This window comes from Diadema antillarum, unplaced genomic scaffold (genome assembly GCF_040938485.1).
Source record: "Diadema antillarum isolate AM-2024a unplaced genomic scaffold, OU_Dant_1.0 seq00000798_RagTag, whole genome shotgun sequence".
Classification (NCBI taxonomy): Eukaryota; Metazoa; Echinodermata; class Echinoidea; order Diadematoida; family Diadematidae; genus Diadema; species Diadema antillarum.
This window is the reverse complement of record NW_027271682.1, coordinates 1525628-1813985: the sequence shown is the minus strand read 5'-3', so window position 1 is coordinate 1813985 and position 288358 is coordinate 1525628. Positions and strand designations below refer to the sequence as shown.

General features: G+C 36.7%; 6 protein-coding genes across 6 annotated transcripts; all 6 read right to left on the bottom strand.

The window, feature by feature from the left end:
* Window positions 1-47728: 47728 nt before the first annotated feature.
* Window positions 47729-58406, bottom strand: LOC139739388 (CUB and zona pellucida-like domain-containing protein 1). Its single transcript, XM_071650009.1, has 7 exons — window positions 58358-58406; window positions 56019-56033; window positions 54163-54383; window positions 53214-53611; window positions 51204-51300; window positions 49538-49751; window positions 47729-47919 (listed from the first exon to the last, which is right to left on the bottom strand). The coding sequence occupies exons 1-7, from the start codon at window positions 58404-58406 to the stop codon at window positions 47729-47731; spliced, it is 1185 nt and encodes a 394-aa protein (XP_071506110.1).
* A 17409-nt stretch (window positions 58407-75815) lies between these two features.
* Window positions 75816-120052, bottom strand: LOC139739387 (complement factor H-like). The gene is made up of 23 exons (XM_071650008.1): window positions 119890-120052; window positions 118488-118670; window positions 117418-117600; window positions 103565-103747; window positions 99501-99671; window positions 98223-98399; window positions 97225-97401; window positions 96230-96406; window positions 94288-94467; window positions 93715-93888; window positions 92292-92468; window positions 90900-91076; window positions 90263-90439; window positions 89365-89541; window positions 86680-86850; window positions 86110-86286; window positions 85091-85270; window positions 83873-84049; window positions 82878-83071; window positions 81197-81594; window positions 79622-79754; window positions 77487-77691; window positions 75816-75976 (listed from the first exon to the last, which is right to left on the bottom strand). The coding sequence occupies exons 1-23, from the start codon at window positions 120050-120052 to the stop codon at window positions 75816-75818; spliced, it is 4272 nt and encodes a 1423-aa protein (XP_071506109.1).
* A 1175-nt stretch (window positions 120053-121227) lies between these two features.
* LOC139739386 (sushi, von Willebrand factor type A, EGF and pentraxin domain-containing protein 1-like) lies at window positions 121228-151991 on the bottom strand. The gene is made up of 10 exons (XM_071650006.1): window positions 151928-151991; window positions 151316-151339; window positions 132443-132625; window positions 131247-131417; window positions 130192-130368; window positions 129341-129517; window positions 128440-128616; window positions 125961-126137; window positions 125479-125655; window positions 121228-121580 (listed from the first exon to the last, which is right to left on the bottom strand). Exons 1-10 carry the CDS (start codon window positions 151989-151991, stop codon window positions 121228-121230), a joined length of 1680 nt encoding a protein of 559 aa, XP_071506107.1.
* A 4273-nt stretch (window positions 151992-156264) lies between these two features.
* LOC139739385 (CUB and sushi domain-containing protein 2-like) lies at window positions 156265-174874 on the bottom strand. The gene is made up of 14 exons (XM_071650005.1): window positions 174868-174874; window positions 172940-173146; window positions 171603-171779; window positions 167105-167275; window positions 166485-166685; window positions 165301-165486; window positions 164633-164800; window positions 163991-164161; window positions 162757-162924; window positions 162181-162383; window positions 160873-161270; window positions 160121-160217; window positions 159243-159450; window positions 156265-157510 (listed from the first exon to the last, which is right to left on the bottom strand). The coding sequence occupies exons 1-14, from the start codon at window positions 174872-174874 to the stop codon at window positions 157374-157376; spliced, it is 2499 nt and encodes an 832-aa protein (XP_071506106.1). The 3' UTR covers window positions 156265-157373.
* A 14847-nt stretch (window positions 174875-189721) lies between these two features.
* LOC139739384 (complement factor H-like) lies at window positions 189722-215404 on the bottom strand. The gene is made up of 17 exons (XM_071650004.1): window positions 215344-215404; window positions 211261-211443; window positions 208919-209098; window positions 208344-208514; window positions 207466-207645; window positions 206643-206816; window positions 205430-205612; window positions 204344-204526; window positions 202814-202990; window positions 201108-201290; window positions 199749-199919; window positions 194439-194606; window positions 193751-193971; window positions 192531-192919; window positions 191878-191971; window positions 190601-190793; window positions 189722-189876 (listed from the first exon to the last, which is right to left on the bottom strand). The coding sequence occupies exons 1-17, from the start codon at window positions 215402-215404 to the stop codon at window positions 189722-189724; spliced, it is 3066 nt and encodes a 1021-aa protein (XP_071506105.1).
* A 12050-nt stretch (window positions 215405-227454) lies between these two features.
* Window positions 227455-287654, bottom strand: LOC139739383 (maltase-glucoamylase-like). The gene is made up of 43 exons (XM_071650002.1): window positions 287175-287654; window positions 285067-285215; window positions 282201-282369; window positions 279676-279769; window positions 278322-278434; window positions 277719-277844; window positions 276659-276790; window positions 272562-272666; window positions 271494-271556; window positions 270702-270818; window positions 270166-270250; window positions 269262-269394; window positions 268618-268751; window positions 267848-267882; window positions 267361-267477; window positions 266707-266855; window positions 264856-264940; window positions 262903-262959; window positions 261861-261997; window positions 261212-261300; window positions 259544-259593; window positions 257361-257525; window positions 252956-253477; window positions 251425-251573; window positions 248448-248616; window positions 247491-247587; window positions 246313-246425; window positions 245730-245855; window positions 245199-245330; window positions 244147-244257; window positions 243512-243574; window positions 242953-243066; window positions 239941-240025; window positions 239288-239420; window positions 238279-238412; window positions 237837-237871; window positions 236843-236959; window positions 234803-234951; window positions 232417-232501; window positions 231379-231435; window positions 230465-230601; window positions 228725-228813; window positions 227455-227519 (listed from the first exon to the last, which is right to left on the bottom strand). The coding sequence occupies exons 1-43, from the start codon at window positions 287652-287654 to the stop codon at window positions 227455-227457; spliced, it is 5466 nt and encodes a 1821-aa protein (XP_071506103.1).
* Window positions 287655-288358: the final 704 nt, after the last annotated feature.

Sequence of the window (288358 nt, the reverse complement as noted above, 5' to 3'; positions counted from 1 at the left end):
AATCATCTCGCGTTCAATCTATGATGCAATAATGAAGAGGTATTTCCGGTCAGCTTAGAACGAACAGCTGCTGCTATACATCTAAAACCCGCACTCGCGATCATCTGCTTGGAGACGCAAAAAACAAGAAGTCATCATCCAACATACTGCCCCATAAGTTTACTTTCAAATACAATATGAGCAACACATATTATTGTGAATAATAACTGACCGCAGATCAATGTAGGCCTACATGTATAAGATGAAACCTACCTGAGTAAAACCATGAATATGACAGAGATCTCTAAAGTATTTTCTACCTTGTTTACGTATGGTTATGTTCACGGAATATCGGTATTTTACCTTTATGTCAAGTTGTTAAGGACAGCGTTACTACGGAATTCACAGTTTCTATAACGATTAACATCTTTTTAATTTCCACATACTTCTGTGACATCTATTTGTTAAGATACTGAAAGAGAAATATAAAAGTAAATAAAACCAAATACAATGTAATATCGGTATTTGTATAGCGCTCTTACAATGAGTGTGCACATGTATCACAGCGCTTCACAAATCCATCTTACACTTGGGAGGTAGGAGAAAAGAAAAGAAAATACATAATGAATCAATCAGTTATTGAAAAGGAAAGTCTTCAAGGATTTCTGGAACACTGACAGAGATGGTGATTCCCTGATACTTTGAGGGAGCTGATTCCATAGGCGTGGGACAACTGCTGAGAAGGATCTGTCTCCTGTCCGAGTGAGAGTCCAAGGGACAGATAGTCGGGTTGGGTCTTGGCCTGACCGCATCTCTTGTCTTTCAGATTGGTGACGTGAAAGTAGATTCAGGAGGTAAGATGGAGTACAATTCTGAAGGCATTTGTACGTGATTGACAAGATTTTGTAGATGATTCGCTTTTGCACAGGGAGCCAGTGTAATTGCTGAAGAAGAGGAGAGGCATGGTCACGCTTCTTGGCTAGAAAAAGCAGCTTTGCTGCTCGGTTTTGAGCACGTTGAAGGCGCTGAACATTACTTGAAGAAGTACCAGACAGCATGGAGTTTGCGTAGTCTATTCTTGAGGTAACGAGAGCTCTCACAGCATGCTCACAAGCTTTCTGATCAAAACAATGCAAGACTCAATGAAGAAGATGACATGTATTTTCCAACACAGCTTAAATGCAAATACACACACACACACACACACACACACACACACGCACACACATTTATAACACAGCATTACATTAGATACAACGCATGTTGTGACGGGTAAGATATATATATAATTACTTTGCTATTATTTTATAAACACATATATATATATATAAGTGTTCCAAACATTGTAGTTGTTCCGCGTATTGGCAGTACTAGAAATAGCAATAATAATGTCACAACAGAGAAATGCAGGGAATGCATTAATCGCCAATCTTGATTTTAATGAATAATCCTCTGTTGTGACATTATTATTGCTATTTATATAAGTGTATATAAATGCAAGAAGAAGACCATTCGTGGAGTAGCCATAGTGATCAACGTGTATGTTTATTGCCGAGCTTTCGGTCTCGTTCGGACCTTCATTAGGGTTGTAATGATACAAAAATGACTCACTCGTATGGCTACACTCGTAACAATATAAATCTAACTAGCGTGAGTCTATAATCACTATGTCATCAATGAATCCGTAGTTATATTATAGAGTACAATAATAACATACATAACTAATTTCATATTATAACGCACAACATGAAGATATTAAATTGGCGTTTTTGTTATATACCTTCATTTCAATAATAACACGAGTTTGATATGAAATGAATTCAATGATATGAAATTAATTATGTATATCATTATTGTATTCTGTTATATAACTTCGGATTCATTGATGGCATAGTCACTATAGACTCACGCTAGTTAGATTTATATCATTACGAGTGTAGCCTTACGAGTGAGTCATTCTTGTATCATTACAGCCCTGATGAAGGTCCGAACGAGACCGAAAGCTCAGCAATAAACACACACGTTGATCACTAGCTACGTCCACGAATGGTCTTCTTCTCGCACTCTCTCTCCCTCTCTCTCTGTCGGTCTGTCTGTCTCTCTATATATTATATATATATATATATATATATATATATATATATATATGCCCACATTATCATATACGCCAAAAGGCCCTGCAATGTCATTTTACTTTCTCTTTTTCTTTTTTGCTAACAACGACGGACTATTCGAAGATATCTAGGCACGTCAGCTAGGTGGAAACATCTCAAACACACGTGCGAACATTGTACTGCTATAGATTCTTGTTTGTGAGCCAAACTTTTATTGATCAATAAATCACACTGTCTGTCTTCAACGAAAATCAAAACAAGGGTGCACGTACGTATGTGAACGGTAGTGATGTCACGTAATCAGAAAATCATGCCCATAATAATTATGCTAACTAATAGTGGGCGGATCCTCGCAATGTGCAGGTCATCACGGCATTTATAACATGGAGGGTTAAGAGTGATCAAGACGTAAACTTGCGAACTTATATATTGAATCCTCTGAGAGCAATGTGATAATCACAAAAGTAATGACACAAAATGGATATTCTAGCTCGCAAATCAATCTCGATTATTAACAAACAACGAAAATCTACGCTTCATCTTGAACGAGCGTTATGAAGAGATAGCCACGTATGAAAAGAAATAATACGTATGATGAGAAAGACAGAGACCTCAACGTACTTAAAGATATAACAATGAACACACTATTAGGAATAACATGTAAAGCGATGTAGGATATATAGTGAAACGTCTTTGTTTTTGATATATCAAGGCATTATTGCGAATGACATGACACGTTAGCCAAGTAAACTTTGAGCGCATGCGTAATCATTCAACAGCTCTGATTGGTTCTTGGGGTGATGACGGCAAATGGCGTCCCTGTCTTTTCAAACACATCAACCAAACACAAATATTCTAAAAATCAAATATTCTATAAATCAAGCGTTACATCCTCACCAGCAGCAGAACCTCTTGCTCTAAGAAACCCAACTTGGATTTGTATTTGCCTTTCTCTCTGTGCATATCAAGAAAAGAAAATAGTTAATTCGAGATGGCGCTGCCAGACTGGTGTGGAAAATGTTGGAAGATGGTCCTCATTCTTTCGGGTAATTGTAATAATTTGTCAACATTTTTTTTTCCAATTTCTTGGACACTTTTTCTAATCGACATTCTTTGATATTATGATATCTTGTAGTAAATGGATGCAAAACCGATTCTTTGAAAGGCAATGTGGATGACTGATATTCTGTACCCTTGGCGCCATTAATGAAGAAATTTGTTATTGTTGTCTTGTCTTAGTATTTCTTACGGTACGCTCATACATTCAACCAAAATGATGAAGAGCCGCAGACGGCTGCGTGGTATCTCATGATTATGTGAATTCAATTTGATCTTTACTATAGAATGGTATTTTCCTTTGACGGAACTTTCGTGGAACAAGCTTCCTGAATACTGAATGAAGAATTGCTCAGAATCCAAACAGGATTTCTGTACTAAATCTAAAGCTCCTGGACATCTAACAAACTGTCTGTTTCCAGTTTTGTATTTCAGAGAGAGAGAGAGAGCACCCCCCCCCCAAAAAAAAAAGAAGAAGAAGAAGAAGAAGAAGAAAAAGAAGAAAAAGAAGAAACAGACGACCCAGAAAACTCTGATCATTTGCTGAGAAAAGATACATTTAAAATGGGTCTACTAATGGGGAAGGGATTCCAGATCTGAACTTGACATCTTTAGGGTTAGCATGTTAGAATAATGGCAGCCTTAACCCCGCGGAACAGTGCTCGAACTAAGTTTATAGCGCTGATGATACTAGTATTATACCCCGTTTAGAGTCCCACTAAGTCTAGCACAACCTCTAGAGGTTGTGCTGTGTTCACGCCAGACGATGGGGACTCTAAACGGTCTCGGCACAAAGCATCTAGCACGAGTCTGTAGTGAGTTTGGCGTGAGTCTGGGGTGAATGTCGTGCTAGACAGCCTAGCACGAGTCTCGCTGTGCTGTGTTCATGCCAGACGAGGGGACTCTAAACGGTCTCGGCACAAAGCATCTAGCACGAGCACGACGAGTCTGGAGTGAGTCTGGCGTGAGTCTGGGGTGAATGTCGTGCTAGACAGCCTAGCACGAGTCTAGCACAACCTCTAGAGGTTGTGCTGTGTTCACGCCAGACGAGGGGACTCTTAACGGTCTCTGTGCAAACACGGCGTGAACATAGTCTGGTTTTCAGACCCTTTGCCAACTGTACTCCTTTTTCGAAATACACCCTCCGCGGATTTTGTCTCTGCCTTTGACGAAGTCACCGTTTTTGTCAAAGGATAAGGCCCATCAGCTTAACCTTCTACTTCTTTTGCTGTTAGAAGTAGTTAATATTCTGAAACGGAAATCAGTGTGATTAAACGGTCTGAAAATCAGACTAGCGTAAACACAGCACACACTTCCAGTTACCAGCACTGTTTGTGGTGGAAAAAAATATCCTTCCACTGATTTCCATAGAAATGTATGCGGACCTCACTCTAGACAACAGGGGGACTCTAAACGGGGGTCTCTCTTACCACCCACTGAGTTTGTATAAAAAATAGCTAGTTTTCATCTAGCATGTTCTCCATAGGTCCTCCGGACTCTAAACGGGGTACAAAAGAACAATCGCTGGTAATACCAGACTGTACATCAGCTGGAATGCGATCACCCTGTAGTTGTTATTGCGATAATGTCATTTGTCACTAACTTTCTCACTATGACCGTGAGAGATATGATTTCATATCACCATTTTAAACACTTCTATTCTGATCAATCCCTGATTATCATATCATATTTCCCCAATACGCGTTAGCAGCAATGCATGCAATATTATTTAAATCTAACATGAACTGTTAATCCTTCAGTCTCAACGATCGCAACCATTCCGTCAATTACCACCGGTGCAACGACTGACGATCCACCTCCTATTGGGCCGACGCTTCGTGAGTTCTCGTCATTGAAATAGAGTAGAGCTTGTTGCGTTTCTCTTATTGTCGAGCTTACTAGTCTTTTTTTTTACTACGCTTTGCAATTGTACGCTCAAACTTATATACATGTAGTTGAGTTATATTGCTAAAACAGGAGAACATAGTTTTCAAATACATTTCTTTTTTTTAATCGTAATTTGAGTTGGGTTTCATTCATTTGTATTCATCGTATAGTGAGTACATGTTTATGTTTTAACAAAAATACAAGTGTAATTTCTTCTGAAAACTTGAGCCATGTATCACTCACATGAATTCGAAACTGTAACATGCAAACTGGGTAGATTTACAAATAGATTAGCACGACAAGAACAAAAGTTTCTGGAAATTGAAAATTGTTTGGATAGTAAAAGAGAACTGGATGACTGGAAGTAGCTAGATAAAACTATCTAAGCAATCCCATACATAAAATAATTTTATTTGTTTGATCTAGTTTCCTGTTACAAAGTGTTTGTCCTTTTACCGTTCACAAGTTCATGACAAAGTCATCCTCCCCAGTGTAAGTAATGACTGTGAAAATGACAGCAAAATGACATAATATGAACGAAAGAATTACTCCAAATTTGATGAATTTACAGAAAAGAAAAGTCTTGCAACTTGTTACCAAAGTTACTTTGTCAACGGGTTTACTTTGATGTTGTTGTTGTTTTTTCCATTAAAAAGTTAAGAATTTCTTTTGAATCAAATAATCCAGCCTTTTGAATGTCCTCTTCCTCCACGGAAGTTGTTTTCGTCTCCATCAGCTTTAGGTAATGAGTGAAAAAAATGACTTCAGAGAGACAAGCTCATAAAATGTAAATAACACAAATGTTCTTGTTTTTTCCCTTTTCTTTTTTTCTCTCCCATATTATTACCTCCTCAAACATCCAGCCACTGACGGTATCTGGCTGCTTTGCGCATCGGATTACATCCTCGTAGAGATCCCGTTTGACCTGCTCGTCGATCCTGATGATTACAAGGATCTCGTGTTCGAAGGTGGAACCTTACCAGATTGTGGAGGCAAAAATGAGACTTCTGAGAGAAACGATGACTTCAGAGTGGCAACCTTTAAGACTCCTCTCGAAGACTGTGGAACACGATTAACGGTGTGTATCCTATCTCCTTTAATAATCCTCTGGATAAGTATTGTATTGTCCCCTTTACTTGCTCGCTTAAAATGTTGATAACAGTGATCTCATTATCAAAGGTGAAAATGGAGCGGAATGTGGAGGTATAAAGGGAACTTCTCAGAGGATCGATGATCTGAATGTGTAGTGTTCAATATCGATCACACATGCTGCTGAACAGTATTTCATCTGTGTGTGATGGAAGTTGAATATTATTCTTCTATTTAAGTTGTCCGAATTAACCGTTCCTACCAACTATTCAATTTGTCATCTTCGCCTACACCATAGTTGTAGGCTTAATTCTAGCGAAGTTTCTTCAACATAGTTTATATTTTGTTGGGTCATCTACGCTATTTCGAAGGTCATTTGATCCCAAAATGTAAACATGTTCATTATTCCGAAACAAGCAAAGTCAGAATACCTAAATGCACTAATCCTAATATAAAAAGGGATTCGTTAATTCTAATATATTGTAATTTTGAAAATCAAATGAAGAAGATTCGTTAATCCGAATATGAAATGAGTTTTTTTCTTTTATTCCGAACGTTTATGAATCCGAAATTGCAAAGAGGATGCGTAGACCTACAGAAACAAACCTTTGGAATAACGGGGTCATCCCACTAGACCGACACCCACGAGTCATAGAGCCCACGAGTTCGACATTGAAAACAGGTCCATGAGTCATACAGCTCACCAGTCCTTCGGCCCGCGAGTTCGACTCTAGGCAAATAAAGCCCATGAGACCGACACTAAGTAAAGACATCCTACGAGTTCGACAGATACAACTTAATGTGTCGGTCTCGTGGGCCTTGTTAGCTTAGTGTCGAACTCGTGGGCTGCATGACTCGTGAGCTGTATAACTCATGGGCTGTATGACTTGTGAGCTCTATTCATATGTTAGTCGAGTAGATCTTTTTTTTTTTTTTAAAAACCTGGAATAATTCGTATTGAAGAAGGGAATTGAAGATTTAGCTAGGCTGCCACCTTGGCAACTTTAACCATTTTATTATTATTATTATTATTATTATTATTATTATTATTATCATTATTAGCCTTATTATCATAATCACGTAATAAGCATAATATTATGTGAACATTTGTAAGTTATTGCTGATTTTAATACAGGAGGCCTGAAGACATGGGGAATACAATTTCTAACAGGGATTTCATTCATAACACAGTTTCCAATTTAAAATGATGCATGTGTCTTTATTATGTGTTTTTTATTAGCATAATAAGCTAATTTACAGTAGTTCAATAGTTAAGTAGATGGTACTATATAACATGTATGTGACCTGAAAATGTTGTTGAATACAAGGTGTTGTTGCTGTTGCTGTTCATTTATTTTTACATGATTATTGAAGTAAACTATGCTTGGTTGCCACCTAGGCAACCTAAAGCAACCATCTTTATTAGTCTTATAATCGGAATGTTTAGCTGATTAGTGCAATATGTGATATGTTGTTAATTTCACCACAGAAAGTCCCAAAACACAGAAAAAACGACTTTTCAAGGGTTTTCTATGACCAGGAATCCATTTCCAACACTGGTTGGAAATCTCAAAAAACGGAAGTGACGTAAACATCATAATTAGCATATGTGACCCTGCACCACAAAACAAACAAAAAGTCGTCAGACTTGACTTTCTAGTTAAGACCATATTCTGAAAGAGCAGACTTTAAGCTTTTAAATGATGTATAACTCAAATCAAATGGACTCTCCTAACCTATCTAAATATTAGAAAGAAAGCACAAACTCATGAAAAGTGTGAACTGAGAAAAGAGGCTGTGAAGTACGGTGTCTATTCAAGCGTTTAATCTTTACCAAACCGTGCTGGCTGTGCAATGAATGGGACAAAAAACAGGAAGTAAACCACCCGAGTAACAACGATTAAGAGATTATCGGATTAAACTTAAATTAATCATGCCTTATTAACACATTCTGTCCATTATGAATGCCAACTTTAAAAGCAGTAGCTCTATCCTTTCAACAGTTATTAGAGTTGAAAGCGAAGAGTGTGTACAAGGTTTTTCAGAAATGAAAAAGGGACTCTAATGACACACCGAATCACACTATTCTACCAAAAATGTTGTAGATAAACTGCTAAAAACACACTTTCCCGCCCGTTTAATGACCCCCAATTTTAGCACAATGTAAAAGAAGACTTGCTCTTTCAGAAAATATGAAAAAATCAAGATTGGCTAGTTTGACCCATTTCACTTTCAGTCCTCACGCAAAATCAGTGTGTGCGACTTTTTGTTCGCTTTGTGAAGCACGGTCACATATAGAGCTAATTAGTATACCATGTATGTACAATGTACAACAGTCCAGTAGATGGTGGTAATTAGCATTTTCAGATGCTTGGAAAATGAAGATTGTGACATCATACATCAACATTGACAAAAGAACAGTTTCCCTCATTGCTGCCTATTTTGCTGAGGTGCCTTTTCAGGCTCAACTGCCTTTGAATAAACACCGATGAAAGGGAGCAGCAAACCCCAAAGCATTACAGTTTTCCTAGCACGAAATTGAAAATTACTGAAGAGTACACTTGTGAACCAGCATGTAACATGGGCTTAATGGTAGGACATCAAATGTCATCTACGGTTAATGTCCATGTTAGTTCTGGAACAGTGATAGAAAAATGGGAAAATTAGATTATAAATCACAACCAACGTGCAAAAATAATTACTTTCTCTTGTAACAGCTGTGTAAAGTACGTGCATTCCGCAGATGAAATTACTTGAGCGATCATTTCCCAATGTACACTACAACTGCACATGCATTTTCTTGATTTAAGAAAGCAATTCGGTTATCCGCACGTAGTTTATGTTATTTTGATTTCTCAAAGCTAAGTGCATCTTGTTTTTATCCAGTCTGGCTTTCGACGTTAATGATAATATCAAACAGGAAAACATTTTTGAAATGCTTTTGTGCCACTTTTGACGGAAACAGATGCATGAATTAATTTACGAGCGATGGACGTCAATGTATAGTATGTCCATGTTATGTTGAAGGTGTTTTTTTTTTCTTCTATAGATTCTTTTTTTAAGACGGATACTATAATAGCAATGCAGAAAACTAAGCTTGTTTGGTATTTTCTCAACCTTGGGCAATTATATTAAATTTTGATTGCCTGATCAGCATGTTTAGCTAATCAGCATAGCATGTAATATGCATGTTAGAATTAACCTTAATCCAGGAAGACTGAAAACTCAAATAATATGAACTCGAGGTTTTGGGGATTTATATTGAAGGACAGATTAGGTTTGATTGCCACCATGAAAAGGTTGTATTATGTGTTTTCGGGCTTTCTGCGGTAAAACGAACAACATATTACATATCGCGCTAATTAGCTGAATATGCTAATGAGTCCGATAAAAATGATTGCTTAAGTTTGCCAAGGTGGCAACCGAGTTTAGTTTACATCAAAACCCATCTAAATATGAATCAACAATGGCAACAACAACGATAAAACCCTCGTGCTTAACATTTTCAGGTCATAAAATGGTATACATGGTATTATGCGATTGAAGATATTCAGTATCTTTGCATCATTTTAGATTGGAAACGGGTGTTATGAATAGATTCATCGTTATAGAAAACCTCTAAAAAGTTGTATTTCCCATGTTTTCAGGCTTCCTGTATTAAGATTATTAATATTGTGCATATGTTAATTAAGTAATTATGCTAATTAGGCTAGCACAAAAAAAAAGAGGTTGCCAAAGGCTTCCTATATATTAAAGGGATTGTACAGTATTGGTGCATATGAGAATTGGGCTTTTAACTTAAGAAAACACTTATGATATAGTACAAAGCATACCATTTTAAGAGGAATTCAAGTTCATTTGATGAAAATCAGGTATGGAATGGCTGAAACATCCAAAAAAAAAAAGGAAAACAAAGCGATCGTAAAAAAGTGCTTTTGAGAATTGCGTTTTTGGATATCTAAGCCATTTCAAAACCAATTTTCATCAAATAAACGTTGAATTCCTCATAGAATTACATGTTCTTTCATATTTCATAAGAGGTTTCTCATTATCTCACCAAAAAAAAATGTTAGAAACCTGAAATTACGTCTCAACCAGAACTGTACGATCCCTTTAATGTGACTAACAAAAGACATGGCGAGGGAACATGCAAGTTATGCCGAGTCGAGGGGAAGGTGCATTTCAATGTCTTTTGTTAATCATGTCAGTGCTTTGATTATTGACAGATAATTTCATCTGAGGAATATTGGTTTGAAAGGATTTTTTTGTGTGGGCGTTCCTAAGTAATCTGACTCAAGAGAACTAGAATAAAAATCGTTAAAAATATATGGAATGTTTCTAGATACTCGTTTCACGGCAAAGGTGATATTGAGGGTATTATAAACCAACACAATCAACATGCATTTGGAATTCAGGTTCCCTTTAACATTATCTCGCGGTTTTTCTATGCGTGTACTTGAGTATACGAGAGAGGGAAAGGAAGGAAATAGATTAATAAATAGAGTGAAGGAGGGGTGGAAAGGAGAAAAGAGAGGAAGGTTGTTTGTTTGGGTGGAGTTAACCATGGATAAACCTTTTTTCTGTCCTTCCAGACTTCAAACTCCTGATTGCATCTTCCGTGGTACGGTTTTGCTACTGCGTGAATTTGCTGATGTAGATAACCAAAGACATGTGCAAAACATAAAAAGAAAATCTTGATTTTCACGGTCTTTTCAAACAGGAGTTTCCGCATAAGCATGTATACACCAACGCAATTATAAACAGAGCCGATCTTCCAGGACCAATAAGTCGCCAGTACAAGGTATATATACCAGTAGAATGCTCCTACAATCGCACAGTTCGAGTAACGCATAAGTGGTACAAACTGGAGGATTACATACTCGACATCTATCTGCGAGATGATGGGGAATACAAGCTAGACCTGAAGTTTTACGACGATGCTGAATACAATTATGAAGTCGCAGGGTTTCCAATGGTTGTCCACCTGAATGACGAGCTCTATTTCCAGGCGTACTCAGCGTACAGTCACTTGGACCTGTCCATTAAGTCGTGCTGGGCAACAGTCGGTGGAGCAGGATCATACGTATTCATTAAAGAATGGTAAGCCGGGAGATCTGATGAGCCTCAGACATTAAAAAAAATAAATAGATAAATATTAGGAGCACATCAAGGTTTGTCACTCAAGTAAAACAAGGACGATAATGTGTCAGTTAAGTGTAATTACTTCCTGAACATCTGGGGTTTTGACTTGTAATTATGATTTAAAATTAGTTATGTATGTATTTTGAAAAATAAAGAAACGGGTCTAAATTAAATATAGATACATGTATGAAACAAGGTAAGTTTCATGAGCAGGTATCTCGTCTTTAACTAGGAATTAAAGCTGGCATGAATCATATCATAGCGTCTTATTTTTATGTTGTTGTTGTTCTTGAAAATAAAAGTTTGTATAGTTCGCATAGGCTTAGCAAAGTTTGAAGAGATTTGTAATAGTCATGAGATGTAATAATAAATACTCATCCCCTATAAGAAAAACAGAGGAAAAGACAAAGAATGGTCTGTTTGTTACAGAGTGAAGACTTGCACCACTTGCTTCGAAACCACAATCCCCGCGAATTAAAAGTATGAATAATGTTTGTCAGAAGTCCCCTGAAATAGTTATTGAAAAATCACAAGCTGAGAGTAAACAGTTAACGAACACCTTCACTGACCTTTGCAATAAAAGACAAATGGTTCTCCCATCGAAAGATATTTGGAGCCATTTTTTTAAAATCAAATTTATACGTACGCCGAACGTTCCCCCCCCCCTCTCTCTCTCTCTCTCTCCCTCTCTCTCTCTCGGGGCAGGAGCCGTGGAGGGGGCTCTCAAGGGTTGATAATCCACTCCCCCGACTGTGTGTGTGTGTGTGTGCATGTGTATATGTGTGTGTATATATGTGTGTGCATGTGTACATATATCGTACTGTGTGTTTGAAAAACGATTTAGCAGCACAAGAAAGAAGAATACAGCTGCTTTCTTTTTTGTTGGTGGACGTATTAATTTTATTGTTAATATGGATTTCACATTGAATGAAACTCAAATAAAGAATATTATTTAAAAAAGTGTGTGCATTCGTGTGTGTGTGTGTGGGGGGGGGGGGGCAACTCTCTAGGGAAATTGACGTTGTTATAAATATTATTCATGTCGAAATTACGCTTTTGCACCTCTCAGGTTAGTGACAAGCGATGAAGAAGAAGTAACCACCGTTACTTGCCCACATGACAATCCTATTGACATTATCGACGTCCAGACCAAAGCATTCCGCTTCGTAGCAGGCAATGCTACTCAAGTGGTAAGTCATTGTAAGGCCCTTTTACTTGTTCTCCTCACACAGCACAATTATTCTTCAATCTACGCAGTCATGAATCACTAACTCCCGCCTAGTCTCCCTTTGGTGATATGAAACCAATTCAGTACAAACTATATCAAATTCTATGTGACGCATATATTACTATGGTTGAGATAGTAAGCTCAAACAAATGTTTTTGACTGTAGAGAATTGCAGCTAATTTCTGAATGAAACACAGGTGTGCTTTCGCTAGCGTCAGTTGTATACAGTCTGCATATCCTTTTGAGGAGGGAAAAATTTTTGTACCTCTTTTTGCGTCTGTATTATAAAAAAGTCTCCGTGTTTCTTGTATATCTTGCATGTCATGGTCATTATGTGTACAAATAGGAAGATGGCATTTAGTTTATTTGATTATCATTACATGTATTGTTATTATTGTTATCATTATTATCATTATCATTATTATCTATTCGGCTTTCAATCACAAATATCACACCATATTCTTCGAAATCAGAACATACACGGCAAAGTGGTTGTTCGATTGTTTAATCGAAACCGTTTAAAAGGGAAAAATACGATAAAATCCTCTTTGTTATGATTATTCACACACAGATATTCATCCATTGTGATCTGTTCGTCTGTGATATAAACGATGCTGATTCAATCTGCAAGTTTTCATGTGAAGCTCCAGCTTACGCCATTAAGCCAGTCACGCCAACAACTCGGAATAGGCGTCGGCGTGCAGCGGATTACGCTCAGCCATCTCTGCCCGTGCAGCGGGTGACTCGCGGCCCAATACGCATTGTACGGGACACCCAAAGCAACCAGGTCGAATCTGAATATCATGGTATGTGTCCCCGATATACTAGTACAGTACTCTCCGCATAATCGGGTAGGCTCGAGCAGAGCGTTTCTTACCCGATTTAGCGGAGTACCCGATTAACAGAAGAACATGTCTCATTCACAATATTGACACACACAATGTGTTTGTATATTGTACACTGCACCAAACACCTACACTGTATGCTTAACACGCGTGCTTGTTCGGCACAAATACATACCTTATACCTGCTCAGTCACGAGGAATAATTTACACTCTTTTTATGGACAAATATGTATTCAGAAAACTTTGTCGTTTGACTATTTGATGGACTCCTCGCTAACACGCAGACGTTTTCCGAAATGAATATGTCTCTTTGCGTGCATCAGTCACATAGAACGTCGGGTTACCGGGTACTTTTCGAGAAGTGACTGGCAGGGAATAGCAAAATTATGGAGGTGGTGCATGGCCTGATTTTCGTTGCAAACTTCTCGTATTGTGAGCGTTGCTGCGGAGCAAGGGAGGAGCGCAAATGTGTTCAACTCCTGTGTCTATGCAATGCGAGTACCAACTACATGTGTAATGTTCGTTTACATGTGGTAAGTCGGTACAGGTACATGTGTTTTCATGTTTAATCACTCCCCAAATGATGGGTCTTCTTTGCAAATTAAGCAGAGAATACATTAGCCGTGGAAATTTTTGACATTCGTGATTTCTTAAAGTGTTATATCTGCGATAAAATGTGGGTAGAAATTAGATAAGAAGAAAATTATTTACCCATTTATGCGGAGAGGCAACCCGATTATCAGGTAATTTCAATGTGCATTGGAACTGATTTTGACATTACTACCCAATTAAACGGAGTACCCGTTTAAGCGATACCCGATTACGCGGAGAGTACTGTACTATATGTACAGGGGCGGATCCAAGAATTCTGTAAAGGGGGGGGGGGGGGCGTGACTAATATTTCTGGTGCCACTTCCGTGTTTCATTTCATTTTTTTCTTTTTATTTCTTTTGTTTTTAACGAAAAATAAAGGGGGGGGGGGCGTGCGCCGGTTGCGCCCCAATCTGGATCCACCACTGCATGTACATATCTTGAAGCTTTGCCATGAAATAAAAGAGAAATACTTAACAGCACCTTGACTTGCTAATTACAAATGATTAACTGACTATTGTTTCTAATTACAAATGATTACTGCATACATGTACGCATGCCGTCTTACAGGCGATTCTGTTAATTATAGGTAACTGTATACACCATTTCTTACAGCTGTATAGATTGTGTCTAGCACAATATTTCCTTTCCTTTGTTTGGAGGTAGATTGAATTAATAGCTTGTGGTCCCTTGACATCAATATTTGTTTGTTTGTCGAAAACAACATCTTTTGTCGCTCACCAAAGCCATTTTTTTCCCTCCTCATTCTCCCCTCTCTCTCTCTCCCTCTATCTCTCTCTCTCTTTGTCACCACTCAGTAAGTGGTGACTTCTATATTTACCAAAATGTCGTACTGTTTGGACAACCATTTTGAGACCATTGTCCTCGTCTAGCGTTTTCTTATGATGATGGTCTCCTGGGTTTTTTTTCTGCTATTTTCAGAGTTGCTTAATTTGCCTTTGAACGACAGATAAACGGGATTTTATGTTTACATAGATATATGCACAATAAAATAATGTATGTTTTCATTTTGCACTGTGTTAGGAAAAAAAAATTGTTGGATATTTGAATCTGAATTTAATCATTTATCTGTTCTAACTGCCAGGTTCAAATTATACTTTGCTCCATTGGTTCGTTCAATCGACTTTGTATTTCATTTATGTATGAAAAATAAATTCAGAAATCAAATCAAATCAATCAAAAGCACTCAATTATGGTTCTTGCTATCAAATTTGTCTGAATATCTTTATGTCGATCCTGCAGATGATGCTACGGCCTGGACGTCGCCGATATGGGTCTTGGCCGTGCTTGCCATGAGTGCCGTTGTCATCCTTCTACTCACAGCCTTCGTCGTGATCTTAAGAAAAGGTGGCTTACACCTTGCCGGTGGAAAAACAGACGAAGAAGAAGGCGGTGATCTCATTGGAAAATAAAGCCTGCCATCTGTGGTCACTCCAAAGCGAGCAAAACAGCTGAACAACACAGCTACAGCAACATGACATCTCTGTTTTGCTTCGTTTCTTTCGTTTGGGATTCGCATCACTGAAAATAGTAATAATTATTTTCGATCCTGAATTTCATCCAATAATATTTCTTTCGATAGATGTTTCTCAAAAAAAAAATACAATTGCTTTGACACTGGTCGAAATAAATACAAATACAATGTACACAACCACTTGTTTGGATTTGACATTTCAAAATTAAGTACGGACTGAACACAAATGTTAATGGTCATTATCATGGTACGAAAGTGTCCCAAAGATGCAGCGGAAATACATATGACAAAACCTACATTAAAAAAAAGTCAAACCGCAGATCCCCCAAATTATTGAGGGCAGATATGAATGTCTTGGCCAACGAAATCATGATTATAAAAATAATGAAAACACTGTTGAATAATGTACATGAATAGATGACTATTTCTTCGACTTATCTGCTGAATGAATACATGCAAACCTTTCTTATATTAGAGAGCAATATTAATAATACTACATTACTATTCAATAGTTACAGAGGCTTCCCACGGAGTGTCTTTCTAAAACAAACAAAATGCTGATATGATAATGCATAATTTATTACACCATCGATATCCCTCTTCTAGATTTACTTGGTAAAATTTTATTAGGTATTTAAAGGTATCAAGATTGCAATCTTTATTTCTATTTGCAGTACTTTGGTTCTTTTTATGTACTACAGAACACATGCTTGAAATCTATGTAGATACCACGGTACCGAATGTAATTCCAACACGCACTTAGTTCTTGTTTCCCTCCATTATAATTCACTTTGAATTCTAACTTACTTTACTGGCGTTCGTTTGTAATGCTTATGGTTTTTATTTGTATTCTCTTCATTGTATGATTTCTATGTTTTGTTATCATTTCACGTCCTTGCTGAAAAACAGCTTTTAGCTGATAGCAAGCTTTTTGCCTTTGAATTTGGGAACCTGCAGTTTTACAAGCATTAAAGTTTTTATGTAGGCCCCATATTTCTGATAGCTACTTGTGACATCTTCATGATATGGCCATGTACATTTGTGTCAAGAATGTTTTTTTTTTTCTCTCTTCTTCTTCAATCAAAAGACATGAAGGTATATATTTTGTATTCCTGTTTTATTGTCAATCATTTTGTAATCTCATCATTGAGAAAGTGGAAATATGAAATAAAAATTTGAATTTGAATTTGAATTTGAATTTGAATTTTTACCGTAGGTAAATAAAAAAAAAACTTTCATAAAGATATATTTAGATCGAATACAAGCATAATCGTGACGTTTTAACAAAATTTAAGTTACAAAAAATCCATTTACTTGTGCATCAACAGCAGATGATTAGAATTAATAATCTAGTGTATAAAGGGATGCTGATATCAGGAAGCACTAAAGTACAACAGAAGCAGAACAAAAATAGTTCAGAATGAGCACATGTGGAAACCCCTCAATCTGCAAGAGCAGGTATATAGCGCCAAATGTAAAAATAGGCAAATAAAAAAAAATGTAAGAATCGCCGAACAACTTTATTATACAATGACTTGAATATGTTTTCTCAATCCAACATCGTTTTTTTCTCTTTTTTTTTGCCTTTACTTTGCCTCCATGAAAATTATATTTTCGTTCCAATAAATCGTCTAGTCATACAACATTAGAATACCGTTTAGATCGTGACGTAATCAGTCAAATCATCGATTTCGTCAATATTTGTCATCCACATTGACATTAGTCGACTTTCTGCCAATAAGGCCCGTGATAAACTTGTATCATTTGATTCGAGTCGGTTGAGCGGAAGGCTACGTTCTACTCTTGCAGTTTAGTTCATGAATACTCAAGAGAATGAACAAAAAAGACATATTTACCACAGACCATGTATATCATTATCACGTATTCAGACTGCCTCATGGGTAATACATAGTATGTAGACTTGTAGTACGCTTGCTTGTTATACAGATTGGCGTTTGCTATTGCAACAAATGAAGTCGTCACTGGGATACAAAAAAAAAAAACAACAACGCATAATTGTGTATTATCTCTGTATCGAAGGATTATGAAGTTATGAACATGTGACATTACTCAATGTTACTTCTGAGTGTAGTACTGAAATTCAGGAGGAGACGAAAAGGATTTGCTATTTCTTGATTAGAGGCTTTTCTCTATGATTTCTAAGCGTGATATCAAATATTGTTTCGTAGTTATTAGATAACTCAGTTCCTGTCACGTACTGTCAGGGTGATTTTGTAACATGAAATTTCCTACGTTTCTTGATGTCTTTGTTTTTGTTTCTGCCAATGAGATTATCCACCTCAGTTATCATGTTCGCTCAATTATTGCTGGAAGTCTGAAAACTATTACGGATATTTTAAGATTCGAGAAGTGTTTCCTTGTAAGTACTCCTTGACCAATAATAATGAAAAACATGTGGGCCCTGTATCTAAACGCCACTGTCATACCGCGTGATAACTGCACTAGGTTTGCGTGCTTGAGCTAAAAGTAGTAAATCTCTTCCTAAATAGACACAAGAAACAAAGCGTAATTCCAACAGGAATCAATTCCATGCTTCTCCTGGTTTGAGCTCCTTCTATATTCTACCCTGCCTTCACAAATATCTTTACAGCATAATGCTTACCATTTAGAATGCAATATAAAAATATAGTTATAGACTTACTTCGACTGAACGTTTAGTTTTCATTTTAGCAAAAAAAAATATATATATATCAATGCCAACGTGTGAAACCGATCACTTCAAAAACTTGTGATGTCTGGCATAAAGAAGCAACATACGCAGAAAAAAAGAAAGAAAGAAAAGATACTTTGTAAGCACTTGGAAGAGTTGAAAGATTCCTTGAATGCAGAGCTCATCGTTGCAATAAAATCGCTTTGATTGCTAAAATCCTGCTTGTGATGGTTTCTGTGTTCAACGTACGACATGTATGATAATGTATGAAGAGAATGAATTACCCTAACATTTTATACACCATGAACAGACCAAAATGTGACAATCTTTCTTCAACAGTAGCGGATCGGGAAAGGGGGCGCCCCCATTTAATCTTTTTTAAAAAGTTGTTCGCTTGCTTGTTTTTTTTTTTAAACTAAAAGTATGCATAAAATCACATGGCGCCAGAAAATTGAGCTGAAGCCCCCTCCCCCCCCCCTCTTTTTTTTTTTTTTTGTCAGCTGACTACACCCGAAAATGGCACCAAAGGGAGAACCCCCCACACAACACATTAAAAATAGAGATGAAAACAAGTCTAGGGACATACGCTTTACAGTTGACTATGGAGATGTGTCAAAATATTACAAATTAATGCTACAAATGAAATTGCAACATACATCCCAGCACATTTTTGCAAAGAACCAGATCATGATAAAAGGGGTGAGATATGTGACAACTTACAGCACTGTACCTGATGAATTTTGATTAAACGAAGCATGGCAAAGAAACCATTGCTGACGGTATAAACTACATGTTATTCGTACAAACTGCTTTAACAATAGACTGAGTGAATCAGCTGAAAGGTTTAATGTACAGTGGATAACTTTTTTTTTATGCTGCCATCGATCTCTAATGACAATTCATTTACATTTACTAACTATGGTTAAAAGAAATGGGGCGGACAAGAAATTGAACATTAAGAGGATTGATCGCCCAAGCACACTCATATAGGTAAAACAATAAGATACGGTTGTCCTGTCTGTCAGTATGAAAATGGTCCTCTATCAAGGAACCTGAGCCTTGTCGTTCAGTAAATTAAGCAGAGAGATAGCTAGAGAGAACTATGAGGAGATTTAAGGCTAATAAGAATCTTATTGAGATGAGATGTCTACTTAATATGAGAAATAAAACGAGCAAACAAAAGGAAGCATCCACTTGAGAGAAATGAAAAAAAAAAGATTATCAGTCTGAACAATGCTGAATGTGAGGTGTAATCATAATGTCTGTTTCTCTCATGTAAAAATGTTTTTTTTTTCTTTCCTTTATCACCAACAAGGCAAGCCATCCATTAAATATATCAGCTTACCTTTCACTTTTTTTTTTGTTGGCAAGCGTTAGTGCAGCAAATTCTCAGTCCTCGAATATCTATCTCCCCTTCGTCCAAAACAACACACAAAATAAAACAAACAACAGTATTTAAAGAGACTTGTTTGGAGCACGTCTGAGGATGACAGTTATGGCAAGCTCGGCTATATAGTATATCTATATGGGATTTTTGATAACTACAGAACTCTCTGTAAATTCAAGAAATTATCTTTGTGTGTAATAAAGTAGTATAAATATCGCACGTTATACAGTTCAATAAAATAAATATGATAGAAATAATGGCATTCTGTGAACATGGTCATAAAAATCATATTATTGAAATTACATTGGCACGTTCACTGTTAAGCGGACTTACAAACAAAGACAAATTGTGTACTGGAATGACAAGCATTTAATGATAATCACTTCAGATTCAAATTCATCTTTATTGATCTATGATACGACATAGAAATATTGCTTTGATTGACACTGTATCTTGTACAATAAAGCTAACACACGTCCGGCACTATAGGTGCTTGTTTCTATAGGTACTTGTTTCTTGTTACAATGAACGTTTTGAAAACGTAAACATTATAGATGATGACTGGCGGGGGAGTGAACATACTGAATGTTCCACCCGAAGAATTTGAAATGCTATTGAGGGGGGTTATGAGCCTCCAGAAATACCATTTAAAACCCTGAGGGTGGAACGTTTGGTACATGTTCCCGACAACAAAAGTCATCATCTATTATAATATATGGGTTAGTCAAATACCATCATCTGTTATGGGTTGATATTATAGTCAAAGTAATCGGAGAAAACTGGAAGCCATGTTCGCAAAGTCAACCACCAGCACAGTGCACTCGATCGCTCGTACAGAGCCAAATTCACTGTGCGCGGGTCCTTCAAATCACACTTTCGTACGCATTACACTAATCAGTCATCTGCTTTTTCACATTGTGTGGAATAGGCAAATAGCATTCATCCTATCGATTGGGTGAAAAATATTATCGCTCATTATCGTATTATCATGTGTAACGTGAAAATGCTTTCCCTTAATTAAAAACATCACAAAACTGTTCTGCACATGGGCGAACAAAACCAATGTTCCTCCAGCACGTGACTGTGTTTAGCCAATCACTAACCGGTACTTGACTATCCCATTTAATATAACACAATGAGCTCCACCGACAACAAAAGTCATCATCTATTATATTATATGGGTTAGTCAAATACCATCATCTGTTATGGGTTGATATTATAGTCAAAGTAATCGGAGAAAACTGGAAGCCATGTTCGCAAAGTCAACCACCAGCACAGTGCACTCGATCGCTCGTACAGAGCCAAATTCACTGTGCGCGGGTCCTTCAAATCACACTTTCGTACGCATTACACTAATCGGTCATCTGCTTTTTCACATTGTGTGGAATAGGCAAATAGCATTCATCCTATCGATTGGGTGAAAAATATTATCGTTCAATATCGTATTATCATTTGTTACGTGAAAATGTTTTCCCTTAATTAAAAACATTACAAAACTGTTCTGCACATGGGCGAACATAACCAATGTTCCTCCAGCACGTGACTGTGTTTAGCTAATCACTAACCGGTATTTGACTATCCCATTTAATATAACACAATGAGCTCAAAACGTCCCTAAGATTAATGTGCCTCAAACGCACAAACCACCACAAACCGTATAGATCGCCCAAATACCACAGTACGATGATTTAGGCTTCACTTTCGACTGCATTCCTCACCCAGGTTGCGCTGCGTGGTGGTTGAAAAGCCGTGTTCCAGAAAATGTTTCAAACGAATTTAAATATTCCATCTCAGATATGCATTATGAATATGTATGCAAAAGTAATGTCTTTCAAACAAAAATAATATATTGGACATTTACAGAGGTAAAAATAATAATCATAACTTTATTATGACATTTACATTATAGGACAATTTTCTCTGCAAATTTGCATCCTGCATACCTAACATACACATTTCTAGAACATAACCTTGATGTTGTACATGTAAGTATAGCTTTGAAAAGCTGAATGTTTTCCAAAAGTGATCATCCCAGAAACAAATTGCACATAGGGGTTTACACCGTGGCACACAGTCATAAGATTAATATTTTGTCATTGTTTCTGTATTTTTTAAATATCAGGCAAACTTCAAATCACTTCTCTCAAGAGTGTGTTCATGTGACTATGTACTTTGCTCTCTCAACTGCTCAATACTTCAATGTTGGCATGCATAATAATAGTCATAGAATGTGTTTAACATAACTATTAGTGGTGACAGGAATTTTATAGGTGATGTTGAATAAATGCGTAGAAAGATTTTGAATGTTTTACTAGTATCTTTCCTAGGTATTGACAAGGTATTATGTCGAATAATACGTTCCTGAAGATTGAAGGAAACAGCGCCCTCTAACCTCAGCTATTCCAGCTCCTTGCGAGTGATGTGATGACATGCTATAGCATTATTTTTCCACTACTACATCCACAAATCTGGGAACAGTTCCAAATGTGTGTGATCGCTCTTGATCAGATACGAGTATTCCTTATTACATCTTTATGATTTTTTTTTAACAAACAGATGTATCAAAGCTATCTAGTACATAATATACAGCTGCGCTCTATGCTACTATTCTTAGCTAAAATCCTCCGAATAGAGAGGGAGAAAGAGACAGACAAACAGACAGAGACAGACTGACAGACAGACAGAGAGAGAGGAAAAATGAGGGAGAGGGAGAGGGTGTGTGTGTGTGTGTGTAAGAGAGAGAGAGAGAGAGAGAGAGAGAGAGAGAGAAGAGTGTTCCTTGAACTCACCTAGAGCAGGGGGTGTGGTAAAAATACATTGTGGTGGCTGATAACCAAAGGCTAGGCTTTATCGCAATATTCTGTAGATCGAGTTATAGGTATCATATAGTAGAGGTCCATGCCCATTACACGTATATAAATGTAAATATAAATGTAAATATGAATATGAATATATAATAAGTAAATAAATAAATGTATATATATATATATATATATATATATATATATACACATATTGTGGTGTTAGTTTTAATTTATCGTCATTTTTAGTAGAATGTTGAAAATTGAAATCACTATTTTACCGTTTGATTTTAACAATGCTTACATTATGATATGAATGCACAAAAATTCTTACACGAAAATTTTTCATTTCATTTTCATTGAACCTTTCCATACAGGGACCTGGTGTAGATGGTCTATGTACTAAGTCTATGGGGATTTCGGAATTCAGTATTGAATGGATTAATGCTCAAAAGTTTAGAACGCGATAGGGCCCTTCTGGTTCTCAGCTGAAGATTGATTGATTCTTGTTGATTTTATTCAGTAAATCAGTGATCTCTCTCTCTCTCTCTTTCTCTCTCTCTCTCTTTCTCTCTCTCTCTTTCTAACTCTTTATTCTGAGAAGACCATCCATCTCGGCTCAGAACATAAAGTGTCAGCCCCCCTTAAAGGTATTAGCCCACATTTGTAAACCTGCAGCAATTGGTCTCATAGTTAGCATGGAGTTTGGGTATAGTTGCAGTAACACCTGTGCAAAATTTCGTTCCAATTAGTCCATTACTTTCATAAAAATAAATGAAAATGCAACGTATGCATGCGCATAACGCTCGCTAGCTCCGGTCCACGTACGTACTACATGCATGCGATACATGTGTAAGTTACATGTACGTAGCTAGCCCGCGCTCGTAATTCGATTTTGGGTGGGGTTGACCCGGTTTGAAAATTGATTTTAAAACGATGATTTTCTCTCTTTTATCGAATGGTATAGACAAAGAGCAACAGGTGAGGTATGTTACTGTTATAACTTGTACTTGAAGTCATATTGGACCTGTTTTATGCAGCTTTGATTTTCGTGGGTTTGTAAATGTGGGCTAATACCTTTAAAGGGGATGGCTGGTAACTGATCAGTGGGAATCAGTGGGCATGCTGGGTGATGATTGTTCCAATCCTTGTGGGATTCATTTAAGACTACATTATCTACTGTTGTGTGAAAATTATTTGCTTCAGAATGGTCTCATATTCAAGTAATGTGCAGTTTAATGTTTCCAGGTTAGCATGCCTGTACAGTGACGAGGCATTAAACTGCACATTACTTGAATATGAGACCATCCTGAAGCAAATACTTTTCACACAATGTACTCTTAAATGAATCCCACAAGAATTGGAACAATCATCCCCCAGCATACCCACTGATTCCCACTGATCAGTTTCTAGCCATCCCCTTTGCATCCTGCATACCTTACATACATATTTGTATAACATAATCTTGATGTTGTACATAATCATATCTTTGAAAAGCTGAATGTTTTCCAAAAGTGATCATCCCAGAAACAAATAGCACATAGGGGTTTACACCGTGGCACACGGTCATCGTTTTTATATATATATTTTTTTATATTAGACAAACTTCAAATCACTTCTCTGTTCATGTGACTATATACTTTGCTTTCTCAATACTTTAATGTTGGCATTCATAACATAGTCATAGAATGTGTTTAACATTACAATTTGTGGTGACAGGAAATTTAAAGGTGATGTTGAATAAATGTGTACGAAGATTTTGAATGTTTTTTTTTTTTCCTAGGTATTGGCAAGGTATTATGTCAAGTAATACGTTCCTGACGAGTGAAGGAAATAGCGCCCTCTAACCTCAGCTATTCCAGCTCCTTGCGAGTGATGTGATGACATGCTATATCATTGTTTTGCCACCACTGCATCCACAAATCTGAGAACAGTTCCAAATGTGTGTGATCGCTCTTGATCAGATACGAGTATTCCTTATTACATCTTTATAGCTTTTAGCAAACAGATGTATCAAAGCTATCTAGTACATAATTATTATACAGCTGTGCTGTATACTACTGTTTTTAGCTAAAAATCCTCCGAATAGAGAGGGAGAAAGAGACAGACAAACAGACAGAGACAGACTGACAGACAGACAGAGAGGGAGAGAAAAGAGGGAGAGGGAGGTAGAGGTAGAGGGAGAGGGTGTGTGTGAGAGAGTGAGAGGAATGCTCCTTGAACTCACCTACAGCAGGGGGTGCGATAGAAATACATTGCGGTGGCTGACAACCAAAGACGGCTTTTTCGCATAGATCGAGTTATAGGTATCACATTGTAGAGCTCGATTGCCATTATATATATATATATATATATATATATATATATATATATATATATATATATATATATATATATATATATATATATATATATATATATATATATATGTATATATATATATATATATATATATATATATATATATGTGTAGGCCTATATATTTGTAAACTTATTGTGGTGTTAGTTTTGTATTATCTTCATTCTTAGTAGAATGTTGAAAATTAAAATCACTATCTTACCGTTTAATTGTGACAATCCTTATATCATATTATAAACGCACACACTTTCGATCAAAAATTTTTACATGAAAATTAATCGTTTCATTCTTATTAATGCTCAAAATTTTAGAACGTTACAGCACCCTTCTGATTCTTAGCTGAAGATTGATTGATTCTTATTGGTTTTATTTTGTAAATCAGGCTTCAATTCGGTCGGTCGCCGCTCTGAGTTGTGACCGTGGCCAATATACCCGGGTCTTTAAGTCACTATAATCATGCCTCTTCACAGAGGACTATCCGCCACCTGACAACGCTAAAATGATAAGACTGAGAGCACCATATTTTGAGTATCTGTACTAAACGGTTCAATCATCATTATAATATATTGTCGCCATTATTTTTACAATGGTGAAATTATATTCATTATCAGCACATTTTTATATCGTCTACTATAGTATTGCTAGTATTCTTATGATAACCATGTTAATATATAATAATCCAAAATCCATATAATGTACTTGGAGAAATACATTCATCTCTAAAGGCTGAACCAGCTGGAAGAGCCAGCTTACGATTTGACCTAATTTTGTATTGGTGCAAAGGGTTAGTAGATAGATGACATAAGTTAGAAGGCTTGCCTGTCCCGGATGTATTCAAGAGTCACTGTAACGAATTGTGCACCGTTTTATCACGTTTCTCCATGTAAAGTACACACAGAGTCGAAAAATCTTGATTGGAGTTGACCTTCTCCCATGAGAGTACATTTCGACGAACATTTCTTTTTTCGCTGACTTATGGCTTTCAGGCGTTATTCGTGCTTTTCGAATGTACCCTGGTGGGCAGCGAATGGAGATCGATTTTGTCAGGCCATCATATTTCCCAACGCTACAGGATCTTTAATAGGGAAAACCCCTCCTCTCTTCCCGATTTAAGTTTTCCATCTTTCCCGTGCTCGCGGAGTTACGTTATCTTTCATTATTATTCTCGGAAGAATTGTAACGTTTAAGAATAGCTGGACCGGGTGCTCGTATCGATGGTTAAAGTCAAACAATACTTCATTAGCACACTCTTTTCTTTGTTGTTGCTGTTGTCTAACCAGACGCCTTAAACCATGGTACCAGGATGAACGTGCGTTCGTGAATAATTGGGTAATAGCGATATCAACTGATTGTGGTAAGCACCCCTCCGTTGCGGATAAGGCTCTGGGTGTGTAAACAAGAGGTTTAAGTTCAAATCCTGCCCCCAGTGTGTGTTCATCCTTTGACAAGATGGTTTGCCCAAGATGTCCCTCTTGACCCATGTGTATTAGTTAGGACACCTGGTAATGCCATGGTAATGGATAGGATATAGGGCCCTCGCGGTAACACAGTGGTAACAATGAAAAGGCTTCCCTTGGGAGACACGCTCATACTGAGCTTGCCATCCTATCATTATGTTACCATGATACTACTACTGCTACTACTTCTACTACTACTAAGAATAATAATATTCCTTCTACTACTTATAATAGTTATAGTAATGATAATGATTATAATGATAACAACAAATATGATAATAATTATTATCCATGTCATTATTATTATCATTATTATCATTATTATTCTGATAATTGCACAAATTCACTGGTATAAACCGGTGACTGGGATGATGGAGCAGTGGTTAGGTATAGACGTATAGCATGAGAGTATACTGAGGTAGAAAATTACTTGGTGATGGTCCCGCAGTCACATGTTAGTGAAATTTTGAAGTTGTCCTACAAGCTACCAAAAGTTGACATTTTTGCTAACCAGTTTGGACTGTCATCCCAACACAAGAAAGATAACTTATATATTATATGGATAGGGCCTCATCCACGTCAAGCTCTGCTTTAATATGATGACGGTCCCCTGTATTGATTTCTCCTTTGTTCTAGTATGCCTTAATATGTTTTTTTTTTCAATTCATATGTCATTACAGACTGATGTTGCTATGATATTTGATTGATAATTGCGTTAAACTCTCCTTTTTTTCGCATACTCTGTATCACTTTGTTTTCATTTGTTATTGTATTTGGAGAAAGAAAATGCAGAAATAAACCACACACCAAGCCAAGCCAAACTTCATTATTTTGATCTTTGTTATCATAGAAGACGTGGCATAATGACAGTTGCAACTGATTCTTCAGGCAAGAAAAAAAAAAACATATCAAACTAAACAAGAATAAACTAAAACTATCTTGAACCTAAATTCAGCTCAATTACATCACTACAACTCCTGTTGGTTACCGTTTTCTCCTTTAAAAGTAGAACAAGAAAAAAATGACAATGAAAAAGACAAAGCAAATACAAAATATAACACACAAAGCAAGATTCTATTCTTTTCAAGTGGGTATGATCGTATCATTTAAGGAAACATTCAAGAAGAGACATATCGATTATTAAGAAAATAAAAAGCTTGAAGTAATAAAAGATAACATTATACTAGAGTACATAATGTTTACCTGTTAGCGATAACTCATCCTTTAAGAATCTCGTGGAATGACTTACTTAGACTGCTTAATCATGGACGCCTTGGCACGTCAACCAGGTTGAAATATTTTGCACGCATGCGCAAAGAATCGACAGCTTGGATAGGTTCTCGCATATTGAACCAAGTTGGGGGGGGGGGGGCAAGTGATACCCCTCTTCTGATTGTTCTATAAATCAAGCGTTACACTCACCACGAGAAGTAGAACTTCTCTTTGGCCACTCGTCAGTGAGGAACTCAACTTGGATATCGATTTGCTTTTTATTGACTGCAAGGAATAACAAGGACTGCTAGGCTCCAAGGAAAAAAAAAACCCAAACAAACAAAGATGGCACCGCCTGTCCGTGATGGGAAATATTGGAAAGTGGTTCTTCTTCTTTCCGGTAATTTTGCAATGATTATATCCATATTTAATGTGTCTTTTATTATTGTGAATAGGAACATATTTGGTATGCCTGTATGTATCTTCTTGTATGATTATGTGCTAGACAGGTTTTTTTTCTGTCGCGCGATGCAACTACGATTAATTCTTCATAAACCATTGGCTATCGCGTTCAGTTCAGATGTATCTATATGGCAGTCTGTTTGTATTTATTCATCACTGGCATACTTTGGATGAATGACCCGATAGGAGTAAGAGCAACCACGCCCGAACAGAGTTTGGTGAACCCACTCTCATTAAAAACTTGCATAGATTTTTTCGTTCCGTCTGCGGTTACAACTACGTATTCATACTTTCAACAGTGGCATTGTTGTGTCATAATTATGTAGAATATAGTTAATGCCCTACTCTTTACGACAACTACTGTTATGGACAATGATAACTTTTTATCTGAATTACTCAACAGTTTTCAACTCAGCTATATCATACTCAATATACGTGTAGTTAACAATGATGATAAGATATAAATGGCATTTCTTTTTACTTATTATACAAAGTACTGAATGTGCCAAAATAGACATCATATTTTACACTGCTCATCTTAAAGAACGTAGAGAAGCATCGTCCATTGATGGTTTCAAAAAGAATCTCAAAACCTATATTTTCAATTTAAATTGACAATATTGTATACCTGTATGTATAGTATGTGCATGTATATAGGCCTATTATTTGTTGGTTTATTGTCTTATTGTCTGTGATACTGTTGTAACGTGACACAATAATGTGTTCTATGGCGCCTTGAGTATCTTTTTTAAGTAGAAATGAGCGCTTTATAAGAGTCTCACTATTATCATTATCATTATTATCTTACCACAACCACATATAAAATCCTGCACTATCATTCTATGGGGCCAACAGAGTTATCTTTAAAACGAACAACTCTTTGTACTCACATTTACCAAACTTAAACACTCTTACAGCTTGCATAGCCTCGGCAGCGACGCAGATAACCACTGATTCTTCAGTTACGACGGTTGTAACCGATTCTCCAGAAACTACGGCTGAAACAACCGATGTTCCAATCACAACAGCTACTGATCCTCCAGTAACGACAAGTATAACTACCGATCCTCCGCTAACCACAGCCGTAGACCCTCAGGTCACGACAGCTGCAGGGACCGATCCTCCAGTGACGACAAGTAAAACAACCGATCCTTTGCTAACCACAGCCGAAGACCCTCAGGTCACAACAGGTTCTCCAGGAGCGACAGCTAAAACGACTGATCCTCCACAAGCCACAACTATAGTGACCGATCCTCCGATCACTACAGAAGAAGTGAACGATCCTGCAGTGACGACTAGCAAACAGACAGATCCTCCACTGACGACGGATGCTCCAAGTAAAACGAATGTGCCGGCTACACCTCAACCGACGCTTTGTGAGTCGTAGTCATTAATTAAGACTTGAACGTGTTACATCCCTTTTCATCAATCCAACTTTCCTCCGTTTTTTCTCGTAATTCAGTCATTATAATGGCAGCCAGATTGTTGTTGCTTGTTTGTATTTTCCATAAATGTTAGTTAGATTCCTTCCGTATTCCTAAAACAAAAACAGTCTAAAATGTTCCCGTCCTGCCAGCGGGTCTGCAATCTCTGCTTATTATCAACAGTATAATGAAAATAATTGACGAAGCCACACACACACACACACATAATCTTGCGCGTTTCTTTTGAATGCGTATATTACCTTGTATTCTCCACAGAGCACTATTGACAAATTTGAAGTACATAATGAAAAATGCTTACGAGGTGTATTTCTAAGCGGGTTAAAAAGGAAAGGAAATTGTCTCCAGGTCTGAAATTGCGTAGAATGATAGCACTGAGGAATATGACTTACGATATCAAATCACGGTAACACTTGATATGACTGATTAACTCTTCATCAAAAAGTCTTAAATTGTTTGGTGGAGTGCGTGCTGTATGGGTTTGTAAGAGTCAAATCGGTTGAAAAGGTGTGCTTTCATTAACAAAATCCGGTCCGAAATTCTTTCCAGCTCTCGTCTATACAAAATTCGAATGCTTCGTTTGACGCAAGGAGGCATTCTTTGGAAGGTTCTCACAGTCTCATGAATTTGTTTTGATCTTTATCATTGTTTTCATTATAATTGTTATTGTTATTATCATTATTATTGTTATTATTATTATTATTATTATTATTGTTATTATTATCATTACTATTATTATTATCATCATCATCATCATCATCATAATTATTATTATTCTTTTTATTCGCTTAATGCAAAGTAAATACCCATTATCATATAAAGTAACATATTTCATGAAAAAAAAACATGCAGATACACAAATACAAAAATAATGTATTGAACACGAAAAACAGGCACGCACACAAATTAAAAATATCTTCAGGGAGAGCCAACAGACATCCACATAATTTCTGTTATTTACAAATTTAAGATAAACACAGTTCAGTATTTCGGTATTCCAAACCTGCCATCCCCAACCCTTCCTTGCCCGTGCCCACTCTGACTTTTCGGGGAAGAGACGCGCCCGTCCACATCCCGGCTAAAAGCCAGGAACTCCAGCAACATGTACCCCACCGACACGTTATCACACTACTGATGTAGGCCTACTCATATACTATTATTCGTTATTGATATGATAAAACAAAAAGAATATAAAGAAAACAGTTACGGAGTCATGACTGTAATGTAAGTAGCACAAAATAGTTTTTTTAAAAAATTTTCTTGATTTCTTTCCCGTTTCTCTTTCTCTCCCAAACATCCCTCCTAATATATCCAGCCACTGAGGGCATCTGGCTGCTTTGCGCTGCGGATTACATCCTCGTAGAGATTCCCCTCGATCGGCTCGTCGCTCATGACGATTACGAGGATCTCACGTTTAACAATCAAACAACAGGAGAATGTGGGGGCACGAATGGGACATCTCAGAGAGACGAATACCAGGGTAGCACGAATTTCGCAATCTTCAACATCTCTCTAACGGACTGTGGCACACACTTCGAGGTATGTTTAATGAACTTAAATCCACATATTTCATATCTACCTTAGTCATGGCTTATGACCTCATTATTGCACAAGAGTACGTTTTGTAAACTACAAAATAAAACAAAAATACCAGGTAGGCACTACTGTAACAGATATTTGAAACGAAGCACAAAACTTGGAGTGATACGTATTCGATATGTATGCAATGTATGCTGGGTTTTTTTAACGTATAGGTATCGTAGATGAGAAAATGTATTGTTTCATACGAAACAGTGTGGATCCTTTGCATTGTCAATGATTGTAATCAGATATAGATTTCTGGGAGTTCCCTAATTTAAGGGAATGTATAAGAGAAACAGAATAAACGATATACATGTAGTTACTTAATTAAAAAAATCATTTTGCCTATGATTTCTTCACATATATGAACACTGAAACTAACAACTCAAACTTCCATTCATAGTAGTGTATCGAATAGTTTGCTAATGGTAGTGCAAGAGTTTAATTCCCATGGCGTTTAAGAATGAGTGTGCGCGAGTGTGTATAATGTTAATAAGAGTGAAAAAGAGAGTGAGAGAGAAAAAAAAAGGAGAGTTTAAGAGAGGGGGTCGATTTGCCCGTGTGCAATCATATGATGGCATATGTGGTGGGAGAACGTAGATTGTAGGTAGACTCGTCCTATTTGATATAAAGATTATTTTTTTTTCCTGAAAAAAATTCAAATTCACAAATCAGTACATTATGGTACAACACCATTGTTTTGAGTGTGTACGTGTGTGTGTGCGCGCATGTGTGTGTGTAAGTTTTGATATGTGTAGAGAAATGTGTGATACGTGTGGCTGGGTAGATGTAGTTAGATAGTAGTAGGGTAATAGTGTACAAGTTGGGAGGGTGAAGTAGGAATACGGTGTGTTTTGACAATAATTCTACATTATATGTGATTATTCTGTTTTGTACAGAGAGGTGGGAAGAGAGCACCTCCCTGGTTTTGTATAAATCAGATATGGGGGACCTAAGTTGATAGGTTTTAAAAAATGATGATTTAAGTTCGGTTAATTCAAGTATTAGTTTTTACTTCACTGCAGGTTTTGGGAAATACTGCATTCTCAAGGGAGAGGTTTATGTAAGAAGCAGATATTGATTATTTTGAACGAGGTGATCTCTCAGAGTTATGCTGAATTTATATCATTTTTGTAAAGTGTATAGTGAATATGCTGTGAAAAAAAAGGATATTAAAAAAGAAGGTGATTCAGAAGCACAAATGTTTACGCAATAAAGCAGATATCGATCGGCTTGATAAAATTAATCAAAATAGCCTTTATTGAGATTCATGCAGATTTGTTTATGCATAGTATGATTTGTAATATATAGGCCTATATATATATTATTGTACAGCATGTACAAAAAAAAAAATGAGTTAGCAGCACAATAGAGAAGAATACAGCCGCTTATTTTGTTCATTGTGAACATGGACCTGATATCAAAGGAAATTCAAATAAAGAATGAATAGAAAATAAATAATGCTTTTATAAAAATCGAAATTAAACTTAATAATTTCAACAACTGACATTCCAGTAATCAAATAATCTTTGAAAAAGAAAGAAAAGAAAAAACCCACAATTGTACAACGAAACAGAATGTCACAAAATCCACTCTCCCCGCAGCCCTAACCCCCCCCCCCCAACCCCAGAATGTATGTAGGCCTATGTGCGTAAATAAGTCATAGGAATGCAGTAAACATGACTCTCACATCTTAAGTTTCTTTCCTTGCAGGAGAGTGGGAATACACATGTGTACACCAACAGAATAACAAACAAAGCCGATTCAGGGCCAGTAAGTCGCCAGTTTGAGGTAGATATACCAATCAAATGCACTTACGACCGCACGGTTCAAGTAGATGCAAAATGGTACAAACTAGAAGACTACATTCTCGACACCAATCTGCAAGAGAAAGGAGAATACAAGCTGGACCTCGAATTTTTCGATGGTGACCAATATGACAACCCTGTCAGAGGGTTTCCTATGGATGTCCACCTGAATGAGGAGCTCTACTTCCAGGCGTCTTCAGAGTACAGTCACTTGGATCTATCAATTAAGTCGTGCAGAGCAACACTCGGCGAAACATACGTCCAGGAGAATTCCTATGATTTCATTACGGAATGGTAAACCGGGAGTTTCATCATTTCAGAATGATAACGCACATAATTATGTATATTGGTTGCTCAGTCAAAAGCATAGCATTGAAAATTCACAATGCAATGGCTTTCTTCCATTCACTTTTGGTTGTTGTGATGGGATTAACGCTTCAGTGTTTGATTCTTTTTTTAAATCAATTGAGTGCACATTAAATTTTACGCAAAAGTAAAAGATCATGTCTCACATTATTTTGTTAATATTTCTTAGTATAATTCTACTTAGCTTCGACAGGAAATTATAAACAGTATGTGCGTAAAAATAGGAATGTCTGTGTGATAGGGAAGACGTGTGAAATACATGGTGAAGTATTTATTGAAGACGTTGAAATTTGTTCTACTGCTCTAAAATACAAAACATAACAAATAAGATAGATAAAAGTTTTAAGAATGACATACAATTGCACGTTCCATCCTTGCATGAGGGTCCATAATGAGCAATAATAAGTACGATGAAGTAAGAAGTTTGTGGAATCTTAAAGCTGCTCGCATGTTAATGAAACATCTGCATCATATCGCTTGGGGTGATTATGTCTTTACGTTCTAAGTTTCCATTCCGTCAGTACAAATTTGTAATGTTTATTGTTTGTTCAGATGGAGAAATACACGATAAATCTTATCAATTGTTTTAAATGATTGCAAATATTTAATTCCTAGCAATTGTGACACTAACGAGAGAAAAGTTGTTGAAGCTATAAAGTTAGGTATCAAAAACTTTACAAGAAATGTTACTTTTGTATACATGTAAAGGGGAATGTTGTGGATTGATGACGTCATCTTCTCTCTGATGTGCATAATTCGTTACGATTGATATTCCTGCGTCATGAAAATAAAAACTATATACTTTCATATTTGTTTTTTTCCCAAGTAGTAATGTATCTAATTTCAGACAAAAATTTCGGCTTGTATGATTTTACTGTTTGATGTACATCTGATATGCAGAAGGGGTGGCTTTCCGTTATAACTATACGAGACTTAAGGACTGCCAAAAAAAAAAGTCATTAGTCGTCATCAGAGTAGTCCTGGAGATGATTTATTGTCTGCTTACACTGTCAGATTGATACGTGCTTCTCTTCCGTCTTTTCATCCTCTCAGGGCGGTATCAGACGATGAAGGAGAAATAACGTCCGTGACTTGCCAAGACACCCCTCCTATTGACGCTCTTAAAGTCAAGACTAAAGCCTTTCGCTTCCTGGCAGGCGATGCTGAGCAAGAAGTATGTCAGAGTCGGGTTTGGTTTTGTTTTGTTTTCTCTTCCATTTTCGGGTAGACAAACAAATAATGCAACGAACAAACAAACAAACGAACAAACATCAAGGGGATGTCAAGACCCAGGCATCATAGTGCCACAACACTTTCCATTTATACATATATATATGATACGTTATGATTACATATATATATATATACATCCATACATAGTTATGTTTTATATAATCGTATGAATGTGTTTCAATGAGCAATGCAAACGGACAGCCACAGTGATTGTTTGACAGAGACCATAGAATGTAAAAATGTAATATGAAAATCGAAATGTTGTAGGTGACTCATCCCCTTTGCCTATCTTCAATCATAGTACTGAAGAGAGAGAGAGAGAGAGAGAGAGAGAGAGAGAGAGAGACAGACAGAGAGAGAGAGAGAGAGGGAGAGAAAGCATCATATATGCAAGGCATTCTTCAATATTGTACCGACGTTGTTCGACACAATCTAAGATAATCTTGTTTTTATTGATATCAGAACAAAAAATATGAATATGTAGCATTTGATAGTAATCAGTCCAGTCCCATAGATTCATGTATCGAGCATGTTAAGTGTAATATCAATCACTGCTAATGCCTCAACACACCTTTGATCAGTCGGTTAATGCTCTATTTCCTCACTTTTGTAAATTGTTAAAGCTGCTAAAATCAAACATAAGCTTCATTTCTTGTGTAATTTCTGTGTGAAAGTATTTGACATGCGATATCACGAAAAACTAGGCCTACATCAAAGTCATAATGCATTTCCCTGCAAAACAGCCCATAACATGAGAGAACGCGAATTGTGAAGATGCATGAAACATTGAATTTGCCGTCACGTAACATCGAGACGGCACTCTTTACAACATGGTGAAAAAAATTCCATGGCATGTTTATCTATATTTCATTGCCAAATCGGAACTATTAGAACATGAAGGACAAGATTTACTTCCCTTACGTTTTTTTTTTTTCACTTCATACGCAGATATACATCCACTGTGATCTGTTCGTCTGCGATAAAGACGCTGAGGATTCAATATGCAATACAGCGTGTGAAAATCCAGCTTACTCCAGTCCACCAGTCACGCCAACCATGGCAGGCAGTGATAGGCGCCGGCGTGCAGCGGATTACGCTCAACCACCTCTGCCCGTACAGCGGGTGACTCGCGGCCCCATACGCATTGTACGGGATACCCAAAGCTCTCACATCGAATCTGAATATCATGGTAGGCAATGTGTCTCTTACCGGCATAGTATCTTCAAGAAAGTTTTGGCGATCTTCAAGAAAGTTTTGAGGATGTTTACTTAAATGTTCATCGACAAGGGAATGATTTTATAGAAATACGCAGTTAGTACGGTATTCATGTCAGTTAATGTCAATCATCTCTTACAGGTGTTTCATTATTATACTGTGATTCATTAATTAAAATTGAGAGCGAGGTTAACCTGAACTAAAGTGGATATCACCTACTCAAAATTACACAATTGTATACTGCATGCCTCAGTATCTCTGCAGTATGTAAGTATGCTTTCGCCATAACAGGAAAGTTTACAATTCACTCAAACCATTATTCATATTTGTGTTATTTTTACCGTTTTCGTCTAATTTTTCTCTCATGTGTGTCGATAGGTGATATTCAGCCCTCGGCATCACCTCTGTGGGGATTCGCCATGTTGGCCATGGGTTCCGTTGTCATCGTCCTTCTCGCAGCCTTGGTCGTGACTTTGAGGAAACTTGGAAATACCAGCAGCCGTGGCGGCGGGAAGACAGACGAAGAGGAAACTGTGGGGTTGATGGGAAAATAAACCCCTTCGATGCCTTCGGTCTGGTGCATGGCACAAGCCAGCACACAGCCTAGCAACATTGCTGCCACAGGATAGTTTTTTTTTTTGCTTTTATTTGTTTGTTTGCTAGTTTGTCTTTGCTTCCCCTCAATGAAAATTTGCTTCTCTCTAGGGGATCATCCAGTGACAACATTTCGTCTGTTACTTCACAGCTGACCATTGGCGTGTCTTTGAAATATTTGTCCACACTGGCGCTGTCACGTATGTTTTTTTAATGACTTATACAATTCAAAATATATCCGTTATACAATTCAAAATCTATCCATCTACTTTGTTGCGTGGAAGGATTTTTATGTATCTGCCAGTCATTTCTTTTACTCTGTAGAATACAAAGGAATAAACTCTAACAGCCACCAGAGATAAGACTGTATTAATATCCAAAACATGTAATTTATTGAAACTTTCTCTTTGGCTCACATGAGGTAATGAGATAGGAACTGTCTTTTGCAAAGCAAAATATTGTATATTTGTAATTATGTCACAAGATCGTGCTGATAGTTCTGATATGTACAAGCTTTGATCATGGTGCCTAAGTGGCGAATTTTTCTCCCTCATTATAATTCAATATGAATAAAATCTATTCATAAGCGGAATTATGCTTCCCTTTAGGTTTAATTGTGTCGCAAACATGAAATTAAACGGTTTGGTTATGTAGTGCTATGTAGAAAGATTGTAACAAACTATTCTTCATTAATGTTTATATTTGTTGTATAGTACTCAGATGCTTTAACACATAAACAGGATACTTGTGAGAGAAATGCCTTCCAGTTCTCAGTATTATGAGTCTATTCATCTCAGTGTGTTCACTAGATATTTAATATAAAGTCTTAAAAAAAGTTTAAAAATGCACAAGTTTGCAACATCTTTCCTTGAGCATTTGCTGACCAATTATAACGCAATACACGTGGCCTCTAGAATTATACATCATTGTCGTAATACGCTCATACGCTTGCCTGCCAGCCCTAATAGTGACTATAAAAAAAAAAATCCGTGTTTTCCAGCATGTTTGTTTTTAGCTCTCATTGGAACGTCAGTACACAAATCATGTTGCTCAAACAACTAAACATCTTTATCACAATGAGACCGGATACGTTTTCCTTCTGGCGAGTATTGTAGCTAAAATTAAACTGAATGGCATTATGTTAACTTTTCTATAGCACTTTGTTTTTCTGTATGAAATGAAAGCTGTCAACATAAGTTTGAGGATCCACATTTTTTTGGTTCAATTTACACGTGATGTCTATTATTAAAGTAAACACTCATTTCGCCATTCCAAAAAACAATATACTTTTCACATTCGAAAACCCTAGCAGACTGAATTGCAGTCAATGTCAACATTATCAAATGAATAAATGCGCTTTGCTCGCTAAACTGATGCAAGCTCATAATGACGTGTGTAATCCCTCTGACATAATTATTTAAGATTGAGAGTGATGGTGTGTTAACATTCATTTTGCATTCACGTACTGCATAAAGAGGGAATAATATTTATACTTTTTGAATGCTAGTTTTATAGTTCTATCAAAAAGTAAGACATTAAAATAAAACAAGGAGTATACCATAAATACAGACATGACGGACTCCCAATATGTGTACAGGTATGGTATTACCGGACAGCATGGTAATTCCGGACAAGCACATCAATGACATTCTGTACGCGCGAGACTTCGTAGATTAGCCTCGCAGAACTTTGTGTGGACCGAAATCGCAAAAAACGCGACATAAAAATGTAAAAACACGAAGAAATTCACATTTTACCTCAAAGTTATAGTTGAGTGACCCGCACCTCGTCATAGTTAATATCTATGCATGTTTGAATCACATTTCGTGACTGAAATTCTATGAAATCCCACTCACATACTGGAAAAATGCTGAAGATTCCAATAGAACCACAAGTTAACTTATCAATATCGGAAATTTGCAGCTATCGTCCTCAAACGCGAACGATGCGGAATAGTTGTGCGCTAAGGAAGGGGTCCGCAACTCGTCACCCGCGCATGCAGCTCCTATAGACAAAGCACGTGAAATAGAAGTTGTCGATTTCTCACAAGGTTTTATTGCATGAACTGTTCGAATTGTTCAAGATAGACATTTTACTGTAAAATACGAAATTTGAGCGTCATTTGCCGATTTTTTCTTTATCGTCCGCTCGGTAAGAATGTGTACGGTGATTCGTGGAAATAATTGTGATTCTGGTGCAAGGACAAGGTGCGAAAGGCCTCGATTATTCCATTACGAAAATCGTGTCCGGAATTGCAATGCGATTTTGCACCGCGCAAAAAGACAACGTTTTTAGAGGAGTATGTTTGAAGCATATTTTCTAAAAACTGGAGCGAACAATAAATTGACATAAGTTGGCTGAATTCGTAATTTTCAGGAGTCTTTGAATAAGTGGTGTTATTTTTAGCCGAAATTTCATCCACTGTACGAAATTCATAGCCCCGAAAAAAAAAAAGCGTCCGGTGATACGATCTACTCTCCTATCACCTGCCTATGTATATATATATATATATATATATATATATATATATGTGTGTATATATTTATATTATAATATGTACTGTATATATATATATATATATATATATATATATATATATATATATATATATATGTCACCGTGCACCTCAAAACGAACATAAAGTCGCACACACTGATTTTTCGTTAGGACTGGGAATAAGTGAAATGGGTCAACCTAGCCGAACTTGACTTTTTCATATTTACTGAAAGAGCGGGTCTTCTTTTGCATTATGCTAAAATTTGGTATCATAAAACGGGTAGGAAAGTGTGGGTTTTTTTTAGCAGTTTATCTCGAACATTTTTGGTAGAATAGTGTGATTAGGTGTGTCTTTAGAATCCCCTTTTCATTTCTGAAAAACCTTGTCCACACTCTTCACTTTCAACTCTAATAACTTTTTAAAGGATAGCGCTACTGCTTTGAAAGTTGGAATTAATTATGTACAGCATGTGTTAATGAGGCATGCTTAATTTCACTTTAATTTAATAATCCCTTCATTGTTGTTACTCTGGCGGTTTACTTCCTGTTTTTTGTCCCATTCATCGCACAGCCAGCACGGTTTGGTAAAGATTAAGCGCTTGAATAGACACTGTACTTCAGAGCCTCTTTTCTCAGTTCACACTTTTCCTGAGTTTGTGCTTTCTTTCCAATATTTATAAAGGTTAGGAGACTCCATTTGATTTGAGTTATACATCATTTTAAAGCTTAAAGTCTGCTCTTTTAGAATATGGTCTTAACTAGAAATTAATGTCTGGCGACTTTTTGTTTGTTTTGAGGTGCAGGGTCACATATATATATATATATATATATATATATATATATATATATTATATATATTTATATCAAAGTGTGCATACAAACATGATTGAATAATCATGATTATGATTAATATTATGTGTATGTAAAGCTTATTTTTGCATTCATTAGCGGGTGTATGTGTTTTTGAGTGAATGTGTGTGTGTATGTGGGTGCGCGCGCTTGTGTAGTTTTAATCATTATAAGGACAAGTGTTCATGTTTGACACCTGATTTACAGATTTTGAATGAAGATGCTTAAGTGCGATAACCACCTAGACAGTCATTCTTCTTTGTTTATGTGACGAACAACAACAACAACAACAACAACAAATGACTTACCAGACAAATCAATATGAATCGTCCTCGATCAGCAACCATCACAAGTGACATTCGGCAAAATGTTTTATAACTGTTTCAATTCAACAAAAGTTGAGTTGAATTGAATTGAATTGAAAATCAGAAGAAATAAAAAGAATGAAATCAGTCTATGCTCTAGCTCCTCTCCTCCTCCTCCTATTTTTTGTTTTATTTGCCTTTCAGAGATGATGGTAAATATGAACAAATGTGAAAAGCAAATGTCCCGATTTTCGTGATCTCTCTTTGGTATAAAGACAAAATTAATTTAAAGTAATTAAAAAAAACCCAACAATTCACCAATATAAATAGCTCAATTTACTTAACACGTTCGAAGCATGAATGCAAAAGGGTATAGTTTCCATTCAGCATTCGATGATTATAATATAGATAGGCCTACATATTAAAGACATTATGCATCATATCATCAAAAATACATGAAGAAGAAACATATTTGATTGTTTTGATATCGTGGCGTATTAAAGCTAAGCCAATGCCAGCAGATTCAGAAGTTCGAAGTAATGAAGTTTTTTTTTTTTTTCATGATGAAGGAAACGTTGAATTTAATGACACGGTATTTCTCATTACATGTGAGAACATTTCTTTTCCCGCGATGTTGAACCACCTTTTGATAAGGTGTAAAGAAATTATGTGGTACGCAAGTTCTTCCCATGATTGCTGTAAATTCATCGTTGTAGATATGAGTAGACATGAGCATACAGGGAAAACAAATTAAGTTTTACAAAGATCAGTACTTCTATGTATGTTGTCATAATGTTAGTTTTGTTTCAGATGTGACCTTCCCATTTCAACGTCTAAACCTCACAGTGGTAGCGCTGAAATACAGTTGGTGATGTGCTATCGAACTAGTGTGATAAAATAGTAGAATAAACTGAATACAAATTACAAAATACAAACAGAAACACTTTTTTGTTATTATTACTACTTTCTACCAAACATCCAAATCAATCACTGAACTATACTTGAGTGAGATGGCTAATGAATGTTTTATACATGTTTTGAAAAAAACCCCGAAAACTGGAGGCAAATATTGAAATATGAATGAGTTTGCAGAGTAATTGAAATGTACTCAATTTCTTAGATTATGTGTTTACTCGCTAATTTAGAGGTGACTCTCGATTGCACTATAGACTTTGACAGAAATGAACTCTTCGAACTAACACTTCGTTACTTCTAGCTTTGTGCTCATGGCATGTGAGCTAGGGTTTTTACAACGGCAGGGACCACTGGGAGAGCAGCGGCAACAATGAGGAGGCTACCATGGACAAAGAAGATCGTATGCCTTTCTTTAGAATCATTTCCCATAGGTTAAACATCGAATGATAATTGGAATAAATTCATCATCTGATTGGATTGGAAAACATTACTCGGTCAAAACAAACGTAATATCTTGTAAGAGCAAGCCATGTGTTAGAATGGAAATGGATATATATGAAGAGTTTGTTCGCAAAAACCGATAAGTCCATTTTTGAAGATTTTGAAGCACGGTCTCTGTCATAAAGTACAAAATAATACCTTTTATTAATGATATATTGGTCACTAGATATTAAGGTATGTTTTTTGATTTTATGGTCAAAAGAAGCAAAAAATTTCTTATTATTCTCTTTATTTTTCTTGACCTGAAATCGCATATATCTTTATTTGGCAAATATGGACTTATCGGTTTTTGCGAACAAACTCTTCATATGGCGTCTGTCCGCTCCGTCATAAGCACAATGATTTATTGTAACGATTACGTGGGAATGTAGGATGAATTATAGGAAGTTAATGAGGAAGTGTGTATGTGTAATGTATCGTTTTGTATTGACATCATGCATGAGATATCAATATCTTCAACTCAGCAAAGCGATTAATGTTTCATAAGTATTCATCGTTATCTTTGTTTGTCGTTGGGGTGTATTCACACGATTCAAAGTCCTCGTTCTCGAATACCCCCATCCGTAAAAGAAAAATGAAAGAAACGAAAAAGAAAAGATGTGAGTTGGAGCAAGCTTGGATATAATTTTAACGGAAACTTTATACTAAGTTAGTGTTCTCATGTGATTTTGGATAAGGACATAAATAATTAATGTCGTTCATTTTCCATCTCTGAAGATGGCTGGATAGCCCATATTCAGCTACACTGAGCTGGTCTTCCATGGGGTCCAGTTGGATGTGGGGTGGGACCACTTCACCGGGTTAGACACCCTGCTCTTTGCGATGAATTAATGAAGCGGGATCTTTTACGTGCATGAGCGGTGACTCTCTCATACACGGGACCTCCATTTTATGTCCTATCCGAGGGACAGAGTGTTTTGCCTCTTGCTAGAGGGGACGGTATGTTTACACACAACATTGCTCAGTCCAGACTCGGGTTCGAACCCGGGCCGCGTGATCGTGAGGCAGACGCGCTACCGACTGAGCCAACTCACCGCCCTTTTGAATGAATCTGTGCGTTTAGTTGCGGCATTACATGACCGATTTGACATCATATACCAAGTCATACAGTCCAATGAATAACTGTAATAAGAGCCTACTTTCAACAACTTACAAGTTACAAGTTACCTGAATTCTACAAATAATTTTGTACTTTCAAATTACTGTCAGTAGACACGTGCACACATGCGTGCAGAACTGGATGCATACACATGGAAAGAAAGGGCAAGCTGGCATTAATCGGGAGCAGGCACGTAGCTACATACACACATTATAAATTACACAATTTTACCAGATCATTCATTTTCCAATTGTTCTTTTGCTCGTTCATACCATCGTAACATGCACTGATTGGTAAACATCGGATATCTGTACTTACTCGGAGATCCATCAGAGCAAATCAGTGTCTTAAGGCCGACTCACACTGTGCAATTATTTAGGCGATTCACACTTTGCGATGTCGCACCACCACATCGCATAGTGTGCGAGTATGCATCGCAGCACCTGCGACAGAGGGCAACAGGGCGCGATATCGCTTAGTGTCGTGTTTGTTTGGTAGATACTTTATTTTCTGCAAATCAATATATATAGGCCTACATAAATTGCATAATCATGAACATGGGAAACATACAAAGTATATTTGAAACAGAGTCGTTTGACTTGCATAAACAACGATATAAAAGGAAATTAATGATATTACAGTATGCATGTCTATGCAGCTGGGATTACAATAACAATATCATATTTAAGAAGCGATAATGCAGAAGGCCGCCATTGTAAGCATTGCTTGAAAAGATGGCCGGCCCGAGGAAAAGGTAGTTAGGTAAATTGGTAACAATACAAATTCTGCTGCGAAGATAGCAGGGGAAAATAAACTCTGATGTGTGATGGTGGTGAATGTGCGTGCAAGTGCTTGAAAGTGCACAGAGGCAGATAGGCTGAAATTTAGAATAATAAAATTGGTTTGCTGGAAGAGGGAATGACTTACGATGTTGCTACTATCGGGAGACCAACATGAGTCATTTCGACGTGCTTAATTCGTATTTGAAGTATACTGTAATAAAATATGCTTCTTTAGATTTGCTTTGAATGAAGACAAGGAGGCACATATCGCCTTAAAAATCGCACAGTGTGAGTCCGCCTTTACCTGCAGGAGAATCATCGAACCTTACTGACGTTTGATTAAGTAGATCAAAAGTCATAGACGTGTAAGTGTACCCAAGTTATGTTTGGTATCAAAGGGTAATACTTGAGTATTTCGGCGTCGGAAGAAAGTTTGGAAGGAGGGGGAAGCAATTTAATGCCAGTATACATTAGTTGACTTTTATTACTCATTAACTTCTTATACAACACACATTATCAGTCACAATTGTTTATCTAAAGGAGTAAGGGTTAAACATTAAAAACAAAACTTCAAGCTAGATCAAATTCAATGTCAAACAAATCAAGTTACTATCTATATATTGTTGCTGATTGCGAAATAAGTTCATAAGGATTGGTTGATGAATATACATATTGTAGATTAAGAGTTCTCTAGTTAAACACATTCAAAAGTTACAACTTTTGGATGTGTCTAGAAAACTCTTTATTTATATTGTTGCTGATGCTGTTATGTTTTACAGTGAATGACTGTGCTTGCAATTTATGAGGTGTGCCTTTACTTATAGCTTCCGCTTCTGCATTTAACTTGAATCAAAATAATCGTATCAGTGGATTCATGTAGGACCTACTCAATTCATTCATTATGCACATTCCATTTCTTATTATTTTATTGTTAGCTGCCTGCATTTTGACTGATTTTTATAATATAATTATTCGGTGTCATGTTTGCATCGTTTTGCTTTTCTCATTATGTTTATTTGCTTCTCTCTCACTCTAGCTCTATTGAATGATGGAATTCAATGAAGTGAAACCCTTAGGTCATAATTAATGGTCCAGTGGTTTGTCGGTTATTCATTGCAGGTCATCATGCCATCACTCAGTCAGTAAACCAAGGCGTTTTTGTCATTTTATCGTCATTTTGTTGGTGATAACCATCATCATCAGATGTGTCGCTTTATTCTTAGTCTGATATATAAGTTTTCATACAATGCCTTAATCCAATCATCTTCCATTAAAAGAGGCTTCTAAATTCTACGACCGTACGATATGTTTAATTCAATTCAATATTTATTTCTATTTCTATTTTGTTTTCTTTCTTTTTCCTGAAAGGAAAATACATGAAGTATAGCAAAGTATAATGATACACAATGTCCAGCTTGGATATGCCAGAAGAAAATACTGACATAGAATATGGCGGTCGATGTTTCAGTTTGATCGATCAAAAGAAAATACGACGGAACCTACTTATTTAAAAGGAAGCTTGTAAAACGTAGGACCCAACAGAAGGAAGTGTAAAAAACAGAATAAAAACCACGAATTAAGATCAAACCAAGGAAAAACAATGATATAATAGGCAGGGCACGGAAGATTCTTCTCAAATGCAATTAAAGGAGAACAATAACCACATGCTGCACACAATACCAGTTGCTATGATAGCAGTACTGACAGAGGTGTAATAATGTGATTGCGACATGAACTATTCATTACGACTGCAATCAAAATTACAGGGGAAGTGTTGGAACGATTTATGAAGGATTAGATTTTCTCACCGACATCTTTCTTGTCTTAAGCATCAATTTTTATTCTTTTTTGAGAAATTCCTCTGGTTAATTATATGGTAGCTATACTCATGCATGTCATTGTTTTATAATAAGTTAATGATGTATTCATGCTTGGGATAGTGTAATCGTTTTGCATGTACTGCAACTATACATCTCCTCACAAACAAACTAGATTGAAGTGTGGACATCGTTTCAATTTCAATTTTTTTTTTTCAATTCAAAGTTTATTTCATTTTTCGACAAAACATATACATTTCACCTCCCTTTGTTTGATGACGATTATGATTGTCAAGATATCCACTGTCGCGTGTATAGTGAACTACTATGAAGGCGACAGTCGTAATCTGAACAATCATTGCTGTTATATGGCTTGGTATAATAGCACTAACGAAAGAGGGAAATCTGTAATACGACATGATAACCGCACTTATAACCAAATACATCATAAGAAGAGCTGAATCACTGCTTAATCTTGTGAGAGACGTGCAGAGGGTCTTATCTATTCTCCTAAAACGCGAATGATTCAATCATCAGTCATTCACGAGCAGTAAGCTAGGACAAAGCGTCCAGGTTCACCTATGGCAAAGAATCCGGGATGATAGGCATTTGAGGTTAAAGTGTTCTTGTTAATGCCTGATTAGATTGTTGTCTGTTTGCTAAATTTATCAGCGGCCCGATATAATCTCTCACGGAACTGTTTTCGTATCAACACGAGACAAAGAAAAAAACCTTAAATGCTTCCCTTAACCCCAAATAAATGCAATCGTTGCTTAAAATTTATCTTCCGATCCAACAGTCTCACAGCCTGTCCCCTCAATTTGGGTCATTCTTGGAGGCATCATTATGCCTTAACGCGATCTCGCCATCTGCCTCGTTTTCCCCCTGTTCTGGATTCGTTACATTTTGTTGTTTGTTCTACCAAAAAAAAAAAAAACTTAAAAAAAAACCAAAAAAAAAAAAAGTAAACGAAAGACGCAGATGTTGATCAAAACCTGTTTCAAAGTATCATATGCAATATACGCATCTATTATCTATCCCTATCTTATATATATATATATATATATATATATATATATACATATATATACCTATATATATATATATATATATATATATATATACATATATATACCTATATATATATATATATATATATATATATAGATATAGATATATATATATATTTACATATATACATATGTACCTATATATATATTTATATGTATATATATATAAAGATATAGATATAGATATAGATATTAAATGAAAACATCGCATAGGGATGATCTCTCTCGGCCTATTAGTTTTCTTTGCAAATTTTCTAGACAGTAAACTTTCTCCTCCTATAAAGTTACATGAAAATGCCCTTGAGATTGTTTGTTATTCTTTACCAACATTATGGTCTATTATATAGGAATTGTTAAGTTCAATCAATCCAACAAAAATATGACGCAATTTTTCATACAGAGGAACCTTCATGTACAGTAGCATCAGTGGACATGACACCATAATACTAAGAACTCACTTCTTTTCCTTTCCTTGTCACAACGCGTACGCTTGCTTTATTGTTTGAGTTTTTCTTCTCTCCTCCATAACAATTGTTTCAACCACGCGACAGAAAAATGGTATTTACTATAGAAAGCCAGAACAAACACTAGCAGTAAGGCGTAATGATTAAGAATGAGAATAAAGAGGATGGAGAAAGACAGAAGAGAGAAAAAGAGAGAAATAGACTTTATATGATATCCTTTCTGTGAAAGCACAAGCTTCTTGAATTATTTTCCTAGTTTCCAGATGTGATTTGCCTTTTTACCCGTGCAAGGTTAGGGTCAGTCCATATTACAGTGATGCAACAAGCTATACATTATGATTAGACGTGTGACTTGGTTTGTATTCGGAATAACTATACTGTATGTAAAAACATGCAACAATGTGTCAGATTGCAGTAAAACAGAAATATAATTCAAATAAATAATAGAAGATGATGACTTTATTTAAATAGAACATTATCACTTCTAAGGCTTAATATGTTACTCATACTTACATCACTACAAAATCATGTCGATTTTGTTATCAGTTCCTAAGTATGTTTCTGTAAGCTGGAGCATAAATGTGGTTAAAAACGGTATGTAGAGTCGCGAGATACACACAACACTATTTCATTTCGAATCTGCGTACATCATAGGATTTACAGTATAAATATACAGCAAAAGAATCAATCAGATCCGCCTCACTTGGTGACTTTATCTATTTTCATGCTGAAACGTTGAAATAGAAATGAATGCATCTATGGAACAGAAGATAATATATTGTAATTTCCATAATGTGCATGGAGCTCACATCACTGTTTTTATGTAAGATACTGCATATCTGCATAAAGCGAAAACTTAGCAATACTTGTGATAATGTAACGTAATGATTGCATTCTAAATAATTCACAAGGATACTCGTTTCTGGAGAATTGTAAAACTATTTGATCTGAATAAGACATATCCAGAGTAGGTGGTACTATTAAACGTAACATAGTCGATCCTTAGTGACGTGATATAAAACCAAAGTCTGGGAATCTGGGAATCTTGCATATTCACACTGTATGATGTTACTGTTACTTAGGGGGGGGGGGGGTGATGGGTGTAATTATGATTTGAATATGGGATCAAGAGACTTATTTATTACAAAATGAAAGAAAAAGACAGCAGCAACAACAACTGCCTTCACCATCATGAGAACGGACCACAACTATCTACTGCGAGTATTTTCTTTACGCAGGTCTTGATATAGAATCAGAGAAATGGCGTCAGGATTTTGTTGGTTAGTGTTAGGATGTTGTGTCAGTGTCATGATTTTGAATATTATGCCCTTTTTTTTTTAGTAGCATCAGATTTAGGTGGAGGGTATTGAAGAAGCTGCCAGTATCGGGTTCCGGTTCAGCGTCAGGTTCTGGTCTTTAGCTCTCATGGTCATCCAGGAGGTGAACCGCCTCTTCCAGACTCCGCCGCTGTCGAGGAGAGGAGATCTTGTTCAACTTGCGCATCACTACAACCATCATAGCAGCCAGTGCCATGACAACGGTTGCCATGGCAGCCATAGCAACCATCCAGGGGTTGAATGCACTAGTCACTTCCTCTTGAGTTACACCTTTATAGAAGCAAGGTATCGAAAAGAAGTATAAGAGCAGAATGTCAGGAAAAGAACGTATGCAAGCAAATCCATTATGTCCTACATTATACGAATGAGGAAGAACTAACGTTAAACACTATTGCACCAACCTTTCCGTGAAACAATAAGGTCTGTTATACTTCATCGTCATGTATTCTTGTATAGTGAAATTTGAACATACAAAAATAATATTTCTTGTCGAAATAACAGTTACCGTCCTCTTATCATGACGGAATTAAGAAGTGGCTTCAAAGGTAAATTGCCAAGCGATATCAAAAACTTGGCATGTGTTCAGTATCAAAGGCCATTTGAACAACAATACCATATCACATTCTTAGTCGATGTTCTTTTCGTGTTGTGATCAATGCGATCGGTATCGTGGTACGTGTTTGAATGAACAAGAGAGTACGAGTTACAATTTGATTATTTGAAGAGTTTGTTTGCAAAAACAGATAAGTCCCTTTTTGAAGATTTTGAAGTACGGTCTCTGTCATAAAGTACAAAATAATCCCTTTCGTTAAATGATATATTGTTCACTACATATAAAGGTACATTTTTGAAGTTATGGTCAAAAAAGGCAAAATTTTTCTAATTATTCTCTTTATTTTTCTTGATCTGTAATCGCAAATATCTCCATTTGGCAAATATGGACTTATCGGTTTTTGCAAACAAACTCTTCATTTACTCAACTTTGCACCTCCGTAATATGTAGCACGCAATGTATAATGGGCGGAGATATGTTATTATGCAAATTCCTCCTATAGGAAGATATTACAGACCATTGTTACATCCGCCAAGGGAGGAGGTTATGTTTTCATAACCGTTGGTTTGTTTGTTTGTTTTTCCGTGTGCAAAATAACTCAAATGGTTGGGAACGGATTTGGATGAAACTTGCAGGAAAGGTTGAGAATGACACAGAGGAACAGATGGTGATATTTTGGTAGTGATACGGAAAATTTAATGGATTTTATGAAGGATTTTCGATATTTTGGTAGGCAGTGTCAATGAACTTGGGAGGTCAAGCTGCGCATTTTTGAGGTTTTCATACGCGCACTATTTAGTGTGTACTCCAAGGGCCTTTTCACACGTACCACGTTGCTCAATTACAAACTTAATTAGAAACTTAATTGTAATTAAGTTTCAAATCACCCTACTCGATTCCAGTTTCCATTCACACGGCAAATTTGCTTGATTAGAAAATTTAATTGCGTTTGATTATTTACAAAATCAATTCAAATTAAGTAAACTCGGTACGTGTGAATGCCCAACTATTTCTGCTGCGGCTAGGCGCGCCGCCCACTGAGGGTTGATGACGTAACAAAAGACTTCTATATTGGTGAATCGGGCGATTTTCAGCATGCATAATATGGATGGAAATCACTGTTCTCTATGGAAGAACAAGATCATTGGTGAAAAGTAGCAACTTGGCGGAGGTCTTCGCTCTCGGAGTGGTTCTCTAGTTTATCATGTTAACTTAAATATCAAGTCGATTTCGGAATCTTATTCATATCCTTTGACAAAAGAAATCCTATTCTACAGGGAGAATAAGATACCTTGACTAAAAAAACAGTACAACACAAAAACGGTACTGACTTACCGTTGTCGCTGGTCTCGAGGTGAGAGATGCTGTTTTGCTGATTCTGGGCAGATCGCACAACGCGCAAGGGTCCGCGCGTAAAGCGCTTCGTGTTAGACGCGCTGCCGACGTCACGCCTCCTACGAGCATTTCCTTCAGTCCTAGCTTCATCACCACTACACACAGAATTTTCGTCTTCTGCGTCGCACACGAGAAGATTGCAATGGATGTACACCTGTTACGATGTAGAAAGTTGGAGACAAAGTTTTGACCCATGTCAATTTCTCGCATAGTGCTTTGAAAGCTATACATATAAAATACGTTTTCTCAACAAGTCATATTTTGAATTTTGGATAGTCATAAGTAAATGGAAGTTAAAGACTACTTAGTCTGAAATATTTTTTCATTTCATATTTGTTAAGAAATAAGCAATAATAACATAAATAAATCTTGAGAAAGAAATTATCTCTGTTTCATGTGAGGGAATTTTATCATGATCATGTCCTTTCTCTTCAAGTAATAAAAACCGATTGATTTACTATGATTGGTATTTCACACAAGATAGGCAACTGCATATATATTATATGCGCGACAATCAAGTCATGTTCTACCAGCCCACTAGTGATAAGGGAAGGCGCTTTATAAAGAATAAAGGTCGGGAATTCTGATAAACTTATTACACTTTAGATCTCGTAATACTCCACAACAGCACATTCTCCTGGCAAATCGAGTCAGCCACACGAGTTTCTTGGTAGTGCCTATTTCGTTAATATAGGTAGTCTTTTGAATGTTTAAGTCGAATATAAATTCCTTTTATTCAAATTTATCTCAGTCGGTCCAATGCTAATAATAATCAAAATATAAACTTCTTAAGTATTGTTTTACCGATTGAACAGGAAAAATGCGGTAAGTCATGATCGCATAAAAACACTACAAAAACAACACGAAACACCAGAAAAGAATGCAAATTATCACCGTTAAACAAGTATAGCTGATTATGCTTCCTCTTGATTTTCTATTCATTCTTCTTGCTCTGAATCCCTCTTGAGACCAATATTATCAAAACGTTATTGACCTTTGGCACACAGCATTGGCACAAACGACAAAGATCTTGAATTATTATGAATACAATCTTTAGTTCATTATCCATCTTCAAAATTGTTGTCAGGGATCGATATACACATACTCATACTATACAGGGTGGCCCAGAAAGAACGGAAGACCCAAGATCTTTAATTTCAGCAATATTGTTGAAAATATGTCATTATTTTGCACACTGTTAGAAAGGCCTTTTTTTCAATAGAATGACACCACTTTCTTTAATTTTTGTTAATGTGTTATGATTTTAGGACCATTTTTGTCAACCCTTGCAATTTTCAAAATGTGATCATTTTGCACTCTCATAGATACCGAAATCAGCGATAATTCGGCCTGTCATAGAACCAGCACGACCAGTAGCGTTCACAATGTGTTGAATGTGGGGCGAAAGGCGTAATTGTCATTGTCTGTTATCTTGTGAATAATGTGAATGCATTGCAAATATCAATGACATATTTGCAATAATATTGCTGAAATTAAAGATCTTATGTGTTCCGTTCTTTCTGGGCCACCCTGTATAATACATAGTGCCGGTGATGGCCATAACGTTCTTTACACAGGGATTTCAACAACGACCCAAACAACTTACAAACTCTCCCTGCTCGATGAACCTCAAAGTGTTCATTTCAACGCCGATGCGAGAATCCGTCAGTAGAGTGATGCTGGTAAGATCATCTTCCGAGAATCTGCAACAACACAAAACACCATGGTATAAAACGGATAGCTTTATGCTTATCCTAATAAAAATCCTTTATCAGCTGGCTGAAGAGGAAAGCCATACCAATACTACTTGGATTGTTTTAATTTTCACGTACATTTTGTTTGGAAAATGAAAAACTAAAAATGAAAATAACGATTAATTGATAGCAATAAGTTCCAGCCTATTTCCTTTATATTTATTGCAGTATTTCTATTCTCGAGATTGATTGTGGCATCGTCTTGATATTATTGTTTTTCTACTTTATCTTACCAGAAACAATCTTCGGGGCAAAGAGCATTCCAAATCAAATCAAATCACATCATATGTATAGAAAAAAATCAAATTAACTTCAGGAGACAAATGGATACGTCCGGAACAGCATTCAATATTGACAGGTACAATTCTCCGTTAAATAGTCAATTCAAGCAACTTGTTTTGGTTTTCTTTCTCGCAAACAAACTTAATAGAGTGACGACGATTTCTGTGTCATGTATAATTGGTATTATACCAATCAATCAGGGGCTTCTTAGCCGAAATCAATATTGTTTTGTCATAGACATCCTATGTACTTTCCAACTTAGAACTGCATCTATCGAGTCGCCAACAGCAAATCGAAAGACCAAGGAGGTTCAAGAGGATGGAATCACAACTATCTTTTTTTCCTTTGAACCCATGTTCGATGCCACCACTCAAAAATATATGAAGCATGTGCTAAACTGGATCTGCCGCGGAAGAAAATTGACTCGTTTTCATTGCAGAAACCAGGCACTCTCTGGGGAAGATATATCTTCGTGATGGTAATTACTTTTCGCCATCCCTACTTTTGAAATATATGTCACATACAATGGTAAAGACACGGGGATGCGCTTATAAAAACTGCGCAAAAATTATGAAATAAAGACGAAACTTACTCAACTGGGCATGCCCGGGGACTAATCTGATTCATCTTTAAATGAACAAGATTATACTTGAAGATTTTTCCATACCAGTTTGATTTGTCGGAATTAGTTCGAAAAGTGATAACACCGGATTTCCACGAGGGTACAGTTTTAAACAGTTTTACAACATACAGCTATGATTTTTGTAGCCTTTATCATAACAAAAGGTTTCATTTTATGTAATAAACACGAAAACTACAGCCAACGTTATGTTAACGTCCAAAATAAATCTTCAGACTGCTCAGCAAGACAACGGCATCAAACCCCGATCATCAAAGGCACAAAATGCACATGTGGAATTCCTTTGTACATCAATGGAAAACTGAGGACTGTTTGGATACATGTAACTACAGTCAGTTGCAACTCCGTCTCTTAAACCTTGTTAGAAAGACCAAGTAAGTAAAGTAGTACACACACACAAAAAAAAAACACACGCGTACACACACACGCGCGTACACACACACACACACATTCAAATCTAGAAAAATAATCCAAACCCGAAATCCAATGTGGTAAAGAAATGATTGAGAAAGAGAAAGAGAGAGAGGGAGGGAGAGAGAGAGAGAGAGAAATCAGCGCATTCCGACAAACATTTTTAATTGCTGAGCACTTATTTATCGAGAAGCTCTTTGAAAATAGCAACAAAGAGAGATATCGAGCCTGTCCTAAATTCACTCTTGATATTTTCTTCGAGTTTTCTGAGGAGGAGGTAGGCCCTCAGTAACGGTAGAAACCTTCTCCACTTGTTATCAATAAAATATGTAATGATATACGCATTAGACAGACAACGTGAATTCATCAGATTGTGTCCCCCCCCCCCCCCATCAAAAAAGAAGAAGAAAGGACCAAAATTTAAGTTAAAAGATTAAGTCAGACATTAAATGATCGTGACATCATGTATCGCACCATGGAGGTCGTAATTCTTTAAATTGACCTGATGGGAATAAGGAAGTTTTCTTACCCATTCAGGATAAAATCATAGAAGATCGAGTTGTCGTAGTTTGAGTTGGGTGTGGCTCGGCAGGATCGAATGGAGAGCGCGAGAGTACTCTCCAGAGATAGGACCGAGGCGGCGAAATAGAGCGCTTCGTTGAGACCAATGCTGTATGGATAGTCTGAGACGGCTGTCTGGTAGTTTTCATCCTCGTAGATGTCGAAAGAGAAAGTATAAGCTCCCTCCTCTTCCAGGGGCTTGTCGATGGTGTAGTCTGTGAGCTGATAACTGACAGCACTCACACGCTTGCTTCGGTTGTACGAACACGAAAGCGGAATGTCAATCGCATATTGGCGACTGATAACATCGTCGCTGTCATAGCGGCTGATGACGCGATTTGTGTAGATCTCTTCGTCAGTGTTTTCCTGTTATGAGAAAGCAATGTTTTCACTCTTTTTTTAAGGATTGCCTTTTTAGTATCGGTGATACTGGAAAACAAACGAACAATAATCATTAAAGCAGCACGAGGCGACTTCATCATACCAGCTATTATAGAGTGTTTGGCCATATGTATCAAGAGCAATGGCAGCGTTTGATAGCGAACGCAATAATGAAACAGCGTCACAAATCACATACACGACGTATTTTGTGGTACTGGGAGCATTTTAAAGCAGTGATGTTATTAAAATAGGCTGTTTGCTGGTGAGATTTTACCCTCACTTGTGACGAACTTGGAGATAGTGTATAATTATGTCCCATCCTTGTTCGGTTTTGTTTGTTCTTTTCTTTGCAGTTTCATACACATACAAACATTCAAACACATATAAACAAACAGACAAACATACACACACAACTGTCCTGATGTTAAAGCTACACAGATTTGAAGATTCTTGTCTGAATCAGTGAAAGCCTGCAGGACTGCTCAATGAGGATGGAGTGGATTCGGAGGGAAGCGTGGGCCTGATATGTAGCGTACCGTTCGATTAGTGCCACAGTCTGTAAGGTTGGTTGTGAGTTCAATGATCTGGTCGCTATCATCATTGATGTCATCGTAGCCCCAGCAAGATTCATCTGTAGCTTCGGCGTTCTCGAAGCGGACATTTTCACCCGCCATTTCACCAGTAAGCAGGGTCTTCGGAATCTCAACAATCATTTGGCTCTCTGTGCACGTAAGAACGATGCCCGTGGTATCGAGCTCTGTGGCGGTGAGATAAAACGAACAGAAAACATACATTAATTGGATGTCATTTCAAACTGCACACTTTTGACAGTTAACTGAAATTTATTTTGTATTCTTTATAGCTAGTATATATTCAACATTACAACGTTGTCACGTTCCTGGAAGTGGAGAAGAGGAAATGATGTCATGTTATATTTATGGTTATGACATTTCGTGTATTGTTAAAAACGAGCGCATTCTTCGTTCACTATAACTAAATAGCATTGTTAGGTATGGCGTTTAACGTCGGTTTTCATCGGTGCTTACACTTGCGAATCCTAACTGTCCGATGCGATTAGTGCGAGATTAAAGAGCTGTAATGTTATTGCTTTGAAATTACAAATTTTCCTGTATGATTAGTGTGACATTAACGTGCCGTGAAGTTGATCAATGTTAAAAGAGCATTAACTGTTTCTGTGATGGCTTAAGGTATTCATACTTTAGTAGGAGAGTATGAGCTTGAGAGTATTACGGGATGATGCAATTAGAGGATATTGATGGTACGATCTACGGTGTCTCATTCTTCTCCTCCAAGCCGCGCTTTGAGACTTACAATCAAAGCTGACCCCAGAAGAATTAATGTCTCGCCAGTGACCCTATAGCCATGTTTATCCAGTCCGTCGTTCCGACGAGGCGTAACCTTCATCCCTTTTCCTCTCACTATTTCCCACCACGTCTCCTTCTCGTTCTGCACAATACTAAACTAAAGGTATCACTGCAACATCTGGCATTCCCGCTTTCAATCTTGCTGCAATAAATTCAACCGGTTGCTAAGACTAATGCTGATTTCACAACTAATGCTAATATCTTGCAGCTGCAGCGGCTCTCACCCCTAACAAAATGATCGATCTTTCAACTACTATTTCTACACCACTATTAGTGTTGACGAGCGGTATTTCCATTCTTACCGCTCTGTTGCTAAGTCCCCAACAATGATGGCCGTAACACCTTCTACAACCATGACTGACAAAAGTAGCCACATCTGCCATCATTGCGCTTACTTACCATTCCCATGCCTCCATTAAAACTTTGCTCTTTGCCACCACTCCTGTTACAAATGATAACTGAAAACTCAAACAAACTTACTAGTTTGTTCTCACTGCTGTGTTATCTCTTTTCATCAGTGTAACAATTTTTGATACATACCGCAAAAATGATCAACCTACCATCAGGTTCCGCAGTTGTTCCTGAAAATCAAATGAAAGAGAGATTGTTTGTGTTTTCACAAATGCAATTAAACTGAGAGTACATGTAATACTGGATTTCTTTCGTCTTGATAGGATTTAGTATCAATGTTGCAACTTATCATTCTTTAGCAATATTTTAATACTGTAGCTGAAATATCGGAAAAGGAACAAACTGCAAATAACACACACACACACACACACACAAACACACACACTCAAACACACACACACACACACACACACATATATATATATATATATATATATATATATATATATATATATCTTTATACGCACATACACACATACTTGCTTAATTACAAGGACATACTATATTTGATTCAGATGAAGTAGAATAATCAAAGTGCACTTAAAAAAGTGTATTCTAGTACCAACGATAAAGATTAATAAATCCTCTATACATACCTTGTGATTGGACCCCTGTTTTTAAACAAGAGAGAGCGAGAAAGAGAGAGAGAGAGAGAGAGAGAGAGAGAGAGAGAGGGAGAGAGAGAACGAGGTTATCAAGAAATGCATCATGTATTCACACAAGCAAGGGTTAGCATAGACGCAAATAGATATAGGGCTCTGTAGGATTAGTCACAATGACCTTGGCAATGGTGTTACTGTAGTCTTACTTTTACTAAAACACACACACACACACAAACACACACACACACAAACACACACAAAATGTATGGAATGGAAATCGGATGATGCAATGAGACAATACACAACATTAAAATCGATCATCCGTAAGCTGGATTTTTTAAAAATTACAAATAAGATCATTCTCAGAATACGGTATTAATATTTACATCACAAATTCAAGCTGAAAAAAACAGAATGGAAACACGAGGAAGGCAGTCAACCTTGAACGTAGTAAAAGCAGTAGAACAGACAATAGTTCTGCCTTTAATCCCCCTTGAACTCAATAAATTTTGAAAAGCTGGTATAAGAAAAGATAAGGTATAATATCTTCAGGTCGTATAACGGAAACTATTGTTGACTCTGCAATGAGCTAAAAATGATGATCAAAGGATAGTAATGAAACTCAATTATACTGATATCACTGCTCAGCACGAACCAGACAGACTGTCCCAAGTGATCGTTAAATTCTTCAGCTCTGATTCCTTTTTGTGTATTTTCGAAATAATTCATAAGCAGGTCAGAGAGATATAGATGGAAGTTGTTAACAAAGGTAAAGATAAGGTTAAAAACACAAATAATCAAAGGGAGGGTATAGCTTTGCTTGAGATGTGATTCAGATTTTAACTTTCTGCGACACAACTAGAAACCACTCCTGATATATTGAAGAATCAACGATTTTAAAAGAGTAATACACAGTTTATTTGATGAAAATAAGTTTTGAAATGGTTGAGATATCCAACAGCACCCAACAAAAACAACAACAACAGCAGCAAAACCAAACCAAAGACATCCAACAAAAATTAAGTCCCACCTTTTGTCAACACGTTTTTCTTCTTGGAGATCTGAGCTATTTTAAATCCAGTTTACATCAAATAGACGTTTAATTCCTCCTGGAACTGTATGTTCTTTAGTATTCCGTAAGAGGTTTCTCATGGCCTCACAGAAAGGTTGGCAACCTGAAGCCCAATCAAAACTATTTCACTGCTTTTACCCCAATAGTCAGGTCTAGTCTTATTGCATAGAATACCAAATGAGATAGAAACTTTCTAGACTTTAACAAGCACAACAGATCACGTAGAGATGTTAGTTCAGCAGATATTTCAGTATAAATCATAAATGGTAACAATTATAATGATGTATGGGTTTAAGCTCTTCGTAATTTCTCCATAACATAAGTGATTCACAGCATCAGAAAACAAAACAGACAAAGTGATAAAAAAACTGTAAGAGGTTCAAGAAGGGGAATCTAAAAAAAAGCCTACAGAAGTAAGAAATAAGAGAGTGTAAACAAAAGTTACGTTTTCGTAATCAGAAGTTCTGCAGTAATCCGTGATCGCACACATAAGCACACATAATGCATATGTACATATAATTGTTTTGTATACATTCTATCTGTATAATATATGTGTGATTCTAGAGTTGGTATAGAGAATAAATACTGAACGAAAAAGCAAGACAACGATATTAAATAAACGATTCCTTTTCCGTATGTCAATTTGTTCTCTTTCTGAGCTCCCTTACTTTTTCGATCTCTTTCTGTTAGTTCTGATGGTTCTAACTCTAAAAGAATAATTGAATCCGTGTAATCGATGTCAGGTATTGTTAGATACTAAAAATGTGAACAATAGTTATAAAAAAATGTTGTTCAGAATAAACCGTCTACAGTTATGTTTTAATGAGAAAAATACTGATATCTTCCTAAGTTTTAAGCATTATTGCAAAAATTTATATGGTAGGATGTTTTGTGGTACAACAGACCTACACAGATGCATCAAATGTGATTTCTTAAACATTACATTTTTAAATCACTGTTCCCGAAGGTTAACAAGGCCTTTAAGCTTATGAATCTAATACCAATAGAAAAATTGAATTTTCTGACGTCAACGAATGATAATTCACTATAATTTTTCCATATCAATAATGAATCACGGCACAAGATTAAACGGCAGATGACGATTTCATCCCAGAAAAGACATTTAGAAAGGCAAATAAATTTGTTACATTAGGTCCTACAGGTGAATGAACACTTTCCTGAAAAAAGGATATAGGCATATATATATATATATATATATATATATATTGAGTGATTGGAGGAAAAAAAAATCACATCCTACCCGAAACGGCGAGAAGTGCCAGAGAGATGAATACGAATCGGAGCGCCATGATGATTGAATAGTGTTATCCACTCCTTCTTGTACGACGGAAAACTTCCAAGTCTTACGATCCCATCGGTTTCGGTCACAATATATGGCTTCACTTAGATAGCCCCGCCCATTTTAAACCATTCTAGCCCGTACACGACACCTGGTCTTCCAAGGAAATGTTAGCAACCCACCTTAATCTGAATAGTCATATAGTTACGGTCAATATTTGGTCAATAAAGCACAGAGGTGCGGTATCCAACTTCTCATCTTTCAGCTGTGGTTGGACTGTTACGATGTCGAGTGCTATTGACTGACAAAGGAGCTAGAAAAGTGAGACAAAGATCCTATTTCTTATCAGATGTTGAACGTTATGACCGCAACGAACAAATATATATTTCCGATAATCAAGAGGTCCATATAGGCCTATTCGTATTATCATGTATGATTATATCCTGATTACAGATATGAGACACTGATTTAATTCAGGAGAGAGAGAGAGGTTTATGACTGTAATAAGGGAAAAAAATAAATGCTTCTGTTGTCACTGATCGTGCCTTGTAAAAGTAGATATAGCCACTGTTCGTTATAACTCACGCAAAACAACGACATCAAAATCGCAATATTATGTGCTTCCCTTCACGTATACAACATAAAGAATAAACAAATCCACGAAAACGTACGTCAATATCCTTCTCAAGATTATCCTTCACGGAAAGAAGTTTGTACCAACTAATGCTGCCAGAAATACTGATATTATTGATTTGATTTGATTTGATTTGATTTGATTTATTGGTCCCTGAATCATCACTGTACATGCACATACATTCATATACACATGCATTGTTGGTGTCACACATAATCATACGTAAACATAAGTTGTAAACAAAGTATCTTTTCTTCATTTCCTTTGCTTTTCCTATAGCTAAGCGTATCAGCGATACAATGCATAGCAAAGAAGGGCTACAGCTAAAACTAGCTTGATTTGTTTGCATCCTTTGTACATAATACATATCGGAAAAAAATAGGAGGGAGGGACGATTTGCTTTAAGGCAGTTTGACTATCCTACCCAAAGCAGCGTAAACATGGTCTCAACCAATGTCAAGAGTGTGATTTACTTTACACTCGACCGCGATGAACATTTACATTAAGATAAGGCTTCCCTTAAGAATACCGCATCACTCTTTTATATTTGAATTGTTAGGAGGCATGTTAGACATACATGTAATGAAATACTGTATATAAACAACATAAAGGATGCCAGGCAACGAACGGTATGCCTTCTTTGACGTGTTTTCATTGGATGTTTAGGGATCAGACCAATGAGAATTTTATAGACTTCGATAAGGTGAGGCATCTTTAATATCGACGAAAACTCTAGTTAAACAAAAGTTCATCAGTCAGGTAGCTGGTTGGATGCTTGCCTACGCTGAGCTGACGGGAGAGCCAATGAACACTGTAACTGTAACAACTGTCCTGTTGAAAGCAAGAGATTAAATCAGAGGGGTGAAGGTTCAGGTGTGAGTTTTCTTCAGTTTGTCTCCCTTTACAAATAAAAATTTGTGCTGATCTGTAATTTAACAAACATGTCGAAAAAAAATTGAGAACCACGTGACCCGAACCTGTCATGCATTGCTTTCCCAGCAGCGACACTACCACTAAGCTATCCCTGGTTGCCGGCAGTGATACGATGAACTTTTAACAACTATCAAAGATCAGTGTTTTTGCCATATGGAGAGAAGTATTCAGTCCCATTTTTCTAGGTAGCGTAAACAGACATTATCATTTCTTACACAACAGCTTGAAATTCATAAAGTAGAAAGAAGGCCTTGAAAGATTTTGCGCCAGTTTTCGTAAAAAGAATGTGTCTTGAATAGTAATCACTTGCTATTCAGGAGAGATTCCCAAGTGGACTGAATGAAGAAAGAGCAGGGGGACTGTTCGGTAGAAGCATGCAAGCAATAAAAACCAAAACCCGAACCAAAAATTAGTTACTGTAAAAGTGATCTACAGGGACCAAATCTATCTCTGCATCAGCACTTATCTGCTTCTCACGATCTCATCCAAATCGAAGGTAACTACTACTGTTAGAAACTCTTGAGGCAGATATTTCACCAAGGGGCCCGAGAGAGAAATGGTCCCCATTAACCTACCTAAACTTACACATCCCATCCCCATCGCTGCATATACCTAATGAGAAAATGATATTGGAATCTGCTAATGGTAGATTCATATCAAACGAATGATTTCCATTTAACATAGGTATGACAATTTTTTTTCAAAATATTATCTATCCTTTGTAAATAACACACAAAATGACAAAATATCAAATATCTTCCGCCATTATTAAATTTTGCTTTGCATCCTCTACGATTCTTTGGTTACATTAAAGACATATCAATAATAAACTCTCATAAATATAATTATATATATATATATATATATATATATATATATATATATATATATATATATGTATATGTATATATATATATATATATATATATATATATATATATATATATATAAATATAATGTGACAGATAGTTCCCTGGGTCCCGAACGTGCGCGGTGCCGTATTGTTGGTTGTATATAATTGAAAGAAATTGGACTGAGGCGGGACGTTGCTTTCGATCTTAGTCTCCCTTTTATTTGTCAAGCTTTCGGCCCTTCATTGGACCTTCGTCAGGACCTACCAACAGAACGATTATTATATGAATAACCTGATGTGTCATATAATATATAATTATGTTATATGATATAAAATATCATATATATATATATATATATATATATAATATATATATGATAAGTAACAAAGCTGCAACAAAGTTCATGCTGTATTCACCAACGGTTTATTTCTTCACACAAATTTTCGGGCGTCTCGCCGCCCTTTCTCAAGTGTCAACACTTGAGAAAGGGCGGCGAGACGCCCGAAAATTTGTGTGAAGAAATAAACCGTTGGTGAATACAGCATGAACTTTGTTGCAGCTTTGTTACCTATCTTTTTATCTTGCCAACACGTGGACTACCTTATCAACATAATATATATATGATATATATATAATATAATATATATATATATATATATATATATATATATTATAGTATAATATATATATATATATTATATGTATATATATATATATATATATATATATCAGTGTATACAGTATACATATATATATTTTTTTTTATTCTAATCATATAGGAGACAATATTTGAATGTGAAAAAAAAAACAAATCCCTGTCACGTTTCTCTATAATCTATCATTGTATCTGTCTTAAACTCGCTCGGGTGATCACGCCACTCTCTAGAAATTTCGCGCAGCAGACATTCTTTTCTTCTTCTTCTCTTTTTCTTTTTTTTATATTCTTCGCGGGCTATATTTCCCGATTTCATAAATTGTCTTTCCTTTCAATTGTAAATATCAAGTAAGAATGTATCACATATCAGTGTCTTGGAATCTACACCCTACAAGCAACGCTTCTATCAAGATTCCTCATATTTCACATGTTCAATTGTATTAACTGCTGTATTTGACAATTCGCCCATGTATTTCTTTTTTATGTTTATGTTTGTTTATTGTTGAAACGCCGAATATGGAACAATAAAAAAAAAATCATAACTTTGCCTGGTAGGGAGGCCAGGTACTTACGGTACTTATGGTACTGTATACACATGATTATAATGCGTTATTGAGATGGTTTCAGACGGAAGCATCGTATTTTCGAAAGGGAAATAAGGTTCATTATTTCGAAAGTTTGTTAATCTCAAAATGAAATAAGGCTTGTTATTTAGGAAATCGTTATTACCTTTTTTTTTCTTGAAGATTAGCGAATTTTCTTTCACTAACAGATTATCTAAACTTTATTTCATTTTTCGAAAAAAAACATAAACATTTCACTTTTTTTGGGAAACAGAGAACAAGGTTGCATAATCAAAACAAAGTAAATTGAGAAACATAATTGTGGAACCTTGGGGTAACAAATACGTTGTAATGAAAATTGATTGACTGAAGTGATACAGACGATATAACATTACGGAAAACATCGATAAAGGGAGAGACCCACTAAAATGACAATACTTGTAGAGTGTGGGCCCCTCAGGTACAGAATGTCAATAGAAAATGAACTGATGCAAAAAAGGGGAAAAAAGTTTGGGAATGAAGTCAAGAAAAAAAAGTCTGGAAGCCCACTAAGAAGACAGAGTAACAGACAGACACACATACACAGGCGAATAAACATTAAACGAGACTGGGACGACACAACTTATAAAGGGGGACTAGAATACAAGACAGAACGAGACAAGACTAACATAACAGGAAGACAATACAACGGAGAGAAAGGCAAAACAGATCCAGCGATCCTCGACAGATTAATATCGAAAAAATAATGGGATGCGTGAAAAGGATACGAAAAATATAGAAAAAGAGAGAGAAATAGACGCAGAAGTAATACGAATAATATCAAATCTACTCTGTAAGTGTCTCAGGACAACAGGGCCGAGAAAATACGTGACAGTATATTATTTATAATCAAAATTCTTCGAAAAGGAATTAAAATAAGCCAACAGGCTGATTCAATTCTGTAGGATCATAAAATCGCAATAAAAAAGACTTTAATCTCCTTTTAAATGAATATGGAGGGTGCATTTCTTATATCATTATTCAGAAATTCCAATAAGTTGGGCCAGTATAAATACGTGTGTTCCTAGCAAAAATCGTTCGTAAAAGAGGTAAATGAAATTCATTGGAATGTCGAGTGGGATATTCATGGAATGATCGATTTCTTTGAAACATAGAATCGAAAATAGACGGGAGTGAGTTGTTGCTGTACGTATACATAAATTGCCCCAAATTGAATAAATACAAATCTTTAATTTTTAGCAGCTTATTAGAGGCAAATGACAAATTTGAGTGGGAGGGTATGGAAGGATAACGGACAAACGAACCTTCTGAAACGCTATAATTTCGGATGAATTAATATCTAGGTATATGGAATAACGAATTTTCGGAAAACAAGGGTCACAGGTACGTATGTTATGTACAGATTTTCATCTTGGGAGTTGAAAACATTTTCATAATTTTAATGCTCCAACAAACTAATGCTGTACTACATTGTATTATAAGATAAAATACCTGATCTCCTTGATTTATTTAGTATATTGTTGTACATGATAAAATATACATATATTATCATTATCATCATTATTATTATCATAATTGCTATTGTTATCGTTATTATTATTGCTATTATTATCATTAAGATAAAAAGGATTCGTATCTTGCGATACACGAGAGCTATATAAACAACATACAGCAGCACGTCACGATTGAAAAGATTTACACTATATTCAATTGACATACAAATATGAAAAGCGTGAATGCTAGATTTCTAATTTCAGCTCATTCTTTCTGGCATTTACTATAATTATATGAAAACAAAAAGAATTACATCGAGGTCAAGACAGCAAATTTCCTTTTCTATTTGTATGTACATTGTAAATTGTAACTGGTGGAACTTGCAATGCAAGCTCTGCTTTTGAGTGGGTCCCCCATCTCCGTTATCCAACTTAATAATAATAATCACCAAAATGTCTTTTTGTGTAATTCTCAGCAAAATGATAATGTACCCCCTTGTTTTTAATTAGTCGTGTTGATTTTTGTTTATTTTCATGTTCATTGTGAGCATAATTTATTGATTACGCTGAGTTGGAGAAAATAAAATATAATTGAACTTTATCTTGAACAGGCAGGTCATGCAATTATTGAACTTTCTTATGAAACTCTATTGACTTCGTTTGAATCGTATTATTGACACACAATATTACACATGATGGTAAGAGAACATGACTTGTGATTCGAACTATCAAACCTTTGTTTTGGAAATAAGTGATTAATGATATCTCAATTGAATTGAAATGAAAGAAATCATAAGTGCATTGAGCTGGATTGGATTTAAAGTAGGCGATAATGATATAACACTAATCTTTTATCTCCGGTTTTTTCAATGAGGCACAGCGGTAACAAAGGGAAAAAAATCTACATTTTATATTCCACATTTGTCATGGTGCCGTAAATCATCCATGAAATGCCTAATAATAGGACTTAACAGGAATTTACATTATAATGAAATTACGGATCATTAACACAATAGTTATATGATTTGCGTTGAATTCCCATGTCAGAACACAAAATGATGGGCTTATAACTTATGAAAATCGCTATTAAAAGGTTTCACTTTATTCAATTCAATTCAATTCAATAGTTTATTTATTTCCATCATCACAAAGAAAAGAAAAGAAAAAGTTGACATAATCCAAAGTGATACAATTTTTTTTTCATTTCTCTTACACTCGTCCGATAAAGGATTTTTTTTTTCAATACAATATAAATTATACACGAATGATGTCGTAAAAAAGAAACAATGCACTTTGTCATGGCAACAAAAATAGTAAATAATCACAATGATGGAAAACAGTGTTCCACTAAAAAAGCCACGCTTGTAAAACGTGGAACACTGGAACAAAACAACAACAGCACCAATTTGTTATACCAATAAGACATATTCATTTTAAATTCTTCTATATACTATTGTACATTTTACTCATTGATATAATGATGTTGATACTATGAACAATACTTACTAGGATTTTAGGATGCAAACGTATAAACTATATAACATATCACATTTGTGGCACAGACACTATGGGGCCAGGTGTGCCAGGAAAATTGAACGGAAAGGAAGATATGCAATCGGCCACAAAAAAACATAACGACGACAACAACAACAACAATAACACAATACACAGAAACAACAGAATTTGAGGAAATGCACTCAGACAGATACTGGACAACGAAGAACGAGGAAAAAGGAGCAGGGAAGAATAGAGAAGGAAAAGGAGAGGGATGGAAAAGGTCTGTGGACACACCACAAAATCTCAAGGAAAAGTGAAACATGACGGGTTTTTTCATTGAACAGAATTAACTGGTATATTTAGAAAACAAATATTTTTTGAGTTTATACTTAAATGTAATTAACTTCACAGATTCTTTTAGATCATTATCTAAGCTATTCCAAAATCTGGGTCCGGTATAAACAAATGTATTTTGAGTGTGTACAGTTCTAACTAAGGGAAGATGAAATTCTTTAGATTGTCTAGTGGGATAGTTATGTACGTGGCTGTTACGGTGAAATAAAGAATAAAATATTTTGGGTAGATGATTGCAGTTGTAATTAAACATAAATTGACCAAGTTGAAACAAATACAACTCTTTTATTTTCAGAATTTTGTGCTCAAGGAAAAGCTTGTCAGTATGTGCTCGGATATGAAGGTTAAAAACGATTCTGAGCGCCATCTTTTGCAGAAGAAAAAGTTTATCTAACAATGTCGAATATGTATTCCCCCAAGCAAGAATTCCGTAATTCAAGTACGGCAATACCAAACTTGAATAAAGCGTAATCAAAGCCGAAGAAGGAAGATAATATTTCAATCTATTCATTATGCCTATGTTACGTGCAATTACTTTACAAATATTGTTTATGTGACACTTCCATGATAACTTATTATCAACACAAACACCTAAGAATTTAATAGACGAAACCTCTTCTAGGGGAGTAGTGTCAAATATAACATTACCTGGTAATCTATCTAAAGAATTACTGAAAAACATATACTTTGTCTTCTCAATATTCAGTGACAATTTATTTGCATATATCCATTGTGAGACATTCTTCAATTCATCATTCACTGTACTAATCAAAGTATTAGGGTCAGGGTGGGAATAAAAAAGATTGGAATCATCCGCGAATAATATGAGAGAGAGTTTATCTGAAGATCTATAAAAATCATTAATGTAAACTATTAATAACAGTGGGCCTAACAAACTTCCTTGCGGAACACCACATTCTATTTTCTTCATAGAAGAATCAAAACTGTTCACATGTACATATTGAAATCTGTCAGATAAATAACTCGTAAACCATTGCAAGGCTTTTCCGCGAATACCATAATGGGATAACTTAGAAAGAAGTATACCGTGATTAATCGTATCAAAAGCCTTTGAGAAGTCCAGGAAGATGCCTATTGTATGCGAAAATGTATCAAGTGCATGTGTAATCTTTTCCACAAAGGTAAGTAAAGCGTGGGTGGTGTTGTGATTTTCTCTGAATCCAAATTGAAAATTCGTAAATATATTACTCATATTGAAAAATTTTACAGTTCGGATATATACTATTCTTTCCAAAATTTTAGAAATTGAAGTTAATAACGATATTGGTCTGTATATTCAAAAAAGGAGATAATTTTGATATAGGTAATCATAGACCTATTTCTTTACTTTCATCCATTATTTGGAAAAATTGATATTCATAGGAAAACTTACATTTCGTAATTATCATAATGTTTTTACAAACTCTCAATTTGGGTTTCGTCAGAAACACACCACCATTCACGCTCTTTTAAAGTTTATTGCTAACATCGCGCATACCAAAGATAATCATTCTCATCTTATCAGAATCTTCCTGGACTTCTCCAAGGCCTTTGATACAATTCATCATGACTTTTTAAATCACACATTGTCTCATTTGGTATAAGAAACAGATATTCATTTATAGCAGCATAACTCAAATTAACATGGATTTAGGCTACGAATGCATTCACTCCTGTTTACTTTTTGGGAACCTAGTATAACAGGTTCTCTTAAGGAACGGGTTAAGATAACATAGGCCTACGTGCAATCTTGATTCGTGCTTCTTAATTTCTTTCCCAAGAGCTCGCATGGAATAAATCCGTAGAAAATTTACTTTGGCATTGCTTTACAGACATTTTTTTACTCCTAGGCATAACAAGAGCAGGAGGTTGCTATACACGGACTTCCGGTGAGTGAATCTTTGCTCTTTGAATAGATTGGGACTTTGACGAAGGGTGTGCCCAAAGGGCTTGGGCAATACTACACACACACTGTTTGCCAATCGGTTTTGTGGCGTAATGGGTAATCTCATCTGTTCCTCCCGAACGCATCTTTGCTAGTGATATAAGGGCGTGATGCAAGTCACATTTCCTTCATGAGGTGCGGCGTTTCTCTGTTTCGCACTGTCATCAAAGCACAGCCTGTCTCCATCTGCCATCTGCCTCGTCATCCCGATTACTCAACATTTTAAATGTACCAAAGATAATGTAGAGCTTTGAAAAGAAAAGAAATCCTAAACATATCAAAGAAAGTTTATCAAAATATATAATGTTGTCATAATAATAAAATAATTACAGCTACTATTAATATCATTGTTATTATTGTCATCAATATTATCATTATCATCGTGATCATCGTCACTTTTATCATTATTGTTATCATCAATTCAAATAAATGTTATTATTTTACTATGTCGATTGACATGGCATCACGAGTCTCTACTTTCTTCCAAACGGGTATCCCAGTGTCTTGTTATTACCTCCAATGCATATTTTAGGAATGGATAATAAGAAATCTCCTATGAAATATGAAATGACAAGTAATTCCAAAAGGAATTCAACGTTCATTTGACGAAAATTGGATTTGAAGTGGCTGACATATCCAAAACAAGCGATTCTAATAAAATGCGGGACTCACCTTTTACTAAGATCTCTTTGTTTTTACTTTGCTTTGGAGATCTAAGCCATTTCAAAATCGATTTCTGTCAAACAAACTTAGAATTCCTCTTCGAATGGTATGCTCTAAAACATTTCCTAAGCAGTTTCTCAGTATTTTGTTTAATCCTTATCCGTACCTATACCATTCGAAGAAGAATTCTAAGTTTCTTTGACAAAAATCGATTTTGAAATAGCTTAGATCTCCAAAACAAAGAACAAAGAGATCTTTGTAAAAGGTGGGGTCCACCTTTTATTAGAATCACTTGTTTGATGCACCCTAATACGCCCATAGAGTTACAGAAAGGGCTTGTGTGAAATATGGGATTTTTTTTTTTTGTATGTGCACCAGAAGAATACTATTGGTTTGCATTAGTATAAATCGCCTTTCAGTCTGCGTGTGGATTTCTGGACAGATACTGCCGTAAATAGACCTTTTATATCATTAATATCATCAATAATAAAATTGGTATCACAAAGGGCAATGGTGATAACATACAGACAACCTAATGCACTTTTCCAAAATGTTTAAGACAATCGTCCTAATGCGCATCCGTCAAACAAATAAAGTATCCAAAGTCTTAGTTTATGAATGTCAATGTTTTATACAAACTGTGATATCAACAAATATTTTCAGATAGTTAATGATTGCCACTGAACAACATGAGAGCACATGACATCACTCCAAATGACTTTTTGAATCGTTCCTTGTTTCGCTCCTTTCAAGCATTGCACAATCCAAAGTCTCAGTTTACCGGTGTATTATTCTGGAATCTTGGAAGACCGTTATCTCGACAGGATGCCAGTAATTTATGATTACAAAGTAGCGAGATCTAGAATACAATATTAGTTTTTTTCAAAATATACCGTATGTTTCCTTTGTTAGAATTGAATAAAAAATATGTTTATCATTCCGTGAATACATAAATCTTTCTTAGCCTGTTTTTGCGTCAACTGTAAAAGGGGAAGCCGTATAGGATGCACTTTGTGGTTTCTGATGTCAAGTACCTGTACTCAAGCTATTTTGTCAGAAAAAAAAATCGACAACCACTGATTAGGGGTATGATCAGCAATATACTTTGTACATATTATAGTCCTTGGTAGGAACTACCTTTCACCTATTGCAGACTATACAGCTGTAATATTGTTGACATGCTGATAGTATCGATAATGAACAACAATCGCAGTGATGGCTTACTAATCCATTGTCCACCATAAAAAGATCTACGTGCAGGTCTCTCCTTATTCTTGGCAAGTGCAATCTGCCTACGTTTGTTTTTGTAAGTCAAATACACCGTTTCTTACTTTTTCATGTAACATTTCTTCTTTTTTTCCAAAAACAAAGACAAAAACACGCAAGCGAATAACAATTTGCTGTGTATACCAGTATCCATAGCAGCTTTTTGGTATCTTCGTTTATATCATGTATTTGAAAAAGGAAAAAAAGTAACGAAAAAAAAAATTGTATCAGGTTTTACTGCACCTCTAAATCTTAAATGCGAAGTAATTTAGATCATAAATTCCCAGGTCAAAGCGACTCCTTCCCCCCCCCCTTTCTTAATGTTGGTTATCAGAATGATTTTAAAGCTCGGATGGCTTAGGGCTGGTTCGTCTCATTAAAGGTGGGGAAGTTCCAATGCTTCCATCGTACTTTGTAAGTCTGCCATGCCTTCCTAAAATACTTCGTCACACCATGGTACCGTTCGTGCAAAGGTAGGGGTTATCGCAACACGACAAACTATTATCCCAATAAACCTGTGCAAACAGCCTTCTTGCACATCATACGTAAACATATTGATAACAGTGAATTAACAAAAACCTCAACACCGTCGACAGGACAATCTCTTTCTTCTTCCTTCCTTTTTTTTTAGTATCTGTCTATTCTTCTATGTCTGACAATGATTTTTACATAGCCCTATATATATATATATATATATATATATATATATATATATTATAATGTTTTTCCACTTGCTCCTAATCTGCAGTAGTCTTAGTTTCTCTTTGAATTTTCTGTCTGCTATTGTGAATTTTACGTCTCTCGTCTTATGATTTCTGCCCGTTCGTTCTCTACTTTGAAATGTCTCCCCGTATCCTAGCGGCATAATAAAGCAAAACTGTTACTTTGTGTGTCTTCTTTGCGTGTGTGCGTGTGTGTGTGCGTATGTGTGTGTGCGAAGTAAAATAACGAATGTCCAACCCTAGCGATTGAATCAAATAGCATGTTTTATGTATTTTCTTGATTGCACTAAAGGATCGCACTAAAATATCGCCACCCTGTCTTGAACAGGTTTTACTTTGACAAGGTAAAGTGCGTGTCACAAATGCCGAACCCCTTATGAATCACAGAGCTTGGAAGCATTTTATAACGCTACAGATTCTTATCTCTTGAGATAACACACACTATTTCAACAACCGGTTCAGAGTATTCATATGGGATTGTCGGTGGGAAATGATTAACTATACTGTAAAGAAGTCTGTTTACAGATCATAACTTTGGTTTTGATTAGTTTGTCGGATTAAGGGCAACACACCTTGGGCAATCTTTAAAGACAAACATATTTTTCTTTGATTTTTTTTCGGGGAGGGGGGACGAGCTGCTGTTAGTGTAATGGATAATTTGTAACGCCCTTTTTTTAGAGCTATTCGGTGGTTTTCTGGCTGGTCTTTTTTGGTGCCTACACTTGAAGATCATCCGCTCTCTTGCTGAATGAAGGCTTCTGTGTCTAGAAAAATGACGTATTTTTTTCATCGAGGCAGAGATCGCACAAGCCTCTCTTGCTTTTCTTGAAATCTGTCTTCATTCTTTTAACGATGTCAAAAAATTTATGTATAATGGCTGTTTGTCTGTTCAAGTTGTAAATGTCTATCAGGAGTTGAGTTTTGTTCTTGTTTTTTGTTTTCAGGTTTGGTTACTTGCAACTGTCTTTGAAGGTGCCGCCTGGTAGTCCGTAGTATGACTTTTTCTTTATTGTCGTGCTTGACTGTGACCTTATACACTAGGCTTTTTCAAGGCAATTTCCTCCTCACATAATACTTGAATAATGCTTATTTATGTATGATTTGTCAGTACTACTTATATATTGACTTATACATGATTTTTTCACTGACCACAAAACATATGAGCATTATGTTCGTAAGTTACTACCTGCCCACATAATATGGGAGTACAATACAAGCAAGTGAGTAAGGCATAAGAGTTTGATCGTAAAATAATCTAAGTGTAATTTTGTAACAGTTTGAAGTGTAACTGATGATTAACTTGTAACGTAGCAAGGAATATTCTGAAAGTTTTGATTGAAAATATCTCACGATTGTTTTACCTTTTTCTTTTTTTTAGCACTTTGCATCACATATTTCTCAGCTCAACAAGAACAGAGTTAACTCATTTTTTTTTTTGTGGGGATCAAACTTTTTACAGCTGCAACACACACACACACACACACACACACACACACACACACACACAATGTTATTAGATATGACCGTGCATCACAAAACCAACAAAAAGTCGTAGCCCTTGATTTTACGTGAGAACTCAAAAAAGTTGAAATGGGTCAACCGAGTCAATCTTGAGTTTTTCAGATTTTCTGAAAGGGCTATTCTTCTTCTACGTTTTTTTTTGTTTGTTTTAGTTTGAGATCATAACATGAATAGGAAAGTGTGGTTTAAGCAGTTTTCTACAACCCCTTTTGGGGGAAGAGTTGAATGATCAGGTATATCTTAGAGGCCCTATTCATTTCTTAAAATCCTTTGCACTCTCTTCACTTTTAAATCTCATAACTTTTGAAAGGAGAATACTACTGCTTTGGAAGTTGGCATTAATCATGGACAGAATGTGTTGATAGAGCATGCTTAATTTCAGCTTAATCTGATAATCTCTTCATTGTTGTTGCTCCTGTGGTTTACAGTCTGTGTTTGTCCCTTTCATCACACAGCTAGCTCGGCTTGGTAGACCCTGTACTTCAGAATCTCTTTTCTCAGTTCACACTTTTCCAGAGTGTGTACTTTCTTTTCAGTATTTAGATAGGTTAGGGGAGTCCATTGGAATTGAGTTATACATAATTTTAAAGCTTATTAGAGTCTGCTCTTTCAGAATCTGCCCTTAACTAAAAATCCATGTCTGGCGACTTTTTGTTGGTTTTGTAATGCATTGTCACAAATGTGATATATATATATATATATATATATATATATATATATATATATATATATATATATATATAATATACATACGTACACACATCTATTTACACATTACATCGTTCTAAAACTTGATTTTGAGTTGTTCTTGTCACTGCATTTGTCACCTACATGTACGTATAATTCATGACAATTGAGCTCATCTACTCCAGCATACACAGGCGAAATCTATTCCACTAGTATTTCCTTCGTATTTGAAATTTGCTACATAGCTTAAGCGCGTAAAATTTCCTATTAACAGTGTCACTTGTCCTAAGGTGTCACCTGGCTATTAATCTAACACTCTTCGTGTGTCCTACTTTACTAAAAATGAAAAAGAAAAAAAAAAGAATGAGTCTGAACGGCAAGACGGTTACTGCCATCTTTCAATAATATTCATAGCCTTTTATCCTTTTCCAACACTTCCTAAATCAAGTAAAATTCCTTGGTGAACGTATGAAACGGGACAAACCTTGTATCTATCACACAGAATCACACACATATTATGCAAATGCATATATACTGAAATACACAATTCTACTATACATTTCCGACATTAGACTTTGCACAGCCTACGCAGTTTCATGACAAAACACAGTACAATGAACCGACAAAACCTTGTTGTATTGATTAGTTGAGATTATGTATTTTCAAACATATACAAGGACAAAATCATGTGACAGACATTGCATATCAAAGCTCTGCGTGAATCAGCAAATACAAGCAAAGTTTGTATTCATTCTTGAATAAATATATACACTGCAATATCTTTTTTTTTTCAGTTTTTCTTTCACACAAAGGAAATCTTTTCCACGCCGGTAAACATGGTAGGACAAGGTAACATCATTCCAAGGACAAATAACAGTTATCACATTAATGAATAAATAGATAACCACTGCGATACACCATCTTGGGCCTGTTTCATGAAACTTTGAAGCTGTGAAAAAAAAAAAAATCTTGTTAAAATCAATCCGAGGTTTTCTCAGGTAAAATGTTTTATGCAATAAGCAACTGGATTTCTAATAGAGCATATGTATTAGCAAACAAGTTACAGATCAACAATAAATAAAGAAAGACAATCAAAATAAATGCAATCAATTGAACAAAGTATTTGATGTCTCATATTGAAATTGACAGATTTATTCATTTTCTTCATCTACTGTTATCGTCGAGGAGGACTACTGGAAAATTTGACACAATAGTCCAATGTGCTCTTATTGTACAACGAGGGATGACTACTGTCTTTATGAGTGTATTTTTAGTATTCATCATTATCATTTGTTACCTTTAGTTGCTGACGAAACTACTAAAAGCCAATGAGATGGTTGGAAATTAACGCGCAGACCGGCAAGTGTTCTGATTATACAAAACATAGTGATTCTGTGTAGGGTTATACAGCCGAATAACATACACAATTCGAATGAATACCGACTCTAATCTCAAACAGCCAACTAAGATCGGAGCCTTGATCATAAGCACTTGGAATGGTATTATTAGATAAACCTGGTTTTGCCTTTTTTGTCATGGAATCAAGAAAATATAAGTACACTGAACGAAAGCAAATGTGTCTTGAGTTCGTACGGGTCGCAAGGTTTAATTCTCTTGTCTGTTACAATTATGGCGTTATCAAGAGGATTCATGCGTTATAGGAAGATTCATGCCTTACTCAATATAAAATATCCTCATAATTGATAAACATGGTGATAAAAACTGGGTCGAAATTTGTCCAGTGCTGTCTTTCTGCTACTTATCGCAAAAGTTATGAAGGTGCAAACGAATTTGCAGTGTTTCAGACTTCATTCGTTCGTATTCGTTCTGCTTCTCAAATCAAGTAAAAATGAATTACATGGGCGTGACAAATTGGAACAAAACATAACCAAATGACAAAAGAGCAATATAAAAGTGCAGTTTATAGTTCCCGCATCACAAAATCATTGTAAAACTTGGCATATAAATACAGAAAAGGTAGTACATTTGATTCAACAAGGAAGCAGGAAACCGTCAGCATAAGCATAGCTTGACTAGGCTGATGGCCTCATAGGGAATGTGGCCGGGGGGGGGGGGGGGGGGGCATTTCATGAAGCATTTTGTCTGACACGTTGTCGGACAAATTGGGCTCTCAGCAAATCAGATGCAAGGATTTCAATAGCTTGTAACAGTTTGTCAGAAAACTATCCGACCAAAATGCTTTATGAAATGCCCCCTGGTTGTTTGCCTCTCACGAAAGGCAGTTCTTTTTTTTTATTACAATAGCATGTTTTTCTCAAGTCATTGAACGCAAATCGGAAAACGAATAGCTCCTGAAAAAGGTAAATACATCTCTTTGGTTTAGCCATTAACGCGCAGTGAAAATTATTTTGTTTAAGTTAGGATTGGAATCCCCTAAAATACACACAAAATATTGACAATATATCTTTTTTTTTTGTTTGGAAGAGCAAAACTCTCGTTTGCCGAAAGAGACTGTGTACACGAGCGTATACATTACAATGCATAGCTATTAACATTGTAGATGTATGTATGTCAATATAAAATGCAAACAATAAAACACTTTAAATCATTCTGAATAACCCTATATTTCTTGAATACAAACAACAGTTTTAATGATAAACACACCGATCAACAAAATCACACACCGCCACTAGGAAGATTACATAATGTATGTATCACTGTTTGCTCATAATAATATCAAAGCACATACTCTGGCGATTAAAAAAAAATCCTTTCCATAATCACTTGATTACAATCCTTATGATTTCATTATTCTCGTCTTTATCAATCATTCTTCGTAAAGTTAAGCATTACGATAAAAAAGGACAAAAATCTACGTACGTCTTTATTTGATATCCTCTGTGCAATTACTCAGAGTGTAATCGCATGGATGTTGCGTTTATATTTGAGATCTTGAGATACGAAGCAGGTAGCTTTTTCACGGATAATTACAAAACTTAATAGAATGATAATAACGTTTCTGTTTGCTTCAAGTACGGATTGGTATAATTCTAGGGTCTGCGTATAAAAAAGTACAACCTTCTACATACAACGAACCGACGATATTGATCATGGTCACGCAGAGATTCTTTTTTTTTTTCTGGTAGAAAAAAAGTGTCAGGAAAGCAATGTGTACGGCTCTGAGTACAAAAACAAGTTAGTAAAAACAATGCGTGATTCATTGGGGCGATGATAACTGCAGGTCAACATTGGTCAATGGCAAAACTGACAGTTTAACCGTTTCAGCTTATTTGGAATTGTAAAGTCTGAAAATTATCCGGAGGTCTCCTTTGATGACCGGGTTAAAGACACATCTTGATACAAATGCTACTTAAGAGTGAATTCTGCATGCCCTCTATCACTTATTAACATTATTCTCGAGAGGGTGTTGTTAAACTTCATGAACGTGAATTACATACGTACGTTGGCCATTAGAAATAAACGCAACTTCATTGCCAGCCATGACACACGGTGATAAAGAAGATCTGTACATAATTCTGCTCAGATTCCGAAATGCCATTCAATTATACTGTATAATTATGAAGATATGAAAGCGGTTGTACCGACATTACCATGGTGAGAAAAATGATTACTTCCGACGGAAACACATCTTCCGGGTTGCAGGGACTTCCCTATCCGCACGTGTTTAGCTGTTGGTATTTAACCTCTCTACGTAGCCGCCTCTTATAATGTTTAACCACAGCAAGTAGGATGACGGAGAAGACACCGATGATAACTCCCAAGCCGATCACCGAGTTCATCCATGCTGTGTCCTGCTCGTCTTCACCTGTGGCTATGACAGCAAAGGTACGATATCATCATGTTGTTGGTTCGTTTGTTTGTTTTTGTTGTTTTTTTTCGCAATACATCACTTGTCTGCATGTAAAGTTTTCTGTTAGAGGTCGTGTTTACCTTTGGGAGCAGTGATTTTTAAAAAAATGTTGAAGACATCACTTTTGATGCATAATCAGTTGTATCACAAAACATCGTACGATATATATATATATATATATATATATATTATTTTTTATTATTTTTTGCAATAAAGCCTAAAATATAAGGAGATATCACTATTTTTCTCATTAATTATAACTGTAGACGGTTTAGTCTGGATTGTTTTTTTTATTGTAACTATTTTTCACATTTTGTATATTAACAATACTTAATATCGATTATACTGCTTCAAATATTTACATTGGATGTTTCTATCCCTAACTCACATTTTAGAACTATTTTGAAGCAATGATGCTGGTTTTTTGCTCAATCTGCAAATGCCAAATTATGCCTTTGAAGAGACACGGGCATATGTCCTCACGAGTCCGTGTTTCTACCAACGTATTTTACTGATTCAAGTATGCTTTCATCATTTTGATAGATATGAAGATACTATTCCTTTTGGAAATGAATAGGATGTGGTGCCTGCATGGATACTTGGGCACTCAATTATCTTAACGAGCGAGAAATGTGATAATATGGAAAGATGCACCTCTTAACCGTTGTTTGATACAAATGAAAAAGAAATCACCGAAAGGAACCAACAATTCTACCACCTCTACTGTCTACCATATTGTCTCTAAATTTACACACTGGGCCCCCTTGTACATGACGTATAAAACTATGATAACTTTACAATAATACATGAACGGGTAACTCTGTAATCGAAGATAACATCCGTAGTTATGAACATTTTGCCATAGCCAATTGAAGCCAAGAAATCATTCTTGTTTGTTACCATTCACTGCAGAAATGATTTTCAAATTACCATAGCTTGCTTCAACGCCTTCGTGATGTTTCTTATGTATATGACTCGTTCAAAATGATGGAATTTGAAGTAATCAGTATGACTGAGGGAAAGAGGAGGGGCAAAAGCTTTATCGAGAAAAAAACAAACAAACATGTCTTTCTTCACAGCATTGTTCGACCTTGCAAGCTGCACATCAAATAGTCTTATTATATTAAAAACTAGATGCATCATCCCGTATCACTTACCTCGGCCTTTTAGTTCTTGTCAGTACCTTTTCCTATCTATTTTGTATTCAATATTTTGCTTTTTCATATCATTTGTATTCTTTTGAATTAAATCCTCATCGTACAATTAAATACTTCTAATCTTAAATATTATCTTTATCACAATGTAAGATCCTGATTGTTTAAAAAATTGCAGATGCATGCGCATTTAAGCTTGCGTAATATTAACTGATGTCCAGATGTCAGATTAGTTAAAATACATTTCTTCCTATTACCACTGCTGTTTGTTATAGAAAATGAGGATCTTCGAGGAGTGGCAGAATCAGAATATTTACCAAAGTGCGGCACAGCGACCGCAGATCCAAAACGAATCGGACCGGCATGCTTCCACTCCAGTTTGAGGTTTGACGACCTCGCGACGCGAGAATTGTTGTAACGAAGAGCCACGTTTCTTTTCTTTCTGCTCGTGGTAGCGCAGTCCTGGCAGAAATCTTCTGTTGACGACTCGTGGCAGACGATGACCGCACAGTGAATCCACACCTAGCAAAGATCAACAGCGATTTTGATAGAGGCGTTTTCTAATAAACACAGTTATGACAAAACGAAACATCTTTTTTTTTTTTGTTGGTAATGACGATTTTGAAGGTGGCCGTTTACTTTTTGTTCGACTTTAATAAGTTTAAGATAATTTTTGAATAAAAAAAAAAGGAAGGGTAGAAATTTTTATCAAGATTTAAGATTATTGGGTACCATACATAATTATACAGTATATAATCAAAGAACAAAAACTCATTGATATGATGATGTCATCGCACTCTAGTCTCTCACTGGTTTGTAGAGGCATTACATAATTACGTTTTAAATGAGTATGTATCAACCATGATTCCCTCCTATCTTATAGTCATCATTGATGATTTTAGAATTGAAACTTTTTTTTTTTTCAAAAAGCAAATGACGGACAGGGCGAAATCAGTAGCATGATCATTATACAGTGTATGAATTTATATTTGAATAGGAAAACTTGGACCGTTAGGGAAAATTTACATGCATTGTATGATATGTACAAGTTTGGTTAAAAATGAATGATGAACTTTTAAATTCAATAACTCTCATATCTGTGTCTCCTTGTGATGAAACTTGTTTCGATGAAACATTCCCTTCATTTAATTTTACTTGAGTTTGCGTGATTCTATTCTAGCCAAGATGAACGAAGAGTGACCTTTCACTATTCATAATCATAAGTAAGAGTACGACATCCTATAACGGATTAATTTCATAAGTTTGAAGTCTCAGGTCATCATTTGCTGATTATTATAGGAGGCAAGATTATCTGGTTCATAGCGCTTCAATCAGCATAGCATGCTCTTTAATTTGGGTCTCACTTATTTTCCATTGATTAAAGAGCTTTATTCAGTGACCATAATGGGGATTTTATGTTCCTCAATTAGGTTACATTTTAATGAGGTATCTTTTTTTAGTATTTTTCAAAACAAAGATAGTTTACATACACGATGTAAACGAATATAGTTTCATGACAAAATGTGTAAAATAAGCACTGACAATCTTGAAAAAAAATAACTATCATGTACAGTATTTGGTGATCGGTGAGAGTACAGTACAAATGTGGAAGGGACTTACATAAAATCTTGACAAGTATGGAATTAGGGGAAGTTAGAAAAAATATGAAGTACAGATGCTATTTATATGAAACTTGGTGGTAAGTGTGTGTGTATGTACTGATAGAGAGTAATTGCAAGAAACAACAGTAAAGTGACGTAAATAACAATTTGCACTGATGTTGTCAAGATTTGTATAGTAGCAATCTATCAAGTGATTTCTATTATATAACATTAAAGCGTTTTAGAGCTGTGATTTGTGTGTGTGTGTTGTGTGCGTGTGCGTGCCCACACTAATTCATATAATGGGATCTTCTCGACGCTTATAAAAGTTATGGATTTGTAGAGTTGTACGTTTAAGTAGGATGGCCGCAGCCCAGGCGACGAGTCTTCGCCATATCAAAAATACACAAAGAAGTAAGTAAAAAAAACAACAACAACAACAAAAAAACAGCTAGCTATCCAAAAAAAGAAGGAAAAAACATAAGGCTTAGCCCTTCAAGATTTACTTAAGTAAAACTCATACAACTATTAAGCAGTTTGATGTAAACGATGTGATGAATTTGTGTTGTAGTCAAGGCGTAATCGTCACCTTTACTTCTCTTAATTAATCAAAATTCGCTTGCCTTTCCAAGGTTGTTTTTTTTTTGTCACCCTTTCAAATCCTCATCTCACAAACTCTTTATGAGTACAGCCATGCTAAACGTACTTGACCCGCTAAGAGCCATTGTTTCAAAATGTCATCGACAACGTGTATAGATAACTTGCCTACGGAAATGTGAGAGTTAAAGACGACATGTCGTTAATAATCGAGATGACGATATAGTCACGACGTGGTTTGACTATTAGCGTACCTGCTTATCAACGTCACTGACGAAGCGGAAGGAGTTCAACTTGAAGTAAACGTTGACGTCAGATGACCCATCCGTGTCTGAAGCGCCTTGACCGCTTTTAACTGTAAACTCAAAGGTTTCATCAACGGAACAGCTACGAAGAAAGAAGGAACGGAATAACCACTATGATGAGTCTGGCCAAAGCGACACGGCAGCAAGCGGATTTTTTTTTTTCATAACCATGGTTGTAATTAAGATAATACCAATACTGATGGCAAGAATAGAAACTTTAATTTCATAAGGTTATGTGATGAGAAAAAAATATGACAGTGTACGTTATAATCATAGCATTGTAATGTTATGAAGGTTATATGAGACATGAGGGAGGCATGCAGTGGCATGATTGCACAGTAGCAACCAAAAAGTGAAACCACGGATCCCCTAAAACAGAAAAAAAATATAACTATACAAACACATATTTGAACAGACATTCTGATTCGATTTTGATTTCAATTGATTTATCGACTATTGTATCATCAAGGAAATATCATTTCTGTTCGGTCACAAGTCACACATGTAATTATTGTCTATAGAAATACATAAAATCACAAGGAATTCCAAATTAATGTGAAGCAAATAAAGCGATACTTTTATCACAGGGAAGGGCTAATGCATGAACGAGCCCTCGTGGAGAATTGGCTAATTTCACTATGCGTATTGCAGGCACTTCGAAAGTGAAATCTTTCGAAGCTAAAACAACAATGGTGTACAAAAGCCTAAAGGTACTAGTAAATTATTTTCATCTAAAAAAAAAGGTTGAAATTTTAGAAGGAATATAGCCCACTATCGTCCTTCAATTTCTGTTCCTTTTTTAATCGATTCCTTGAAAGTTGATAAGGTGGGGATCTATAATTTGGGGATTGAAATCCCCAGATTGAAACCCCCAGAAATCTCCTTCACAATATCTAGAGCGATGAACAAATAGCCCATTGAATCATGTGATGAGAGCGCATGCAGCCTGCATTTACTATGAAGGTGCATTCAATATAACCGCTGCTGAAGATTCCTGTAACACGAAGGTTGTTGGGGAAGTATCATTGGAGTCTGAGAAAAGACAGCAATCTCAGAGGCTGTCATTGATTACTGCATAATACACTTAGAAATTCATTTTTTGGTGTGTGTGTGTGTCAAACTTTGTTATACCCTCGTAACCTACAACCGTATACAGAATGAAGCCAATGAAAGTCGCCACAATTTCAGAACCTATGTTAACTTTCCTCCACATTGCCACTTCGTGAGAGCTTTATTGATAAGTCTCTTTATTTCATTAAAACCCCTGAAGAACCAACTAAAAGAAAAAAGACACAGAGAGAATGCCAATCGCATCAATACTCAAATTAATGACATTACGCGAGAACGTATGCATTGGCACAATAGAACGTCCCAGGTGAAAAGCAAGCCCATGTCACATGGACCCAGGGAAACTTATGGACACACGATAAAAGCAGAAATAGATACACAGACAAATAACCACCCACAGCTCGCCTTGTGATATTTCCATGCCTGCATTAAATTAGATAGATGACCCATACGTACCGATCTTCCAGCAGTTGGTATGATACGTCGCCTGTCTCCTCCTTGTCTGGAGTTCCCCAGCAGTCCTGCGCCACAAGATGGTCCCCTTCCACATTTGTATCTAGCGAGAGCTGGAAGTAGAGCGGCCTGTCGATATCGATGTCTATTGCTTCATCACTCGGGTATCGATAGTTGAACGACGAAGTATTGTAGATCCCGAAATCGATACTATACACACCGTCCTCCTCCAGGTTCTTTCCTATCACGTAGTCGTAGATGGTGTACCGGACTGCTCGCACTTCTTGGTTTCGCTCGTAAGAACACTTCAGTGGTATTCTCACCTCATCCACCCTTGTCACGATGTCGTCATAATAGTTGTTGATAACTTGATTCATGTAAGTATCGTGCGTGCTATTTTCCTTCGAGATTGAAAATGAAGTATATATAGACACTTTATGCCGAATTCGGACTTACGTATAACTTAAAACTAGTAATACACTTTCAAGTTCAATTTCTTTCACATGTAATTAAAGAAAAACAACACAAAGATTTAGAGATGGTACTGAAGGAATCACAGATAGGCGTGCAAAGGTGAAAACATTGAATGCAATTGTTCAAAGCAGATAGTGGGAGAAAACAGAATAATGTAACATACAAAGGCCAAACGGCTTATCCCAAGAGAGTTCACCAAAATATGGTTCTTATGAAACTGTTGTAAATAAGAAAGGCGACAAAATCTATAATCAAAATTAGGGATATGAAATGCGATTGAATGTGCCTTGTAAAGGAACAAATTACTTATTTCCTTGAAAGGAGTTATCCAGAAACTTTGGTAAAATGTTACGCATTTATGAAAACATAATAAGAACAGTCATTTCATGGTGATGAAGACGACAATAATCTAGATATGTTTGGGAACTTCTCAAAATCTTACCCCATTTGAAGACCTTATCATGAAACTGAATGAAACAGTTTTGAATGCCATGATAGTAGATAAGATGAGAAATAAAGGCAGAGCGATCAGATATCCAGAGTCATACCATTTCAAGATCTGAACGTTGTTCGTTGACTTACATTCCATTGTTTAATCGTTTATCGAATTTACATGTCATTTTTGATGGTTGAAATCTTTTCTTTGATGATTTCGTAATGAATGTATTATAATGCATTAACTATTATGGATACATCCGTTACGGAGATGTGATTACATTACTAACACTTACGGAAGTGTTAAATACACCTAAATCTGAAATCTATTTCTCTCCCCTCTCTCTCTGTGTGTGTGTGTGTGTGTGTGTGTGTGTGTGTGTGTGTGAGTGTGTGTGTGTGTGTGTGTGTGTGTATCCATGTTCTTTATGCACAGGTGACGTGACTATCAGGAAAAAATATACTGAAAGTAATGTCTCAGTAATGACTCTGTTTGCAGGCAGTGACAAGGTGTACTGTGTTGTGCAATACTCGTAGAGCCGCCATGCCCAGTAATGACGTACCGACATTATTCTCTATTTGGTGCATGGGCAGAAACTTTCAGCGCTGATTGTATGTATGTATGTAGGCATGTATGTAGTATTCATGTTTGTATGTATGTTTGTATGTATGTATGTATGTCGAAAATCAAGTCAAACGAGGAAATCGAAAGCTGCATCCGTAGACAGTGTGATAGAACCGAGGTTACTCTGGTTCCTATTGCTGCATCACTTACAGTTTTGTTTGTGCCGCATCCGGTGAGCGTGGTGTTAACAATCATCATATCCCCCCGCTTGAATCCTTGACAGCTGAGGTTGCCCTCGAGTCCGAGATCGGTGGGACCGATGTCACCGAGCAGTTCGAGCGGAATCTCAACTTCCATGCTTGTGGGTCCACACGTCAACATGATGAGATCATACAGAGACTTATCTGCAGTCATAAACATAACATTAAAGGTAATATGCATTGTCAGGAGATTAATGACCCCGAGTGATATAGATGTAAAGAGCAAACAAACAAACAAACAAACAAACAAACAAACAAAGGCAAACACAATAACATATCCATGGAACATAGTTGGCATAAGCATTGTGCTTATCAGTGTTTATAGTAATACTGTACACTTAAATGTCGTAAGTTCACCTGGGGCCATCCTCCTAGTCAAGTTCTGGTTATGAAGATAGTCCCCTACATTTCAAATTTCATGTGATATCGTATATTATTCTTTGAACTTAATTAAACCGTTCTTTATCGTGAAATTTACATTTAGTTTGACATTGTTGCATACTTTTTCTCCCCATAAGTTTTCTTTATACAATCGTACCTTACAATACGTATTAAAGCGTTGGAACAGTTCATATGATTTATGACAGACTGACAAATTTTGTAATGCATTGTACTGACAAAATCCAGAAATAAATTGACCTGACCTGAATTGAACTGAACATACCTTCTTAAGCATTCCTACTCATGTGAAGAGGTATAAGGGTTAAGGGGTACGAAAATAAAGTGTTTAAATCTTATGGAGGATTGTAAGGTTAATAAAGAGACGCTGCCACACTTTGTATTACACGTAAAATTGCACGAGTTCAATGCATCGGGTTGGCAATGAATTTCATAGATCAGTTCCCAAGTTTGTTGATAATGATTATCAGTGGATGCATACACTGGCATGAGTATGTCATCAGATTAGCTTCCGCTAACAGCTTGCTGTAACAATTCATATCTCACCTGTACAATTTGGCATGATATCTGACCACTCTCCGTCATTGCAGGTGATTTCCGGAGATCCTATGATATCGAATCGCTCGTTGCAGTAGTAAGTCACCTTTGTACCGTGGTAGAAACCGTCACTTGGGGTAAGATCCCTGGCACCATTTGCCGGAGTCCCGGGGTCAGGACAATTTGCTGGAGGAATTTTGAGAAGTCAGAATAAATCAGTAATGCGAAATCAAGGACCAGAACTAAACCCGCACTATTCTCAGACACACATCGGTGGTTTGCGAAGTCTCAAAAAGGGATGGACCATTGGTGAGGAAGTGTCATCAAGGAATAGTGACCTTTTTACATTGACTTTAGGTGCAAGGCCACTCCGTGTTGGAAAAGACGTAGAATAGAGTAAAATTAAGCATAACGATTAAATTCATTTCAGTAATTAAAAGCCCTGCATACCTTTGGGAGCAGTGATTTAAAAAGATTTTAAAGACATAACTTTTGACGCATATGTGTAGGTTAGTTGCATCACAAAGCATCCCCCATATGAAATTTTTGCAATATAGCCTAAAGTATAAGGAGATAGCATTATTTTTTCTAATCGAACCATACCTGTTGACGGTTTGGTTCTGAAACAGTTTCATTATAACTATTGTTCAAATTTTGTATATTTAACACTAAGTAACATCGACTATACTGATTCAAATTTTTACGTTGTTTTTTTTTTCTATCCCTAACTCACAATCTAGAACTATTTTGAAGTACTATTGCTGGGTTTTTGTTTCATCTGCAAATGGTGAATTATTCCTTTAACCGTATCAGAAATTTATGGACTTCCAGATTTCAGTTATTCTCATGGAATGCGAATATTGTAGCAACTACCTAGAGATGGAACCATTGCCTCACAAGGTTTCAAGGTAAGACAGAATGAAACTATGGTCTGTCAATATCATCTGCAACCATTGCTATCTATTACAACTTTGCTATGATTTTAAAACACGGATGTGATTTAATCTTTTGAATTTCAGGCAGTAAAGTAAATAAAGTTTTATGCCCAGACTTGTGGGTCATCGTCCCATATTTTGAAAATGTATGGGGTCTTTCTGTTACATATGACATAATTCAACATTCCATATGTTTTTTTTTTTGTTTCCCAATATGTCTAGAATTTAGCTGAGATTTGCTTTGAGTTTGTTTTTTATTGATCCCACCCTTTGACAATCAAACATCGATTACCATAGCAGGTGACGTTGCGTCCGTCGTCGAGTTCGCCGTCGTCGCACGTTAGCATGGTTGAAGGCGTGAAATCGCCAACAGTGTAGTTGGTATCACACGTGATCGTAAACGGCTGCGTGTGGTAGACAGACTGCTCTTCTGTTGAGTCCGAGTTCTCCACCACGGGTGTAACACAGTCCCCTTGATATGGCATCACAAACAAACAGAAATAACAAACGTCAGGAGGTCAAGTCAGACACATCTTTAATCCCTTCATAACCATGATCTGATAGTGTCATTAAAACTGCTTTCAGACTGGCTGCTAATGAAATAACAGAGTTACTGCAAAGTTTATCGGGCCGGAAGGTGGGGTATGAATCAAAAAAAAAAAAAATCCCAGGTGATTGAAGTTCAGAATCATGTGACAATTTCAACTCACCGACTACCCCCCCCCCCCCCTGCAAGAAAAAGAAAACACTTGAAGGTGATGGGGAAGGCTTGTAATCGTTTGTATTATCATTGGCTTTGTATGATTTAGGAACATCGTAATTCAGCATATGATGATGATTCAATTCTGGGATATAACGTACTCTCTAAAAAAAAATCGAGTGAAAATGTTCACTCTAAAAAGAGTGAATACAAAAAAGAGTGAATTTCGAGTGAAATTGGAGTGAATTTTGAGTGAAAATGCTCATTTTCACACATTTTGGAGTGACGTCAGGGATCACTCGAAGATTTTGGAGTGATCCCTGACGTCACTCCAAAATGAGTGAAAATGAGCATTTTCACTCAAAATTCACTCCAATTTCACTCGAAATTCACTCTTTTTTGTATTCACTCTTTTTAGAGTGAACATTTTCACTCGATTTTTTTTAGAGAGTACTTGTCAGAAGACTACAGTAAGATTAATGAACAAAGCATGTGGTGAGATAGAATATTGATATTCTAACCACTCAGAAAGGTTGTTTAAAAAAAACAAACAAAAAAAAGAAACAGGAAGACTAAAAACTTGTGGGAATCTGAAATGAAACCAAACTTACTGTAACACTCTTCTGGCGCCGGTTCGAATTCGCCATCTTGGCATGTGATAATTTGCGTGGTGTCGGTTCCAGTGGAGAAATCAGTATCACACGTGATTGTTACTGGTGTTCCATGGTCTACTGATGGTGAGCTGGTGCTGTAGTTCGAATTTTGTATTATTGGTGGCAGGCAGTCAGCTACAAGGAATGAGAAAACCGACATTTCTGTTATGAGAAGCCTGCTCTGACTTATAATTGCGATTATTGCTATATTCATGAGCTTTAATGCATTGCTGATGAGGATATTCCTTTTGTTGTAGTTACAAGCAAGTGCAACCTGGTGCACAGAACTGGTGAAAAACTGATAAATGTTTCATAACGCAGGATACGTAACAGATCTGGGCAAGATTCCGTAGTGTGTAGCCCTACGGGTAATAATTGATATACCAATTTGTAAAGCGCAAAACATAGGCCTACATATTACTAAAAAGAAATTAAAAAGTTTACTGTCAGTGTGGATGCATGGTTACTTTTGTATAGAATTAAACTTGAATCAAAATGACTGACAGGTAATACGAAAAACGTGTCTACCAAGACAGAGCGGAATAGAGGAGCTCCAATTGCCGTCGTTGCAAGTGACGGTTTCTTCACCGACCAGCGTGTAGTTAGTATTACAGATGAAGGTAATACTCTCTTCGTGGTAGAATGGTGACGAATCTCCCGTGTACAATCCATTGTCAATCTGAACATCTGGGCAGTTAGCTGAAAAGATCAAACACATTTCATTTTTCATAAACTGCACAAACATTTCACGAATTCGTGTGTGCGTGTGTGCGTGTGTGTAACGTGCCACCACGGAGGGATTGAGGGAAGAAATCTCTGATTTCTTCTGTGTAAACACAATAAAATTGCTGTGTCGAGACTTGTTGGTAAACGGGATTCTGCAGTATGTCAACATGACCTCAAAACTTAACAAGAACCCTCAAATTAGGTATACAATTGTACATGCACCACCGTTTAGGACTGATCCTTACAATGCTTAAAACGATATGCGTGGCAAAACCAGGAAATCACAAGAACCTGGGTCCATACTTCTTCTTTTTTTCAAGTGGAAATAGGAGTGTCTCTTTTCTCCAAGTGGTTGTAGATTCACACAGCCCCTCTGTCATTAGTTGGCAGTACATGTAGGCCTGAGTCTACGAGACAGAATGTTATGATATACATTGACGGCTGACCTGAATGTTTTTCGTAATACTGTAAGCATAAATACAGTGAAAATTTGAAATATGTCGGCTCTGAAGAAGGGTTATTCTAATGAGTTGTCCATTTGATATAATTTCTCCTCACCAACAAACAATAATTAATGTGAACTTCTGTGAATGTGAGTTTCGTACGCTAATACTGGATGTATGAAAAAAAACACTTTGACATGTTAACAATGACAATATTCTATCATACTTAGTAATGTGCTGAAAGGGCTTTCCATCCCATGAGTGGCAAATAAATAGATACAAATAAATAAAAATACAATAATACACTGCACGGGTATATCATGACAATGATCGATGTAATGTTCAGCATAATTTCTGAGATCCATGGGCGCTTTTATATCTGCACACTTATAATTAGTATGAAATTCAATTTTATGTTGACCACATCTAGATTGCCAGAGTGGCAAATGGAGTTTTATATTCATTCGAGAGGATTCCTTTAAAACTTTTACTTTTTTGATTTACATTAATGACATCACCAATTGCTCCCCTCGTTTGAACTTTATCTTATTTGCAGACGACACTAACGTTTTTTATTCTCATAAGGATATTGTAACACTGATTGATACACTTAATATGGAATTAGGTAATATTTCGAAATGGTTTAGAAGTAACGAGCTTTCATTGAATATTGATAAAACATGTTTTATACATTTTCATACTCTTCAATCCCAACCCACCTTTCCCAAAAGTATTTATATTGATGGTATAAACATTGCTGAGAAACACTCAACCAAGTTTCTAGGAGTGACCCTAGACAGCAATTTAACTTGGAATACTCATGTGCAGAATATTACTACAGCAATATCTAAAACAACTGGTGTTTTAAGGAGAATAAAGTATTGATTAATGATCAAACTTTAATAATGTTATATAACACTTTATTTTTACCATATGTAATGTATTGCAATATTGTATGGGGCAACTGTAGCAAAAGTAAATTAAATACAATTTTTATTCTTCAGAAAAAGGCTCTTCGTATATGCACACACTCAAATTTTTTGGCTCACACCGATCCTATATTTCATTGCCTAAAAACTTTAAAAGCCCATGACATACATATATATCTAACTGCTATATTTATGTATAAACACACTCGAAATTTGTTACCATTTTTTCATAATGCCTTAGTAACCAATGACCATATTCATTCATACCCAACCCGTCGTTCCCATGATTTTCATTTAAGTAATCCAAAGCTTTTACTTGCTCAAAAATCGATTAGACATCACGGTCCGGATACATGGAACACTCTTCCTGAGGAGTTGAAACAGTGTGCCTCCTTGTTTTCATTTAAAGCAAACTTAAAGAAGCACATTTTATTACAGTATACTTCAAATACAAATTAAAAACAAATAATTCATATGATTAATGTTGGTCTCCCAAATAGCAACATCGCATACCATTCCCTCTTTCAGCAAACCAATTCGATTATTCTACATTCCAGCATATCTGCCCTTCTGCACTTTCTAGCACTTGCACGCACATCCACCACCATCACGTTTTTCCCCTGCTATCTCCGCAGCAGAATTTGTATTGTATTGTAGTACTGTATTACGAAACTAGTATACGTCCCTACCTTTTCCTCTGGCCGGCCATCTTTTCAAGCTATGCTTACAATGGCGGCCCTCTGCATTATCGCTCCATAATTATAATTGTTGTAATCCCCGCTGCATAGACATGCATACTGTATATTGTATCATTAATTACCTTTTATATCTTTGTTTACGCAAGTCAAACGACTCTGTTTTGAATTTATTTTTGTACATTTCCCACATGTTCATGATCATGTGCCTTATGTATATTGATTTGCTGATTGATTTGTTGATTTGCAGAAAATAAAGTATCTATTAAACAAACAAACAAAACAAAAACAAAAACAAAAAGGTCCACGGAAAACAAGGTAAGATTGTCCAATCCATTTATAGACATAATTTATCATGATTCTACGTGAACACAGAACTTCTACACCAGACAAAAGGGCATTCTTGTATTTTTTTTTTACCATAACACGTTGGGTCAGCGCTTCCGAGATCCCCGTCGTTGCACGTCAGTTCAGTGTAGACCGCGCTTCCAGTGGAATAGTCTTCGTCGCAGGTGATGTTAAAAGTCACGAGGTGAAACACGTCGTCACTTGGATTGCTGTAGTCCGAGTTAGGCACAACAGGCACCTCGCAGTTTGCTGTTCTCAGTGGTTGAAAGAAAGGAAAATGATAATAATCTTTTTAGACTTCGTACAATGCGATATACCCTTGCCAGCTTACTCTCATGGCAAGCAAATCGTTGCATCATACCTTCACTCCCCTCTGAGTCATACTCTTATGACCAACGTATTTCAATGCATATTATGTAAAATCATCCGTCAATCTTAGTTATATTGGGAATTTATGACGGCATAAAGATTTTCATCAAGTAAAGATTTATACCATCATAAACGTATTATTAGTTCTATCGTGTAATCAAAATGATAGTTTTTTTTTGTAATTTAGTTAGGTCGTGTTTAGTTCCTAACAGCAATGACATTCAGGTGTGAGCTTTTTTTTTTCAATTTGTCTCCCTCTACAAATTCGATTTGTTAAGATCGCAACTGCTGGTCTGTAAATTAACAAGTGAAATAAATTTTGTTAATTTACAGATCAGCAGTTGCGATCCTAACAAATTTAATTTGTAGAGGGAGAGAAATTGAAGAATCTCGGAATGATTTCTTTCTTTCATTTAAGCAATGAAATTGTAATTTGCTTTGACTTGAGAAGCAGAATAAATGCCGTCAAAGAAACATCAGATTCATTCAACAGAAACATTCATGGACTGACACGCTCGGACACGGCTGTTGTTGGTTTACCTACGTAATTGGTTTCATATTTCTAGATTTCGGAATGACATGAATAGGGAAATGATTATACCATAGCAAGTGACGTCATCTCCAAGTGACCCGTTGTTACAAGTCTTCGTGACAAATTGTGAATCAGGCCCAAGGGAATAGTTGGCCCAACAGTTGATAGTGACGTCAGTTAAGTGCAAGACTGGTGGTTCCTCTTCGTTGTAATCGGAATATGGAACTACTGGGGGTTGGCAATTAGCTGTTGGAAAATGAAGAAATACATTTAAGGAAGATTTAACATTAGAGCTGTCGTGGCAAGCTGTGCGTAATAGCATGGATGCAGTATGTGGTACGATTTTGATTTTGATTTTGATTTTGATTTTGATTTTGATATTTTCCCTTTAAATTCAAGGGAGCAAGCAAAACCAGGAATATTCTGTGAGACATATCCGATGACGCTTGCAGCTGTGTGGACGTAAACTAGTGGTAAGTAGAATACGTGTGCTTGTGCTTGTGTATGTGTGCGTTTGTGTGTGTGTGTGTGTGTGTGTGTGTGTGTGTGTGTGTGTGTGTCGGAGGGTGGGGGATTACGTATCTTTTTTAAAACTTTTGAATAGATAATTTTGTAACAACTCGAGGTTTACATCATGCACTAGAATTGTTGGCGTATTATACACCCTTTAAAAGACGTTCGAACATTACAGAGCAAGAGCTCTCACCGTAACATACAGGCGTTGTGCCATCGAAATCTCCATCTACACAGGTCAGTGTAGTATTATCCCGGCTCCCCGTAGAATAGCCAGAAATGCAGGCAATAGTGATCTCTGTTGAGTGATACACGTCCGGCTGCTGACTGGCATAGTTGGAGAAATCAACTACTGGAGGTGTACAGTCCTCTGTAAGGACATAGGAGATAAAGAGATGATTTTGTAGTCATAATCATGCTACTACATACGCGTATATACCCCCCCCCCCCAAGCTTACAAGTACACGCACAAGGCAGTAACAATGAAGAAGAAGTTATAGTCTTTTTATGATCATAGTATCCATGATTCTCCATGAAAAAAACAAACAAACAAACTTAATATCACAAAACATTTTTGTCGTCTCTTCATATTTATGTAGTACTGATAGTGATGATTGTATGGATTATCGAGAATAAAGGCAACCTTACCCAAAGTTACTATTTGATTAACGGAATGTCATTATATAGTTAGATAAGGCGAAATTAGTGTTATAGTCTTGACGCGCTGGAGCTTTTGTTGAGGTTGGTGTACTGAAAAGCTGCTCCTTTTTCTAATCTGTATCAATCAGTTAGCCTTGCTTTAAAGAAATCTAGACTGTTATTGCAGTGGTTTTTTTTTCCTGGAAGATTCCACTTGTTTATCAATGTTGAATCTACAACACTGAGAATTAAAAATGCGAATACACTGTGAGACTGTTGATTTTCGCAATAACGATTAAAATGTCACGAGGAGATGAAAATACACTACGACCGTTGTGGCGCTTGACAAAATTGCTCTTTTTGTTATTCAGTATTGTTATTATCATTTCATTATCACAGATATCAGCACATGGCTTAGAGGGCTTCCCCAGACAATATCATTTCTCAAACTGCTTACATTAGCAAGATTACCGAGATTGGAAGATCATCCCACAGATTTTGAAAAGCATGAAAAGAAGGCACAGGGGTTCCCAAAACAATAACACTAATAGTACAGTCTACTCCCGTTACAAAGAAGTCCTCGGGACCGGCAGTTGTCATTTGTTGCATTGACATCTCGTAATAACCGAACAAAAAGAAAATACAGAAATTGTGATGTGCGCTGCCTGAATTTTTACTTCCTTCAACCGAAATTTCGTTATAACCCTGTTGTATAAACCACGAGTGCACTGTAATAATATTGATCATTACGTAATTTAGAATATTGTCAAATCTTCCTGAGTCATGTTATCAGTTATATCAACAGTGTGCTACAAACATTTGATGACTAAAATGCAAAGCAGGATATGACAATCTTTGTAAAATTTGAAACTAAAGTATTGAAATAAAGTATCTTATCAGAAATTGTTCATAATCATTAAACGATAATATTCTATAACTCCCTTACCGTAACAGAGGGGCGGAGTTGGGGTTAGGATTCCGTTCTGACAAGTCGATGTACTGGTCTGTGATTGGCCGTTTGAATGTCCGGTGTCGCACACGATGAGTATGGTCTCCTCGTGCTCGAGTAACGGGGTGGACGAGGTTGAATTGGAGTCCGGAATGACGGGTCTTTGGCACTTTGCTGCCAGGAAATATAAAGACAATATGAATATATTATAGAAGGTTGAACAAGGAAGGAGAAAACAGAGATGGAGCAGGGAAATAATGATGGGGATGAGATACGAAAGCAATATGGATACCGTTAAACACTGACACCCAATGAATAAGGGAAATAACAAAAACAATATAAGTATCAGTATCACGTGATTGGAATATATTCGATGTAGAAGGCATATGAATTGAAAAAAATGAGGTGTCCGCTGTTTGAATGTCAGTCGGGTTGGTTTCAGGCTGAATATCATTTCGGTTTAGTTCTGATATCGTCATCTGACACTGATAAAAAAAATGAAATAACAGATTGAGGGGTCTAAGATGATTATTAGTAATCCCTTTAAGTTACGATGAGCACATAAGGTTTCACGATTAAAATCTCGTGTTCTAGACTGTATATGCACATCTGCTTTCCATGAGGAGGTCCAAGATTCTATCATAACGCTTGTATACTTTATCAACATACTCTCAGCACTAACATCCATTGATGGATGCCCTATCCTGAGGTGAGAGCTGTGCACCACGTGGTCGGACTTAGCATGTGATATAGCCAAAATACTATAGTTATGTTCATAGCCTGTTTCTGGTATGATCCTCTGGGAGTTTAGTCAGTGCACTAATTATGCCAGACTATGTGGCATGTTAAGTTCCACTCGGGGGTAACAGACTTTCGAAGCATTTCGAGCACCTTGGAAGAGTGAAAACATGTTCTACATTAATTCCACTTACATTGTCGTTAAAATCAATAATGATCATTATCATCACTAAGATGCTAACTTCTGAATATACGTAGAAACCTCTCGCGTAAGATTTCTCGTTTTCACTTAACTCTCGTCTGTGGATAATACGTGCATTAGAAACATTTATCGTCTTAGTTCACACCACTGTCATTGGATGGATAGCACTCCTTGTATACATTTCTTCATTTCTATTTCTTTAAACTCTCTTACTTTACGATGAAAATGTCAAGCTTTGGACAGGGTGTCTTTGAAAAATTCGTATGAATAATCTGTCTCGTAATGACCATTGTAAGTTGCGATGGTTTGCCAAGACTTTCGTACATGCAATATTATCAATAATGATAATCATTCATAGTATTGATAGTGGCAGATAATAATGATATAATGTATTACATAACTACATTTCTGAAAATAACAATAATTTTGATAAAATCAGGAACCACACGTGTACAACACACGATCTTAGAATATACCTACCCTGACACACCGGGGAATCTTTGTCCCATGTCCCGTTACTGCACGTGATCTCATTTTCTCCAACCAGAGTGAAGTTGTTGGAACACTGGAATACTGCTTTCTCCTCGTGGAAGAATGGACTTTCCCCTGCTATTATTTCGCCATCATTGGGGGGACTGATGTCTGGGCAGTTTGCTAAATTGAAAACAAAAATAAAACACCAACACAAGAGTTAAAATAATGCTGCTTAAAAAAGGGGCGGGCAATTCCGTAATTCATTCTACGTGTTCCACGAATGTTCCTACAAGGTGTGCTCTGCAACTGATTAACAAATTGCCCTACATCGACGTAAATAAGCACTGAATCAGTGTTTATTATTATTTGAGTCAAAATATGGCTCTTTCTTAATCAGTGCAATAAAAAAAAAATCGACAGAATATTTTCATGAATAATTATTCTGCATTCAAATATTGCGCTTGAGGATTCATCAATTTATTGATATTTTTTTCTTTTAGCTCATTATTCATTATCATGAATACAGCGTTGGCAACAATACCGAAGCGACAAACTGCCTGGCTCTATAGGAGGTCCTACCGTAACACGTCACAGGTTCCCCGGCTAGGTTGCCATTGTCACATGAGAGTGCGGCAACCTGGGAGTCCGGCCCGACGGAGTAGTTTGACCAGCAGGTGATGTTGAAGGATGTGGAATGGAAGACGGTATCCTGCTGGCTGGCGTAGTCAGAATACGGTACCACAGGTGGAGTACAGTCAGCTGGGTGAAAAAACAACGCAAAAGAAATGGAAGGTTAAAAATTGCAATAATCATTGTTTTGATTTGACATCTCATGTGTTAAGGTTTTCTTGGTCTTCTTGACATTCTGATTCATTAATCCATTCTTTCCTTCCTTCCTTCCTTCATTTATATATTCATTAATTCATCCATTTATTTATTTATTTATTCATTCGTTAATTCATTCATCATTATTGATCTGTGATGGCACATTGAAATTTTGTTTCCATTGACATTTGCACAATAATCATGACAATACAAACGTATAACATCAGTACAGTTACTTGTTATATACATTTACAATCATTTGATTATGTAGACTATTCATTCTCGGGGTTGTGGAAATCAAGTGATTTTGTGTAATCTTTCTCTTTGCACTGACTTGAAAAATAGAAATATCCATGGCATTATGAATAGAACATTGTCATTAGTTGCCGATATAAAGGTTTCTTTTCCATTTGCCTCTTTGATCTTAGTCCATATTCCACAAAACAAAAAACAAAACAAAACAAACTGCAAAAATGATCCAGTGCCACTATGAAAATCTGTGGTGAATATATTGAATATTATTTGAACAACAAAACTATGATAAACACATTATGATGTTTATCCACAGCAGATAAACCTTGCGCAGAATAAATTACCCTGACTATTGATGTGTCCAGTAATAAAGGTCCTATATACCTTTGGGAACACTGATTAAGAAAAAATGTTCAAGATATCACTTTTGATGCATATGTGTGGGTCAGTTGTATCACAAAACATCCTACCATATATATATATATATATTTATATATATATATATATATATATATTTTTTTTTTTTTGCAATAAAGCCTAAAATATAAGGAGATATCACTGTTTTTCTTGTCAAGCCATAACTGCAGACGGTTTAGTCTGGAAACATTTTTATTAACTATCTTTCATATTTTGTATATTTGACAATACTTCACATCGATCATACTGGTTCAAATTTTTAAATAGGTTGTATCTATCCATAACTTTAAAGTCGTTTTGCTCCAGCAGTAGTTCGCGAAAGGTAATACACGACTTGTAATTATTTTGTTTTTGTAACTTTGTGTGATTGGAAAAATCAATAAACTACAGGAAACAAATTAAACGGAAAATCAAACACCGAAAGTGATACAAGAAAATTTTAAGCCTCCCCCATTTTTTTATTTCATTTTCATTCTTTTGCTTGTCAGCCGATTCTGGGTGTCATTCAAAATACCCCCCCCCCCCCCGCCCGTCCTCAAAATAAATCGACGCCCCTGTTCCCATAAACTGGGCCCCTCACTTTTAAAAAACCTAACGCCGGCCCTGGCTCACTGTATTAAAAACAAAGTTTAAAATCGTATTCACATTACTCAGAAAAAAAAAGATGAAATACGTTGCAACGTGTATTTTCTTAATAATTTGTTTGTGCTGTTATCTGTGTATTAGTGTGATAAAAGCTTGTATCTATTTTTGTTTGTTTGTTTGTTTGTTTTTCAAACAAACTATGAACGTTTGTCTTTGCAGTGCAAAGTGTGCACGTGAGAAAGTTTGTAGAATCATTTCACCAAAAAATACAAAACGGCCAGAGTTGATGCTTGAAGTTAACCATAGTTTGCTAATATTTGCTAATATCCCAAAGATTTACCACTCCGTTGTAAGGCTCCTATATTATGTAGGCAAGGGCATGGTTTTCTTATGATGCCCTTTACCACAAGCGATCTATCGATATGTCTAAGCATGTTCTTACCGTAACATGTGGGCAGCTCAGAAGGTGTGAGGGTGCCATCATCACACGTGTATGAAGAAACCCGGCTCTCTCCGGTCGAATAGCCGTCATTGCAGGTGATATCAAAGGTTGAGCCATGATTTACATCCCCACCACTGGCGTAGTCCGAATTAGGCACTGCTCCGACGTCACAGTTGGCTACGAGACAACGGGTTAATATGGCGAGCTGACACTACAGTATGGTCACGCAGGCTACGGTTACAGTGATATAAATGAGTTTACTATCATTTCATCAACATGTGCACAATTTTCTAAGCAAAACATTCTATCATCGTGTGTTACTATTGAGATGACTTTTGCTAAAACTGAACGGCAAGTGAGTTAGTTTTACCTTATTAGATCTGAGGTTCTATTAGTGCAGTTTATTGCAATGTCTAATGCGTATGGCGGATATGGAAGCACGGTTTTAATGGGCGCAAATGATGTGTGTCTTTGAGGCAAGGGGCAAAGAATTAATACTCTCCATACGCACTGTGCAAACTTAATCCGTTATTGTCACAGTCCAGTTACCCACGATGTGGGGCAACTGTCTTTAATACTAGACGTTACAAGACAGAACCTATCCTCTATACCGTCATAATGTACACATCATTTTGAAGATTGCAATACAGTGTATTTGCCAGCTGTACAAAATCCGCATTTCTATCTGATAAAGAAAGTTATCATTTACTTTGTAGTCTAACATTCTACGAGGGTCTGCTCCATTCTCTTATCATTAATTTGGTCATTCAAACAGAAATTATGAAAATTGATGAAAATCGTGTTATTTTTGAACACTTAAAGGTTTAGTGGACATTGAATTACTAAAATCAAAACAAGACAATGATACCGTCTAATTTCGCTCATATTCTATCATATATCGCATGTTATTATAATTATATTCGTGACAATCATTACTAAGCTATGTCACAATGTGAATTGTAAGAAGGAAAGTTCGAGAGCATTGACTATCTTACCAAGACAAGATGGCTCCTTTGCACTCCAGCTCCCGTCTGTACAATTAATGACAGCGGCTCCCACCAGAGTGTGACCACTATCACAGGTGTAGGTGACTACCTCCCCGTGGTAGTACGGGGAGGTATTACCCGATCTTTGTCCGTTGGGAAAGGTGGACGCCAAGACACCACAGTTTTCTGTATGGAGTAAAATGTAAACGTGTGTGAATTTACACAGTAACAAGGAAATACACAATGCTTATTGGAATATAAACATACAGTTTCATTTCGTAAAGCCTATGGTGCATATTTGAGTCATAGCCTTCATATCCGTACTCATGTGACGGAATGGGTCCTCAATATCCTCGGGAATGCCATGAAGATGCATGCATTTCAACAAAGAAGGGTCTTTCAAAGCGTTGATTATTATAACATCACATACAGAATCCAAACAAAACAGACGCACGAACAAACACAATTACGGTCTTGATACACACCCATCACACACACACACACATAATAAATATGACTTTAGTTTATACTGATATTATCTATATGTATGGAAAGTACCATCTCTCCTGTTGTTTAAACGTAATTTTTAAGGTAAGTCCTTAAATTTCATTCGATAATGGTAACATAAACCTTTTACAGTATGTTGAGTATAATTTCTTCCATCTTGTTATTTGATTCTTAACCTATAGGGCCTATGTAGTGGATCTAGCCCTCACTACGCGAGTTCTCTCTCTCTCTCTCTCTCTCTGTTCCTCTCTTCTCTATCTCTCCTCCATCATCACGTGATCATGTCCATTTTTTTTTTCTGGATTTGGAAAAAAAAAACCCATCTATGTACAGATAATAGTTGAATAAGGTCTGTTCATATTTTCTTCAATGTTGCCGTGATATATATTTCCACGCTATACTCATCTTGATCCTTCATTGTGTTTACATTGTGTGTCTGACGGTCATTGATTTAAAGTAGAGGCAAATAAAATAAAGTAGGCCTATGGTGTAATGCTTACCATAGCACACGGGGTCAGGCACATCGAAGTCCCCATTGCTACACGTCATATCTGTATCCGTGCCAGTCCCTGTCGAGTAGCCGGGATCGCATTCCACCGTGATGGTGGTGGCATGATCTACCAGATCTTGCTGAGTGTCGTAGTCAGAGTTAGCTACCACAGGTGGGAGGCACTTGCCTAGTATGGAAGTAAATAGGATAACACTCGGAGCTTGAAGTTATTCCCGAAACCGGAATGACGTGAGATTCCTTTTACAAGAATTTGCTTTACTTGACATAGGTTTTCTTAAGACTTATGCTCAACGAGCATAACATTAGTGTTTGCTATAAAAGTGATACCAGCAAATACCAAGTAAGAATTCAGTCCACACAAAAGAAATTGCTTAAATTAGTAGAGACTCAAATGTTATCACTTTTGCTAAGATTCTCTGTCACAATTATTTTGCACACACATTAACAGATCATTATATACGGACTCGCATAATGAGCCAGGTAGTCTGTATGTTATAGTTCCACTTTGCGCAAGAGCAGAACAAGATTATTACTATCAGGCATGTTGGTTTTTGCACTCACAGACCAGGGGCGAATCCAGGAATTCCGTAAAGCGAAGGTGCCTTTAAAAAATTGTTATCATTTTGTTATTTCTTTTGTGTTGACAAAAAATAAAGAAGGGCGAGCGCCCGCTTGCGTCCCCCCTCCCCCCTCCCCACCCCCCCCCCCCCCTCTGGATCCACCACTGCAGACATTAGTATCTGTGGTGTAATATGAATACTCGTGTTATTCCTATGAATTGTGATTGTCAGTACATTCACCTGACATCAACAAATATTATGTTCATTAAAGCATAGTATTTGGAAACATGAATAAGAAAAAAAAAAGTTTGGGAATGCATTGAGTGCAAAAAAAAAATGACATCGATGCTTTCAGAAGTATTCAGGTCACTTGATCTACGAAACTTTTTTGTTAGTTTGACTATACATGTTGTTTATTGTTTAAGAACTGAAAAAAAAAAGAGAAAGGCCATTTTTGAAGAGTAGACTTGAGGTAATCACGGAATTGGTTTGTATCTGATATGTCTGATAAATGTCTGCATAGATCTTACTTTGCGTATGATACATAGACATATTATACCATTATATTTTATTAACGTAGATATGCATAAAAATGCATGCCTCCTTTCTACGATACTAGAAAAGTATATGAAAAAAAAAAATCTTCCAATACATGTAGCAATAGGAAAAAGTCTGGCCAACAGCGTTTAGTAAGGCGGAATACTCACTGAAGCACGTTGGTGTCTTTTGATCGAAGATTCCATCCCTGCAAGTCGTCGTTGAGATACCCACCAGGGTGTAGTTTGCATCACAGACAAAGACAAGAACATCCCCGTTCTCAAAGGTGTTTTGATTTGGGCTAACTCCCCCGTTGTCAAGAGTCGGTGCGACACAGTCATCTGTATGCACATTGTCACAAAGTTTTGAAGTGGTGTCAGATCAATGAAAAAATTCCGATATTTAAACGAATCCTGCTAAAATAGAGAACTGATCACTTACTTCTGATTTCCAAATATTTAATGCTTTCCGTGAAGTTTAACTGTGAACGGTTTACCTTGCCCGTGTCATGAGATATACTACTTTGTGCTACCATATTGAAAGGTTTGTAAGAATGTGTGTTCTCTTTGGATGCTGAAACGGGAAAGGAACTCGGAAGACTTACAGTAAGGGAGAGGTGGTGTTGTATAGGCAGTAAGTGTTATATGAATAAACTTGAGATGAAAAAACAAAACAAAACAAAACAAAAAACGCCTCATCGAGTTTCAGTTTCCTGCCAGTGCTTGCTAGGACAGGTAAGTTGGTTTGTGTTGACACCCGGAAGTAGGTTTGATATTGCAGAACATTACGAAAACAGTTAGCTACATTGATGGCAATGTTAAGTTTCGAGACGGAGGGACGGTGCACTTGGCATCTTGTTGGGTACATTATTGAACCCTTTATGACCGCCGACACTCCGCCTGGAGCTTGCCGTGCTTTCTTTTTAATCAACAGTCATATGCTTTAGCCTGTATACTGTACCAGGTAGACGTTCTAAATATATATATATATATTTTTTTATCCGTCTACAATTTTACTTTTGACACATTTTCTCTGGCTGCAATGTATCGACATAATTTTATATTTGTCACACCGTTCCGGGCAAGCTACGCGGGCTTGTGGCGAGGAGGTAGTTTCCAGCACGTGGAAGATTTTCAGCGGGCGAACAAGAATGTTTGCAATTTTCATTCATGCCTTGTCATACCGTATCTGGGGAAGTTTTGCGGCTTGACTTGCGGGGAAACACATATACTCCCCGGAGCTCTCCGCAGTTGGTCCGCACCTGACATTATCTAGCGCGTATCTCGCCTGTAGTTGCCCGAAGGTGCTCACGCAAGTCCGATTTAACCGCAGCCAAGTTTTGAGCATGACCAAAACTTTTTCCGGGTGAGTCGCGGGAATGCCCGAGAGGTCCACGCAGAACGCCAGTAGGAGGCTCGTAGCGGCAGTAATTCCCAGGCAACTCCCACGCAGGTACTTTGCAGTCCCGTATGCAGCCAAGATAATAAAATTCTGTGGGATTTCAGCCATTCCATCACAGGAATTCCTTCACTAAAGTTGTCAGCCCCCACGCGACTGGTACAAAGGTCACACAGTATACTCGCAAGTATAATTTAAGTAGAACGCGTCCAGCAAGTAGGACACATGCGCTGACTCGCTCAAATCCTTTTCCGCCCTCAGGAATGTCCGGTATGCTAGAAAATCCCTACACGCAACAAGCCCGAGTAGCTTGCCCGGAAAGGTGTGACAGGGCCTAAACACGGTTGCGGGTAAAAAAAAAAAAATATGCGTGCGCACCTCCGGGCGACTACAGCTGAGATACGTGCTAGGTACTGTCATGTGCGGATCATCTACGGGGACCTCCGGGTAGTCAAAATTGTTCTTTGCAAGTCGCACGGAAGGCTTGCCCGGAAAGGTGTGACAAGGCCTTTAACGGCGCTCCTCGCAAATACCATAGCCATGTTGATTCTCTTTCCAGACAAAGTGGTAGTTCAAAATACATGTATTATTCTGTAGTATTTGCGACAGTGGTATAATCATGGATTAGGTATATGAAAAAAAAAAAATCAATGGAATTTCTTACTTGATCGGCAGCTTTTTTTTTATGAAAAGAAAAAAAAAAGTCATGTTAAATGATAAGACTGTATGTACTGTAGATTACTCTGTTTTCAAATTAACACAAAGCAATGGACCCAAACTATCCCATCATGCTTACAGTCACACTTAGTTTACACAAAATTTGGTTACAGGGATGTTTGACTTTTTTTTTAGTACAAAGCTTATGTTCACGTTTATCGAATATGAGTTCAATATATATATATATATATATATATATATATATATATATGTATATATATATATTTATATATATATATGTATATATATATATATATATATATATATATATATATATATATATATATGTATATATATACATATATATATATATATATATATATATATATATATATATGTAACATATTATCGAGAGTACAGAAAACGCGGTAAACGTAGCTTTTGAGTCCTTACAATTTGATTTTACTTCTCGAACTTTTGGGCCCTGCCCTTTATCAAGACTGAGGACAAATCGGACAAAATACAGAACATGGATATGTGACCGCGCATCACAAAACGAACAAAAAGTCGCACCCCTTGATTTTACGTGAGGACTCAAAATAGGTGAAACGGGTCAATCAAGTCAATATTGATTTTTTCATATTTTCTGGAAGAGCTACTCTTCTTCTACATTATTTATAAATTTGGGGTCATAAAATTAAAGGGACAGTGGATTTTCAGCAGTTTTTCTACAACCCTTTTTTGTAGAGTAGTGAGATCAGGTGTGCCTCAGAGGACCCTTTTCATTTCTTGATTAAACCCTTCGCACACTCTTCACTTTCACGTCTGATAACTATAGAAGGAATGGCGCTACTGCTTTGAAAGTTGGCATTAGTCATGGACATAACGTGTTAATAGAGCATGCTCAATTTCATTTTAATCTGATAATCCCTTCATTGTTGTTACTCCAGTGGTTTACATCCTGTTTTGTGTCCCGTAAATCACACAGCGAGCAAGGTTTGGTAAAGATTAAACGCTTGAATAGACAGATAGACCCTGTACTTCAGAGCCTCTTTTCTCGGTTCACACTTTTCCAGAATGTGTGCTTTCTTTCCAATATTTAGATAGGTTAGGAAAGTCCATTTTAGTTGAGCCATATATCATTTTAAAGCTTAGAGTCTGTTCTTTCAGAATCTGCCCTTAACTAAAAATCCATGTCTGGCGACTTCTCGTTTGTTTTGTGATGCAGGGTCACATATACAAAAAGATAATGATGATCAGGACAATAGTGAAAATAATAACGACAATGATAGAGGCAGAGGCGGCAGGAAAACAAATACACTAATGGGAGTGTATATATGCGTCAATCTTAAATAATATAACATACATACATACAATCACAAACAAGCATACATAAAAGCACTTACAAACTCGTGTGACTAAACTTCTCCGTACAAGCAATCAGTGGCGGATCCAGAGGGGGGGGGGGGGGTGGGGGGGGGGGGGGCGCAAAAGAAAAACAAAGAAATGAAACCCGGAAGTGGCACCAGAAATATTAGTCACGCCCCCCCCCCCCCCCTTTACAGAATTCCTGGATCCGCCCCTGAGCATGTACATATATAGATACGAATATGTACGCACATACACACTTGTAAATCTCCTCACGCATGTGAAGACAGGCAACCATATAAACAATAACGTCAATTAATACAAATAAAAATTATGATTTTTATTGATTGCCGTTATTGCTTATAATGACGGCGGGGTTGCCCTTGTACAGAGAGTGGGAAAAAAAAGCAAAAGCTGAATCTTAACTTAAAAACTAATCTTGAATTTAATGAAACTGATAGCTTTAATTTTGAAATTACCTCCAACAAAATTGTACACTATTCAGCTTTTGCTCATATTAATGACAGTTTTAAGTGATACATAGTTTTTGAACTGTTTCAGAATCAAAAGTGGGATTTGTTTTGTGTAACACCTTAGTGAATGTTATAATTCATATTCTCTTCTAACTGGAAAGTGTCTCATGCATGTGTTGAACGTAGAACTGGACCATAAAAACTGACTTGACAATGATCATTACTACGTGACTTGTATGTATGTATGTGTGTGTGTGTGTGTGTGTGTGTGTGTGTGTGTGTGTGTGTGTTTATATGTGTGTGTGTTTACGAGTGTGTGTCTTCATGTTTTTTCTCACCTGCACAGCTAGGCACAGTAGAAGGGTTCCACGTACCACCGGACTCACATCTACTTGTGGTCACACCCACGAGAGAAGAAGTGTTGTCACACCCGAAGGTGACTGTCTCGAATGCACTGTACTGAGTTTTGTTAGGAGATATCGTGCCCTTGTCGTCTAGAGTAGGTCTAACGCAAAAATCAGCTGAATGGAAAGAGTTTGAAAAAAAAGAAGATTTATGAGCATGATTTCACGAAGCTTCGAAGACAGGATCATACAGAAAAAAAAGTACAATATCTTATTATCGTATTTAGCCCGTTTGGTCTATCGTGACACATCGAAAATACTGAATGAATAAAGAGATGATTTCAATAAAGAAAAGTATTCAAGGAATTTGTACATACGAATGCAAAGGAAGCTAGCTAATGAAATATGGCACAAGGTAAGAAAAAAATAAACAAACAGAGTACAATCCTAAGCATGTCATCTACATTGCTTACAAATGGTTAACAATGAACGATTTATTAATGTATGTTTTGTATTTGTATTACTACTCTGTGGGATGAAAAACAATTGAATCGAATCGATTTGATTGAATTGAATCGAACTGAAATATGGTGCCGCTATTCCACAGAGGGCATCCGTACACACACAGCAATGATGAGATAACTTAGGTCTACATTCTTCATGACAAACACACAGCACAAGCAAGGTAGTTTTGCAAATAAGACTGTTCTACTGGCTATATTTAAGATAAAACTGAGGATTCGACGCACCCACCCAAGTACAAAAGGAGAGAGGAAAAAAAAAAAGAACGGATGATGAGCCTACTACCATGTCCAAACAGAAAGAAAGGGATTATGCATATTTGTTCAATATACATGCATGTTTATTGTGTATGTCTTTCATATACATTCATCTAAACAAATATAGTGATGTAGTGATACGCTATACATTTCTGACAAAGAAATTACATGATTCCTTGCAAAAAAAAAAGATGCCATTAAAGGGAAAGCATATTTATCAAAACAATATTGACTTACGCAAGGAATCGTAAGGTTATAAAATCGTAAAAATGGTAAAAGCGTTAGATATTTAATCTCTGTGAAACCGCAGTTCTTTTAGTCAGGTAAACATTACTTCCACAAATGTAATAGCCAGGTAACCATTCAAGCAAGCTAGCAAGAAAACAAAAAACAAAACACACACACACACACACACACACACACAAACAAACAAACAACAAAAAGCGACCTCATAATTTGATGCACACTTATTAACATATGGGGCAAATGGAATGGCCCAAGATCCACCGTTGCAGTCATTGTAGGGAGGTCCGTACAGAGTTCCTCCAGGACACTGATAGAGAATACGAGTACCGCTATCGTAGCAGTCTTGCTTGGGAGATGGATCGAAGTAGGTTCCCTCTTGTCTCGGCAAATCCGTAAAGGTACATTCTGTAGCGGAGGGGCAAACGTGTAGAAATTATCATGTAATGGACAGGAACATTAAACGTTCAGAAGCAATATATTTTGAAAACAATGACAGCTTGGTCACAATTATGATTTGCATTATGGTTTTCTTTCTTTTCTTTTATTTCTTAATTATATAGGCATACCCTGCTTCCCTAATTTGGTAACAATAAATCAACTGTTCTGAGCTTCTCCGTTTCTCTTTCGCTAGCATTGACTATCCAGGGCTTACAACCAAACAAGCTTGCTTGCATATAAGTCCCATCATACTTCTTTTTGTACTACCCCACTTCGATTTAGACCACACACACACACACACACAAACACATGCACACAGTCGCACAAAGAATAGATTTAAAAGAACTGCGATGACAATTAAAAGTAATTACTAATTTATCGTCATGCATTTTGTAGGAAAAAAAAATCTTTAAAAAGAGACCCAGGTGTCTCGCGCTCACCTGATGGCAAGTTTGTTGTCTACGCATTCTTGCAGACTCTGCATTGCAAACTTTTTTTTTTTGGGGGGGGGGGGGGGGAGGGGGAGGGGGCAGCTTTGAGAGCTTCTATGAGGACATAGTACCCATATACATAGTCCATCACAACCGTAAATATACTCAGTAGGGCCTACACTGTATTAAAAAAAAGTGACTATCCAGTTGCAAAAAAACACCTACTCCAATAACTCAAAATGAATGAAATGCCAGGGTGTGCGCAAACTAATGTTTTTACTCAGAATACTTATTTTCAGCTTCAAAAACCATTTCTAATTAGACAGATTGTCACTTATGTGATAATGCTCTGGGTTTGGCGACAAATTTGGTTATTGTGTTTTCAAGAAGAAGATAAAGGAAATGTGTTGGTCCCCCTCCCCTATCTCACTCTTGGATCTGTCTTGAACAAAGTAGAAACTTCAGTAACCAATTTACTTACTGATGATAGGACTAACTTAGCTTATCTCTTTTGGTTCTAAACAGAAGAACTGTAAAGATTTCTTAAATTTCGGGAGCTGCCAGTACCCAACTCCACGCAAATCTGGTAAACATCTCACAATGCATTTTCAAAAAGAAGATGTAAATGTGAAGATTGGTTTAAAGATATAGGGGTTGGTTACTTCTGTGATGTTTGTAGTTTTTTTTTTTTCATGTGTGTAAGCCTATACAGATTATTTGGGAAATTCCCAGTGTAAACAACACTGAATTTGTCATACTGCTGGACTTTTCTCGTATCAAACTTGCTTTAATCATCTCAATAACCATCTCAAGCGATTTCTCACGAAACATTTACTCTGAACAAAAATTGTTTGCCCCTGTCCAGATGTTGTGTAGTTCAAAAGTTATGGACATTGCTGATTTTGTTGGAAATCCAAGATGGCCGCCATGATGGCCTCCAATGACCCCCGTGGGACACGTTTTTGATTGGGGAACAACAACAACAACAACAAAATCATAACGAAGACACTCTAGGGGTTACAAGAAAAGTAAGTTAAAAATGTGTTCAGAGGGTGCGTGGGGATTGAGTACCTCCCGTTTCTACCAGACTACATTTCTTTTCTCGGGCCACCAAACTCTCAGATTTAAAAAAAAAAAAAAAATAAATAAAATATTGGCCCGAACGGGCCAACACAGACAAAAAAAAAAGAGAGAAATAATCAAATACATAAATCGCGTCGAGCCCAAATATAGGTATTAATGTTTATGTGTGTGTGTGTGTGTGTGTGTGTGTGCGTGGTGCGTACATATGGATGCATGGACTCTCACTTTCTTCTCAATATAAATTTGTTAACGTTTTCAAGCTTTTATATTACAATTACCACTTCTTTTTTGAAGTCATACTGTAAAAAATACAATGTTTGTTTTTATTATTGTTTCATTATTAGATTATAATTAAGTAGTAAATCAAAGAAAGAGGTCGGCGAAGAAACATGATTTGAATACTTACGCCCTGGAGCGCACGTTGTTGCAGTGACTGCGGGGAAGAGAAACGAGTCTGGTTATAGTAACTAAAGAGAAACGTGGATCAATTGTTGTTGTTTTCTTATTTGTCTTTTGGTTAGTTAAATACATTTAATTGAAAACCGGCATAGTGCTCTCTTAAAGCGATATACAGAAAATATTCAGTCAATATAGATTATAGCATCCTAAAGCTTAACTGTAGAGGACAGCAGTTCTTAAAGGATAATTCACCTCAGATTCCTATTGGTATCCAGTTGTGCTTTAGTACAGAATATTCAGAAAAACAAAAGAGTCAATTATCAGAAATAGCGTGACGATTATTTCTGGTTTTTGTGAGGTTTATGTGATATCATCGCTGAATAAGAAGACTACATAACAGCTAGTGATTTAGTGGAATGAGATGAAATTATTATTCTACATAATATTCATTTTCTTGCATAGTGGCGGGGTTATACAGACATCATAAACATACTTTTTAGATATGTCTATCAAAAAACGACCGAATGAACGCTTTTTACAAAGGAAAAATGTCGTGGAATTGTAAATACTCATACAATAGTTTTTGGGTGTATGTACCTCTCTGTAAAAATCTGTCTATGCAATTACTTACCGGGTACAAAAACCACACAAAGCGTTGTAAATATCAGAATCTGAAATTCGACGATCGTCATCTTTTCATCAGGAAGGTCTCATCAGCCCGGAATTCATGTCATGTTTCAAATAATGCTAGTTGAAAACGTGATTCGATTATCCAAATGGAAAATGGCTGCCGGCGCAAGAAAATTATCCTGTTCCGATCTACTGTTTGGTTGTGTTCAGTCTCACTAGAGTTTCGACAGCTTCGACGAAATGGTTACACGTAAGGCGCCGTCATCCGATTGTTGGAGGTGCGGTTTAGAGGTTTCAGCAATCTGCAAAAGTCAACTAATGGTGGGACAAAGTATGAGCTTTTCTCTATAGTCCATAAAGTGACTCGCTCTGGGCGAAGTTTATGATTAACTTTGTAAGTAAACAGATCACGTCGTGCTCATAGGGTGTGTGGATTTTCCTCAACCTACAGGTTATCATCTCGGGATCAGCCAAGTTTGTCTCGTTCAAACATCCGCGACTGATCTCAACATCATAAAGATAACGTTTTGTAATGTGCAGTTCCGAAAATGAGATATAACCAATATGATGTAGAATATACAAGATAACATTTCATGCAGAGTACGTCGTATATTAGACCATTCAAGTAATGATACTTATATATCCACTTGAATCTAAAACCTGATGAAATAAAAACTAACACCATCTTAGGGATGTTTCGGCATTCGTCGTCGTTGTTGTTGTTGTTGTTGTTTGATCTCTTTCATTCTATTGCAAGCATAACATTACATTTTTTCCCGTTTTTTTATATCGTAATTCATATGATCAACAAAGGATAGGAACTGAAAAAAGAAAAGAACAATAACATACCAAACATGTCGTGTCGGATATACGATACCAAACATGTCGCATCGGATATATCCGACACGAAGTCTTCGTTCGTCGTCAGATGCACAGTCACTTCAATTACTCAAAATAAAACATAGGTGGGGAATTAATTGCGTCTTCTCAGTTATAGGACCAAAACTTTAAAATCAATTAACAATTCAAATACGACAATTGTCATTAACAGAAAGATTCAAATCCAAACTGAAAACGTATTTTGTTCCTCTCACCCTGAGGATGACATAACTGCAGTATATGTTTAGGATACTTGTGTTCCTTATCAGGTATGTGTTCGCTTGTTAGTTTCTTTTTTATTTGCCTCCCTGTTCTAATGTTTGGTACATGTATTTTTTCTTAAAGCGCCATGAGCACCAAAAGGATTACTGTGCGCTATACAAATAACCACTATTACAAAAAAGTGTATGCGTACGCTATTAACGGTTTTCAGTTTGTACTTATAAAATGAATAGAAAATGACAACACATACACACACACACACACACATACACACACACACACACACACACACAAGCCATGGTTTCTTGAGATTTTTTTTCTAGATCATATTTATATGCAAAATTTCCTTGTATGACAGACGATGCATCGAACATAGAAATATTTTCAAAATGTAATGAAATCAATTAGATCCAAACTATAGTAGGTCTATACAAAACTATACGGGAATGATATCATTGAGCTTTACCTCCAATGACCCTTTGATCCCAACATGCTTTTTTTTTGTGGTTATTTTACATCCATCTCTTTTATCATAATTAACATGGATGGAGTGAAATTTCCCTCAAAAGAAACTTACCTTCGTTCCATTTTAAACTATGTAATAATGATGTGATGTAAGAGAAAGCCTTGAAGGCGTTATAGGTATTCGTTGAAGCAATCTTGTATTACCTGCAGGCCTCTTTCACTTTCTCGGCTCCACTGTTATTAATGCCTCATGATATTGTCTGCTAAAGTCCTACATCAAGTATTAAATCATCAACAAATGAAGATACAGGGACTATTCATGGAAAAATGAATATATAACACTTGTACATAAAACTCGTACAGGTCAGAGAGAAACAGGGAAAAAAATCATCTCTCTCACCCCCTACGATCTTATGTTTTATTTATTAAAAAAATGAAATTTCATGAAATACATACTTTTCAGGCTGCAACTTTTTTCTTTTTTCTTTTTTTCAAAATACACACTGTTACGGGTCCGACCACTTCTCGAAAACATAAGAACGAAACCTGTATATACAATACAACCATCTCCAGATATGAACGTCGTTTATCATGGGAAAACGATCACCATCCCGTTGGTCAAACGTCCGCATCCATCTTCCTTCAGAGTATGGAATGCCACATAACAATATGGAATGCCACATAACACCCACATAACACACACATTTCGTAAAACTTCGGTGATTTTGTTCCTCATCACCAAAGTCATTATATCCTAAAAGTCTTTAAAATATCACTGGCAAGCTGTCAGGATATCTTTGCCTCAAAGTCTATGATAGTGTTCATTATTAGATACTTTAAGAGAGAGTAGATACATATCCTTCTATATCAATATCCTCCCGATATTTGAATAAGTTACATTACTTTTTTTGTTATTCATTTTAAATAACAAGTTTAAGGAGATGCAATTGTAATATGTTTTTATACATTATGTGAATATTTATATACAGTATACTCTTACATGTCAATATATCTTCACAGCACAACGCACACTTCACAGCACTCTGCACCCTCTGCATTGTTATTCACTATAACTATAACAGTGAATGGCTAAATAGAGATGTACCTAAAGATCATTAATCTTCTTTACGTCGTACGTTTATCTGGTGTCATCTTCTTATTCAAGATCTGCTTAGGCAGATGGTCCCCTGCATTTCCAATTTCATATAATACATTATGGTTATAATATCATTTTTTAAACCTGATTCGAAGTGTTCCTTATCGTAAAGTGTACCTTAAATCTGATAGTGGTTCGCATTTTCACCTCATCTGTTTTCTTTATACAATGATGCGATTGGCCTCACAATGTGTATCAATGCGTTGGAACAATTCATATAATTTATGACATATTGTTAAATTTTGTTATACATTGTATTGAAAACCGAATGCAGAAATAAACTGAGCTAACTTAACTGTACTGAAGTAAATACATTGCATTCTGTCGTTCCTTCATACAGAATTACTAAAGATTATATTTATGTATAATTGTATATAGATATACATTTACATACATAGTATATTTTATACGTACATGTCAACATTTATAATCAACAAATATGTTGATATCTCCTTTGCTCTGCTAACATGTGCTGTGACCTTTTCCCTTTTCATTGACCCTCTTTCTTCTGTCGCAATAGGCTTTTGTCCTTTTCTTGTGGGTGTGTGTGTGTGTATGTGTGTTTTGTGTGTATGTGTGCGTGCTTTTGTTTTGTTACATCGCAGGTATTATGTCTTCTTGTGTGTGTCTACAAAATTACCTGATATTTTGTCACCATTCATTACTCTCTTCCCAAGTAAGCAATCATAATATCAAACACCAAAAAACAAACAAACACACAAACACAGCACACACACACACACACACACACACACACACGCACACACACACACACACACAAAGAAACTAACAAACAAACAAAAACACAGTGCAGTCGAATGTGTTCTTACATTCGTAACGCAGTTCAGCTTGAACCAGTAATGCATATTGATGGCGTGTATTTAAGTGATAGCACGCTGACCCCCAACTGTTAAAGTCTTTCTGTGTGCGTGCGGGTATAACGTGATATTCTATGTGTCTGTTCGACTCTTTGTGTGTATGCAGAATGTTTTAAAAGAATCCCATCTCAGACATGTGATGTGCATATTTTGAACTTCGGAATAACCAATATGTTCACAAGTTATGCTTTGAGTAGACCACTCTTTTCCATTGTTCGATGTTATCGCATTTTGCGTTGTGAACTTTAGTATTACATGTACCCTTCCTTTGTTAAGACATGTTCCGTGAAATATCAGCTATCTATTATCTATTTTGATGAATATAATTTGCATTATATATAATATATATATATATATATATATATATATATATATATATGTATAAAATTTGTATGTGATATTTTGTATTTTATTTGTACTTCACACTACGCATTGTAAAGACATACGTGACATTTCAATTCCTAAATATGTAGGTGTTTAAAGGTCACAGTTTTCAACCTCCCTCCATATCCACAGATGTCATTTAGAGATTGATTAACCAGTGAAATTATAGTTTGCCATGCTTTTATTCAATATTTCCTGGATACACATGAGATACACAATTTGTTTCACTCACACTGTCTCGAGTTTTTGGACACTAAACTACAAAGGAAAGACGTGGAAGGGATTATTTTTCTAACGCGTCCAATAGATTATTTCTTCATGAATAGTTATCTGAGTCACTCATTAGCTGACAGTAGCCATATGCATTGTCATGTATGTTTTTTTTCTTTACTACTGGGGAATCAAACTATATTTTGTTTCATTTTGTTTCCAAATCCTGTCTAAACTTTGGCTTACAGACAAAATAACGGAAGCAAATCTAACATTGAGTTAGATTTTTATAATCCATTTCAGTTTGATCATTCCACAAAACTTGGTCAGTTCGCAAAGCTCTTTACATTCCCTGGGAAGCTTGATCCATAAGGTTTTTAGTGCTGCCTGAAAAGACAAACGGGGAATTTTGATTTGTTATCAATAAAATTGATGCCCCATAATATGCATGTCCGCTCTCTGAATACCGTACACCCTCCCACGTCAACACACAAAAACATTCCGTGTCCACTACTCTGCGGCATTGAGCAGTTACCACAAAATAAACTTTGCTTTGATATACAAATCGCCAATGTACCGAATCAAAGATATCAGTAATCCAGTCTGGTAATTTTCGTCAACAATTTGATCAAGAACCATGTACATATAGTGGAATTGTGAATAAGGAAGTAAGGGCAATAATCTGGAAGTAGTTTTTGTTTGAATGTTACCATCACTAATACAACGTATCATCATTATTTCAAGGCATTGTTGATTGTTGATTTCACGAAAATCTGTGTTGCCAGGCACTTGAATGTAGAAGGAGAGAATTCGAAAAAACAGGAATTTGAGGGGACACCAGGGGTTATGTTTAACCGGCACGTTGCCTGCACTATGCGAGTTATGTATCATTTATATTTGCGAGATGGCGTGTATGATGTTCAACTCATGAAAAATACATCTTTGCTGCGGAAAAGAGTCATCGATGATGAATCTAAAGAGTAGAAAGCAGTACTAGCAACCCTTTTATCGGTTTTACAATGTAAATTCGTGTTTAAGGAAATGCTAACAAAGCCAAAATGAGACCTGGGCACCTCGTAACACAGGGTGATGGAAATTTCTACCTCTACAGATACGTGGAACATACAATTCTAGCTTTCCGGGTTTTAGCTTCATCTTTTATATGGATTTATCTTAATATGAATGATGATAATCACGTTTCACCTAAGTATCTAGTGCAAACAAATAGGGGTACCACTTGAAAATTGACTATAGCGTCTTTATCTGTGTAAATGTGTATTATTACCATTATTATTTGTATATAGATTAATGTCTGTTTGTAAACACTATGTACGTTTGATGCGTGCTTGACACGCAATCAGACAATTAAAGTCATCCAACATCGATACATCGATACATCAATAGATGTGTTTTATAGTTATTGATACTGACTTAATTTCGTGATTCCATATTCGCTTCCTGGTGAAACTTTCATACGTACATTCTTCGCTCTTTATTCCTTAAGAAAAAAAATCAAACAAACGAGCAAACCACCAGAGAAGCGATGATGAGAAAATCATCAATCTGTGAAATTTCTTTCTGAAATTTAGATGAGATTACGACAAAAGAGATATCTGTTGATCAAGTCGAGGAAAAAAAGTAATACATTTTGTTCCCCCCCCCCAAAAAAAAACAACCCAAAACAACAACAACTACTGTACTTCCTTGAACAGCTTTACGTCGATGAGTAGGGGAGACCCAGGAGAGTTGAGCCACTTTTTACATAATTTGTCATATTTCCCCCTAATTTTATTTTGGGCTGAAGACTTTCTTATGATTGGAAGTTAAGATCATATGTCATAATCCAGTTTTGTTAACTATACGGAAGGTGATTGCATTTCAGAATAAGAGCCCATTCAAAAAAAGATGTCAAATGGCACAAGTCTCCTGTAGGACGAGGAGAGTTGAGCATACCCGCAATGAGAGTTGAGCCACCCATGGGAGAGTTGTGCCACACTGTACTAGGGAGTGGGAAAGTCGTATATCTCGTGAGGATGGGCCCGCATAAATACATTTAATGTGCTGTTCTTATCGAATATCACTATTTTCTAAATTGAAATACAATGACTCTAACAGAGAACTATGTTTTTTTTTTTTTCAGATAGAAAGAACTTCAAGATAGGCTTTCCAAGTTGTAGACAAATTGATGATGTCATCGAAATGTTCTGACTTAGAGTTGGCTATACCGGGGGCCGACAATCAATAACTTTAAAACACTTCCGTGACATATGCTCCGGCGACAAATGCTCCGGCATGAATTGCTAATGTTGAAGCTTACACAAACCCTTACCCCTACCCTAACCCTAACCCTAATCCAAATCCTTACCCTGCTCTGACCCAAAAACTCAATCATACCCACGAGGCTCACTCTCTCTTCGGAGAGATATTAATGTCAGAGCAATAATTGTTGGCGGAGCATATGTTGTGTCACCCTTTAAAACACAATAACTTCTTTGAGAAATCATTACTCATGAAGACAATAATTGAGTAAGCGAAAAACCGTTGGCAGCTTAATTAAAACTTTAAAACAACATTAAAACACAACTGATATAACCCTTACGTAGATCTTACAATGCTTTTCAGAGCTCGCTCAAACAGATATGCAACCTTGAACAGGAGATAAAGATTGTAGTGCGTGGAAATTAACATGACATTTTGTTTCATTTAGCTCACATCAGCTTCAGGCTATGCTATTGATATTTATGTATCATCCTCTTTGTTGTGAATTTCAATTTCCATGGGGTTTCATTCAACGTCCTAAAGACAACAAGGGGCCACAAAACTTTCCAGAATTGCCTGAATACAGTCACATCTTTTCCAGTCACATCCTTTCAAATTTCAGACGATGATATCATATTGTTAACAATATCTGCTCTAAAAATGTAGTCCCATGAACAACATAATGCCAACCAGTGACTCTTCCATCTACCTGGCAAAACAATACAAAATAAGAAAATGACCTCAACAAATGATTTGTTAGATTCAACGAAATGCAGAATACCATGATTGCAGTGTGAACCAACACAACTTTAACAATAATGACACAACAAATGATGGTGCCCTTCACTCTTAGAAAAAATGTGCTGATTAGAACCTCTTCTTGTCCCGTATTTAAGATTCTTTATAGACCCTTTTTGTATAGGGTTCTACAAAGAACCCTATACAAAAATTGTCATTTTTCTGTTTATCCATGTATCTCTTGAGTGTCATTCGATTTACACCAAATGCTCAAGCGGCAGCTCGAACACTGTTCAACTCTTCGACTGCTTAATCCAACTGCTCCTCGCTGGAGCAATCCTGGATCACTCCCACAGTCTGATGTCCTTTTGTATATTTGTGGCATTGTCTGAAAGAAAAGTAAAAATTTGTATAAATAAGATAATGGTAAAAGGAGAGTTGAGCCATGGATCATGTCTCCTCATGATGAGTGGCTCAACTCTCCAAAGGTCGGCCATTTTTGCATGTGACTTAACTACCACTAGAGCAGTTGCATCATATTTAACCAAAAACATCAGAAATAATCAACAATGCAGAGGCTATGCGTTGCCCATATTGCGACCAAAGTAACTGCTAGTATATGAATGATAAGAAGGGTCTTACCTCTAACTCTCAAATCCACTTTTCAGCGCGATATTTGGTTTTCCTTTCACAAAATCTCCCATGAGGTACATGGATCTTGCTGACTTAACTGGAAAGAAAGTTATATTATACACTACCAGCAGAGGGAGTTTTAACTTTTTATCTAAAGTGCATGTGTGAGATTTAGGGGGTGGATCAACTCTCCTTGTGGCTCAAGTCTCCTGGGTCTCCCCTATTGGCGAGTTATTTGTGATGCGTACTTATGAATTTTGCTTCTTGTGAGTTTTGTCGAAATATGCGCGTTTGTTGGAAAATAACTTCATCACAGCTGAGATATTAATATTTTACTGTTAATATTAGGACCTTGTTTTATTCGGAAGTCAGATCAAAAGTATTAGCAATGCGAAACTATTAAACGCGATTACAAAGATCATATCGTTTAGCTATGATCTCTGTAATGAAGAAACTATAAAGCGCAAATATTCGAAACTTGGGGGAAATACAAGTGTTGTTGTTGTTGTTGTTTTTTAGGGCGTAATGAGTTCTCTGGGGGCAAGGATCTGCTACTTTATTATGAAATACGGTGACGCGGCATGCATATTCTGTGTATATGTATGTGTATTTTATACACACTACCTACATGAAAAGAGTAATTCCAGTATCATCACAAAATATTTTTAATCATTATGTCCAGATGTCTAATCAAATAAGCTGCGCCTGTTGTTTAACTATTCCTAGCTGTCAGCAGATTGGTAACCAGGTCTGGAGTGGGTAACGTGGGAAACAGTGGTCGGGACGGCAGCGACCTTCATCCAATTTGTACCGTTCCCCTAAATGGTTGCCTGGGCGTCTACAGGAAGGAAAATGAATTTATTTTAAAAAGTAATAAATATATAAATATATTTCATACAATCAAACAAAACGCATATTTAGGGAAGTAGCTATATTTAACCCTCTCCTAGTCTCATCATAATACCTGCCCATTGGTCTCTGTTTGAAATTTGTGCATATTTTACTCATTGGCACAGAAAGGGTTAATATTTTTCTACTATGTAAACTAATGTTGGTTGAGCTGCATGCATTGTCACTCATTACTAACGATGATTTTGAGTGCAACCACACAAAGGAATACAATTCTTAACACGTAAGCAAAGTAAAACTTGAATATTATAACTTGTCATCTCTATATCGTTTTGATGCAGATTACGGTGATTGAAAGTAAAAGAAGAAAAAATACTCTCATTATATACGTGTCACGTTTTCTTTCATTTTTTGCCAGCAAACTGTTCGAGTGGATGCAACTCTGGTTTGTTCAATAATTGGTGATGTCGCCCTCTACTGTCGCTACCTCCTGGCTATGATTATTGTCTTTACTGTACGCTTTCAGTGCCACGCCGACATTCACTTTGAGCTTTAACCAAGAGAGTAACGGGTTCCTTGGTCTTCATGAAAATGATCATATTAAAGGTCCAGTTTACCTTTGGGAGCAGTGATTTTAAAAAATTTTCAGGATATCACATTTAATGCATATGTGTAGGCCTGTTGTATCACAAAACATCCTACCATATAAAATTTTTGCAATAAAGCCTGAAATATAAGGAGATATCAGTATTTTTCTTAATAAACCATAACTGTAGACGGTTTAGACTGGAAACATGTTTATTATAACTATTGTTCACATTTTGTGTATTTAACATCGATAATACGGCTTCAAATTTTTACAGTGGTTGTTTCTATCCTTAACTCACATTTTAGAACTACATGTATTTTAAAGCACTAATGCTGGGTTTTTGTTTCATCTGCAAATGTTAAATTATGCCTTTAATGTAGTGGTCGAAGTATGACAAAACATGAAATGTCAAGAAATCGCAAAACAATGATACTGCATGAACTTAGAATTTCTTGTCAATAGCACACACTACACTAGAGATGCTGTAGTGAGGTCTATCGACCCTCCTGTTAACCTGCAGATTAATCTTCACCAAGTCCCCTTCTGTTTATTCACAGGAAATTAGTGTATAGTTAATACCTTCGCATGTAGGACCAAATGGAATGGTCCAAGATCCGTCGTTGCAGTCATTGTGGGGAGGCCCGTACAGAGTTCCTCCAGTACACTGATAGAAAATACGAGTACCGCTATCGTAGCAGTCTTGCTTGGGAGATGGCTCAAAATACGTTCCGCCCTGCGCCGGCAATCCTTTAAAGTCACATTCTATAGGTGTACAAACGGGTGAAAAGCAATACAGTAATGATGTGCGTATTTGCCTATCATTTACTGCACGGATGAAAATAAGCAGACACAGAACTCGCCAGTGTTACGCGTATAAACTGGCATACTATAAAGTGTTCATTCGAACGAGAGATCCAGTATTTGTGATGGAAACTTTAGTCTATTAGTTATGGGGTACTTAGAAAGTCTTCTGTTTGTTCCAAGCTGGAAAAATTATGTGCGACTGACATATGAATCTAGTATAATAGAACAAGTGCGTTCATCAGCTCTACGCCGCACGCCATACATATACTATGTGCATCAATGATCGATGGAATACTTACGATCTGAGGAGCATGTCGAGATGGTGTCTGAGGAAAAGAAAATGATGATTTGTCAATTAAGTTTAACAACATATAAAATCATAATCTATCATTGTTGCTGTTGTTGTTTTTGAACACCTGCCCGAAATAAGCTGTGCAGAAATCGCTACAGCTAATGTCTCCCATAATCTGACACATTAGCTGTTTAATCATAAACCTGAACTCCAGTATACGATTATCAACAATGATCGTAAGTGATTTTACAATATTATATACGGTTTTCTGCTCTAACGTTCAACAATAATATATATTATGTTATTGAATTCCGCATGTGTACGTATAAAATGAATACCGAAGGGTACTGCGTTAAAGAGAAGCATGTTAAAAGCAAAACTCAGACCATGTGAACACTGATGGAATAAGCAACAGATAACGTGATATCTTAGTGAATAAAAATAAGCATTCAGACAGTGTCTAATACTTTTTTGAGACAAGATGTGTGATGAATTTACTTTTAAGGGTTTTTCTCCATAAAATAGATGTACTTGGAAAAACCACCTCGCTCACCTACACAACTGGGTACGGCAGAAGGATTCCAGGTTCCCCCAGACTCGCACCTACTGGAGGCCACACCCACAAGGGTGAATGTGTTGTCGCAGTCAAAGATTACGGACTCGAAGGCATTATACTCCGGTTTGTCCGGAGTTATCGTGCCCTTGCTGTCCAGGGTTGGCCTCGAGCACGTGTCAACTTTTTGGAATTATGAAGTGTGGGAAACAATCATTAGTAAATTAGAATATTGAAAGAGACTGGCGGGATCGCTGATATGAAAATACAATATCTCAATATCAGCATTACTCTCTCAGACCATGTGAAAACACTGAGCAAAAAAGAAACCCACTTTACACTACAGTGGATACGTAGGCAGAGATATCAACAGAACGTGCATTTGTCATGATTTTCTGGATTGAGTGTCTGCAGTAAGGGTTTTTAATTTATTTCTTATCCAGGAACTGATTCCAAAGCACTGCCTAGTGTTGTAGATCAAAGATGTATAATGTAGCTTAAGAAAAAAATACGAAGGAAATCGTAATGACAGACATAGACTGTATCAACCTTATTGATACTTAGATGTTAAGATCGATGGGGTCATCTCTTTGGTACTTTAAATCATATTGATTAAATCAAATGAAATGAGCCAAAAGAGTCCAAAGATAATTAACTAAAATCACAGACCGAAATACAATGTTTTTTTTTCTTTCTTTCTTTGTTTACTTACTTACTTATATATTCATTTGTCTATTTATTTATTTATTTATTTATTTATGTATTTATTTATTTATTTATTCATTTGTTTATTATCATCAATATTTGATGATGAGGCAGTCACTTTTACCAGACACGTATGTACAGAGATCTGGTTGAAGTAATTAAGGCTCAGTTTAGCATTGGTTGCTAATAATCTTCAACTCTAAAGATGACTCACATATTGGTAGGACTTTGCGAAACATTACTGAACTGCTAAACAGTGGTGGATCAATGAATCTCCCTCCCCCTTTATTCTTTGTTAAAAACATAAAGAAATAAAAAGGAAAAAAAATGAAATGAAACCCGGAAGTGGCACCAGAAATATTACTTGCGCCCCCTATACAGAATTCCTGGATCAACCCCTGCTCAGAATAACGATCATCAAATGCTTCTTTTCAGTTCCATGCCCTTACGTTAGAAAGGTAATCTAAAATCAAATCCTTATGGTTATTATGAACTACAACAAGCGTGAAACAGCGAATTTTTGCCACACACGCCTGCCAGTATAGTTATAGTTTCCATAATATTTCTTTTTTTTTACATCTGTCTATGCAAGCGATGAGTACCTCACACTTTAATACTCAATCGAAATGTGCATAATTATTTTACTAGATGTAAACTGCGTATTACTGAAGACTCATTTATGTTGGAACGTCATTACCTTCACACGTAGGGGCAAAGGGAATCAACCAAATTCCACCGTCACACTCATTATATGGAGGCCCGTAGATAGTTCCAGGACATTGATAGAATATGATATCACCATCATCGTAGCAGTCTTGCTTTGGAGTTGGATAAAAAAAGGTTCCTTCTTGTTTTGGCATATCTTCAAAAGGACATTCTGTGTGTTGAAATGATTAAATACATCGTAAATGAGACTTATTTCATATCCAAAAGTACACTGGCATGTTCATCGTAAGACTAACAACAAGAAGGTTTTAAGCGGACATCTTTATTCCGAAAAACAAGGCACCAATTGCCATGACAGGTAAGGGTCACGATGGAAATCTTTGTTAAAGTTTGTCTTCATCTCATCAAACACACCTGACGTGCTTTATGCATCGCAATATTAATTTCTGATCAATCAATTACGTATGGTCATAGCATGATCTTTCGTGAAGACAGTCATGGTTCAATGGTTAAAAATTGTATTATCCTCATAACTGCATTCTTTCTCTTTATTTCTGTTTTTCCTCCCCTTCTCTCTCGCTCTCATATATATATATATATATATATATATATATATATATGTATATATTTAGATTTATTCATTTATTCATTTATTTATATTACATTTTGAAGAGGAAAACGATTCATGCATTTTTGCCAATAAGTCGGTTTTTTTTTTCTACCGAAATTATGGGGGTCTTCCTTTGAATAACTTTGTTTTTTGGCAAAAATGCATCATCCTTTTGATAATCAATATTCGTTGTGAATGTCAATAAGTAGATAAATCAATATAGATCACAAGTATATAATGTTTGTGTGTGTGCGTGTGTTTGTTTGTCAGTCTGTCTGCCCGTCTGTCTGCGTGCATATGTATGAGTTTACGTGTAAATAATATATTGATTGATTGATGCTTGCCCTATAATATACTTACGATTTGATGAGCAGGATGGGGTGGCATCTGCAGGGGAGAGAAGACAAGGGCTATTATCAAAGAAAGATCCCCTTTCCATTTTGCACTTAGTTGCTTGATTTTTGTCAAGCAGCTTATTTTTGTGCCTTCAGGTATAAAACGTGATTTTTTTTTTCAAATCCTTCAGCCATTTCAGTTGTTGATTTAAAGTGTAACTTTAAGTAAAAGCTAGTTTGAATAAATACACTAAATTACACACACGGTGTGGTAGAAGTTAGACGGGGAGGTAACACAGTTTTCACCTCTAGACAATAGCAGGTATGCTCTCAGCAACCTCCGCAATGTTTATTAAAGCTTCGCGCCAGTGGACTACGCATGACCAATCAGTAACCACGATGCCTCGCACTGACAAATTAAAGATCACTCTCTCGTTGCTGGGGGCGGAATCTGTATTCGGCACTTTTTATCAAAATCATCGGACACGGTTCTGTTCTTTTTCAATTCATGGAGGATGTAGTCGAAAATACATATGTAAACGTCAGGATCCTCTCTGTTTGCCATGTGCCACTGGATCACACCGTCATACTCACCTGCACAGCTGGGTACAGCCGATGGGTTCCACGTTCCATCCGATTCACACCAACCCGGGGTCACACCCACGAGGGTATATGCGCCTTCACAACCGAAATCGACTCTGTCAAATGCATCGTACTCCTGCTTGTCTGGGGATATTATTCCGTTGTCATCCAGGTTAGGTCTATTACACGTATTTTCTGGACAAAAAAAAAATATGATTCGAGACTTGGAAATGAAGAGGCAAACACACTGCGTTGGTATGTAAGTGATCGACATATTGAAATGGCAAATCTACAGACACAAAAACAGATGAAAAAACAAACAAACAAAGATTCGTATGTAATTATTGAAAAGGCTTACCAAAGCCAAAAGAAAAAGCCAAGAAAGCAATCATTCTTCAAAGCACAGAAATCGTGAAATTAGGTCAAAAATATCATCGCATCAATATCAATATTACAAAAAATTACAATCAATGTATATTCAATATTCAGTATTTTCTGACTACAATGACATATGAAGCTTTTGAAGGGGACACGATTGCTTTTGTTCTTCGCTCTTGCAATTTTCTCCTGACACGAGAGAAAATAATCTGTGTAAAAATCTCTTTTTTCAGTATTCTGTGTGCTTAAAGCACATGCATATCATTTTGTCTGCATCATTACCATAGCAAGCAGGAGCAAACGGAATTAGCCAGGTTCCTCCAACGCAGTCATTATATAGTGTCCCATACAGAATTCCTGGACATTGATACAGTATGCGATCCCTTCTCTCGTAGCAGTCTTTGCGTGGAACTGGATCGTAATACGCTTCAAGTTGCCTCGGTATATCCTCAAAACGACATTCTATGTGGAGAGAAGGAGCGCGTTTTACGGATCAAAATGACATACTCAAGTAGATGAAAACTACGTGGATTAGGTCATTTATCACTTTGAATGGGCGCACGGATTAACAGACGCGCAATTGACCAACATAGCAAGCTACGTAGGAATCTACTCGTACACCAATACTCCCTATAGAGTTAAGAATTAGGGACTTCTTAATCTGTCATCTTCATCGCAGTGAGGACTGTAATATGAAGACCCCTCACACAAATCTATGCTTTGGAAAAGGTATATGAGATTTTCTATGAATAAAACTTTTGTGAACATTTTAGTACAGTCAGTAAAGTGAGACTTCTTTTATTCTTATTGACACAGGTATAATTATTTTTTTCACTTATTATCACACAAGAAGTAGCATCTTTACAACTCCAATCATCGTAGACTGAAATATATATTATTATAAAATTCATCATATGCCCGAATGACACACGTTGCGACGACGTTCTAATCACATATAAATCTGTAACTACCATTACCTGTCAATAAAACCCTAGTACAAGACCAAATCAACGTAGCATGGCTACTTTGCAACACTGAATTCTAGTTTAACTCAGAGAGAATAAAACAGTAATTGAGCATTCTAATTGGAAGAATGTGTAGGACATTATCTTAGTACAAGTTTTGCAAAATTCTTCGTGTGTGCGTTTGTATGAACAAGTTCAAGACCATTGAAGAAATTCTTGACTTGTCTTGTAACTGCGGAATTGTTATCTTGTATCTTGTGCATGAATAAAACAGTATTATGTCATGTATATATATATATATATATATATATATATATATATGACCCTGTATCACAAAACTAACAAAAAGTCGCCAGACATGATTTTTTTAGTTTAAAGAGCAGATTCTAAAAGAGAAGACTCTAAGCTTTAAAATGATGTATAACTCAATTCATATGGACTCTCCTAACCTATAGAAATATTGGAAAGAATGCACGCACTCTGAAAAAGTGTGAATTGAGAAAAGAGGCTGTGAAGTACAGGGTCTATTCAAGCGTGTAATCTTTACCAAACCGTTCTGGCAGTGCTATGAATGGGACAAAAAAAAAAACGCGATGTAAACCACCGTAGAAACAACAATGAAGTGATTATTGGATTAAGCCGAAATTGAGAGTGCACTATTAACACATTCTATCAAAAATTAATGCCAACTTTCAAGGTGGTAGCATTTTCTTTCAAAAGTAATTAAAGTTGAAAGTGAAGGGTGTGCAAAAGATTTTCAAGAAATGAAAAGGGACCTCTACCTGATAACACCACTCTTCAAAAGAAGGGTTGTAGAAAACTGCTGAAAACACACTTTCCCACTCATTTTTTGACCCCAAACTTCAGAATTATGTAGAAGAAGAATATTTCTTTTAGATTATGAAAAACTCAAGATTAGCCTGGTTTACCTGTTTCAACTTTTTGCAGTCTTCACGTATAATCCAGGGGTGTGACTTTTTTCAGTTATAAAGATATTTAAATTCAAAGTGAGTTTATATTCATAAAGGTGTGTCTACTTACGGTGCGACGTACAGGCTGAAGTGTCGTCTGCGTGGAGAAAAATGCGTTTGATTATTGTAGCAAGACGTGAGGAAAGAACTGCTCCTTTGCATTTTTTTTTTTACATTCTTTTCAGCTCATACTCATTGATATAACATGTTTTTATGCTTCTCAATCATGACTTGAATTTCTCTCTTGTGGTCAAACTATCGCATTTTCAATATTCTTTTGGTCTGCTTGTTTGTTTGTATGCCGTAAATGTCAATTTCCAATATCCATGATGAGCTCATTGCTCAAATTACAAACACACACACACACACACACACACACACACACACACACACACACACACACAAAGTAAATTAGATTGCTTGCCCTATGAACAATTTGTAGCCACAAACATGTCTCGAAAAGTTCAAACAAGGCATCGTATGTTACGAATTAACTCGTCGTAAGGATACTCTGCCACGAAATATTTTGTCCGTCATGCAAATGTAAGCATTGTCAAAAGGTAAAAATTGAAAAATGAGAAGAGGAAAATGACACGCAAATTTGAGTATTTTGCCATTATCTGAAATTCAAACAAGTATCTGAGGGTAATTCAGAGTTGGACAATGTCTTACATCTCATTATGTGTTACAAAGTATAGACAAGACAATGCAGAACCTTTTATAATGAGTAAACTTTAACAAGACATGAAGAATATCAAAATATGGACCTAAGCATAATTATGTATCAGGCTTACAATATAAAAACAAGCTTTGTCGACGGATAGTTCGCGTTAACACTCTTTTGATTCAGGAGTGTTATCAGCGTGTTATTAGGTTACATCAGGGAGGTGCTAGAGAAGAAGAGACAACTACTGCTCTCCTTTGAAGTCATGCGCGGCACCGCCGAGAAGTTATGCGTTCAACTACAGGTGTTACCCATGTGCTTTGACAAAAGAGAGCATCAATAATCGGGACTAGCGCTCTCACATCTATAAATACTTGCCCCTACTGCAATTCGCTCTCTTTTTCAATGTGATGACAACAATGAATTTGTTTACCTTGAATTGGAGCAGCGAATCAAAATGCAGTGTAAAACTGACAATTTTAACAGCAAATAGTTCAAAAGTACGCTGGAACACGCTTTAGTGGAGTACTTTATTTGAAAATCAAAATATCCCAGATTAAAAGATTGAAAACTAACATGCAGAAATGTGCGCATTACAGAAAAATATTAAGTTTTTAAGAGGGCCTAATTTTCATTTCATTTCGTTTTGCGCATAACGAAGAAACTAGAAATACATGTTTATAATATTGAATTCTTTCCTAAACTATTTTAAATCAGTTTTTAAGTATTTCATTTAAAATTTTACCGTGAAATAAAGCTTGTAATTCAACGAAAGGTGAAATGCGTTCTTCGTCTCCGAACTTTGTCTTGCAACTAGAGCGGTGCCGAGCATGGCTTAAAAGCGTAGTGCAGTGGAATGCTAGACATCCCATTGTAACGCCTTGAACCCAAACATGTGTTTGCATGAATTACGAAGAGTTGCCTCTCCAGCATCTCTGTAACACCTCCCTGGTTACATTATTCGCATTTCCGAGGATTAATTGATCCGAAAAAACAATAACCATACATGAAAAACGGTAAGATTCGTTATTCCGAAGGTTCGTTGATCCGAAAAGCTCGTTATTCCGCATCTTCTTTTCGTTTTCGGATTAACAATACCGGGGGCCTGCTCTTACCGTTACAGGTGGGCAGTTCGGATGGTGTGAGTGTACCGTCACCACACGAGTATGTAGAAGCCCTGCTCTCCCCCGTCGAATAGCCATCGTCGCAAGTGATGTTAAAGGACGAGCCGTGATTTACATCCCCACCATTGGGGTAGTCCGAATTTGGCACTCCTCCAAAGACGCAGTTGGCTATTAGACGAGATTAGGGCGAACTTGCAGTAAAGGAATCGATAGGTGGAACTTTGTAGACGCGAAGTGATGATTAAATAGTGAGGTTCATTATTCCAAAGGCTTTTCATTTCTGAAAGCTCGATAATCCAAAAATAAAATATAGTTCTGTATACCGAAGGTTCATTAATCCAAATATGCAATAAGGTTAGTTATTCCGAAGGTTCGTTTGTTCGAAAGTGAAATAAGGTTCGTAATTCCATGAGTTCGTTAGCAGGCCCTTTCTTTTTGTTTTTGGATTAGTGATAATGGGGACTTGCTCTTACCGTAACAGATGGGCAGTTCCGAAGGTGTGAGGATACCATCATCACACCAATATGAAGAAACCTGGTTCTTCCCGGTCGAATAGCCATCATTGCAGGTGATAAAAAAGAACGAGCCATGAATCTCCTCCCCACCACTGGCGTAGTCCGAATTAGGCACTGCTCCAACGTAGCAGTTGGCTATGAGACGAAATTAGGCCTATGGCTAAATTGCAGTATCAATGTATGTAAAGTGCAATATACATTAGCGAAACGATTATCTAACCATTTCACCTCCTTTTTTTTTTGCTTTCTTTTTTATCAAGACACTATGAATTATCTGCTTTACAAATTTGAGTTATGTATAGCCGTGTTAAGTGTTGTTATAATTTCTTCAGTAGATGTGAAATTCATTTTTGCCATTTATAGCAGTGACTAATGTATTTGAATTAAATAGAAGTGTACGTACAAAGTACAAATTAAACAATAGTATTTTTTTCATACAATGGAAACTACATTTGTCACCTTGATATCAAATCTAGACAATGCATCTTTTTTCAGTTTGATACAAAACGTGATGCAGCATGAAGTGTTCAGTGATTAAAATCCTCACTTCCTTACTTACCTAACATAATGAAAGCAATTTTCTCTTTGATTAAGAAAGAAATTAAAAAAAAATACATTCATTTGAATGATTTGCTTTCTACAAGAACATTAATTTTTCAACCTTGAAGAGTCTAGGCGGTTTAGCTTTAGATTAACACCCTACTTAGATGTAGATCGAGATTCTAGACTAGATACTAATTTTCACTGGTTTTAGTCTGTTAATGATGCCCCATTAGTAGACGTCTGGATCTATCATCCAGTGCGCTGTACATAAGCCCTCGTAAAGGCAGAATATGACTCTAACTGTATCCTTCATGGAAACGGAAAAAAAATGTGCTTTGCTATAACAGAATGCAACGTTTAGATTCACATTACTGAGAAAAAGAATTAAAAATATGCAAGAGATATTCTCTTAATGATTTGTTTGTGCTCTTTTGTTTCTAAAAGTTTGATTAAAGCTTATATTGATGGGTTTCCTTTTCATACAGAAAGTATGTGACCCCGCATCCCAAGCCAACAAAAAGTCGCCAGACAAAGTTTTCAAGTTGAGAGCAGATTCTGAAAGACCAGACTCTAAGCTTTAAAGGGACAGTACTGGTTGAGGTGGGAATTCATGTTTTGAATATTTCTAATTGAGATAATGAGAAACCTCTTATGAAATATGAAAGAGCATGTTATTTTGAGAAGAATTCAACATTCATTTGATGAAAATCGGTTTTGAAATGGCTGAGATATCAAAAACGTGATAAAAAGGTGACAAGCCACGCCTTTTATTATGATCTTTTTGTTTCACCTTGTTGTTGTTGTTTTTTGACATCTCAGCCATTTCAAAACCGATTTTCATCAAAATAAACGTTTGATACCCCTTATAATTGCATGCTCTTAGACATCCCATAGAGTGGTTTCTGAATTTCTCACAAAACGTTAAATGCTAAATCCTCACCTCGACCAGAACTGTACACACCCTCTACGGTATATAATTCAATTCGAATGGACTCTCCTAACATAATCTGAATATTGGGAAGAAAGCACACACTCCGATAAAGTTTGAACTGATAAAAAAGGCTTTGAGTAAAGTCTGTTCAAGCGCTTTATCTTTTTCCGCAAGACGTGCTAAATTTTAATGTGCTAAGAAGGGAGAAAACAAGGTGTTTCAAGCCAACGGAGCAATGAAGAAATTACCAGATTAGGCTGAAATTGAGCAAACTTTATCATTACATTCTGTCCATGATTTATGCTAACCTTCAAAGGCACCATCCTTCCTAAAGTTATTAGAGTTGTAAGTTCAGACCGTGTACACATGGTTTTTAAGAAATAAAAGGGGATATAAGACACGCCTAATCACGATATTCCGAAAAAAATAAAAATAAAAAAGGTCGAAAAAAAAAGCTGTTAAAAAACACAATTTCCTTCTCGTTTTATGATCCCAAACTTTAGCATTAAGTAGAGGGAGACTTGCTCTTTCAGAAAATATGAAAAACTCAAGATTGGCTTGTTTCAATCATTTCACCTTTTTTGCCTCCTCACATAAAATCAGAGGGTGGTATTTTTGTTGGTTTTGTGATGCACGGTCACATATTGAATGTGAGGGTGGTGAAGTGTGTAAGTGTTAATCTTTGCAGAGCAAAGCGTGCAGGTGAGAAGGTTTACAGAAACTTATGAATCATTTCATCAAAACTACAATACGTCAGAGTTGGTCCTTGATCTTGACCATGATTTATAGTATCCAATTATATTTGCTAAAATCTAAAAGACTGTACACTGATGGGAGTCTTAATATTGTGGAGACATTTTCTCCGCTGTGAGGCTCCCATACTGTACAGGCATGAACTTGATTTTCTTGTGGTGCCCTTAACCACATCAAACAATGTATCGAAATGTCTGAGCATGTTCTTACCGTAACATGTGGGCAGCTCAGAAGGTGTGAGGGTGCCATCATCACACGTGTATGAAGAAACCCGGCTCTCCCCGGTCGAATAGCCGAGGTCGCAGGTGATATCAAAGGACGAGCCATGATTTACATCCCCACCACTGGCGTAGTCCGAATTAGGCACTGCTCCGACGTCACAGTTGGCTACGAGACAAAGGGTTAATAGGGCGAGCTGACACTAAAGTATGGCCGTGCAGGCAGGAATATTGATGATTTTACTATTGTTCCATCAACATGTGCACAATCTTCTCGGCAGAACATTCTGTATTTTGTGTTTCCACTAAGATGATTTTTTTTTTTTTTTTGGCTGAAGCTGAACAGCAAGTGAATTCATTTCACTTTATTAGATCTGAGGTTCCATTAGTGAGTTAATAGCAATGCCTAATGCGTATGGCGGAGATGGAAGCACGGCTCTGAGACAAGGGGTAGAGAATTTATACTCTCCGCTCCGTGTGAACTTTAAATAATCCCACATTGTTCTACTTTCCATTTACCCACGATGTGAAGACAACCTCTTGTTACCACATGTTACATGAGAGAGCCTGAAATGTATCGTGACGTACACATCATTTTGAAGATTGTAATATTTGCCCAGCTGTACAGAATCCAAATTTCTCACCGGTAAGGAAACTTATCATTTTGTCTTCTTACATGCTCCGAAGGCATGCTCCATTCATTTCGTCACTGGATGGTGATTTGTGCTCGTGCTTTAAGGTATAGTGGGACATTAATTTACTAAGATAAAAAAGATATTGCTGTTATATTATCTAGACATCACAGTTATTATCATTTATTCGTGATAGTTATTACCAAATTTGTCTAATTGTAATTGGTGAGAAGAGGAGTTCAGCTGCATCGACTATCTTACCAAGACAAAATGGCTCATCTGCACTCCAGCTCCCGTCTGTACAAATAATGGTAGCGGCTCCCACCAGAGTGTAGCCAGTATCACAGATGTAGGTGACTTCCTCCCCGTGGTAGTACGGGGAGGTATCACCCGATCTTTGTCCGTTAGGGAACGTGGACGACAAGACGCCACAGTTTTCTATGGAGTAAAGTGTAATAAGCATGTATGAGTAACATATAACATGTATGAGTAATACATGCATACAAAAGAAAACGCTCAGTTTGAGACAAATATAAAAACACACACACACACGCAAACAGACATACGAACACGAGCAAATTTCTTTATATGAAGGTGCATAAGTATCTGATCCCGAGCCTCTATAAACCCAGACTGTGTGACCACATTGCTCCTTGGTGAAAAAATGTCATACAATCTAGACACTTACACCAGCATGTGGAATTATGTTGCAATCAGTCATTTGATAACTATCATAAAAGTTTACATTGGTTGTGTTTTTTTCACAGTCTGTTTATTCAATCCAGAGACTGTACAATGTTCTCTTCCTATGGTCTATACGCGCGTTCTCTCTCTCTCTCTCTCTCTCTCTCTTTCTCTATCTCTCTCCCTCTTTCTTGTTTTCTCTCTGTTTGTCTGTCTGTCTGTCTTGTGCGTATTTCCACTCTTTCCGAATGCAAAAAAAAACAACAATCCAACAAAGATAAAGTTGAAAAGGGGCTGTTCAGTTTTCAATTAATATTCTGCTACGACACATACTTCTTGGCATACTGCTCGCATTGATCTTCATATCGCTTTGCATAATGCGATTGACTGTCAATACTGCAATTTACAAAATGTGGTGTAATGCCCACCGTAACACACGGGGTCAGCTACATCGAAGTTCCCATTGCTACAAGTCATGTCTGTATCCGTTCCAGTCCCTGTCGAGTAGCCGGGATCGCATTCCACAGTAATGGTGGTGGAGTGATCTATCGGCTGTAGCTGCGTGGCGTAGTCAGAGTTAGCTACCACAGGTGGGAGGCACATGCCTATTGTAAAGAATGTGAAAACGCACAACCTGAAGTTGAAATAGTCAAGAGCTATTCCCCAGCTAAACCAATGTTAGCTGTCATGTAGAAGGTTCGGCATGACGTCCTTTGGGAAAACTCCCGTTGCAAAATTGGTCATCCTGTCATTTGTATTGCCTGCTGCGAATTTGACCGTGCGCCTTCTCGAGAGAGATGGAACCCAGAATAAGGAAACACCAATTTGAGACGGAAACAGGAAATCAAATCTTCTGACATATGTTGCTAAATAGAGAATGAATTATTGTCTAGCCTCGTAATTCATCTAAAATGTCGTTCGAAACTTTTGAAACCATAGCAAACAATGATATGTATGAACCATTTTTGTTTTGCTTTGCACTCTTCTCAACTAGAGAAATGTGGTTTCCAGAACATAGTGTTACTAAATACAGCACTTAAAGAGTGTGGTTGTAATGATAAATCTACTTGTCATCTTAGAATACTATAACCATGCATTAAACTCATACTTCAGAGCTCTCCAAAGTGGTCCTTAAAAGAAGCATATTCTTCGTTCATTATAACACACAAGAGTAATTGCATTAACATGTCTGAATTGTCTGACGCATACTGAAATACACATACATGTACACATGCTATAGTAGTGGATGTAAAAGATAATACCCATGAATTCGAATTTCTGCAGTTTGAATACAATTAACAGGCCTCTTTTCGATAGCTTTCAGTATGGGATACTCACTGCATTAAGTCAGTGCCTCTTAATCTAAACTTCCTTCTCTGCCATTCCAGACAAGTACAAGAAATTAAAGGCAGCTTCAGGACGTTATTAGATAAAAAAGTTACATTCTAAGCATTGTACGGAAAGGGATGTTCAACAAACTCACTGAAGCACGTTGGCGTCTTTTGATCGAAGCTTCCATCCCTGCATGTTGTCGTTGAGATACCCACCAGGGTGTAGTTTGCATTACAGACAAAGACGAGAACATCTCCGTTCTCAAAGGTGTCTTGATCTGGGGTAACTCCCCCGTTGTCGAGAGGCGGTGCGTCACAGTTATCTGTACAATTATATCAACAGAGTTTCCAATACGAATGAAAGATTGGTTGATTTTCTTGAACTCTGATGCTTGAATTATTTTGTGTGAATTGCAGATCATGTCTTTAGAATCAGCTCCCCGCTGAAGTCCAGAACGCCACCTCCCTTCGCAAGAACATACATATCTCTCTTTAGGTAGAATTCGGTCATGTTGATATTGTTGTATAATGTAGAGGTGTCATTTTTTTATAATGTGAACTTGTGCATTATTATCACCAAAGGTTAATTTTGCATTTATACGTGTAGTTTTTATATTGCTTTGATGTTACGATGTAAAAAGGATGTCCTTGATTTTTTTATTTTGTGTATGTTGAACTAACTGTTATATTTTGTCATTTTGTTTGCAGGGCCCCCTAGGACAACGTGTAGGATAACAGAGTATAAACCACTGATGGAGCTACCCTCGGTAAAGAAAAGTGAATAAACAAATAAAATGAATAAATGATATGACCTTTTTCCTCCCTCTGGTGTAATTTCTGTTGTCTAAAGAGACCTAAAAAACCTTCCTGATTTGAAATGGAGATGCTAGCGTCCATACTAATGTAATATGTACAAGTCCAGACTAAATAATCAGCTAAGAAAAGCAAGCAACTTACGTTCATAGTATTTAGGGAGCGCAGTGAGATGTCATGGTGTGTGTGTGTGTGTGTGTGTGTGTGTGTGTGTGTGTTTCTCGAAAAACAAAATTATGTCAAAATGAAAGCAAAAAAGGACTGAGGTCACGGTAACTTCAAATACTTTCCATGAATATTGCTCTTGGAAAATTACTTTCAGAAATAGTTGTACATAAAGACACCTCCGTGGCTAAGTTAAAAATTCAGTTATTCCATTATAGTTTTCTCCTCTCACTTCAACTTAGTTTCTTACATGTCAAGGACATAGATCGGGTCTAGATCAAATGCATCTGTCACTGTGTGTACTTACATTGTAGGTCCAAATTGTTATGACTGTTTGCGACGAGTGGCTTAATAAAATCACCATACTCACCTGCACAGCTAGGCACGGTAGAAGGGTTCCACGTACCACCAGACTCACATCTACTTGTGGTCACACCCACGAGAGATGAAGTGTTGTCGCAGCCAAAGGTCACTGACTCAAATGCGTCGTACTGCGATTTGTCGGGAGAGATTGTGCCCTTGTCGTCTAAGGTCGGTCTAGGACAGTTATCGGCTGAATGGAAAGAGTTTGAAGTGAAGGAGCTCAAAGAATCACAATGCTTTTATTGATATTGCTGCTATCATTGAACTTGAAACGGAGAAGAAACGGAAAAGAAACATCAGAATGATGTGAAGACAAATATTTCGTAATGTATCAAGAATGGTACTTACACAGAAAGTCTTTTATTTTTCATTTCATTTTGTTTCATATCCATAACGACATTCGCCTCAGCCAAAGGCTGTTCTTCCATTATTCCGTGCATCTGAGAAAAAAAAAATACACGGCAACAAAACCACAATGAACAATATCAACAACAATTTAGAATTACAATCTACATGATGCAGAAATCACAATCACTACCACCCAACCCCTCAAACACGAAGACATACATACACACACACACACACACACACACACACACACACACACACACACAACTCTGCATAATCATTTCTGTTTGAGTTCGAAAAAGAAATATATATCATCTGTACAAATCATATAATAATAATAATTATAATAGTAATAAAAATGATAATAATGATACTAATAGCAATAATAACAACAATAAAAACAATATTTTAACCAGGATTAATACAGCGCTTTTTCTAAACAGACACAAAGCTTTTAAACAATTTTAACAAAATACAAGAAATCAACAGCATTTACCAAAACAAAGCAAAAATATATATGTAATCACGATTTATGACGAAGTAATTCTAATGGAATTCTGACTGCATATCATACTTAATGCAGATGAAAGGTATGTCTTTTAAGGGTGCTGTTCGTTATTCCGAAGGTTCGTTATTCTTAAGGATCGTTGATCCGAAACACGCAAATTCCCTTCACCTAGAGGTTCGTTAATCCGAACATCTGTGGCGTTATTCCGAAGGTTCGTTATTCCGAAGGTTCGTTGATCCGAAAATGAAATAGGGTTCGCTATTCCGAAGGCCCGTTAATTTGAAAATGACCTAGGGTTTGTTATTCCGAAGGTTCGTTCATCCAAAAATGAAATATGATTCATTATTCCGAAGGTACGTTAATCCGAAAATGAAATAAGGCTCGCTATTTCGAAGATTCGTTATTTCGAAGGTTCGCTGATCCGCAAAATAAAATAGGGTCCATTATTCCGAAGGTTCGTTAATCCGAATATATGATAAGGTTCGTTATTCCGTAGGTTCGTTCATCCGCAAATATGATAAGGTTCGTTATTCCGAAGGTTCGTTGATTCGAAAATGAAATAGGGCCCGTCATTCCGAAGGTTCGTTAATCCGAAAACAAAATAAGGCTCGTTAATCCGAAAATGAAATGAGATTCGTAATTCCGAAAATGGAATAAACTCACTGTAATGACGAAATACGTTGTTGTAATAAAAAAAAAAAAAAAAAAAGCTTGAATATTACGCAATGAAAATTCATGTCTCTGGGAGGATGATATACGTGTATTTCAGGTAAAGCACGTCGTGTTGGGTGAAGAAGTGGCGTAGATTAAGAATCTTGATTTTAACTTTTTGCAAGATAATTAGAAATCACCTGTGAAATTTAAAAAGGATGCATTTCTGAAATAAATTCAAAGTGTATTGTATTAAAATCGGTTTAAATGGGCGAGATATAAAAAAAAAAACAAAATAAAACACTGGGCCAAACAAAAGGTGGGTGTAACGTTTTATTAGGATACCTTTGTTTTGAATATTTCAGCATTTCAAAATCAATTTTCATCGAATAAACTTTGAATTCCTCGTAGAATTACATGCTCTTTCATATTATTTCATAACAACTTTCTCATTATCTCACAAAAATGTTGGAAACCTGACGCCCCATCTCAGCCAATACTGTAGCATCCCTTAAATTTTGAATGCCTTCCCTTTTTATAAGATGGTGACCTTGGTCCCCCCCCCCCCCGAAAAAATAAATCATATGTTTAAAGAAAGTGAAATGTATGCAAACTGACAACTTGGTTTATTGTTCACTTCTAACAATAGGTACCGTAACTTGATTATCCAAACAGTATACCTAAATAATATATCCAACATTATTTTTTTACAAAAACAAAATTGCGGTTTCTTTTAGTAATACGTAATACAACTAGTGTCATGGCAAAGGCTATCATAATGGAGTGTAAAACCCAATTTACTTAACTTTATGAGAGCTAGAAATGATACAAAGCACTGGCTTACATTTTGTCAGTAACCATATCGACATGAATTTCATTTGTTATCATGTCACACAAAAAATGGAGAACTGCATTTATCTTCTCATTGAATTCCTGCAAAAATAATTTCTAACCTAGTGACTGATCGGTAGGACAAGTTCGATTACATTCCACTCTTCACAGTGAAGCCTATTAACAGAGGTGTTACATTTGAAATCTGCTTGTTGAGTATATTTCATTGTTTATTTGTTTAAATGCCATTATTTTTAAGTCCACGCATGTGTGATTTTTTTCCTGTTTCAGACATGTTAGAGTCGCAGAGTATGGTAATTATTTCAAATAATTAATGTATTATCCTGACAATGATGAAGACGTGAAGGCGTGGGAACAGGCGAGTTCATCCTCCGGAGGAGAAAATACCTCTTCTTTCATCGTTAGTATACATGTACAAATGAATATACGACGGCATTCTATAAGTCGCCGATAAAAGTTTGTATGGAATTGTGTGTGTTTGTGTGTGCCTGTTCACCTAGCATGTGTGTGTTCGTACAGTATGTGTTTATGTGTCCAAAGAGAGTATGAGTATGCTGGCATCCCCTTTTCAAAGTGAACATGCCTCTCCTGAATTGTTATGACGATGATGATGGTGATGATGAATTTTAGACTACCGATAAACGTGAGGCTATAAGGCGACGATAATGGGGGTGAGAGTGGATGAGATAGGCATTTAAACAGTAATATTAAAGGTTATATGTACTTGACCGCAATACACACACTCACACATATGCGCACACATATCAACGAAGGCATAAGACAGTTATTAAAACACCACATTTTGTCATAACAAGAATTTTACTCTATTTTCGGATTTTTAAGAGCCTTATTTTATTTTCGGTTTACGAACCTTCATTTTCAGACGAACAAACCTTATTTCATTTTTCGGATTAACGAACCTTCGAAATAACGCACCTTATTGTATTTACGGATCAACGAACCTTCGGAATAACGAGATTTATTCTATTTTCGGAGTAACGAACCTTCGAAATAACGAACCTTATATCGTTTTCGGATTATTGAACCTTGGGAATAACGAACGTTGATTGTTTTTTCGGATTAACGAACCTTCGGAATATTAAACGAACCTTATTATACACTTCCGGATTAACGAACCTTCGGAATAAACGAATCAGCTTATTTCCTTTTCGGAATAACGAACCTTCGGAATAACGTACCTTCGGATTAAAAAACCTTCGGAATAACGAACCTTCGGAATAATGAGCTGTAACCCTCTTTCAAATTCCTAAGCATCTTGTTCCTCTATTTCACTTCCCAATATGCCAAACGTATTGGAGAAGTAATATTTCATAGAATTAGTCCGCGGCTTAGGTAAATCAAATTATTTTTTTTTTCGATTTCTTAAATCATATAGTTAAATTATCATTTCTCTATTTTGTGTTATCCAGTTCACTGTGCATACCTTGGGCCCTCTTTCATCTCTCATTAACGAAGAGTAGAAATGGCTACAGAGTACACTAATCGAAATCAAAATTATTCGTTAATAGTGATTCAAAGAAACGTTTATAAGTAATTAAATTCAATGTTATAAGTACGTTAGTGAATATCTATTCTTTGCGTTTGTTCTTAACATCAATAGGCCTACCCATACAGCTGAACAAGCTTACATTGAACACGCTATAGTGTGAAAGACTGGCAAACTCGTTTTTCCCACATGATAGATATGCAATAATTTTGCAGGTAGCATCAAATTCAAATAGCTGTCTTCCGAATAAATTACTCATTATTCCTAATAGTTGCAGGTAAACTCCCCGATAGCTACCCGATTAAAAAGGACAAGAAACTCTAATCAAGTGAATACTACTGTTGACCTTGCGATACCGACGGAGGTTTGGATCATTATAACATTACCTTCACATATAGGGGTAAATTGAATTGCCCAAGATCCACCACTGCAGTAATTGTAGGGAGGCCCATAGAGAGTTCCTCCATGATTAGTGCATTCGTAGTCAATTTGACTACCGTCATCATAGCAGTCTTGTTTTGGAGATGGGTCATAATACTTTCCTGATTGCCTGGGTATATCTTCAAAACAGCATTCTATTAGGAGAGAATTGCATGAAACGTTGAAATAATATAACTGAAGTGAATCAACATGGATTCGAGTCCATTTTCTGTGATGGTTTATGCCCACGCATGCATCAATTTAAGCATATACAACTCAGCACCAACAACCAAAACAGTAGAGTCGACTTGTCAACGTCCATCTCTCTTAGACGTCACATTTCTGTCAAGCTGAATGGCATTTCAAACTCAATACTGGGGGATGAATACATTGAAGTATGTGATGACCTTCACAGCAGTATAGTTATTAACAGTAGCATTAATCACATAATAAGAGACATGCCAGTCCCTTTATAAATCACCTGTCATCATATTCTGTAAAACAATGGCTACCTATGTTCCGTCATGAGGGAGTTCCATAACAGCTTGGATGCTTGTATATTACATGCTCTAATCCACGTCCTCCTCTCGCTAATGCTGATCTGCTAGTTGCTTTTTTCTTCGCTCATCGTTAAAGTCATCTAGCCTGCCCCTTCCTGAACATATCTTATCATTAGAAGAATACAAAACAATCAAGAATATTTCGGTCTACATCAAACATTTTCTTATCCTCAGACTTCTAATTTCACCGGTTTTCTCGTTTCTCTCGCTAGCTGCAGAATCCTTTGTTCCTCAGGAAATTTAAACTATGTACCTTTATCGGTTACATGTATCTCTGATTTTGTGATTTTTTTTTTTGCATGTAAGTACAAATAATATAATTGTGAAATGTCAGTTTATTGAAAGCAAAATGCATTGCATTATAAGTGCTGAGGTTAAGAACAGTTCAATCATATTGTACTTTTGAATTGAATTGAATTGAATTGAATAACTGAAACTGCACTGGTCTTGCACTCGAGACACAGTGAACAGTTCCAGCATGCTTATTTTCATATTTCACTTGACATCAAAATACATCCAAAAAAAAAATACAAACCAAGCAAGATACAAAACATGTCATACGTCGGGACATGAACAGAAAGTGTGTCAGCATTCATAATGTACATAAGACTATAATTCTCTATAACTTGTGAAATATGATGGAACCGCAAAAGCAAAGCTTGTAAGCGCAGGTTCCGTGAAAAAATACCGGTGTAAATTTGCTATGCAATCAATGGAGATAGGACACAAAGTAATAATGACGAAACGATATGTAAGCTAAAATATTAAAGTACAAAGAGAAAAAGAAATAAGAGAATAAAGAGAAAAAGTGAAAAAAAAACAAAACAAAAAACAAGAACCCAAAGAATAAGAACTGAGTGAAAATATGGCATATAGGTACACAAGTATATACGTGCACATTATCTATAGTCAACTTCATAGTGAGTTCTAAATGTTGATACAAATACGGATGCAGTGATTATATAACGGGAGCATAAACCAGAAATATACATTGAACGAGGATACTGCGCATATAACATATTGAAATATTCTAATCAGACTGATTATATTCATTTATTAACATTAATTTCAATTTTTGTTTAAATGTAAACATACTAGAATTTATTAAATCGGCGGGAAGATCATTCCAGAATTTAGGTCCGGTAAAAACAATTGTTTTTTGAGCAAGGAGTGTGCGGGTACGTGGAAGGTGAAATGATTCTCTTTGTCTTGTGGGGTAAGCATGGACGGCATAGTTTTTCTGAAACATATGAGTAAATACGTCAGGCAAGCCGTTGGCTGATAACTGAAACATAAATGTGCCTAAGTTGTATAAAAACAAGTCAGCAACCTTAAGGAGTCTGTTTTCAAAGAAGAAATCATTCGTGTGACAATAATAATCGGCTAGATTTACTGAACGAATAGCCCGTTTTTGTAGTTTGAAAATTTTATCAATGTATAATTTGGCACAGTTTCCCCAGGCAAGTATTCCGTAACAGAGGTAGGGTAAAATGAGCGTTGAATATAAATTTTTCAAAATATACTTTGGAAAAAAATGTTTTAGCTTATTTAAAATCCCAGTATTTCTCGAAAGCATTTTAGATAAATAATTTATATGATATTTCCATGTTAATTCATGGTCAATATGAAGACCTAAAAATTTAAACGATTCAACTTGAATCAAACAATCATTATTCATTTTTATATCGCCAGGCAAATGGATCACAGAATTACTAAATAACATATAAACAGTTTTGTTTATATTAAGAGACAACTTGTTTGCTTGGATCCACATTTGAACCGACTTTAATTCTCTGTTCACTACATCTAAAAGGGTTGTTGGGTTTCGATGGGAAAAAAAGATATTAGAATCATCGGCAAAAAGAAGAAAAGATAAAACATTAGATGAATTTTCGAAATCATTTATATAAAGAATAAACAAAAGTGGGCCTAAAAGGGATCCTTGAGGGACCCCACAAGATAGTGTTTTTAAGTTGGAACTGAAGCCGTTGATATTTACAAACTGTTTCCTGGTAGTTAGGTAGCTCCTGAACCAGTCCAAGGCCTTTCCACGTATCCCATAGTGCGAGAGTTTGTATAACAAAATACTGTGATCGATAGTGTCAAAGGCCTTGGACAGGTCCAGGAATATACCAACAGTATGTGACGAGTCGTCAATAGCGTGGGCTACTTTATCGATAAAAGCAAGCACAGCATGAGTAGTAGAGTGTTTTTTCCTAAATCCAAATTGAGACTCACAAAAAATATTGCATTCGTTTAGGAACTTAATTACACGAGAATATATCAACTGTTCAAGAATCTTAGACATCGCCGTCAAAAGAGAAGTTGGACGATAATTACTTACATCTTGCTTATTACCTTTTTTATAAATCGGAACAACTTTAGCAATTTTCATTTGACTAGGCACTATGCCAGTAACAAGGGACAGATTGAATATATGTGTTAAAGGAGACAATATTGCCGATATAATATTTTTCAGTAAAAAATTTGTAATACCATCATGTCCAGCACTCTTTTTTGCTTTCAACTTGAGAACTACATCCCTGACCTCGTATTCTTGGATGGGAGTAAAAAACACAGATTGAGGATTTGGATCAGTTAGAAAATAATGAAATGCTTTATCTGTTACTTGGATATTACTAGCAAGACTGGGGCCTAAATCAACAAAAAAATCATTAAACGCATTAGCAACATGCACCGGATTTTGAATCAAGATACCGTGCTGAGATATTTCCTTCACTTGTTCCGATTTATCTTTAACTCTGAGAACTTCATTAATCACCTTCCACGTACTCTTGGTATCATTTTTGTAAAGGTCAAACTGCCTCGTGAAATACCTCCTCTTAGCAAATCTCAAAGTTGTTGTAAGAATATTACGATAACGTGCATATTTACCTTTCGTATTTTCATTCGGATTCCTCTTGTATTTACAGAATAAATTATTCTTATGATTGATAGACTTAAGGAGGGATTTGGTGATCCAAGGCATTCTTGGTGTTTTTTTATAGGTAGAACAGGTGGATTGTCGTAAAGGAATAATTTCATCATAAAGCCTAGAAAATTTATCCAAAAAAGTGTGAAATGCAGTTTCTGCATCATTATCAATACCAAAAACTTCTTCCCAGTTAGCAGTCAACAATCTCTCCCTGAGTCTATCGATGTTGCTCTCAGAAAAATCACGAAAAGTAAATCTTTGAGTCTTAAGACAACAGCTTTTCACAAGAGGAACCTTGGCGTATATCGGGAAATGATCAGATATATCAGATACTATAACGCCAGATGATACAAACGAAATATCGTTAGAAAAAATATTGTCTATCAAGGTGGATGATGTATCAGTCACACGGGTAGGTTTTCTAATTAACGGTATAAGATATTTGGATAACATCAGGTCTAAAAATTCTTGGCAGTGGACATTTTCATTGTAATGAAGCAAATTCAAATTAAAGTCCCCCATGATAAAAATATTCTTTTGGTGTAGGGAAGGCGTTAGCAACCAATCAGAAAACGTTTCAAAAAGTCCCGGAAATTGGAAGAAGGTGGCTTATAAACTTCACCAACTACAATATTCTTTTGTTTTGATATTTCAATTTCAATAAAAATACATTCCAAACTATCACACATTATATTTAAATCCTTCAATATTTGAACTTCCAAATTGTTTGTAACGAAAAAACCTACACCACCCCCTCTCCTATCAAGCCTATTATTCGAATGAAAAGTATACCCTGCACACAGAGAAATTAGGGTTCTTTTAGGGTTCTTATTTTCACCCTACGAGCAAATCTAACTACGTGGCACCTTATAGGGTTCGGGATGGATGTAGGGGTGCAAATCCGAACCCTAAAGGGAGCCAAGTCTTAAGGGTTCGAATTTGGAACCATTCCAGTCTTTCCCGAAAGCTGACATGTGGGTGTTGAATGGTGTTTGCTTAAAATGCCACACTATTTTTGGAAATTATCGTATATTTTTATTTGAAAATATAACTACACGTTGTTAAAGAGTAACAGTGTCATCAGTAATACTGTACTCAAAAAATTACTACTTGAATTAAACATTTGTTTTTTCTTCTCGCACCGGGATCAAGAATATCATTTCAATGACGTTATCATAGAGAGAAAGCAAACGAGTACAAGTACACGTATTTTGCGTGCACGCGTGGACCGTTGAGCACTTGGTCAATGGCAAAGCTAAAATTGCATGCGCACGCCACGCCGTAGGTCGCGCGGTATACGTACGTGCATACTACTGAAGTTCCTCGTTTGGAATGGACAGACGACCGTGAGGTTGGGGTGATGAATTAATCTTTTTGATGAGCCAAACGTTGTGAGTAGATAATTGTACTGTAATTCCGTTGAAAATATTTCACAGTAATCGATGATGATATGTGTGAATTATGCTCATAGAATGCTGAGTGGTGAAAACTGATGCGAAAGAGTTGTATCGAGGTACATGTGTACTAACATGTCAGAAGTGCGATCATACCTACAGTAAAGCATAGCGAATAAGTCAATGAAAGTGCACGGTAATACGGAAAGCCTCAACCAAGGTACTAACTACGACCAACAGCCCCATACGCATAGCGTAATTACGCTATGCGTATGGGGCTGCTGGACGCAGTTACCAAGGTATGTACGTAAATAGGTGACCGGATATAGTCGCATCATTTTCGTTAATGGGAATTATTACGTTTGAGCCGAGTTAATAATAAATAATAATACATACAATTTCTATAGCGCCGTTCTCCACTTTGATTAAATGCTCAAGGCGCTTTACAATTGTACATCAAAGCAAACAGATTGAAAATACAAGTACATCACAGTAATAGAAGAAGGATGAAGAAGCAGAAAAAAAAAAGACATGAAAGTCTGTCTTCAAAAGACACTGGTCTTCAAAATGCACTGCTAAACAGATAGGATTTTAAATTACTCCTGAAAGATGTTATAGAGCTCGAGTCTTTCAGCTCACGAGGAAGTGAATTCCACAGTGTTGGTCCAGCGTGAGCGAAAGCTCGTTCCCCCCAAGATTTCCTAGAAAACGGAATATGTAAGAGACCTGAAGTTGAGGATCGAAGAGTTCGTGAAGGTTGGTATTGACGAAACAAACAAACATTGTAATCAGGAGCTGTTCCCTCAATAACATGATAAACCAAAAGAAGTATCTTAAACCGAATACGCTCCTGTACAGGCAACCAATGAAGACTCTTTAGGATAGGTGTGATATGACTGCGTTTACTTGACAAAGAAACAATACGTGCAGCGGCATTTTGTAGCTTTTGTAATTGGGCAATTTGCGAGTTTGGTAGATTGAAAAACAAACCATTACCGAAATCAAGGCGTGAAGAAATAAGTGCATGAACAAGTTTTTCCGTGGCAGAGCGAGTCAAATACTTGCGAATAAAACCAATATTGCGCAATTGATAACGGACTGATTTAGAAATGTTAGTGATTTGATCGGACATAGCCATGTGAGAGTCAAACATAACACCCAGATTGCGACATAACTTTGACAGAGGAATATCATTACCTACAATCGAAATACAATTAATATCCAACTTATTCAAGTGAGATTTTGTTGAGGCTCAGTTGGATATTGGTTTCTGTGAAGTTGACAGAAAGAACGATGTAAGCATGTATGATTTGCCTAATGAAGAAAAATAGTGTTCCTGGTTCATTTAGGAGAATTTAAGACATGTATGAAGATTGAAGTCAGAAAATTTAGGTTGGCCTTAACTCCTTGTTGTCTATCAATGAAACTAGAATGTGTGTTATAAATTAGCAATGCCATAGTCACAGAGCATAAGCAATGATACACGATATGTGAATTTAGATAATATCCACTGGAGAAGTTGCATGTGCTAGACATGACATAAAATAAGTCACACAAACAAGGTATGTAATGTAAACGGTAAATCACTTCAGAAGTACAACCACTTGATCCCATACTTTAGCAGGTAGATACATGTAGGCCTATTCCAATATTGATTGTATGTTGAACTTTGTTTTATTCAATTACAGGTTGAACCTTGCTGATCCATGCTGATGCATGGTGTTAGCTTGTTCTCATACTGGGCCAAAGGGACCTGTGTTTGATTGATTATTTATCATCGAGTTCGCTATGCATCAAGTTCAATAATGGTCTTCAGGATGAGTGATGCAGGTTAACCTCGAGAGACTGGTGAGCCATATAGGATGCCAGAGCTGGAGATGGAAGATGTTCAGGATGTCAATCCTGGTTCCTCGTTGAGTCAGTGTGGAAGCCATGCCAGTTCTTCTGAGAGTGATGGCCTGAAGGGCATACTATTTGGCAGCTGAAGCAGCTGCTATAGAAACGCATCAAAAACTAGAGCTCGAGGAGTTTCGACTTATGCAGCGTAAGATGAGATTAGCTATGAGACCAAGCTGCAGGTTGCTGAAGCAGAGGAGCAGATATACCTTGACTACGAGAACAAGAAGTTAGGAGTCGGCTTTCCTGTGAAAGCAGAGGATGAAACCTTGCTGTATCCAACTGAATGCGCCAACCAACCAGTACACACGAGTACACCGATTTCCCTGACTAGAGAAGTAGCAAAAAAGTTATTTTCAAATTTTCTTTGACTTTTAGCAGATATAGTCCAAAAGCCAATAAGATCATCAGCATCATGTAGTATCCCTGAACCAGGTTTGATGAAAGCCCATCAATTTTTCTGTAGATACATCCGTACAGACCGGGAGACAGACAGGCAACCTGAAAACATATGCCTCCGGCACCATTCAGGGCGGAGGCATAATAATGAGACTCCTATAATATGTCATGTATGTTTAAACCATATAAAATTTGAGACGGGTCACATTGAATCTCCCCCCCCCCCCCCCATTAGAATTGCTAAACACCACGGCTCTAGAAACATCTTTCCATTTTAATCCAGAAAGTAATCAACTCCCTGTTTTTAGCCGAGGGTGAGCATGAAGCCACTCCATGAAATGAAGATTAGCATTTTTTCTTTTGCAAAATATATGTGAAAATGTTTAATTTCATAGATAATGATAACTATTTATTCTGTCTTTTAAACTGTTGTCAGGTTATTCCCTTTCTTAGAATGCACTGACCTTGAATATTTACAAGAATACTCTAAAGAAATATATAATAGAAAAATACAAGAGAACGAACTTAAGAGAACTTGACTTCTATTCACTTTTATCTTTTTTTTTTAGGGGGGAGGGTGGATTATGGATGAAAATATGAATCTGCTAATGGATATAAAATACTCAAAGTATGCTTTCCATTATATTTCATACTACATAGGGTTAGTTTGTATTGTTCATATTTTAGATATTTCTTCACCATCGATAGCCTCAGTGTTTCAACAACACCTGCACACTTTGAATTGATTGTTTTTGATGTTCTGATGTTTTTTGTAGTAGACAGCCACACAATGTATGTCAATTTTTGGCAATCTCTGGCAGTGCAATGTCATAAGTGGAGTAGCTTTGTGACACTTGACAAAAGCATGCTTTTCTCACAAACCCTTTATGTATGATATAAGGATTGAAAAATAGAGTTTGTTCCAAAACCTGAGAAAACTCAACATATCATATCTACTTTTTTTGCATATAAAAGAACACTGGACTTCACTCTTTAAGAAGGCAGAAACTATTATCATTGCCCTTACGTCAGTGACTTGTCGAGGAAATGTGCATGTTTTTCCTAAGAGAAAAGAAATGTGAAATTCTCTTTAGGTTTTCCTTGAATTGTTCTACGCATGCGACTGCAAAAAAAGGATTTAAAGATTATTAACTTTTGAATTGAATGTCCGCTTTTCAATTTTTTTACTGATGTGTTCTAATCGTATAAGCCAGTTCGGGGTACCAGTTTGAGCATGTGCGAAAAAAAAAGGTTATTTGTACCGAGAGACAGGTTGTTTTTTTTTTTTAATTTCACTGAGATAAGCATCTGTAATGCTAGGATTATTCATGGAATCCTTATAAATGGTGCCTGCCAGTACATCCACTTGACAGCAAGCCTGGTATTTGGCAATGTTAACACACACAAAAAGTTTGTTAACATATTCAAAACAGCACTTGATAAAATAGATGATTCCCTAAGTGTTGATTGACGAACCATACTGGTCACTTCATCTACACTGGTTAGGTTCATTCTTTCTTTGAATATGAGTTCCATAAATGGCTATGGTGGGCAAGCTGCTGCATTATGTCACTTTGAGTTGAGTGAAGTGCCTAACCAACTGAGAAAAATGAAAGGTCATTTGTACCTTTGTGCACATGAGCTATCTCCGGACTGGCTTATTGCAGCGCATTCACTCAATCCACATGTAGGTCTATATGAAGGTGGACTTGCCCTCTAACTCTGATTATAATTTTAAGCTTTCTTTAAGTAGGTTGTATAAAGTGCTGATATATTTGTGTAAGGTTTGGTGAAAATTAAGTGTTAAAATGATTGGAAGAGTTGTGAGACTGTATACATCAACACTTGAGGTATTTCTCATGCATGATCATAAATCTGTAAAATATTAATGGTAATAGTAATAATGATAATAATGATGATAATAATAATAATAGTACCCATAATAAAAATATATTTTGCTCCTGATCATTATGCTTGTGATGGTGCCAATACCAATACCTGCTTTATGAATGTGAAAAATCGACTGCTCTTTACAATATTTTGAATGTTGGGGCTAAACTGCATACATTGTGTAATTATATTTATGGTCTACTGAGTACAATGTGCTTCTTGTTTCCATCGCTTGAAAAAAAAACCACAATGTATCAAAAAAATTGTTTTTAAACTTGTCTCACAAGACATATTCCTTCCTCTTTATGTCCAGTTTGTAATACCACTGATTGGTTAACCTTATTTTCCCTTTCTGAATTAACATTTTCTGTGGAATTGTTAATGTTAATTTGATGCAATGAAAAGTGTTTTCAGATGTGCTATTCTGCCCAAGATTTATAACTGGGACATATCTTTAGCTGTGTGCATAAAAAAGTAACCAAATTTAGATGTGCATTCTTCATTTTTTAATTCTTTTTTTCACCTTTCTTATCATTGGTGTAATTATATATGAAAAACAAAATGTGAAGTATACTAATTGTATAATGGGGCACATTTGCAAGCTCTCAAGCTTGGAATTGGATGGAATATGTCAGTACAAGTAGTGAGTTTCAAATATATATGACAGAACTTTGCCATACCCTTCATTGTTTTGGCAATAACTTGTGTACCAGAAATCAGAGTTGACATATCGCTGTTAATGTCTAAGAGCGTCATAAAGGTGCTTTTGATTACCGTAAGATGTACCGGTAAATTCAAGGTCATATCTATGATCCATTCTAGAAGTACATGTAGAAGGACAATGTGAAAGATATTTGTCACATAGTTTACTATTACTCTGCGCAAGCTTCAGGGATTTTTTGAGTAAAAAGAATTAGTGCTTTTTGTCAATGTGGTAACTTCCTTTAAAAGAAGAAAAGGTAATCATGTGATGGAAAGAACGAGTATTATTTTTCTTATTCAATGCACTGACCAAATTTCATACATTTTTGATTTACATTGCCCTTTTTATGACAAAATATGCATCTCGTATTAGAATTTGTAGAAATACAATGTATATTTCATGTTCACTTTAAAGTAAACCATGAAAAAGAAAATCGCTGTTAACTTGTCCCTCTTCCATGAGACATATATTAAAATGTTAATAATCTATATGTAAGTATGCACTGTATTCATCATGTTTATGTTCTATTTGTTGTTGAATTGAAGTCTCTGACTTCAATTTTAATTGACTGAGAAACTGTGTGTAAATATACTGTACTGTATGCATGCTATTTTGCTTCATGTCTGGAGTGTTACCTTAGTTACTTGTGAAGTCAGTGAAGGCATCCAGTAGACCTTAGGTAATTGTTTGTGAAGTTAGTGAAGGCATCCAGTATATAATTATTTTTGGTTTTAACAAAAAGGTTATAATTTTCACCATATGGGGTGCAGAAAGGTAACCCTATATAGAGACGTGTGCAGATTGTATTGCATCCTATATTGCGGTGACTTTATCACCCCATAGGGTGCAAAATTACGACAATAACAATATGAACCATAATGGGTGCAGGTATGAGGTGCAGAAGAGGAACCCTGCATAGAGGTCTATATTTGCACCTTTTTGGGTGTTGAATATAGGGTGCTAAATAAGAACCCCAAAAAATAGAACCCTAAATGGAGCCGCTGGTGTTACAACGATATGAACCAGAAAGGGTGCAAATTTGCACCTGAATTTTTGTTCACCCTATGGGGTGCAGAAAGGGAACCCAATGGAGGGGTGCAAATATGCACCCCAAAAAATAGAACCCTAAATGGAGCCGCTGGTGTTACAACGATATGAACCCTATTGGGTGCAGAAAGGGAACCCAATGGAGGGGTGCAAATATGCACCATATATGGTGTTAAATATAGGGTGCTAAATAAGCACCCCCAAAAATAGAACCCTAAATGGAGCCGCTGGTGTTACAACAATATGCACCCTCTAGGGTGCAAATTAGAACCGTAATTTCTCTGTGTGTGGAATAGAATAAAATGAAGACGGCAAATTGTTTATCCAAGTCTCTGATACACCAATAACAGAACAATCAGATCTCACTTGATTTAAACATGTTTCCAGCTGATCAATCTTTTTATTACGACTTCTGATATTATAATGCAAAAGAAGAAGTTCACTCACAGGAGTCTTTTGCATTTGTTCAATCATTTCATTCACGGAATAATAATTAGTGGTGATGTTGTAAGCTAACCGATCATTGGGATCAAAATCAAATCGCAGCTCAGGTGTGGCCGTGTAAAGGGACGATAAAAATACAGGGTTGTCAGTACAATCTGAAGTCTCGGTCACAAATAGGGAGTTTGTATTAACCTCATTAGCCATTGTGAATTGGATTACAACTAGTGGGGGAGAAAAGGTTGACAATAAAGAAACTACCACTTTCTAGCCGGACGGGGACACAAACTAGACATGGTTCCCAAACGTGTGACATACAAAAATAACACCTGTTGGGAGGTTTCGATATACATCGCGTAACATATTGACTTTGGAAATACGAGAAAAGCATGACATTACTGTTAAACAAAGAGACAACTTGACATACTTTGCCAGAAACGGAAACACCGTGTAAATAACAATTGGGAGATTTCGTTACCAAGTAGCATATAAACATTTCAAAAGGAAGCAGAAAATACCTAACATTGTCATTATGGAAAGAAACATTTAAGACAAGCTGGTGTGAAACGCAAACAGCGAGGAATACCAGTTGGTAGATTTCGATGCCAAGCAACATACTGACGCCAAAGATGCAAATTGCCGTTACGAAAACGGGTGAGTCATGTGTGAAGTCACACAAATGCATGTATAAGAGGAATCTTTTCCTGAAGAAATACAAGGAATGCTTCTGGAGCGTGGTACACAATAATGTTTTTCCAGTAAACCAGGTGAGAGACAAAAGGTTTCTTAATTCTATCAGTAATACAAGTGGGCTATTAGAGTATTCACGTACAGCAATTATATTGTGTGGACGGAAACTGCTGATGAGTTTTCCACAAGAAAGACATACGGTACAAACGAAATTCTGCGGGAAAAATCCCGGAAACAAAAAGACAAGACAAAAACAAAAGAAAAAATATACATATATATCAAAAACGAAACAAGGACCGAAATTAAAATCACGAGGAGTGAAGTAGAAAAGGGAACTAGACAAAAATCTCGTCATAGAGAAGACACGGTTGTCTGCTCGCAGCCACCACTTCGGGCTAACTATAAATCAATGAACAAAATGTGGACTACAGTGAAGTTCAGCACTATGGGCCTACATAATCACACACAGAACTAACATTATGATTAGTAATGGCAGTGCCCATAAAACGACTTCAATAAAGTGGGTTTTTTTTTCTTTTAAACAAACAACTATTAAAAGCATCATCTTTTGGCTTATACACTGATGGAAAGCAACGTCAATTAAGCACATAATTACGAAAATGGTATATAGTGGTTTCAGAGAAACTGTATAAATAAACACGCTGAGCAAGCATACAAATAAGAGCAATGCAAAAAAAGACTTAACGTTAATCACTGTTAACGCTTATCTCAGTAAAGCGTTAAATATGTAGAAAAAACTGTCTTCGTTGGCAATGAAAACGACTATCACCGTTGAGCAGTAAAACTCTGAATTGAAGAGGCCATGGTCCAGAGTTAATATTCTGAAGTTTTCGGCAAAATGCATTTTCTTCCCCTTTAGTACAACGCAACGAAATGGACGGAAGCAGAACAACTCGCATAAATTTACTCTGGTATTCTTTACAAACTTAGTGCTGCTGAGCCCATATGCCTATATGACATGACTAGGCACTTTGAAAGATTCAAAGGATTCACAAATTCACAACTATGCTCAAGGGGGGAAATGGAAAACACCGACATCACAATGCTGTTAGTAGGCCTACTGTATCGACGGAAAGGATATTTCACTCGACTAGCCGCAAATGATGTCGAGGGTAGCAACATTGCGCTCAAAGACCAAACAGGCAGAATGCATGCACCTACAATAAGCATTAGAAAACACACACACACACACACACACACACACACACACACGCGCGCAACATAATGGATATTTATCACATTGAAAAAGGTTGACTGGTGACCCTGTTAGTATACTTACGATTTGTCGAACATGATGACGAGGGGTCTGGGTAGGGGAAAAAAAAACCCAACTGATTATTTAGCATAGTCATGACAGAAATTCTGCGGCACTTTTTACTGATATTAAGAATGAAAAAGTGTTCCCATTAATATTAGAGTAAGATTTATTCTCCTAGCTATCGTATGACCTATTTTTCTATCCTTCTCTTCCCTATCGTATTCACTCTATCAAAATACACGCCTTTCTGAAGGCTTTTATTCTGGTTTTTCTAACTTTTGTTCATCTTGCTGTTCTTATTATTCTGGCTTTAATACTTTAGCCATGCCTTAGTGCTTACGTAACTACACATAGCATGAAAAAATTTCTATTGGTTGCCATTGTAATAAAATAATGTTGTTTCCCTTTTGAAAAACTTGCATAACAGATGAAAATAATTATTATACAGTAATGTATTTTCTCGTCCCTATTGCCCTAAAGCACTTGTAGGGCATAAATAGATTCGAATTTCTTTATATTATTTCTGCACCTATTTCTCTATATTTCTGTGTCATTTTCACGCATCCCATTATTTTTTGATATACTTTTGTCGGTGCTAGCACCGTAATTGCGGTGCTAACCCCTGCTATTTTGCAGGGCCAGATAGTACCGTACTATCGGTGGGGCTAGCCCATTTTGGCAAAAACGAGTGTAAACAGAAAGTGGGCTAAGGATAGTCCCATACCAACGGTGGGGCTAAGGCCCCCCCCCCCCCCCTTAGCCCCACCGTTGGTCCGGGGCTAAGCAAAAATTTACAAGTGTAAAAAGCCCCTTAGTCTCCCGTTATTAGTTTCATGTTTGTCCCAGTCTCGCTTAATGTTCATTGGAGTGTGTTTATGTGTGTTTGTTTGTTACTCTGTCATCTTAGTGGGCTTCCGGACTTTTTTCCCCAGTCATTTTTTAACCCTTTGTGCATTATCTTATCAGTATATTTATTTGACATTTTACATCTGAGGGGCCCACATTATACAAGCTTTGTCTTTTTACTGGGTTCCTCCATTTCTACGAATTTTCGAAGTTATTTCATCTTTATCACTTCAGTTCTCATGACAACGGATTATTACTACAAGGTTCCACAACTATTTAATTCTCTTCTCAGTTTGATTTATTTTGCTTGTGTAACCTTATTTTCTGTTACCGAGGAAATTGAAATATCTATGTTCTAAAAAAAAGAAGAAGTAAAGTTTGAATTGAATTGAATTAAAAACATTCTCGATTTTATGCAAAAATTAGGTGTCCTGCTTTAAACTGATCAACAACGTCGAGCAATGGAAATTATATAGCATCAATTACTACACATGTACCAAATTAACATACTCACTATTGGTGCATGATGCCTGAACGCCTGGAAAGAACAAAAAGAACGAAAAACAGCTACATCTTAGAATAATGTCCTGGGCACCGTTTTATCAAAAGACAATATCGATTTTAAATTTCCTTACTACACAGGCTGCCATAGACTTACAGTGGAAATCAACTATATAATCAATTCTAACTCTTCATAAAACAGGGCCCTGCAATTACAAGAAATGTAATGCAGAGAACAGTAAGGCCCATACTGACTAAAAAGAGTCTTGATATCCAAACTGCTTGCTAACTCAAACAACGTATAAAGGATTTTTATATCAAAATATTGATGCGGTTTTGCAATCTGACATAAACACACACACACACACACACACACACGCACACACACACACACACACACACACAAATAACTAAACAAGACTTCAGATGGCAGGGGGAATACCAGTAACTGTTATATTATATCAGAAATAAAACTAGTGGAACGTAAGTACGCTTTAAACAATGTTATTACAAAAAAATTACATGCTTGATGTAACAAATATTCAATGTTTCAGATTCCGATGCATCTGAGAACATTTTAATGAACATTATTCACAGGTAAAGACCACTACAAACAAGTACGTACCGATTATCAGGGCGATGAGTATTGTTGAATGTAGCACAGCTCGATAATCGAGGATCATCGTCATTTTGTCTCCCGGAGATACCAAGACGTATACCTGCTAAGATGTCTGTCAGCTCTATTATCAAACGTCTTTTCTTGACAGGAGTATAGACTTTGATAATATCATCGAAGGACTGGTTACGAGCAAAGTGAAGTCATCTTACTGATTAACTTGTAATTTATAGGCTTCCCCAAATGTGAAAATAAACAACCCCCTCCAAAAACACATACACACACGCAAACACGCACACACACACACACACACACACGCACCAACAAACAACCAAACGTCAATTAATGTGCGACCGAAGAATTTTGGCGCCTCTAAGGGGTTCATAAAGTACTTAAATCAAGATTATCCCCTTGGTAGCAGGATATGAAGAAACTTTTGTACAGTTATTCTGTAATTTATTTGACCAAATTGGTTCGTTTGTGTCAGGCGATCAAAGCAAGGTACGAATTAAGTGCCGCTTTGTTAGGGGGGAAATAATTATTGGGTAAAATGTTTATATTCATAGACACATGGGGTTTGTGGAATGTATTACACTTGTGTATGTTTTCATCACCAGAGAACTAGGTAAATTTGTCTTGCTTTTATATCCGTGACTGATCATTATCTCACTAAGATAACGACTATACTCACTCATGTGGAGGCCATTACCTGTAAGGAAATACACTGTATGCAGGTCATAATAATTATTACAATGACAAAAACGTAAAAGGTACAAATTGTAAATTAATGACTGGTTATGACGACGGCCTGTCTATAGACATGTCTCCAATTCCAGAAGGCCTTACCAAAAGCACTGTATTATCATTGCACAGTCATGTGGGGACAGCTGCCGTCGGAAATGTGTAAGCTTGCATTTGCGTAATCCTTTCTTAGTGGTCACGTGTAATGCATCTTAAAGTGCCATTCCAAACATTCTCTATGATCTCACATCATGTTTTACATAAATCGATAATGCCATGTATAAACTGTGATATGTTATGGAGTTTGAAAGCACTCTTATTAATCAACCCAATCAGTATGAATACTGAAACTCTGTACTCAATATTACCAATTTATAGATGTTCAAAACCAAAAGTAACAAAAAAAAAAATCATCCGGAGCTCTCCTTTAATTCACTCGTACTCACTGGACTGTTACTTGCGTGTTCACTTGAAAAATTGTATTTTGTAATTGTATTTTGTAAAGGCCGTGTCACACCTTTCCGGGCAAGCTACGCGGGCTTGTTGCGAGGAGGCGTTTTCCAGTACGCAGGAGAATTTTCCGCGGGCAGACAAGATTGTTTGCGAGTTTCGCACTTGTGTCTTACCTGCTAGACGTGTGCTTCTTACCTTCTACTTGCGTGGATTCCGTTTTCTGTTACGAGCGACTTACGGGTACTGAGAAGTACCTGCGTTGGTGTTGCCTGCGAGGTGCTGCCGGTAAGGGTCTCCTCCTGGTTCTGCGTGTACCTCTGCGAACGAACCCCCACGACTCACTCGGAACAAGTTTTGAGCATGGTCAAAGCCTTGTCGTACCGTATCTTGGAAAGTTTTGCGGCTTGACTTGCGGGGAAACAAATTTGCTACCCGGAGCTCTCCGCAGTTTGGTCCGCACCTGACAGTACCTAGCGCGTATCTCGCCTGTAGTTGCCCGGAAGTGCGCATGCAAGTCCGATTTAACCGCAGCCAAGTTTTGAGCATGACCAAAACTTTTTCCGGGTGATTCGCGGGTATGCCCGGAGAGGTCCACGCAGAATGCCAGTAGGAGACCCTTAGCGGCAGCACCTCTCAGGCAACTCCCACGCAGGTACTTGGCAGTATACGTCCCCGTATGCAGCCAAGATAATGACATTCTGTGGGACTTCTGCCATTCCTTCAGAGGAATTCCTTTACTGAGTTGTAAGCCCCCACGAGCCTGGCAAACAGGTCACACAGTACACCCGCAAGCAGAATTTAAGTAGAACGCGTCCAGCAAGTAAGACACATGCACTGACTCGCCAAAATCGTTGTCAGTCCTCAAGGCCGTGTCACACCAGCCTTGCGTGCGACTTGCAAAGAACAATTTTGACTACCCGGAGGTCCCCGTAGATGATCCGCACATGACAGTACCTAGCATGTATCTCAAAAATAGTCGCCCGGAGGTGCGCACGCATATTTTTTTTTTACCCGCAACCGTGTTTAGGCCCTGTCACACCTTTCCGGGCAAGCTACTCGGGCTTGTTACGTGTAGGGATTTTCTAGCATACCGGACATTCCTGAGGGCGGAAAAGGATTTGTGCGAGTCAACGCATGTGTCTTACTTGCTGGACGCGTTATACTTGCGAGTATACTGTGTGACCTTTGTACCAGTCGCGTGGGGGCTGACAACTCAGTGAAGGAATTCCTCTAATGGAATGGCTGAAATCTCACAGAATTTCATTATCTTGGCTGCATATGGGACTGCGAAGTACCTGCGTGGGAATAGCCTGGGAAGTACTGCCGCTAAGGGTCTCCTGCTGACGTTCTGCGTGGACCTCTACGGGCATTCCCGCGACTCACCAGGAAAAAGTTTTGGTCATGCTCAAAACTTGGCTGCGGTTAAATCGGACTTGCGTGAGCACCTCCGGGCAACTACGCGCTAGATACTGTCAGGTGCGGACCAACTGCGGAGAGCTCCGGGGAGTAAATTTGTTTCCCCGCAAGTCAAGCCGCAGAAGTTCCCCCGTACGGTATGACAAGGCATGAATGAAAATTGCAAACATTCTTGTTCGCCCTCTGAAAATCTTCTACGTGCTGGAAACTACCTCCTCGCCACAAGCCCGCGTAGCTTGCCCGGAATGGTGTGACACGGCCTTCAGAAATTGTCCAGTATGCTGGAAAATCCCTACACGCAACACGCCCGCGAAGCTTGCCCGGAAAGGTGTGACAGGGCCTAAACATGGTGGTGGGTAAAAAGATTTGCGTGCGCACCTCCGGGCGACTACGGGTGAGGTACGTGATAGGTACTGTCATGTGCGGGTCATCTGTTTTTCGCAAGTTGCACGCAAGGCTTGCCCGGAAAGGTGTGCACGGCCTTTATCACGATTATCATTATTAAGATTGTTGCCATTGTAACTGTTATGAGTACCATTGTTTTAAGAATACATTTGCCAAAAAAAAAAAACCATACTTTTTCCACCAATTCTAAATTTCAGCAACGGATTCTTTGTAAGATACTATCTTCAGATCAACCTTGTGATGCTATATGTACCATCCACGCTTGTTACAAATCTAACAGGGGTTTGAAGGAAGAAGCTGAAAATGTGAAAATAGGACCCAAATTTGTTTTTGGATCAGGTGAGCTAAAAATATGGTATGTAGCTGGTAGGAGAAAAACGCTTGTTTAATTGAAGAAAACACACATTTTCATGACACAGATACCCGGATGAAATAAATGCTATACTTTTTATTGATATTTTTCTCAATATTCTCCACAATGACGAATCCATAAGAAATCGCTCCACTTACTCGGTTATATGTAGTATAGAGACTTTGTATTTTAACTCACAATAGACTAGAAATATAATTTGTTCAATTTTATACATCTTTCAATCTGGATTAGGCCGAGGGTGTACACCAAGAAGGAATGCTAAAGACAAAGGTTTCTCTGACGACACAATTTCTAAAGAAACTTATATTATCCTTTTTTGACTAGAGCTCACTCCATGGTCTCTTCATAATCAGATTGAAAATAGTGGCTAAATTAGAAATTAAAATTCATTAATGAATCTTAACTATTTTCGATTTAAGGATTACAATTCAGTGCATTGTCATCCGCTTGCACATTTAAAAGTAAATTTGTGAAGATTCCCATGCAGCCATATTACAACTTGGATAGATGAAATCATCACCCATATAAACTTTCTATCTTTCATGACAACGCAGAGGTGAGATAACATACTTACTTTAGAACTGTGTTCCTGATTTACCTTAAATTCTCAGATAATTATATTTTATTTCATTTGATTGCACTTTGCTTTGCCTTCTTTTCATGTATCATTCTTCATTCAGCTAAAGCAGAGCTAGCTTGCAGTGTAGTTCTTTTCTTTGTTTGTAATGAATCGTAGGAATGCACACGAAAATAGGTATAATTTCTTACGTTGATATGATAGCTGGGTGTATGCTGCTATGTTTTATTACAATATATCTCAGACCATTGCATGTTCTGTAACATAAGAATAGACAAAAGAAGCGCGTTAATGCACATAGTACAGTTTGGTCTCCTTCACCATCTCCGCATTCAGCTCACCATAGAAATAACACACAAGAGGACAAACAAACCACTCGTCTAGTTGTCCAGGTTACGCACGACAACATTCTACTTTTATTCAATAAAGGCAAGGTAACGCCGACTGAAAAAAACACACAAATCGATTACTTTCGTTCCCCGACCACTACAGAAAAAAAGACATTTCCTAAAGAGGATGGTTGTCCATTTTTCTTTATGTGTTAGTGATGTTGTTGTCGTAGTTGCTGCTGTTGCTGCTGTTGCTGCTGTTGTTGTTCTTGATGTTGATGTGGCTGTGTTTGTTCTTTGTTCAAAGGGTTTTAATGGTGTATTACTTTCATGTCACAGTACATGAAGCAGCAGCATGCTAGGATACCCTCAACCAATTAGAAGACGACATTTGTTATCAATATCCAAATTCAACGAGTTTACAGACGCGCTTAGATGTAGTGTTCATGTCAATAGTTTTTTTTGCTGATTTGAAGCAGAAGAAAAAAAAAACGGAAGTTGATACGCATATCGTATGAAAATAAACATTTTGATCGGCTCTGTTTGTTTTTACTCAAGCCTGATAAGTTTTGGAAAGGCATTAATCAATCTTTCCAAAATGACATCAGAATTCATGAAGGTTTCTTTAAAGTAGCTTCCTTTAGCTAAATATAGAACTATGTACATAGTGTAATCTCATTCTGAGAGAAATGATCATAATATATTCGTCGCTCACAATGTGCAATACTCTAATGACGTTGTTATGATTTGTATAATACAAAACGCCCAATTTTCTCGCTAAGCCATTGTCCAGTCGAACCATTGTCTTTTTCCACACATCGACAGTTAAAGATACTAATACGAAAAGAAACAATTTTACAAGACTATAAGAGAAGACTAAGTTAAAACAAAATGTATACATGGATTCATCGTATCTTAGCTGATTGCAATTCCATGAAGACTCCAGCAACATGGCAATCGTGTTCTAAGTACTTGATTAAAAAAAAGGAGAAAAATATTTGTAACATGACCCTGATGAAAACTAGGAACTGACAAACATTTTGAACACGGTAGAGTACCAACCGCTAAATAAAACATAGTAATGATATATTTCAGCAGCAGGTTATAGACAGCTATTTCAGGCGCATATGATCAGTACCATCGTGCACATGTCTTGACAAGTCAGTTGAATCTCGCACTCGGTCGTCGATTCCTGGCTGTCATCAGATTGGTAACCACGAGTACGACGATGACAGTAGCCATGGCAACGACAGCTATCATCCAAGGTCTTGCGTTGTTTTGTACGTTTGCATCTCCATCTGTAAAGAGCAACGGACATCATGCTTCGTTCACTTGACGTTATAAAATTATAATAATGAAACTCGTTTTAATGTTTAAACAAATGCTACAAACAGAAAGTGATGTCTCACCGCAGTGAAGACTTTAGTATATTTTTAATTTCAGAACATGCTTGAAACAGTAAACACACTCACATAAAACACACAAACACGCCTGAACAGATCATGTCGGTGTACATTTGTAAAGAAATGGGAAGAAAAAGTACAGCCATGAATATCTGAAGTTAATGAAACGGCTGTATTTGACTACCTCATCCCTGGTTTTTTTTTTCTCTCTTTTCAGATCCATTTTGCTTTTCCGTATTAATGCCCTTGCAATATGACTTTAAACCTTGTAAGCACAGAACTCGCCTTTTTCTTTTTGCTGAACAAAAATTGATCACATGAAAAGAGCATCTTTATAAGATTACATCGGAAGTCAACACAAAAGCGAAATGAAAGCTCTGATGATAATTCTGACCAATATTGTGTGGACACTTCTATGTAACCACCCTCGACATTAGACTTTAATTCTTATTATTTAATATGCGCGGACAGACTGGAAAAACTATCGAGAAGTTTAAGATCGCGAAATTTGGGCCACACATTCGTACGCGCGCAAGAAAGAGTGCGCCGTCCGATGGTTAGTGATTGTGACGTAACAAAGCACATCTGTCCATGACAATGGCCTCGCGCTTGGGAGACACCGCCCTCAAACAGAACGAGAACTTTCGCGGGAAGTTTCACGGGAAGTTTGCGGTCACACTGGCAAAACTTCGAGATCTTAAAGATCGCTAGATCGCTATCTTAAACTTCGCGATCTTTTGCCAGTCTGACCGCACCTATTTCTTGTGTATATATCACTGTTAATTCTGCGCTGTACAGTTCGTTAACCCGCTGCGTGCCACATTAATTTCCTGTCCATAGGGTTGTGTGTGAAACTTGTGCGCCTTTGACTCATTAGGCGCGGTCAGACTGGCAAAAGAAGTTTAAGATTGCGAAGTTTAAGATCTCGAAGTTTTGCCAGTGTGACCGCAAACTTCCCGCGAAACTTCTCGCGAAACTTCTCGATCTGTTGGCGAGCGGTCTCTCCGAAGCGCGAGACCATTGTCATGTACAGATGTGCATCGTCACGGCATAATCACTAGCCATCGGACGGCGCACACTTTCTTGCGCGCGTACGAATGGACCAAACGTTGCGATCTTAAACTTTTGCCAGTCTGACCGCGCCTATTGGCGTAGAAAGGGTTAAGATGGTACATATAAAGAAATACACGTATACTTCTCGGTGATTTCGCAGATTAAAGATGACACACATATACAATAACATAAGCAAATGGTTATTGATTTCTTCGGGAAAGAGTGTTAACCGACTTTTGGTCAAACAAGTGGTCTCGAGATTTCAAAATATAACAATTTGTTCAATATCGCTTAACTTGTTAACCACGGTCTATTTTTGTTTCGAGTCCAATACTTGACTAACATGTTTTCAATAAAGTAGAAGCACAAAGCAAAGACAAACTCACAACCATGCACTGGCTATCTTCAGAAGTCTAACACTGACCACTTTTTTTTTTTTTTTTTTTTTAGTTTTAGCTACCCGTTTATTGCGAGACAACGGATCGGCCTTTTGTTACTATTATTGCTATTCACCCGTAGAAACTGGATCACAGAAAAACAAAACAACACCAACAACAATTCACGTGATACATACCGGCAGTTTTTACGGCCATGTCTATCTCAGCTCCTTCATTCTGTGTGGTTTGTCGCACCCATCGCACGGGGCCTACGGATAGGTTCTGAAGCCGAGCGGGATGCCCGCGGCCGGAGGCACCACGCCTCATTCGGTTCCCATCACAGGTAGCACACTCGCCTTCTGTGTCACTTTCCATACAAACGGCTACAGAGCAGTACATGTAGATCTGAGAGGATGAGCAACAGAAAACATTACTGGTCCGTCTGTTTGTTTAAAACCTGCCACTTCTTAATCTCGCCAGATTCTCGTTTGTTTTTTTTTTTTTGATTGTCTTCATTCATATCGTCATCACCAGTTCTATACTATCTCGTCAGTATACCTATCATAGTGACGTCCCTGCTAATATCAGATGACAAGCAGCATTTCTTTGTATTATTATTGTTATCATTATTATTATCATTATTATTATTATCATTGTTATCATTATATATATATATATATATATATATATATATATAAGAGTTAATGACAAAACTAATGAACTCCATCTCCTTAAGTTGAGATATTTGCGATTAAAACAGCAAAAAAAGAGAAAATAATGATAAGAAAATATTGGATACTTTTAACTTCAAAAACATTCCTTGTTATGTAAACAGTTGGGTATGACTGGAAAGGTTTTATTTTGCTCTGTCTGAGGATGGCCTTTTTCAAAATGGTTGATATGGCGCTTAGTCCATTTTTTAAAGCCAATCAAACTCTTGATATGTGTGTGTGTGTGTGTGTGTGTATGTGTGTGTTGTGATCCTCTATGACAATGGGAGAACAAGAAAAATAATTTATGAATGAAGGGGGAACAAAGGAGAGAGAGAAAGTAATGATGAAGAAGACGAACTTACTTCATTTCCATTGAGGAAAGTAAACACTGCAAGACTAAATCCCACTCGGGTTGGAGAGCCCAGATCCGCCAGTTGCACAGTCTGTTCGAGGTCACATCTACACAAGTAAACAAGTGAATATGTAAACCGAGGCATTCAGAAGCACTAGATGATAGAAGTAGGTGCAGTAAGAGTGCAGGATAAATAGCCGCGGTCACACTGGCAAAAGATCGCGAAGTCTAAGATTGCGATCTTTCCAGTGTGACCGCGGCTTACAATAGTAACCAGGTCGGCTACACCGAAATCACAGTGTGTAGTGAAAAAACAAACAAACATTAATTTCTATGGATGGATACCATGTGATGCACCTACATTTACATGTGAGTCAAGAGGACAAAGTAATGAAGATCAAAGACAAAACAAACTCTCCCGTATAGATACTAAAGAGATACTCAGTAATAGTAACGACAATAAAGCTACCTTTTGGCTGTATAAGAGCTAATAATTCCTTTGCCCAATATTGTATCGTAGAGATCATCTGGGATAGAGCAGTTTAGGAAGAATCAGCAATATTTCGCTACCGTTTGAAACCAAAGATTTTTTGGGGGTCTTTTTTACTTGTGTTATCTCTGCCTCCTATACAAATGCAAATATAGGGACAAGAAGTAAAACATCACAGATAAAAACGCGGATACAAAATTTTAAAATACTGTAGTGCCACTTTAGACGGACAAAAAAAAAGTAGATATTTGCAAGAGAATGCCATGACTCACCTTTCGGTGATGAGGTTGTATCTGACGGGATCATTGGGGTCATTCGACGGTGTGGTCCAGCACGATTGGATGACGACTCGGCGGTCGAGATTACGCTCGAGCTCAATGGCGAAATACACTCTTTCATTGACGGGTATGTCACCTGTGCCTGGCATAATCATAGTGCTGTAGTTGCTGTCGGCGAACATAGAAATTTGTAGATCATACTCCCCGCTGTCGACAAGCGATTGCTGGACTACCTGTGCGCTGCCCCCGACTGAGTAAGTGTTTCCAATGCGCCTATCACGTTCATAGTAGCAACGGATCGGGAAAGACACGGTCAGCTGCCGCGAGATGACGGCGCCGCCGTTAGCTCCGTTGGTGATGCGATTCGTGTAGACGTCGAAATCTCCCTCCACCTACGAAACATACAAGACAGGATGAGGAAAAAGCGTCCCACAGAAAACGCCCTGATTGAAATGTTGCCTACAGATGTTGACAGAATGATTGCTTACTTTCTCAATTTCCTATGTAGGTTATGATGACAATAACTCAATGATATGATTGCATCAGACATTCGTATACGGAAATTCGTTTGAAAACATGAACTGCTCTTCAGTGGGAATGGCAAATACATTGAGATCTTAGAGTTTGGTCTACGTATTTCTTTTACGCACTTTTTGATGTAATTATACCCAAAACAGGTTCGATTACACGCCCTAAAACAGATTATGGTAAAAGATGTTTTGTATACAAAGGTGCTTCTTTATGGAACGATGTAGTTCGACATATTTCTTCTGATATTTCCCTTGATACATTCAAAAAACAACTACATGAATATATAAAATAATTATGAATATAGGATGCGTAACCGGATGAAGTTTAAACCATTCTTCTTCTTTTTTACTCATCAAATGAAATGAAATGAAATGTAATGAATTCACAGTCAAAATATCTCAGCAATACCGATTCTCTTCTGTATTTGAAATTCAGTGTCACATGCCCTTATTTTTTGTTTTTTATGTCGTAATCTAAGGCCTTGTAGATATTTTTTCTTTTTTCTTCGTTTGTGTCTGAAACAAGCTATCATGGTGCTTGTACCTTGTTTCTTGTTCTGTGCATAATATGTGATGTATATCCTTGTCATACTGTATGTATAATGTTTGTATTTTTAACCTGTATGTGTGGACCCCTCTGAAAACCAGCCTTTGGCTGACGAGGGTGTTCCACCCCATGAGTGGAAAATAAAAATTGAATTGAATTGAATTGAATTGAATTGAATTGAATTGATGTGATGTAATTGATCTTCTCAAGTCTACAATAGATTACCTCCCAGCGGGTTCCACACTGGTCGAACCTGGTTACAAACACCAGATCGTTTCCCATAAGTTCACCAGTGCAGTTTCGGTTGCCATCAAAGATGAGAAAATCGTCGCCGAGGTCCGGGAGGGTAGAGCGGTCCACTGTGACCCGAATAGAATCACTAAGACACTCCAGCCTGGCGCTTCCATTTGAAGGGGCAGCCCCATTTGCTGCAAGGAGAAACGCAGTCAAATGGTATGAAATTCAGTGAGTAATTAGGATCAAAGCATTATATTTATTTTTGTTTCAATCTGTAGATAGATAATGAAAATCTACATTAAATGTTGATAGTGAGATGGATTCGAACGTTGTGCTAGTTAGACAAGGGGGTTGCAAAAAATATGAAATTTATTGTTTATCAAGCAAGGTACATGACTTTTTTTTAAAGTAAGCGCGTAAATTATACTAATGACTGAAAGACCCCCCCCCCCCCCCAAGATACAAGCACAAAGCGTCAACATGAGAAGGCGACTTATATGAGCTCGCCAAGGTGCCTTTTTCTCTTCTCACCTCAGACAATGATAATAACTTATACAGGCCTACCAGTACATAACGGAACCTGGCCGCTCCACTCGCCCTCGACGCAGGTGATACGGGAATTCCCCGTGAGAGTGTAGTTATCGTTGCAGCGAAACTCAACGTCAGCGCCGTTGTTAAAGTTGTTTCCGAGCATTTCGCCGTTGGTCGGTGAACCAGGATTCTCACAATCTCCTGGTAAACAGAGAGACAGATAGACAGACACACACACACACATAGACATACATGGGGAGGAATAAATTAAGAAAGATTGAATCAACGATGTGCAAGACAGAAAGAGAATGCATTTTGACTGATAAGATATAGACGAATTGACGGATGATTAAAGAGAGCAAAACGAACAGTTTGATGGATAGACAGAATAGAGTGAATGCATATAGATATATGGATTTGATGATGAAAGTAGATTAGAAAGCAAATAGATATGAGGCATGAAAATAGGCAGATGAATATTTTATGGATAAGTAGACAAATCATGCAGATAGGGAAATAAACATAATGAAACAGATAAATGAATGGAAGGAGACAGGTACTAGTAATAGTACAGGTATGATAGGACAATCAGCCACTTATGCACAACTGATATGCATGCATTTCAAATGAATTTTATACGGACGTTTTTAAAACCATACATCATTTTCAAATGGCCGGAACACTCATCGCTCCATTGCTCAAAGAAAGAAGAATTAAGGCAACATCGTACAGAACGCAATTGATAATGATTTTCTTTTGTCAGTATCAAATGTATTTAAGATCCCAAGACAAATTCAAAGCAAACAACGCTAAGAGTAATGCATACTTTTCTGTTAAAATCTATAACACAATATATCAAACTAAAACCTTCCGAATTAGGTATAATACTTATGCGGGGTGGGGGCTCCAACAAAAGTAGTTTTTAGTGATTTATTATTTCTATTGATAACTAAAAAAAATATGTCCTTTGCATTTAGTACTATCCTAGCTTTACCTCAAACTCCACTGTTGATTAAACAAACCCAACTCATTTCGTTTTGATTTCAAGTGATGTTTTGGCAACATTTCGGTTGCCAGGACGAAGGATATGATGATCTTTACGGATCTCTCATTGCATCTACACTCTTTTTTTTATAAGGTTAATATACAGGGATGCTACCAACATAGCCAGAATTCAGTCAGTTATAGTTATGTTTTCCCACCCATCACAGATGAGTGATAAAATGTATGAGACTTTGGGAATCAAAACAAACGATGGTAGAGTTACCGTTTGAGCAGGTTGGCACGTTACCGCTCCATGCACCGTCCTCACAGTTGATGCTGGCATCGCCTGTTAATGTGTAGTTGCCAGAACAACGGAACTCCACCTCAGCCCCGTGGTTAAAGTTGTCTCCTATCAGCTCACCATTTTCCGGAGATCCCGGGTTCCAACAGTTCGCTGTAGAGGAGATGTTGATTAGATATTACAAGTCTCAAATGTTTACTTTTTGTCTTTGTGTTTTTTCCCAGCTGTTTTCCCTAGGTACATTGCCTTGCAATAAAGTCTCTGACAAATCACACAGTTATTAATATCAGTAAACTACTTTCAGAGAAACAATGGTGCAAAGTGGAAATTCGTGTTATTTTAAAGATAAGTTCTAATGCATTGTCAAAATTCAGCTTTATGGATTGCCAATACCGTTATGAAGAAATTCGACACCAACATTTTTGTCTGTTCGCCCGTTCTGTGGGGACACTAAACTTTTTTAATCTGACATTTTGGTGACCCGAAAGAGATAATGTGGTCCGCGACATAAAAGCAAAAATAAAATATAGCAAATCTATTATATTGATTGATTGTCACATGCACACACCGTTACACAATATCCAAAGCAAAACAATACTATTATGAGAAAGACGCAATGCGCACCTCGACACCTTGGGAGTTCTGAGCTCCAAGAGCCATTGAAACACGTGATATTTGAATTTCCTGTCATCGTGTAGTTATCATTGCAGCGAAATTCGACCACCGCACCGTGAGCGTAGTCGTTTCCAAGGGCTTCACCATTGGCGGGAAATCCGGGATTTTCGCAGTTAGCTGGAGGAAGGTCATAAAAAAGATTTTCTTTTTTAGTTCGTTGGTGTATACTATTTAGACGATTTTTTTTTTCTCATCCATTTATTCTATGAAATTTTTGTTACCTTTTCCTATAACATCTTCCCATTGAAATCAATTAAACGTAAGTGTGTGTGTGTGTGTGTGTGTGTGTGTGTGTTTGTGTGTGTATTAAACAACATTGACAGCTACTGATCATCGATTAGCAACAACTGACATATTTTCACTGATGTGTTAAGAGACGTGTTTTGTCATGATGCGGTAATCATGCAATATTGATAACCTCACTATTCTATTGAAAAAAAAAACACCCACAAGAATAATGGACAATGCATCAACAGTACTTTTGATGTGTGGTTAGAGCGCATAATTTAAAGTTGCCATCCTTCAATTACAGTTGTATTTTTTTGACTGATTTCAAAAGTTTCAATATCCAAAAAAAAGAACCATGATAATATGCTTTAAAACCGAATATATCATACCAAACGGGATGCATTCCATCGGAGGTACAATGAAACGCCCGTCATTGCACTCGACCTCCGCATTTGGATTCGACGGGGTGCCCGACGAACAGGCCAACGAAGTAACTTCCTCATGGAAATAAGTTTGTTTGGCGGGAGTAACGTAGGCGTTCGAGGGAAGACTCAAATTTCCAATAGAGCAATTTGCTGTTGAGACCAAGAGAAATGGGAGAAACAAAATAAAAACCGGAAGAGAGATTGATTGATTGTGTTTGTATGTTTGTGTGTGTGTCCCGTCGCAATTAAGGCCTGATGAATTTTTTTGGACATCGACATCTCACATTTTATATAACAGCTAACAAGAACTTCAAATGATATACACTATGTCTCACCATAAGAAATTTATCACTGAAGAAGTAAGAAATTCCAGCTCGAGATAAACACAAACTTAGGAACAAAATGGTCTGGAATATTAATGCGATCAATAGATATGCAATACGGGATACACAGACAAAGGTAAGTATATTCCCAAAAGTGATATTCTTCATGAAATCACGAAAAAAAAAATGCTCATCAAGACATTCCAATTCTTTGAGAGTGAGGTGCAATTGTGCCTTTTGTCACTTGAAGAAATATTAGCGAAAATATCTCTTTGCAGTTTCTTCGGCTTCTACTTTTGGGACTACAGCAAAGACTACACGTGATAAAACACTGCATCCCAATGAGAGATTTGGCTATTTAGAAGTAAAGAATCAAGGAAAAACACAAAACAATAAAACCCTGCCTTCCATAGAACATGGAAGGATTAATCCCACCTTCAAGGATACAAGTAACATCCACTGATAATAACCATTTTAGGAATTCCTGAATTTTATATAATACAGTATGTCATTATCTTTCTAACCAAAGGGACAAGAAGCGTGAAGCGTGTGAAATAGTATTCGATGAATAGACCGACTGTATTTACATGATATATTGTTTGCAAAGGAAAATGTCTATAAAGCCAAACAATTAATTGCTACATCAACAATGATTCTCTCCTTCTTAAGTCTATAGCGTTTTTGTTTTTCTTGATAACTAATCAAGAAAAGTCAGCAGTAAGGATTTTAATGATATTTGAGTTACTTGTGATCAGTGACATTCAGTGGTTGTGGACTATGTAAATTTGCTTTGGACTCGACCGCAGGATAATGTGTGAAGTTTACCGAAACAGGTAACGGGTGAGAGACTCCAAACACCGTTGTTGCACACGGTTTCACCCTGTGTGCTTGGAGCGTCTTCCAAGTTCGTATATCGGCCGCTGTCGCAAGTAAATAGAACCACGGAACCATGATCAACCGTCTCTCCCTCAGATATGGCGGCGTCAGAATATGAGGCAAACGTGATTCCGGGTACAACACACCTTTCTGTAGGTAAGATAATGGTCAATGAAAACCAAAGGTGACTGAAATCGTTTACATATATAATACACTATATAATATTACATCTTATATAAGATATGTTATAATCTTTGGTTAGATCTTTGGAGTAAGCAGAGCAATGCAAGCCGACCACAGGCAGTTCGTGGATTACTATTCTTTGAGGAATTCTACTTTGCCCAGTGTTTCAAAATGATAAACTTTACTTTACATAGAAACCCCAAGAAAGCAAGAAATGTGACAAATTGTATTTGATTGTTTCATACTCAGGGGGAAAAGAGACGAGCAAACCTGCAAAGCAAACAATAAACAAGATGACAAGTAATATGACAATTAAGCGATAATATGATGAAAGAAAAGAGACTGCTCCAAGAAACTTGGCGTCTGATGATATCAGTGCATCCTACCATAGCACAAGGGAGGGGATGGTTCCCAGTCTCCGTCCCGGCAAGTGGAGGTAGAAACGCCTACCATAGTCAGGTCCGGACAGGCGTAATTTGCTATTTCGCCGTTGTTGTACGAATCTTGATCAGGTTCGATCACCACGCTTTCGTTCGTCTGTGGCCGTCCGCAAGGGGCTAAGTAGAAGGAGATCCGCCGTAAAGATCGAAAGATGTTTGACATGTTAAAGGCCTGTTTTCTTTCAACTCAATCATCTTCGATCTCAACAAATATAATGTAGTTTTGATATCCCGGTTTTAATTTCTGATATCTAATAATCATCATAGATCAGCAACAAGAAAGTATTTTAACATGTTTGATTGTTTATTTTGTGATCTTGAATCTAGTAATTTCATGAAACATATTGACATTAACATATGATTCATAATGTAAAGATTTTGCTTTTGTAATAATAAGACATTGTTCTTATGACAATATCAAAATATTACAATATCTTGCAGGCGAACTCAATTGAAATACATTATAAGTATCTTTGATGACTTTGGGTGTGTGTGTGTTGTTGTTGTTGTTGTTGTTGGTGGTGGTGGTGGTGGTGGTGGTATTGTTGTTGTTTTTTAGCAGATTAAACGCTCATAGAATAGGTCAAAAAAGATTTCCATTACACAATATTAAAGTTGAGATACTAGGAATTCAGTTTGTGCTACCAGAAATTCATTGTTACAAAAGACTATGCATAATGATCAAAAACTGTAATTATTTGTAGATGATAAATGGAGTTTTTGGTACATCCCTCGTTCTTTTCCAGATTTAACAAAAAAAAAATATATATATATACATATATATATATATATATATATATATATATATATACTGATTTAAAAAACACTATAATATGCTGTTCAATATTTATTTTTAAGTTTTGATGTCAAGAAATGTCAATGAGTATAGTTGTGCTGTCTCAATGCAAGAAGATGGCTTCCATAAGGTTTTGTGAAAAAGAAAGAAACAAAAACAAAGGAAAACTTTTAGAAGAGAAATAAACAAACACAACAAAGTAAATGACCCCAAGAAAGTTGCGATTAAAGAAATCATTGCACTTGCATATTCCTCGACAAATCAACAATATGATGTTTGCAATTGGAACACAATGCTTGGTCAAGTAACATGATTAACATATGATCTTTATGATACAAGTTAATCTGTATTATGTAAATCATGTTAAGCGTAGATAAGACCTATCAATACTTGTGTCGTGAGCTACGAGTCCTTAATTCACTAAATTCTACTAATTTTGTATTACTATCGTTATTTTCATGTTCATAGTATACAAATATACCAGGCCTGAGAGGCTCTGGTTGAAACTATGCGCATGAGGTGACTTCAGTAGCACTATTTTCTAAGGGGCGCAGCCCCGAAGAAAATAGTGCTACTGAAGTCACCGAAGGCACATAGTTTCAACCGGTGCCTCGAAAAAATGGCCTGGTATATTTGTTTTATATCCCTCCCAATGAATCTAAGAGTATTCGACTGCTGGTATTCTGTAATTTACCCCCTTTTTTAGGGCATCTTGCTTTACTCTTTTCAAGAAGAATGACAAGTCATTCACGCTCGGGAAAGCAGTTCAGCAGGAGGGCAGCGCGTACGCGTACTATGAAGAGACAACTGCGCGCTCAGCCGCTAAAGTGTACTCGGCGCATTGCTGTACAACGTACTAGTACTGGTAAACATGCGCAAACTGCAAACTCACTACGCGCTTCATACATGCAAAACGCCTCCGATCTGTCAACAAGTAGGCCCTACGTTGGTGCCGGTGATGTGCGTGCTCGAGCTGATCAACGGTGTGACTGTGAGCTGCAGTTGATTGTGTTTTCTGTCGTCTTTCTAGCTGTCTGTACATGAATATGGACTATCATTTCCTGTTAAAAATGCAAGTATACATTGTAAATTTGGGTAGCATTCAGTAACAGCGAGACTAAGGTTAGATTAGATTCTAGCAGTTACGAGTTAAAGCAGCGAGTGCCACTGTAAATTGGTGTTCTAAACGTAAACAATTAACATTAGACTCTAACTCGTTAGACACTCTAAAAAATAATTATTAGGATGAGATTACGGGAACTAGGGTCTACTGTTAAACAGGTAGAACTAACGTCAGGCTTAACTAGATCTAACTTGCGCTAACGTTAGAAATAATGGCATAAGCAGGCTTACTATCTACTGCAGTTTGTCAACATCTTTTGTGTGGGTCGCTCGAGTTAGTGTACTGCGAGACCAACTTAGTTTCAAAAGGCGAAGCATGAATTCCCAAACTTCGACAGTCCTACACTGGGATATAGGCATAGACACTACCTCAAATCTAGCATACCGTAGTTAGGGGATCATACTTTGGGTAGCATTCAAATCCTTTGAATGACCTTCTATTGGCATATATCTCTAACCTACTAAGTAAACGGTTACGAGTCACGACACGCATCTTCAAAACCAGGGCCAAATGAGACTGGCCTAACCAACGTTCGTTTATATAAGAATAGATCTAGGCCTACGGTACGTCGAAGAGCCCTAACCGATATCGCCTACTCTGTTGTAACGTAATACAATGAAATGATCATCTTTTTAGGTAGAATGAGGGCTTTATAAGAGTCTCTCTGAGTCTCTCTAACGTTACACGTATTGAGTGTATGCGTGCCTTGTGGTTCTCGCGAAGTGAAGGCGCCGCAATACCCATTCATTTGTACATGAAATCTCTCGCGAAGCGAAGGTGCTGCGATACCCATTCATTTACACGTGAAATATTTCACGTCGAGACGCGAAGCAAAAAAGGCGCGAAAATCACCAGCGTGGTATAGTTTTTACCAGTGCCGGTTTTTACCATTTCCCTAGGGAGTATAGGGTGGTATTCTGAAATCCTTCCTAGGAAGAAATTTCTTCCTAAGTCAGGATTTTTTCCTAAGTGGTATTCTGAAAATCTTCCTAAGTTTCTTCCTAAGTAGACTTAGGAAGAAAATTAGGAGGGGGCGGGAATATGTAAATTTCTGACTTAGGAAGAAGTTGGTATTCTAGAATGCACTTAGGAAAGAATTTTAGGAAAATATTTAGGAAAGCTCCACCCCTGTCCTAAGTACGTTGTTAAGAATAGCAAACTGCAAGCATCGTGATAGGCGCGCTTGTCAGTCATTGCGCGCACATGTACCTTGATGCGCGAAATGAGCGTGAGAAAGGGGACATCCCGCGCCCTCGTGTATTTGACCCTACGTCATAGTAATATGCGATTGTCATTGGCAGACATCGGTTAGTTCCTTATGATACGGCATTTCGTATTGGCTTAGGAAAGGACGGGGGCGGGAATAAGGATGGCCTAATTTGCATTAAGAAGTGCCTAGGAAGAAATTTCAGAATACCAATTTTGTCTTTCCTAGGCACTTCCTAAGTTTCTGACTTAGGAAGAAACTTAGGAAGAAACTTAGGAAGATTTTCAGAATACCACCCCTAGTCTTTTTCGCGCACTTGTATGGTAGAATTATGTTTTGTTGTTTACAGTGCTCTCGACCAATCAGGGGACGAGATGCATTTTGTGAGGGATATAATTCTTATTATATCCCTCATGTAAAGCTTCTTGCCATAGGATTGTACAGAGCACGAACATGGTGTAGTTTTACTAGCTAGCTACGAGCAGCTGGATGCGGTGCAATTGGTTACTAGCCAGCGTGATATAGTACTTTTGGGAATCCACGATTTGCACCCATCGTTATCGTGTGATCGATATCTACATTTCTCACTTAAGAATGTACGCAGTGCGCGTAGTAGCGATACTTTTGAGCGACAGTCCTGTGGCTTGTAGCTAGCTAGCTAGCGCTAAGAGAGCGCGCGGTGTGATGTGCGACAGCATTACAGAAATCTGTGTGGTGCGATGGCGTGGCCGGTCGGTGTGTAACGTGTGGACGTGTGACGTGATCAGTGCATTCAGCTCAATTGACAAAGTGACTGCTTCCAGTAACGGAAGAATGATCGCAGGAGGACACCATATCAGGTACGAATTAGGAATAAACTAAAACCGATTTTGAAGATGATCTGGGTAACGAAGCCGCTTTAGGCCTACTTCTAACGTAGTCCTGGACCTCGATCTTTCGGAGTTTTGCACGCTGTAGTGTAGCTCGTGTGTAGGAATCAACAACAGCGCAGCGGTGTCGTTCGCTACGCGCTGCACGCACTGCTGCTGCACTGCTACAGCCTAACGTTAGATTTATCGTTCACGAAACCTGCACACTTTTCCAAAAGGGAACCGTCATTACTCTAGTAAAATGCTCGAGAGGGATATAAAACAAATATCGACTGCTTTCTTTCGGGCCATGGTAAAACTATTTGACCTCGGTGATGTCTCAACAGTGCCATGTCCCTCGACTTCGTCTCGGGACATAGCACTGTTGAGACATCACCTCGGTGCAAATAGTTTTACCATCTCCCTCTGCAGCAGTCGATATTTGTATAATAGTAACGTTAAGGTCGAACCTCTGCAAGTGGGGGGAGGTTGACTCCAGGTGCCCGTGTCTGAACACTGGGCTGATGTGGCTCCCACGGTTGTGAATCCCTCGTTGCACCTATACTGAATAGTTGAGTAGACCGAGTAATCCGTGCCATCGATATAACCATTTTCAGGTGCGTCGGGCTCCGGACACTGCGCGAACGCTGTCAAGAAGAGGAGAGGAAGATCATTATCATCATAGGAGTGTCAAGTTAGCATGAACACAATACTTCGTAGAGGAAGCCGTTTCTGATATCAATAGTGGAATTGCCATAGAATAACATAGTGCCTTAAATATAGCGAATTCTCACATCACATGCTTGCAAGTATCGGTATCAAATACAGTCTGCCATATCATCTGTCGGAAACGACATCTCAAAGATCTTAGTTGTTTTTTGTTTTGTTTTGTTTTGTTTTGTTTTGTTTTTGCTTTTGGTTGTGTGTGTGTGTGTTTGTGTGTTCGGATATATATCTGTGTAGTATTGCCATGATTGCTGAGGTTTAATGCGTTTACCTTCCGCCTAATATTAGCGACCTCTAGAATCTGCGACGAGAACACTCAGGCGACGCAGCCTCACAGGTTGGACAATAGAAACAGCTGTCTCGCGCATGCGCAGAACACCATTTTTGGCCTAATTTGCGTCGTCTTAGAGTTAGTGTCGCAGATCAAAAGCTTGCTAATGTATCTCTTCAGAAGGTGACTGCAAAATCTTTAGGTTTACATTTTATGTGTATATACCTACCTACTAAACCTTGCATGAATTAAGATTGAGAGACTCATGCCCGAGTCGTCTTTATCATGCCAACATTTCCATTATTCTCACACCTTTCGAGAAACAAGAACAAATCTACGCTCAAACAAGCAAAAACGCTCAAACATATTTTCCAAACACATAAAGATCACGTTTGGAGACAATAAACGTTTAATCAGAAAAGGCAGAAATATTACATTCAGAGTGCAACAGATCACACGACTAATGATAAAACTCCTGTGCGCCTACAATTTTACTTTTTACTTTCATCCTTTCTCAAATCACTGCTTCTTTTTCGTTTTTAATCCATTAAATCATATGTATGCATCATATAATATCTATATCTATCTATCTATCTACATATATATATATATATATGAAACAAAGAAAGGTAAAACTGACCAGGAACAAATGATAAATGATTAAAACTTTAAGCAAAGAAAATGAGTTTCCATCGCGAATCGAATCCCGATCGAAACCCATTTTCTTTGCTCAAAGTTTTCACTATTTATACATTAACAATGTGTATACTTTGTATTTGATAATCTTATTGGTATACAGGTAATACTCACAGAAGCAGACGATGGTAGTTGGGTTCCAATTGTTTGTGGCAGAGCAGGTGAAAGTGCTCGCTCCCAATGAATTCACATCGCAGGAGCTCGTCACCTGCGCTCCTACAGTGATGCATGAACCTTCCGGAGAGCTAAAGGAGACGTTCCCGGCGCCAGGAGCCGTGGTCGGGTATCTGGCGATACTGACCGGGTCACAACCGCTGGAACCTGTCGTGATACAGTAAAAAAGTTAATGACACTCGACGCAATCACAATTATATCATCCTGTATTTTACCATGTCATAGGGTAAAATGAACTTATGAAAAGGAACGTTTTGTTGGATTAGGAACAAAACGTCAACACACCGGATTTTACCAAAAACTGTGGTACTCCTGGTAAAATCATATTGTGTTTTTATATCATCATGTGTTTTTGGTTCAGTGTTGACTTGTAAAAAGAGAACGGCACTTTTTACAGTGCAATCATTGTGTGAATTAGTTGATAATACAATTCTCATCTACTACTTTCGAAGGGCTGCTTTACAAAATAGTTTCATTAACATTCCTATACTTGGCTGAGGTATGTACTTAATCAAAAATCAAATAAAAGACTTATTAGATGCCATTTCACTTGCTTGTCACGAAGATCACAGTAAACTCCAATCCTTCCTTGATAAGGTGGGATTTCACGGAGCACTTGAACGATTTGCGAAGGACGCGAATGACAAAATCCAACATTCGGAAAAGTTTTTCTCCGAATGTGTTCCGACAACAAAGCCGAAAACTATTCTTGCGCAATTTGTGCGAAGTTTCCACGACGTATGTGAGAATGTCGTGTGTATCATTGCTAAAGTACAGCATGTTACGGACACGAAGAACACGCGACGGAAATGCGAACAACGAAAAATTCTCAATAATCATGGGAGAAAATGTACCCAAGGAGAGGTGGAAGCTGTCTTCAGTTGAATTGTTTTCTTTGCTCTATTTCTCCTTTCTTTTTCTCTCATTTCTCTATCGTGTACTTGCCTACATTTTTTTCCTAGGACCTATGTCCACTAGAAGAGCATTTTAATTATTTTTTTTTGCAGTACCTCCAACACATAATCTCTATAGTTCAAATGAGATTTTACATACTTAAGATTAATTTTAAGTGTATTCTGCGATTTTTTGGAACATAAAATATTTCTTTCTCTTTGCTGTTCTTTAATTTCTTTTGTTACTATAGTTGTTAATAATAGTTCGATGTTTAGATGTATGCTACGATATTTATTTGTAGAAAACGTATAGGTCATACATCCCAAAAACGTGCGCTAAACGTTCGCGAGAATGTCTCAAAAGGTACGCGAACACTTTGCGATTATGTCGTTAAATGATCGGAAAAACTTCGCAGATTTCGCGTGACATACGCGAGACATTCTCCAAAGTTTCGGAGTCTGTTTGGGGTTTCACGAAAATTTTGCGAACATCGCGCGTGTCTTGCGAAGGTCTTGCGCATATGACGAGGCTTTAAAGACACTTTCGAGAACAATTCGAGAGCAAATCACGACCAAGTGCGCGGAAATGGTTCGCAAAAAATTTCGCACTTTTTTGAAATTCTCGCCGAAGCAAAAACGACATTCGCGAACAATTGACGACGCTTCCGAACCCTCACGTTCGTTTCGCGATCTTTTGCAGACTAAAATACGAATGCGGGATTTTGCCATTCGCGTCCTTCGCAAATCGTTCTCGTGCTCCGTGAAATCACACCTTTAATAGAATGAATCCTGCTTTGCTTGACTTGAGGAACAACGTCTTGCGTGTGTTGTTGATTTACGTACCGGCAAAACATTCGGCAGGATCAAAATCTACATTTCGCTGAATATCGTTTATCAAATAATCTTCGAGGGAAATACAACATCCATTCATCTAGTTTATGTTTATACCAGGGCAGCCCAATCAGTGGTTTATACATGGCATTGCTTGGTCACTTGACGCTGTTGTTGTTGTTTTTTTTTTATTCTAAGTTGCTACCGAAATGCTTAGAAAAAAAAAGAAATTTACGAAAGAAACTGAAAAGGGGACATGTTTTGTCATTATTGTATTTGGTTTCTTTTGTTGCTTATCACAATAGATTTGATTTGAAGATTAAAATATGACTTGCTCTAGACTGATTACACATTCGTTATAAATGGAAACTTCAAATTGTTGTTACTATATTGTTTGATCTGTATAGATGCACATGTTACAAAACCTAAGTTCGTAGTGAAATCTCGTAAGAAACGCAAGAATATTACATTCAATTTGTTGGATAGAACTAAAAATGCATAAGAAGGAAAATAGGAAAATAAGAAAGTAAGCAACATAACAACTTACACTGTCCGTTCACAGCGCCTAAGCCGGAGACGAGGGGAGAAAACAGTCAGAAAAAAAAAATCGAAGTCATGTGCATTATCATAACAGACAAAGACAAGGCAACCAAATGTTTCTCACCCTACCCTCCTCTCTTTCTCTCTTTCTTTGTGATCCTCATCAAAAATCCTCATCGAAACAAATCCTTGTTTCACCCTTTTCTTTCTCACATTCTTGTGAACATGGAATGAGCGAGCAATATTGATATATATATATATATATATATATATATATATATATATATATACACTCAGCAAAAAAAGTAAGTTCCCCCCCCTAGCATTTGTGGACATATCTCAAAAAGTATTCAACCGATTTTCATAATTCAAACGGAAATGGATACAGAATTTTATTACTCATAACATGAGTGGCAAGTCATTGCCACCAGATATCATTATTGGTGTGAAAAACTGCATTTTATGTCAAAATGCATGGAAACAAAAGTTGCACTTTAGTGATTTGCAATGACTTTTACACAAATAATCAAACAATCACTCGTGATTCTGAACATTTAAACATGGGTTATTGCATATTTCTCTATCTCTTTCTTTTCATGAGCATACAGTGAAGTTTTTGATAATTGATAATGTCCACCATCCGCAATGACCAGCCGGTATCTCTTCCTCATACTCTTAACTACAGTTTGTACTTGGCGCTGCTCAATGTTATCCCATGCTCTCTGCAAGATACGCTGAAATTCTTGCAGTGAAGTGTCATCTTTCAACTTCTTGCTCGCTTTTCACTTAATGATATCCCAAAGATTCTCTACTGGATTACAGTCAGGGGATCTTGCAGGCCACTCCATACGTTCGATGCCATTTCCCTCAGCAAACTGATCTACAACTTAAGGGCATGATGCAAAATGCCCACTGGCACATGAATGTGATCAACCTAAATTGGAATCACAAATCACATGGCTTCTACCAATATTTTCATATTGAGAAGGCCTATTGTTCAAAAAGTATGCATATCATCTGTTTAATAGGGAAGCACATTGTACCTGAAGAAATTCCTGAGAATTACACAATTTAAAAAGATCATTTGCTAACCTACATAGGAAATGTATACAATATGCTTCCTATGGCCTAAAGTGCAACTTTTTTCCCATGCATTTTGACATAAAATGGGATTTTTTACACCAATAATGATATCTGGTGGCAATGATATGCAATTCATGTTATGAGTAATAAAATTCCCTATCCATTCCCGTTCGAATTATGAATATCCGTAAAGTACTTTCTGAGATATATCCAAAAATGTTAGGGGGGAACTTACTTGTTTTGCTTAGTGTATATTGCCCGTTAAAGAGGATACATGTACCTCCAATTCAGTTCAGTTCAGTTTTTATTTCTGCATTTCAAAATCAATATAAATCAACAAATCAACAAAATACTTACATAGTCATTTGCAGAGCTAATATTCGCAACGTTTGGATCATACATACATTTTTTTTTTCCTGGATTCTAACTTCTCATAATACTACTCTGCATAATTGTCATGAAGAACAGATTAGACGTAACAACTATGTGGCAGAAATAACGAACCTGTATAATGTCATTATGCCACCTTCGATGTAAAAAAAAAAGAAACTATGATTGCCACATTAACACATTGATATGGCTATTTGTGTTGTCAATGGCGAAACTTACAACAACAACAAAAAAATGGCTGCCAACTTGCCAACTCATTTGGGTAATCACAACAAACTTACATTTCTTTTCTATTCAAGACTAAGACCCATCAAGAAGAAAACTCACCATAACAGCAAAAACTGAGAAGAGTTATGACAAGCAGGTCCAAAAACATTTTGCCAGGAATGCAGCCTCCCGACTTTGAGTGATATCAGAAAATATTGATGGATGCCTTCAAAAGAACTCGTGTAAATCTATTTCTCGACGACTATAGGATTACAGCTCCCATTGAGTCAGCCAACATGAATTCAATACCAGCGTTCAAGCAAGGGGTCTCAGGTCTTTAGAGCCCACGGGAGTAGGACGAAGTCTTCGATGAATGGCATGAAAAATAACTCGTTGGTTGATGTTTCCTGCCCGCCTTGAGTGAAATGGATTGAAAGCAAACAGTAGTCATTTTGTGGGACTCGGACAAAGAAAGAGTAAATTTGAAGAAAAGGTGGAGACGTCCGAGCTTGACAACGGGTCGCTTGAAATATGCGGATTTGGTTTTTTGTTCAAATATTATCTTTCAATTATTGTAATGGTCGTAGTCACTTCTGGAACGGAATAATGACATAATCTCTAGATTTAAAGACAGATCTTTGTCATGCTTGAATGTAGTATGAACATACTTCTTGTCCCCCCCCCCCCGTAATATCAGGACAACGTAGAGGCAATATACAGTCATGACAGTAAACTTTACTGACCCACCATACCAGACAATACTGACTATTAATTGTTCTATATGTTTCCGCTTTTATCTACATTTAGACTTCAGCGTAAAAGTGATGAAAAATAAGACTGCAATTTAATTTCCACCTATAGTTTTTGAAGAGATCCTTCAATGAAACCTGTCATACTATAAGGAATGTGATATTTCCAAGGAGTTTCTGGATTCTTCTTTGCTATAAAATCTTGTTGAGAGGTCATCTATAAGTAAACCACCAAGCTTGGGGTTGGAAACAGACGTGTTGACAACATGCGCGTGACGACAGCATACCATAGTGAAATCTTATTGAGGGATTTCTTATTTCATCAAATGGAAACGTGCATTCTGTGTATGTTGAAATTATTTTTAAAGGGATGGTACAGTTGAGTGTGGGCTTGAGGTTTCCAACAATTTTTTCCATGCTATCTGTTGGTGCCCCGATGGGGCAACTAAGAATCAAAATGATGTTTCCTGTAATACAGGGCAACCAAATTGCAAACTGAAATATTTTAGTGGTCCATATGGGCTTTCAGAAAAAAAAAATAATGTCGAGATCTGAATACGCATAAATAATAACAAGTAAGCAAAGATGGTAGGTTTTTACGTCATATTCACCACAGAATAAACATATGATCTACAATCTATCTATCTATCTATCTATCTATCTATTTATCTATCTATCTATCTAACTATCTATCTATCTATCTATCTATCTATCTATCTATCTATCTATCTATTTATCTATCTGTCTATCCATCCATCTATATATTGTTACGTTCCATGAAGATATTCAAGCCGAAGAAGTGCAACACTGTATCTGCATGAAAGTGCCAATGTAAGACGGTGCCGTACAACTGACTACCATGTTGAGAGTTTACGTCCGCACAAAGAAGAACAACTGAAAAAGAACACATGAAAAAGACTGTCAGAGGTCGGAATATTGATAAGGTGAATGGAAAAGAATGCGTGGTTGTGTCTTGATACACTGTGTATCCTTGGTGTGTGAGTGGGAATTGAAATAATAAGGTTATCATAAGTCAAAATCAATCTGCATGAATTATGAATAAGTAAATAAGCATGCTATATATGTTTATGTTTATATCATGCAGTCACTGAAGAATAGCCTTTGGCTGAAGTGAGTGACCGTGTCGTGATATAAAAACAGAAATAAGATAAAGTCATCACCATACAAGTAGACATACCTGTCTTTCCTTTATAGTTATTGATTTCATTCAAATCATTCATAAATCAACCCATTCTGGGTGTAACATGAACAAAAATGGTACAAATGCAATTCAAAACACAAATAAATCCATTTGTCAATTTATACTGCAAATAATCTCTCACACATACAAAACACACACACACACACACACACACGTGTTTGTGCACCTGTGTCTGAATACCTTCACGTGATTTGAGTGCCACTCTGTTTTTCAAATACGAGTATGTACGTGATCGTTGATTACACAACACCATGCGTGTACTTGAGGATGTTGGTCATAGAAATAAGGATATGAAAAGGAAAAGATGTTAGATGCAATGTGGAGTTTGAAGTTAATGTTGATTTTAGGAACTATTATTGTTATTTTTATTTTTTGTGGTCGGTTGAAACCACGGAATGTCATCATAGCATATCTATCACAAAGTTTCCTTCATGACTCTCCTGGGCCCCGTTTATCAAAAGATAAAATCGATTTTAAATGTCCTTACCACACAGGTTACCATAGACTTAGAGTTGAAATCAACTTTATAATCAATTTTAACTCTTCATAAAACAGGTCCCTGATCATTTCAGATGGAGACGGATGTTGAAGTTGAAGTTGCTTCTCCCGCCACAAGGATGTATTTCAAAAGTAAATTATTTATTTTCATCCTTACTGGAAATAGAAAAAATTAAAGAGAAAGGTATTTATATATATATATATATATATATATATATATAGCAATAATAAAGTCACAACAGAGGAATGCAGGGAATGCATTAATAGCCAATCTTGATTTAATGAATAATCCGAATTTTCGAGGAACCTTCCTCTTCTTCAGGGATGACAGTGCGAATATTATTGCTATTTCTAGTACTGCCAATACGCGGAACAACTACAATATATATATATATGGGTGAAAACGTTGAACGATGTACAATTGGCCATTTCCGGGCTTTTCGATATTCAAACCCTTGTAAAATTGTCACCTGGGGGTGTTTTTCATGGTTTTAGGTATCATTTGGTAGGGGAGGGTTGTACCTTTCAGAAAATATATACTTTGTAGTGTTCTTACTGCATTTTCTTAAAAAAATAATGCCTTGAAGGTGAAAAAAATTGACAAAAATGCATATTTCGCGAAAAAATCCCAGAATCACTTTTTTTGTTCTAATGCAATTCTACAGCTTTGTTTTTCCTTGTGAGTAAGCCCACACACTTCAACTATTTAATCAAGTACTTCTGCCATGAACGTGTGTATTATTCATCTTATCAGGAAATGTTGAATTCACTTAGGTCTGAAAAAGAACGTCTCTGAATGAATTATGTTTTCCTTGACGCCAAAAATTCAGGATGACTATGAAAACATGTAAGGCCATATTTATTTAGCGTCTTATCCATACTACCATTCCATCAAAATTTGTGAGTGAGCTGTGTGAAATAATCGTGTGGTGGCTCATTAAAGAAAATTATACTGAATAACCATCAGAGATGTTCAGTTGTTTAATGGTGTCATTAATGAAAGTGGATTATGCTTGAGATAAAAAGTGGTTATCAGTATGTCAGTGTGAGCCATGCGACTATGATGATTGGCAACTTTAGTAGCATACTGTCCACAAAAATGAGTTCTGGTTGAAAACCCGAATTGACGAATGTCTCTGATCAAAACGAATGTCCCTGATTGAAAGTCTCTGAAGGAATATTCCCTCATCTGACACTTTCACACTGCATGATACTTTATTTGCGTGTTTATTTTACGCACTGACGAGCCATCCTGGAATCGAGTCAGCACAGTTCAACGACAGATATGCCCCACAAATCTTGAAAATGTGAGTAATAACAAAACCTTTCCTGGTGTTTGTGCCGATTTATTAGAATTAATATTCCCTAGATTTGCCAATCAGTATCATTTGTGAAATTTGTATTTAAATCTTTGGATTTAAGGTAAATTAAAAAAGGATAGACAGTAAATATGTAAGAATCTGCACGAAGATCAAAGACCGCACGTCTCTGAGCAAAATGAAAAACGTCTCTGAAAATTACTGTTTCATGAAATAAAGACATCCACTATACAAATTATGAGAACATTAAAGTAGATTTATGTCTGGATGGGCTCAATTAGTTTAATAGGAACAGGTAGAACCAAGTTGACACGGGCGTGTTATAATATTAAGAAAAATGAAGCTTCCTGAAAGATGTTGAAAATATGTAAAAGAGTTTCAAATTTAAGATTTTCTGTTGATTGAGCAAGTGTAAACACATTGCCAGGACAGAAACTATGTTTTATGACTAGTAGTAGGTCAATAGTCTATGATTATTATGTAGTAGTCACTTTAGTTTACGTATTTTTTGTGAGAGAGGCAGAAATGTAAGACAAACAGGTTTAGGTCAGAGACGTTCTCTGAACAAATAGGATCTGCTCTCAAACCAATATCAATGACCCATCATGGCGAATTGGTGCCTATGTTTGTAGCACATAGGTTCCTCAATCCAAATATAATGCCAATATCTTGTTAAAATCAAACCCGTTAAGTGCTGATAAGCAAAGATGTTTACGTCAGAGACGTTACACTGAACGTTTTACATATTTTCAACTACTACAATAAGGAGTATATAGATCTATCCTTATTCCACAGTATATGGCTATCGTATACATACATCGTTCTAGGTAATTTACGCAATCTAAAAACAATGTTGATTTTATAATTTTGATCAGAGACGTTCATTTGTGCGCACATTGTTCTTCCAGTGCATGATACATTTATTTTGATATCATTTTAACTCTATCTTTTTTCTTACAGTAAGATGGGAAGACCGGATGGATTTTAAATGCTCCGAATATTTGAATTTCGTCCTGCTCAGGATCTTTAGGCTCAGTCATGTTCATGGAGCCTACAAGTTCCAGACAACGGCCGTGGTACTGGCAAGACCTGACGGACATCTTGGAGGTGCCATCTGTTTACAAAATAATGACTATCCCAACCCCTGTTTCAGGTAGCAAGCGACGCAGTCGATACCATGCACTGATTGAGGACATGGAATACGAAGTGGAGGGGAAATGCAATTCAATGTTATAATGCGGACTCTGTTTTTAATGCACATCACAACGTTTGCTTTTGAGCCTGTAAAATCTGAGGCTTACACGCTAAGAAATAAATGTTCAAATTTGCACCTAATTTGTAATAATAGCAGCACACCTGCGGTGCATACTTGCACCCTTAATTGAGCTTAATTGCACCCTTAATTAACTGCCTTTTTGAAGTTTTGCTAATTCCTGCAAACAAGTTCTCGTACAGCTGATAAGAATATGCAAATGAATGAGCTAACCATGTCATAACCTCACAATTTTCCATTGATCGTGTACAAAAAATAACGAAAATTCAATCTTTCTGTCTTTGAAATCTGAAACATCATGCTATTCCTGGTTGATTACCTTCAGAGTAGTGATCAGTTAGATAAACCCGGATTTAAGCCTCGGGCATAATTATGTTTGAATGAAAAACTGAAAATTTCAAAATGTTTATTTGGAAACATTATCGCAAGTTGAGAGGGAATGACAAGCTCAATTTGTCATTTGCATATTCATAATGACCGTTCAAAAACTGTTTCCTGAAAAATTAGCGAAACTTCAAAACGTCATAACTTCCTTAATTTTCTTGAGCCCGTAAGATTTTATTCTTATCAGCGGCTAGCTCATATTTGGGCTGAATTTCCCCTGTAATGACTCTTTTTCTCTTAGAAGTAAGGTGAGATATTCTAGTGGTATTATTTTTTAGGTATGTAAGCCAAATACACGAGAAAAAGGAAAAATACTAACATCTGTGATGAAACAAGAAAACGTCTATTAAGAAGGTCCCTTAACTTAGTTTCCTCTACAACACTACTTATGTATCGCCTTCGAGTAGAAAGAAGGATTGATAATCCCCTACCGATGTGACAGGTAAAATGTGATATTGTAATGTTATCATTGTCAACATCTTGAAGGAGGTTTTCAGTTCATTTTTGGTCAAGCGTTTGCTGTACCACACCGTTGATATTATTTTGAGTTTGGCGTTTATCTGCCATAGTATACAAAAAAGAACAGCGGAATTTGATGCTTCTAGGATAAGTATAGGTTAATTACAACTTTCTGAGACGACATCATAACAGTGGCCCAGGTACGGTCCCTAATAAAAATCCGAACTGGCCTGACATACACATACAATCATATATGAGGTATAGTGGTCAAATTAAATTGGTATCAGCAAATTCTTGTTAACCTTTGTTATATATAGATTCGGACTACATTTGAAAGAAAACATATACAATATTGATAGCATGTGGGCACACCTTCTTATACACCGGAAGGTGAAATACAAAGTAGTGGTCATCATAAACAAAAACAATTCTTGACATATATGCCGAGGTAAATGATTTCTCAATGAATGTGAAATGTTGAGTTACGAGCATCTTTTAAAATAGGGAGTTTGGTGTTTAATTCTAGTGATAACTTACAGCCGAAACGTCCCTGATGGAAAAGCAGATGTCTCTGATATAAACAAATAATTTAGGTAAGGTAGTCAAAATTGCAAGTATTTCATGTAATTTTTATTTGTTTGTCATTCAAAAGTGTTGTAAGATATGAATAATATAACAAGGACAGGTTTGTTGTTGATTTTTGGTGTATAGAAATCGAAATTCCTCTTACAATTTGGAGGTTTGTAGTTACAATCGGTTGTTATGAAAAATAATTCAAGTTGAAATTACAATTCTGAGTTGTTGACAAAAGATAAACATGTGATTAATAAAAGAATAATGTTGTTTGATCACAAACCTCGTAATTATGGATCAAAGGACATCGTTTTTATTGTATATGTCTGAGGAACGTCTATGAGTGAAACCTGAACGTCTCTGATCAAAACATGGCTTACTTTCAGCATCTGTAAAGGGCTTTTATGGGGATTTGACCAAACGAAATGCACTTAATTCATTATAAGTATCTACAGAACATTAACATTTAAAGAAATGAGACCCCTGCTATATATTTTGTTCAAATGAGATGAAAGTGAAGATAAGAATATAAAAATCTCTGCTTAAATGACAAAAACTCCACTTTTACTTTAACTTCCGTTTGTATTAGCTTTTGTTAACTTCACAGGAGGTAAACAATACATTAGGAACAAATTAACACAGTCTTCAAAAGCATGAACAAGATGAAAATATATTCATTTGAATGTTTTTCTACCCTTCATTTGAATTTTCACTAAAACAATGTTTATTTTAGTCAGAGACGTTCGCCGATATGTCACAGTTCTATCTAACCTTGAATAAAAACAACACCCTTGGAGATATCCCAGTATAATCGGGTTTTCAAGAAAGCTGATATCAATGACATTTGACTGAGATATATTTATATCAGTGAGTCACGTTTTTTAATTCTGACCCCCGATTTGCCCAATTGTACGTCGTTCAACGTTTTCAAATATGATATGCATAGATAGAGAGAGGGGGAGAGAGGAATGATGGTGGTTGTAATAGAATCACATAGACGAAACACAAACAACACTGACAAAGAACTTCAAGATTTTGTCCGGCTTGTCTCGAAGGTAACGGCAAAGAAGTAGTCTACAATGTTGTCTCCATTCCAACGCTGTTGGCTAGTTTACGACCTACCCAATGGCAAGGGGGCCAGCAGTTCATTACTTTGGAGTAATTTGATTCTTTTATTTTTACAATTATAGATATTTCCCTTCCTTCTTTGAGAATGGTTTTTGTTTTTGTTTGTTCGTTTGTTCATATCCATCTGAGAAGATGGCTGGATAGCCCATATTCAGCTACGTTTAGTTGGTCTTCCGTGGGGTACAGTTGGATGTTAAACACCCTGCTCTTTGCAATGAATGAATGAAGCGAGATCTTTTGCGTGCATGAGTTGTTACTCTCTCATACACGGGACCTCCATTTTATGTCCTATCCGATGGATAGAGTGTTTTGCCTCTTGCTAGAGGGGACGGTATGCTTACACACAACATTGCTCAGTCCAGACTCGGGTTCGAACCCGGGCCGCGTGATCGTGAGACAGACGCGCTACCGACTGAGCCAACTCACCGCCAGTCAGAAGTGGTGAGTTAGCTCAGAAGGAAGCGCGGCTGCCTCACGATCCAAAGGACCCGGGTTCCATTCCCGAGTCTCACTGAACAATGTTGTGTGTAACCGTCCCCTCTCGTAAGAAGGCCAAAACACTCTGTCCCTCGCATAGGACATAAAATGGAGGTCTCGTGTGTAAGAGAGTCGCAACTCATGCACTTAAAAGATCTCACTTCATTCATCGCAAAGAGCAGGGTGTTTAACCCGGTGAAGTGGTACCGCCTAACATCTAACTGAACCCCTTAGAAGACCAGCTGAATATGGGCCATCCAGCCTCCCTCTGAGGTGGAAATGAAACAAACAAACGATAGTTGGCATATGGACGCGCAATCTCATTTATAGTATAGTTTGTGAGGTGTGTGTGTGTATGTGTGCTTGTGCTTGTGTGTGCGTGTGTGTGTAGAAAAAAAAATGGTATGTAGCACCTATGTAAGACATTATAGGATTGAAGTTGCAGGGATCGTGTATTAGAGCGTTCCCACAGTAAATATCGCGTGCCTTTTTTTCCTGTTTGATATTGTATGACAAGGCGTTTCCAAACAAAAGTCTCGACTATTCCTTTGTATCATTGTAGGTGCAGTGTTTACCTAGTCGTGCACCCTAGCATTTAGATAAGAAACCGCGTTGCAACGCCCATTCGATGGTACCTATGGCGTATTTGTTTGAAGAGGTCACTGAATAACAAATGTAAAGAATTAATGTACTCTTTTCTGATTGATTAGGTTTTATTTTGTTTCAACGATATAAAGCACTGATGTGCAAAGAAACAAATTCGTTACGTGGTACCACAAGATTGATAGTCTCACCAAGTTAGGAGGATTCATTGGCGGGTCGCATCTGGTAAGCAAGCATACCAAACGAACAGACACAATTGCCTATTTAAAGCTGATTTAGACAGCACTTCGACGGGCTGTAATGATGCAATGTAGAATTTGAGACAACGACAATGATTTAGATAGAATGGTCTGGCACAAAGGGGTTTGCCCTTCTCGCCTTATCTCTCTATCTAAACACGAGATTGGTCAATACGCTATTCAAATACGGGAAAAGGGGGACCACAGGTCGGCTTTCCTGTCGAACAACAAACACAATATCTCGTATCTCCGCATACACGTTATTGGGCTGTATAATAATGATCTAGGGTGCAAAATTTGAGATAAAGTAAATGATGATACAGGATAGAATGGTATGCACATGGGGTTCCCCCTCTTATCATTATATATATATATATATATATATATATATATATATATAAATATATATATATATATATATATATATATATATATATATATATATATATATATATATATATATATATATATATATATAAATATATATATATATATATATATATATATATATATAATATATATATATATATATATACATATATATATATATATATATATATATATACATATATATATATATATATATATATATATATATATATAAACATATATATATGTATGTATAAAGCAGTATATAATTCATGTGATTTGTTGCATTACGTGCGGGGGAATGTACAAACATTGCTTTTAGCATTCCCTCCCAATTTCCGGCATTTCCCTGTGCTTACAATATTCTGTAAACTTATACATCTCTTTTATTACACATTGTGATGTAATTGATACATTCAACTTCTGTAAAATGTTATAATACGTTTCTGCTGAAAATGGGAAAAATAGATGAGTGAAAAAAAAATGACTGCATCAAATGTAGACTTATGTACTTTCTAAGGTGGCACCAATTTTATAAAGCATCACGCGTCTTCTTTACGGTTTCGGAGAGTCTCTTCTTTCATCATTTGCTTTTGTACTGGAGCCAACACAATACATAAATGTTATGAATATGATATATGTGATAAGGCTTTCTTATATGTTATATATATATATATATATATATATATATATATATATATATATTATAACTTTGCTCAAAGTCTTCACCATTTATCATTTGTTTCTGGCAAAAGGAATCACACAGGTTACGCACGAGACACCCTTACCAACTGGTCCACTCTTCTACCCATATAAAGCACACTTATTATGCGAAAAGAGCAATATTATATCTCGCATTACTTTTGAGAACTCAAAATGATAAACGTTGATTATTTCATCGTTCTCTTTATCGTACCTTATGCTGTTATTTTTTATGGAAATAAATGTAAAAGCGCTACCTTCGCTCTTTTGTAGCACAACAATATAGAGACTACAGCGCCATGCAATACAAATGCATGGTTCCCTAACCTAAAAATCCGCAAAGACTTTGAACACTTCAAACAATTTAAACACAATGTTTTAGCATTTTATTTTGACTCTCAGCATCAGTTCCGATTGTCTAGTAACACAGCAAATTTCTTATGACATGATCTTCCCACAGGATGAAAGGATTAAATTCTATGTCATCAGATGTACAATGTATTGACAAATTTCATTCTTAAACTCATCATACCTGGGGCAGGAAAAAGATCCAAAATAATATGCGTATTCCATGACACGATCGTTTATTCTTTTTTTTTTAATTCTTCAAGATGCATCTGATGAAGCAGGTGCAATAATTTAGGAAGCAACACTCCTAAGCACGGAAGATCTTTTCCCCTGTTTAAATATCTGAGTAGTTACCCGAGTCATTCTTGGCTATAGATGTCCGAAAACAAGAACAAACGGAAAATCACTGAATGACGATTAGGTTGGAATTGAACTGGGCAATACTGAGTAAGATAAATTATCTTAATTATTATGATAATAATTCAAAATTTTGCCAAATAAGGCAGGACAAATTTGCGATACCATGGGATGTGGTGTTGTGTCTGATACTGTGAATCGGTAGGTCATTCTGCTTGAGTATTTTGATGTGATGTAGTATATGTTTTGACTTGAAATGTTATATATGTCGAAAGCTGATATTCGATTTGTTCTTGTTGCCGAGAACAAAGCAACTTGGTTTAAAAGCTGCTCAGTTTACATACTTGTACATTGATTTCTTGGATATCTTCCTCCTCACTGTATGGTATTGAACAAAGTAATGACTGTAATGATTACTATGGCACACAATCGATAAGATCCACTCGAGAAAAGGCAAAACAGATTGATTTTCACTGAAAGAAATATAAAGGAGGAAACTTCACCTGTATATCGGATCTAAAAAAAAAAAAATGGCGGTTTATATCCCAATCGCATTCGATCTACCACGTTAAGTTTTGAAACTATACACACGTATATTTGTCCACTAGTTATTTCCACAACTAGTTACTACCACAAAAGCCGTGCCCATCAGCGTCCTTCCTTTTCATTGTAGATATAATATTGACACCATTATGATTATCTTCTATAAATCACAAACTTCCACTAGTTCAATGATGATGACAAAAAGCATCACAAAGTGATTTCAAATACAAGTGTCCTAAACAGGGTCTCTTTTCTCTTTTCTAAGCTGTCTTCAAGTTCGCTTTGACTTTTGAACGATCATTGTAAGGTTCAACTGGAATATCCCTCCTGTTAATTTGACAATGCAAGGAGACATCCGGACATTGAGCCTACGTTGACTTGACGCAGCGGGTACTGTCAACCCGTTTCCCCATATTATATCGTAATATCCTTATTGTCTATTCTTTCTTTCATTTCTTTTTTTTTTGGGGGGGGGGGGGGACAAGACGCAACAGGTCCTCGTGGTGTCGAATATTTTCTGGAGTATAATCATACGTAGACATTATTACGACAACACGATCTTGACTAAAAGAAGATTAGAACAGTTACAAAGGTATATTGACATATTGATCACGTTGATCATCACTTTGCTCATGTCTGGGTAGAATAAATAAAGTAATATAGCAAAAGCAGTAAAGCTAAAACAAAAGCAAGTACAACACACATTCCAAGGTTAAAGCAACTTATACAGCTTCTTTTCAGTGGATCAGAAAGAGATAGGCCAGTAATCAAAACAACAAAGGGAGAGAGCGAGAGAGAGATATGGCGAGGGAAGGCATCACATAATAATTTTCTTATAAACCATATGTTTCAAGAAGTAACCTTTTTACGATCACAGAATTTCTTAGATTGCCTCTTTAACTTCTGAATAAAAACAACAACACAAACATCAACAACAACTCGATAAGTCTTATTCAGACGATATCCTCGTCTTCCTAATCTTGCACACTGAGATCAAAGACCGATACCAAGAAGTTCCAAACACAAGCAATCAGAAAGTTTGACAGCTAACAATCAACTAGAAGTCTGACATTTTTTTTTCAGATAAAAATAAAGAAGGGGATAATGTCATGTCATTTGGATTTATGAGTGTTTGCGTTTCATAATAACTTGAACCAATATGTGCACTGTCCAATCCACCAAATGTATCTGGACTATGCATAATGACTAATTCTGAATATCATGTTTGGTCTCCACTTACGAATTGACTAGCATATATGCAAATATCTGCACTTTGCACTTAATCACTGCAGTAGCCTACAGTTTGATATGCTTGAGAACTTGCTTAAAATGTTATCAACATTGCTCCCCCTCAACTTACCTACCTATAGATTTAAATCATTTCATGTTTCATTGATGTTTAGTAACTCATAGTGTGGACATTCTGTTCGAGAACAACGGAAAAAAAAAAACTGGAGCAAAGTTGATAACTAGCTCGAAAGTACAGCTCAATTAAACCAGTATGAAATACAGGTAAACATGTCTAGGATTAGATGCTAAGGTTTATTACGAGGCAGAATTTGTTTGTCTCTCCGAAGAAGTCTGGCAGTGACGAATGCAAGGATGCCCATGAGAACCACACAGGTTCCCCCTAGCGTCGAGATCGCGATCTTGTAGAAGAATGACGAGGTGTTGGGTGATCGGGACATTCCTGGAGACGAAGCAAAGACAGGTCACATGAAAACGAATATAACATTTGATAATCATTCTCTGTTGTGGCACTCTGTACCATGCAAATCTTACTACATAAAAATGTTGAAAAACTCTAATTAATGAATCCCCGCCCTATTTATCAATAGTGTTCAAAATCATTTCTATGCAAGGTCTGTGCAAAAGAAAGAAAGAACACTATGTCCCACAGCGTGTTCACAATGTGTTCACATGTGAAAACGCTCTCATTTAACAGTGTGGATATGATTTCACACTGTGGTGTTTTTCTTTTTTTTTTTACAAAGTGTTCACATATAATAGTGCATGTTTAGTAATGCTGTGTTTCACACTGTGCATTGATGATTCTCATTGTTGTCACAGTGTAAAAACGCTGGAATTCAACGGTGTGAATAGATTTCACTCTGTGTAGACAATGTGTTCACACTGTCTTTTTACATTGTGTTTCACACTGTGAGATACTGTGTGTGGGTTTTTTTTTTTTCAGCAGGGAAGGCTTGTTATCTAATCGAAAAGAACTCAAAATATAATGAAAAAAAAATCATGGAGTAAAAATCACTAAAGCCAGGAGTGTTTACTTTTCTGCAACCGTATGCGGGGGTGATCGAGGAGGACTGAATGTGTGGGCCTGAGTATTTGAAATTTCTGGCACACATTTCCTTTTAAGTACACAATTTCATTTTTTTTTTTCATATACATGTGTTCACCTTTTTGCTTCAGGTTTGGCTGCTGGTAAGCCGTGTTCATCCACCGGATGGGGCCAGCTCTGAGGCGCTTCATTCTCTTATGTCGAGGGAAGGGGGCGCTCCTCCTACGGCGTCTCCTGGAGCATGACTCGTCTGGAAACGAACATGTCTCATCACCTCTTTCGCAAACCAACACGTCGCAGTGTATGTATATCTGTCAAAAGAGGTTGCAAACCAAAACTAGATGCAATTTGTAGGATCGCAAATGATGACTGCTGATCTACAATTTTAACAAATATGTTACGACAAATTGAAAAACATTCATACTCCACACTTTCACCCCTCTGCTTAATAATCTCCTGCGTTCATTCAGAGCAAAACTTTCTAAGCTTTTATTTTCCCGTTCATTTGTCGCTGTTGTTGTGTGTATTCATATGAAATCAAAGGTACTTGCCAGTGTTGCTCCTTTCTAGAAAGGCTGTTTATCAAAAGAGTGTCTATTCTCGGAACTAAGGGAAATACCGAACTGAATAATTAAGAAATGTGTGTCCCAAACTACACTTTACCCTTCTATTTTTTTTCTTTCCTTCTCTGAAGCCCACCCTCCACACCGACCCCCCCCCCCCCCACACACACACACATTCAAACACACCTTATCTGCTCTCTTCAGGTTCATTCATTGAACTTCTTTGTGCACACATGCCCTCCTCGATTCCATTTGATATTCACACTTTGGGGGATGGCACAATGGATATGACTGAACTTTTAAACAGAAGATCACAGGTTTGAATCCCGTCCGGGGAAGTTTGAATGACAAAGTCTCTTTGGGCGAAATGTTTAAAAGGGTACCTGGTGTTTGGTTAATGATAAGACAGGATCTGCTGTTGGAGTAGTGGCAACCTTGAATAGACTCACTTTTAGTAACTGATAGGCTTTAGGGTCGATACAATCATTGCTGTTATGATATAGGATTAATCGTTGCACATTTGGGGGCATTTCATGAAGTATTTTGTCATCTTTTTTAACAAACTGTTGTAAGCTACTGAAATCCTTGCATCTGATTGACTGAGAGCAAATTTGTCCGACAATTTATTGGACAAAACGCTTCATGAAATGCCCCCCCCCATGAATTCTGACCCCCTTACCTCTGTTATTCATTCCTCTTTGCAAACTTTCGTAGTTTAAACCATTATCAAACCTCTCCCCCTCTCCTCATTTTTCGCAATCCGATTTGACATCGACAGATCCTATTTTTCCGTGACTTTGTTACAAATACCTTGATGGGACTGTTATCTTACCATGCCGTCGTGCTCCAGGAATCGAAAGCTATTCACACTGAAGAGGGAGCGGGACTCGTCTTCTTTGATGGTAAGAGTGTCATCCTTGCCACATCTGCAGTCGGAGAATCAAACATCAATAGAGATCCGCGTTACATCTTCGACGCTTCTTGACTCACAATAGCTTCATCAGTGTTGTATAATACTTACCAGGCACATCTTGGAGGAGGAGCAGCAAATGTATGGTACTAATTAAAAATGTGCTAAAAAGCGTGATACGTACTGCGAACAGGAACGATAATACGAACAAATACAGGTAAAGTCCAGCAGAGGCCATTGTAGTGCACGTGTAACCATTCACGGTGCATCACACACTGGATCCGTAAGATTTAACAAGATTGACAATATGGAATCTACAACATATTCCCTTCTCACTCTACACAGCGACTGTGCTGTCTCAATTAGCATATCTTCCAGAGAGGAATTGTATGAAACACGTAAAATGTATATACAGATGTACATGGCAGATGCCAAAACGATGGCACATGTACACTCCATGTATGTAAAGATACACAAGTATGTCTGAGAACCCGTCTATTATAGTGGCCATCTGTCTAAAACGGTAACTCTTTTCGTCGCCCTTGAATGACCACTATAGACAGGTGTGATCGTACCTGTCATGAATCAGGTCCCATCGCGTGCTGCCATCAGGACTTGCCGTTGGGGTCGCCCAACAATTCTCTGCCGTGACTCTCAACCCTGCCCCTGTGGAGAGCAGAGAAAGTCCAAGATGTATCTCCTCGTTGAGACCGACGTAATAGGGCGTGGCTGATATAACGTTCTGGAACTCGCTGTCGTAGATAGCAAACAGGAAACGGTACGCACCGTCCTCTGTTAGGTTCCGGCTGATGGTGTAGTCAGTCAGCTTGTAACTCACTTCCAATTCTTGCTCTCGATTGTACGTGCATTTCATAGGAAGATCAACCTCCACATTTCGGGTTACTACGGATGTAGGTGCACTCACTACTTTATTGGTATAGACGTCGTAATACTCCGTTTTCTCCTGCGGAAGAGAACATGGACATTCTGTGAGCCTCCCTGAATGTCATTAACTGACACCTTATCAAGACAGTGTAAATGACCAGGCGTGCAAATTCGATATTTCAAGCGTGCTTCTTCAGCATCCTGCTTGCGACCCGTGTATGTTGCGAAATGATAATAAGATTTAGTCGTTATCGTGATGAACTTAAATGCATGCGTCTAAAATAATATACTGTCAGATGTGGATCAGATTTTCATCAGCTGGTAATTGTATTTTTTTTTTTCATTCTATATTCGATTCAATTGTTCTTTAATTCCCATCCAACAGAAAAACAATAAAATATAAGGCAGACCTTGCTAAATCAAATATTACACAATTTGTAAGGTCTGTACATGATAGGTTGGGTTTTTTTACACACAATACTATACATGTACATAACTACGGACGAAGAGATATAAACATCGTATAATTTGCAGTGGCAGCAGAGAAGAAAAAAAAAGGTCGATGGAAAAAGTGGTCTAGTCAAAAGCGGAGCTTGTAAAGGGTAGATCACTGGAAAAACAAAATGCATCTAACATGATAAAACATAATAGGCCTACTAAAACAATAACCTAAAACAACCTAAAACAACATTAACAGATAATCATAACGTTATTGATATTAAACAATTACATAACAAAACGTATCAATACAACACAGCAACTTCGGAAACGTTCCGTTAAAGAAAGGCTGTTCAGTACAGACTGATCCGTGGGAATGGAGTCTATGCGATTCATTGAGTTTGTATACAACAAGTGTGATAATCATGTATAGAGGCCTAGTGTTCATACTGGTACGAAAGAGAGCACACACCCCGTTAGATATCGCTTCCTCCGTGAGCACTGTGCCGCATTCGTCGAGCCTTGATGTCACCGATACGATGGTACCATTACCAGCCCATATGCCCGTGCAATTTCTGTCGTTCTCTAGGACAATTTCGGATGCGTTCAAAGCTGGCAGCAAAGCTGTAGGTATTTCAACCGTGAAGCTGTCGTAATCACAAACAAGTGAGATCTGGTCGACCAAAGTTTCCTCTGGTAAGTGATAAAAAGCAGTAAATCAAATCAAGAAAGAATTATTCCGGGTACATTCGTTTTTACAGGGTAGGAATTTACATAAATGTCATGCCTTAGAAGTAAAATTCATATACGACACATTCAGTCAGAGTGATTTATCACTCGGCGTTTTGTTTTGTTTGTTTTGTTTTGTTTTTCATTTATTGGCCGGGATAGTTCGTGAATGACTTTAAAACCAAATAATACCTGTCAGAGTTTCGATGTATTCATAGTTAAATGAATGAAGAACGGGATAAACTTAACGAAATCAGGCCTTGGCTTGCAATTAATTGTTTTCATGCAGAAAGAGCAATGGGCAAAACTTTTGAGTGTGCACTGATTAGTGGCCACATCTGTCGTCGCTAATACTTTGTTAATCTGTGGAGTCTAATCAACACGCACGGATCCCTAACTCACATGATTAGTGTTCATGAACTATCTAATACCTTCGCATGTTGGAATTGGAGCTGACCACTCCCCGTCGGTGCAGTAAATGGTTGCGGATCCAAGAATGTCGAAGCCACTGTTACAGCTAAACGTGACGTTCCCACCATGTCGGTAGTCTGCGTAAACCTGCGTTCCGTTCGTCGGTGTGCCAGGATCTCCGCAGTCAGCTGCAGACAACGCAATATGATATATATATATATATGTATATTTATTCTAATTGTGACATACCAATCACAGGAGACCTTTTATTTCAAATCAAGAAAATACATGCAATTCCATGAAGATACGTAGAGTAACAAATCAATTTTATCCCGTTTCCAAGGGGATACTGTTTGCTTGTTTGTTTGCTGGTTTGTTTTGATATCTCCTTAATAGACATGGCAAGAGGCCAACAAGATTGCAGTAGCCACCAGGTTTTACCCTGTAAAGCCCAATTGTATGGGGGGCATATCGTGCCCCCAACCAGATTTTCATTTGTCACCCGTTCGCCCTTTATCCAATTTCAACTAAATTTGGTGACTTTTCCTAAAATCTTATTGCAAACATTTTTATATATAATTTAACCATATTTGATATTGGTGGTTGCCATGGCAACCATAATATGACAACCATGTCAGTCAGATTTTGCGTATTTTTCTGTTCCATTTTCAATTAACAATGTTATATTGTATGAAATGGGTGTTTCTTGGCTGAAATCTGTTGAAGAAGCAAAATGTGAAGTTATTATGGCCCTGAAATGTTTTTTTTCTTATTATTTCCTTAGTTTCTATTTGACAAAAATCATAAAACAATAGATATGATACAGATAATTGAAAACAACGGTATTTTCCAAAGAATGCCCTTCTATTTTGTGTCGTGTTGATCCCTTCGCCCAATTTATACCTGTAATATCATTTATTTGTCTTATTGTCAATCTACAAACTTAAAATGTCATTATTACGGGAATATGAAATGTAAAAACTACACACGTACCTATCCAAAACAATGCATCACAGGTCTCTTAATGTATTTCTTTATGTTGTTATGAATAGTGCCCCTATGTGGCGTGTGTGATGTGTGTTTCATTAAACGTTCTGCCACTCTGATTGCCAGCTTTGTCCCTATAATTTGTCTCATTGTCATCAATGGATGTAAGTTCTGATTTATCCAACCAAATGAGACGTAGAACCGTTTTCGGAATAAAAACAGCAAGTTAGATGTAATAATATAATCCTGTATTTTTCGTTCATTGCTATCATTACGCCATTACATATTTTCATATTTTTTTATTATTTCCCTTTATATACATATATATATATATATATGTGTGTGTGTGTGTGTGTGTGTATTTATATATAATGTATAAGTATATATAATATATCAATATATATGTATATAATATAAATAAATGAATATATATATATATATATATATATATATATATATATATTGTAGTTGTTCCGCGTATTGGCAGTACTAGAAATAGCAATAATAAAGTCACAACAGAGGAATGCAGGGAATGCATTAATAGCCAATCTTGATTTAATGAATGATCCGAATTTTCGAGGAACCTTCCTCTTCTTCAGGGATGACAGTGCGAATATTCACAATGATTATCAAGAGTGAGGTGTTACTACCCTGCTAGCGCGCGCAATAAGTGTAACCAAAACAAAAAAATGATAGATAATAACAACAAACGCATGTTGTGCGCTTATGAGTGTCATACTATACGTCATAATAGATAAGACGTCACACTAGGATTGCGCGCGCTGCACAAAAAGATCATGAGACAATAATATCTATTATTTTTTTTTGTTTTGGTTACACTTATTGCGCGCGCTAGCAGGGTAGTAACACCTCACTCTTAATAATCATTGTGAATATTCGCACTGTCATCCCTGAAGAAGAGGAAGGTTCCTCGAAAATTCGGATCATTCATTAAATCAAGATTGGCTATTAATGCATTCCCTGCATTCCTCTGTTGTGACTTTATATATATGTATATATATATATATATATATATATGTGGGCATTTCCGTGAGTTGTGCGACATGACCGCCAAAATTTTACCCGCATATTTCAGGACAACTGATAATCTTACTTTGTTAGCCATAGTTTGAAGTGTGTGAAACCAACTTTACCTTTAAGAAAAGTTCCCTTTTGTGCATTTTTATACCTTTTGAAACCAGAAAGCATTTTTTAACCTAAAAATCCCTAAAAATGCATTTTTGTTGCTCTTTGTGATTATTTTTTATATTTGAGGCTCAAATCAAACTTTGGTTGGTTTTACAAATCAAAAATATATTAATCTAGCAGTAAATAAAGTGGAGACCTCGATATAAGATATGTACTTCGGACACCAGCGTGCTCTTACATAGCTCGAGAAGCTGCTGTAACGTGAGTTACCGAAACATGAACTTTTTAACCTAGCAATTTTACTATGCCCAACTGAGACATGGTATTTTGGATTATCAAATAACTATGCAGCACACATCCAAGAAATATGATGGGACTTATAGTCTTTGCTTCAAATTCTCATAACAGAGGTCTTAAAATTGTAACGTGAGTTACCATGTAACGTGAGTTACCACAATGTAACGTGAGTTACCGACATGATTTTTCTTTAATACCAAGAAATGATATGAAGGTTGTGATTGTAAGTAACCAATGAGTACATGATTACTGAACTCTTGTATTAAGATTCTATTTCCAGTAGATTGTTATTCTCTTAATCTCTCTCTATCACCAAACCAACTGGTCTACATGTACAATGTATTAATTACACATGTTCATCACATGTGCTTCAACAGGTTCCATATTTACTATTTAATATTACAGTGCATGTATACTGATCTGTTATGAAAGTTGTTAAAAGACATTTCCTCTAAAGCTGCATGGACCTTGTTCCAGCAAATTATCGAAATTTTGTGATAACTATTAATAGCCTCCTGATTGGGATAATCACTGCATGATTACTCTTGAAAAGTTCTTGTTTTTGTAATTCAAGTGATTATTATTTGACATTTCATAGTTTATACATGTACCTACCTGTATAGACCAAAGCCATTGTTTATGAGGCTGAAACATTTACATGTGAACAGAATTTTAAGATTGGAGCTCGCTTCCTGCTGTTTTTTCTGAGATTTTTCAGAACTGAACATTGTGAATTTGACACGCTTATGTGTTTTATACTATTCTACTCTGAGGTTTTAGCTATATTGTTGCAAAATCCTACAATGAAACTTTTCCATGTTTACTATAATTTACTTTACATGCTGATCTATACCAAAAACTTGTTGAATGTGAACCTCATTATCAGACATTTTCTTTAAGAGCTGGACAGTCAAACTATCAACATTTTGTGATATTAATAGTTAGCCTCCTGATCACAAAATATTTACTATTCATGTTTTTCATTGGGATTTACTGCTTCAGTCTGCTTGATTACTCTAAAAAATACTGGTATACTTTTTACATGTATGTACAATTTAAATAATGGCTACTTGACATTTCATAGACCAAAGCCATTGTTTTTTAAGGCTTAAACATTTATGAACATATTTTATTAGACTGATCAATACTGTTAGCAGATAAAAATTTATCTGCAGTTTCTGTAATTCAAGTCTAATTTCTGTACCAGTTTAGTATAAGAATTTGTAAACAAATCAAACATACAAACAATTGATTATTGAGTAATTCAAACAATTATCAAATAATTGGAATATAAATTGTATTGTTTAAAAGTTAAAAGATTTATTGAAATATTCATTTCTGAACCTTTAAACTCTCCACAGACTACATGTACAGGTCTCTAGTCTCGTGACTCAGTGTATTAAATGGAATAGTTTATGGATGACTTGTTTTATCTAGATAGCCTGAAATCCATTTAAATCTAGTAAAATAAAACAACAATCAAATCAAATTCTCAATTAAATCCTCAATTTCTGATGCATTTGTTAACTGGAAAAGAGTGTAATTTAATGAAATAGACTCTGTTTCATATCATTTTGTTGAATACAATTTTTGTCTCAGTACAAATGAAAGCTTGGAAAACGACTCAATTAAAAATGAAATTTATCTTCAAGTTGGTATTCTAAATGTAAAGTTTCCTGCCTTTTGGTAATCTCATGGATAAAATGGGATTAATTACTGTCAGATCAATGTTCAAATCAATTTAGATTCTTTATTCATGGAGTTTGTTTGTGAAAAAAAGTTGTCTTGGTAAGTTTTCTTTGGATTATTAAGACAAAAAATCGTCTTGTGATCATGTGGACAAACTGTAACGTGAGTTACCGTAACGTGAGTTACCGCTTCACATGACGATACCTGGAGAATGTAAGACAATTTGAATTTTTACCATACTCGGTGATGTATGTTGTTAGTCCATGACTTTGACACAATAGACTTTAAAGTCTCTCTGTTTCTTGTTTGAGGAAACTTTTGAATATAAGACATGCCAAATTTTTGCATGTCCAAATTATGTAACGTGAGTTACCGACATTTGTAGTGTTTTTCTCATAGTTCTCATAAGAGTCTGTGGATGTAATGTTGCTGTGAGGTAGGATGGAGGTGCATGATACTCATTCACATATAGTAACTCATATCACTAATTAGGTTTTAAGGATATTGATCTCAACGACCTAATTTTGAGTTCAAAATGTAACGTGAGTTACCGTGGAAATGCCCATATATATATATATAAATATACTGAAACAAATTAGACTGAGGCGGACGTTGCTCTCGATCTTGAGTCTCCCTTTTATTTGTCAAGCTTTCGGCCAGTCATCAGGAGTTCCTCAGGATATGCGTGGGACGTGTATCATTATTGACGTGATGTCCTGCATCACAGCACCGTGTGCTCATCTTCTGTATGTTGGGCTATATTATGCCCTGTCTGGTCATGGCCGAGTGTTCTGCTACGGGTGTTCTACTGTGAGTATGAAGTTTGAGTTTCAGTATATATGCAACCAACAATGAGGCACCGCGCACGTTTTTATATATATATATATATGTATATATCTGTGGTTAAATTCATATTTAAATTCATATTTACTTTTACTTCTGAAAAATCTCTTTCTTATCATGATTCGTGATTGTGTGTAACACAATAACCTATCATTCTTTTTTTGTGTGTGGTGATTATGATCTCCTTCTTTGCTCTGTTGAAATTTGGCCTTGTCCTTTTTTGATATCACAGCATGGAGAAGGATTTGCATTGGAAAAATAAGTGTCATTTGGCAATCATGGAAAAGGAGCAACTTTATAGGTTGAAAAGTAAAGAAAAAGCTAGAGTTAGTGTTGTTTCAAAGAAAAAAAAGATAAATATATACCTTTGCATTCAGGCGTTTCCCCACTCCATGATCCGTCTTGGCATGTGTGGTAATGATCTCCATCTAGGGTGTAGTCAGTATCACAGCCGAAGGTCACTTTGTCGCCATGGTAATTAGGAGGGATGAATTCAGCAGAGCCGTTAGCGGGGTCATCTGGATCGTCACAGTTCTCTGTGTATCAACCGAGCGAACAATAAAAACTGAGCTGATTGAGATTGATCACCAACAAGATGATGGTAACACCTTTCCCTTGACGCATACTTGAGATGCGCAATGAAATGTGGTATATACATGAAGAATGTCCAGGGGGGGCATTTCATGAAGCATTTTTGTCCGACAACTTGTCGGACAAATTTGCTCTCAGCCAATCAGATACAAGGATTTCAGTAGCTTTTAAGATTTTGTCAGACGAAATATCTGACAAAACGCTTCATGAAATGCTCCCCAGGACTCTACGTTTAAATAGATTTCATTTAGTATACAGACAAGTAAGGAAAACTTTTTTTTCTGTCATGCATATTAGATGATCGTTTTTGTATTCATTGCTACATGTTCCACATTTCACACAAGTTTACATTCCACTTAATTTCAAGAATATAAAGTTTAAATACAATGCTGTCGATTTGAGATGGAAAGTATTAATAGATGCGAGCAAATATAAATGACGTGTAAAATAGGAAACCTAACAAAAAGCAGAAGCTTGTAGAATGTAGGCACCTTAATAATAGTATGATAATATCAATGACGAAAAAAAAAAACCACCAACAGACAGACTGCGACTCTCTACCGATTTGTGCGGCTACGTTAATGGCGTGATCTCTCCTACAGTGGGTAGGAGTAGAGAATGTTACTGCAGGTATATATCGTGCAGTTTTCATCATTGAATTATCTTCCTGGTGCAGCTAAAATATATATAGACCAAACACAATGCTTCTACGCACTCTTATCATTTGAACTGACTTGATGTCCTATGAATATGTTGCACCACTGATGTGTGCGGTTACTTGTGATTAATGGCATAGCATGGACCAGTCATTGAAGACTCATTTGTTACTGTCCAATCCCCGATCACGCACTTCTTATTTGAATGTTCTCATTTCCAAAGCAAAATAATAATAATATTGATAATATAATACATTAGCAGCTGTTATGGTAACATAAAGACATGATCTCTCATGAAAATTAATCATGCATGACAAACTTCGATCTATATAAAGGGTCATTACTATTTAAAGTGTGCGATGTTGTGCTGTCAGTACTCTTTACAAATCTCATTTCTAAGTTCTTAACTGATTCACAAATCTACGCCGTGCGATAAGGATTAGGCATTATCTTTGAATGATATTACATTCTAGTTACCAAAGCAGCTGACATTTCGATCCCACGAGCCGTCGTCACAATCAAGTGTTTCGTTTACTTCTGCACCAGTGCCAGAGGTATATCCGTCGGCACAGACGATGACAATTGAATAGTCGTGTGTAGTCTCTTCCTCTCTCGCCGTACCATAGTTTGAATTTGGTATGACAGGGGCTTTACAAGGTGCTATGTGGAAGAAAAAAATGACTGATTGGAAGCACACATAGATTGCTACACAATTACCAGAATGGAAAGGATAAAGATCATGAAAATAGTGTTCTCTTGAATCTTACGTTCTGGCGTTGTTGGGTAATTATTTCCCTCTTTATCGTGCCGGAAAAAAAAAATAGATTCGCGCACTGCAAAACACTCTTCCATCCCCCATTATGTTCATTTCATTTCATTAATTTATTTTACTTCACTTCCAACAGCACAAAATATCTGCATACACCAATTAATATATAATAAGTTCAATTTTCTAACAGAAGAAAATACTACGTACGAAGTGAAGTTCAATGGATACTGCGACTTTTCTGATTACATCGCATCTAAATTGTTGGAAATGGAAGGTACTGTCGTATAGCAGGACTTCAAATGTTCAGTTTTCCCACAACCACAAGTGATAACTGAACTTACAAAACCATTCAAGACAAATCGTCTACAAAAGAAAGAAAACAAAACACAAACAAACAAACAGACAAAAAAGAGAAACGTGGAAGGAATAACAGGAGAACAGGGAAAAGGGGAAGGGAGGAAAGATGGAAGGGAGGAAAGATGGAAGGGAGGAAAGATGGAAGGAAGAAACATGGAAGGGAGGAAAGATGGAAGGGAGGAAAGATGGAAGGGAGGAAAGATGGAAGGAAGAAACATGGAAGGGAGGAAAGATGGAAGGGAGGAAAGATGGAAGGGAGGAAACATGGAAGGGAGGAAACATGGAAGGGAGGAAAGATGGAAGGGAGGAAAGATGGAAGGGAGGAAGGAAGAAGAGTTGAAGGGTCAATATTAATGTACGCGAGGCACACCGAGGAATAGAGAGTTTGTATTGTGTTTTAAGACGATAAACAATTTTGACAAGGAGAAACAAGGAGCATGGAAGGACTAGGAACCAGGGCGTACAAGAAAATAACACGTTCTTCTCTAATTATAAGAATTCATAAAATTTATTCATTAACTTATAAGTTATCACAATAAAAGTATGAAAACTTGAAGTTTTTCTATACTGTTATCAAGATAATTTTCGGGGAAAAAAATACGTAAGAATTTGTTCTTTCCCTTCCTTGCAAGTAAAGTGATGGTGTTTTTTTTTTTTATTCTTCTACTGATGAGGGAGATTATAAAAATGACTCGAGTTGGATATCCCTCGTTGTGGCACGTGCATCAAATTCACCGCTGAAGGAGAGCAACAGGCGTGTTTGGGCGCGTTAGGCATGAAGACAATTAATTGCCTTCATTTTGAACACGGCCCGTGCAGGGGTGATACATGTTACTGAATGCATGGCTAATTCCTTTGTTTATGTAATGGGCCGACATCTAATATTCTCATGTTTGGTTGATTCGCCGTGTTTGCCAATCAGTGTTACTTTATCTTCAGCCATCTGAAACGAACTCAGTAATGGAGGATTAGCATCTTGGCACTGATTGAAAGAAGAGAGCAAGAATGAAGAGCGCTCCGGACAATTATTGAGATTAACTCATTTGTAATATCTAACCTTTGCAATCGGGAACATCATCCGACCAACTGCCGTTAATGCAGGTGATTTGGGACGCACCATCCTGAACGTACGTGTCGTCCGTGCAGTTAAGGAAGACAGAGTTATTATGGAAGAATGGCGGTGGATCAGGATAAGCAATGACGTCATCCGGCGGATTAAGGTTGGGGCAGTTTTCTGTCAGAGAACAATATAACCATCAACAGTATATAAGATGCAATAATCAACTTTATTCATTAAAGAAAAAAAAAGTGAAGAAGCCGCAAAAAAAAAGACCTTTCCAGTATATTCATGAGCACTTTTTTAAACACAACCGACTCAGGTTTTGCCTGTGCAATCGCTTTACAGAGTAATGTCTGACAATTTTATTCATAAACTATACACTAAAACTTGCGATTTGATAGAACAAAGTATGGACGACATTCTTCTTTTATTCTGTGTCTACCATTGCTACATTGTTCACCTAATTGCCAAGTTATATCGATGGATAGCACGTAATGCTGGATGATGTCGACTTTTTACTGCTGCCGTTATGGTTACATGATGGTCAGACCATTATGTCATGAACCATATAAACGTGCTATCAGCAATAAAACGTGTCAATGTAAATATTGAACATGAATTAGTCATGTTCACTGTGCATATACAGTACCTATCTTATGAAAAAAAAATTATAATAAGAGTCATTGTGTGTAACATAGGGGCGGGGGCTTGTAATTGTGTGCAATGGTCTAGATGTTAAGTGTCTTAAGATGAAATTGTTAGCAAAGTAGACAGTTGTTCTTGAAGAAAAGATACTTTGACCTTATTGACATGGCTGTTGCACAGTTCATTTAATTACTAAGAGAAGCACAGACGATGCCAAGAGAGTTTAAACAGAACCAGAGAAAGCGTGTGTCTTTTAAAGAACAACGTTTTCATCGGACGTTTTGTCAGTGTATTATAGAAATGATAGCCAAAAGAGGGATTTTAACCTTTGAGTCAGTTGTCAATCTCTATGGTGAATCATAATTTACAAACTATGCAGATGAGGACACACACGCTATAAGTTAACATGAATCAACAAGATTTATACTTTGCCTGTAACATATGCTTGGGATTTTGCTTAACTAAGTACTTACTGTACACGACCCTGACGTTTCACAGAAAGTGTATGAAACATGCACATTCAAATGTTCACGCCACCGTTAAAGTTAACCGACTAGCGTTGATAATGTCACGTTCGCCAACGATATTGTAGACGTAATGTGTGTGTTGATTCTCTACGCATCTCTGGTGTCTTGCGTAACACAAACATACAAGATGATCCAATACCACTTATATCGAAAGTCATTTATAGATGCATGTTACACGTGTAATTTCAGTGGAATACTTACAGATGAAATGAAATGAAATGAAATAAGATATGTATGACACACAAAAAGAGTATGATAATTTTTCATCTGCTATGACATGTTCTGATTATTAAACATTGATTACCATGATAACAGGGAACATAGCTAATTTAAATCCGGTATCACGTCTGCTTACCATAACACAATACGGTTTGGTCCCAATCGCCTCCATCAACACACGACATTGTCACGTTGACATCTGACCCGGAACCGGATGTGTAATTGTCGTCGCAATCCACTACAACAGTTCCACCAAATTCTGTTAATTCATCCCTGTTCTCCCAGTTAGAATTGGCAACATTAGGACTTGGGCAGCTCTCTAAGTGACAAATAATGAAAGTTTGAGAAAATTGAAAAGAAAAAAAGTCCTCGTAGCCAAACAATTAAATGTGTACATTTGCAAATCAGCGACGACGAAGCTACATGCGAATGCTCGTAGCACAATACTCACTTACATCTCAACCTCGATGTGAGGATCGGTACACACAATCTTTCTGGTGTTATACTTTGAATTATAATTACGGCCAAAATCTGATTGAAAGGCAATAATCAAATTAGCAGGGTATAACATTAATACCTTTACGTATCATTATATAATTTCCAGTGTGGATTTAAAGTCAACATTGCACAAATTTCATTTTGTTTATTACTTTTCCTCCTGCTCCTCCTTGTTCCAGGAGAACATGCTCAGCCAGACTGCTACACATTCAAATGACATTGTGTGAAAATCTTGCAATTCTTTCTCTTTTACAAGTTAGAACACTAGCTGCAGTCTCGTTAGTACTGTGATCTGTTTCATGCACTTGGGCTGAAACTAGGGGAAGAAATGTGGTATACTAGTTTACAAACATCACCTGAAAAAAATCTCTGATAAACATACAAACAGCAACAGCAACAACAAAATCAGTAGAGATGATAATGAGGAGGAGAACAAGAACAAAAACCATAATGAGAATATTACCACTAAGTAGCGGGAACAAAAAAAAAGAAAGAAAATCAAGAACAAGAGCAAGAAGAGGGTCAAAACAAAATCAAATTCCAAAACAGGAATAATAGGACGAGAATATCATATAATGCCCATGCTGAAGAGGGTAAGAATAGTCTACAAGCCACACGCAATCAGTCATATTGCACACACACACACACACACACACACACACACATCAATCCCATACTGTGTAATGCAATGTATCGTATCATATCCTTCTGTTTTGTTGGTTACCATAGCAAGTGATGTTGCTTTCATCCAAAACACTATCGTTACAGGTGAGGACGCCGTCAAACTCGGAGCCATAACCGAAGGAGTAGCCGTAATTACACACCACATAGACACTTTCTCCGTGGTGAATAGTGAAATCGGCAGACGTCTGGTTTGAGTTGGTGATAGCTGGGACATCACAATCGGCTGGAAGAGAAAATAATGATAAGTAAAGTAAGAAAGCAAAACAAGTTTGCAATCGACTGGGGCAACTGATTCACATTTTGCTATTGAAACTGCTATAAAAAGCAACAGAGCACAAAAGCGTCTTCCAGTAAACGTCACATTTAGCACCCCCCCCCCCCCTGGAAGTTAGGGTGCTATAAGCCTTAATATCTCCTAGTCAAGAAAGAATTTGAATGTCAGTAGTAATTTTGACTTGCCAAAGACCACATTGTGTTTCATACAGAAGTGGCAACAAGTATGGAATGTAATCAAACTCCTTATGCAATGGAAAATGTAATAAGGCAAACAGGCTTCTGTATATACTTAGCAATGGCGTCTCTATATCATTATTGTGTTGTATTCTGTCATGGTTTGTTTCACATGGCTAAGGAAAGCATGGACTGTTTGTAAGCAAGCAACAACTGGACCTCCGTATTCCCATCAGAAGATCTAGGTGATGAGGGGAAAGGTGCCCTGCCTTAAGAGGCACAGCCACTGCAGCCTAAGGGGCTCGAAGCAGGGTCCTTCCAGCTCAAATTCTATGCGATCTTAATCACTGACCCAAAACAAACTCAGAGACAGAAGAACTTGTCTATATTATCTCAATGAATGATCTCTATGCAGTTTTCATGTTTAGAATAGGAGCAGCGAAAGTTGTATCGATATCCACTCACAAACTAAAGTGGAACTGATTCCTAGGTGAGCAAATATAACTAATGGACTGTTAGACAAAGTTTGTTTGATATTCTTATGCACCAGGTTAAAACTTGCATTTCTTGCCATCATAATTAATAATGGTTATGTCTTTAGGGATTAAAACTAACATAAATTATTTTAAATGATGTCAGAGTAGGTGTCTACGCAAAATATCCACACACCTAGACTCAAGACATAAGTCTGACATTGTAATAATCCAGTCTAAAATATTATAAGGCCAAAAATGTTATCTGACTGAAAACACGACATAGTATAGAATGTAAAAATGGCCATTACACTGACAAAATCAACGCACCTTTGCAAGTTGGGAAGGAATTAATCCATGCCCCGTTATTGCATGTAGAGGTAGACTCGCCATCCAAAGTGTAGCCATTGGAACAGTTGAAGTTCACCGAATTACTGTGATAATATGGTCCAGTAGAAGGATAGATATGTCCATTTGCAGGAGCCGGTTCGTCAGGACAGTTAGCTGCGTGAGATAGATAGTAAGATGGATCAATATTTCATTGTGAGATAATTTGAAAATAGCTGATACTGATCCAATGTAATAATACTTTGCTTAAAATGTACACAGTTGGCTGTTGCGACTGAAATAATCTCTAGCACCTCTATGACAATTAATTTCTGAGTCTCGTTACGTGAATGCCAAGCCTATACAGAAAGTGCGCTGACAGTCACAGTAATCAAAATATGTCTGCTACTAATTACTTTAATTAGCTATCGTGACACTAAACGCTACTTTTTAGCCTTCCTTTATCTGCTCCCCCTCTATTTCTATAGCTATCATACAAACCAGAATAAATGATTGTTATCAAAATATCCTCTAGACGTCTTTCACTCTCCCAAAACTGATTAGAAATAGTTAGGAAAATATTGCGATTAACGCCGAGAGTCATTATCTTAAATTGTCTTATATGTGGAAAACAGACAAACAAACAAACAATAAAAGATAAATTCAAAGACTTTGGGATTCAAGTTGGTTTAAGCAGTGTAGACAGCAGATATGGTGTGTCATATAACTGATCAACGTAAGATTTCACTACATAATTATGATTCAGCACGAGATGTTTATCTATTCTACTATTCGGATAAATTTGCAAACCAAGCTTTTTACTAACCAAAGCATTCCACCGTCGCATCCCAGGAGCCGTTAAAACAGGTCATTGGTTCATATACATCGAGTCCTGTCCCGGAAGTATAATTATCATTACAGGCAACGATGATGTATTCGCCGTGGTCGGTCACCGGAGCATCAGCGGTTTGGTTCGAGTTGGCGATATCCGGTGAAGGACAGTTGGCTGTTGGTGTGTAAGAATGAGAAGATGATAACCATCGAATCAAGATATGTAAAAAAAAAAAAAAAAACTGAGTTATCGAAGGGAAGATAATCCCCTGGAAAAGATTCCAGAGCGTTGTTTGTTTGTTTGTTTTTCTTCAAGTAGAAGATTTGTAAAAATCAAAAAAGATAAAACAATGCATCACATCGACATAAGTTTTTTGAGGGATTGGTCCAAGGAAATCACCCTATAAGGCTCCCTCTGAAATCCTAAAGGGTCTACACGATAGACATAATCACATGATTAAGAAACTGCTTTGGTGGTATCTAATTATGCATTCAGTGCAGAAATAAGAGGAACCATTTCTGGAGCATTCGTAATAAACAATCATTATTGTGACCTGTCCTATTTTGTTTCTTTTCTATTTTTTATTATATTGTGCGTGTAAGTGTGTTTGTAGTTGACTTTGCATGACAATGGCGAGTGTTGTGACAGGCATATGAGAAAGTTGTCAGTCTTCAACAATTTCAGTAAAATCCTTGGTTTTTATTGGCCGAGAAGCTCTGATCAATGAGTGTTACTATGGTGATTGTCAGAAATAGACAACTTGTCAGGGATGACAACTTACATGGAATGGTGCCATGGACTCCCACATTTTGTATATTCCATATAAGATATGCATCAATCGAATCACTTAATTCTTACATTGGAATACTTACCCAGACACTCCCCTACCAGAGGATTCCATTCCTCGTTGTGACAAGTTACCAAATCCGGTCCAGTCAGCGTGTAGCCATCGTCGCACGTAATTTCGATCTGGACACCTTCATGCAAAGTGGAGTCAGTTGATGTGGCCTGCCCTTGATTTATCTCTGGTAGTATACAATTTTCTGTGACAAAAACCGGATAAAGACACCGCATTACTGCAAGTCACCATAATTTGCCTTGCCCATATAACATATGTAAAATATTGGCGAGTAAAGGAATGCACAATGCCCACCATCTGTCCAGGGATTTTGGAGTAAAGTGTAATGCAATACCCATTGTCTATTTATTTATTTATTTATTCTGCAATACCAATTATTATAGTGTCGATCGAGCACTTTTTAACAGAAATTGTCTGGGTATTGAATCACAGATAAACTTACCAAAAATCTCTGTCTTTCTTGCCTGTCTCTGTATCTATTTTCTGTTTTTAATGATTTATTTACAATATGGATACATAATTTCTATATTCCTCTGTATGGATGGATTGAAAGTATTAGAGCTCTTACACCTTTCATGTACGATGTACCTGAACACACGGGAACATCCTCGGGCTGCCACGATCCACTGCCTGTGCACACAGCCATGCTGCTCCCGTCGAGGTATAGGCCCACATCGCAGGAGTAAGTTATTACCGAGTAAAGGGAGTTGGAGTCGTCAGGAATCACGGTCCCTCTGTCCGGTGATACAGCAAGAGAGCAGTTTGATTCTGGGGATTAAGTAGAGAATAGATAGTGCAATGTTGTTAACTCCTTGAGGACGATCAAAGCTTGGTTCTTGCTTCATCTGCGAACAGTAATGCTCCATCTATGAATTCCGGTATTTGTCTTGAAAAAAAAAATATATCACCGTTCATAGTTTGTTTTCATTTCATTGTTATGTTATTATGTGGCATCAAATGCTGTAATCACATGTGTTGCATGGAAGGGAATTAAAACGAGATGAAAAAAAAAACTCTACAAACACCCGCTTTCGTGCGAACAAGGAGACTCGTACGAACGCATCGTTCTTGCAAACCTTTTTGACAGTTGCATAAAAAAAAAACATAACAGTAAATTGTTGTTCACTTTCATGATTATGTTCAACGTTGCAGAGGCCGTCACAATAAACATAACATGATATCTGACGAGATGACAGCCCTATATGCTTGTACTTGTGCTCTTTCATTAGTGTATACCATGGATGTTCAAGAGATGGAGTCACAACAGTTTTGCTCCTTTTGATCCCAAATGTGATTCCGCCACTGGAATGTTTTATAATGCGTTCCAAACCTGATCTGTGTTCACAGGTAGACAATAGAATCACGTTTTATTGCTTGATGACCACCCATCTACTCTCCTAAGAAGATAATGTCTGTGTTATTGCTTTTCACCATTCATACTTATAACAGATTAGAGGCATAGGTAAAGACGGAGGAATGCGCGAAGGAATAAACACAAAGATCGATTTCATAACGATCAAAATCAATCGATTGTGGAATGTCTAGACACTTATCCAAAATTCATTTATAAAGGTTATGTTTTAAATCAGTTTCGTTTGTCGTAAGTAACGAACAGGCAATTGGTTGCTGTTCTAGAAGGGTTTAACTTCAAACACATTCAAAACATGCAGCTCAGATTTTCAGTTTAGATGTTTTCTGGATTGACTATTGTTATAATTATATGCTTTAAAATCAGATGTAGTTTTCTTTCATTTATCGTATAAAGAAGCAAAACCTCCCCGATGATATCATTTTGGCATTAAAATGAATGCTCAGATTGCCAGGTGAAAATGGAGGTATCGAACCCAAATTATCAAAGGCATCGACGCACCTGGACTTTTTTTTAATCCATAGAAATCTCGCTGTTGCCTATATCTAGTCGGAACTCCATCTCTTGAACCTTTGCGATTATACCCATCTTCCTAGCACATACAGATGACGGTACCTACATTTCTTTTAAAAGTAACAAAACTCTAATTCGGTTTTGACAAAATGAATAAACCTGAGGCCTCCATCCATTTCAAGCTTAATCGCTTATGATGGTGGTCTCCTGCATTCAATTATCTCTGTTGTTTACTGAAAAATACTGTATATCTTATTTTATGTTTCTGTGTATCTACATTGCTCAATGCAATCACCTATGTGCATCTATTTATGTACTGTTATCGATTTATTTCACTGCGCTTGTTATTCTTTGTCTTTGTACTTTTTGAAGTTTGCATTCAAATTGCATCTGATTGAATGCAGAAATAAAAGTAAACAAACAAACAAACAAAGAAACAAATAAACAATCTCGGAACTCCATCTCTTGAACCTTTGCGATTATACCCATCTTCCTAGCACATACAGATGACGGTACCTATATTTCTTTTAAAAGTAACAAAACTCTAACTCGGCTTTGACAAAATGAATAAACAATCTGAAGTATTCATGTTCAAAATTAAAAGAGGAATAGTCAAGTAACTTTATTTTACATATAAGTTATCAAGTCGGACCCGTAGTGCAGCAAATAGATGCGATATTTTGTGGATCGTTCCACTGCTCACTTATGATCATAGAGTCAATAAAATTTATCGTGGTTTTCAAAACATTTTTCTGTTCCAGCACATTAGGTTTTCCGTGATCAAAGTAAAAATAACTTCGAAAATATCAGCACAGTTTTCTTTTTACATTTTGTTGTTACTTTGACTTTTGATCGCTCACATATATACGGTTATAATCTATTTATCCAGTAATGAATGATTCTTTTTTAATGCTTTCCGTTTGATCCGTTTGACAGTTTGAGTATTCTTATCACCATAGAAAATTTTCTAAAAATCAATATCTGTATTATTTTCATGAGATTCTTCTGTTCTAATATCATGAATTACTATCGTGTTATCATTGATTACCTTCGCAGGTTGGTTTTTCAGGGTCATAGGTAAAATCTTCTTGGGCAGTACATACTCCAAGATTTGGTGCACCGTACAGGGTTCCTGAGCATGTTACGTTAGCTCCCTCTCCTTCAGCATAAGTATCCTGGTCAGGATACAAAGTCGGTTTTCCTTCACCATAAATATCCGGCGCATTGCAAGCTGCAAGAAATGTGAAACATTATCAAATTCACAGTCAATCAGATTACGATAATTCAAAACAAATGTGAGCATCAAATGTTCTTATTTCCTTTAACTTTTTACCGAAACATTTTAACCCCGTTGCAATTCATGTAATAGATCGGAGGAAATTTCCTAGACAATAAGTTTAACTTTTGATTTATCATATATATATATATATATATATATATATATATGTATATATATATATATATATATATATATATATATATAATGTATAGGCCTATATATGGGCCCCTGAAATCCAAAATTAATGCATGTTGATTTGTGTTGTGCGGTGAAACGAATATCTAGAAACATTCCGTATATTTGTAACGATTTTTTTCTTCTTTATATTTTTCTTCAGATTACTTGGGAATGCCCACAAAAGATCCTTCCAAACCAATATTCCTCAGATGGCCTCGTCTGTCAATCATTGATAAAGTATTAAAATGCTTTACAAAAGACATTGAAATGTACCTTCCCGTCGACTCAGCATAACTTGCATGTTCCCTCGCCATGTCTTTTGTTAGTCATATTAATATCACAGAAACATGCAAGTTATGCGGAGTCGAGGGGAAGGTGCATTCGAATGTCTTTTGTAAAACATTTCAGTACTTTAGCAATGATTGACAGATGAGGTCATCTGAGGAATATTGGTTTGGAAGGAATTTTTTATGGGCGTTCCCAAGCAATCTGAAGAAAAATAGATGAAAAAATCCTAAAAATATATGGATTGTTTATAGATATTCGTTTCACCGCAAAAGTGGTGTTGAGGGTATCATAAATCAACACAAATCAACATGCATTTGGATTTCAGGGGCCCTTTAGTATACATTATATACGTATCATTATGTATCATGAAGTACATTTGGCTGCTTAAAGGGGATGGCTAGTGACTGATCAGTGGGAATGCTGGGGGATGATTGTTCCAATCCTTGTGCGATTCATTTTGGAGTACATTACATATCTATCGTTGTGTGAAAATTATTTGCTTCAGAATAGTCTCATATTCAAGTAATGTGCAGATTAATGTTTCCAGGTTAGCATGCCTGTACAGTGACGGGGCATTAAACTGCACATTTCTTGAATATTAGACCGTTCTGAAGCAAACAGTTTTTACACAACAATAGATATATAATGTATTCTTAAATGAATCCCACAATGATTGGAACAGTCATTCCCCAGCATTCCCACTGATTCCCACTATTCAGTTAATAGCCATCCCCTTTAAGCGAATGGCTGCCTCATCATTTCATGTAATCAAATAAAAGAGTTTCTGTATTCCAAGTTGTTGCAAAACTTGAAGAAAACAGAAAACCAAAAAATAAAAGCCAGCACAATGACATTAATCAATATGCACTCCACTATACTGGAATTCCAAAAATTCTTGAAGAAGACCCATCGAAAGTTCTGAAGCTGGGAATTACAAAGACATTAAAGTGAACTAACGCTATGTTCACTGCCTCCTCCTTCCTTACATACACACACACACACACACACACACACACACACACACACACACACACATATATATATATATATATATATATATATATGTAATTATATATATATATGATTATGTGATAATGTATAATGAATATCCATACACCACTTTGATATTCCAGAGTATGCCAAAAAACGTAAATGCAAGTTTCTTTGGCAAAAGTAGTTACAGATGTGCTTAAGGAAAGTGAACAAGTTCAAAAACAATATTATGTCGGAGTTCTTAAGAAAAAAAAGAGACAAGCCCCAGGTGATAAAGTCACGGCAAAGAAGTTCAAACCGCAATGGAAACACACGGAGTGTATTTCATTTCACACGTAGCGGCCGTGCCGTTACCATTGTTTATTTCGGTCACAAGAGGAATATTGAAAAATGCAAACTCTGTTTTTCATCTTTGTCTGATACACAAATGATATTGATAAAGAATTATGTGGCTATACTCACTTTCAGGCAGCACCTCTTTGATGATTAAGGCTATGACAGGAATCAGAGGCGAATAAGAAAAAAAATGGAAGATTATTATGTGTTTGTTTCATTTTTGGTCATATTCTCTCTCTCACCCCTTTCCTCTCTCTTTCTAAAGGGCTAGATTATCTATAATTGTGACCATGCATCACAAAACAAACAAAAAGTCGCTCGCACTGATTTTGTGTGAGGACTGAAAATAAGTGAAATAGGTCAGCCCAGCCAATCTTGATTTTTCAATATTTTCTGAAAGAGCAAATCTTCTTCTACATTATGCTAAAATTTGGAATCACAAAACGAACAGGAAAATGTGTTTTCTAACAGTTTATCCCGAACACTTCTTTTTTAAAGAATAGTGTGATTAGGTTTGACTTTAGAGTCCCTTTTTAATTTCTCAAAAACCCTGTACACACTTTTCACTTTCAACTCTAATAACTGTAAAAAGGATAATGCCCTGCTTTGAAAGTTGGCATTAACCATGGACAGTGTTTGTTTATAACGCATGCCTAATTTCAGTTTAATCTGATAGTCCTTTCATTGTTGTTGCTCAGGTGGTTTACATCATCTGTTTTGTCCCTTTCATCGCACAGCTAGCAAGGCTTGGTAAAGATAAAGCGCATGTATAGACCCTGTGCTTCAGGACCTCTTTTCTCAGTTCACACTTTTCCTGAGTGTGTGCTTTCTTTCCAATAAAATCTGGAAAAAATTGATACATTATTATAATACATAAGATAGTATTATTTGTATATATATATATATATATATATATATATATATATATTCATTATACAAATATTCATTTTGGCCATGCAAGTGATCATAAGCTAATGATGAATGAATAGAAGTCGTTATGCATTTACATAGTCAATTTTACTCTACCTATAGACAGAAGTATTAGCATTAAATCTGATAATAGTGGTTAATGAGCATCGTAAGATCTTTATAGATGTCTGAATATAATCTTAATCTTAATCTATCTCAATACTCAACAGCGACAACATAATAGTATTGAGAGTAGTAATGCATTTCATAGCTTTGTTTTGCATCCACCAGCATACTGTTCAGACACTGTGTGAGTTATTACCGTGTGTACATCCGATGTGATTTCATAACAAATAATAAATTTGTCTCTGTTGGCAAGCAGACGTAACATCTGAATTGAACATTAATCTACAATGCACCATTGTTGTCACGGTAGTCTGACCACAAATGCTACATGGACGTTTTCAGGATTAGTTTCATACGGGTTCCCCAGCAAAGTCTTTACTGATCTGACAGTAAAGTGTAGGTGTTATAGTTGACACGTTACTTCTAACACGCAGACAGTATAGGGCCTACAGTGCAGTACCTATGTATTTATAGTCAGTACGCAAAACTTTGTTGTCTACAGTAATAACTTGAGTTGCACAAACTAGTAATTCTCAGTGAACAGACCTTCTGGAATGCGTGTCTAAAAAATTGACAGATTCTTTCTGATTTCTCGATGCCTTGCACATTTAGAATGCCACTCGTCAGAAGTGCCATAGTCTTGTGCAGCTATTAACTTCTACGATTACATTGTAATCTCGCTGCGAAAGACCGACCTATCAACACATTCATAGCAACGTAAAATTCTCAGTTTTTTAATACTGTAAAGATTCATTCATATGATAATACGTTAGTTTACCAAATCAACATGGTTTGAAGAAGGGAAACAAGAGCTTGCTCTGTAGTAAGGGATTGATTGATTTTTCATATGATAAACGATTCATAATCCGTAATTATACTATAATGATATTTCCACTCACCTCCCTGGTTTGAACAAGGAGAATAAGTAGATATCGCACAAACAAAATAATGCAAACAAAAAAGAAGACAATTGATTTTTTTGTTTACTTTTAACAACATATAATATTTATCTAGATTCTTTACCAGAGCAGGCAAACAGGACCAGGAATGGATGGATTCTGCCGATGTTGGTCAAAATCTTCATCATTGGTATCTCCTGTGCATTCACAGTTCTTCTTCCAGTTGCGTACGATGATTTAGTCCCCCATGGTAACATAAATGTTCTCCTAGAATTTCCACAAGTTGTATCTGGATGAGAGGAATTCTATCTCCAGAAACACAGTCAGGCAAATTCACGGTGTCTAAGAATTCCGATACGACACACAGTACAAATCGTGTTTAGCGAAGTCGACAATGTTTCTCAGGAGGAGACGAGTCGAAGGCGGCGGCCATCTTTGTCAAACTTCCTCGTATTTGATTGAAAGTTCATGGTTCATGATGATAGAGTAGATACTTCCAGACTTTGTAATATCATTCCATTTCAAGCAAACATTAGAAGCAGACATTTAGATTCGGGTTGCAAAAGACCGGTAATTTGCGTGCGGGTAAATCACTACACCTTGGTCCAAATCACTCCCATTGGTTATTCATTAACTAAGATTATCAGCACGTCAAAGCTTCTGCGACTTTACTTGCCGATCGTAGCCTTAAAGTCAACATAGAATTCAGGATATTAAAAATGTCCTCCTGTTAAACTGTTTGCTGACTAATAATTTTTGTTTTTCTCCTATAAGGAAATGATACGAGCTATACGTGTTTCTTTAATCGCACATTTATACACGCACATAAACCATCATACACAGACTGACATGCACGCACACATACACGCATTCACACAATGTTCACTGAATAAATTAAGCATGTTCATGAGAGAGAGATGAAGGTTAAGGTATGGAAAGAGAAAACGAGGAATGAGAGAGGGAGAGAGAAACGAGGGAGTGGAGCAAGAAATAAGAAATAATAGGGGAAGTAAACCAAGCTTTAAAAAAAAAAAAAAGATGTCTTCATAGTTGCTGTAGATGGCGCTCTTGAGAAGTTCCCACCACACCCCGAACCAATGAATTGCAATATAGTTATTCTAGTTACCGTGTCCAAATTGATAGTAGAGTGAAATCAGAAGAGTAGAATGGTACATCTTACATCTTTCCACAAAAATCATTATGAGGTACCGATGTCATCAATTCATAAATCCCAAATGCCTTCAGCACAAAAAGTAATGAATTTATATGTAAATAGATTATGTCGATAGTTCATTAATTTATTCTTTCCTAGGCTAGAGCAATATCATGCGGTCACACTGGAAAAACTTCTCGATTTTTTTTTTTTTTTTTTTGCCAGTCTGGTCTTTGAATCTTATAGTACTCTTCATAATAATGGTCATTCTCTAGGGCTTTCTGTTTTCTTCTAACTCGTAGCCTGTTTCTAGCAATAATGATAGGCCAGTACCTTAGCCCGTAAAGTTATAGCATTAATTCTGATAATAAAAAACAGTGCATATTAATGCAATTGAAGATGATATCATTAACTCTGTCTTTCCTATGTACACAAATGTTGAGACATTTGCAGATGTTTTATGAGACGTATGAGATGTCCTTCAAAAGTAGAGAGTCCCCAAATGTTGATATACATAATCATCAGAAAATTGATATTCGGCAAGTTTAGCAGGCGTCAGCGGCGGTGAAAAGATGCAATCGCACTTTAATGAATTGGCCAAGGAAACTACCTGCCTTAATTTCACTTATCACTTTTTTATTAGTCTGTCTGTTGGTTCTATGATATTTGCTCCTGCGACAAATATTGCTTCCATGAAATATCTGTACGAGAAGCCAAACATAAAACCTACCCACAAACATAACCCTAATCCTAATCCTAATCCTATCCAATCCTCACATCAAACTAAATCTAAAACCCTATCACAAGCCTAACCCTATAACCCTATAAAGTCTTTGAAGAAGACCGCAGCCTGTTTCGTATCACTCTGTCTGTTACGTGATTCTAGATTTACATGAATATCTTCTCGATCCATGCCATCAGTGTTTTTAAAGGATAACATTTCCATGAATTCTTTGTATTTTTTCATCAGCGACCACAGTGTGATATTGACATTACTAAACGTAGACATACGCTCAAGGTTGCGTCTGTTCATAAACAATGATTGTATAATTATGTAAGTATAAATATACCAATATGTATAATATAAGTGGTGTGCGTGTGTGTGTGTGTGTGTGTGTGTGTGTATGTGTGTATGTGTGTGTGTGTATGTGCCCTTTGGTGTGTATGTGTGTGCATCTAGAAGATATCATTGTTTGTATTTGTTTCATTTCAAAAAGAAGGTGATATCAAATGGAATTCGAAAGTAGGTGACCATGCATCACAAAACAAACAAAAAGTCGCACCCCTTGACATTATGTGAGGTCTGAAAAATGATGAAATGGGTCAACTAAGTCAATCTTGAGTTTTTCATTTTTTCTGTAATCTACTTCTACCTTATGCTTAAGTGTGGGATCGCAGAATGAATGGGAAAATGTGTTTTCAACAGTTTTTCTACAACCCCTTGTTTGTAGTTTCAGCTTAATCTGATTAGCCCTTTATTGTTGTTGCTACGGTGGTTTACATTCTGTTTTGTCCCATTCATCGCACAACTAGCACGTCTCGGTAAAGAGTAAGCGCTTGAATCATTATAAACCCTGTACGTCAGAGCCTTTTTTTTTTCTCAGTTCATACTTTCCACAGTCTGTGCTTCCTTTCCAAAGGGTAGGAGAATCCATTAATTTTCAATTGAGTTATACATCATTTTAAAGCTTAAAGTCTGTTCTTTCAGAATCTGCCCTGAACTAATAATTAATGTAGGGCGACTTTTTGTTGGTTTTGTGATGCCGGTCAAATAAAATATCATCAGATTATCATTTATTATTATCTAAAAATAAACACCAACATGGTTGCTTATTGAAACCATCTTTTGTGTTCACATTTCTTTGTAATCATTGTTTGAGTAATCGTGGGGGTAACCCCTTCATCATATCGCTCAGATCACATTGTTTTATTGAATGATATCTGTCCCTCTGGGAATCAAATTTATCAACTTATCATTGATTCAGGTGACAAGAGGGTTACGATCCCCGAATGACAATAACTTCATGATAGAAGTGCAACACGTCAACATTCTTCAAGCTAGATCTAATGTAAATTGTATGTCACCTGACTTTTGGTCGTCCAAACAAGAGCTGAAAATGTAAACTGCATGATGAGCTGATATATCAATGATATATGTGATACAATATCGTCACATGGCTTCATTTCCAAGGTAAACGTTTACAGAGAGACTAAAGGTTATTGAGTACTCCGCGTGAGATATTAATCAAGGGTAATGGGTATACTTGATCTCTTAATGGTCTTCTTCACTATCCATTCCTTTTGTATAAGTTTGTGAATAATTATCTTTTCCAAGTGTATAGGATGATAAAAGATTTTGAAATTGAACTTGTAAAGTCAATACATAAATGTATGCATTTGCCTTGAATATTATCAAGTCTCCCCAACCCTTGAAGGCCACTATTAATCATATCAACTTAAAGATCATTCATTAACCTAAAACCCGTTCCCTATGGGCCTTAAAAGACTGTAACAATTTGGACTTAGCTTGTGAAGTTCGGGAGGGTGGGAGTAGTTTTTCTTCTAATTAACGACAGTGCACGAAATCCTAGAAGTATTACATGCACGGAGTAGCATACCTCTAATGATTCAAATAACCCGTTTCTGTTTCTCATTGATTAGGCTCTCCATACTTCACTCTTGGCAGCAATTCACTTCAAGAAGGGTTTTATATCACTCAGATGAGCTATCCTTTAGTTTTGAAGTGACGCAGTCTTGAAATTCCACGAGTTATATCGAGGACCTTCTTAATCATTTGTCATTTTGGAGAGCTGGGATTCAATTTGTGATGGCAGACAATGAACGACTTAGGGAGGCATTATACTTATGTGACGTTTGATGTCGATGCAAAAAAAAAATGATAATAATAATAATAAAAAAATCACAGGAATTCAGACAGCAGTTGAACAGTCTAATTCCTAGGATTGACAAGAGTTTACATAGTTAAACTAAGAAGAAGAGAAGGAATTCCACGGGAATTAACCACACCACAGAACCCCCTAGTATATCTATAACATTGATATTGACAAGTAGCCTACTTCGTGTCTACGAAATTCTCATGAAGGAGAGGAATGAATCTAAACGCCTATTTCTTTATTCTTGTGCTTCATTTCTTCGGTTTAATGAACAAAGTAAAAAAAGTCCTAAAATATGCCTTAAACGAAATTATTGAAATTCTAGATGAGCTATATAATGAAATGAACTGCTTAAACGTCGCAGTGTAAACAAAGTGGAAGTACTCTAATGGAAAATTTGATGGAAATTTAATGTATGTGCTGCTTTCCTCTATAATATAAGACACAGATCTAAAGGCAAAAGGTGAAATGTTAACCTGGGATACTTCTCTTCCTGAAATAACAAATGCACTATACCAAAATATGCACCTAAAACGATAAGATAAGAAGGTTTAAACAAAATGGCAATCACTTTCTTCTTCCTCCTCTTCTATAGCGTATGTCATCATGTGCCTGGTTGATACCGTTTGCTGACTATGACGATGCTAGATTACAAGTGACCGTGCACCACAAAACGAACAAAAAGTCGCACGCACTGAATTTGTGTGAGGACTAAAAACAGGTGAAAAGGGTCAATTTGGTCCATCTTGACTTTTATATATTTTCTGAAAGAGCAAGTCTTCTTCTACATTATACTAAAGTTTGGGATAATAAAATGAACAGGAAAGTGTGTTCTTTAGCAGTTAATCTTGAACACTTTTTTAAAGAATAGTGTGATTAGGTGTGTCTTTAGAGTCTCCATTTCATTTCTTAAAAAACCCTGGGCACACTCTTCACTTTCAACTCTAATAACTTTAGATAGAATAATACTACTGCTTTGAAATTTGGCGTGTATTATGGACAGAATGTGTTAATAGAACATGCCTAATTTCAGCTTAATTTGATAATCCCTTCATTGTTGTTAAACCGGTGGTTTCAAACCTGTTTTTTGTCCCATTCATTGCACAGGTAGGACGGCTTGGTGAATATTAAACGCTTGAATAGATCCTGTGCTTCAGAGCCTCTTTTCTCCGTTCACACTTTTGAGGAATGTGTGCTTTCTTTCCAATATTAAGATAAGTTAAGAGAGTCCATTTGATTTGAGTTATACATCATTTTAAGGCTTGAAGTCTGTTCTTTCATAATATGCTCTTATCTAAAAATCCATGTCTGGCGACTTTTTGTTTGTTTTGTGGTGCAGGGTCACAGTTGATGCAAAGAGGGCGCTAGACCAGCAAAATATGCTATGATAACACACAACGCCATGTTTGACGGGTAGCCTATACAGAAAAGAGATAAATAATTCCCACTCTCAAATGAATTTAATACAAGTCAATTTCCCTCCTAAAAATAATAACAACAAAACACAACAGGAAATCAAGCATTGCAAAAGTTTGAAATGTCAGTCATTTAGCTATTTTTATCCTTTTGAAGTTAAGGCATTAATGCTATGATCTTGGAAATTTCTTTGCAGTTTTACAACTTGAGGAAACTAATACGATATCAGCGTTAAATTTAGCAATGTGTATGTGACAAGTATACCAAGAGTGTCTGTTTGCAACAATGTTTCCAGCAAATTTGGGAAGAAGAAAAATCGATTGGGGAAGTGTATTAATTTTGCCAGTAATTCACAGTATTAATGCTACAGTTTTCCTGTACTACATAAGATAGCGTAGCTATTTATTATTACCTTTTTTCCCCCAGAGTTTGACATTTACAGAGAGTAACTACAACTTTGTAGATTCCAACGTCAGAATGCTACCGAAAGAAAAAGCAGAATACAATGATAACAATGATCTCATCTACAAGACAAACAAACAAACAAAAATTAAAACAGACAAACCAAAAATAAGAATATAGGTTTTTTATTCTTATTTGAATGCACTATGTCATTTTATATCAGTTTAGATGATGTTCTTACGACATTCTTACGACATATTTCAATATCCTTATCATTGATCTATCCTGTTTACATTGAATATTGTATTGTTTCTTTACGTCATCAGAATAATAGTTTTACTATGTAATGTATATTTCCTTTCATTGATACCATATTCATTATCTTTAATGCTGACATAAAACTTTGGAATGTTAGAGAACAAAGAATTTCAGCAAGTTATAAAAGGAATCCTTATTACTCGTGACTGATTCCATATCTCTATTAGATGTGTCGTATGATTATACGATTACCGCCACGTTTATTCGAATTTAACAGATTCGCACAGGTATGTTTATACATAACATAGATGTATATATATATATATATATATATATATATATATATATATATATATATAATTATATATAATGCCCTTTGTTCAAGATTATACAGGCTGTTATCATGTGAGTTCGAAAAGTTGTACACGGGGTATCCTTCGACCTGGTTTCCTCTTAAAATTATCCTATCCTACCAGAGTACCGATAAAAATTGTGTAAATAAAGGATAGTTAACCTTCAGCATGTTCAGGAAATGAAAATATCAGGAAAGAATTTCAATAAATCTTTTTTTTTTATCTCACATTGCGATAGTTACACAATGTGGAGTAATTGGTCTTTGCTCTTTGAGAATACGCCCAGTCTCTCAAATTTGATTTGTCTGTTTATGTGAATACAGTTAAAATGTTTGTCAGCTAATATTTACCTATCCCTTAATGCTGAGGCGGAAACACAAACTAGTTTGAGGGTGAGTTTAAAGTCCGGCGATATTGGCACGATTACTCAAACTTGCCAATATCCGGGTCATTTGGTTAGCGGTACACTCCTCTACCTCATACTAGATACAAATATCAGTTAATGAAAAAGAAAATAGATTTGAGTTCCATGCAAAACTCTACGGAATGACTCACTTCACAACACAAGCACACGCACACGTAAATCTACACGTATCACCCCCTATGGCTTGTTTTGCTGCTATCTATTCAACACTCACGCTTTGTAGAAATCTATCATTCATTGCTTTTTCTTACAAAGTTATAAGAAAACAGATAGTATACTGCAAATCATTACATCAAATCGTCACCTCACAAAGTAGGATTGGGAACAAGATAATACAACTTGTACGCGAGGACGTCTATCGTTGGAGCTGGAGTGTAGCTGAAGAATCAAATTGCTCGTAATGGTATCTTCCCAGAATTCTCCTTAAGGATTCTTCATATGACCCTATACACTAATTATGAGTACACCAATCCCAACACAATAGTGTTTGATTTCATATTCGAAAAGTGTATAGTTCCTAATGGGATCTATATCATTTCGCCATGGCAATGATGGTGAAGGAAACTTAAGGACGAAATAAAAAGAAAGATAGGAAACAGTGCCATGATAAATGTAGTGGCTAGATAGGATAATGATGATGCATTCCTTTTTAAAAAATGAATGCCATCACTTTGCTCGAAATGTTTTTTTTTTAATATTTCATGTTTTATAATGATTTACTAGAAACAAATAAGCAAATGACATTTTTTCGCTTTGTGCTGACACTCGCCAGACCATAACCCCCTAAACCCCCCCCCCCCCACACACACAAGGGAGCTTAATGAATGAAAATAGGTAGGCCTATAATTTAATGGGATGGTACGGTTTTTGTTTCCAATCGTTTATGATAACTTTTTAGGATGAAGAGAAATATCTTATGAAATATGGAGGAGCATATACTTTTAACAGGAATTCCAAGTTTATTTGATGAAAATTGGCTTTGAAATGGCTGAGATATCAAAAACAAAGCGATCGTAATAAAAGATGGATCGCTTCGTTTTTACTTTGTTTTTGGATCATTCTCCAGTTCTTGTCTCTGCAGGAATTAATGTAAAGGAGTAAAGACCAAACCCTTCATGCACTGACAACTAATGTCCTGGGGGGGCATTTCATGAAGCATTTTGTCCGACAAACTTGTCGGACAAATTTGCTATCAGCCAATCTGATGCAAGGATTTCAGTAGCTTGTAACAGTTTGTCAGAAAAATGTCCGACCTAAATGCTTCATGAAATGCCCCCCCCCCCCCCCCCTGGTGTGTTGAAGTGTACGGTTGATATTGCATTCGCTTTAAACTTGGATTGATATGACCATGTATTTTATACTCTTTCCTAAAATACATCGTATGTGTCCTATGACGCTCTGTATAATCTCACAAGATGAAATAACAGGTTTTTTTCCATTTTCGAGGCGATTTTATTTAGTCAAGACATCACATTTACAAACCTTTATAATGTCAAATATTCACAATTGTTATACTAGCGAATGTACTACAATGATGTAATCACAACATCGTGTATCTCTTTCCTCTGAATTTCAACAATCAACAACAACAAAAAATAATGCAGCGTGCAGATAAATTCCAGAGAGACAATTGAGAAAAAGGGTCAAAATTTACTAGTCTCATGAGTACTTCTTTTCTTTTTCACAATTTCACGTTCAAATTTCTTCTATCTCTTGTCACATTTGAAAATAAAAAAGAGTTGAGTAGTTGAGTGATAGTTAACTTGTATCAATAACTAGTACAATATAATGTATCTTTATACACATGTAACAGTATATCTAACAGTGTTACGTTTATGGGAAGCGCAAAATCATCATGGATAATTGCCATTGTTATTAATCACGATGGTTACCATCATTTGCTTTAACAAATCATTATTCTTTATCTTATATCCCGTGCAGATAACTATGATCAAAATTCTATATGGTATGAATATGAAAATTGTAAACGCTTTCGCCCATGAGGGTGCCATATCTGTGGCCTCAGGTGACAGGAGAGTCACTGCTTCCCATGCAATTGAGTATGTCATATCGAAGAGATTGTTACTATGTTATACAGTCACAGATAGTTAGAGGGCACCCAGATAAGTAAATCAATGCTATGAGAGTCTCTGTCCTCCAAAGCGCCTCACACAGAACCAAAATCACCTTTCAGAGAATGAAATTCAACCCAATAGTCATTTGAATCTTCTCAGTTTGTGGCAATCCGGCGAATTACAGCGACATATTTTACAAGTCAGATTACGTCAGAAGGGACTGTACCCAACATCTGAGGCTATCAAAAAACAAACAAAAATAGATAGGGTCTATTTGTTCCGAAATAAATCATTTGCTTCTACTCGACAGCTTAGATGGTCGACTATGTTCCACCCAAAAGACAAATTCTTCTAGTTTTATGGCGGACGTTAAGTGTTGAACACGATCATACTTTATCACAAAACTACAACAAAACCATATCATTTACGGTGACATCATAAACTAAATATCTGAATCTTTTTTAAGTAATGGAAGATTTAGAATAACAATATCATAAAAACATCCTTCAAGTTTCAATCTATTCAATTTCTACCTGAAGCTGAAGTAAGTGTTTGATCCCTTACGGATAGAACATTAACATGAGTAATGAATTCCACGGTAAACAACGTTTTCATGAGTAGTTTAAACGACACTTAATAAAATTAGTGCACGTAGCTTGTAATACCATAAATCCGTTGATAAGAGTAATAAACGAGAGTGACGTGTAGAACTTGGAAAATAGCGCTGTGGTCGAACACTCGCAGAGTTATGGAAACAGTACATTGCTGGCTTTACGTTGGTTTCTGTTTATTGCTTTCTTACAATGTTTTAGACCACTACCACTATTGTGTCACCAAAACGGAAGTGTTCATTCCATGATCAAAGACAGAGTAAACACCTCGTCCATCGGCTGCCCCAGTGACGTCACTACAAGAGCCTGAGTTAGGGAGGAAAAAGAAATGTATGTTAAAAGTCACAATTTATTATGCTATAACAGATAATGTGAGTTAGACATAAGTGGATAAGTAAACAGCACCGATCAACGATCGAATGGCCGAGTCATCATGAAAGGGATTGTCTTTACCTGGCCACGAGATGGCGCTATATCACATCTTCCCGAGGGTGTTGTTTTTCCTCAGTTTATTAATATAAATTGGCTGGATGTTTTACTTGGATTCAGGGACAATATGAAACTTATTGCCTTGTTGAATCGTGCATTAATTTTGATTAAGCATATGATTTAAACTAATCGTAAAATTGGAAGAGCTCCAACCTGTGAAGAAATATGTAGGGCAATTACCACCTCAAAACAGTTTGAATACGAAAAAGGAACATTAAAGGATAAATTGACATTACACTACGCGAAATGGGAAAACTATACTTCATGAAATACCGGGTTTAACTATTGCATCTTGTTAAGATATATTTTTTGTATTTACCTCAGTGAATCTATCTAGAATGATTCGAATCTCCTGTGTTTTCAGCTTTGCCCGCTCCACTTGTTTATTTTCTCTAATCCTCATATCATTAAAACTTAATCAAATATTATTTGGTTATGAATCTCCAATTGCATAAGACCCTGCGAGATATCAGTCATTATGATGTTCATAACTGGTGAATAGGATACATCTTAAAGATTTTGAAAGTCCATCACCTCCCAAGTTTTTTGTATTTGTTTTAGATAAAATCTTTATTCAGACTGGTGACTCCTTTGCTCGAGTAGGAAGGCTGAGTGTCTTAGAATTATGTACAGTGTATATTCCATTTCTGTATGAGGTGTTTATTGTACATTCATGAATCATGTCAAATGTGTACAATTTATGTATGTTTCATCTATACTACTTTGCACACAACCTTTTGTTTTCCGTTAAACATTGTATTATAGTTATATTTTGTGTCATTAGAATCTAACAATTTCATTTGATTTGTCTAAATAAAGGCTATAAAAAGCGTCAAAAAAAAAAAGACGTTCATACATTGCAGTAATGCAAGTTCAGTTTATTGGGTTTGAATTTGTGACGGGGGCGAAAAATGTTAACGTTTAAAATGATAAAATGGTACATCATTGATATGGTAACATTTGATGTTCTTGCAAAGAAAGGAAAAAAAAAGAAAAAAGAAGAAGAAGAAACGATTACATAGATTCCTATTCTCGATGTAATCATCTATGACATGAAAGACGTGTCTATCTCAAAATGCTTAGTTTAAGTAAAGAGTTATGTGTGGTGTATTATGTGGGTTGTATTATTTCCCTATTTATTTCTGATTTGTTTTGTTTCGCAAAGAAAAACCAAAGAAATCGCTTCAGGAGCTACGAGAACTTCGCCATATTTTTTTATAAGCTTTTCATTTCTATCTCGATGAGAATGACCCTTACGTTGACCTACCAGTGAGTCTTCTTGAAACTCGAATGAGTCCGAGCCAATAGGGCTGCCATTCAGAGTGACTTGAGTTGGGGGCTGAAGCAGTCCGAATATATTAATGGTATCCATGACAAGATCGTCCATCAGGTTCGCAGTACTCGTTGGTCTCTGCGTCATGGTGGCTGAAAGTAAGCCCTGCAGTTCGTACAAAACAACAACAAAAAAAGCACAAAATCATTAACGGTAACGGTTGAAGTGCCTATAATGAAAACAGAAACGCACACAAACATACACACATTATATATATGTATATATATATATATATATATATATATGTGTGTGTGTGTGTGTGTGTGTGTGTGTGTGTGATTCAGCAGTACAAGCGAGAAGAACATTTTCTGCTTATTCTTGCTCTATCTAATTTCATCGTGAAAAAGAGCCTGATATTGACTAAAATTGAAATAATAATGGAAATATATAATATTACGATTACTTACATATTCCATAATAAATAGATAAATAAATGAATAGATGAATAAATAAATGAATGAATATATACATATATGTATATACACATATATATAGTGAGCTGCAACATTTCTGGGACATATAACATCTTTTCTCTATTGACATTTTGTTCTCAACATTAATCGTATGAAATCAATTATGTCAATAGACATTGTCACATTGTCTCATGAACCTCTGAAGACCAATGACTAAACAGGATTTAAGAAGTGAAATGAAAATAATTATCAAAGTCTTATCTTTATCATAATAATTATGACATACGATTAGACTATGGTATAGTGATATCCTACAATTACACGTACAATGACGACTGTTGTAAGAAAAAAAAAACAGCATTCAAGTTATCATTGTGATGAATACTTTCGCCACTGTTATCATTATTATATCTGTCAAGTGACACATACCTCTGAGAACGTATAGGAAAACATGAAGTAATCTCCGTTTTCGATGGAACCTGAGAAGGACAAAAAGAAGCAAGGAAAGAATGTAAATTCGCTAACCTTGCTTGAAAAAATATTCGTGACTTATGTCGGCGATAATATCATCATGGTAGTTCAGAAATATTCTATGTTGTTGGTACTAGACAAGTTATACTTCAACGACTCATTGCGATGATGATCATTTGCTAACACTTTATTAACTTAATATCTGCTCCCTGTTCATCATTCTACTGCCTGTCAAATCATCGCAGCTCTAGACGTGTAAATCACACAATCACGTACAGCAGCAATGTCGGTGATAGTGGTTGCCTTGTGACACAGTGGATAATCCCGGGGCTCTTAGAACTGAGATTCTGGGTTCTATCCAACCAGCGCGTTTAGCGTCATGAAACATTAGACCCCTTATGCTCCAGGATTCCGTTCATGAAGTCATCACAATAGATACAAGTATTTACATAAATCTCAGAATGGCCGAAGTAGCTCATATGAGGCCATGAAACACTTTCAGATATAATTCAAATCCATTTCACGAAGCCTCTCAATAAGTGTGTCTTATGAGCGAAAAGTCTCTCATTTAGACTTTCCTGAAACGGACCCCAGGAGTGTGAAATGGGTTGGGTTACCAGCCATGTTGGGAAGTGAAGAATAGCAGGACCCTCTTAAAAAACAATAATATATATATATATATATATATATATATATATATATATATATATATATATATATACATATATAAGAGGATAGATACGTAAGCTCATGACGTCATTGCCATTGTCTGGCTATACCCATATTCTGAAACAGAGATTGAACTTAGAAATGTAGAGAAGTTCCTCATCATGGGCAGCGTCTGCCCCACATTCTGCTTCTACCATGCATAAGGCGCTGTCTCATAGTGGATACGACTCCTGACTACCAATCGGAGTTTGATTACCGCCAAGTGCTTACGTCAGTGGACGATATGGTTTTACCCACCATGTCCTCCTCGACCCACGTGTATGTGTGCCTGGCAATGCTAGAATGATAATAATGACAGCGCCTTCTGTTAGAGCAGTATGGCAACACTGAAGAGGCTACCCTGGATAATTAGATCTGATTCTGACTCTGATTCTGGTTACGATTACGATTACGATCACGATCATGATCAAGATCAAGATCAAGATCAAGATCATGATCATAATTATAATTATGATTATGATTAACGAATCAATACGTTGCCTACCAATGGACACTCCATCATCCCAAAAGAGCTCTCCTGATGCCTCCATGAACTCGTCAAGAGAAATTATCAGTCCGAATAGATTTTTCCGACTTTCAGGAGGAAGCAGAAGATGATGAAGAAGAAAAAGAAGTAATGAGGAAATCATCAGGCAGTGTACCCAGGCCTGATGAAAATTTATATAGAAGACCCTTTTGATTTGTGCATTTGAACAACGTAAAACTACAACCAGTTACACATTTAAGTAAACTTTTTCTTTATCTGGATGGAAAACAAAAAACAACATCAATAATTAAGATGATATAAGGTAATGTTAAATACCTCATTGACATGCTTTGGGAATGATGAATATCCATATATTAATGTACAAACTCTTTCAAAGGGATTTTAGCTATGTGGGAGAAAAATATAGTTAAGATAACATTTTTCTTTTCTTAATTCAGTAATATTATTATGATTATGTTGACGTTAAAAATTATAAAGGAAATTAAACCAAATTTTCCTGTTCAAGAATTTATTCCTTTTGAAAGTTCAAGCTTTATATTTAAATTTCGTAACAATATTCTTCCTGACATATTTCACAATCAATTCATTCTGAATTGTTCCATCATAATGAAAACACAAGGCTCAATATCTATATTTTAGAATTGCCTTATTCTTTGGAATACCCTTCTCCAATCAATCAAGAGTAGGGCCTAATAAGACTTTCAGTCAATTCAAAATGCTTTATAAGAAAATGATGAAATGTACCTGAACTTTAAGTATAAGTATGCATTCTTTCCACCTAAGCCTCTCTTCCTCTCTTTGAATTGTACCTTCGACATTAGTTTTATCATTTGAATTGGTGTGATTATTGCTCAGTTGAAATGTAAAAAAAAATATTGTTTACAGGGGATCTTTTCTAACAAGCCTCCTTTGAGTTTTGTATGATCCCTCCATTCAAAATGTATGAATTGTAGCAAGGCAATAATATTGTGTTTTGATTTTTTTAAATGTTATGTTGTTTACTTGGAAATAGATGAATGAATGAATTATTCTATTTGATTGAATAAACTAATATCGCGGGATTTGAATTGACATCCATTTCTACATAAGGAGAAGCTCACAACTTACGCAATGTCGATATGATTTCATTTTCAGTCGAACTAAACACAACAAACATGTCTTAAGCAATATCTATAAAATCATTGAATAAAGTTATAAATTTGTTCAAAACATCTATTTTCTTTCTCCTAAGATGTTTTAATGCAAATGTTGCTATTACAATATTCTATCATGTTTATCAAAGTATTAATAATTAATGATTATAAATCAATAATGTATACAATCCTTCCTATTATTAATGTAAGTAAAAGAAAGATAACACGTACGCAAAATCACCTTCTGGATGGACATAAAGACGTTATACACAGGTTGTCGCTGAGGCAGGTTTGATTGTATGTAGTTACAGCAAGTAAAACACAAATGCGCAAAAAAAAAGTAATACATGCATTTTGTTTTATGTGTGTGTGTGGGGGGGGGGGGCGTTCAACAAACTGTACAGCCATTATAATTAGATATTATAATATTTATTTCAAATGCACTGACATAGAAAATGTGAGATGTTTCCAAACATAGAGCGTAATCATGTGTTTGTACAGGAAAGTGTTGGAATAAGTGTTCTCACACGATTTCGATGAAAAAAAAAAACATATGTTATTCACTTCGCATGTTTGGTTACACCCCTTCCTTATAGTCTAATACCTGTTCATGGTACAGTTCGCTGGTTCTTGCGTTGGAATGATATTGCCACCTCTGACATGCAAATTGATGTGATCGAGGGGAGCGTCTAAATCGACACCACTGCCCAATTCAACACTGGTTTCTGGGACCTCAGTTCCCTGTAACAAGAATTTATTCAAACAAGGAAATATTTCTTTCTTATTATTCTTATTGTTGTTGTTCATTGCGTGTTACGGGTGCATAGAATAAAGGAGAATAACCAAAGATTTTGCAAGCAAGAGTGTATCGTCAAAATAGCACTCCATCCATCCTTAACAGTCACATGCTGTGTAGCTCAGTGGTTTTTGATAGGACAAGGTAAAAAAAAAGGTAAGATATACTATAAGTGTCACTCGGATAGCAACGCCGCTATTTTGAAGTTATATGTGATGGACATTAATTTTGTTATTATCTTCTGACATCTGCATTTTCCACTTCATAATTTTGCCTTTCTCTAATACTGTGAATTTTATGAAAGAGTCATTTTACATAAATTTCTGGGAATCCGCACCCTACAGGCTACAAGCTATGTTTCTGTGTGAATGCCTCATAATTCAGTTCTATTAAACTCTTTCGTGTTGTTGTTTTTTTCAACACTTTGCACATTCAATTCTTGATGTGTTTGACATTCTCATACTAGAAAATGCAGAATACTAAGCAAAAAAAAAACCCAAACAAACAAATAAGATCACGATTATGTAAGACGAGAAAAAAAAAAACATATTCAGATAAGTATAGCTACTCCAAACTATTGGGATATGAAAACCAAATTATATTTACCCATGTATAAACAGTAGCCGGGTTCATTGTAATATCCATAACTTTCTTAGAATAGCGAAGGAAAACAGACACGAAAGGGAAACTATACCGTACCAATCATTGTTAGATCAACTTACGGTGTAATAATCAAACCAACGAGCCCGCGGGAAGTACGCTCTGACAGAAAGGGCGTCCTGAAAAAAAAAAGAAATATGTAATTTATCTACGAATAGAATGATAATGTTTATACATTTATTCTATCTTATCTATACGATCAGTTTTAACCCTTTTACAGTATGTGCCTAAGCACTTAAGCTTGATTCGTAAACCTGTTTGTATTGTATTAAGTCCATCCAACTTGTTTAGTTGCATATTTACAAGCCACCAAGGTGTAGCAACTCGTTACAGTGTTTACAGGAGGCCACGATGACACAATGCATTGTGAAAACCAAAGTCAATATAGAATAAAGCGAAAATCATTATGAAGAGAGAAAATTTGTGGTGAACTAAACAACTAATCTGGTACGCGTTTCTGCGATGTCAATGTACAAACATTACACGTGCTTCATTGTTCAAAACATGATTATATTTCACGTGTATGCTTCATTGTTCAAAACATGATTATATTTCACGTGTATGCTTCATTGTTCAAAACACGGGATGGAATGAAAACAAAATACGTCCGTGCTTTGAAATGGTATTACATCGAAATTGTTAGGGAGATGTTGCTAATATTTAATCCGAACATCTGCAACACTAAAATTGAAACAAACAGAAACTTCTTCAAGATTTATTAATCTATTCATTTGCATGTATTTAATTATTTATTTATTTATTTATCTATCTATCTATCTATCTATCTATCTATCATTTTTTAATTTCTTTTGATTATTATTATTTTTTTTTTTTGGTGTTAAATACTCAACAATGGGAACACTTTGGTATAGATATCAAGGCTCCGGGCTCTTGGTAATACACAGAGAGTTTTCGTGATTCAAAACATGCCTGCCCCTTACATGCCTTATATCCATATTTGGACTCTTTGTTTCATATGCAATCATTATTTCGAATGAAGTGTATATTAAACTATAGCAGAATGTATACAAAGGACGCTGCGTTTTTTGCGAAATGGGTGAAATTGGTGTTCATTATCAATACTGTACTTGCTACGATACCTGTTCTAGTACGGGAGAGATAAGTAAGGCTGATCCCCACATAAACTGTCTGTCGATTCCCCATGCAACACTGTCAGACGAAAACCTGAAAAAGAAATCATGAAAACGATAGTGATAGTAATGATTATAATGATGATTCTAAAGGCTATTGTGATTGTAATGATAATAACCATCGATCTTCATCATTACAATAATGATAATGATAATGATAATGACAATGACAATGATTTTGATAAAGATAATGATCTTAAAAACAACAGTTTTGATTCTAGGGAGAGGGATGTAGGGGTATTGTTAGAGTAAAACGACAAAGGTCTTAGCAATGAGCTTTACACTGTTCAGTTCAATTCAATTCAATTCAATTCAATTCAATTCAATTCAATTCAATTCAATTCAACTCAATAGTTTCATTTATTTCTATCAAAGAAGAACAAGAAAACGTGATTCAAAGCGGTTAAAGTTGTCAATTTGACTTTCATTCATCTGATAAGAACAGTTCGTCGGATACAATATCAAATATATGCACGAATGACACTGTCATGGCAACAAACATGGTAGCAAATAACATGATATATGTTTCCTAAATCGAATATAGACGTAGTTTCGTAATAAAAAAAAATGACGTTGACTTCATTGTATTATCAGTTTGAGCTTGATAATATTGTGTTGTTTCTTTAATGCACAACCATTCTTGACTGGTACTACCTGTTCGCATTTTCTTCAATCTTCCCAATCATGCGATTTTTTCTTCTTTTTATGAGTATGCAACTGTCGCGGAAAGTTTAGCTGTCTAGTGTCAAGTACAGTTCATTTTTTTCTTTTAACATCGAACATTATTCTATAGTTTCCTATACATAATAATTATGTTTACCGGATTGGCTCCCCATACATCAACGTATCACCTTCAAAATCCTCCTTATTGTTACAAGATATGTAATAATCTTGCTCCATGTTATCTTAAAGACTTAATTTCTTTCCGCTCCTCCACTTCACTCTCCAACTATCACATGGTCCCCGCACCCGTACCCGCTGTGTTGATAGGGCTTTTTCTGTTATTTCCCCGTCTCTTTGATATAAACTCCTTCTCTATTTTCGTATTGCTTAAAATGTTGATAAGTTCAAGTGATAGGGCTTTTTCTGTTATTTCCCCGTCTCTTTGATATAAAATCCTTCTCTATTTTCGTATTGCTTAAAATGTTGAAGTTCAAGTCATTATTGAAAACGTATCTGTTTACTCAACTTTAATTCTGTTGTTGTTGTTGCTGTTGTTGTAATATGTTCATGTATATAATGCTGTATTTTATTTCAATGTCATACTTCTTTTTTCCAGATCGATGCGCTTAGAAACATCAGCATTAAGCGCTATATAAACGCTATTCATTATCATTATCATTTACCACATAAAAAAGTGTTTAATAAAATGCATTCAGGTGAAATATGTCTCACGTGATACATCACAAGGTCACATGTGTAGAAAAGGTTACGTCGTGACGCCGATGCAGCGAATTCGGCAGGATGTGTCTGAATACATTGTATCAAAACCCTGCACACGGAGTTAATATACGTCGAAGATGTTGAAATCACTTCTCTACAATTATCAATTGACTATGTTCATGTTGTTACAAAGTCTCGAAACTAGGACATAAATCCTTTCTTCGTTTTTTATCTCTTTTTAGGCTTTCTAATTTGGTTATTGGCCTAATGTATACATTTTTTACCTCGGTCGTTTCTAGCAGGAGACGAAGTACATATGCCTACTCGTTGAGAAAACTTGTGAACACTATCCCTTTTCTTGTGTCGGCTAACATTAGTTTACCAACTTATTCAGAAACCATCAAACACATAGATTTACATGCAGGTTGAGGTGTCGATAGGTGTGTTGGTAAGTAGCATTCGTCCGTGTGTGTGTGTGTGTGTGTGTGTGTGTGTGTGTGTGTGTGTGTGTGTGAGTGTGCGTGCGGGATGATATCGAGGACATGATTTGAGAACGCGCTTGAGTTTATTAGGGCATTAAGAACATCAGCCATAGATCAGTTCGAATATTCTGATAACGGTGATGATAATACGATAATAATCAACTTCCTCAGTATAACTTAGATAGTGATTACAAAAAAAAGATGATAATTAAAAGAGAACAAAAGTGCTGAAAAACACATTTTACTGGTGCTAAGCATAATCATAACAGTTCAAATATTGATTTTAGGAATGATGATATGGATGAGGATAACAGCAATAACGGCTGTAATAATTACAAATTAAAGCAAACTAATGATCATATTCGTGAAAGTAACGACAGTCGTGATATCTATGATGACGACTTCCAGCTGACTTCAATCATGCTGATAATGATGATATAAGAGAACGTATCAAAATGCCTTTTACGCACTCATGCATGAGAGAACGAATCACTGTTGAGCCACTCGTATGTGCGTGGTAGAACAAAGTGTAGAGGTAAGGTAGAAGGCGGTATCTGATACGAAGTACACTGCCGATATCCTCAGCGAAGTCCTTTCCGTAGAAAGCCGGGTGTTGCGGCTGCAGAGGTATGATGAGACAACACAGCGAACAAGATTGTTTGAAAGATTTCGTCACTATAAACGGAAATTTGCTTTAATGCAGTGCCATTGTAGTTCGGTAGGAGTCGGTCTGAGAGTATTTTGTGTTTAGAGTTGAATTTTCTTTTTCTTTCACAGACAGTTTCATCAATACCAGCGGTCTGTGCACACATATACATAATTATTCTGATCATTTTGAATAGGTGATAACGGAGACAATGACACTCACAACAAAGAACTGTATATAGCAAACTCTGAAATTATGAGGACATTAAAGGTTTTGAATGATATTGGTACGACCATCACAAACAAAGCGTCAATATGCCTCTTTTCAAGGTTTGAGATGCTGCTCTTTCTGTGACCCTTAAAGCACAAAATGGATTATGTGTTCCCCTAAAGTCGTGAAGTATAGTCCATAGGCCAACCCAGTCTTTAAGTAGTTACAATTCAATAATTCTACTCTTTGAACTTTCATATGATTAATATGAGAGTACTGAGTGGGATCATAATTATGAGATTACTAATAATGACATACTTTTATAAAGCTATAAAAGAGAAAATCACACAGAGCATAATGTTAGCTCTACTTTACACACACACAAACACACACACACACACCTATGTTTATACCGCATGATCATATTACACTGTATAATGTAGTGTGTATGTGTATGTGTGTGTGTATATAGTGAGAGGGGTGCAGACAAAGGGTTCTTGAATATGGACTTTGCACATTAAAGGTATTATTTACTATTTGCAGATAAAACAAAAACTCAGCTTTAGTGCTTCAAAACCAAACTCAGTTTTAGTGCTTTAAAACAGTTCAAAAATTTGGGTCAGGGATAGAAATAACCAAAGTAAAAAGGTAAGCAGCATAGTTAATGTTCAGTATTGCTTACAACTGACCTACAAACATGCATAAAATGTGATAACTCGAACATTCTTTTTTAAATCCTTGCTCCCAATGGTAAACAATGCCTTTAAATTAAAGTGTTCACGTGGATATTACCATATAAGACGTGTGTGAGAGAGTGAAATAGGAGAGGGAGGGTCGTCGTAGGGTGCGTTTATCAACTCCTTTTCTCGGCAGAAACAGGTTTTCCAAACAGCTTTCAAGGAATTTTTACGAGTTGATAAACGCAGAGCTGTTTTGAAAGCCCTTTCGGAAAGCCTTTTCGAAAGCCGCAAATTTGTGGCTTTCCAAAGAGGTTTTCTAAACAGGTTTTCAGAAACCTGTTTGTAAAAACCTTTTGAAATTGATAAACGCAAAGCTGTTTTGAAAAGGCTTTGTGCTATTTGTAGTATTGTACTGCAGTTACGAACAATGCACGCCTTATATAACCTCTTCCACTCGGTCGAATTGCGCAATGCAGCTGTGCAGTGACAGGCCAGTTATCGTGTTCGCGAAGAGAGTTGATAAATGCAACTACTACTATTTTGGAAGCCGTTTCTAAAGGGCTTTGGAAAGGGCTTTGGAAAGGGCTTTGGAAAGGGCTATCGAAAAGGCTTTTGAAAGCCGTTTAAACAGGGGAAAGTTGATAAACGCAGCCAAAGTCTCATGCCGCCACTCAGAAATATTTTGAAGTATGTGCTAAACTGGAGCTGCCTCACAGATAGGAAGACAATTGATTCATGTGGCATTGCATCCTGAATCGTCACTCTCAAAGGAAGAAAATGTCTTTATGATGGTAATTGCTTTTCGCCGTCCCTTCTTAGAAAACAAGCGGCACATTAATAGTACAGGGCTTTGGAAAGGGTCTTCGAAAGGGCTATGGAAAGGGTTTTCGAAAGGGCTATCGAAAGGGCTTTCGAAAGCCGTTTAAACAGGGGAAATTTGATAAACGCAGCCGTAGTCAGCTGAGTTAGCATACCTGATTTCCTATGGCATTATGATTTCTGGCATACGGTTGGAAGGCCCCCACTTGGTGCCATCTTCGACACAGTTCTTCCGGACTGTCATTGAAGAAGCCACAGATATCCACTCCGACCTTTTCTCACGGAAAGTTACATACATAAATACAATGATTAGTATATTTGCATATTGTTAACTTACTTCTAATCACTTGATTTTTATAATAATGTATGATTATAGTAAGGTGCTACAATCATGACAATCATTGTACATTCTTTTCATCCTACAAAATTTCACGCACCTTTTCTTTTTTTACGAAAAAAAGAGTGATGTGTAGTGTGATGTATGTTCTTGACAAAAAATGAAATAAAAAAGAATGAATTGAATTGAATATTTTTCTTTTGTATTCAGTCACTGATTCTACTATTAATTTTCTCTCCGATTTCATGATTCCATTTTATTCCAATAGGATGTTTTAGTGTCATATCAATAAAATACATTGAAAATTAACATGTAGGCCTATCATATTGCTTGAGGAAGTTAAGTGATCACGTTATTGTATAATATAGTAATACAGCTGTGATAGTAATATAACAGCGAGGGTCCGATTCAGTATATCGGGAGCTAAGAGTCTTTGGGCCACTTTTGCAGATTGAAAATGAGCAACAGTATACCCATTTGAATATTACTATTATCATTAACGTTTACTTGAATAGAGTAGTGAAATGAAATAAAAAAAGGAGTTAATATAATTTTTACTTTAAGAAAAATAGTGCGCTGGATAGTCACAAATCTCAAAGCAACTTTCATTTTTATTACCTGTTATGACGCCTATTTGATTGTCATTGTTTCAATTACACCTATTATCGTCAGACATGAATGTGTCATTACCAAAAAATGCTACATTGTATAAATATTCATTTTAATGTAGCTTAACAGTTCAATCAGTTTGCATAAGTGTGTTGTAATTAAGAAATCAGGAAACTAAACGGGAAGATAAAGCTGTTACTCACATATGGAATTCCAAAGAGGTTGAACTCAATTGTACCTAAAAGAAAGAGATAAAAGCATTACAGCGACAGCATAGGTACCTATATATACAGAGCATTTATTTTTGTCAAATTCTTATTTCTAGATTCAGCATCACATGTCGTGCACTAACACCATGAGACGGAGTAAAAGTTTCCAAGAAGGATGGAGGGGGGCGGTTGGGCGGTTAGCTGTCATAGGTATAATTAAAGTGTCGTTCATTTATACAACAAATATCACACACACATATTATAAAGACGTAGGCCTACATGCCTAGAGTATTATCTTCTAACATTACATCACCAGAATTCCGTTGTCAGTGATATGGGCAGTAAGTTTAGTGGCAATCATCACAACCAGTGAAATAAGAATCATGTTTGAAAACCACATGACATTCATAGCTAGAGAAGGAAGTGTATAATTCACCGATAATTGAGTAGTGTATGTGAGGCCAAGCCGACGTGTTGTCCCCAAGCCAGTGTCCAGCGTATTTCCCGCTTCCTGGGAAAGTAGATCTGGTGACGACCAAACTTCGTTCAAGCGTGAGATTCCTCATAAGCCTGTTACGAGATGCACGGTGGATGTTCAATTCGAATCAATTCAATTCACTTTATCATGTTGGAAAGTATCAAATAACTATTAGCCTACACCACAGACTGTAAATGACTGTAATCACTACAACCATTATTGATGACTGATGGTTGTGCCCACAGGTTATCATTATCATTATTGTTATTACTATCATTATTTTCATTATCATTATTATCTACTACTACTACCACTACTACTACTACTATCATTACTAATTACTATTATTATCTAAATCATCAGAATTTCACCACTATGAAAGGATGACTATTATTGTTTTTGTCTGTGTCCGCATAAGTTTGCCAGTCTACAACTCGATTCGCATTTTGCTGAAGAGTGAAAACATAAGAAAAAAAAATCTACGACAATATTCTATAAGCCAGTTCGAATTTCCAACCTGCGAATGTGAAAAAAAAAACAAACAATTGTGACATGAGACATGTTGGTTTTTAAAATTTACTGAGATAAGCATCTGTGACATAATGATTATACATGTGATCTTTAGTAATGATTCTTGCCAGTACATCCGACTGACAGCAATCCTGGCATTTGGCAACGTTTGAAAAGGTTTGTGATTGCATTCATGCAAAATAATGTTTATTGACAAACACTGGTCACGATAGTCTAAACAAGCTCATTTTTTAACATGATAGATCCATTCCATGGATTGTTACGTTCGACAAGCTTATGCATTATGTCACTTTGAAAACGAATCCAGTGCCTAACCAACTGAGAAAAAAAGAAATGTCTATTTTGTTTCAATGTACACATAAGCTACCTACGAACTGGCTTATTGCCAACGATCGTTGTAATATTAGTGGTATGATTAGAGCACAGCTATACTTACTCCTGAGTAGGCTTAGATTGACTCCAGCCATACAAACTGTGCATGTTATAATGTCTCTCCAGCTTACTCCCATCGTATTGTTGCACTGCGTTCAGGCACACGGTCTTGTCGAAGATCTCGTTACCCCAAATGTCTGTGGAGATGACACAGAAAGTATGATTAAAGAACCACCCCCTTCAAGAAGACGTCTAAACGTAGGACACGTGTAGTGGCGTTAAAGAAACGAGTACAACAAAGTCTTGGGGGCATTTCGTGAAGCGGTTTGTCCGACAAATTTGTCGGACAAATTGCATTCAGCCAATCAGATGCTAGAATTTCAGAAGCTTAAAGTAGTTTGTCAGAAAATAAAATATCTGACCAAAACGCTTTATGAAAATAATGCCCCCTAGCTTGCTTGCTCCCAAGGTTGAAAAAAGTTGAGTGTGTAGATGCTATTCTATTCCAGTGATCATGCCGATGAGCAGATATATCGACCTACCTTACAATGTGTTGTTTAATCATCACAAATTTAACAAAGGTTTCAAGAAATAACAATGATAACTAAAAAAAAAAAAAAAGGTTATGTAAAGTCTATTCATCACAAGTTACATTAAGATGTCCTAAATGTGCATTCGAAAGTAGACGTGACTGAGGATGTGAAAGGAGCGACTTACTGGGATGGTACGGCGGATAGTCGTAGGCGTTGTCTGGGCATCCATCTACGGAGCCGTGCACAAAGCTCGCTGGTTCATTCATGTCCTAAAAAGAATGTGAATGTCCACACATGTAAGTAGAATCAGCTGCGAACAATTTGATACAGAATTTGAATTAGAGATATAGCTAAATATGGTGATGATTATTCATCTAGGTTATCAATTAGTTGTTGTCGCTTTTTTTCACGTTGAATATAATAATCAAGCAAAGGAAAGCAACAAATTGACAAGAATTACTATTCGCAGAAAATTTATCAATTCTGTTGAGCAAGAAACAGTTTTTCACTGGACACCACGCTGGTACGAAACAACGAAGAAATATAAGACAAACAACATTGGGTTTTGAATGCAAGACATTATTCAGTTTTGCAAAAGAATAGTGTTGCAAAATATAGGTGATTGTTTGATCACAGCATATGGCAGCTGCTTCTTCGTGTTGTGACTTACCGCCCCGTAGTTTGAGTTTGATAATAATGATAGACATAAGGTCTTATTCATCCGGGTTAAAGCCTCTTCAGTATGTTGCCACTTCTGTTACCAGAGAGCTCTGTCATTAGTGTACCCTAGCGTTACCTAGTACCCATCAATATACCTGGGTCGGGAGGTACATTGGTGGGTAAAACATGGTGTCCAAGGACGTAAGCGCTGGACGGGAATCGAACTTGGATCCTCCGATTTGGAGTCGGGAGTCTTATCCACTATGCCTCAGAGGGCGCTTCTCGCATTGTTCATCACTAGTACAAGTCGCCCGTGCGTCGTACCGATTGTCTGTGATTTTATTTATTTATTAATTTTTGTGGTAGTTCATCACTAGTACAAGTCGCCCGTGCGTCGTACCGATTGTGTGTGATTTTATTTATTCATTAATTTTTGTGGTAGATGCCTAAATCTTTCAAATTTGAGATGAATAACCTTGTGCTTGTTGATATTACATATTATATCCCTCACAATATGCATCTCGTCCTCTGATTGGTCGAGAGCACTGTAAACAACAAAACATAATTCTACCATACAAGTGCGCGTAAAAGACTATACTCCCTAGGGAAATGGTAAAAACTATACCACGCTGGTGATTTTCGCGCCTTTTTTGCTTCGCGTCGCGACGCGAAATATTTCACGTGTAAATGAATGGGTATCGCAGCACCTTTGCTTTGCTTCACTGCACTTGTACTTCTCGAGAACCACAAGGCACGCATATACTCAATGCGACACGGGTTACGTTAGAGAGACTCAGAGAGACTCTTATAAAGCCCTCATTCTACCTAAAAGTACAACAGAGTAGGCGATATCGTAGATCTATAATTAGACAACAATAAGCAAGCTAGGGTTCTTCGACGTACTGTAGGCCTTTGGGGAGTTCATGCTTCGCCGTTTGAAAGTTGGTCTCGCAGTTCACTAACTCGAGCGACCCACCCAAAAGATGTTGACAAACGAAACTGCAGTAGATAGTAGGCCTGCTTTAACGTTAGCGCTAGTTAAGCATAACGTTAGTTCTACCTGTCTAACAGTAGGCCCTATTTCCCGTAATCTCATTCCTAATAATTATTTTTTAGAGTGTCTAACGAGTTAGTTACCGTACGAACCGTACGAATCACACGAATTTACAGTGGCACTCGATGCTTTAATCGCTAGAATTTTTCCAGTGCCTAATCTAACCTTATTCGCTGTTACTGAATGCTACCCAAATTTACAATGTATACTTGCATTTTAACAGGAAGTGATAGTCCATATTCATGTACAGACAGCTAGGTAGAAAGACGACAGAAAACACAATCAACTGCAGCTCACAGTCACATCGTTGATCAGCTCGAGCATGCACATCACCGCACTGGCAACCGAACGTACTTGTTGACAGATCGGATAGTATGAAGCGCGTAGTGAGTTTGCAGTTTGCGCATGTTTACCAGTACGTTGTATACTTGGGTGACCCGCACCTCGTCATAGTTAATGTTTGCGCATATTTGACTCACATTTCGCCACTGAAATTCTTTGAAATCCAACTCACATACAGGAAAAATGCTGAAAATTCCAATGGAATCACAAGCTCACTGATCGATATCGAAAATTTGCAGCTATCGTCGTCAAACGCGAACGATGCGAAATAGCTGTGCGCTAAGGAAGGGGCCCGCAACTCGTCACCCGCGCTCCCATAGGCAAAGCACGTAAAAGACGTGTGCGGCTGACCGTGATGCTCCCATAGACATACACGTAAAAGATGCGTGCGGGGACAGTGGTGATACTTATAACACGTAGGGTCCTATTCCGATTAAAATTTCCGATTTTCGCGAAAAACTGTTCGGTTTTCACCAAAATTTGCTTGGCCCTGCCAAGTTTCAAGCATACTGAACACAGTCCCGGGCATAAATTTTTGTTTAGTGCGCTTAAAACGATTTTAAGCGGGGTGACGGTATTCGGGCCCCTGACGAGGTGCGGGTACCTCGCTATACAGCAATGCACCGAGTACACTTCAGCGGCTGAGCGCGCAGTTGTCTCTTCATAGTACGCGTACGCGCTGCCCTCCTGCTGAGCTGCTTTCCCGAGCGTAAATGACTAGTCAATCTTCTTGAAAAGTAAAGCAAGATGCCCTTAAAAAAGAGGTAAATTACAGAATACCAGCAGTCGAATACTCTCATTGGGAGGGATATAAAACAAATATACCAGGCCAATTTTTCGAGGCACCGGTTGAAACTATGTGCCTTCGGTGACTTCAGTAGCACTATTTTCTTCGGGGCTGCGCCCCTCAGAAAATAGTGCTACTGAAGTCACCTCATGCGCATAGTTTCAACCAGAGCCTCTCAGGCCTGGTATATTTGTATACCATGCTTTGGGTTTAGTGCTTGCCGGGTAAACATTAACAAACCGACGGTTTCGGTCTTGACATGGAGCGACGATTAATATCCTGGACATTTTCGAGGCTTAATTCAACCTCATCATTTTTTATACAAACATCGGGAAATATAGAGGCATACTTACAATCCATAGACCGTCAAAGTTGATCTCTTCTTTAAACTTGGTCACTTGATCAGCCCACCATTGGACTGTCGAGTTCTTTTGGAAGTCGGGAAACACAGCATAGGCTCGAAACAGCTGCAAGATCAACATGTGACATTGTTAGGTATTAGGGGCAGCAAGTATATTGAACATTAATATTATCAATACAATATTGTATTTTGTTTCATCATCATTATTTTAATTGTTATTAACACTACTTCTAATTCCAAATGCATTTTATATAAATCATGACATGAAAGAGTGGTAGGTATGATAATTCATTTCCTTTTTAATACATTAAGGATAAATCACCTATGCCTTGCGCTTCAAAAGGTCAAATTAAAAAAAAAAGTCAGCCAACATTGTCTCTTGGAAATCAATACTGCAGACTTACAGATAGTCATACTGATCGTGCAGACTTTCAGAGGATAATTGCACAGTTGACAGAGATCGATATGTAGAAATCTTCGTCACCTATTCATTCAAGAAAGACTGACTGTACACGATGTATGTCCAGTCATATCTTACCACAATTACTTACTCTGACTCCGGTGTCCCAGTCAACTGAATCGTTCACAGTAATGTTGGGATAGTCTGGCCATACCTATAACAATTTAGCAGAGAAAAAAAGGAAGTGCAAACAAATCATTCTATAAAAGGGAATAATTCATTGAGCGGGCTGCTTAACAGGGGGGGGGGAGGTATGGATAGTAGCTGCGCTTCAAAGCGAGGGAGGGGTACCATTGATCCTTGACCCTCCCACGCAAACCCTCCCCCTTCCCCCCCCCCCCCTTTGCCGCCCCAGCTACACATATTATCTGATAAACATGTATGAAGAATCGAATTGATCCATTTACTGAATCAAATGTTGCCATGTTCGGTGAAATTTGCTACAAGTAGTCATGTGTGTTGCAACAAGCAGTCAAGTGTACCTACGGACGAATTCACCTGTAGATTCAGAACTCAACCCCTGTATTGTGCGTGCATGTGTGTGTGTGTGTGTGTGTGTGTGTGTGTGTGCGTGTGTGTGTGTGTGTGTGCATACGCGAAAATGTATTTGCGTCTGTTGATAGCAAAGTTTATACTTATGATAAAAAAGTCTGTGTATGTTGTAACACAGACAGGTCGATATGTGTTTTGTTATCGAAATATCTATCGTTATAAGTGATGCATTACCTTTCCGTACATCAGATTCCCGTTTTCGTCTTTTATGAAGACATCCATCTTTACCCCAAGATCGAAGGGCTCATACGTGCCTGCAGTTTCATTGGCAGAAATTGCCGGGTCCTGTAAAACGAAAAATGCACATAAAGAGTGTTGTCATGATGACAATGATATCAAGAAAAATACCCGGTCATGTGTCCAAAAATATGTCTAAAATCTAAGTTCTCATTTTTTTTCTTTCTTTCCGTCCTTGTCCAGTCTTCGTCCAGTCTTCGTCCAGTCTTCGTCCAGTCCAGTACAGTGGCTGGACAATGTGGCTATAAATGTAATCAAGAGGCGGAGTCGGGTTGATCAATCAAGGGTCACGTCACGAGTTAGACACCCACGAGTCATACAGTTTACGAGTAATACAGCCCACAGGTCATACAGCCCACGATTCATACAGTCCACGATTCATGCAGCTCACGAGTAATACAGCCCACGAGCTGCACACTAACTGAACAAGGTCAACGAGCTCGACATCAAGTAGAATGGGCCAACCAGCTATAGATACAATCCACGAGTTAGACAGCATATAGGCACATAAGTCCCACAATTTGACGCCAGACTGATAGGGCCCATGACCTTGACACTAGAAAAAAAAATGTCGATGAGCTCGACAATAAAGAGGTTTAATCATGTTATATTGAGTTTGAACCTTTCTTCTCTAGTGTCAAGATCAGGCTGGGTCTTATCTGCCTATAGTGTGGACCTCCTGGACCTAAATTACCTAGTTTTAAGCTCGTGAGCTGTGTGAACGTGGGGCAGGATGACCCCATATAACAGTCACTCGCTGTCAATAATTATTATCGTACCCTGATTCAGAGTATTCCATCATCCATGGATATTAACCTTACGAACGTATGTAGCCTATTACACTAACAGACGCACATACGCACATACAAATCAACTTTTAAACATTGAGCAACACCATACGAACACACAGCGCATGAACACTTCGACGGGATACACTCACAAACTACACGAGCAAATTGATTTGCTCGTCGTAGCTTTCGCCTTCTTACCAACATTATAATGTACCGGGTGCCATCTTCCTTCACGGATTCTACAAAGTCACCCAATCCTACGTAGTTGACAGGATCGATTGTGAAATCCATCTGTCTTTCCATGTAATCGATGTCACTGTATTGTACATCCTGATAATAAAATGTAAAAATAACGTCATCATCAGTCCTTGACAGAATTGGAATGTTTCATTTTTTTTTTTGAATGCACAACTTTATCTCAGGTTGTCTACGTTCATATTTGATAACATGGCGTGTTCAAGATCAGAAATTGGTTTTGTTATTTTGTTTGTTTGTAATCAATGTTGGTTGCTGGTTCTTTTTATAATATTATTTATAAAAATGACTATACCTTTTTAGTCTTCATAAACAATTTCGACGTCTCCTTTATACAAGGAAGAACACGGAAACTCTTGCCGTCGAAATTAAAGAACTTTTTTTTTTTCGTACGAATAGATTGTGCCTCTTTTTTCTTTAGATGAATATAGGATCTGTTAAGTGTTCATACAAAACAGTTATTCAATAACTTACGTGGGGGATGTCATAGGTTCGCATTGATTGAACGACGTTCTGCAAGTTGGTCAGGTTGTTGTATCCGTACCTACTGAGCTGGTATCCTAGCGACCAGTAAGGAGGCATCATCGGTCGACCTATGACCTATAGGGGGAAAAGTAATGTGTCAGCCAATGTCATGAATTTGCATGATAGGCATTATAACTACAAACAGTTCAGTGTCAAACTTAAATAATGTTAGAAAACATTACAAAGTATTACCCTCTTACATCAAATTAAAATTTTGTAGAAATACATGTTTGTAAATACCCTATGATACTTTCTATGGTGAAGCTATATCAAGTCAGTGATCATAGAAAAACAAAATGAAAAAACAACGATATCACGATCAGAGGAATTACAGGTTTGCTACATTACACGCACTATGGACATTGAAACCGGACTAATTTACGTAAAAGTACAACGTCAATCCGTTTCGTCACTGCATATACATGTAATAGTCAAATGTACATCTAATTTTCTGGTTACTAGTATACATTTTTCTCGTTTCATTTGTGGATGCACTATTAAATGTTCCTACAGTGGTGTGTGTGATTCTCACCTCTGTGTATTGCTGAACAACTTCTTCGGGGGAGGGACCGAGGAACATATAAAAATCAAGAACGCCCCCAATCGTCCTGTAAGTGAGGGCGGGGGTTGGTTGAACAGTGAAGTCTGCGGAAATGACAGGGAGAGAAAATGTGTTTCATAGCATTGCAATTGGCTCACATTACCAATGTGTATTGAATTGTAGAAGCCTGAATCATTGTTTTACGATAACAATCATATCGCTGCAAGTGTTATCATGCTCTTTAAATATTTTCTTCTCTTTTCTTACTAAGCTTGTCAAAACAGCGTGATAATTGCACACTTTTACTTTATGCATGTTAATTTATTTGCGACCCTGCACCACGAAACCAACAAAAACTCGACAGACAATTATTTTTAGCTAGGGACAGATTCTGAAAGAACAGATTCTTAGCTTTAAAATGATGTATAATTCATTTTAAATGTATTCTCATAACCTATATGAATATTGGAAAGAAATCACACACACTGGAAAAGTTTTAACTGAGAGAAGAGATTGGAAGTATAGGGCCTATTCAAGCGCACTTTAATCTATACTAAGCTGTGCTACCTGTGCAATGAATGGCACGAAAAAAAAAACCCCATGATGTAAACCACTGTAGCAACCACAATGAATGGATTATCAGATTAAAATCAAATTGAGCATGATCTATTAACACAAAGACTGTCTACTGTTTTGTGTAAATGGCAACTTTCAAAGCAATAGCATCATCCTTTCAAAAGTTATTAGAATCAAAATAAAGTGAAGACTGTGGAAAGGGTTTTCAAGAAATGAAAAGGGATCTCTAAGAAAAACCTGATTACACTACTCTGTAAAAAGAGCAGTTGTAGAGAAAAACTGCTGATACCCACTTTCCCGTTCAATTTATGATCCGAAACTCAAGAATAATGTAAAAGAAGAATAGCTCTTTCAGAAAATATGAAAAACTCAAAATTGACCCGTTTTACCTTTCTTGAGTCCTCACGAGAAATATAAGGGTGCAAGTTTTTAATTGATTTGTGATGCATTGTCACATTTGGTCTTGTTTCTCTGGTACAATGTGCACATGACAAAATATGTTTGAATGTTATTGATTGATAACAGCACATACAGAGAGGGATAAAAAAAGAGAGATAGAAATAGAAATAGACAATGAATTCATGTTGTCTTACCTTGGGCATTCGAATTGAGAAGTAGAACACCATGGGCGTTCCCGTCATACTCGGTGTTCAGATAAAAAGGATGAACTCCGTACAGATTACCTTTGTACTGACCGAGTAAACAAAGTGTGTTGAAGTGTAAGTATCTAAATATTGACCGTCAGACAAGAATCCACCCATTTCTGTTCCTTAATAGCAAGACGCCTCAGAATGTATTCAAAGATCTAGCTCAATCTCTCGATGCACAGGTGTAATGTTTTGATATCTGGTCACAGTTACATTTTGTCCCCTTCCTCTTTCGACTTCTTTTACCTACTTTCTTATTCTTTTTAATAGTGCAGTTTTATTGATATTGTCACTAAGAGCACCAATTGTGTTATATTTCTTCCCAATTTTCTCGTTTTTTCTGTCTTAGATTAATTTTCTTGATCACAAAGGACTTAGATTACGAATACATGCAAGACATTATTCAATTTTACATGGTGATTAGGTCTTCTTTTTTTCGAAATGGAGATGTTGTCGATTAACTCTTACAGTTTGATCCTATTCTCATAACAGTGATAAAAAAGGCTCGATATACAAAACAGGCCACCACGTCACAACTGTGGCTTCTGATATCCCTATTTAGGGGGCAGTTCTAATCAAGAGAAAATTAACATCATCACCTCCTTCAAGACTAATGAATAATGGCACATGATAATTCATGTTTCATCATATGGATTATTTCATCTCTGTCTAACTGATATCCAAGTGCTTACAGATGACATAATTTGCGTTATAAAAAAAAAAAATGTTTCGTGAATACATGTATTAACTTTTGCTTTCAGTTGATAAAGAAAAATACACAAGAAAGTTAACCAAGCACAAGACAAATACGATGAAGAGCCAATCTCTGAATTCATTCTGTGAATTTGAATTTGAATTTGAATTAAACTATTTCATACATCAGGTACCAAATGTTTGACTTACGGAGACAGGCTGGTCTCGAGAGAACATCCCCCACGTCTGCCAGTTGAGGTCGTGCTTGAAACTGTGGTGCTCGTGCTCTCCAAAGCCATAGATATTTGACGAAGGCAGGCGAGTGGAGATGGTCAGAAATTGGTCCTCAAAAATAAAAGCTCCGATAGACGTATCCCATCTGGAATGACGTGATGCCCGATGGATAGTTATCATATATTTTATTTCTCCACTTTTTCTTTATTTTTTTCTGAATTCTTGTCTTTTTAAAAGTGCCAAAACACCTTCGGCTTCTGTGAATGAAAATGGATTTTTCAACATTACGTTGATACGTATTTTGAGGACATCCATATGTAGAGGAATCAACGACATATTGTTGAAGTCAAATATGACGATTACATTTGAATGTATATAATTATTGAATATAAATTATCTATATATACACTTTATCTGATTTACTTCTCCTTTTATCTTTTCTTGAGAAAAATTTTGTGTCCATACTGCACTTAACTTAACTTAACTTTAAAGCAAAACTCCGTCGATGATGATGTTAATGATGATTATAACAGTGATGGCAATGGTGACAATTCTATAATTGAAATAATAATCATATAGCCACGACAAATGTTACTGCGCGTGTTACCTCCTCTAGTGTTCCCATGATAAGTCTTATACAGGGGCCGAAAATTAAGAGCAAGTTCGGATTTAGCTTATGTGCACGTGGGCACAAATCTAATGATTTTTCCCCCTCCCAGCTGCGTACACATTTCAGATGTGTACAAAGCGACATAATGCATACGCTTGCCCGCCATAAGAAATTACGTCATCAATCAAAATTCCATCAATTAAATTCTTAAATCACTAGTCATGTTCAAACAAAGGATGAACTTGTGAAGACCAGGTGACTAAAGTGATCCGTCAATTAAGAATTCATTATTTTGAATTGAAATAATTTAACTATGACTGTTGGTTTTTGTTTAAATTTATATTGCCAAATACGACTTTTGTTGTCAGGTGGATGTGCTGTCAAGCACCATCACTAGGATTACTTAAATATCATAACATCACAGATGATTATCTCAGTAAATACAAAAGCCATGTGCCTTTTTAGTGCAAATCACCTTTTCTTTCTGCTCATGCGCAAAGTGAATCCTGAACTGACTTATCATCAATTTCAAAATGGTACGAAAGTTTACACCAGATTGAAAGGGGCATCACAAGCAAAATAAGTTCATAAGGATGCACAGCATCGGGTAGGACTGGAACTCTTTTCTGAAAGTCTATCCTCTCTCTATCCTATAACTCTGCTATAGCCATATTGATTATAGTTCTTACGGTTTTTTCTACATCCTTGTTGTTGTTGTATTCTTTAATTTTCAAACTTAAGTTCAAATTCCTGCGCAACCTGCTTATCGTTACGGACGTGACGGAGCATTATTATTTGCCAAGAGCACCATGTGGTACTGCAAAGGGGTCTGTTTATGTTATCAACAACATATGATTACTGTAATCTGGAAGCATGAATAATGATTACCATGAGGTAAGAGATATAAATGATATATTTAGCTATGACGCTGAGCGAAATATGATTACTGCAGTAGCTAAACAAGCAACTAATGCGGCACAGGTGGCAATTAAGATTCTTTGCCCCTCCCCAGAGTATTCGTCAAGTATATTGATGTTTTACATTGTTTATTGATGTTTTACATTGTTTATCGATGTTTTACATTGTTTACATGATTTACATTCATCATGGTCATAGGTACAAAATTAAATTCAATTTTGTTTTTGTGACATCAAAAATGTATATGTCATATGACTTATGAAAGAAGAACAATATTTCTTTCTAATCAATAAGATCCAGAGACAACTCTTTAGATAAAACATGCGCCGTCTTGTAATGATACATTACCGGGTTTTTTTATTTGACAGATTTGGAAGCAACTATTCATTTGTCTGTTCTGTAATTTATCGATCAAATCGATTAGTAAATCGTCAAAAAATGAAGGAAACCTCTAGTAAAAATGAAATGCATTGTTTTCAACATCTATCTTGAGTGAATGCTCCATGCTGTCAATAGTTTCACATATAATTGTATATTCAGGAGGGACTTATTCACTTAGTATTAGATAAATAGAACACATTGAGCATAAATCATTATCACATTTCCCCCTTTAGAATACTGTTGTTTAAGAGTATTAAAGTATACAATACGCTCATAATTCAATTCTGTTATCTCTTCATGATTATTAAGTTAAATACTGAAAACTAATCAATATCAATATGAAATTGCTCTTCACAATTAAAAACAAACAAACATATGTTTGTAAATACAGTTCTTGCAGGAATGAATTTGCATGTCCTATTCAACGATACCAGCCCCCATCATGCCAATCAGTGATGTGTACTATTTATATGGCAACAAACAAAGTTTAATGTGGAATTTGGAATTCGTTCACTTTCCTTTAACAGTATAGCACAAATTTGTCTTTTCCTCTCCCAACTCATAAACGTGGTATCGCCTGTTTCTGTCTTGCATAATCGAACACCACCCTGAATTTTCTTTGTCAGCAACGCACTAACTTTGTATTTGCTTTATTCAATTCAATGAACTACGGCCATCTACCGTAAACTGGTCTCTGAATAAACTAACCACTGCCGTTGTTTATAAAAGGTTTTTGCCTTCTTCATAAAAGGGGGTGGGGAATTATGATTGTTATCATTCAGACTTTGCCTTTAGTTATCAATATCTTATCACTCCATAAAGGGGAAAAAGAAAAATAACAAAATAAGTACATAATGTTGTTGATATTTTATTTGAAAAAAAAAAGAAGGTATACAATGGATATAGGCTTACTACGTGAAGGACTACTGATTATTGAAAGAAAGGTTAGCAGTTGTGCCGGAATATGTTGATTCTCTTTCTCTCTCTTTGAGATGAAAGTTAAAGAAAAGGAGCCAGGAATTTCAGTAGATTATTCATACTTACAAAACCTCTCCTGTCGCAATTCTAGTTATTGTGAGCGTAAATGGATGTGTAGTATAGGTGACGTCATAAGTAGGTGTATCAGCACCCTGGGTAGGTCTTTCTGGCACAGTCAGCGGTACTTCGAAGCGGTCATTAGCCGGGTCGTAAAACTGGATGGTAATGATGGTAATAATCGTTCTTTTTTAATAAATCAGGGTGCGTTTATAACCCATTTATGATTCTCAATTTGAAATTTGTTCGCATTTCTTGTTTTATATCTAGTTTTTGTGGGTGTGTGGTGTGTGCGTATAGCTAGAGATACAGATTTGATTGAAGGTCTGGGTGTGTTCGTGTGTGTGTGTGTGTGTGTGTGTGTGTGAATATATATCTTTATTCCCCTTTCATATGCGATGTGTTTGTTCGTCTTTTTCTTGTATGTACATGTAACTTGCAGATTGGTTTCTGAAGAACAATCCTTTCAGCTGTAAAATGTGTTGATGATCTTTGCATATTAATTGACTGTATCAATGAATGAATAGCTACATTATTAGCAAAATTCAAACTCTTGAATGACTCATCTGATTCTCAGTGAACTCGCTTTTTACCGTGTTTCAGTAATCTTTCTACATTCACTGAATGCATGGAATCATTTTGACAAATTCTGACTTATTTGAGGTCGAACACACTACAAAATGAGGAGACATATTGGATTTATCAAGAAAGGACCGTCAGAAATGTTCAAATGTTGGATCGTCGTTGTCAATGGCAGATACATAGTATCCATGCATAATGAATATATCGCAAACATGATTTTGTACTCAACACTTTTTTGCTCTTTTTCATTTTCTTCTGTAATCTTCGTGAGTTTTACCCTCTCTAGATGCCGCTAATATATTTTACCTACTTTACTATAGGGGAAGAAAATCAATTGAATTTATTGTATGAGTAGTTTCATCCCAGTCCATTTTGGACGTAATTCGTATTCCACCACGCCGTTATGTAAAACAGAAAAGGAAAAAAAGAGTCTATTTTGCACTTTATCGTTACCAAACTCTTGTGCTCTCTGCATTTCCAAAACGCAAGAGATGTGTGTTTTTTTTTCTACTCATTTTTTTTTCTAACTCTGTAAAGGTTTTCAGTCTGACATTTAGAACCACATGCACACTCCTTTAGTAGCTGCATGTTCCAGTAATGCTCTCAGAAGGTATAATATCCGTTAATGCACCTATAGTACGACTGCTTTATACAAATGCATGGCAAGAGGAAGTAGCAAGTTAATTCATGGAACCTGCCTTATTATATCAATAAAATAATAATAAATATCATTTACAGAGCGCTTATTGCAATGTTTCTAAGCGCTGAGCGTCATAAAGAAACAATTAGAAAAAAGGAATTCAGCCAGAAAGTAGTGTATCAAGCATTACAGCACAGAACAAAATAAGACGAAAATGTTTTATGCAGTTGAACAATGCATATTTCCATAGAGTATAGTTTCTACGTTACTTTACTTCCATGACTGCCTCTTTGGGGGCTAATTTCGTTGAAATTTTACCTTGAAGTGGAGTCTGTTATTGGTCTGGAATTCAATATCGAGTGCGATAAAGCGGATGTCGTTGTTGAAAAACGACGGAATGTTGGCGATCCGTTCGAGGGTCAACCTCTTCCCCCAGCTAAATTCGCGCTCGCTGGTCACCTGGTAAGCGCCGTAGCCCGCCGGGAAATAGCAGCGGGGCCCAAGGAGGTTTTGCGGGCCATACACACAGCCGCGAGCTTCGCAGAGATCCAGGGACTCGGAGTCGCGATTGCGATCGGGAATGCAGTTGATGCGATCCGGAGGAGCAGTGGGATGAGGCTCCACGACAGGCTGGTCGTCCGAAATACCGTAGCCGGGATGGAGGAAATAGGTGAGCGTCGTGCACAGGGTTGTCACGCAGGCCGTGAGAACGATGCAGATGACCACTACTTTCTGGGTTGTCCAGCGCCATGTCTTACTGTCGGCACTCATCATTGCTTTGCTTTCATTCTTCGAATAGCCCATGTCCATTTCCATCTGCGCCATGGTGAAGACAGTTTCCTATAATGCGATCTCCTTCCGACAAATCCTTTTCGACTATGAACAAAATATCTGTCTGTTGTATATGATAAAAGCCGAAGCAATCTATCGAGTCGGTCACGTGACCTTCCCTTGACGGTGAATGGACTCTGGACCAGGGGTATGAAAATACATGTATATCCAACGTAATGTATTTGCACCTTGATATGAATGCATATCTAGATTCACAGCTTTGGACGTTTGGAACAGATTATGGAATTATACTTGTATATTTCCTTTCTGTTTAGCGTTTCACCATTGGAAAAAAAAATACGTTTGTTCGAGATGAAACAAAAACATCGCATTTGACGATGCAAATAAGACAGTGACTTTGTAGTTAAATGCAACTTGCCATTATCTAAATTTCATAGCAGATCAAGACACTTATGAATTCACCCACCAAAATTAATAGGTAATAGCACGTGCTGATGAATTCGCTCATTCTGGAAATTTCAACAAGGTATATATACATGGGATAGAAACGAAAAAAAAAAATCATAAACTTTCCTTATTCAAATGAATAATTTGCTAGAATCTATGAGACTGAATATATCCGTTTATTTTATGTCCTCAGAAGTTGTTCAAAGTAGCTTGAATGTTCGAAACTGCAAACCTAAACTTTAAATAAGCATCCAACAACCCTGACATATTGCACGCATTGTTAACCTGTTTTGCAAGGGAATGGCTAGGAAAGGGTTTTCAAATGTAAAGCTCATTGTCTCGAAAAATTAACTCGGCGTGCACAAGCGTACTGGCAAAGGTAGTGTAATTATAACAAAGATTACAGTCGAGTGGAAATGGGTGCTCAAAATTGTTTCTTTTTTGACATCACACAATTCTTATTTTTTAGATGACTCATATATACACATGACAAGTCAATATTTTATGATAAAATATTTTGTAATATACTTCATTGAAAGGCTCTACTTTAGAAACAAATCAAATATCATGAAGATGTTGACACACGAAACGACAACATTTCAAACCGAAATAGGCTTTAGGTTTTTCAGTTGGACGCCATTTTTTAATTGCGATATTTAGTCTACGTAACTTTCTTTTCTTTTCTAGAGTGATGTGACAAATGTCTCGGAGATGACAGGATTTTCACGTGCATGTAAATAATCATGCACATGTAATAATAACAGGCCTAATATCAGTAAGAATGATAATGATGATGGTAATAATAATGAAACTAAATAATGATAACATTATGAAGAATTCATGAAGGGCCCTGTACAAGTTTTTACGCGCTTTAAAGGTAATGCCAATGAACATTAACAATATTAACAAATACATACATACATCATGCATTATGCGCGATGTATGTATAACATTTGTACTTACTATGAGTGTGTTGGTGTTTAGGTTTTTTTTTTTGTTACAACAAATCATGAGAGTAAAATAATGGAATGAAGCACGACAACATGACAAGTGAGTTACTTTCATTACACGTTTTATTAACTTTTATCCTCACTAACGAAAGTATAACACGCAAATCCTTTGCATATTCTATTGAACTACAACACTTACCTTATTGATAAAGTGTTACGTTCTACTACAGCTATTCACACCAATCCAAGGGAATTTGGTATTGTATTTGTATAAAAAAAAGGTAGAAAATGGGATATCACCTCTACAATAGTGAAAACAACATGTTATGATGCGAATCTATTGATATGTGTGTCGTACTATGTACACGAGTAGAAATATAAAACGTAAAATGTTCGAAATCGTGAACACGTTGAAAGTTCAATCTCTTGTACAATGATTTCAAGTCACGTTATTATTAAGTACACTATATACTTCTATTCATTTTACTTTTACCTCTTCAGGTTGATTTCATCTCATCACTGCATTTTCATTTCGTCACTATATCTTTAATCATAGTACTCTAGTTCAACAAGATCACATTCTTGAATTTCGGAAAGGCAGATCCCCGAGTATAATTAAGTAACATGCAGAATCACAGAAATATGTTTCAAAATTGGATTGAGACTTCTATGAAATATTTGATTATATTTGCTTAGGGATTATGGTCTTTGTACATGGTAATTTGTGAGTACAGACTCAGATATCTTTACCAGATAAACATGATATTAATATGATTAGAATAGGACAAGAAAGCAAGGTTTACCTTTTAATTTACCAACATAGAGAGCAAAAGCCCGTATTGCATAGCATTTGGGAGTCCTACTTCAATATGTGTCTGCTGACATCTTTTTTAAATGATTTAGTTGTTTTTTTCAAAGGCATGTAATACCAAGTTTACACTTATTTCCTCTTTTTAAAACAATTTCAAGTTTCCTGGATATTACACAGAGAGTTTACATTAAGTACTATTAATACAAACAGTGTAAATCATAAGTAATTGTAATAAGTATTTATGTATCTAAATATGTTTTTTGAACATGGCAGTTGTAAAGGTATCAATACACACATACAAACAATGTATTATTTACAGTGCTGTAATCTCACTTACAGAGTGTATTTAAAGATTGTTCCGGTCTTCCTGGTTACGAACTACGCTATATTAGACAGGGACAATTGTATAACTGCATCGTTTCAAGTCACCTTAAAGGACAAGTTCACCTTCATAAACATAAGGATTGAGAGAATGCAGCAATATTAGTAGAACACATCAGTGAAAGTTTGAGGAAAATTGGACAATCGATGCAAAAGTTATGAATTTTTAAAATTTTTGTGTTGGAACCGCTGGATGAGGAGACTACTACAGCTTGTGAGTCATATGCGTACAACAGTATAAAGAAAATGTAAAGAAAATTCAACATATTTTCACTTTTTTCGCATAATAAAAGAGCACTTGACTTGCCTCTTTCTAAAGGCAGGGGGAATAATATTACCCATAACATTTGTCGGTAACGAGTCGGGGGAATGTGTACTTTTTTCAAAAGATGAAATTTTGTGAAATTCTCTTTATATTTTCCTTACATTGTTGTACGCATGTGACATCTAAGTTATTCACACACTGCAGTAGTCTTCTCATCCAGCGGTTACTGCACAAAAACTTCAAAAATTCATAACTTTTGAACGGATTGTCCGATTTTCGTCAAACTTTCAATGATGTGTTCTACTAATATTGCTACATTCTCTCAATCCTTATGTTAATGAAGGTGAACTTGTCCTTTAAGATATGAACAAACAAATATCATGAAGTGATTTCAGACAATACATACAGTCGTACGTATAATTTTGCATTATGCAAGTGCAACCAGGTTCACGTCTCGGTTCACCTCTGAATGACTACAATTAAAAAAAAAAAGAATGAACGCTATCTTAAATAAGGAATCATCCATCGTACACGACAATAGAGAAGTACTTCTTGATGCAAAAGCGAGGTGTGGCTGAGGGGCACTGCACCGGCCTAAACTTAGCGCAACGTGAGGGTGAAAGAGGCTGACATCGGATGGTTGAGTGGTGTAACAATAAGAGCCTGCAAACGAGAATGAAAGCATAGAAACTTCATCGTAACAAAACAATGAACTTCTTAGTTCTAAAGTGTGTACTACTTCCGAAATAATAATCAAGCATAGACATTTTCTTCTGCTTGCTCCTCCACTTAATGATTATTTTGAACATCACCAGCTTAGTTCTAGGCAGTTACTTTCTTTTCTTCCTTTCCCCTCTCAAGAGTGGATCAGTAGATACGGCAAAACCATTGCGCCTTTGCAGTGTTGTTTTTTTTTATATAAATCTCTTAGTTCTGATGTGTATTGCAATAAGATGTCTTGAAAACTTGAAAAAAAAAGGTGTATGGTGGGTCATCCTCTCGTACTCAAAATTGAAATTGGCATATCTGTTTGTATACAACGTTAGATTGTATAAAGCTATTGTGAACAATGCTTACCATAGTATCATTATCAAAGTTGAAAGGTACACTTGTAACATCTCCAAAGTCAGAAAGAAAGACTTCTTCGGGTCTCTCATGTAAACCGTAGATTATGACGTCATCCATCTCCAGGTTGTCCATCAGATTCTCGTAAGAATGTGTGACCGATGCAGACAGAATGTTCTGTGAAAGAGAAACAAACAAGGCCATGTATTGACTTTATTTGTCTGATTTAAAGGGATAGTTTATTATAGGTGGAGATGTGAATTGAGCTTTTAAATATTTATGAGATATGAGATTTTTTAGGAACATACCATTCTAATAGGAATTCGAAGTGTATTAGATGACAATATGTTATGGAATGGCTGAGACATCCAAAAATAAAGTAAAACAAAGCGATTCTAATGAAAGTTTGGTCCCACTTTTATTCGGATTGCTCTATTTTGGATATCTCAGCTACATTGTATTTCGAAACCAATTTTCATCAAATAAACTTTGAATCCCGCTTAAAATTACATGCTCTTTTATTTATTTCATGACAGGTTTCTCATTTTGTCACCAAAAATGTTAGAAACCTGAAGTGCGGTCTCAACCAAAACTATACGATCCCTTTAACCACGGTGACTACCACAGTAATATAAGAATACAGTCTTCTTAATCCAGGGTAGATTCTTCAGAGTTGCCACTGCTGTACCAGAGGGCCCTGCCATCATTATTACCCTATAGCGTTGCCAGGTACCAGTTTATACACCTGTGTCGAGAGGGACATAGTGGATGAAAACATGTCCAGGGACAACAGTACTTGATGGGATTCGAACTAGGGTCCTCTGATTGACAGTCAAGAGTTGTATCCACTTTGCCACAGCGCCCCCGCACTATGCTCCCACAAGTCCAAGTGTTACATGCTATACTGCATTCATAAACTTATCGAAGTCTTGAAGAGCTGCAGCTGGAAGCAGCAATATTTTTCAATTCAATTCAATTCAATACAATCATAGTTTATTTCCAATCAATGAAGATCATAAACATAATACAAAGTATACATGTCATGAAATGAAATTGTCCAAACGTTTACAAAAGATTCATGTAGTATATGAAATAAATTATACATAACAACATAATGTACAATAATTACGAGGAAAAATGCATGTATACTTTGTGAGCGTTCGGAAAATAACTTCAATCATGGAAAATAGCGATCCACTAAAGAGCAAAGCTTGCGGGACGTGGATCGCTAGATAAATAATGAGTAAACAATATATTATTCAAGGGTTTTTTTTTTTACAGCTAATGTATTAAATATAGATTACTTAAGTCATTTGTAAAAATATAGTTATTTTGAGATATGCTGGCTTCGGCAGTAATAAGAAATAAGAATGGAGTATCAATGCTAATGCCCAGACAGTGTTCGTTGAACTGCGTGTACCGGGAAAATATGAAGGACAACACACTCGTACATACATTCAGTTACCCACACACATATAAGACGCGAGACAGTACCGAAAAGAGAGAAGACGGTAACAGTACAAGTCTACGAGGAATAAAAGACAGGAAAGGAAGAGGAAAGAAGAAAGAAGAGAGAAGAGGAGAGGTCAGCATACAGATCACGCCATATTAACCCTACGGAGTGGTATGCTTCATGCATCATCCAACCCCAATACCTTCCAATCCAACTGACCTTGACTGATGTAGATTTGATAAAACACACACACGAAGCCACAAAAAGACAGAAGCTGTTTTTTTTTTTTTTTGTTGGACTTATATCCGTATATATTCACGTATATCCTCGTATCCTCAATTTCTGAGCCTTCGTTCTTGTATTTATAAGTTCCCCATTCGTGTCCCTTTTCAAGTTTTCATCAATGAATACAACAATGATATAACTGTGTGGCAATATTATGGTATTATGCCATTATAACATCTACGGTACGAATCACAAAGGAAAAGTTTAATAGAAAGCTACAAAATTTTCAAACACCATCAAATTTAGAAAAAAAAAGGATGACACATCAGAACATTCATGAAAACAATCTGCGTCGTACATTCTTGAGATTTGGCCGTAACCTAATACAAACAAACGGAATCTTTGCAGTTGCTTTAGTTTTTTGTTTTCTTTCGACTGTCAGCAGTATCCAAATCCCCCGAAATAGATCAGACCACTATGAACAAACACATTAAGTACGAAGTTTAAAGATACTCACGTTAACAAACGTATATTCAAACATGAAGTATTCCCCGTTGGCGATGGAATCTGGGGAAAAGGTCAAATGCCATTGTTATCAATGCAATACAATGATACGCAATAATGGTATAATATCGCACTTTGCGATAAGAACCTGGACAAGAAAGACTGCAAGTTCTGCAACAGCAAGCTCTAATATCTTCCCTAAACCTAACCTATGTCATTCTCATTACAATCATGAATTGACTGAAAAGACGGAGAACATCAATCAATTATAATTTACATACAGAAACACACGGGGGCATTGAATTACATAACAAGATAACAAAAGATGATGCATGTTCTGCTATAATTCATCCACTGACACCCAACGAAGGAATGGTCGGGTAAATACTGTAGTCTCATTGAGTAGAAGCAAGGGTGCATACCGTGTGTCCACCCAGGATAATGATAATAATAATAATAACAATAATAATAATGATGATAATACTAATAATAATTATAATAATAATGATGATGATAATAATAATAATAACAATAATGATGATGATAATAATAATAATAACAATAATGATAATAATAGTGGTAATAATAACAATAATAATAATGTTTATGTTGATATTAACAAAGTCTTCTTTGTCCAGGGTAGCCTCTTCAGTGTTGCCCCTGTTGTTCCAGAGGGCCCTGCCATTATTACTCTATCATCGCCAGGGTACCATTTACACATCTGAGTCCAGAGGGACATGGTGGGTAAAAACATCTTGTCCAAAGACATAAGCACTTTGAGAGAATCGAACTTGAGTCCTCTGCTTGGGAGTCGAGAGTCTTATCTACTGTGCGACCGCGCCCCCTAAGGTATTGTTGTCATTCCTCTTCCAGACCGCCCTGCAATTATTATTACACGAGCATTGCTAGGTACCCATATATACATCTGTTCCGAGAGGGCCATGGAAGGTAATAGCATCTTCTCCAAGGATGTAAGCACCGGAATAGATTCGAATTCGGTTGGAATAGATTCGAATTCGGTCGAAATTTAGGAGTCTCATTCACAAATGTACCAAAGTGCTCCCACAGTCTGTCCTCAAAGTTTTTTTTTATATACAGTATGTCCCCCCCCCCCCCCCCAAAAAAAAAAAAAATGAGAATCGGATGTTCGCGTTAATAACTATCAATTATAATTAAACTGTCTAAATACAATACTTTATGGTCTTGAAATATAACATCTTAGCTTTATTCTGCAGAAAACCCAATCAATTGGTCAAGTGGTCACAGAGAAACGTGAATAGTTTTGAATAATGCCATGGGGTCTGATTATTCCAAGTTTAGCACTTGGATGCTCTTAACTGCATAATGCTTGAGCACAATGGACAGAACTTGAAGGGAAGGGATTACTGATATGGTCTACAAAGGTCCTCATTTCTCTTTAACAACTGAAGCAAATCAGATGGGTCTTTCTGTAAGATATTGGTAAGAATTATGTTATATTGTAGTTCCATACCTGTTGAATTGATTCACTATTTTTAAAGTTATCATTGCGGAGGGGTCTCGCTTTGTAGTGGGGGCAGATACAGGTACATACTTCCCCTCTTTTCCCTACACACGCGCATGTGCATGAATCGATGATTAGAGCATACGTCGATGCATACAGCATAAGGGTATCACACTATTATACTTCTTGGAAACCTACCTATGGATTCCCCATCATCCCAGAACAGATTTCCGGTTGCCATCATCTCGTCGTCGAGAGCGACAATGAGACCAAAAGGATTCCGTCGACTTGGGGGAGGGGGTGAGTAAGGAAATCATGATGGTTATTCTAGATTGCATGAACTCGTTGAAAATGCTTGCAATAAAAAGAAGCTTATTATGCATTTCATGCTTGTCCGATCGAGTGGTTTTGTTCGTCCTGTTTTTACCTTATCAAAGGTAAATTCATGAATGTCAATATCATATTTTGCATTAATGTCGATGTATATATCCACTTATATCTAATATAAAAACAATGTAGAAATATTCACATGTTTTGTTGCAGATGGGAAAGATAAACGAATTAGTGAGTGAATGAGTGAAAAGTAGCAAATCACCAACACTATTATAGTGTTGCGCAAATACGGATAATAGCTACTAGTTACACTGTTGAAACAGCATAAGCACGTGTGCTTCTATCAAATTTACAAGCAATTACTAGTAAAAGATACACGAATACAATGGATCATTGCCTGATATCATCTGTTGATGAATTACTATTTGTTTGTTCTCTCGCCTCCTCCTCTATATGACCTTTGATCATCAAGATCAATCCCGATTTGCGGAGTCTACGTAAACAATTTGCTCACCTGAACATGGTCGAGTTGTCTGGCTGCTGGGTCGGAATGATGTAGCCTCCCCGCCAGTGAAGATTGATGTGGTCAGAGGGGGCTGCAAGAGTGACGCCGCCCCCAACGGCGAGCATGTCTGGCGAAGCCTCCTTGCCCTATACGAAACAGAGAACGAAATTACTACAAAGGTCCAAAGAACAGAAAGATAATGAAAAGTGGTGCATAAAAAGCTTATTTTCAGCGTAAGTGTAATCAGCAAAATAGGATTATGTTGTTACCATTGTCTTGGTTTTGCCAATACTTACGCGCATATACCTAACCTACGTTATGATGGGCAAAGCAAAATAATTGCACAAGGATATAAGATTCCAGCACAATTTGAACCCATGACCTCGTATTTACTAACCCAGAGCCTCATCCGCAGGACCAGTGGGCTCTGAACTATAATAAGTAAAGGGGAAACATAACTACTACTGACAAGTGATGGAGAAGCGAGAAACAGATCGAACTAAATGAATCAAAAATATTGAAATGTATAGTGGATGCCTTAACTACTTCAATAGGATATTATGCACATACTATGTTGTCATGGTAACAAGAAAACGATGCATATTATCAAAATGAACATATTTGTCACAGTGAGTGTGGCAAATAATGTTCAGCAGCAAATTTACAATACTAACAAACTAGGCGTGCGATAAACTATTACACTATATGCACATTTTGTTGAGACAAGAGACAGTGACAATAAAAACAGATTAAAATTTGTGGGGTTGCTTTCGGTATTTTCCACAATTAGAGAGCATCTAATGAACTTTGCACTTTAAACAAAACTAGTGGCCAAACGGATTTACGGTTTATGTATATACATATGATTATATATATATATATATATATATATATATATATATATATATATAATATTAGATACTAATCATTTCTTCCCATTAGTGAAGCTGATCCTATGTAACTAAAACGTTCATGAAAATGTATATTAAACTATGCTCAATTACAGCATGAATAGTAACTTCACTGTGAATAAAATTAATGCTCAACTCACATTGTAGTAATCGTACCATCGGGCGACGGGAAAGTAGGCATTAACTTCATAAGTATACTGTTGGAGAAAAAGCCGAATGATTACTTATTATTCGTTGCCGAAAACAATCAAACAAAAGCATTAATAAAACATTCACTTATGAATATAGATTATAAAAATGTTTGAATAATTGTTACACATCTAGGCCTCCCAGCGATCTTTAGCAGCATTCACTATACCACCAACATCCTTGAAATGTTATCACTGTAAAGCCCCACAGTATGAAGTTCTAACAAGTCGTAGACTTATATTTCGAAAGCAAACAGAATCGCTTTTTTTTTCTTTAGAGTAATACCTATATATATACAGGTTGTATATATATATTGCACTATAAATACGCATGGCCTATACATGAAAATTGAGGGCTTATTGATTTTTCATCTGCCGTTATACGTTTCAGGCTCTGTCTAAAATTCCTCGGGAAAAAAAAATAATCATACAAATCATGAAAATCACTCTTCTTCCTGTGCTTTAACCTTTCTTCATTAAAACCTTTCAACCCACTCTGCCTATTTGTCATAATGCAGCAAATTTCAGCTTAAAATAGCCATAATTGTAAATTTTAGTGAAAAGTAAACAGTATGCATACAGCGCGGTTGCCTTTCCTTGATAATTGTCAGTGCAAAAGTTGACAAATTTCAGTTTTTTTGTCAGTAACATGCTGTATGAAACAATGCCACTGCCATGCTCTGTAGGGGACCTACTGCATCTCTCTGATGCTTTGATCAAAATTGGATGCCATGTTCGATTCGAAGGGGGATAGTCGGGTAGGCGTCAGAAGATATAAAATAGTGAAAGTAATTCTTCTTCCTGTGCTCGAATCTTTCTCAACTCACTCTGCCTATTTGTCATAATGCAGCAAATTTCAGCTTAGAATAGTAATAACTGTAAATTTTAGTGAAAAGCAAACAGTATGCATACAGCATGGATGCCTTTCCTTGGCAATCGTCAGTGCAAAAGTTGACACATTTCAGATTTTGACAGTGACATGCTGTAAGGGACAAAGCCACTGACATGCTCTGTACCGCATCTCTCTGATGCCATATTCGATGTAGTTTGATTTGAAGGGAATAGTTGGATAGGCGTCAGAAGGGGGGTGAACGGTCCCCCTACTGGAAAAAACACAGTGTCCCGCCGCACAGTGTGTTCATTATAGTCGACTATGTGAAAACCCTCGAATGTAACAGTGTGAAGATGATTTCACATTGTGGTGTGGTTTTTCACAGTGTTCATGTAGTAATGCTTTGTTTCACACTGTGAATTGACGACTCACATTGTTTTCGCACTGTTAAAATGCTCAAATTTAACAGTGTGAAGAAATTTCACACTGTGTTTATAACGTGTTCACACTTTGGTTCTCACACTGTGAGATACTGTGTTCTTTCCAGCAGGGGGCAAAGCGGGTTGCTGTGTGTGTGTGTGTGGGGGGGGGGGGGGGGGGGGGGGCAAGATCCCTCATTGAATCAACATCCCATACCCGGGCTGTCAAATCAATTCTATTGGCAAGTCTCTCCAGACTTTGCTACGACAAGACAAAGTCATACTTATCATTAGACCATTACGTACTGGAGGGCTTCCAGTTACCTTCTTGTTGTTTTTTTCTCCTTTCCATGGTCTCTTTCCTCCCCCCCCCCCCCCCCTCCACCTTCTCTATATCTTCCTCCTTCTCTCCCTTATACTTATTCATGTCACGCCAATGTATATGTTCAAGGTCTATTTGACAAATGAAAATCAAATATTGTCCTGCTGATCATGTTTTCTTTGTAAGCACCGTAGGGTATCACAGAAAAAGCATCCAACCGTGCCATAGAATAGAAGACCTTAAGTACATACAAGGAATGAAAATACCCGAAATGTTAGTAAAATGTGACGTCTGCCAAAATGGCTCATAGGGCATAAGTGAGGGTAACTTACTGGATCTAGAACGGGCGAGATGAGAAGGGCGCCTCCCCACATGAACTGTCTGTCAATGTCCCACGTGTAGCTATCGGATGTGAATCTGAATTAAGGAAAATAGGATACAGTGACAATTATTTGCATTATGAAGTGGAGCATATGCAGGCTGCAATCTACATATTTTGTTTGTATTTACACACATTCGCAATTTGTGATATGTTTGTGGAGTACCTGGGATGTATTGAATGTTTATATTGTTGTGATATCCAATGTACAAAGAATTTCCAAAGTGGACAACAAAGTAATCAATCATATATACAATGAAGGTATCACGTGAAACGTTACCGATGTGGATACTGCAGGACAAAAAGAGCATGAGCAAGGAGCTTGTATTACAAAAAGTATTGCAAGAAGAGATGGATAGATACATCTTGTGTGGTGTTTACCTTACATTCCTCAAACAGTAATATGATATCAAATGTGTCTTGCTTCATTAGTTGTTTTATACCCGGTTTGATATTGAATCGTTTCATTGTGAATACGGACAGAAACATCGCAATGTAACTTCATAATTCAAGCTGAATGCAACCTTGCAGAATGCACATGAAATGACTCTTTAAAGGGTGTGTACAGTTCTGGTCGAGGTGAGGATTTAGCTTATAACGTTTTGTGAGATATTCAGAAACCACTCTATGAGATGCCAAATAGCATGCAATTCTAAGGGGTATCAAAAGTTTATTTGATGAAAATCGGTTTTGAAGTGGCCGAGATATCGAGAAACAAGGTGAAACAAAGAGATAATAATAAAGTTGTGGCCTGTAGTCTTTTATTATTATCACTTCTTTGGATATCTCAGCCATTTGAAAACCAATTTTCATCAAACAAACGTTGAATCCTTTTTAAGATTACATGCTCTTTCGTATTTCAAAAGAGGTTTCTCATTATCTCACTTAGGAATGTAAAAAACATGAATCCCCACCTCAACCAGTACTGTACAGCCCCTTTAATCTGCACAAGAACCTGAAATTAATTTCATTTAACTGTCTTTTCAATCCGTACAAAGAATATTCATTCTATTCCATTGAACGAGCAGCTTTTAGCAAAAGAGATCACATGATGCATAGAGTGCGGAATTCGAAGCAAAGTAAAATAGCCTCCCTCCCATTACGAATAATTTACATGATTATGACAAAACGGACCTCTTTTTAACCTAACACTGGTCAAGAGATGTGAAAATGTTCCTTGATTATCCTGCATTTTTCATGATTCTCCTCGTCATAATACTTTCGTCTTTAGACCGGATAATCCTACAAAAGCTGAAGTCTGTATAGTTGCCATGGATCGAGAGTAATCATTGCTTGTTTGCCAAGAAATTGATACAAGGGCAATAATTTATATATTATATTTAATGCATTGTATTGTATAAATTTATTTACATTTTGCAGTTTCTGATGAGATAATGAACAGATGAGTCTGTAAGTTCCTCTTCATCTCACCCTCTATTCACACTACCACTAGTACTGAGAGAATTTAAATAAATGTATTTTTTGAAGAAAACGTTCTCTTTGTAAAATCCAATCAGGCTGAATGCACTAGAGGCTGGTTCGTCTGATGTATTGTTTTACTTAGGTGGTCAGACATACCGAAAAATGAACAAATTTTGTGGTGGAAAATAGCCTGGATTTAGCTCCACTGTGCAGAAACGTCCTAATCAAACAGAAACTGTCGATTTATTCCGGAAGAATACTTGAAACCCTTCGGCCTTAGAAAATAAAAAATGAAATAAAAAGAACCAAACATTTAGAACGTCTCTAAAGGAAAGTGGTTATATGTGTATATCTCCTGTCATCATCTAAAGGGGCTACCCACTCGTGCATTAGTGATCGTACGACGGTCGAGCCGGTGGTATGTGCATGGTAGAAGAGTGTGTACAGATAGGGCAACAGCCGATACCGGATGTGAAGAACCTCACGAACCTCAATGGCGAATTTTTCCCCAAAGTGACCCGGATCCTGTGGCTGCCAGTTTCGGATAGATTTGGAAGTAAAACAAAAGTTGCGAAAAACGGAGAAGGAAAGAGTTTAGATTTACCTTGTCTAAATACTTTGAAGAACGACAAATTACAAAGCAAAATGTGACCCTGGATAATGATTAGGGCCTACCTTAAACCTTATGGTGTACGTGTAGTTCTTAACGTATAACCTGTGCTGTGACTAATGCTTTATGCTGCGATCACATGAAATTGATTTGTACACATGTAGCAAAACACTCATCTTTCACGGTAGTTGCTCGATGGCTCCGAGGTAAATTCTGATGCACAGGAGCTACCAAAAAAGTCAAGCGACTATCACAGATTTCTTAAGTTTAAACGGCATCCAACCGTTAGCGGCAAACACAGACATACCCCCGTGGAAAATGTTGAACATATATACTGGCTGAAGAAGTCTTCGAATGCTATCCATAAGGAGATGATCAGTAGGTATGTTGAGGGAAATAAGGTTACCTAGGAAACAGTAGACTTACCATGTATCCCAGTCCATTGTGGTTCCTCAGATATGGATAGAAGGCTCCGACTTGATGCCATCTGCGACACAGTTCTTCGCTGGTATCACCAAAGAAGCCACATACATCCGCTCCGATCTAGGCAAATGGTCATACATTTGGAGCAAGGTGATTAAACGTGCAATAAAGTGAAAATGAACATATATCTACAGAACATGAATAGTTAAATAAATGAATATATACGTATATATATATATATATATATAATATATATATATATATATATTCTGTCATTGTCTTTCTCTCCCTCTATCTATCTATCTATCTATCTATTCATCGCTCTTCCACCTGACATCAGCTGTCTTTCCAACATAAGAGGGCCTGACGTCCCTTCATAAACAACTCTTATTCTCTCTTTTTTCTACTCTAGATAAGGTTAAAACAAACAAACAAACAAACAAAGTAATTTGTCACGATGCATTGTATAGAATGACAGATCAAAACTTACGTAGGGAATTCCGAAAAGATTGAACTCCAGCATTCCTGTAACGCACAGAGTAAAAATAAGCAGAAAACTTTAAAACCACTGACACTGTACGTGAAAGAGAGGTTTGTAGTTGCAACTGAGAGTCGCTTTTATATAATGTACTTTATACCCTTACTTGTTTTCCACATAGCTTTCTATCAGGTACCTACAGTTCACAAAATTTTGCATCTATACCTTACCACGCAAAACCCATGCAACTGCATGCAGAAGATGTTTACATTGTGCGTGAGTTTTGTTCTCTTTTTTTTTCCTGAAAGAAACTCTAAGGGAGATATTTTCTTGTGGTGTTTCATTTCAATTCAATTCAATTCAATTCAATTCAATTCAATTCAATTTACTCTTCGAAAGTTTTCAAAAGTGTATTGTCCCCGGCAGATCTAGTTAAGACAGGCTGATAGTTGTTGGATGGATGTTGGAGTGGCAATAAACGTCTACTGATTGCAGTTACAGTCGACCTCTTTGCTACCTGAAGAAGCTTTGAACACAAAACACTATCAAATAAAGTTTATTTTCTTCCTCATTATCTACTCTATCACGTCTATATACGTTAGATGAATTCGCCTGAGAAGACAACATTTTTTTGAGAGGGATTCTTACCATCTGCAGTTCATACGCAATTCAACAATATTCAGCAGTTTCAATGGACTCAATATGCCCAAGGGGGAAAAAATCATTTAGTCTCCCTGTCCATCAAAATAAACCAAATAGTATTAGCCTTCCTGTCCGCTTACCAATGACAGATCGGAAAAGATGGGACCAGATAGAAGTATTATCCCCCAACCAATGGCCAGTGTACTTTCCACTACTCGGGAAGGTAGAGCGTGAGATGACCAGACTTCGTTGGCCGGTAACATTCCTTGCAGCGCTGTGGGAGTCAAAGCAAAACAAAACAAGGTTAAAGCAACAGCAACATATTAAATCTAAGAATTCAACGTCGATGTACTCTAAAATTAAGAAACCATTTCTGAGCTAGTGAATTTGGACATTGTACACAGCACTGTGGGGTTTTCTGTGCTTATCTGTACTCAACGCACGCAGTAGGCTTTGAAAATGAACTGCGGAGCATGCAAGACACCATGGCTGCAACCTTCATAACGATCAGAAAGCAGTTTCGTACATCAACACAAAAGTGGCAAATACGTATTATTGCAGTTGTAGGCTGTAATGTCTGCGGCTTTTAAGAAGGAAATGTCTCATGTTGACTACTACCTAAGTGACAACTGAATAGATAATGCATTTTCTTTACACTTTGGAAAAGAGAATGAATATGGATTTTAAAAATTAAACACGTCTTGATGATGATAATAACATCATGAATGTGTGTGTACGTATACCAATGTCCTTCCTTGAAAGTGTGAACGGGTGTAGAACTCACTCAAAGGTTGGCTCAGTCTGACTCCAGCCGTACAAACTGTGCATGTTATACTGGGTTTCCATGTTGTTCTCGTCCAGGTTTGATAAAGAGTTCATGCAAATCGTCTTCTCATAAATCGGGCCGCCGGCTATGCCTGCACGAGAGTAGAGAAAACGCAGTTCGTTGCAAAGTAATACCGCCCTCTACTGATCACTGTATCTATTCATCTATTCTTTATTTCTTTGTGAAATTTAAGTTGTTCATAACTTGACAGGTTTGGTTCGACTTTCTACTCATTAGACTTAGACAGGTTGATCATATTGGGTGTTATCAATTCGACAATCTCATTGTAATTTTTGGGGCGGCTTACTGCAGCATGTCCCCCAAAAAAGAAAAAAAAAATCAGAATTTCGATTTGATAACACCCAATATGATTAATCTTTTTAAATGTTACTTCAGAGTCTTAAAATATAACATTTTAGCTCTATTTTGCGGAAAACCCCATTCAATTTGGTTAAGCGGTCACAGAGAAATGCGGATTGTTGTAAATCATGTCATGAGTCTAATTCTTCCAATTTTAGCAATCCAATGCTCTTGCGTGTGAATAATAGACAGAATTTGGACGGAAGAGATTCCCGACATCCTCTACAAAATTCCTAATTTCTCTTTGACCACTGAAGCAAATCGAATGGGGGTTTTCTGTAAGATGTGAGCAATGAGTTAGAGTTTCATACCCTAAATTTGTATTTAGATTGATGCAATATTTTTAAAGATATCATTGCGGAGGGCCCCGTTGTAATTTTTTTGGGGGGACATACGGTACAACTTTGTGTTGTCGTTATTGTTGTTGCTCTCTAGTGGTCGATTTTTTAGGACTGTAAAAGAAATTTCACCCTCATGGAAGGTTGTTTTTTTTTTCACTTACGTGGAAGAAAGGGTGGATTATCGAGTGTGTTGTCGGTACACCCTGTGACTGATCCGTGTGCAAAACTAGCCGGCTCATTCATATCCTATTTAGATTCAAGAGAAATGATTTTAAGAAAGAGAAAATCAATCAAATTAAAGATGAAAATAGAAGCCAAATAAAACAATATAAAAACCTAAAAAAGAAAAACAACCAGATCTCCTTGCAGAAACACATAATAAAACTAACTTTTAAAATGCTGAGGATTCATAACCTCAGACTTTGTTAACGTTTTGTTAATTTTTGTACATTCATTCATTCGCTTATCAACATATTCATTTATATATTCGTTCATTCATTCATTCATTCATCCAACTACGTTGGCATCTAAAGTCTACTCAACAAAATACAATCACGAAAGAGGCAGAAATGAATTGTTTGTTTTGTTTTCTACTATTCATCATAGCGCAATGTAACTCCATATCTGAGATTGTCAAATTATAAAACCACTGTTCAACTGGGCTAGATAGAGAGATTGCTTTACTAGATACACTTACAATCCATATACCATCAAACTGTATTTCCTCGTCGTGGAATTTCTGGATCTGTTCCAACCACCAGTTCTTTGTAGATAGCCTTCGGAAGTCTGGGAAAGCTGCATAAGCACGGAATGTCTGGTATGACAGGAACACAGAAATACAGTATGTATGTGGACAGATATATTCATAATGTGATATACGTATATGATAATTATATTATGTTATATTATATGAAAGAAGAATATATCATATTACGTATATATAAATGTATATACAATGTGTGTGTGTGTGTGTATGTGTGTGTGTGTGTTTGTATGTGTGTCTGCCCAGGTCTGTGTGACACCGTTTTTATTATCGTCGGCTTCACTGTTGAAAGTCCAATCAGAAAATATCAAAGTGCGATGAGAATACAATATTCTGAAACTCCATGTGTTTCAACAACTCTTTGAGTAATGAGAGGATCGGGGATAATTGGCTCTATATTAAACCAACAGAGTATGCCAATGGTAATAATGAGAATAACAAAGATAACACGGACAATGATGATTATAACAACAGATTATAACCAAAATGGCAGTGATTGTAAAATTCATTTGTTGAACAAATTATGACCATCTGTTTCCACATTATTACGTTTATCATGATAGTGAAAAACAAACAGTGCAGTTATCTAAAAGCAAGAACAACCAAATTGTCTGAATTTATAGAGTTAGATTATAGCGCGAAATCGGTATCTTTAAGTGCCACAATAAGATTGATAGATTGATTCGTACCATCATCAATTTACCAGTGGATATAAACATAACTCACTCTCGTCTGGTCATCCCACGGCCATGAGGCGTTTACAGTGACATTTGGGTAATCCGGCCACACCTGGTCCAGAAATAGAATTTTTTAAAAGGCAACATCAAACAAACAAAAAAGTTATAATGATAACATTATAAACAATAAGGTCTTCTTTATTCAGGGTAGCCTCTTCAGTGTTGCCACTGTTCCACCAGAGGGCCCTGCCATTATTATCATCCCAGCTGCGTTGCCAGGTACCTATTTATAAACCTGGGTCGAAAGAGATGTGGTGGTTAAAAGCATCTTGTCCAAGGACGTAAGCACTGGACGGGAATCGAACTCGAGTCCTCTGATTGGAGTCGGAAGTCTTATCCACTATGCCACAGCGCCCCCACATCCCAGTACAATGTACAGGCAAGAACTTGACCGGGCAATTGCAGACACAGTGTCGATAAGCACCGTCCTTATTGTCAGTTAATTAGTTGGCTTTTTTATCACGTATTTGTAGAAGAGGAGAGTCAGGTTTGTATAATTTATGTACATCATTTTAATGCTGAAAATATTTTATATCCTTTCAGAATTTGTTTTCGCAATTTTTAAGAAAGAAAAATCGAATGAGGTGATGTTCTTGGTTGTTGCTTTATCACAAACAGGAAAGCGCACACACACTCGGAGGAAAACACCATCTGTGCCATTGCTTTTGTAACCTATATTCAATGTTATACAAGATGTATTATTATTACACAAGGTTATGTTTACCATTGGGAGCAGTGATTTAAAATAAATGTTCGAGTTATCACACTTGACGCATAATGTGTGAGTCAGTTGTATCACAATATATAAAAATTTCGCTATAAAGTCAAAAATGTAAGGAGTTATCACTATTTCCTCAATAAACCACAACTGCAGCCGGTTTATTCCAGAAGCCGTTTCATTATAACTATTGTTCCCGTTTTGTATACTTTAACAATACTTGGCATTGACTACACTGATTTTTAAAAGAAAAAAAAAATTATATTGGTTGTTTCCATCCGTAACTCACATCTGCAATTGGTAAATAATGCTTTTAATGTCATGGTTGAGAAACATTACCTTCCCATAACGGATATTTCCGTTTTCGTCATGGATGAACACGTCTTCCTCGACCCCGCGGTCGTAAGGGGGGTAGTTTGTCTCGTTTGCTGATATTGCAGGATCCTAAACACAAAACCGGAAAAGAAAAAAATAAGCGTCGATCCGCTCGCATTTTTGGTTATAATCCTTCCCCGTTAGCCAGTAAATCCGTGATTTCCTTATAAACAAAGCACTGGCACCTATCATTTCCATTGTCGACTTGGAGTCAAAGGCAGCCATTGAGACAGTCAGAAGTCTAAGCATTTAGGAAAGGTGGCCTTAAGGGTCAAAACAGAGGAAATGGTAGGAAATGGAGAGGCATAACCCAGGGAGAAACCACTGACACACGGAAAACGTACCGCAAGTTTCAAGGTGGAATAGAGGGAGTTGGTACTGAGTGGAGTGTAATAACAAGCATATCTAATTTGTTTTTTGTTGTTGCTTACAGGAACCATCAATTCAATAAAAACCCGTAATAAATTGTATAAACTGGCGATTACTACCCACAATACAAAACATTTTACAGATTACAAAAAGTATAGAAATATACTCAGTAATTTGATTCGTATTTCTCGTAAAATGTATTATTCTGATAAGTTTGATAATCAAAAGGATAACGTAAATGGTTTATGGGAAACTATATATGAAATAACAGGTAAAAATAATAAGGAAACATCGTCCGTTTTTTATAATGACAACAAAGAACTCATAAACCCTGATGAAATATCTGATGCTTTTAACTCATACTTCGTAAATATTGGCCCCCAATTAGCTTCAAAAATAAAAAACAAACATGTTCATTCAAACTTTACTGAATTTCTTCCACCAAACTGCGACAAATCCCTTTTCTTTACCCCAACAGATGAGGAAGAAATACTGGAGATTGTTAACAGATTAAAGCCAAGTAGATCTAGTGGCCATGATGAAATAAGTGTTTATATACTGAAGAAAATCATCAAACAAATAACCACACCTTTATCTTACATTTTCAATCTTTCACTGTCTTCTGGAATATGCCCAAACTCATTAAAAATTGCGAAAGTAGTTCCAATTTTCAAAAGAAAAGACGACCCTTCTCTTTTAACAAATTATAGACCAATATCGTTATTACCTAGTATTTCTAAAATTCTGGAAAAAATTATTCATAAACGCCTGTACATTTTTCTTCATGTAAATGACCTACTTATACCTAATCAGTTTGGATTTAGAAAGGGCCATTCCACCGATTTAGCTATAATTCAATTGTTAGATAAGATTACTGAATCTTTTGCAAATAAAAAACATTTTATAGGAATTTTCATGGATTTATCAAAGGCTTTTGATACCATAGATCATGATATATTAATTTACAAATTAAAAAGATATGGTATTCGTGGTTTAGCACTTTCTTGGATTATTGATTATTTATCCAACAGAAAGCAATATGTACTATTTAAGTCATCTAAATCTCCGAATTCTAATATTGTATGTGGTGTTCCCCAGGGATCAATTCTTGGCCCCCTACTGTTCCTTGTATATGTTAATGATATAATAAATACATCAAAAACTCTTAAATTTATACTTTTTGCGGATGATACTAATATTTTTTACTCCCATGAGAACCTTGAAACACTGTTTAATACTCTGAACACGGAAATAGACAAAGTCTCCCGATGGTTAATATGTAATAAATTATCCCTTAATGTCTCTAAAACAAATTTTATACGTTTCAAACCTACTGCTTCACAGAACATTAACAGCAGTTATAATATCAATATTGATGGATTATCTTTAACTGAAGTAAGATTTACTAAATTCTTAGGAATCACAATTGACTCGAGTTTAACTTGGAACGATCACATTCATAATATCCACACGTCTGTCTCAAGAACTGTAGGAATTTTATATCGACTGAAAAACTTCATTTCTCAAAATTCCCTGACTATCTATACAATGCATTGATCTTACCACACATCACATACTGCAATATCGCTTGGGGAAACTGTGGCTCAACTAAAATTAATCCAATTTTTACTCTCCAAAAACGTGCTGTACGTTTGATTACCAATTCCCGTTACTTATCCCCATCCAATCCCCTATTTCGTCAACTAAAAACATTGAAAATTGAGGATCTTCACACCTTTCAAACTGCTGTTTTTATGTATAAATATACATTTAATTGTCTTCCAAAAATTTTTGATGGCTTCTTCACTCCAAATTTCACCGTTCATTCATATCCAACACGTCAGTCGTCCGATTACCATCTCGAAAACCCCAGAATCATTTTAGCTCAAAAATCATTAAAGCACAATGGACCAGATATTTGGAATTCTTTACCCCCTAATTTAAAACAACGTACGTCGTTGAACATTTTCAAACGAGAACTAAAAAACACCCTCATAATCCAGTATACTTCTGACACATAAATATTCATACCACCTGGTCAACAAACACCCTAAACAATGAGTTCACAGCCATAACTGAAGTAACATTCACCTCATCACACTGATACACAAAATAACACTCAACGTACAAACCAAGATTCATCCCAACACAATGCACACCGCACTGCACCGCACGCCCTTCGCACAATTACTTCGCACTCAGTGAGTGGCAAGATTTTCTTTATGTATCTCTTCGTTGAGCCCATTGCACAATTACCCCCCACTCAGTGAGTGGCAAGATTTTCTTTATGTATCTCTTTACCTGGGGCCATCATCCTCGTCAAGCTTAGCTTATGATGATGGTCCCCTGCATTTCATTTATCATTTCCTATTGCTTCCTTTCATATATGATATTCGTTCTTGAAAAAAAGAAAAGAAAATGTATGTAAGATCCAAACGTTACGAATATTAGCTGTGTAAATGACTATGTAAGTATTTTGTTGATTTGTTGATTTGTATTGATTTTGAAATGCAGAAATAAAAACTGAACTGAACTGAACTGAACTGAACCAGATATGACATGCGGAACCCCTATGAAAATTACCTCATTCAAATATGTTAGAGTGATGACTGGAGAACAAAGCGTCGGTTGAGAATGATAAGGGCGTTAAGTTGCCACGAAACCCATAGTGTTCGAGACTACTTAACGCCCTTCTCATTCTCAACAAACGAAAACAAATTATCAAACTATAACAAGGATCCAACAAATAGAGCTTTACTGCAAAATCAAGATTTATACCTAAAGAAAAAATAGCACTGACAATTTGACAATTTCCATCTTATTACAATGGTCTAAGAATTTCATCGCACCTGACTGTTGCCAGGCTATCTTTAATCACTATTTATGCACTCCCATGTATGTCATGTAGGTGGTGTGCCTACTCTGACATTTGTGAGTCCAATGTAACATACAGGAAAAGCTCTCCAAATGAATACGATATCTATTTTCTACGGAAAAGGGGCAAATGTTATGTCCTATCAGCAACGTGCAGGATCAATGAGATTGATATCAATTAACTCATTAAAACTCAGTTGCGTATTTCTGTGGTTTGATACTGTATCTTTCTAATACGTTTGTGAAATCATTCAAAGCATGTATTTCATGATCGGAGATTGAAAAAAAAAGTTGTTTGTGATCATAAACCATTTATTTCATTTCATTTCAGTTGAAAGAATTTGAATGCCTGTAAACAGCAGAATACAAAGGATCCGTATCTTGGGAACACATTCCATCTTGTAAATTTTATGTTGTGTGTGTTTGTGGGGGTGTTGTATTAAATAATTCAACTAGCTGCATCTAATCTTTATTATGTAAGATACTCAGTAAACTTCAGGTACTCAAAAATTCAAGATTCAAGCTTCAAGATTCAAATTTACTTTCACTTCCATCAAATAAGAAATTATATACATTGCATATGTACAGGATATTTGTAATAATTGCAGAATGTGATTTTACAAAGTACATATGAAAATGAGAAGCAGATTAAAAAAAACCCGCAATTATAATTATGTTTGTTAATATATATATAAAACGTATAATACAAGTCAATTAAGTATGAGGATGACAATTTCTACACTAAAATTACTCCAGGGTCAAAGATGGGTTCACTTCCTTCATGTTCGTCGCATAACTTTGCTGTTGGACTCACTTACCAGGATGATGATGTATCTTGTACCCTCTGGTTTCAAACTGTTTACCCATTCCCCTAGCCCATCGTAGTTGTCAGGATGAACTGTGAAGTCTAACTGCCGCAGCATGTAATCAATGTCACCATATTGGACATCCTGTCAGAGAATAGAAGGGGGGGTTGGGGAGAGGTTTTATATTCCATTTAGTATTTCATAATAGAGGGAGAGAAAAACGTAGGGAGAAAGAAACTAACTGTTAAGCCATCATATTATGAAAACCCTTTGCATCAGGAAAAAATTAAACAAAGAACCAAAAAAGAACATTTATGTAAAAGAAAAAAAAAACAAAAAAAAACGTTTATTCCTCCAAATTATTGTATATATATAGAGAGAGATATAAATATATATACATAAATATATATTATATGTATATGTATATAAACATATGTTGTTATATAATTTATCTCGGATATTACATGAATCTTTTGCAAATGTTTGAACAATATCATTTCATGACATGTATACTTTGTACTATGTTTTTTTTTTCGTTGATTGATTGGAAATAAACTATGTTTGAATTGAATTGAATTGAATTGAATGTCATCATTCCATCTCGAAGATTGCGGGGGAAAAGCTTCAGTGAAGATGGTAGAGTGTGTTTGTGGGTGTGTGTGTGTCTGAGTGCTGGATTGTCCATGCCTTGGCCAGAAGTTGAAATCGTCCGGATATTCAAAGCGCTATTATTGTGATCGTTCGGAGTGTAATGTTCCGACCACTGGGATATGATTTATTCAAATTGGCAGATTTATAAAATTCAACGAAACATTTGCCAATATAAGTCCCAAGTAGCAATGCAAAAAGAAAAGAACAATGGAAATGAACTTAAAAACTTGTCTCTGTTCAGTTCGTAAGAAATGTCTTTGGATGAGTTTGAAGTTCTTTGCTAAATTTTTGTTTGAATTCCGATTTCCTGCTCTTTCTAAAGCAATGATGTGCGAACTAGACTTTAGGTACAATAATCGTCGTTTAACGACTTGATTATTTGAGTTAACTGATAAAATCATGAATGGTAAGTGACACTTACGTGTGGGATTTGGTACTGCCGCATGGACTCCACCACCGCCTGTACATTGGACAAGTTCCCGTAACCATAGCGACAGAGTTGGTATCCGAGCGACCAGTATGGGGGCATCATTGGTCTCCCAATGGCCTGGTACAGGAATCAACACAAGAGAAGTGGAGCTAGGATTGATGAAACGCATGCTGTATACACTATACTACTACTACTACATGTGCTCCTATTGTCAAGGCTGCTACTACTGCTGCCGCTACTACTACTCCTCTGTGATTGTGTCGTGAAGCGTCATTTTCATAGATTTGATTGATACTTATCTTGTGTTTAACATACGGTTTTAATTAGGTGTCAGATCCCTTGTTTGTTTGTTTTTTCAAAGTATTGACTTCATCTGCACATAAGATATATAAGGATAGTAATGATAATAATAATAATAATAATAATAATAATAATGATAATAATAATAATAATAACAATAACAATAATAACAATGATAATAATAATAATAATAATAATAATAATAATAACAATAATAACAATAATAATGATATATACACTCTCTCTCTCTCTCTCTCTCTCTCTCTCTCTCTCTGAAGAGGAAATAACACTTACGTCAGTGTATTGTTGGATGACTGATTCGGGGGTAGGTCCTAAGAACATGTAGAAGTCCAAAACTCCGCCGATTGTGTGATACGTGAGGGCTGGGGTAGGCTGGAGAGTGTAATCTATGTTAGGTGAAAATCAAACAGTACAGCAGAAAAAAAAAAAAAAAACTGGCTGAAATAGTTACACATTTATCGCTGCATTTATTGATATGTCGTGATGAAACAGAGAATAGTAATAACGTAAAGTGTGACACCTTTGGTAGTTACATATCATTGTTTTATTGTGTTCCTGTGGGGTTATCAGGAACAGTGAAGTGCACTCAAAAAAAAAGAAAGAAAGTAAACACTTTTTCAAGTTCATCTTTCTCATAGAATATTTTGGCTAACATTAATGTTATTTAATATTAATATCAATTCACTATCAAAGAATGATTGACAGTGTATTCAGCGCTGCTACATGGCGAGGGGCACTATCTATACTGTTCCACACATAACGGTTTTTTTCCTGCCTCTTCTTAATCTCTCTCCCTTCAATATTTGCCTCTTTTCTTGTCCTTCCCTCGCTCTGTATCTCTCTCTCTCTCTCTCTCTCTCTCTTTATCTCTTCCATTTAAAGAGTTTTATCGTAACAGGAGTTAATTCCTCTCTTGCTAAGTTGAGGTATTTGAGATTAAATAGTTGAAAACAAAGAAACTTATTAGAAAATATTCGACATTTGCAATTAACGATGTAAAAATATCCCTTGTTATGTACAATTGAGGTATCACCGGAAAGATTTTATTTTTTCCCTATCTCATGATGGACTAACTTTAAAAATCTTTACTCTTAAAAAAAAGTGAAAAAGTTCACGCGCAAAGGAGTGAATTTCAGAAAAGAGTGTATTTAGAGTGAAGTCGTAGTGAATTTGGAGTGTAAAATTTTTTTTCACTTATTTTGGAGTGACCTCGAGGGATCACTCAAAAATCTTTAAGTGATCACTGAAGTCAGTCGAAATTAGTGAAAAGAAACATTTTCACTCAAAATTCAGTCCAGAGTGAAAATAGGCATTTTCACTCTAAACTCACTCAATTATGTTGTTCACTCCTTCAGGGAGGCATTTCATGAAGCAGTTTGGTCGGATATTTTTTTGACAAACTGTTAAAAGCTACATAAATCCTTGCATCTGATTGGCTGAGAGTAAATTTGTCCCCTAACTTTGTCGGACAAAATGTTTCATGAAATGCCCCCAGGAATTTACATTTTCGCTCGGGTTTTCTTTTTCTTTTTCTCTTTCTTGTTTGGAGAGAAAATGACGTCTAGCCCAATTTGCGATCAAATTCTTTATAATTGTAATCGTGATTATGACGAAAAATCATTCTTACCCTGAGCGTTAGAGTTGAGGAGGAGAACGCCATGTGCGTGAGCATCGTTTTCGACACACATATAGAAGGGATGGACTCCGTAAAGGTTGTCTCGCTCACCCTAGAAGGCACAAGAAGAAACAACACGATAACAAACTACGACTGTATAGATGCCTTTTCACCAGGTATGCCAAAAGTACGCACCAAGTCCACGTTTCAAACCTACTGTACAGTCGGTACCGTTCAATCAGGACATGGGTAAACGGGAACACTACTCTTTGAGCGGTTCCATGTATTATTACAGATATATTTCGCTGAGCAAAACACATTTCACATCCTTCATTCGCATACAAAGAACCATATGTCGTATAAAGTTGATTCAATCTATCGTACTTAAAGGGACTGTACAGTACTGGTTGAGGTGAGGATTCAGGTTAATAACATTATTTTTTGGTGATATAATGAGAAACTTCATGAAATATGAAAGAGCATGTTAATTTCAAGAAGGATTCAATGTTTATTTGATGAAAACTGGCCTTGAAATTGCTAAGATATTTAAAAAAAGTGATCCAAATAAAATTGACAAGCCACAACGTTTATTAGGGTCTCTTTGTTTTACCTTATTTTTAGACATCTCAGTCATTTCAAAACCGATATTCATCAAATAAACTTCTGATTCCCCTTATAGAATTATATGGTCTTTAACATTTCATAGAGTGGTTTCTAGATATCTCGCAAAACGTTACAAACTGAATCCTCACCTCAACCAGTACTATACAGTCTCTTTAAAGAGGAAAATCTAATGAATTAACATGTAGCTTTGATTATTTGAATCTCTTAAAGCATCTCAGAATCTACGTGTCTGTTTATCAAATCAAATTAGTCATTGAAAGGTAATAATATTGTGTGTATACTGCATACAGCAATACGCGTAACTGTATTTGAATCTAGACATTCGCTTCCTCAGAGCAAAAGTTTAGCTTCCTTAATTAAGAGGTAGAGGCTGTTTTAACACCCCCGGCCACCATGAAATGGCAAGCATGCATGAAAAGCTAGCTGAGACAATATCATTGTTCGCCGGTAACGGGGGAAAAAAGAGGGGAAAAATGGTTCTCACCAATATAGCTGTATCCGGATAATGGTTTCCATACAACATGCATTTCTTATTTATCTGACAATGTCTGCCCAGTGCGAGGATAGCTCCTGCTCCTATTATTGGACTCGAAAGAAAAAAAAAACTATTAGTTTTCACATCTCCGGAGACTGGGTCATTCTCTCTCAGTATTGTGTATGTGTGCGTGTATCAATGTCATATTCGGGTGTGTGACTGATGAAATTTTTAATGTAGGTCAAAGGTTTGGCCTGGTTCATATGACATAAGGAATCTCTAGAAAATCAAAGCACCTATCGGATGGAAAGGGCAAACAGGCACGCCCGCTGCTATTTTGTGAGTCAATACATCTTGCTGGAATGGAGCAAGAAACAAAATCCATAAAACCCGGATTCTGGTTGTACAAATAGCGAGCTCTCACAATAATATTTCGGCAGGAAACCCCGTGCGCTTCTCAAATAAAGCACAATATATACATATATTTTTTTTTTCTCATTTCAGCGGTAGTTGTTCTATTGTTAAGTTCACACATGTTCCTCGCTTGCGTACAATTTAATTTGATCAAACGGAATCATTACGTGATGCGAGCACGTTTATGAGATATGAATCAAATCCCATTGAAAATGACATAAGTAAGGATCTCTTCAACACACCCCCCTCTATTGTGTCTAATGGAGCCAAATACGTATTCAGGTATCTGATTTGACAATGCCCATTGACATTGGCAGCATCTTGATCAGGAAATCAAATGCAGTTTCGCATTTTGCTAACGATGACTACGTAGATCTCAATGACTGTAAGAACATTGATTTTCAACATGTTCAAGGAAATAATGAGTCCAAAGTGAAGTTGATTCACATATGATTTAAATTTCACATCATGTAAAAGAATCAGCAAAAATAGAAACACGATCGGACAAGGTTTGAGGACATGGAGGATGTAACAGCTTTTTAACAAATATTTTTCGACAGAGGTCACGTAAAGGTTACGTTTCTTGTAATTTCTCGTTTTCCGTTTGTATTCGTATCATCAGAATGTTTTCTTTATAAGAGTAATGTTTACTTCTTGACATAATATTACGAACTTGGAAAGTGGACTACATACGAACAAGAATTAATTGAAAGTTCATATTTTGTGTGTAATTGTTACATATTTTTGCTTAAAAATGATGACATTCCTTTTGACTCTTTCACTTTATCTAATTTTGCTCGATATTTTAAAGATCAACTGAGACTTTAAAATTCTAAGAAGAGCATGCATGACTCCAAATAATTTTTTTTTGTTTCTTTTAATTTCACACAATTGTGTTTAATGAATGAAGTAAAACCAAATCAACAGAATGGTAGAGATTTCTAATAGTTTGTCCTACATTAGGACATTAGGCAATTAGAATGTAAAAGTGGGATATATTCCTTTAAGTAGATTCAAAACTTACACCGGGGGGTTGATCGCGGGAAAACGCACTCCACGTCTGCCAATCCAGGTTGTGCCTGAAGCTCCGGTGCTCACTTTCTCCAAGACCGTAGACATTTGTCGATGGGAGTCGAGTTGAGATGGTGATGAACTGGTCCTCAAAGATGAGAGCACCGATGGATGTATCAAATCTAGAATTGACGTAAAATGTTTAAAGGTACTATTTACCATTCGGAACAGTGATTTCAAAATGTTCGAGTTATCACATTTTATGCACATCTGTAGAACAGTTGTGTCACAAAACGTCCTACCCACATGACCCATATGACAATTTTGCAATAAAGCCTAAAATATAAGAAGATATCACTATTGTTCTCAATTTACCATAACTGTAGACAGTCCATTCTAGAACCTTTATTTAATGACTTCTGTTCACATTTTGTATATGCAACAATACTTGATATTGATTATACTGATTAACATTTGCATCGATTGTTTCTATCCCTGACTCACATTTAAGAGTTGTTTTGAAGCACTAAAGCTGAATTTTTGTTTTATCTGCAAATGGTAAATAATGTCTTCAACAACAACAACAAAAAGTCACAAAGTCATGTCACTTTAGTGAATGCATTTTCCTGCATAGGACTTATGATATAATTCTTTTATTACGATGTAAAAAGAATCACTGTCTTATATATGCATTCTGACGAGTTGCTGTGATATGCCTGCTCCGTACCCAAGTTGTGGAATGACTAACCATTAGAAGTCAGGAAATCCCAAGATAAAGCAGTCTTTAAATCAAGGCTCAAAACACTTTTTTGTTTAACTGTGCATGATTGTCGACCTATCAGAAGCTCTTGCAGCCCCGAAGAATTTATGAACATAGATTTTGTCTGTATGAATTTATACTATTGTCACTACAATTCATCATCTGACCAGTAATCATCACCAAATCAAAATTAATTATCATTGATTTGATCGGAATCTTTAAACATAGATGCTATTCATCGGAAACTGGACACTAGAAAAATGGAAAAGTATATTATTTGATTTGATTTGATTTATTCACAAAATGCATATACATACATTATTCACAAATATGCACATAGTTTGTACATGAAACATATTACACATTTTGTCTGGATCGTCATAAGCTATGAAAAACTTGACTGGGACGTCCAGTATGGATAACGTACACATATTATGTACATAAACATCATTTAAAAAAAAAAATGTATAGTGCGCGTTCAATTTGTTCATAGATAGGAAGATGAGAGAAGGAGAGAAAAAGAAAGAAAAGTGAGAGGAAGAGATAAGGAGAGGGATACTCTACATCATGGTAGTTAAAGGTATACAAGATTGACAATTCTGGTAACAACAAGACTAAAGATGACACTATATCAATAGCTATGACACAATGTACATGCGCAAAGTTTAGTAGGTTCAGCTTTTATTGAGATCTATAGGACACCACTAGAACATTTCGACCATGACCCTCCCATCCTCTTCGTGATGTTTCCATTTCACTTCAGACTGTGCACGAACATAAAATGTTGAACTCAGTCTATCTTCTATGAGTGATTCAAGAAATGGATTTCGAGGATGTCGACTTTTACGAGCATACGGGGCAATATAAAACCCATCATGGTAGATTTACCACGATGTTAGCGTTCTTATCAGATGTTTTATACACCTCAGTTAAATATAAAAAAGCTATCTTTGTCTTGGAGTTGATTAGGTGTGCGTAGGTTTGCGATCTCTCGCATTTTATGATGTACACATCAAACTGTGAAAACTGCCATCGTATTTTCAATAATAAACTGATGGGTCAGATGCATAAACATAGATCTGGTTTTCCTTTCAATCGTAAAATTTTGTTTGCCAGAACAATATCTTGAAAGTTTACAAGAAAGAATGACCTAAAAAGAATGCCTCCCGATCGATCGGACGGTTAATTGCGTCACTATCTAAAACCCTTGCCACCAGTGAAGGTACACATTAATGATTCCATATTTTGAAGAGGGATCATTTCCCGACCTTGGCATGAAGGCTGTGGCCCTTGTACAGTGTTAAGTTTTTCGCACTTTAAGCAAGGTTATACATGCACTTCATTTCGACCACTTCTGTTTCTTTTTATCTACAATGTATAATTTCTATAAGGTCCTCAATTACTGTACAGTCTTTTCATTGCATAATGTTCTGTTTACCTTATTCTCTGCTGTAAAAGAAGTGTAAAATATATGTTTTGTCAAAAAATGAAATAAACTTTGAATTGAAATTGAATTGATGTTGCCCACAGTTTCAGTATTTCCTCACAAAATCCCCTCAACAATCATTGTTACAAAGGCGATTGATTATTTTAGTCACATGGTCATTTTTCACACTGTCAATTAATTCCACCGGTCTGTTTAGTATGACAGTGTTATTGCATTAAGTGAAAGCGTGACCATCATTACCAGAAATCGTATGTCATGGTATCATAACAGATATCCAGTATCCAAAACATTATATAGGAGCGGTGTGGTGTGATAGGCCTTAAACAGGAATTGCAAAAGTTCAATTTCAACAGTGAATCCTGTCCGACGCATACGGTAGCTTCTTGGACAAGATTTTGTATTTATGGTCTATTGTGTTTTATCCCTATAGCCCCAAGTTTTGTCAATGTCTGGTAATTATAAGGGTACTGACTGGAGGAGAGGAATAATGGGAAAAGGTTCACAAATAAACAAACAAACAAACAAACAAACAAACAAACAAACAAACAAACAAACAAACAGGCGTTGGACCAAGATATGACCTCAGGAATGAGAAATCTATATATGGCACATAATCAGGTTTTGTACCCCACGCCTTGATCTCGTAATCAGCCACGCCCACATGAGACTTACAAAACCTGTCCCGTTGATCTTCGGATGATCTTCATGGTGAACGGGTTATTGGTGAAGCGGAAGTCATACATTGGTTCCTCAGCGGCATTCAGCGGGCGAGATGGCATGTCAACCGGTACCTCGAACCGAGGACTCAACGAGTCATAGATCTGTATATGATGCAATAATGATAATGATATCATTGCATATGTGAATATAATATTCATAATCTAAACACATAACTTGTGTATAATTAAGATGCATACGCCATGTTGAATAATAAAACTATATACATTTAGAGCTATTTCCAGAAATAATCAAATCACATTTGAACAGTTAAACAGATGGAAAGAAGTTTCATTAAAATCTGGTTTTTATACAATTTTATAGGTGCAACATTTTTAATTTGGATAAATCATGATATCAGTCTGAAGCACGTCAAGCTGATGTCAATCATAATTCTCAATTCGCCCTTAGAGTTGAATATGATAAATTTATGGCAACCCTTTCCCCAAAAGTCACCATTGAACAAAAACCCAACATCACTGTTTCCAAAGTTAAACAGGACCTTTAATTGCAACCATATGACGCAACAACAAAAAGAACAGAAAGGATGAAATTATGTATTTGGGAGATATCACGTCAAGCATTATGAAATTTCTAAGGATTTTTCATAAAGATAGATAGGTGTCTTTTAAAGGGATGGTATAGTATTGGTGGAGACGAGGATTGGGTTTTTAACTTTCTGGGGAGATTCCACGAAACCACTTGTGAAGTAATATAGAGTATACAATTTTAAGAGGAATTCAAAGTTTATTAGTGGTTATGAAATGCTGAGAAATCCAAAAAAAAAGTGAAACAAAGCAACTCTGATAACAGGTGGAACCCACTTTTAATTAGGATTGCTCTGTTTTAGATATCTTAGCCATTTCAAAACCAATTTTAATCAAGTAAACTTTGAATCCCTCTTGGAATTACATTTTCTTTCATATTTCATAAGAGGTTTCCTAATCTGATTTTTAAAAATAGAAATTGACGATCAGTCTCAACTGAAACTATGCGATCCCTTTAAGGCTGTGACGTGATTACCTCATTCTTTTACATGATTAAGAATGGTTTGCTACAGATACAACTGTTTTATGAAGACACATGAACTTTAATATTTCTAATTTATTTGTTTTAGGTTCCATTTTGACAAAACCTTCATAATTCTGTTTATCTGAATTGTTTTTAAACAAAGCAACTTGGACGCGTTTTGGATTGATTAGCATGTCATTGGCCGCGCTTACCATGCTTACACTGGCAAAAGATCGCGATCTTAATATCTCGATTTTTTTTCCAGTGTAACCGCTGATACTACAGAAAGCATGAAGATATCATACATTTGTAATTACGGAGTCATTAAAATTAAATAATCGCGTCATCATAGTTTTCATTGGCTTACTTACTCCAAAAGTAGATTAACGCCATAAGGCATAACTGCAAAAACCTGTAGATAACTGACGAATAGCATTTGCTTTTGCCACACACCTGATAAGTCTTTTATGAAACTTGATCCTGTTTACATGGAAATGTGTGTGATTCTGTAGTCTGATTTTGTACTCATGACCCCTTCAGTATGTACAGTGAACTCCGATCTACACGAGCTGAAAATCGCGTTACTCAAGTGATGTAGTTATGTAAAGAAGTAAATGATCTTTGGCAGGAGTGACAGACTTGTTCTACTCTGAGCAAATAGTAAGATGAAGGTCACGTAAGATTAGCAGCGATAAGGACTGATCGGTAGACAGGAGCAGCATTCATTGAAAAATATATAGTATATTAAGATGGGAAATCCATTAAGGCATGCAAATCAGTTATATTTATATTAATTTCTACACTATAAATTCATTTTGTTGTTGTCGGGGTTTTTTTTTAGAGAGAAAGAGAGTTTACGAGTACATTCCATATATATAATGCAAGTGAGAGAAGAATCGACTATTAAAAACAACTGCCAAATGCAGCATATCATGTGATGACGATAAATGATAAAAACAGCAACAGCAAAAACAAATCTAAACTTGTTTTTTTTTTTTTAAAGATACAATGATCATCAATGATACGACAGGGAAGTTTGTCCAATACTATACCTTAAAATGAATGCGGTGGTCGGTTTGGTATTCGACGTCCAACATGAGAACTGGAATATCACCGCCAAACAAAGTGGGCAAGTCTGGGTTCCTCTCCAGCCTCAGTCGCGTTCCCCATGGCTGCGATTCCATAGTCTGAACTCGATAGGCGCCGTACTCGGGCGGAAAATAGCACCACGGTTCCCCGTCCCTGTACGCTTGCCTCCAAACGCATCCCCTCTTTGTACACTCCTCCTCGTTGGCCGAGGCGTCGCGATCTGGATAGCAGTCGACCCTGGATTCGGGCTCGGGACCGAAGGTGACGACTCCTGGTCCAGCATCGCCGCCAGCGTCATAGCCGGGATGGAGAAAGTATGTCAGTGTGGTACAGAGAGTGGTCACGATGATAGTGATGGCCAGAGCAATAATGGCCACATGCTTCGTTGACCATCCACCCTTGACCGAGTGGACGTCTGAATCCATGGTCATCGACTCTTTCATGGCTGCAGTCCGAACTTCACGCTCCTTATCAGTTGGTGATGTCAAAGACAGTGGCAGCGATGAACTATAAGTTTCCAGAGCACTCTATATACTAACTCTCGCGTCAGAGAGGGCATTTATGCACTTAGATAAGGTTCCTGTCTCTGTCTTTGTATGTCTGTCTGTCTGACTGTCTGTCTGCCTGTCCGTCTCTGTCAGTCTCTCTCTACCTTACATTCTCAATTAAAAAAGAGATACACCCATAGATACATCCAAGCATGCATGCACACACGTGCAAACATGCGCGCACACAGACACGGTCTCTCACACGCGCGTGAGATGAAATAAAGAAGAGAGAAAAAATGACCAAAAGCCCAACAACAACACTGGGTACACGCCCCTTTTGGTCACAAACCCCCTCTTCGGGCGGGCGCGGGGGTGGGATATTGACATGTAACCGTATTGTGATAACGCATTTCCTCTGTCACAAAAGCCACTGCGTTATAACTATCGACAAAAGATGGCGCAACTCAAGTGCCCATCCATCGTATAAATCTGCTCGCTTAATATCTTATGTAAAAGACAAAATAATGTAGTGGAAGAATAAAATTCAATTTTTTTTTAAAAAGCGGGAATGCATATTCTTTATTTATAATAATAACTTACCATCATGTTCTCACTTTTTTTTTTAATATAAATATCTGACATCCTAGTACTTTGCTCAG

What these genes read in the sequence shown, in the direction of transcription:
- LOC139739388 (XM_071650009.1), bottom strand. Translation starts at nt 58,406, where the DNA reads ATGGCGCTCCGATTCGTATTCATCTCTCTGGCACTTCTCGCCGTTTCG. An exon ending in TATGATTTTATCCTGAATGG is followed by an intron (nt 51,301 to 53,213) that starts GTAAGAAAACTT and finishes GTGTTGTTGCAG; the next exon opens with ATTCTCGGAAGATGATCTTA. An exon ending in TCATCGAGCAGGGAGAGTTT is followed by an intron (nt 49,752 to 51,203) that starts GTAAGTTGTTTG and finishes ACATCGTAACAG; the next exon opens with GTGTACATCCATTGCAATCT.
- LOC139739383 (XM_071650002.1), bottom strand. Translation starts at nt 287,654, where the DNA reads ATGAAAGAGTCGATGACCATGGATTCAGACGTCCACTCGGTCAAGGGT. An exon ending in ACAATGGACTGGGATACATG is followed by an intron (nt 266,856 to 267,360) that starts GTAAGTCTACTG and finishes CGAAACTGGCAG; the next exon opens with CCACAGGATCCGGGTCACTT. An exon ending in TCTCTCCCGTACTAGAACAG is followed by an intron (nt 231,436 to 232,416) that starts GTATCGTAGCAA and finishes TTTTTTTTTCAG; the next exon opens with GACGCCCTTTCTGTCAGAGC.
- LOC139739385 (XM_071650005.1), bottom strand. An exon ending in AACTACCATCGTCTGCTTCT is followed by an intron (nt 171,780 to 172,939) that starts GTGAGTATTACC and finishes TCTTCTTGACAG; the next exon opens with CGTTCGCGCAGTGTCCGGAG. An exon ending in GATGGAATGCATCCCGTTTG is followed by an intron (nt 164,801 to 165,300) that starts GTATGATATATT and finishes ACCTTCCTCCAG; the next exon opens with CTAACTGCGAAAATCCCGGA.
- LOC139739384 (XM_071650004.1), bottom strand. Translation starts at nt 215,404, where the DNA reads ATGAAGATTTTGACCAACATCGGCAGAATCCATCCATTCCTGGTCCTG. An exon ending in GGTCCTGTTTGCCTGCTCTG is followed by an intron (nt 211,444 to 215,343) that starts GTAAAGAATCTA and finishes CATTTCTTGCAG; the next exon opens with CTTGCAATGCGCCGGATATT. An exon ending in AAGCAACATCACTTGCTATG is followed by an intron (nt 204,527 to 205,429) that starts GTAACCAACAAA and finishes TTTGTCACTTAG; the next exon opens with AGAGCTGCCCAAGTCCTAAT.
- LOC139739386 (XM_071650006.1), bottom strand. Translation starts at nt 151,991, where the DNA reads ATGACGATGATCCTCGATTATCGAGCTGTGCTACATTCAACAATACTC. An exon ending in TACCGTGCCTAGCTGTGCAG is followed by an intron (nt 131,418 to 132,442) that starts GTGAGTATGGTG and finishes ATAATTGTACAG; the next exon opens with ATAACTGTGACGCACCGCCT. An exon ending in GGAACTGCCCATCTGTTACG is followed by an intron (nt 125,656 to 125,960) that starts GTAAGAGCAAGT and finishes CTCGTCTAATAG; the next exon opens with CCAACTGCGTCTTTGGAGGA.
- LOC139739387 (XM_071650008.1), bottom strand. Translation starts at nt 120,052, where the DNA reads ATGCCAAAACAAGAAGGAACCTTTTTTTATCCAACTCCAAAGCAAGAC. An exon ending in AAAGGAGCCATCTTGTCTTG is followed by an intron (nt 96,407 to 97,224) that starts GTAAGATAGTCA and finishes GTTGTCTCGTAG; the next exon opens with CCAACTGTGACGTCGGAGCA. An exon ending in GGCGCCAGAAGAGTGTTACA is followed by an intron (nt 85,271 to 86,109) that starts GTAAGTTTGGTT and finishes TGCCATATCAAG; the next exon opens with GGGACTGTGTTACACCCGTG.